General features: G+C 33.1%; 4 protein-coding genes and 4 long non-coding RNA genes across 9 annotated transcripts; 5 read left to right on the top strand and 3 right to left on the bottom strand.

The window, feature by feature from the left end:
* Positions 1–1,347: 1,347 nt before the first annotated feature.
* On the bottom strand, positions 1,348–73,581 carry LOC143054684 (uncharacterized). Its single transcript, XM_076227706.1, has 13 exons — positions 73,489–73,581; positions 72,753–72,860; positions 44,096–44,164; positions 33,147–33,198; positions 30,619–30,861; positions 28,183–28,671; positions 26,535–26,641; positions 24,728–25,181; positions 20,262–21,037; positions 19,162–19,192; positions 5,241–5,512; positions 4,198–4,225; positions 1,348–2,738 (listed from the first exon to the last, which is right to left on the bottom strand). The coding sequence occupies exons 1-13, from the start codon at positions 73,564–73,566 to the stop codon at positions 1,570–1,572; spliced, it is 3,876 nt and encodes a 1,291-aa protein (XP_076083821.1). The 5' UTR covers positions 73,567–73,581; the 3' UTR covers positions 1,348–1,569.
* On the top strand, positions 64,319–65,764 carry LOC143053548 (uncharacterized). Its single transcript, XR_012971399.1, has 3 exons — positions 64,319–64,366; positions 64,864–65,014; positions 65,607–65,764. It is a non-coding gene; the product is annotated as an uncharacterized LOC143053548 (long non-coding RNA).
* Positions 67,221–68,055, top strand: LOC143054681 (uncharacterized). Its single transcript, XR_012971783.1, has 2 exons — positions 67,221–67,362; positions 67,718–68,055. It is a non-coding gene; the product is annotated as an uncharacterized LOC143054681 (long non-coding RNA).
* Positions 73,582–74,747: 1,166 nt separating the features above from the next.
* LOC143053748 (putative ankyrin repeat protein RF_p14) lies at positions 74,748–79,121 on the bottom strand. The gene is made up of 3 exons (XM_076226526.1): positions 78,857–79,121; positions 76,193–76,276; positions 74,748–74,906 (listed from the first exon to the last, which is right to left on the bottom strand). Exons 1-3 carry the CDS (start codon positions 78,872–78,874, stop codon positions 74,748–74,750), a joined length of 261 nt encoding a protein of 86 aa, XP_076082641.1. The 5' UTR covers positions 78,875–79,121.
* Positions 79,122–79,679: 558 nt separating this feature from the next.
* LOC143054702 (uncharacterized) lies at positions 79,680–186,850 on the bottom strand. Of its 2 annotated transcripts, XR_012971793.1 has the most exons (6): positions 186,750–186,850; positions 186,056–186,140; positions 90,382–90,447; positions 86,767–86,832; positions 84,925–85,002; positions 79,680–80,036 (listed from the first exon to the last, which is right to left on the bottom strand). It is a non-coding gene; the product is annotated as an uncharacterized LOC143054702 (long non-coding RNA). The 2 variants fall into 2 exon arrangements; XR_012971792.1 differs by lacking the exons at positions 84,925–85,002; positions 186,056–186,140; positions 186,750–186,850 and adding an exon at positions 99,751–99,807 and having other exon boundaries at positions 79,869–80,036.
* Positions 126,609–147,621, top strand: LOC143053552 (uncharacterized). The gene is made up of 5 exons (XM_076226354.1): positions 126,609–126,681; positions 140,479–140,559; positions 142,495–143,254; positions 143,816–144,024; positions 146,832–147,621. Exon 3 carries the CDS (start codon positions 142,681–142,683, stop codon positions 143,221–143,223), a length of 543 nt encoding a protein of 180 aa, XP_076082469.1. The 5' UTR covers positions 126,609–126,681; positions 140,479–140,559; positions 142,495–142,680; the 3' UTR covers positions 143,224–143,254; positions 143,816–144,024; positions 146,832–147,621.
* Positions 148,990–150,788, top strand: LOC143053553 (uncharacterized). The gene is made up of 3 exons (XR_012971400.1): positions 148,990–149,389; positions 149,950–150,018; positions 150,560–150,788. It is a non-coding gene; the product is annotated as an uncharacterized LOC143053553 (long non-coding RNA).
* Positions 186,851–230,771: 43,921 nt separating the features above from the next.
* LOC143053554 (heat shock 70 kDa protein 12A-like) lies at positions 230,772–236,646 on the top strand. Its single transcript, XM_076226355.1, has 3 exons — positions 230,772–230,820; positions 232,854–233,147; positions 235,916–236,646. The coding sequence occupies exons 1-3, from the start codon at positions 230,803–230,805 to the stop codon at positions 236,162–236,164; spliced, it is 561 nt and encodes a 186-aa protein (XP_076082470.1). The 5' UTR covers positions 230,772–230,802; the 3' UTR covers positions 236,165–236,646.
* Positions 236,647–266,859: the final 30,213 nt, after the last annotated feature.

Here is a 266,859-nt window from a genome sequence, read left to right on the forward strand (position 1 = left end):
TGGACAGGTGAATTAAAAATTTAAATAAAAATGAATGGAAACATAAAAAAAAAAATTGTACAAAATTGTGCTAAACTTGAGCTAAATTTTGAAACATTTGCTGAAAAATTACCTAAGCTCCCCTGTCGTCACAAAAAAAACCGATCCCATGCCATAACAGCATAACACAACCTTTGAGAGGCTACATTTTAAGAAGAACAGTCAAAATTGTGTATCAGACCAATTTGTGATGGTCAGTCTGAATGCAAAGATGCTACAGTGTAGTTTTATCAACTCCCTTAAACATGATCAACCCCAAAAACTTGAAAGATTTGATCAATGTTTATTTATTCAGAAAAAGTTGTTTACACATTTGGATTATTTTTTAAGAATTTCTTGTGGGATTATACTACGTCAGTATGAATTGTTTTTATTACGAACCTATCTATTACGCCTGATCAGTGTTTACAATGCACATTTCTTATATAGTTTTTCAATTCATAACCTTCAAACTTTCTAGCATATACTAACATACATTGCTGATGTGCATTTTGTTTTGTGTACATAATTATCAACTCTTTACATATAATCAAAGATGGTGACTTTCATTTATTTAAGAGGTGCACGAAATTTGTGTACAATAGATAATTATTGAGTGCATATATACTGAACCGCAAAAGAAACGTCGTAATTTTCAAAAGCCTTAATTTTCAAATACATTGAACAAAATATCTATTTCCTTTTGGTTTATGTAAATTACCTTTAAATGAAGCTAAGAGTATGTTTAAATCTCCGTTATGGCTGACTGCGTTCATTAATTCGGTCGTTCTTATAGGTCAGTGGGACACGTTTCGCAGTCACATTTCATGATGATAAGATGCACGTCGACTCCGTGCCTCTATAAGGGTATTTTAAAGGTACGAAGTTTTTGTGTCATCATAATCTGTTTGATGCAGTACTGATACCACGACTTGACCCACGATAAAGAGAACAGGCAATAGAACGTTTGAATGCTGGACAGCGACTTAAAGTCGTTCCAAATGCATTTAACTGCAATGTATGCACCACCCAACGTCTGCATGAACACCACAATGCAACAAACAGTACAAAAGACAGTTTACGTACTCAACGCTAATGGTGGACCTGAATTAAATAAATATGTGATATGGTAGTGAAAAAGTTTATCAATGAACACTCAATGAACTGAAATGATGTTAAATAACAAGGGTATTTATACACCTATTCAATAAAAAAATATAGCATTTATTCTTCCATTATTTTTGCCTTAAATTACTGCCACATTTCTTTGCCGTTCAGTATATAAGGCACATTGAGTAAGAAAGAGCCTTAATTTGTATATCTATTTGTGTAAATGTTGTTTTTTTGTCTTTTGTGGATAGTTTATCATATTACATGTCCTTGCTTTAAATATCTGTGATGAAAATAATGGATTTGAAATTTGAAGTATTTATGTATTTTATTTGCTTTCAGTCATGAATATTTTTTTAAACTAGAAAAAGTTGGACACAATAAATAATTTTAAAAACATGGTGTCATTTATATTCATTGGTTCAATAAAGCTTGATAGAGTTAAGATTTGTCACTTCTCTTTCCTTTCGGCGGCGGATCAGTTGGTCTGGGCTTTCTCTGTGCAGTTAATGCCACCTGCTTTACTGCCACAGGTATCCGAGATGGCCTTTTTAAGTTTCGCTGACGTGGTGTCTGTTTGTCAGATTTTGTTGTTGCAGAAAAATGCTTTACTGTAAGCAACTTCGGAATTGCACCTGTACTCTTGTGTACCATTACTTCTGAGGCTTTGAGTGTGCTTGGATCAATATTTTCCATTACTTCTGAGGCTTTGAGTGTGCTTGGATCAATATTTTCCATTACTGCCACAGGTATCCGAGATGGCCTTTTTAAGTTTCGCTGACGTGGTGTCTGTTTGTCAGATTTTGTTGTTGCAGAAAAATGCTTTACTGTAAGCAACTTCGGAATTGCACCTGTACTCTTGTGTACCATTACTTCTAAGGCTTTGAGTGTGCTTGGATCAATATTTTCCATTACTTCTGAGGCTTTGAGTGTGCTTGTAACAATATTTTCCATTACTTCTGAGGCTTTGAGTGTGCTTGGATCAACATTTTCCATTACTTCTGAGGCTTTGAGTGTGCTTGGATCAATATTTTCCATTACTTCTGAGGCTTTGAGTGTGCTTGGATCAATATTTTCCATTACTTCTGAGGCTTTGAGTGTGCTTGGATCAATATTTTCTAGTACTTCTGAGGCTTTGAGTGTGCTTGGATCAATATTTTCCATTACTTCTGAGGCTTTGAGTTTGCTTAGATCAATATTTTCCATTACTTCTGAGGCTTTGAGTGTTCTTGGATCAATATTTTCCATTACTTCTGAGGCTTTGAGTGTGCTTAGATCAATATTGTCCATTACTTCTGAGGCTTTGAGTGTGCTTGGATCAACATTTTCTAGTACTTCCTTCAAACACCTTGCTCCTTTCCCAATATTTACTAAAGCCTGTATAAGAACCCTTATTGTAGGTTTTACTGATCTATCTTCTCTCCATGCAAATAATACTTCCCTATTCTGAGCTGCCAAGTCTCTCGGATTCTTGTTCTTTATATTTTCCAAGATGGAAACTGATAATCCAAATTCAACACCTAGTTGGAAGAATACCTGACCAATTTGTGGAGCTAACTTATCTAGAATCTCATCTGTTGGAATAAAATCCAAGTAATCGGCAGGAATATCTGAAATACAGTAATGATCACAATAAATCAAAATAACTCTTAAAACATTTAAGATGATGACATACCGTCAGCAGGGATATCTTATATAAAAGTAATTACTAAAGGAATAAAAGAAAACATAAATCAGCAGTTATATCTGAAAAAATGTTATTACTAAAGAAATAAACCCCAAATTAATTAGCAGGGATATCTAAAATTAAGTTATTACTAAAGGAATACCACACAAATATTCTTTAGGAATATCTGAAATAAAGTTATTACTATAATAGGGATATTAAGCATGTTAAGGTCTGGGCATATGTTAACACCTGTATGCCTTGAAATAACTAAGACTAGCTATATGAACAATGTGATGTCTTTGGGCATCTATTTTTTTAGGAATAGGGTGTTGGTTGCTAATTCTATTTTTAAGTGATTTCCTTTTTCTTTGTATGTAAGTTAGCTATTATCGAACAGTTTGTTTAATAAACGGACAGTACTTGCTAACAATATAAACAAATAAAAAACAAACAATCGGTGACTCTTGTGAATCAGAATTTGCTTACACTTCTTAAGCGATTGAGACCTCCCTCTACTTGGTGGGTGCTCATATTGTTCAGTCCTTACTTAAGATATCATTGATATGTTAATAATTATAAATTTACTGTTAACAAAATTTAGAATTTTTGAAATACAAAGGCTTTTCTACCTCAGGAATAGATTACCTAATCTGTATTTGGCAAAACTTTTAGGAATTTTGGTCCTAAAAACTCTTCAACTTCGTACTTTATTTGTCCTTTTTAACCATGTTTTTTCGAGCGTCACTGATGAGTCTTTTGTAGACGAAACGCGCGTCTGGCGTAAATATGAAATTTTAATCCTGTTATCTATGATGAGTTTATTTATCTTACACTTTTTAAGTGATTTAGACGACCCCCTACTTCGTGGTGAGTGCTCAGTTTTACACTTTTTACGCGATTTAGATCCATTCTCTTCTTCGTGGTTGCTCACGTTGTTCAGTCTTACACTTCTTATGCGATTTAGACCCACCCTTTTCTTTGTGGGTGCCCATGTTTTTCAGTCTTACACTTCTTCCGCAATTCAGATCCCCCTTTTCTTGAAGGGTCCTCACGTTGTTCAGTCTTATACTTCTTAAGCAATTTTGATCCCCCTTTTCTTAGTGGGTAACCTCATGTTGTTCAGTCTTTAGTGTTTTCTGTATAGTAATGACACAGCATATATATTAGGAATAACATTTTGTATTTGCGCCAGTCCCACATTTTGTCTACAAAAGACACATCAGTGATTTTCGAATAAAAAAAAGTTATGTAGATTGTTGTTTGGATTTTCAAAATATCCATTTGACTCTATTCTGTGTTTCTTTGATATATAATTTAAGATTGTATCTTTGGTGATAGTGTTTTTAAGAGGGGATTTAGTGGCTGTGTGGTCTGAATAGTTAAAATACTGTATCACTTACCTGTTTCTGATTTTCTGACTCTCCGAACCTGAAAAAAGACAAGGCGTTGCATAAAAATGTTGTCACAGTATATTGAAAATAATATGTTTCAGACCTTGACAAAATGTTCCACACTAAATGATTAGGAAAAAGTAGAAATGTAGTCAACAAGGGAGTGTCTGGCCAATAGTTCTCAACAGTGGCATTAAACACCAATCATTAAATCAATCAATCTATTTTATAGAACTATTGATAATATCTGATCAGAAAAAATAAATAATAATCACAACAAATATTCCCATCATTATGGGACACAACTGACTTTTACATTTTATGTCTCCTTCAGTGACCAGACTTTTTGTCCGAGTATCCTTATTATTAGATTTTAACATATTTTTTAAACAAAAGCTGTTATTTTACTTGGTATAGTCATTTTCCCAATAGATATATATATATATAGGCCATTGAGATATTTAACACAATCAGTTCAGTGCTGTTGAAACTAAATGTATGCATTCATTGTTAAAATGTAATTAGGGTTGAAAGAAATAACTTATGTACATGAAAAGTATGGTTGCTGTAATACAGTAATATTTAGCAACATTTCTTCTGTCTTTAAAAAAAAATCTGGTAACTTTGTGCTTGTTTAGCTTTATAACTATTTTTATCTGAGCGTCACTGATGAGCCTTATGAAGACGAAACGCGCGTCTGGCGAATTAAATTATAATCCTGTGTGTACCTTTTATAACTATTAACACAGGTTGGTAACAGTGATCATGGTGATCTAACGAACATAAAAACATTAAAAGTATGGTTGTTGTATTAACAGTGACAGAAACATTACTTGTGTCTTTGAGAAGATGAAAATAGATAACTTTATATCCACAAAAACCTAACTTTGAGTTTACTGGTGATATGCCAAAAGCCAAAAAATAAATATAAATCTAAGGTCTAATTATCATTTTGCACCAATTTGGCTTCTAAAATTATATCAGATATGCAAACACATAAATTTTAATTGTGTTTAATAAAATACATTTACAAACTGGTGTTATAATCTTACTTGACATAACAAATGTGATGATATTTCCATTTGGTTCAGAGCTTCTGCTAAGACTTTAAAACATCCCTTTACATTCTGTTCTTTCCATTTTGATAATACTAAAAACTTGGAAACCTCTATATTATCTGGATAGTTGTAGGTTATATCCTCCCATTTCTGTAACATTCCCAGATATGTTACGAAGCTGTGCATTTTGCTTGATGCACAGTGGATTGACAAGCGCAACAATTCGTTATCACTTGGTATCTGACTTAGCGCATCATCACTTAGACCTGAAACAAATATATATCACAGTTTTATCTTGTTAATCTTTTCTTTATATATGCAAATGATTTTTTTTGTATAAACAGCTGATACAGAGATATGTGACACGTCTGTATGCAAGATTTATAATATTATGCAAATGTGGTATAAAAATTGCAATACTTTAATGAGTCTTATGTAGACGAAACGCGCATCTGGCGTACTATAAGTTATCTACGTTCATATCTGAAGGGTGTACAGGGTACTGAAGGGTGTTAAAATATCCATATCTACGGATATGAACGTAGATAAGGAATTTATCCCCAGTCTTAGTCCGAATCGGGCCAGTTTTTTTAAATTCGGGTACAAAGTGTAACGCGAAAACAACGTTTTTTTCATTATCTAAAAAAGTTTTATTGAAATTTGGAAATTTTACATATTTTCTACGGGGTGTAGGGTACTACCTTTGGTAGAACCCTACAGGTAGTCAAACATAATTAAGACGTTTTTTAATACGGAGACAGAGAAACTGGATTGAGTCAAATTTGGCGCTCAATGTTGTGAGCGTTCGCCATAGATGGTGTGGCGTCAACATGGTTAATTTGCATAGCTAGGTCAGTAGTCCCATTCCTTGAAAATGTGGCGGTCAAGTGATGAATTTAATGAAATGAGTGTAAATGATCGGCATAATAGGACAAAATCGTTAATGAATTAAATATTTCATTACAAACATCATGGAAAATCTACAGAACTCAATATTTCACAAGGAGCAATGATGGAACTAAGGAAGACTTGCGTGAAGTTCCCCGGGATAATGGTTAGCAACGTCCGGGGATATGGGTTAGCAACACCCAGGGGCTATGGGGTAGGGGCAATACCAAGGCCCAGACCGCTTCATAACTGACACGAATACCACTGATACTCCTCTCGAAAGACAAGTATAAATGAAAATATTCATGTCTGTTCTGAAGGCAGTCTCATCAAAAGAATATCTGTCACAATCATTGCTACCTATTCATTGTGTACATTTCGTATGTAGTTATACTGGTAAGTACATGTTTACGTTGCAGGTTCTATTTTTCAATTATTTTAGTGTTTAAGTAAGTATACAGTTTTGTTTATGCAATTTATTTGTATTGTGTTTAATGCATTTTTCTTTTCTTGTTTCCCATTGCTGTTTTATACACTTGATACATAATGCATGTATAGTATTGTTGCGCATGTTTTCAGGTTGAGCTGGATGAATATATTTTTTAACAATTCTAAATAAAGTATTTCCGCGGACTATGACAGATAAGCCCGTGCTTTGTGCAGGATATCTTAATAGTTATAAATATTTTATAATAAATTCTAAATAAAGTTTTTTCGCGGACTATGACAGATAAGCCCGTGCCTTGTGCAGGTTATATTAGTAGTTATAAATTTTTTACAATAAATTCTAAATAAAGTATTTCCGCGGACTAAATTAAAACAAAAACTAATTTAAACAGTTTACTATTCCATATTTTATTTAAAAAGGCCCACCCTCACATTGTTCATTGCCTTGACGTGGCGTGAGGGCTCCACTTTGGTGGTCTAAGATGAACACGTTGAGGGATTGTATGCAATCTTTTTTTTATTCATTCTATACGATTTCCTTGGTCGCCATCTTGGAAATACACACCGATATCCATAAATTTATAATGATCAATATTACTTACCTGCAACTTGTAAATCATTTTTAGGTTATAAAATACACTTCTATTATAATTTTATTCAATAATATATGTTTAAAAGTCACTCAAATGTGTTAATATTGATGTTTGAAGAGTTATTCGGTCATTACATGTGTTATTCGGATAATAACAGTGTTATTCGGTCATTCGTGTTACCCGTTCGAGTTTAAATGATCGAGTGACAAGTAACGAATAATTTGTGCATTCTATGTTGCAATGATAAAAAAAACCCAATACATGTGAGAGGAGAAATACAATGTAGCTATTTGAATAAGCATTTAACATGTTTATCTAATGGAAATCAAATTTATAAAACATTTTCTTTTTCAATTTCAGTTTCAAATCTAGCCAACACGGCAACAGATTTCTATAGACCATGGGGATAAAAATATCACAGAACTGTTGGATCAGCTCTCATAGTACCAGCTTTCTTCTGATGAACTACCCAGTGTTAATCAGGCAATAGCAATGGGAGCAATGGCAGAGATAATAGATGACATTTTACATTGCCAAAAAAACCCAAACATTATGACATTCTTTCAAATCTTGATGAAGCTAGTTCAGTCAAATATCAATTCCTACTGTGGGAGAGCCTTTTCAATTATAAAGAAATTGACACTGAATTCTGATCAGAACTTGACTATGTTACATTTGTATTGTGTGCTGTTATGAAATAAATGTAACTAAACTTGAAACTGGCAGTTGTTTTGAATATGTGCCTAGTGGTGGTGCTTTAAAAGCAACATAACAAACCACTGTTTAATACAATAAAAGTTCACAGTAGAATATATATTGTTTTTTTATATTCACAAATTTGTATGAAATTTTGAACATTACCACATTCATATTAACAAGTCCGCATCTACGTCACGCGTTTTCACACGCTTTTTGACATATCATGTCATGTCATGACATGATATCCCATTGTCATAGGTTGACATGTATGCCTTATAGACAAAAAACAAGTCTCATGTATCATACCACAATTAGCTATACTAATATAGATACTAAGAGTAGAAAGGGAAATGTTCTACTTGAATGGAACACTCATTCTTCCATAATGGATATTTTGATATCATACGCAAAACTTTATTATAAACTATTCTAATTTATTAACAAACTAATAAACTAAGACACAATTGTATACACAGTATACTAGTATCATATTCACTAACAACTAAAACTCTTACATTGAATACATATGAAAATAATAATAAAAGTATCATTTGGCTTTCTAGGGGCTACTCATTAAAACTTACAATAATACTATAATCAAAATAACCAAATCAAGCTAGAGGCTCTAAAGAGCCTGTGTCGCTCACCTTGGTCTATGTGAATATTAAACAATGGACACAGATGGATTCATGACAAAATTGTGTTTTGGTGATGGTGATGTGTTTGTAGATCTTACTTTACTAAACATTCTTGCTGCTTACAATTATCTCTATCTATAACAGTACTTTCTGTGGAAAATGTTATTGCAAATCTTCAAATTTTAAGAAAATTGTTAAAAATTGACTATGAAGGGCAATAACTCCTTAGAGGGTCAATTGACTATTTTGGTCATACTGACTTATTTTTAGTTCTTACTTTGCTGTACATTATTGCTGTTTACAGTTTATCTCTATCTATAATAATATTCAAGATAATAACAAAAAAACAGCAAAATTTCCTCAAAATTGCCAATTCAGGGGCAGCAACCTAACAACCGATTATCCGATTCATCTGAAGATCGTGACCTGATCAACAATATTACTTCCTGTCAGATTTGCTCTTAATGCTTTGGTTTTTGAGTTATAAGCCAAAAACTGCATTTTACCCCCATGTTCTATTTTTAGCCATGGTGGCCATCTTGGTCTGTTGGCCGAGTTACCAGAGACAATTTTTTAACTAGATACCCCAATGATGATTATGGCTAAGATTAGTTAAATTTGGCCCAGTAGTTTCAGAGGAGAAAATTTTTCTAAAAGATAACTAAGATTTATGAAAAATGGTTAAAAATTGACTATAAAGGGCAATAACTCCTAAAGTGGTCAACTGACCATTTTGGTCATGTTGACCTATTTGTAGATCTTACTTTGCTGAACATTATTGCTGTTACAGTTTATCTCTATCTATAATAATATTCAAGATAATAACCAAAAACAGCAAAATTTCCTTAAAATTACCATTTCAGGGGCAGCAACCTAACAACGAAATGTCCGATTCATCTGAAAATTTCAGGGCAGATACATCTTGACTCTAAATGCTTTGGTTTTTGAGTTATAAGCCAAAAACTGCATTTTACACCTATGTTGTATTTTTAGCCATGGCGGCCATCTTGGTTGGTTGGCCGGGTCACCGGACACATTTTTTAAACTAGATACCCCAATGATGATTGTGGCCAGGAGTTTCAGAGGAGAAGATTTTTGTAAAAGTTAACGCAGGACGACGACGGACGACGACAGACGCCGGACACCAAGTGATGAGAAAAGCTCACTTGGACTTTCGGCCAGGTGAGCTAAAAACACTACCTACTCACCATAATTTTAAATTTATAAAAATAAATTACCTAAATTATGCAATTTAAGAACAGGTGAAAAATGTATTTTAGAACCTGACTTGTAGAGCCCAGACAGGTATAAATTTGAAAAATGAGAATACCTGCGGTAGTTCCCAACAGGTACTTTTAGTACCTGACTTGTAGAGCCAAGACAAGTATGAATTTTGAAAATGAGAATTCCTGCGGTAGATACCAACAGGTACTTTTAGAACCTGACTGGTAGAACCCAGACAGGTATAAATTTTGAACAATGAGAATTCCTGCGGTAGACCCCAACAGGTACTATTAGTACCTGACTGGTAGAACCCAGACAGGTATAAATTTTGAACAATGAGAATTCCTGCGGTAGACCCCAACAGGTACTATTAGTACCTGACTGGTAGAACCCAGACAGGTATAAATTTTGAACAATGAGAATTGCTGCGGTAGATCCCAACAGGTACTATTAGAACCTGACTGGTAGAACCCAGACAGGTATAATTTTTGAAAAATGAGAATTCCTGCGGTAGATCCCAACAGGTACAAAAACTAACTTAATTATCACCCTTAATTAAAACAAAGCCTTAATTATTTACAAGATGTATTAATGAATTGGGGGAGAATAATTTCACTGAAATTAAGTTGGCAATACAAACAAAAATCAAAAATTAAAAACAAACAAAAAAATCACAAATTGTTATGAGTAGCCCCTTTAAAAAAAAAATAATGAAAAATAATTAACATTAATTAAATAAAACAAAGCCTTAATTATTTACAAGATGTATTAATGAATTGGGGGAAAATAATTTCACTGAAATTAAGTTGGCAATACAAACAAAAATCAAAAATTAAAAACAAACAAAAAAATCACAAATTGTTATGAGTAGCCCCTTTAAAAAAAAAATAATGAAAAAGAATTAACATTAATTTAAGGTGTAGCTGGGGAACGGTGGGTGAGCTGAATTAATTTTCAACAAGTAAAAATATGACTGCTAACGTTGCAATGCTCAAACAACAACTGACCATCCTATCAAAATTATATACAGATGTTTCTCTGATTACACTCATACTGTCATCATGCTGTTTCCTATCTATGATCTCATACCTATCCCTTAATCTCTTAATTAAAACAAACTGACAAGCTGACCTTAACATGAAATAAACATGAAAACCTGGGAAAATACAGACCTTAGGAATTTATCAAAATATGTATAAACTCTAATTTAATTCTTTAAATTGCCATATAGTTAAAGAGTTGACACTGTCAATTGACGATTAAGGTCAGGGACAGATGCCAATTGACAGATTGAGATATACACTATTTGACCATTCCATAAATAAAATATAGTTTCTTACAGTACAAAATGTAGTTGAAAAACAGAATAAAAACATAAACACTGAACATTGACTTATGAACAGAGAAAATAAGGTAAAAATCAAATGAAACCTACCTAACTGATGCCATTTGACAGATTGAGATATACACTATTTGACCATTCCATAAATAAAATATAGTTTCTTACAGTACAAAATGTAGTTGAAAAACAGAATAAAAACATAAACACTGAACATTGACTTATGAACAGAGAAAATAAGGTAAAAATCAAATGAAACCTACCTAACTGATGGGTACATCTTACAAAATGAATCAAAGAGCAGAATGCTCTGAGGAATACGATTGCCATTGTTTTTATTGACACATGTAACATGTAATTTACGTAATATGAATAGTTACAAAATAGCCAATCCCGGAAAAAAGTGTATGAACAATGTACCATTTGTGTACTTAGGCCTATTGTGTTTTTTTATTTTTGTACATTAAATTCCAAGTTTACTTTCCACAGCAGAGTGAGAGAAGGTATTTCACTTCGTATCTTAATTATCACCTATTTTCCTACGTAGGAGGAACCCCATTCCTAACTCTATAAATGTTTAATTTCCTTGGGTCAGTTGTCATGACTCCTTTCCGTACACAATTCTCGGTTTAAATTGCGATCGTTTTTAATATAATACGATGTTTATCGACAGAACAAGTTAATTTTTCTCGAAGTGTATTTGGTTACAGAATTGGAGAAGGGACACAACTCGAAATGATAATATGGAAGACTCTATTTCGCCTGAAGGGGTGTTGTAATTATACCTTAACGAAGTGGAATACATTTATTTTAACTTATATGATGCATACGATTTAAAATTATGCAACAACAATAACCCTCAATAGCAGACATACACAGAAAGGATAACATGAGTTTTAGATTATTAAATTGAGAGGGGAATTCAGAGCTACCATTTAATCTAATACCCCTTGAAGTCCAGAAAACTATACGCATGCGCATAATTACCTAAACAAACCAGGGAGCAAGGACGTATATATATTAAATGTTAATTAAACGACCTAGATGGTTCTCTATTTCTTTATGGAAGTACAATATCAAAGTCAGTATCAGAACGATGACATATAAGAAAAACTCCACTTCAGTTCTTATATGACAGAAATAGATTTATCGGAATTCATAGAACTCTCGCATTTTTATCAAAACTGGGGAACTCCCTCTGACGTGTTTCTAAATTTATAAAAACACTAAATATAAATACTGCTTAATTCTGATTTTCCGTGTTGTGAAAAACACGCATATAAGAAAAGGGAAATATTAAACATGAAGATTATGAAAAGAACATTATAGGAAAGTTGTTTAAGTTCAATCCCTTTGTTTGTTTTTACCTTTTAAACAAAGACAATCATAAGAATCTGAGATGTTCCTTAATGTTTAGAATAAAACGGTTGACGTATGGGCATTGCCCTGAGCCACTGGTATAAGTCTACAGATTGTTTGAAAACAATCATATCCCAAAAATGCATGACTGTTAAGAGCACTTAATTTAATGCATGTTCTATATGAAATCTTAGAACAAATCATATAACTTTAAATATTTTTCATATAAACAAAACTGTCTTTTAATTCCAATTAATATGTATAATCCCTGATATTTTTTCTAGTGAAAATGTATGGATCCTGAAAATTTTAGCATTGATATATAATCCCTAAATATTACCCAGACTTATACATAACCCATGAAAGTTTCAGAGATGATATATAATCCCTTATCATACTTGATACATGTATTATACACAACCCATGAAAGTTTCAGAGATGATATATAATACCTTATCATACTTGATACATGTATTATACACAACCCATGAAAGTTTCAGAGATGATATAAAATACCTTATCATACTTGTTATTATACATAACCCATAAAAGTTTCAGAGATGATATATAATCCGTTATCATAACTGTGATAATACACAACCCATGAAAGTTTCAGAGATGATATATAATACCTTATCATAACTGTTATTATACAAACCCATGAAAGTTTCAGAGATGATATATAATCCCTCGACATACTTGTGATTATACACAACCCATGAAAGTTTCAGAGATGATATATAATCCCTCATCATACTTGTGAATATACATAACCCATGAAAGTTTCAGAGATGATATATAATACCTTATCATACTTGTGATTATACATAACCCATGAAAGTTTCAGAGATGATATATAATCCCTCCTCATACTTGTGATTATACATAACCCATGAGTTTCAGAGATGATATATAATACCTTATCATACTTGTGATTATACATAACCCATGAAAGTTTCAGAGATGATATATAATCCCTCGACATACTTGTGATTATACATAGCCCATGAAAGTTTCAGAGATGATATATAATCCCTCGACATACTTGTGATTATACATAACCCATGAAAGTTTCAGAGATGATATATAATACCTTATCATACTTGTGATTATACATAACCCATGAAAGCTTCAGAGATGATATATAATCCCTCGTCATACTTGTGATTATACATAGCCCATGAAAGTTTCAGAGATGATATATAATCCCTCGACATACTTGTGATTATACATAACCCATGAAAGTTTCAGAGATGATATATAAACCCTCGTCATACTTGTGATTATACATAACCCATGAAAGTTTCAGAGATGATATATAATCCCTCGACATACTTGTGATTATACATAACCCATGAAAGTTTCAGAGATGATATATAATCCCTCGTCATACTTGTGATTATACATAACCCATGAAAGTTTCAGAGATGATATATAATCCTTCGTCATACTTGTGATTATACATAACCCATGAAAGTTTCAGAGATGATATATAATCCCCCGACATACTTGTGATTATACATAACCCTTGAAAGTTTCAGAGATGATATATAATACCTTATCATACTTGTGATTATACATAACCCATGAAAGTTTCAGAGATGATATATAATCCCTCGACATACTTGTGATTATACACAACCCATGGAAGTTTCGGAGATGATATATAATCCCTCCTCATACTTGTGATTATACATAACCCATGAAAGTTTCAGAGATGATATATAATACCTTATCATATTTGTGATTATACATAACCCATGAAAGTTTCAGGGATGATAAATAATCCCTCCTCATACTTGTGATTATACATAACCCATGAAAGTTTCAGAGATGATATATAATCCCTCGTCATACTTGTGATTATACATAACCCATGAAAGTTTCAGAGATGATATATAATCCCTCGTCATACTTGTGATTATACATAACCCATGAAAGTTTCAGAGATAACATATAGTCCCTCGTCATACTTGTGATTATACATAACCCATGAAAGTTTCAGAGATGATATATAATCCTTCGTCATACTTGTGATTATACACAACCCATGAAAGTTTCAGAGATGATATATAATCCCTCAACATACTTGTGATTATACATAACCCATGAAAGTTTCAGAGATGATATATAATCCCTCGTCATACTTGTGATTATACATAACCCATGAAAGTTTCAGAGATGATATATAATCCCCCGACATACTTGTGATTATACATAACCCTTGAAAGTTTCAGAGATGATATATAATACCTTATCATACTTGTGATTATATACAACCCATGAAAGTTTCAGAGATGATAAATAATCCCTTGTCATAATTGTGATTATACACAAACCCATGAAAGTTTCAGAGATGATATATATATAATCCCTCGACATACTTGTGATTATACACAACCCATGACAGTTTCAGAGATGATATATAATACCGTATCATACTTGTGATTATACACAACCCATGAAAGTTTCAGAGATGATATATAATCCCTCGACATACTTGTGATTATACATAACCCATGAAAGTTTCCGAGATGATGTATAATCCCTTGTCATACTTGTAATTATACACAAACCCATGCAAGTTTCAGAGATGATATATAATCCCTCGTCATACTTGTGATTATACATAACCCTTGAAAGTTTCAGAGATGATATATAATCCTTCGTCATACTTGTGATTATACATAACCCATGAAAGTTTCAGAGATGATATATAATTCCCCGACATACTTGTGATTATACACAACCCATGAAAGTTTCAGAGATGATTAATAATCCCTCGACATACTTGTGATTATACATAACCCATGAAAGTTTCAGAGATGATATATAATCCCTTGTCATACTTGTGATTATACACAAACCCATGAAAGTTTCAGAGATGATATATATATAATCCCTCGACATAATTGTGATTATACACAACCCATGACAGTTTCAGAGATGATATACAATACTGTATCATACTTGTGATTATACACAACCCATGAAAGTTTCAGAGGTGATATATAATCCCTCGACATACTTGTGATTATACATAACCCATGAGAGTTTCAGAGATGATATATAATCCCTTGTCATACTTGTGATTATACACAAACCCATGAAAGTTTCAGAGATGATATATAATCCCTCGTCATACTTGTGATTATACACAACCCATGAAAGTTTCAGAGATAATATATAATCCCTCGTCTCACTTGTGATTATACATAACCCATGAAAGTTTCAGAGATGATATATAATCCCTCGTCATACTTGTGATTATACATAACCCATGAAAGTTTCAGAGATAACATATAATCCCTCGTCATACTTGTGATTATACATAACCCATGAAAGTTTCAGAGATGATATATAATCCCTCCTAATACTTGTGATTATACACAACCCATGAAAGTTTCAGAGATGATATATAATCCCTCGTCATACTTGTGATTATACATAACCCATGAAAGTTTCAGAGATGATATATAATCCCTCCTAATACTTGTGATTATACATAACCCATGAAAGTTTCAGAGATGATATATAATCCCTCAACATACTTGTGATTATACACAACCCATGAAAGTTTCAGAGATGATATATAATCCCTCGACATACTTGTGATTATACATAACCCATGAAAGTTTCAGAGATGATATATAATCCCTCGTCATACTTTGATTATACACAACCCATGAAAGTTTCAGAGATGATTAATAATCCCTCGACATACTTGTGATTATACATAACCCATGAAAGTTTCAGAGATGATATATAATCCCTTGTCATACTTGTGATTATACACAAACCCATGAAAGTTTCAGAGATGATATATATATAATCCCTCGACATAATTGTGATTATACACAACCCATGACAGTTTCAGAGATGATATACAATACTGTATCATACTTGTGATTATACACAACCCATGAAAGTTTCAGAGGTGATATATAATCCCTCGACATACTTGTGATTATACATAACCCATGAGAGTTTCAGAGATGATATATAATCCCTTGTCATACTTGTGATTATACACAAACCCATGAAAGTTTCAGAGATGATATATAATCCCTCGTCATACTTGTGATTATACACAACCCATGAAAGTTTCAGAGATAATATATAATCCCTCGTCTCACTTGTGATTATACATAACCCATGAAAGTTTCAGAGATGATATATAATCCCTCGTCATACTTGTGATTATACATAACCCATGAAAGTTTCAGAGATAACATATAGTCCCTCGTCATACTTGTGATTATACATAACCCATGAAAGTTTCAGAGATGATATATAATCCCTCGTCATACTTGTGATTATACACAACCCATGAAAGTTTCAGAGATGATATATAATCCCTCGTCATACTTGTGATTATACATAACCCATGAAAGTTTCAGAGATGAAAAATAATCCCTTGACATACTTGTGATTATACATAACCCATGAAAGTTTCAGAGATGATATATAATCCCTCGTCATACTTTGATTATACACAACCCATGAAAGTTTCAGAGATGATATATAATCCCTCGTCATACTTGTGTTTATACATAACCCATGAAAGTTTCAGAGATGATATATAATCCCTCGTCATACTTGTGATTATACATAACCCATGAAAGTTTCAGAGATGATATATAATACCTTATCATACTTGTGAATATACATAACCCATGAAAGTTTAAGGAATTATATATTATCCCTAATTACACAAATTAACTGTAAGAAATACACTTTCTCGATAGAGTACAATTACGTAAATATAGATACAAAGGTCAACAATTTATGTCTGAATCGTAACTCATGACCCATCTACACATTATGAAGATATACGTTTTGTCAAACAGGAAGTTAAAGTCTATGGAAAGGCAAAAAGTGTTGAACAGTAAGGCATCACCAGATAAAGCCTGCGGCAATATATCATTAGATTCATGTTGAAATCCTACATATAAGTTATTTTCCAAGAAAACATAAAATAAACATTAAAAAAAAGGAATTTGGACATCATACTAACTAATATTTTTTAACTATGTCTGGCATAAATTTTAGAAGTTTGCTTTGAATAAATATGTGAACTTAACTACTTTAAATAAAAATTCGATTATCATACGATAAGAACAAAAGGACTAAAGAATTTAGAAACCAAATAAACTTATGAAACTAGAAACAAAGGCAGGCATGAAAATACCTTTTTAAATGAATGAAAGGATATGTGGTATGATTGCCAATGCAAAAACTATCTATCACAAAGACATAAGCCATCCAATGTCCATCTCTTGGTGATCTACTGACCAGCATTAAAACCATGTCAAAGTAGGGCATGACTGTTCTCGATGCATACATTAACAGTCACATCCAGTAAAAATGAGACAAACAAGCTGATGTCTCATGGCAGGAAACTGCAACACTCTTAGCATGTTACAAACTCTTTGCAGGTTCCTGTGCAAGGCAGAACTTCTGTCTCCATCCAATAGCTGCCACTGGACGTTTAGTAAATAACAATCAATTGATCAAAGATCATAGGAAAGGATGTTAACAACTACATGTTACTGCGAGGTCTTTAACAATGAAAATAGTTTTTTCAGTAGCACCAGATTTGAAAGAAAAACTGAATTAATGTTTGGCAGACAGCAACAAGCGACAATTGCTGGATTAAAGTTTCTGACTTTGGGCATTTTAAACAATATGAAAAACCTAGCAATATCATTATAGGAAATTAAGTTCTGCGATGTCATCTCACTGAATGATTCAAAGATAGGTGATTTTAGTTGAATTGTAATTTGCAGAGGGTGCTATCTTATGGTTTACTATAAAGAAGCTTCTGGCAATGTGTGTTTGTTTTTAAATTCCCTTAAGATTTAGGTTTGCAAGTTTTAATCTTTTTTTTACCTTTATGTAGACTGTGAAAAAAAGTAGGGTCATTGCTTAGTATAGAAGTTGAAAAATACATCTCCTGATTCCCCCCTCCCCCTTTTTGGTTGTGTTCCTGTTGCTTAGTCTGGTTCTATATGTAATATTCGGTTTTTGTTGTTTTTCATTTCTTCGTCTTTATTTGTTTTGCCATTGTCTTTTTTATTAGAGTTTTTCTCTGACAGTGAAATTGAAATTAGAAAAAAACACTTAATGGACCATTTTTTAACTTTGAATTTGGAAAGTCACTAAATGTGTAAATTTGTTAAAACCTTAGATTGTAACAATGATTTGATATTCTCTGCCAATTGATAAGTTGTGTTCGCTTTTTTTTTTGGCAACTTATTCCGTTTTATGTGAGCTATGACATAAAACTTAAATTTTGCTTGAGGAGTTTGTTCTTCCCCCTCAGTACATCAAAATTTAATACATTTATTATTTGCCCAAAAATAAAGTTCCATGCCCCTTTTTTCATATTTGTCCCCAAAGAAACTCCTTTCAGTGCGTTGGGTATTTGTGAAAATTAATGATTTGCTCTTATATATACTGATACTTATTCTTCCTACAAAAAGGACAAAATATGATATATTTGGAACAATGTAACTAGTTGCTTTGTTCCGCCAGAATTATTCAACTAGTTACATTGTTCCGGGACTTTACAACTAGCTACTTTTTTCTGGAACTTTTCGACTGCACTCGGAATAAAACAACTAGTTGGAAAGTTCCATCGGAATGATATAACAAGTTGAAAAATTCAGCCGGAACATAGTGGCTGTTAGAAGCATATTAAATTAAAAGTGATGATGAAAACTTACCTTGACATTTTTCTTCACACTGTTCTTTTTGCTGAATTAAAAAAAATAGAATATAATTTTTAACAAGTGCACGGCAGGTCTCTATATTAAAACAGGCTGTTCATGTAAAATAAGTGACTGCAAGGATTTGGAGAAGTGGGATATGAAACAATGAGACAAATCCCAAAACAGATCAAAGAGTTAATAGCTCGTAGGGGTAAAAAGACACTTATCATATACATCTCAGATCTGAACTTATTTCAAACAAAACAGCACATTCTAAATTCTATGGTGATGTTGTTAACTGAGCCCGGAAATTAAAATACGATCCAGGTTTTATCTTTAAAAGGTTACCTATTCAACACTGTAATTAAATCTTTGAATATTGTTTATATTGGTATAAATATTGATTTTGGTATCAGTAAATAAAAACCTTACTAAATCAAATAAATATTATGCATGTAGTTGTACTTTCACAGTACTACAATCTGTCGATACCTAGATTTTGGCATTGCGCAGAGGAATGTTTTTCTTAAACAGTTCATGACATCTTTACACTAAATGCATTGGAGATTGGATGTGTACTGATTGATATTTCAGTCTTAGATTCATGATTTTTTTTATTAGTTGTAATTGGCTTTGAACTAGCTGTCAATAATTGCAAGCACTCTCAGATCTGTACTTAGTGTTTTTGTTGTGTGGATGTATAAATACACTGCACGTCCAGTATGTCTATTTTATTGTTAGGGATTAGGGATGGATATATAAATAGCTGTTTTTCCACAATTGTTCTCAATGTTCTTCTAATGAACTTTGTACTTTTACACTAGCCTTTTTTTTTTTACTTTTTTGATTCGAGCATCACTGAGGAGCCTTTTCGCTCTTTTTGTACAAAATTTTAAGCTATCTTTTTTATCTCATTGTTTCATAACTAACTTCCCCAGTACTAGTCTTATTAGTTGTTATCTTAAATGCAGTTTTGGAAATTATTATTTTATGACATATTACCAGACTTGCATAACTGCATGAGTCTAATCCTTACACATTCTTTATCAAGTGACCATAGTGTTTTGGATTTTGTCTCACTATATAAATATTAATTTTTCATAAATAATACACACCTGATCTTGGTTCCAAACCAGCCAGTCTCCTGCTCTGTGTGTTAGTTTGTGTTCGTCACAAACCCATTTGCTGGTCTGCAAAGCTTCTTCTTCACTGATGAAACAATGCAATTTTGAACATGAGTATTCAATATGGAAAGGTGATTGTTTGCTGCGTTTTGCATGGATTGTGGACTGATAGAAATCTGAGATTCTTCCCATTGTTGTAACCAAGCATTCCTTAACACCTGTAGCTATATCAGGTACGATTAACCCGGAGGAGGTTCTGTGAACGATGTAAAGGAGAATCTTGTTGCCTTCAACGCATACAACAATATCATGTGACTTGTCAAATGATAAACCAATAAATCCTGAAAACAGGAGCTTTCTTCCCTGGTACTGCTTTAAAGTCCACATGCTCAGACATGCACTGATAAGACGATTTGGTAGGGCTGGTGGTATAATAGTGCCTTTAAATAAAAACGCTAAGCATATAGCTCTCTCTGCTGTACATTCTTTGTCCATGAAGCTGGTGGTATTTCTCTCTGTGACCATACAGGGAACAAAGAAGTTTTCCACTGGTAATCGACTTCCTGTAGTTGTATCATATCTCCTTTGCTCTGCCAAGATATCTAGATAAATCAGGATGTTAAATATAAACTCTTTGTATGGTAAAATTGCACTGAAATCTTTTTGCTCCCAAATTAAGTAGAGGTCTTCCCGTCTTATGGTCCCACATGTTGACATTCGTTTGAAAGTTTCCTGAATTCTTGTTTCCTCTGGCCAAAATACTTTATCTGCAAAATATAAAAAAAATAATACAAAAAACTATTTAAACTAGAGGCTCTAAAGAGCCTGTGTCGCTCACCTTGGTCTATGTGAATATTTAAGGAAGCAGATGGATTCATGACAAAATTGTGTTTTGGTGATGGTGATGTGTTTGTACATCTTACTTTACTGAACATTCTTGCTGCTTAAAATTATCTCTATCTTTAATGAACTTGGTCCATTAGTTTCAGTGGAAAATGTTAGTCAAAATTTACAAATTTTATGAAAATTGTTAAAAATTGACTATAAAGAACAACATAGGTGGATCCAGGGGGGGGGGGCTGGGGGGGGGGGGGGGCAGGGCCCCCCCCTTTTGTGGGAAAAATTTGGTTGATTATATAGGGAATCATTGAAGCATGACTGGAGCGGGCCCCCTCTTAGGTCAGTCAGCGGGCCCCCCTTAGGAAAAGTTCTGGATCCGCCACTGAACAATAACTCCTAAGGGGGTCAATTGACCATTTTGGTCATGTTGACTTATTTGTAAATCTTACTTTGCTGAACATTATTTTGTTTACAGTTTATCTCTATCAATAATAATATTCAAGATAATGACCAAGAACAGCAAAATTTCCTTAAAACTAACAGTTCAGGGTCAGCAACCCAACAACGGGTTGTCCGATTCATCTAAAAATTTCAGAGCAGACTAATGTTGACCTGATAAACAATTTTACCCCATGTCAGATTTGCTCTAAATGCTTTGGGTTTTGAGTTATAAGCCAAAAACTGCATTTTACCCCATGTTCTATTTTAGCCATGGCGGCCATCCAACCCACCGGACACATTTTTCAAACTACTAACCAAAAAGATGATTTGGCCAAGTAGTTTCAGAGGAGAAGATTTTTGTAAAAGATTACTAAGATTTACGAAATTTTTTTAAAAATTGACCATAAAGGGCAATAACTCCTAAAGGGGTCAACTGACCATTTCAGTCATGTTGACTTATTTGTAAATCTTACTTTGCTGAACATTATTGCTGTTTATAGTTTATCTCTATCTATAATAATATTCAAGATAATAACCAAAAAGAGCAAAATTTCCTTAAAATTACTAATTCAGGGCCAGCAACCCAACAACGGGTTGTCCGATTCATCTGAAAATTTCAGGGCAGATAGATCTTGAACTGATAAACAATTTTACCCCATGTCAGATTTGCTCTAAATGCTTTGGGTTTTGAGTTATAAGCCAAAAACTGCATTTTACCCCATGTTCTATTTTTAGCCATGGCGGCCATCTTGGTTGGATGGCTGGGTCACCGGACACATTTTTCAAACTACTAACCCAAAAGATGATTTTGGCCAAGTTTGGATTAATTTGGCCAAGTAGTTTCAGAGGAGAAGATTTTTGTAAAATATTACTAAGATTTACGAAAAATGGTTAAAAATTGACTATAAAGGGCAATAACTCCTAAAGGGGTCAACTGACCATTTCAGTCATGTTGACTTATTTGTAAATTTTACTTTGCTGAACATTATTGCTGTTTATAGTTTATCTCTATCTATAATAATATTCAAGATAATAACCAAAAAGAGCAAAATTTCCTTAAAATTACTAATTCAGGGCCAGCAACCCAACAACGGGTTGTCTGATTCATCTGAAAATTTCAGGGCAGATAGATCTTGAACTGATCAACAATTTTACCCCACATGTCAGATTTGCTCTAAATGCTTTGGGTTTTGAGTTATAAGCCAAAAACTGCATTTTACCCCATGTTCTATTTTTAGCCATGGCGGCCATCTTGGTTGGATGGCTGGGTCACTGGGCACATTTTTCAAACAACTAACCCAAAAGATGATTTTGGCCAAGTTTGGATTAATTTGGCCCAGTAGTTTCAGAGGAGAAGATTTTTGTAAAATATTACTAAGATTTACGAAAAATGGTTAAAAATTGACTATAAAGGGCAATAACTCCTAAAGGGGTCAACTGACCATTTCAGTCATGTTGACTTATTTGTAAATCTTACTTTGCTGAACATTATTGCTGTTTACTGTTTATCTCTATCTATAATAATATTCAAGATAATAACCAAAAACAGCAAAATTTCCTTAAAATTACTAATTCAGGGGCAGCAACCCAACAACGGGTTATCCGATTCATCTAAAAATATCAGGGCAGATAGATCTTCACCTGTTTAACAATTCTACCCCATGTCAGATTTGCTCTAAATGCTTTGGTTTTTGAGTTATAAGCCAAAAACTGCATTTTACCCCTATGTTCTATTTTTAGCCATGGCGGCCATCTTGGATGATTGGCCGGGTCACCGGACACATTTTTTAAACAAGATACCCCAATGATGATTGTGGCCAAGTTTGGTTTAATTTGGCCCAGTAGTTTCAGAGGAGAAGATTTTTGTAAAAGTTAACGACGACGACGGACGACGACGGACGCCGGACGCCAAGTGATGAGAAAAGCTCACTTGGCCTTTTAGGCCAGGTGAGCTAAAAAGAGATCCTGTGGTATGATTGCCAATGTTACAACTATTCACCACAGACAAACCTACTTGAATGTAAGTCATCTAATATTTAACATGAAATTAATCAAAGTTCACTTGAAAGCAAATTGTCATCTTATCCTAAGCATATCTTGAAGGTTTGCTAGAACTTGTATCAAAAGGACACCTTGCCCTTCTCAAAATATATCCTAAGTTCATGGTATATGTGCAACTGTGAGCTAAAAGGCATAGAAAGTCTCTTGAGAAAACTACAGATTTGATAAATTCTGCAATTGAGAAACATTGTGACATTGACAGATACACCTATCAATAAGGACCTTAGAACCTCTATAATAAGTTTCGATATAATCACCTGTCAAAAAAAATCTCACAGCCCCCATGACAAGTCTTGACATAAAAATCTATCACAAAGGATTTCATAACCTCAATAATAAGTTTTGACATAGATAACTGTCTTCTTATCTCCATACTAAGTTTTGACATAAGTACCTGTCACAAAGGACTTTATAACCTCCATATTATTTAAAGTATTGACAAAAATACCAGTCACAGAAGATCTCTTATATGTAACTTCCATTATACTAAGTATAAAAAAATAAGTGTCACAAAAGATCTCATAAATCCATAATAATACCTGTCACGAAGGACTGCATGACCTCTATTCTATTTAAAGTATTGACACAAATACCTGTCAAAAAAGGATCTCATACATGTAACTTCCATAATAAGTTTTGACATAAATACCGTATAGCGTGTCATTTTGCGGGTGTAAAATTTTGCAATTTTCATGGAAGAAGGTACTGTGGATTCAATATTATTCGTTGGATACCAATTTTCATGGTTTTCATGGGTACAGCCTGGTGAACCACGGACAAAAAAGCTAAACAATTAACAAATTTCTATTATAGACTTTGTAAGCAGAGATTGGCAAAACCAGCAAATCAAATACACACGAACATGCAAGTTTTCATCAATCCACGAAAATAAATGAATACACAGTATATGAATAATTTTTGCGGTTAATAATTTTGCGGATTGAAAACTTTTATCAATACCTTTGCATGTACACATATAACTTGGCGAAATTTATTTTGGCGATTTAGTTCTATCCTCGAAAATAAGTGAAAATTTACACTCCGCGAAAATAACCCTCTTTACAGTACATGTCACACAATATCAAAGCTTCCATAATAAGTATTGACATAACTACCTGTCACAAAGGACCTCATAACCTCCACCATGAGTAAGGGGTTGATGATTACGAAATCTTTAAGTTGTGGAGTATCAAAGTAAACAATTTTCCCCAAGGAGTGGTGGAAATTTAGGAAATCTTTAAGTTGGTCAGGGGACAGTACAGACACCTTGCTTATAGCATTCAATTCTTCTACATCCTTCAATGACAAGATTTGTTTTCCCTCTGCCACCAGCTCTGCAATCTCAAGTTCAAGGGGGACACAAGCATTGGGCATCTTCTCCCCCCAACAAGGATGTTCAAACGTAAGTTCTGTGATGGCTTTCTTCAGGACTTCAATTTCTGTATCTGTGTTATCCCTTGCATTGACAAATATCCGTTGTGTTAGGACTAGGTGATTTCGTCCCTCGTGGTCCTTGAACAATTCCTCTACTCCATTGTACAATTCCTCACGTCTGGACTCCACATCATCCTTAAACAATGATAATTATAGATATGACGTTAAACTTCCTTTTAAAATTAATTTTTCTAAATGATGATATTGAAAATACCTCGGACTTGACAACAATAAAATTGAGAATGGAAATGGGGAATGTGCCAAAGAGACAAAAACCCGACCATAGAAAAAAACAACAGCAGAAGGTCACCAACAGGTCTTCAATGTAGCGAGAAATTCCCGCAACCGGAGACGTCCTTCAGCTGGCCCCTAAACAAATATATACTAGTTCAGTGATAATGAACGCCATACTAATACATGTTTTCAGAGTACTTATTTACTTTTTTTATATAATACACAGGTTTACAAGATACAGGAGAAAACTTTCCCTCATGTTCTATTTTTGACCATGACGTCATTCTTGCATGTAAACTTAACTGATATGGGCTGCAGACAATGAACATACTAGTTGTTGTGTGTGGCCTGCAGACAATTAACATACTATTTGTTGTGTATGGCCTGTAGACAATTAACATACTATTTGTTGTGTGTGGCCTGCAGACAGTTAACATACTATTTGTTGTGTGTGGCCTGCAGACAATTAACATACTATTTGTTGTGTGTGGCCTGCAGACAATTAACATACTATTTGTTGTGTGTGGCCTGCAGACAATTAACATACTATTTGTTGTGTGTGGCCTGCAGACAATTAACATACTATTTGTTGTGTGTGGCCTGCAGACAATTAACATACTATTTGTTGTGTGTGGCCTGCAGACAATTAACATACTATTTGTTGTGTGTGGCCTGCAGACAATTAACATATTATTTATTGTGTGTGGTCTTAATCGTACATGGTAGAGTACACTAACCTGGAATATTTGTTGTACATAATATTCTAGATTGGTGTTATCTACTCTCAATACAGTTAAATAACATTGAAAGTGGAAATGGGGAATGCGTCAATGAGACTACAACTCGACCATAGAGCAGATGGTATTCTAACGTTACATTAGCGTTACCGTAATAGCAGATCTTTAATTCAAACAATTTTGTTTCAGTCAAATGATTTAGTGCTTGATAATTGTAAATCATGTGTTTATTGTTGATAACTGTTGACTACTAATGTTCTTTTGTTTTTAATGATGTTAGGCTGCTGTCTTACTTACTTAATACCAACACAAATATCTGCTTTTATTCATACGAATCAATAGAATGAATAAATTATGATCCGTTGCACAAGACTTTTGTCATGAGTTAAAATTTACTATGTCTTATCTAAGAAAGAATAAAAGACAATCTAAATCTTTAGTTAATAACTATAAATAAAGAACTGGACACGGGACAAGATTGACTTGATCAGCCTCCTGTTTTAAATAATTTACTTACCACTGGTATTTTGTCTTTATGGGTGGCAACAAACAAGATCTTTGGAATGCCTACATATACCACCTTACAATACGTTAGGATTGAGTTAACCCAATGTTGAAGGAATACTGAAATATAAAAAACAACAACAAAAATGAAATAAAAGTTTAATACAAATAGAAACTGATATGACATAATTGATAGTGATAAAAACCAAAGAAAAAAACATTTTATTAGGGAGCAAATTGACAGATAATTTATTTTTGATGACGGAAATCCATTTGAAATAAAATACACCGACTGTCCCCTGCATAGCACATATTTCACCTTGGCAAGGTCCAGTGGCATTTTAAAAAAAAAATAACCTTTTTTTTGTTTTTTTTTACTTTTTAGGTTAAAATTTTTTTAGAAAACACAGACTTGAATTGAAATGTAAAGCTATTTTAGATATATTTAATATTTCAAAGGGGCATGAATGCTTAAAAATAATTAATTGGCACTGATTTTAGAAATTATCTACAATACATTTCTAGTCTATTATTAATATAATTTTGTAATATATATCATTTATTAAGTTTTAAGGTGGTACCCAAACCTTTCACTAAAATTAATTTGACTCGTTTAATTTTCATAAAATTTTAACAAAGTATTTACTCTGACCCTCTGACAAAAATATAAAAATTTCAAAATATTTGAACCAATCGTTTTATCAGAAAAATTACACTGGTTGTATAGCAGTTTGACAAACACTAATTTTGATCATTAAGAAGCTTAACATTAATATTCCCTTAACAACACAACGTAATTAAAACATTTAGCAGATTTTACAGAGTTATCTCCCTGGACTGTTAGGTACCACCTTTATGTTTTTTTTATCACTAGTATTGTTTTTGTACAGCCCTATTTATAATCAATGAATGATTTTTTTCATGAAAATTCGAAATTCAAAGTTTCCCTTGAACAACATAAACATGATCAACACAGATAACAAAGCTACGGTTACTATTCAATGGGAGTCCGGATATTTTTCCATGTCATTTCGGTCATTTTTGTAATGATGTAATATTATCATGATGCACAAAAATGCATGTTTCTGAGGGTGACAAGTCTTGCACAAGGACAAGTAAAGACCTTATCTGTGAAATATTAGTTCAAACAAGTGTAACTGTACCTTGAACTATCAGTAACAGTGATGTATTTGAGGTACAAACTACACGAGGAGACGTTTGTTGTTGTGTATTGCATCTCTGAGGTCATATGCATAACCCTATAAATTTGCATAAATTACAAGAGGAATAATTACGTACGGCATGTTTCATCATTTTGAAATAAAGAGTTATATAAACCTATTAATAAACTGTGTTATGTTTCTTTTTGTATGTACATATATCATTTATGTTGTTCAAATTGTTGCTGTTTAAATGAGTGTAATTGATTACTTAATACACAACAAGTATGGGACAGTACACTTTGCAAAAATTTAAATCACAGGTAAATTCCAACTGATTATTGGGAAAGCTTTCATTGTCTTCACAATATTAAAGTAAGTATTGGCACAGTAACCTGGACGCCATGTTTTTACTGATGATAAAGTAAATGTTTTTTTTAACATAATAAACAAAAAATGATGTTCAATATGAGTCTTTGTATTGTAACTAACATACAGTACCTGCTGGGGTTGGTGTCATGTGCTGTCCTGGAAAACACAGAACATCTGGGATTACTTCATGTAATCCTTTGCTTCCATCGAATACCACAAGAAACAAAGCTCTGAACGTCATGAAGGTTTGGTGTGTCGTATAGTAAACATACTGTCCACCAAAGTCCCAAAAAATCAGTCTTCCAACTTTCATCTTGTAGTTTCCACTTTTAAGGACTTTTTCCATTCTCTTTCTTATTTCTTCTTTTGTCATTTTCGATTTCATGTGTGTTTTTAACTCTGGTATTCTCTTGGACTCACTGTCAGATATTTGAGATGACAAAGGTTTGGCTGCTAGGGGCTGTTGGGAGGGACCAGCGGTCATCACTTTACTATCACTTCTAACAGGTGAATCTGGTAAATGTGGTTTCTTTGGTGTTTTTTCTTCTTTTCTTTCATCCTCTTCTACTGAAGTCATCAATACCTTATTGTAAACCACATCTAAAGCGTCATACGTTTCTGTAAAATATTATATATCACTTGAACAGATAATATTCAAAAATTATTATTTTGGTTTAATAATGTGCTGTTGTTATACTGATACCATCTTTTTAAATAATCATCAAAAGACATGCTCAAGGCCAAAAGCATTGAATGATTTTTAACAAAACCGTAACATATGCCTCAACAGAATAAATAAGGTCCCTATATGTATATGTCGTACTGTCAAAGACAAAAACTACCATTTTGTCTGTTTTATTTCTGTGTTTTAACTTTGAGCAGGAAATTCAGGAATGAATTTGAAGCTAGAAGCCTCAGGTATGATTTAAGTTCAGTTTAAGAAGAAGAAATATTTAAAAAAAATTACAGACAGAACTCCAAGTTTATAGGTAACAAGCAGCATTCTGTGAGTATTGCATGGCAATACATAGTCCCCTACCAGTTTAAAATTCATTGTATTGAAACAAAATTCTAACTTGATCTATAACTTGTCATAATGTAAACTATTTAACAAATATCAAGTCAATAAGTCCAAGGACCATTTATTAATCTGCACTCAATCATTAGACTGGAAAACAAATTAAACTTGATCTGTAACTTGTCATGATAAAACTATATACCAATTAACAAATCAATACCTTCAAGCATAACGAAAAATAGTGCTGAAAACTGATTGTTTGAGTGAATTTTCTAAGTTCAAGGACCATAACTCTGCACAAAATCATCTGACCGGAACAAAATTCCAACTTGAACTGTAACTTCTCATGATGAATCTATATACCAATTATTAAATCAATATCTTCATGAATGACAAAAAAAGTGCGGAAATAGATTATTTTACTGAATTTTGTAAGTCAAAGGACCATAACTCTGCAAAAAATCTTCAGACGGAAACAAAATTCAAACTTGATCTGTAACTTGTCATGATAAAACTATACACCAAATAGCCAATCAATATATTCAAGCATGGAGTAGATAATTGGGGAATGTGTCCATGGGATACAGATGATACCCCTGCTTGCATATAACTTTAAAAAGGAATATAACTCAAGAACTGTAGAAGTGACGCTACCCAAATTTGTACTTGATCTGAGTTTTATGGTAATAAGCATTGTGCATAAGTTTCATAACATTTGGTTGAGGCAAACTAAAGTTTAACTGAGAACAGAAACATATATTTCAGGAATTTTTCCAATTGTAAAAGGGGCATAACTCTAGAACGGTAAAAGTAACGTTACTAAAATTAAAACTTGATCTGTGTTTTGTGGTAATAAGCATTGTGTATATAAAGTTTCATAACATTTGGTTAAGGCCAGCTAAGTTAGAGAACAGAAATAAATTTTGTGATGTACGCACGTACAGACGGACAGGGGTAAAACTTAATGCCCCCTTCACAACGGCTGGGGCATAAAAAGTGTGGAAAACTGATTTGCCAGACTGACCGATTGACAGGCAGACGAACAGAGTGCAACCTGAAGTTCCTTTTGACTCCGTCGGTAGGGTACTAATAAAGAGCTATGCAATGAGTACATTATAGTATATCCTTTTGAACTTGCTGTAAGAATCAAATATTATATGCAAAAGTTTTTTTGTTTTTTGTCAGAAGTCAGTATAACGGCCCTGTAGAAAAAAAATGCACAACAATATCTTAAATCGGTTAAGGCATATAAAAATTGCCAATAATATGACCATTAACATGATACAAGGACAATATCTCTGAATATCAGACTAGAATTTTGTTTGAATCATAAGAGAAACTACATTCACCAATCCCAACAATAGTGTTATTGAGTTTGTATTACCGTTTAATTCGTTCAATAAGCCGCAGGTTTTTTCTACATGATCTATGTCTTTGTCTTTTCAAGTTATAAAGATTACCTGATTCTGAACCTAATAGAGAAGTTGAAGATACCAAAGAGGAATTCAAATATAAATGAAAAGTTTTAATGTTGTAGATCTTCTTACCAGGATCAATATAAATCCAGCTTCTAGTCTCAACATCAAGGCCACAGCGACCTTCTAGTAGGGAAATTCCATCGGTAGGATGTCTTCCTTCTGGGACGACATCACCAGCTAAGAGCTTAACAAGACTTGATTTTCCGACCGCGAACTGGCCTGTTACCATACAGCGCATGTCATAGGAAACATACGTCCCACTGCCAAGTAACCTGTTTAACATAGTGGACTTTGTCTGTGTGTGGATTGGATCTGTAATTATAACTTTTTCTATAAAAATATCATTAAGTCTAAGTTTAATAAAGATTTGTTAACCAATTTAAAAGTTTGTTTTCAATATTTTTCATTAACAAATCATTAAAAGTGTATGTCAAACATGGATTGATTGTTGTTTGTGTAACGTCCAATTATCTATAAGGTCACATGATCCCAAGTGTCTACGACTTACGGTTTCTGATTTAGAGTGGCCAACCGACTTTGTTTAATTTTCAAAGGGGAATAACCCAACCAAGGAGTCTTTGAATCTTTTCGGTTTAAATAAATCAAATTCACAGGGTGAGTTCTTGAACAAATTCTACTCATCGGTTTTGGTCTTCCTATGACAGTTAAGGCATTTATTTACTAACAAGATTTTTTGGTTTGGGTTTTGGGCAGATAACTCTGGACTGACAAAATTTTTAGACTCACAGGATGAGATCCAGATAGGTATTTGTGATAACATTATTAAGTATGAACCTGATTGTGATGTCTTACGATTACAGAGGGAAATTGTGTCAAAGTTTGGCAGCAGAATGTTAACAATAAGAAGAAATACAGTAAGGTATTTCCCTTTTGGAAAAACATAGACATATTATCAATATTAACTTTTAGTCAATTCTAATAATCAATGTTAATATATACAGTAATTATTCGGTGAAAACTCTTCAAACTATTGACGATTGACTTGTATTAACCTGACTTTGTATATGCACAATTGAAGACAAGAAGTGGATGGAACCAGGTGTCAAGTGTGTCAAGCCTCAAACTTGTATGACAGTTGTCACAATTGAATACAAGAAGTGGAGGGAACCAGGTGTCAAGTGTTTCAAGCCTCAAACTTGTATGACAGTAGTCACAATTGAATACAAGAAGTGGAGGGAACCAGTTGTCAACTGTGTCACGCCTCAAACTAATGACAGTAATCACAATTGAATACAAAAAGTGGAGGGAATCAGGTGCAAAGTGTGTCAAGCCTCAAACTTGTATGACAGAAGTCACAATTGAATACAAGAAGTGGAGGGAACCAGGTGTTAAGTGTGTCAAGCCTCAAACTTGTATGACAGTAGTCACAATTGAATACAAGAAGTGGATGGAACCAGGTGTCAAGTGTGTCAAGCCTCAAACTTGTATGACAGTAGTCACAATTAAATACAAGAAGTGGAGGGAACCAGGTGTGAAGTGTGTCAAGCCTTAAACTTGTATGGCAGTAGTCACAATTGAATACAAGAAGTGGAGTGAACCGGGTGTCAAGGGATATAGTTACGATACTGTTGTCAGGTCATTAAAGATTGCATATTTTGGCGTTAATATTGATTCATTTATAGGGTCTTTGCATCGGAACTAAAGACATTTTTTATTAATAAACCAGTTGTTGGCATGACACAGGTTATGTTCTTCTCATATATGTTATGATGGTATGATACTAAACCCCTCAGGGGGAGGATTGTGCCTGATATTCATATGATGAAGACATAATTTTTCAATCAGTTTAATTGAAGTCCGGAGCTGGCATGTCAGTTAACTGCTAGCTATATATATATATAGTAGTCTGATGTTATTTATGTATTATTGTCATTTTGTTTATTTTCTTTGGTTACATCTTCTGACATCAGACTCGGACTTCTCTTGAACTGAATTTTAATGTGCGTATTGTTATGCATTTACTTTTCTGCATTGGCTATAGGTATAGGGGAGGATTGAGATCTCACAAATATGTTTAACCCCGCCGCATTTTTGCGCCTGTCCCAAGTCCGGAGCCTCTGACAGGCCTTTGCTAGTCTTGTATTATTTTACTTTTAGTTTCTTGTGTACAATTTGGAGTTTAGTATGGTGTTCATTATCACTGAACCAGTATATATTTGTTTAGGGACCAGCTGAAGGACGCCTCCGGGTGCGAGAATTTCTCGTTGCATTGAAGACCTGTTGGTGACCTTCTGCTGTTGTCTGCTCTATAGTCGGGTTGTTGTCTCTTTGGCACATTCCCCATTTCCATTCTCAATTTTATTATCCTATTACTCATAATAAGAAAGAAATTAACATTACAAAAAATACTGACTTTTTTTCAAGTAGTCATTGAACCATGAAAATGAGGTCAAGGACAATGGACAGACAGAAACTTTGGTCCCATAAGGCATCTATATACAAAGTATGAAGCATCCAGGTCTTCTAGCTTCTAAAATATAACGCTTTTAAGAAGTTAGCTAACGCTGCCGCCGCAAGATCACTATATCTATGTCGAGCTTTCTGTGACAAAAGTTGCAGGCTCCACAATAAATTACCTTCTATCCTTTGTCCGGCAGTCACACCTGAAGATTTCTCTGACATGACAGTCTAAAAAATGAGGAATATGCAATGTTAATATATCTTCTCTCATGTCACTCGTAGAACTATTAAATTTCTAAAATATTTACCCCGAAAATTAAAACCTCATTATGTCGTAGTTGAAGGTAATGGACCAAAGTATTTGACTTATCCGAGGTTCAACTCATCTGAGGTCGAGTGTGTTGTCATAAATTTGGAATGCATGAAATAAGTTATGAGATGTGTATAAAATAGATACTTTGAACAGTGTGCCTTTTTTTCAATATGACACTTGATGATTGTGTATTCAATCTCCATGTTTTTTGGTCTTTCATCATAATTAAACACACAAGTACAGACACAAATCATGTACAAACAAGAGGCTGTCACAACGACAGCAAACCGGATTTATTAATATTTATTTGTGTCCTGGCAATATCACAAGAACCATTACTGATGAATGGTGAAAGTGAAAATCGTCAATATCAAATTTGACCTCCATTTTGTCAACAGTATCAACATATTAAAATTTGAAAAGCTTAGATTGAATGGTTCATGAGTAAATGCAACAACGTGAATGGAAATAAAATTGAGAATGGAAATGGGGAATGTGCCAAAGAGACAACAACCCGACCATAGAAAAAAAACAACAGCAGAAGGTCACCAACAGGTCTTCAATGTAGCGAGAAATTCCCGCACCCGGAGGCGTCCTTCAATGGAAACACCATTTTACAATCTTTCAAGAACCATAACGCCTGAACGGTAAAAGTCAAAATCGTCATTATTGAAATTGACCTCTATTTTGTCATTAGTAACAACATATAAAAATTTCAAAAGCTTTGGTTGAATGGTTCATGAGAAAATGCACGGACACAACTGGAAACACCATTTTTCAATCTTTCAAGAACCATAACTCCTGAACGGTAAAAGTCAAAATCGTCATTATTTAACTTGACCTCTATTTTGTCATCAGTAACGACATATTAAAATTTGGGAAGCTTTGGTAGAACAGTTCATGCGTAAATGCACGGACACAACTGGAAACTCCATTTTTCAATCTTTCAAGAACCATAACTCCTGAACGGTAAAAGTCAAAATCGTCATTATTGAACTTGACCTCCATTTTGTCATCAGTAACAACATATTAAAATTTGGGAAGCTTTGGAAGAACAGTTCATGCGTAAATGCACGGACACGACTGGAAACTCCATTTTTCAATCTTTCAAGAACCATAACTCCTGAACGGTAAAAGTCAAAATCGCCATTATTGAACTTGACCTTCATTTAGTTGTCAGTAACAACATATTAAAATTTTAAAAGCTTTGGTTGAATGGTTCATGAGTTAATGCACGGACAACATTTGATTGCCGCCCGACCGACCGACCGACCGCCCGCCCGCCCGCCCAGCCGCCTGCCCGCCCGCCGAGCATCCCCATATCAATAACCTACATTTTTGTCACAAAAATGCGGTTAATAAAATCAATAGTTTACACCAATACATACAAACGAATTTTCTGAGTCCAAGGACCAGAACTCTGCACCAAATCAACAGACCAGAACAAACTCTGAACTTGATCTGTAACTTGTCATGGTACAACTATATACCAAATATCAAATCAATATTTTAAAGCAAGATAAAATAAAATGCTTCGCTGAGCGCAGCATGATACAACCGCGGAGGTCGAACCGTGAACAGTTTGGGCAAGTTTGGACAAGTTTGGACACAATATTCAAGGTTGATACTGTCTGAATTTGGATTGTGATCAAATTTTTGACATAACATAGGTTTCTGACACAAACAAATGTGGTTAAAGATCTTAAAAATTTAAAATGGGACATTTAATTTTCCTAGAATGGTCTGATATCCAAAATCTAACAACATGGTTAGATTCAGCATATAAAAAAAACACCAAAAATTTTATTTTAGTTGAAATTAAATTTTGTTTAACTTTGAACCCTTCAAACCTTAAGTACCGGTCTTTGTAAGAATCATGCAGGTTCCTGTTGATGGGCGATTCATGACCCATCTTCAAATGTCTTTATATTTTGTTTATGATGAAGGTATGGTATGAAAATAAGTTTTCTGTATTAATTTTTTCTTTTCAACCTTGGTTGCCATGGAAACCATCCTTACAAAATTTTGCCTAAATACGTCCATAAGTAGCCTTTGAAAATTGAAATATAATGGATTTTAAAGAACCATAGAAATAAAGTTAATCACTACAAACAATATGTATATTTACAGTATTGACAAACACAACCCCAAACTATACAAAAACATTAAAATTTTGAATTTACTAAATAGTTTGTTTCCATAGCAACCATTTTAAAATGTGTTAAAATTTGAAAATGAAAAATTTCAAAAACTTTAAAATTTTAAATCTGTTTATCTCCCAAGACCAACAATACCATGACATGTCATTGACAAATTTTGAAAGACCACATTCTATATATTAAGAAAATAAAAAGAAAGCTGCGTTTTTTTTTTTTCTTTAAAAAAATAATTTTAGTCAAAAATTGTCAATTTTCACCAAAATTCAGATTACCAAACAGATGAATACTGAAACATTTTGAACTTAAAAAGCTAAAACATTCCATTTATGAGTGCATTCCTGACACAAATTTGGTAATTATAAATGAGAAACTATGATTGATAGAGATATTTTTGTAGAGAAGTACATTTTTTTCTTTCTGGGCATGGTGCCCCCCCTTTTTTTTCAAAATTCAAAAAAATATTAAAAAATTTAAAAGATGGAATTCAATTGTGAACATTTTGAGCATTAAAACATGAAATTTCTTCAAAGGGTGAAGGCAATAATAGAACCCCCTACACCATTTTTATATATTAGATTTTTTTTTAGAAATGGGGAATGTGTCAAAGAGAGAACAACCCAAACAGAAATTTAAAATCTTTAGATGCTATTTCATGGTCTTTAAAATTGACTCTAAAGAACCTGAATCGATCACCTGTAATTTTTGGTTAAATCTTGCATCAATGATTATTTGTCCCTTCAATATATATCAATGAGTGGCTTAACAATTCCATTTAAATGTTCTTTGTATCTGTCGTTTATTCTTCAAAAGCAAAAAATGAATTTTACCCCTATGTTCCATTTTAGCCATAGTGGCTAAGTTTCTTGAAGTACAAGGAAATAAAAAACTAAATTGATACAAGATTATAACTCCCAAGTTGGGCTGAAATTGATTAAGCATATTCAGAAGAAGATTTTTTTTTTAAAGGAAGCAAACTAGATGAACAAATTGTGAAAAATTTCTTTAAAGGGCTATAACTCCATAAGGAGTCAATTGACAATTCTGGTCATATAAACTTATTTGTAGATCCTACTTTGCTGAAAGTTGTGCTGTTAACAGTTTATCTTTGTCATTAATAATATTCAAGATAATAACCAAAACTGCAAAATTTCCGTACAATTAACAATTTAGTGGCAGCAACCCAACAATGGGTTGTTAGATTCATCTGAAAATTTGCTCTTAAAAGGCTTTAGTGTTTGAGATATGAGCTACACACTGCATTTTACCCCTATGTTCTTATTTTACCCATGGCGGCCATGTTTTTTTACAAAATAGAAAATAGAACACAAACTTTATTCTAGATATCCTAAGGATCATTCAGTTTATAAGTTTTACTGGAATTGATTCAGTAGTTTCAGTGGAAATGTTTCAAATATTTTACACCGGAAAGACGACAACGGAAGCAAAGTGATGGCAAAATTCACAGTTCCTTTGAAACGGTGACCTAAAAAAACTACGTCCGTTCTATCAGAAATAAACTGAAAATAAAAAATAAAAAATGTGTACCATCGAGAGCGCTAACAAGGCCACTTTCCATAAATTTTAATATTTTTAAGGGTCATAACTCTTTAAAAAAAAGTCAATTGTCCATGATTATAGAACTCATCCGAGATATTGTTGATATTAATCTAGTGTATAAGTTTCATTAAAAATCTGGCAAGAATTGTACATGTGGGAGCGTTAACGGGGCTATTTTCCATAAATTTATTATTTTCAAGGGTTATAACTGTTTTTATAAAAGTCGATTGACCACCAATATCTAACTTGTTTGAGATATTGCTTATAATAACCTAAAGTATTAGTTTCGTAAATATCTGACATAATTTGTACATGTGCGAGCGCTGCAAGGACAGCCAGATGGACACAAGGACGGATGGCAATCAAAATTTTAAGCAGACCATGTTTAAACAAAAAAAATTAAGTTCTTATTTCATTTTTTTTTAATTGAAAATTTTTTGGTCGTATATTGGTATCACGTTGGCGTCGTCGTCCGAAGACATTTGGTTTTCGCACTCTAACTTTAGTAAAAGTAAATAGAAATCTATGAAATTTAAACACATGGTTTATGACCATAAAAGAAAGGTTGGGATTGATTCTTGGTGTTTTGGTCATAACAGTTTAGGAATTAGGGGCAAAAAAGGGCCCAAATAAGCATTTTTCTTGGTTTTCGCACAATAAATTTAGTATAAGTAAAAAGAAATCTATGAAATTTTAACATAAGGTCTCTATGACCACAACAGGAAGGTTGGGATTGATTTTGGGAGTTTTAGTCCCAACAGTTTAGGAATTAGGGGCCAAAAACAGGTCCCAAATAAGCATTTTTCTTGGTTTTTGCATAATAACTTAAGCATAAGTTAATAGAAATCTATGAAATTTTAACACAAGGTTTATAACCACAAAAGGAAGGTTTGGATTGATTTTGGGAGTTTTGGTCCCAACGAATTAGGGGCCCAAAGGGTCCAAAATTAAACTTTGTTTGATTTCATCAAAAAATTAATTATTGGGGTTCTTTGATATGCTGAATCTAAACATGGTCAAAGATTTTTGATTATGGGCCCAGTTTTCAAGTTGGTCCAAATCGGGGTCCAAAATTATTATGTTAAGTATTGTGCAATACCTCTGCGGTCGTATAAAGCTGCGCCTGTGGAGCATCTGGTTTATTTATAAAAATACTATTTTTGATATAACAAAAATAAAAAAATAAAAGATTTTTTTTGTCTTAAATCAGTGGTTTTGATAAGATAATAACACTCTGTAAAGATTAGACAAATGGGACAGTTTTAATCTTGGTACAGTGTTTCCAATTTCATTATCTATGGAAAATACATTGCCTTGTATCGTTTCTTTTGTGGACTAGTATACTATTGCGCAGAGTCAGATTATGTTCACATAATGGCTGTTACTATTTACCTCCCATGTAAATCGACATGTATCGAAACCTTTATTCAAACACTTATTTGTCACTATGTCGATTTAACTGTGCTAAAATTGAAATTGAAGAAGAACTACAGAACCTTTCTTTTTATTCTAATATATAATAATCTAACTTATCTAAAAGATTTGAAATAAATGCGGAATGTGTCCATTGGACACAGATGATGCTCCCGCTTCCATATCATAAAAGTTATAAACCGACATGACTGAAGACACTTACCAATTGTGTACTAACTTTTATGGTGATAAGAATTGTGTAAAAGTTTCTTAACATTTGGTTGAGGCAAACTAAAGAAAGAAATACAAAACAAAAAATTCAGCAACTTTTTCCCTCTATAAAGAGGCATTGCATAGAACAGTGAAAGTTACACCACCAAAATTCAAAGTTGATCTGCATTTGGTGGTTTTAAGCATTGTGTATAATTTTAATAACATCTGGTAAAGACAAACTAAAGTTAGAGAACAGAAACGGAAATTCAGCAATATTTCTATTTGTAAAGGGGCATAACTCTTGGACGGTTTAAGTGACACCACCAAACTTAGTCTTGTTTTATGGTAATAAGCAATGTGATTAAGTTTCATAACATTTGGTTGATGCAAACTAAAGATAGAGAACAGAAACCAACGTTGGGACATACTGACGGACGGACAAGGGTAAACCTTAATGCCCCCTCCGCCACTGCGGGGGCATAAAAATATGTAAATATAACAATTCATTAAATTAGGCAAAATTCAAGAATAGTCATTGCACATGGTTGTCATAAAGGTTTGAGAATCAAAACAGTATATAATAGTTCGGACCAGCAAATTTTCCTCAGGGCCACAAGGAAAAATTTTTGAGAACCATAAAAAAACGCGATTATTCTGCGGTATACAAATAATAATTCAGTTAGGTTTTAAAAGAAAATAATAGACAAGCTGTCCTTTTCCACCATATACAATAGAAACATTGACAAATTCTTGCACAATTTAATGTAGATCGTTGGTATATATTTCCTTCGATAGAACATGTAGAATTTGTATGCCCCCACTGTAGCAAAGGGGGCATTAAGTTGTACCCTTGTCTGTAAGTACGTCCGTTCCAGAAATGGAAAAAAATGCTGACTTTTTTGTTTCCGTTCTCTAACTTAAGTTTGCCACAACCAAATGTTTTGAAACTTATATACAATGCTTATTTCCATAAAATTCAGAACAGTTAGAATGTTATTGGTGTAACAGGTACTGTCAATAAGTTATGCCCCTTTAAAAATGGAAAAAAATGCTGAATTTTCCGTTTCAGTTCTCTTTTTTTCGTCTGTCTGACATAGTTCATCTTACCCTGACCTCATTTTCTTAGAACATTGATAATGTTAAGTTAATATGATATTTGTATTAAAATCTTTACATAACACTTACAGAGTTTCAAAAGTAATTCAATTATAAAAAAACCAACCACACATTTCAGGGTGAGTCTCCTTGTTTAGCAGATCTTAGTCTAGGGTTAAAGTTTTTAAAGCATCCATCTGTTTCAAAAACCAACAATGAGTTGCATTAAATTGTTACTGTAACTTCTTTATAGCCATTTTGAAAGAGAAAGTATCCTGAGCTATTTTTTTTAAATGTTCATTAAGATTTGTTTTTTAGATAATCATGTTATGCTCATTGTTGAAGGATATACGGTGATCTGTGGTTGTTTATTTCTATGTCTTTGCTCTCTGGCTGAGAGTTAATTGTCGCATTGACAATTACAACACATCCTCTTATCTTTATACATAGACTTACTAGTAATTAAGTTTTGGATTCAACTTTATTCTTTTTCACTGACAGCATCAGTCTTAGACACGACAACGGGTTATGCGTATTACCATTTTTTTTAAACTTCTGAGAAATCTTACATATAAGATTGAAGGGAGGGGGTACATATGCTGCCCTCAACTTTAGAAGTTGTGTTATGCTTAAATTCTTAAAATACTTAGTTCACAAGTAAACACAATGAGATACCACATTTCTTTCAACAAATTTTATAATTTTGAAAAAAAAAAAAAAAAAAAAATCGAAAAAAAAGGGGGGTGCACCATACCCAGAGTGATGATTTTTCATTTTGCACAAGTATATCTTCATTTATAATATGTTTTCGTTTAAAATTAACAAATTTGTGTCAGAATTGCACATATAAATGGAATGTTTTAGCTTTTAAAGTTCAAAATTTTTGATTATTCATCTGTTTATTATTCTGAATTTTGGTGAAAATTGACAATTTTTGACTAAATTTTTTTTTTTTAAGAAAAAAAAAAACACGACTTTCTTTTTATTTTCTTAATATATAGAATGTGGTCTTTCAAAATTTGTCAATGACATGTCATGGTATTGTTGGTCTTGGGAGATAAACAGATTTAAAATTTTAAAGTTTTTGAAATTTTTCATTTTCGAATTTTAACACATTTTTAAATGGTTGCTATGGAAACAAACTATTTAGTAAATTCACAATTTTAACGTTTTTATATAGTTTGGAGTTTTGTTTGTCAATACTGTAAATATACATATCCTTTGTATTGATTAACTTTATTTCCCTTATTTTATATTTTCAAAAAGGGTCTTTTTTCACATATTCAGGCAAAATGTTGATTTGATGGTTACCATGGCAACGGGCATAATACATGGAAAATAAAGACAGAATTTTGACCATCTATCAAAGTTCTTATGATATAGGGCAAAAAAAATTACTTCTGTGACATGCCATGAATCACCTTCTGCATGATTTTTACAAAGACCGGTACTTAATATGTACTACTTTGAAAACAGGGCCCAAAATACAAAATCTCAATGCATAATAAGATTCAGCATATCATACAGCCGCAATAACTCAGTTTTTGATGAAATCAAACAAAGTTGAATTTCGGACCCTTTTGACCTCAATGTAGACCAATTTAAAAATGGGGCCCCAATATCCAAAATAGTTATACAAGGTTAGAACCCCAAAAAAGTAAAGACTTTTAATTAATCCAATTGAAATTGGTTAAAAGAATGTCTTTATTTTCAATTAAAGATTTCCAGCTATTGTGCAATACTGTGCTATTGTGCAATATTATGCTATTGTGCAATACTGTGTAATTGAAGATTTCTTGCTATTGCACAATACTGTGCAATTAAGGTGGTACCCAACACTTTAACTGAAATTAATTTGGCTCGTTTAATTTTCTTAAATTTTTTTTTGACAAAGTATTTACCTTGACCCTTTTACAAAAATATAAAAATTTCAAAAAATTTGAACCAACCGTTTTATCAGAAAAATTACACTGGTTATATAGCAGTTTGACAAACACTTATTATGATCATTGAGAAGCTTAATATTCCTGTAACAACACAACGTTATTAAAACATTTAGCTGATTTTACAGAGTTATCCCCCTGTAGTGTTAGGTAACACCTTAAAGATTTTTTGCTATTGCACAAAAATGTGCTATTGTGCAATACTATGCTATTTTGCAATTGCAGATTTCTTGCTACTGCGCAATACTGTGCTTTTGCGCAAAACTGTGCAATTAAAGATTTCTTGCTATTGCCCAATTCTGTGCTATTGTACAATACTGTGCAATTGAAGATTTCTTGCTATTGCGCAATACTGTGATATTGCCCAATATAATGCTATTGCGCAATACTGTGCAATTGAAGATTTCTCCTTAAAAAAAGTTAAAGATTTTACATTAATCCCATTAAAATTGGTTACAAGTTTGTCTTTATTTTCAATTGAAGTTTTCCTGCTATTGCACAATACTATGCTATTGTGCAATACTGTGCAATTAAAGATTTCTTGCTTTTGCCAAAATACTATGCTATTGTACAATACTGTTCATTCGCGCAATACTGTGCTACTGCGCAATGGAAGATTTCTTGCTATTGCGCAATACTGTGCTTTTTTGCAATATGGTGCTTTTGAAGATTTCTTCTTGAAAATTTTCAAAAAATTTCAATTTTCAAAAACTTATGAAAAAGTATGAAACCCCCAAACTCATTCACAGCCTTCTCCTTGTGGTATGGAACCTTGTAGTACAATTTTATAGAAATATCCATATACTAAAACACAAGTTATTATCCGGAAACTACAAAAATTCTTGCTTTTGGCCCCTAATTCTTAAACTGTTTGTACCATAACCCCAAAAATCAATCCCAGCCTTCCTTTTGTGGTATTGAACCTTCTGGTAAAATTTCATAGAGAATCATCAATTAAACTAAATTTATTGTCTTGAAACCAAATGTGTCTTCGGACAATGCCAACGACAACACCTACGACATCATATAGCATTATGTGAACGTATAAAAATGCTGAAAACTGATAACTTTCCTTTATTGTTTAAGTCAAAGGAACATAACTCTGCACAAATCTTCAGACCGGAATAAAATCTGAAATTGTTCTATAATTTGTCACGGTAAACCTAAAACTGTATACCAAATATCAAATCAACACCTGTAAGCATGACGACAAAAAGTGTGGAAAACTGATTACTTGCATGAATTTAAGAAGTCAAAGGACCTGCCATGTGAGGGACTCAAACTCATAACCGTAGTGTAAAAAGGCTAGTGATATAGTTTATAGCTACATAAAAGGATATTTGCTAAAGTAGGACAAAGTTAATTGTTGGCCAAGCAAAAAATAGTTAATACAATACAGTTATCTTCATTTCTATGCATTCTATACAAAAAAAAATAATGAATATTTGACACAGCACAGAAACAAAAAGAATGTGGTCAAAGAACTGAAAAATTTGAAATTGGACATTTACCTATTATGGTCCAATATCTAAGTACATTGTTAGAAAAAGCATATTAAAAAAACCAAGAATTCTATTTTTGATAAGATACTTATAATTTAAACATTCCTGTTCAAAGGGAAATAACTCAAAATAAACAAGAGACCAAATGGCATAGAAATTAATTATTAATTACACCATTACTGTTCAAAAGAAAATAACTCTAATTCATATGGTAAAAATCACTTTTGTTACTGAAAGGTCAGCAACTCAACAATGAAAACAGCTCAAATCGTGAAAATTGAACTTGACCTTCATTTAGTCACAGGAAACGACATATCTTAATTTGAAAAGATTTCGTCAAAGCTTTTTCATGTTAATGAACGGACAGTGTTCAGCAGCCGTCCACCCACCGCTGTACATCCTTAAATCAATAACCAAAAACAATTAAATATCAAAAATCAAGAAAACTTGCTCTTGTCTTGTTCGCTCTAGAATATGAAATAAAAGACATTTGCTAATTTTATTGAATATTGAAGAAAACACATAATAATAAATTCCTGATTTGAAAAATGACAACTAAGCTTAGTTAAAATCTTGTTAAGTGTGGATTTAGTGCCTCAAATATATGATGTCCAATCAAAATGGTGCTAACAAATAAATTACATTAGAATTTTAAATTGTTTGTTCGAAACTAGTTTTTTTAAGATTTCTCTCCTGATGAATCTTGGTTTTGTGGCATTTGATTTCTATATTTTATATTTCTTTATATTTTATCACTTATTTTCAACTTGATTCATTCTACATGTTCTAAGTGTAAGCATTTGTAACTCTATATCACTATATGTACAAGGCCTCGACAATAACGCTTGTCCGATACCTGTTCACATATCTTACAATTAGTAAGACCAGTAGGAGCTGTAAACATTTGTTACTCTATATCACTATATGTACCTGTAAGTATTCCATCACTTTATACTCTCCCCTTTTGCTTGTTGCTGCTAGATCATATGGAGTCTCACCCTGAAATACAGACAAATCTTTATATTGCTTTCATCTGATACAAAGAAGGCTTCTGTAACACATATCTTACAATTAGTAAGACCAGTAGCAGATGAGTGGTGATTTATTTTATCTTAACAGATGCTAACCATATATATATATATAATATATATAGATTATTTTTCACAATTTTGTGAAGACTTTAAATAGGCTTTTAACTCTTTTTTGTCCTATAATTTTCTTTGCAGTTTGAAGATTGGTAAATGCATCCTTATGTCTACATGAGGGTGTGGAGGACCTTGGGGTCTTCATTTTTAACTATCTTTTCTAATTTTGTGGACACATTATTGACAGTTCTTTATATTTTTAACACCCCAATATTGTTCTCTATTTTTTATATTTCTGCACCCAATTCTTTTCTATTCATTAATTTTTTACCGATTTCTCTCCATTTTCATGATTATCATTTTTTTCTTCTTCAATTCATGATTTTCTAATCTGTAAACCCATTCATACCCTCCTGTATCTGTATACCCCATCTACACTCTCCTATATCTTTATACCCCTTCAACCCCTCCTATATCTGTATACCACATCCACACCCTCCTATATCTGTATAGCCCATCCACACCTCCTATATCTGTTTACCACATCCACACCCTCCTATATCTGTATAGCCCATCCACACCCTCATATATATTTGTATAGCCCATCCCCACCCTCCTATATCTGTATACCCCATCCACATCCTCCTATATCTGTATACCCCCATCCACTCTCTCCTATATACACTAGTAGCCAGATTAAAGTCTGAAACGGTCATTTTGGTCTGATTAAGTCTTGATCGACTTAATTTACCGCTAGAGAAAAACGTTGAGAATTTTCAGACTTTAAGACACAGTTCAGATATGTTGTGTCAAGACTGTTCAGTCATGTCAAGTTAATCAAGATGGAAAGCTCTAGCGTTAAATCAAGTCTGTTAAGACTGTTTTGGACAAATTAAGACCAATCATAAAAAGTAACGTTCAAAACTTTCAGATCGAGTTAAGATTAGTGTGTCAGAATGATATTAGGAGTTACGCCCCTTCATGTGGATGATACATTGTATTATAAATGCTAGAATAAACAAGAGTGCACACACTGAAATGTCTCGCCTTCTTTAATAATCATTGATTATGTTGATACTTCTAAATATAAAGCTTTATTGACTGTCACATAAACTTAACATTAACCAAGAAAACTAAACATTGATCAATGAACCAAGAAAATGAGGTGAAGGCAGTGGCGTAGCTAGACAAATGTTGAAGGTGAAGCCCAAATCGGCAGGGGGTACGGGGGCCGCTCAAGGCCCCCAGTGGGTCCAGGGCAAAGCCCTAGTAGGGGGCCAGGGGGCGAAGCCCCCGGAAGCTCCTGGATATTAGGATTTTAGACCCACAAATATTAACTGAAAATATTGAATGTTAAGGTGTAGTCAAAAGCATTTTTGTTTGATACAAGTCAGATAATTTTGTGAAAAATATATATTGTTCCTCAAAGAAAGTTCAAAACTGTAAAAACCAGGAGATTCCAGTGGGATAAAAAGGTTATATTTGCTAAGACCAGTGTCTCGCCTACTTTAAGAATCTAATAAATGTTTTAAGAACTTTAACTGCAGACTGTATGTAACTGGATGAAAAACTAAGTCCATATATAAGTAATATACGGAAAAACAGGAAATATATTTTTTTTAAATTTCCTTCTAGATACTAGCTTTTGATCATAATCAAGCTTCTGTCCAAGTTTGGTAGAAATCCAGGGTTGTTTAAGAAAGTTATTAAAATTTCAAAAACTTTAACCACACAGTGAATATTTCTGGACGCCGAGGCCGCTGACGACGACGGAATGTAAAGATCGCTATGTCTCGCGTTTGTGACAAAAGTCGCAGGCTCGACAAAAACCACACCATTAAAAATTGTTTGGTGATGAGATGTAAACAATATATTCAGGTTAATATAATGGGTACCAAGGTTAGGGCAGGATGGTGCCTTCAAATTAGTTTAGCCCCGCCACATTCGGTATGTGCCTGTCCCAAGTCAGGAGCATGTAATTCAGTGTAATGGTTGTCGTTTGTTGCTGTATCATATTTGTTTTTCTTTCATTATTTTGTACATAAATCAGGCCGTTAGTTTTCTCGTTTGAATTGTTTGTGTGGATATGAATTATTAAAAGAGTCAAAGCAGGGACTTTCTATACCAACTAGTATAGACTGTCCCTGGTCAGAGTCAATCTCTCTCACCAACAAACTAGAGGCTCTAAAGAGCCTGTGTCGCTCACCTTGGTCTATGTGCATATTAAACAAAGGACACAAATGAATTCATGACAAAATTGTATTTTGGTGATGGTGATGTGTTTGAAGTTCTTACTTTACTGAACGATTTTGCTTCTTACAATTATATCTATAATGAACTTTGCCCATTAGTAACAGAGAACTGTATTTGGTAAAAATTTACATAAATTTACCAAATTAATGAAAATTGTTAAAAATTGACTATAAAGGGCAATAACTCCTTAAGGGGTCAATTGACCATTTAGGTCATGTTGACTTATTTGTAGATCTTACTTTGCTGAACATTATTGCTGTTTACAGTTTATCGCTATCTATAATAGTATTCAAGATAACCAAAAACGGCAAAATTTCTTTCAAAATTACCAATTGGAGGGCAGCAACCCAACAACCAGTTGTCCAATTCATCTGAAAAATTCAGGGCAGATAGATATTGACTTGATTAACAATTTAACTTCTTGTCAGATTTGCTCTAGATGCTTTGGTTTCATAGTTATAAGCCAAAAACTGCATTTTACCCCCTATGTTCTATTTTTAGCCGTGGCGGCCATCTTGGTTGAATAGCCAGGACATCGGACACATTTTTCAAACTAGATACCCCAAAGATGATTGTGGCCTAGTAGCTTCAGTGGAGATTTTGTAAAAGATTACTTAGATTTATGAAAAATGGTTAAAGATTGACTATAAAGGCCAATAACTCCTAAAGGGGTCAACTGACCATTTTGGTCATGTTGACTTATTTGTAGATCTTACTTTGCTGAACATTATTGCTGTTTACAATTTATCTCTATCTATAATAATATTCAAGATAATAACCAAAAACAGCAAAATTTCCTCAAAATTACCAATTCAGGGGCAGCAACCCAACAACCGATTGACAGATTCATCTGAAAATTTCAGGGCAGATAGATCTTGACCTGATAAACATTTTTATCCCCGTGTCAGATTTCCTCAAAATGCTTTGGTTTTTGAGTTATAAGCCAAAAACTGCATTTTACCCCTATGTTCTATTTTTAGCGGTGGCGGCCATCTTGGTTGGTTGACCAGGTCATGCCACACATTTTTTTAACTAGATACCCCAAAAATGATTGTGGCCAAGTTTGGATTAATTTGGCCCAGTAGTTTCAGAGGAGAAGATTTTTGTAAAAGATTACTTTAATTTACGAAAAATGGTTAAAAATTAACTATAAAGGGCAATAACTCCTAAACGGGTCAACTGACCATTTTGGTCATGTTGACTTATTTGTAGATCTTACTTTGCTGAACATTATTGCTGTTTACAGTTTATCTCTATCTATAATAATATTCAAGATAATAACCAACTAGTGTGTCGCTCACCTTGGTCTATGTGACTATTAAACAAAGGAAGCAGATGGATTCATGACAAAATAGTATTTTGGTGATGGAGATGTGTTTGTACATCTTACTTTACTGAACATTCTTGCTACTTACAATTATCTCTATCTATAATGAACTTGGCCCAGTAGTTTCAGTGGAAAATGTTAGTTAAAATTTACAAATTTTATGAAAATTGTTAAAAATTGACTACAAAGGACAATAACTCCTTAGGGGTCAATTGACCATTTCCGTCATGTTGACTTATTTGTAAATCTTACTTTGCTTAACATTATTGATGTTTACAGTTTATCTCTATCTATAATAATATTCAAGATAACAACCAAAAACAGCAAAATTTCCTTAAAATTACCAATTCAGGGGCAGCAACCCAACAACAGGTTGTCAGATTCATCTGAAAATTTCAGGGCAGATAGATCTTGACCTGATAAACAATTTAACCCCATGTCAGATTTGCTCTAAAGGCTGCGGTTTCAGAGTTATAAGCCAAAAACTGCATTTTACCCCTATGTTCTATTTTTAGCCATGGCGGCCATCTTGGTTGGTTGGCCAGGTCACGGGACACAATTTTTAAACTAGATACCCCAATGATGATTGTGGCCAAGTTTGGTTTAATTTGGCCCAGTAGTTTCAGAGGAGAGGATTTTTGTAAAAGATAACTAAGATTTACGAAAAATGGTTAAAAATTGACTATAAAGGGCAATAACTCCTAAAGAAATCAACATACCATTTTGGTTTTGTTGACTTATTTGTAGATCTTACTTTGCTGAACATTTTTGCTGTTTACAGTTTATCTCTATCTATAATAATATTCAAGATAATAACCAAAAACAGCAAAATGTATTTAAAATTACCAATTCAGGGGCAGCAACCTATCAACGGGTTGTTCAATTCATCTCAAAATTTCAGGGCAGATAGATCTTGACCTGATAAACAATTTTATCATTGTCAGATCTGCTCTAAATACTTTGGTTTTTGAGTGATAAGCCAAAAACTGCATTTTACCCCTATGTTCTATTTTTAGCCATGGCGGCCATCTTGGTTGGTTGGCCAGGTCACCGGACACAATTTTTTAACAAGATACCCCAATGATGATTGTGGTCAAGTTTGGTTTAATTTGGCCCAGTAGTTTCAGAGGAGAAGATTTTTGTAAAAGATGACTAAGATTTACGAAAAATGGTTAAAAATTGACTATTAAGGGCAATAACTCCTAAAGGGGTCAACAGACCATTTTGGTCCTGTTGACTTATTTGTAGATCTTACTTTACTGAACATTTTTGCTGTTTACAGTTTATCTCTATCTATGATAATATTCAAGATAATAACCAAAAACAGCAAAATTTCCTTAAAATTATCAATTCAGGGGCAGCAACCTATCAACGGGTTGTCTGATTCATCTCAAAATTTCAGGGCAGATAGATCTTGACCTGATTAACAATTTTACCCCATGTCAGATTTGCTCTAAATGCTTTGGTTTTTGAGTTATAAGCCAAAAACTGCATTTTACCCCTATGTTCTATTTTTAGCCATGGCGGCCATCTTGGTTGGTTGGCCGGGTCACCGGACACAATTTTTAAACTAGATACCCTAATAATGATTGTGGCCAAGTTTGGTAAAAATTGGCCCAGTAGTTTCAGAGCAGAAGATTTTTGTAAAAGCTAACGACGGACGACGACGACGGACGACGGACGACGGACGCCGGACGCCGGACGCCAAGTGATGAGAAAAGCTCACTTGGCCCTTCGGGCCAGGTGAGCTAAAAAGCAAGCCTAATGTCAATTACTTTATCAATGGACGTCTCCTTGTACGCGTGAAGGATACATCTATAGCCCCGAAAATCGTTCGGTTGTCATCGTATAACGCAGATACGTTTTAACCCGGCACATGACACTGAAACTGCGTTGATTCAGCGGTGGAATTGGTCACAGGCATTGTCAATTCTGCGTTGCATTGTAAATAGCAGAACACCCTGCAGACACAATATTCGTCTGCTATAAAAAGAGGGGAAATAAAGCGCTGGTAATGGGAACGAACGCCGAGAGTCTGAGAAGTGATATCGACTCGTTGACTTCTACAACTTTTTGTTTATTTAACCGCACAGTGCCCATTTATTTTCCCCTTCACTTTCTCTCACTCGGAGTCTCCTCCCTCTCTCTCATACCTCTAGCTCGTTTTTTTTTTTTTTTTTATTATGATTTTTTGTTTTTGACAAAACGATGTTGAAGCCTTGGCTTCCGAGCTTCCGCCTAGCTACGCCACTGGAAGGTCAGATGAACCATATGCCAGGCAGACATGTACAACTAACAATGCTTTTATACAACAACTATAGTTGACCTATTGCTTATAGTTTAAGAAAATAGACCAAACACAAAAACCTAACACTGAGCAATGAACCGTAAAAACCAGGTCAAGGTCAAATAAAACCTGCACGACTGACATATAGATCATAAAATATTTCCATACACCAAATATAGTTGACCTATGACATATAGTATTAAATAAACAGACCAAAACTCAAAAACTTAACTTTGACCACTGAACCATGAAAACGAGGTCAAGGTCAGATGACATCTGCCCGCTAGACATGTACACCTTACAATCATTCCATACAACAAATATAGTAAACCTATTGCATAAAGGTATGAGAAAAACAGACCAAAACACAAAAACTTAACTATAACCACTGAACCATGAAAATGAGGTCAAGGTCAGATGACACCTGCCAGTTGGACATGTACACCTTACAGTCCTTCCATACACCGAATATACTAGACCTATTGCTTATAGTATCTGAGATATGGACTTGACCACCAAAACTTAACCTTGTTCACTGATCCATGAAATGAGGTCGAGGTCAAGTGAAAACTGTCTGACGGGCATGAGGACCTTGCAAGGTACGCACATACTAAATATAGTTATCCTATTACTTATAGAAAGAGAGAATTTAACATTACAAAAAATCTGAACTTTTTTTTCAAGTGGGCACTGAACCATGAAAATGAGGTCAAGGACAATGGACATGTGACTGACGGAAACTTCGTAACATGAGGCATCTATATACAAAATATGAAGCATCCAGGTCTTCCACCTTCTAAAATATATAGGTTTTAAGAAGTGAGCTAACACCGCCGCCGCCGCATGATCACTATCCCTATGTCGAGCTTTCTGCAACAAAAGTTGCAGGCTCGACAAAAACGTGTATTATTTTGAATTATTAAACATAAAATCATTCGTTGACTTTTTATTTCTGTTGGTCTTTGTTTAAGGGATTAGAGAATTAATAATATATATTTATATACATACAGTTTTGTTAGTTTGTTTTGTTGTAGAAATAAATCTACAGAATGTATTCGGACAACGACGACGACGCAGACGATGACGCAGACGATGACGCTAACATCATACCAATATACGACCAAAAAATTTTCAATTTTTGCGGTCGTATAAAAATAATAGTTGTGGTTCTTGCGATCCAAAAACCATAATATGGAGAACCCTCTGATTGGCTTATTTATTTTTCATTTTTGTTATTCATCAATCGATTGATCCGTAAACCATATAATATTGAGAACGCTCTGATTGGCTTATTTAATTTTCATTTTTGTTATACATCATACGATTGGATGTAGTTGTGCACCTATCTATGACCAAAAGTCAGTCTGATGACGGAATCAATATCCGGACACCCTTTTTGTCGTTTTTCTCCCAAAATAACTCAATCTGAATAATCATAAGAATGGATGACAAATGCCACTATGCATGTTACCTATAGGACACAGAGGCATGATGATTAATTTATTGTGGAAGGAAGAGAAGCTACACAAAATGAGGTCTTCTCGTTTAATAGTATAGATATCCCAAGTGTGGAGTACTCCGATATAAATATATAACAGGAAAAACATGCCTGAATATCGGTTGCCTTCCCCTTACTTACATTCCACATCAAAATATGTTCGTTGTCAGAACTTCTAAAGAACAGTTGGCTTCAGTTGCAAATATATTGCAAATATATTGTATGCTGGCAGAACAAAACTACCCATACTCGCTGCTTGTTTATGTACCTGTCAGGATTGATTTAGGGGCCTGTTGTTCAGTAGTATGTTGATGTGGTTCATAGCCTGTTATTTCTCAGTTTGTATATATATATTAGATTGTTGGTTTTCCTGTTTGAATTGTGTACACTAGTAATGTTGGGGTCCCTTATGTCCTTATAGCTTGCTGTTTAGTCTGGGTCATAGCCCTAGTATGTGTAAAAGGCAGAACAATGACTTGAATTTGTTATAATCAGGTTGGGAAGAACCCTCCCTAAAGTCAGGGGTTATTTTATTGTTATAGAAAAGAACCAGATGCTCCGCAGGGCGCAGCTTTATACGACCGCATAGGTTGAACCCTGAATGGTTGGGGCAAGTATGGACATAACATTCAAGCTGGATTCAGCTCTAAATTTGGATTGTGATTAAATAGTTGACACAGCATAGGTTTTGGACACAGAATGAATGTGGTCTAATTAACTTAAAATAATTTTTTTGTCTTTGAGCAATCACTATGCTGTTGAATATTAATCCTCTCAAAAAAATGTTTCAAGAAATTTTCTTTTTATTTATGAAATCGATATCTGAAATGAGAAAAATTAAACCCCCCCCCCCACCATTTTTTTTTCACATCCCCCTATCCCTTTTTTCAAAACTGATCTCAATTCAAATTTCTAATGGAGTTTGCAACAATAACTACTCATTTAAATACATCATAAAATATTAAAATGTAACAAAAAGTGCTTGTTATCACTGAATGGTAAAGAGTGTTTTAATTTATCAGTTGGTAGTAAAAGTGAATATACATTGTGCATTGTTTAAAACAATGATTAAAGTTGATTCAACTACTATTCTGGACAAAGAAAGATAACTCCAATCAACTGAAAATTTCTTGCTATTGCACAATATTGTGCAATTAGATATTTCTTGCTATTGCGCAATACTGTGCAATTGAAAATATTTGCTATTGCACAATACTGTGCAATTGAAGATTTTTTGCTATTGCACAATACTGTGCAATTGAACATTTTTTGCTATTGCACAATACTGTGCAATTGAAGATTTCTTGCTATTGCTGAATACTGTGCAATTGAAAATTTCTTGCTATTGCGCAATACTTAATATAATAATTTTGGATCCTGATTTGAACCAACTTGAAAACTGGGCCCATAATCAAAAATCTAAGTCAGTACTACATGATTAAATTCAGCATATCAAAAAAGCCAAAGAATTCAAATTTTATTAAAATCAAACTTAGTTTAATTTTGGACCCTTTGGTATTTAATGTAGACCAATTTGAAAACGGGACTAAAATTAAGAATCTACATACACAGTTAGATTTGGCATATCAAAGAACCCCAATTATTCAATTTTTGATGAAATCAAACTAAGTTTTATTTTGGACCATTTGGACCTTAATGTAGACCAATTGGAAAACGGGACCAAAAATTAAGAATCTATAGTCCATCAGCTAGTTTTCAAAAGTGCTCTAGTTAAGGAGTTTGTGTTACACCCCAGGGTACCGCGATTTTTTTGATAGAATTCAACTTCATTATCTTATTGATAAAATACAAGGTATTAGACTAAAAAAAAGTGTCCAAAAGAAGTTTGAAAACGTCCCTTTCAATATCCCCTCATTTAGCTATCACGACTAAGTAATTTTGGTTTAAAATTTTTAATATAAAGCGATTAAAAAAAATTAAAGTATAGGTATAAACAACTAAAACAGATATAAAACTATCCTATTTAATGTAACACTGAAGATTTTTTGTTTTAAAAAAAAGGTTTACTTACATTACAAACAATCCGATTTTTTGGGTTAAAATTAATGCATATTTTCTCATTTCATAAAGAAATTCTAATACAATTACCCGTATTCGTGAATAAAACTTTAGAATTGACCAGTATGCAATGTTTAAACTATTTGCAGTATTTATATATCGTCTACGATATGAATTATTCAATAAAACATATGTACATGCAAATACTCGTAAAATACCGGAAATCATCACATGACCGTCTTCGATTCAGTCGACAATATATTCATACCTGAGTGCACACATCAGCACTTCAAGCTTATCAATTTGCAACTGAAAACACACATTAAATTGCCGATTATGTTGTTTTTGTGAGACAAATTATTTTATAAAGTAAATGTATAATAAATTTCTTTATCAAAAAATGACAAATTAAGGTTAAATTTTTGCGTTCTGAAAGGGTGCACTCTATTGAACTCAATAAAGGTGTGCTTGTTTACATTTTGTGTTTTAGCTATGTGGTGATTGAGTTAAGATTGTAAAGTCATTCAATCGACAAACATTGCTTTGAACGAAGGTCTAATAGTCAGTTGGGGAATATGTTCAGACTTTTTACTTTCTTTGGCACAAAAATATGTCGATTTGACATACCATCTGGTTACTATTTATTTGCTTTTCGTAATGTATACATTGTTCCTCATTTGATAGTGTTTTTTCTCATTTTCTTTCCTTCTTACTTGGATTTATTGCTTCACTATTCAATGAATTTAGTCTTGTTTTATAAATTTTGCACATATTGTCAACTGATTTTGTTACTTTGTTTGCATTCAGTTTTTTGCATATGACCGTTAAAACTATTTCCGATACATGTCAGTCTATTTGCTTCATATGCAAAATCTGCCAAATACCCATCCTGATGGGCATCAATATCTTTCATCTAGTTGTTTTTTGTGTTCAGAGAAACTCTCATGGATTTTCTAGATCTCCAGTTGACCAAATAATCGAGTAACAATTGAACAGAGATACAAAAACAAGAGGGGCATTGTTGGTTTCAGTTTAAATAAAAGTTTTGTTAATTGTTGGTTGTTAAATGCACATGAGAGAGCTTTAATATCATCAAAATGTCAAGATTTGGCAGGAATAGTTAACCCTGAAACATCCACACAAAAAGAACTTGGCAAAACTCAAGTGAAGCGAGATAAAACTGATGTTTTGAAATTGGTTCAAACACTACAAAGCAGGACAAATCCATTTGAGACATCTGAGCAGTTATCAGGCTTGTCCTCGGGTACTGTTGCTTCTTCTGCATTAATGTGCGACCTTCTGAACGCGTATGAAAGGGGAAAGTTGGCATCAGACAATTTCATCAGTGGACGGCTTTTTCAAAAGTCAATCGACATTTTCAAACCAATCAAAAGACAATCATTGCTTACATTTTCAACAAAGGAAATAAAAGGTAAGCAGTTAATGGCTGATAAGGACAATAACACATTGAAAGCAGATAGAAATATGTTTGGTCGCCTGCTTGTAATAGCCCAACAAGACAGTTGGATACGCGAGAGGTCCTCCAATTTGAATAAGTTCTCTTCCATGGTCTCTTGCAAACGTTGATGGTACACCTGTAAAGACAAATAAATCTGTCCTGGCTGGTCTTTTAGAAAAGGGCTTTGAACAAATGCAAGCTATTCCTGAGGAAAGCATGTGGATATTTGATGGCATGGCAGTCATTCAATCCATCACAAGGATACCAAGTACTTTTTCTGATTTGGCAAATGTTGTTTTTGAAACCATCCTTTCAGTTTCAAAAAGAGCTCCCCGCATTGATTTTGTCACTGATCAGTATCCCACTTTTTCCATAAAAAATTTAAAACGGGATCGCAGGTCCTTGGGAGGGCAAATCATAACAATAATTTCGAGACCATCACAATCGTGTCCTCGGCAATGGAAGAACTTTGTGTCAGTTGGTAGAAACAAAGTTGCTCTATTTGAATTCTTTGTGTTAGAATTGAGTAAACAATCCTATAGATTTACACTTGAAGGAATTGATTTATTTGTATCACATGGAAGTATGTGCGACAAAATTTCTATTGAAAATGAAATAGTGACAAGTGTAAAATGCACTGAGCTTTAAAGCAAACAGGAAAAAGCCGACACAACATTTGGGGAGAATGTTTGTAGAGCACTGCCAGGATTTCACGCTTTTAATGGTTGTGATTCAGTTAGTGCTTTGTCCGGTACAACATTTGGGGAGAATGTTTGTAGAGCACTGCCAGGATTTCACGCTTTTAATGGTTGTGATTCAGTTAGTGCTTTGTCCGGTAAAGGTAAAAGAAAAGCATTCGGCTTTTTGACACGTTCTGTGGAGTTTTCAGATGGTCTATCCCGTCTTGGTGAAACTTTTGAAGAGATGGGCGAAGAACTGTCAAAAACACTCGAGAGGTTTTTGTGTGCTATATATGGCTACGAGAATAATAACATCAATGAATTAAGATTCAGAATTTTTTGCAATGCAAAAAACATTCATTGTCATTTATTGCTCCCAACAAAAGATACAATATTAAAGCACATCAAACGAACCAACTTTCAGGCAAAGATTTGGAAATCTGCTCTTCAACACAACACGGTTCCATCGCCAAACAACCATGGTTGGATTGTTAAGAACGATTTGATCAGCATCCATTGGCTAGACCAACTGCCAGCGTTAGATGCTATATTGATACTGATAATTTAAGCTGTTCATGAAAAACTGGTTGTGCCACCAAAAGATGTTTATGTGTTCAACAAGGTTTGTCCTGGACAGATGGCTGCAAATGTACGAATGCTTGTAGCAACAAGAATAATCAAATCGTTGATATGGCTGACGATGACGACGAAGATGATGAAGATGATGGTGATGATAATTCGGTAGATGGTATTGACGAAATTGAAGATGATTGATCATTCTATGGATTGACCTTCTTCATGACCTTAAAATGTGGTGATTCTGTTGTTAAAAGAACTTTAATATAGATCTTGAAACCCTGACAGTTCTTTTATTTTTTTAGTACTATGTGTGTTTTTTAATGACTGTGATGTACATTGCTTATGTTTGTGTTTGTCATTGATTCCATGTGTTCACCCTTTCTTACCTTTGAATTTTGTTCAACTGCCTTTAGTTACTTGATGCTCCATGTTCATTGATGTTTCAATGTAAAAAAAATATACCTTTTTTATCAAGAAAACTAGTATGTATGCTTTGTTTAATTCAAAATCATGGATTTTAGATATAACCCTCCGCCTTTTTTCTTGGTCCTATATGATTTAAAAAGTAAGTAAAAATTAGCCTCCGTATTAATAAGATATGATTTGTTCAATTTAATAATAGAAAAAGTACCAAATACTTGGTTATTTTTTCTTTTTTCTGTATAAATGTGTTAAATAAAATTTTTGATATACTCTTAAATAAGACCCCTTTTAACCCCTTTTGGACACTTTTTCAAAAGTCTAACACCTCTTAAAATATTCTCCAAACATTACTCTTTAGATTTATGCAAAAAAAATGCGGTACCCTGGGGTGTAACACAGAACTGAAATTTTACCTTACCAGCTGATGGACTACTACATACACAGTTAGATCCGGCATATCAAAGAACCCCAATTATTCAATTTTTGATGAAATCAAACAAAGTTCAATTTTGGACCCTTTGGGCCCCTTATTCCTAAAAACCTGTTGGGACCAAAACTCCCAAAATCAAACCCAACCTTCCTTTTATGGTCATAAACCTTGTGTTTAAATTTCATTGATTTCTATTTACTTATACTAAAGGTATTGTGCGAAAACCAAGAATAATGCTTATTTGGGCCCTTTTTTGGCCCCTAATTCCTAAACTGTTTGAACTTAAACTCCCAAAATCAATCCCAACCTTCCTTTTGTGGTCATAAACCTTGTGTCAAAATTTCATAGATTTCTATTTACTTAAACTAAAGTTACAGTGCGAAAACCAAGAAAATGCTTATTTGGGCCCTTTTTGGCCCCTAATTCCTAAAATTTTGGGACCAAAACTCCCAAAATCCATCCCAACCTTCCTTTTGTGGTTATAAACCTTGTGTTAAAATTTCATAGATTTCTATTCACTTTTACTAAAGTTAGAGTGCGAAAACTAAAAGTATTGGGATACGACGCCAACGTGGTAGCAATATACGACGAAAAATTTAAATTTTTGCGGTCATATAAAAATAGAATAAACCAAGGATTTGTATAGTGCTACTATACAAATCCTTGGAAAAGCTGAGAATTTTTTACTTAAAAAGAGGAGAACTACATCATATTTGAAACAACTTTTCTAAAAGAGGGGTCCACACATTCTGAATAATATAAAAGTAAATGATATGTGTTAACATTAACATGGTTAAAGTCTCTTTGGCACACGTACATGTACATAGACCACATCTAATTATTCATTTATTTCTTGGTGTACAGGGTAAAACACTTCATGAATTAAAGAAATGTCAAAGTACAAGTGTTAAATCAAGTTTTAATATTTAGAAAATCTAATATTTTATGTTTACAAAACAAGAGGCTCTCAAGAGCCTGAATCGCTCACCTGAATTTTTTTGGTTTAATCTCTCATCAATGATTATTTTGGCTTTTCAATTTATTTAAATGTTCTTTGAATCGTCCTATTTTCTTCAAAAGCAAAAAAAAATCATTTTCTCCTATGTTCTATTTTAGCCATAGGAGCTATGTTTCTTAACATACAAGGAAATGAAATATAAAATTTATACTAGATACTCTGAAACTCTGAAATTCATTTAGCCTAAGTTTGGCTGAAATTGATACAGCAGTTTCATAAGAGAAGATTTTTTAAAGTAAGTCAACATGATGAACAAATTGTGAAAAAAGTCTTTAAAGGGCAATAACTCCTAAAGAGGTCAATTGACAATTTTGGTCAAATTGACTTATTTGTAGATCTTACTTTGCTGATCATATTTGCTGTTTACAGTTTATCTTTATCTATAATAATATTCAAGATAATGACCAAAAACTGCAAAATTTCCTTAAAATTACCAATTAAGTGGCAGCAACCCAACAATTGGATGTTTGATTCATCTGAAAATTTCAGGGCTGATAGATATTGACCTAATGAACATTTTTACTTCATGTCAGATTTGCTCTTAATGCTTTCGTTTTTGAGATATAAGCCAAAAACTGCATTTGACCCCTATGTTCTATTTTAAGTAACGGCGGCCATGTTTTTTGACGGATCAAAAATCCAAGCACACACTTTGTGCAGGATAATCTAAGGAACAACCATGCTAAGTTTTAACCAAATCCATTCAGTAGTTTCAGAGGAGAAGATTTTTTAAAGTTAGCAAATATGATGAACAAATTGTGAAAAATTGTCATTAAAGGACAATAACCCCTTAAGGGGTCAATTGACAATTTTGGTCATGTTAACTTATTTGTAGATCTTACTTTGCTGATCTTTTTTGCTGTTACAGTTTATCTTTATCTATAATAATATTCAAGATAATGACCAAAAACTGCAAAATTTCCTTAAAATTACCAATTAAGTGGCAGCAACCCAACAATGGTTTGTTTGATTCATCTGAAAATTTCAGGGCTGATAGATCTTGACCTAATGAACATTTTTACCCCATGTCAGATTTGCTCTAAATGCTTTCGTTTTTGAGATATAAGCCAAAAACTGCATTTGACCCCTATGTTCTATTTTAAGTAACGGCGGCCATGTTTTTTGACGGATCAAAAATCAAAGCACACACTTTGTGCAGGATAATCTAAGGAACAATCATGCTAAGCTTTAACCAAATCCATTCAGTAGTTTCAGAGGAGAAGATTTTTTAAAGTTAGCAAATATGATGAACAAATTGTGAAAAATTGTCATTAAAGGACAATAACCCCTTAAGGGGTCAATTGACAATTTTGGTCATATTAACTTATTTGTAGATCTTACTTTGCTGATCTTTTTTGCTGTTTACAGTTTATCTTTATCTATAATAATATTCAAGATAATGACCAAAAACTGCAAAATTTCCTTAAAATTACCAATTAAGTGGCAGCAACCCAACAATGGTTTGTTTGATTCATCTGAAAATTTCAGGGCTGATAGATCTTGACCTAATGAACATTTTTACCCCATGTCAGATTTGCTCTAAATGCTTTCGTTTTTGAGATATAAGCCAAAAACTGCATTTGACCCCTATGTTCTATTTTAAGTAACGGCGGCCATGTTTTTTGACGGATCAAAAATCGAAGCGCACATTTTGTGCAGGATATACTAAGGAACAATCATGTTAAGTTTCCTTCAAATCCATTCAGTAGTTTCAGAGGAGAAGATGTTTGAAAAATTGTTAACGACGACAGACGACGACGACGACGACGACGACGACGTCGACGACGACGACGACGACGACGGACGCCAAGTGATGAGAAAAGCTCACATGGCCTTTTAGGCCAGGTGAGCTAAAAAAGTTATAATCGTTCGCCTTTTATCTTTCATGCTTCACCTACATTGTACATGACCTAAAAAAATTGCAAATTAAATATTTTTTTATTAAAATTTTCAAATGGCTCGCTCGTCCCAACTTTTGGAGTCCAAAAATCCATAGAACAAGAAATTAAATTGGTGTGGCCTAAAAAGGAAAATTAATATTATAATTATTCAGCCTACCTTCTGGGTCCACCTTTTCTGGAGGAAATTTATTTGTTTATATAGGTGATCACTGAAGCATGACTGGAGCAGGGCCAATCTTAGGTAACTAGTCAGTGCAGTGGGCCCCAACTTGGGAAAATTTGTGGATCCATCACTGAGATAGCATCACATGACACTGAAAGACCCTGCGGAACGTGAACACTGGGTTACTATATGGTGTTTAATGCTAATTTGGTATGGGTTTTGAAGTTAGAAGATTCAATGTTCTGCAATGTACCTGTATAATCATTTAAAAAAAATAAGACATAAAATAGATTTGTCGTTTCGGAATCTTATGCATTCTTGGTAATATTTTTAAAAGCGTTCACCAAAAAGTTGTGATTGGCTTAACACATACTAAATATTTGAATTCCATCCAATGATGTGGCTTTATTTTCATTTTGGTCTACGAACAATAAGATTACCATTTACCCCAGGTCTTATATATATAGATTCGGGAAAAGGTGACTTACCTACCTGAAACTTTTGTTTCAAATTGAAGGCTGGAAACAAGCATATAATTTAAATTTGTTTTGGCTTGAATTAAATTAAATTAACTATATAAAAAAGAAAATGTGGTATGATTGCAAATAAGACAACTCTCCACAAGAGAACAAAATGACACACAAATTAACAACTATAGGTCACGATACGGTCCTTCAACAATGAGCAAAGACCATACAACATAGTCAGCTATAAAAGACACCGAATTTACAATGTAAAACAATTTAAACGAGGCAGGAACATATATTTACATACATACATAATGTGGCGGAGTTTTTTTTTATTTTGCAAAAACTTGCTAAAAATATATTGATAGTTTGTGAATCTTTTACAAAAATGTTAGGTGGATATTGTTAAGTTTTTAACAAATCTTTTTTCACAGAACTTTTGCATGAAAACTTGGATTACAATATAAGTCCTTCATGTTTATATATATATCATGTATATGAAAAAATATTTGTATCAGTAATACTGTTATACTGCTTACTGGATGTTTTTTTTTGTGTACACAATTGTCAATTGTTACTTTTTTTATTACAGGTTCAAGATGACAATGATGAGAACAAAAGTGCAAAAGATATATGCCTTACATGTACATTGCAATTCCTGCCTGCATGATCTATGAACAGTTGGTAATCCACAAGCTTTGTGTCAAAATTCCTCTTTTTCAACACATATTTTATTGTCATCCAGAAAACATGGACAACAATGTGTTCAGGGCAACATAACTTTTTGAAATTGAATAAAGTTAACTTTCCAACCAGACATTCCACAGTGTGATCATGGTGATCATACATGTCAAGTGACATGATATTCGCATGTAACACACGCTTTTTCAATGGTTTACACGCGAGGATTTTGTCACATGGCGTGTACACGCTTTTCACCACTTTACACGCAATTACACGCTTTTGTGAGCCAAAATTTGTTCCTGTGAAAAAAGTTCCAGTGGAACTAATTTCACAGGAAATATGTTCTGGGAGAACTTTTTTCACAGACAATTTCTATATAATTTGTTCCATCTCTATGAAATAAGTTCCACACTTTACCTGGTGAAATAAGTTCTGGGTTGGTGAAATTTGTTCCTTACCTAGTGAAATAAGTTCCATGTTTGTGAGATTTGTTCCTTACCTGGTGAAATAAGTTCTGGATTTGTGAAATTTGTTCCTCACCTGCCCGTCCCTAGGAGTTTCATGGCATTCCATCTATGCCATAGATTTTTCATGGAAAAAGGATGGAAACGATGTAAAATTTGATGAAATTCCATGAAATTCATGGCAAAAATTTTCCATGGCAAAAATTGCCATCGTTTCCATATTTGCCATGAAAGAAATTTCATGGAAAGGATGAAAATCTATGGCAATCGATGGCAAAGTTTGGACTTTAACTTTTTGGGGGGATGGAAACGATGGCAAACTTGGACTTTGAATGAAATTTTTAAGGAAGGCAAACGATGGAAAAGCACGTTTAGAAATTTTCTAAGATGAAAACGAAGGCAAATTGGACTTAGAATATTTTGATGATTTGAAACATAAAAAGTTACTGAAAACATTATCAAAAATCTAAATACATGTTTAGATTCAGCATATTAATGAACCCCAATAATTCCAATTTTGTTGAAATCAAAAAGCTTTATTTTGGACACCGATTTGCACCAACATGAAGACTGGGCCCATATACAAAAATCTAAATACATGTTTAGATTCAGCAAATCAAAGAACCCAAAGAATTTATTTTTTGTTAAAATTAATCTAATTAATGAGGACCAATTTGAAAACGGGACCCAAAATAAGAAATCTGAATACTGTTAGATTGTGCATATCAAAGAACCTCAAGGAATCAATTTTTGATGAAATTAAACAAAGTTTGATTTTGGACCCTTAATGTAAACCAATTTGATAACGGGTCCGAAAAATCAAAAATCGAAATACATGGTTAGATTCAGCATATCAAAGAACTTCTTATATTTAATTTTTGATGAATGCAAACAAAACATTTTAATTTTGGAGCTTAATGTGGTCACAATGAACCAACTTAAAAATTGAAGTTGGCCCATAATAAAAAATCTAAATCTAAATACATGTTAATATTCAGCATATAAAAGAACACCAACAATTCAATTTTTGTTGTAATCAAACTGAGTTTAATATTGGACCCTGGGGCCTTAATGTGGACTAACTGGAAAACGGGACCCAAAGTAAAAAATCTAAATACACAGTTGCATTTGGCATATCAAAGAACCTTAAGAATTCAATTGTTTATGAAATCATACTTAGTCTTATTTTGGACCCTTTGGACCTTAATGTAGACCAATTTGAAAACAAGACCAAAAATTAAAAATTAAAATACACAATTAGATTTGGCATATATCAAAGAACTCCAATAAATAAATTCAATTTTTGATGAAATAAAACAAAGTTTAATTTTGGACCCTTTAGACCTCAATGTGCACCAATTTAAAAATGGGACCCAAATTCCAAAAACTTTATACATGGTAACATTTAGCATATTAAAGAAGAACCCAATGAATTCAAGAATAAAACCCCTAAATTGAAAGGGTAAAGAAATATAAGCAATCTATACAAAGTATTAGAAAAGTATTGTTTTTGGCCCCTTATTCCTTAACTGTTGGACCATAACCATTAAAATCAATCCCAACCTTCCTTTTGTGGTTTCAAACCTTGTGTATAAATTTCACTTATAAAACTTAAGATACTGATAAGTGTCTTAAAAAGTGTGTATGGGAAAAAGAGGGGGGTAAATCGTTTGATACTGAATTTCGTTGGAAAAAAGAAATAAAATGCATTAATTATTTTCACATAGTATAGATATTTGAATGATTTCTGCATAAAAATAACATTTACAGATATTTGAAATAGTTGAACAAAGATCGCAATTTATGTCATTCATATTTTCGCGGGATTTGAACAGGAAGTTATTTTGCGCATGCGCATTACTAAAACTCGCGCTTTTCCGGTTTTTGAAAATTTGAAAAGATAGAACAACAAAGAACGTGAGTTCGTGGTCTAGTGGTTAAGACCGATATCTACAGTGCTGAAGGTCCCGAGTTCGATTCTCACTCGGGGTGCTAAAAATATCAGCACATCAGAAGGGTAATTTTCACCCTCTCACACACATCTCTGGTACCCAGACCGGAGTTTAAACTAGAATGGGTACTTTGGGGGCCTCGGTTGGTCAAAGTTGTCCCTAACTTTGACCTGGAGATCAATCTTCTGATATCTCTCTGGTTTGTCTGTTTCCACCGAGTGGCCCGGTGGTTCTCTCCGAGTACTTCGGCTTCCTCCACCATAATAACAGACTGCCCGGTGTCCTAGCACTCCCTTTGTGTTGGGTGGGGATTGATTGTCCTTGTAAAAATAATTGTCGTATAAACATACGTTACTGACACATCTCCATTAATCCCGTTAGGGAGTGTACATGGATGCCACTGTGCCCTCGCAGTTTTCGAGGGGTTCTTCGGATATCGGAGGCATTTACCAGTACATACATACAGAACGAACAGTCGAGGAGAAACTTGCCGTTTATCAAGTATCATTATGGTATGTCGATATTTCTATGTGGCTATCACTGTTTTTCATATGTATGAATTGTATCTAGAAACTCCAAATAGGTATTAAAATTGAACAATCAGAGAAAAATATAACGTCAACATTGACATTGTATCCCGATGAAGTTTGGACACATGGAAGGTCAACAGTGAACAATATATATTATCATATATAATTTCTTCCATTATACTATTTTCAAGTGCATTTTATGCTAGAAGCATGTTCATTTTCACCTAGGGTAAACGAGTTAAAAATTCAATTAAGAAAAAAAGGGGGGTTACACTGGCGTTTACAGTCAATAGTCATTACTGTGATCAGGTACATTTCCTGACATGTATACCAATAATATGTGTCTTTGTTTAGTTTACAACAGCGTGATTGTTCAGTCAAACTCAAATGATATTGAAAAGATTTTTTTCTGTAAGGTACATGTACATGTATGATAAGTATCTTAGTATTTTCATAAAATTTTCAATGAAATTTTACAGGCCTATTGTAGAACAGAACATCAAGAATCACAGCTTTCAACAGATATTCAATGTACCATTCCCACAAGTAGCAGAAACTTTATGGATACACCAAAGAAGGAAAATTGGACAGAAACCAGTGTCAAACAAGAAAAATGACCGCAATATATATGTACGTATCATCACAATGAAAAATTATTAAAGGTCAATATGTCACTTGCTTTTACTATAAGGGTAAATATGCCTTCATCTACTGTTAGTAGGAAGACGGTGACTGATGATTTATTATGTTGGACAAAATCAAAACGTTAATGGACATGAACTAAATCTGGGAAAATAAAACCAACAAAACAAACTATATGATATCTACAATCAACAGTTTCTTTTGTGGTCAGTAATAGTCACTCACTCATAATACATAATGTAAATAATACAGTGTAACTATAAATAGAGGAATATGGGTAAATGTTATCAATGCAGCATGAGATATGGGTATAGAAAGCTATATAAACTTTTATATATAATTTGAACTTCAATGCCTGACATGATAGCTGTTGGAAGGTCGCTGTGTGCTCTACAGAGCATCTACATGTGTGTCTTACAAAGATTTCCAATTTTTTAAATAATTATCACACATTATCTCTTGATACCAAACACCAGCAGTGCAAAATATCAAACACATTTTTGGTTAATTTTATTTCACTAGTATATATATGATATTTTTCAGAATAAAAATTAATATATATGGTAACTTTTTTTTCTAGGCATCATATGAAAGAAATGGAAAGTTGTCCACCAGGTCATCAACCATCTGCCGAAGCCAAGTAAGGAACACAAGACAAGATAGACGACAGATAGCAATAATGAACTTTGAACATTTCCAAAATGTTTAACTTTACATTAAAACATAGTCTAATTTTAATAGTTTTTATTATTTTAATCTATTTTGCTAGCAATATATGGCAATGAAGCTTTATTTTGAAAGTAATCAGGTTAATTCAATCTGATGAGAACTCCTGTAGATATTTACTTTTCCGGTGTCCTATTTTGAAAAGAATATGTTATTAAACTATACAGAACTATACACGGTAATATTACAGGTCTGCACGTCCATTTGTGAGTGAATACCAGGAAAATGCCATTGATGCCATACTTTCCATGGCAATCTGTAATTGTTGCCATCATTTTCATGGCAACCTGCCATAGATACCATACTTTTCATAGAGGCCATGTCAACCTGCCATTGATGCCATACTTTCCATGGAAATCATGGCAATTTGCCATCAATGCCATGCTTTCCATCCTTTTATGATTTCATGGCAACGATGGAAATACTGAGTATACAATTCCTGTCACTCTTTTTTTTTCCGATGCCATGGAATTCATGAAAACCATGAAAAAGCTTGTTTCAATACTCCATCGTTTTCATGGCAACAATTTTGCCATGGAAATTCCATGGAATGCCATGAAAATCCTAGGGACGGGTGGTGAAATAAGTTCCTTGTTTGTGAAATATGTTCCACTGGTTAAACAAGTTATCTTATATACTGAGCACTTGTCATCAGTAAGTTTTAAGTCATTATAAAAACATGTATTATATTGATAATGTAATAAATAGAAAGTGTAAACATCCAATTTGGATCATGTGGAGTAAAGCAAAAGTTTAATAACATACTCAATTAATAATACTCAAAATGACACTTATGAACCAGGAAAGAGTAGATTAAGAAATAATAATAAAAGTCTTTCCGAAAAAAAGTATTATAACGGTTAAAGATGAACATTTGTACTTTTTTGAAAAGGACAAAGCGACTAATCAGTTATATTAAAAGACGTAAAGAAACAAAAGACACACTCTTTAAAAACTGTGCAATGACCATAGCTACATTTTTTTGTAAGTACATGTATGATAAGAACACCCATGACAGATAAACAGGAAACAAGGAGGTCGAATACCACATAACAATAAAACATAGATACAAATTATGATACATTATAATCGCTTTTATTTCTTATCATCATCCTACAGTCATGCCTTCAATTGCAAATGTACCCCATGCAAGCACAGAACTTATTTCTGTGAAATAGGTTCGAACAGAACATTTTCATTGATTTCTATAAAATACCTTTGTTCAAAACTAATATCACAGGAACTTATCTCACTTTTTTGTTTTAATATTAATATTGGAACAAAACTCATGGTGCTGTGTTTTTTGTTCCAGAACTTATTTCACACTTGGTTAAAAAAATAGTTCCGGAACAAATTTTATAGTGCTGGAACATATTTTCTGTGACATAAGTTCCGGTGGAACATATTTCCTATGAAATTTGTTCCGGCGGAACAAATGTCACGCCGGAACAAATTTTTTGTTACACTTTTTCGTTCTTTTCATTTTTTGGTCGTTAGTGATATCGCTATTCTCGGGGTTTTTTCCTTATTCGGCGATAAATACCGAAAAATTCGAAGTAATTGTTTGGCTACCGTATTGTTTATTTTTTTGTATGGACAAACAGTAAAAGGTAAGTAGTTTGTGATTAGTTTTAACGATTTTGAGACTTTCTTTTAAATTCACTTAATAGGGGAAATGTGCACAGGAAGAGGTCACTTTCAGGGCCTGTACCGTCGTCTAAAGTGCAGATTGTTTAACCAAAACGATGTGTACGGCAAGATTCAAGATTCATAAATTATATTTTGGAGTTCGAGTTTAAATGATCGAGTGACAAGTAATGCATAATTTGTGTATTCTATGTTGCAATGATAAAAAAAAAAAATACATGTGAGAGGAGAAATACAATGTAGCTATTTGAATAAGCATTTAACATGTTTAACTTATGGAAATCAAATTTATAAAACATTTTTCTTTTTCAATTTCAGTTTCAAATCTAGCCAACACGGCAACAGATTTCTACAGGCCATGGGGATAAAAATATCACAGAACTGTTGGATCAGCTCTCATAGTACCAGCTTTCTTCTGATGAACTACCCAGTTTTAACCAGGCAATAGCATTAATGGGAGTTTTACATTGCCAAAAAAACCCCAACATTATGACATTCTTTCAAATCGTGATGAAGCTAATTCAGTCAAATATCAATTCCTACTGTGGGAGAGCCTTTTCAATTAAAAAGAAATTGACACTGAATTCTGATCAGAACTTGACTATGTTACATTTGTATTGTGTGCTGTTATCAAATAATTGTAACTAAACTTGAAACTGGCAGTTGTTTTGAATATGTGCCTAGTGGTGATGCTTTAAAAGCAACATAACAGACCACTGTTTAATACAATAAAAGTTCACAGTAGAATATATATTGTTTTTTTATATTCACAAATTTGTATGAAATTATGAACATTACCACATTCATATTAACAAGTCCGCATCTACGTCACGCGTTTTCACACGCTTTTTGACATATCATGTCATGTCATGACATGATTTCCCATTGTAAGAGGTTGACATGTATGATGGTGATGTCAAACAGCATGATAAAAATGATTAAAAATACTAGTAAGACTCAGCTTAAAGGTGAAAGGAAGACCCAGTTATTGACACCCATCTTTTCTTGCCTGTTTTTTCTGGACAGAAAGAAAACCCTCCATTAATGGAATGCAGAAAGTGAAAGATATGGCTAATTGACTGTTAAATTGTAAAATTAACGTTAACGGAACCTAGTCAACCTACAAATGGAAACATGTGTAAAGCAAAAACCCTCAAGTCTATAAAGTAATTCAATATCTTGTAGCAGCCTCGTAGAGATTGTTCCACAACTGTAAAGGATAATCAAAGATGAACAGTTCTAATTTTCAACATGAACACAGACATGTCAGACAGAGATTAATCTAAACAAGTACAATTTGATTAAAAAGAATTTATGCACATATACATGTACGTTGTACAATGTTGTACCTGTATAGTGGAAAAATTACATGTGCAGTTGATTACGAACAGAAGATCAACATAAAAGGGCTAATTGTTATAGATATCTGTAATTTTACATAATGTTCATAAGAACAGCAGTATCAACATTTGAACAGTAACTTCATGCATTAATTTTTTGTCAAGCGTGTGTATCAAAACATTAATTTGATTAAATATTTATTTTTATGCACTGTACTTTCATTACAATTTCTTGAGTAATTAGGCCAGTTTGATTACAGATTTTTATGAAAGTTCTTGGTTCTTTCATCATGTTTATCACAATTTTTATAAGTTACTGTACCGCTTTCAACAATAAGTAAAACTCTTTATCATTTGCATTTATACATACAATTACATTTGTACATGAGTTATGCTACCTTTAATACACAAATAAACAAATAATGACAGACAGCAACCAAATAAGAACAACATAAGCTTTAGCTTGAGCATGTTGAGAGACATAGGCACATAAAATGTGACATAGTAAATATAAAAAAGAAGATGTGGTATGATTGCCAATCAGACAATAGTAATCATGTTTTTGAGAGTTTTTCTGTGACATTAACATATACATGTATCAGAATAAGAAAGGGCATAAGATATCATGTACATGTATGGGTACATACAAAATTAAAAAAATGTGGTTTCATTGCTAATGAGACAACTCTCCCAAACATGGGCAAGCAACTAACATGACTAAATGACGTAAATGTCAAAAACTCAAGGTCAGTGTAAGGCCTACAACTATGAGCAAATTTCATACAACATAGTCATTTAGCTGAAATGCTCGTCTTGAAAATTGTACTGCCTTTAACAATTGAGGGTGCTGCAGTACAAAATTCAATAAAAAAGAAACCAGAAAAAAAATTCAACCCTGAGAAATCCTTAGAAAATTATGTAAATAATGATAAATGAAACATGCAGTGGTGAATACAGGTTCAAAGTTTGAGATGCAGATTGTTCAATAGAAGGTGGTACCTTGTACTTTTAATTCTAATGTTACGGAAAGTTTCATGTACATTCAACAGCTAAATTTAGGATTTTTATATTCTTGCAATATATTTAAAAGAATCTACTACATGTATAAGGCAAAGAGTGTCGGTCAACATGAGTGACTAGCTTTTAAGTATGCATGCATGACATGTAGATATCAATGAATACCAGCAATTGACAAGTTCAAACTCTGTTGACAATGCAGAAAAAAAAAAGACAAAAATATATCAATAGCTCAATCAAACTTGATTGGTGTAAAACACACGAAACATGCACAAGGACTCATAAAGAAATATTTAAAGAAAATAAACATATATAAAAGTAACAATTTGATACTAAACATGAATCCCAGTAAAAGTTAAACTTGTACAAGTATGTTCCATTAATAGATGATTAGACTGTATTTGGATAAAAAACATGCTTTCAGTCCTGTTAAATATACAGATACATGTAATCATAAAGTATTGCCATTTCCATTATCAAAATAAGACACAGATGAGACTTCTATCATTGTCTTCGCTTATTTATTTTTCTTCCGTAAAGTTCCATTACACATATATTGCCTATCGTAAACCACTCAAACTTTATACATGTACAGTACTGTAAATTCAGAAATAATTGAATGCGAATAATGTGACTAGGTAAATATCGCAATAATAAGACCTTGCATTCTTAAACATTTTTAACTGAAACATACACATTTATGAGGAATTATTTAAAATCACAATAAATAAACATTTTTTAGTAAAATTGAGAATGGAATTTAGGGAACACCCTCCGATACCTGTATACCCCATCCACACCCTCCTATATCAGTATACCTCATCCACACCCTCCGATATCTGTTTACCCCATCCACATCCTCCGATATCTATATACCCCATCCACACCCTCCTATATCTGTATACCCCATCCACACCCTCCTATAGCTGTATATCCCATGTACACCCTTCTATATCTGTATACCTCATCCACACCTTCCTATATCTGTATACCCTATGTACACCCTCCTATATCTGTAAACCCCATCCACACCCTCCTATATATGTATACCCCATCCACACCCTCCTATATCTGTATACCCTATCCACACCCTCCTATATCTGTATACCCCATCCACATCCTCCTATATCTGTATACCCCATGCAGTGCTCTAGCTAGAATTCAAAAGGGGCAGGGTGCCAGGGGAGGGCAGGGCACTTTTTTATGATAGAAGGCACTGCTCATTTTTTTTTTCCTACGTCCCTGCGTGTATCACGAGTTCACATATTTTTTTACTGTATATATTGTTAATAAAGATGCATTTATAAACTTGTTGTTTGGATTATTTATTCTATAAAATTTGCATAAGAAAAGTCATTCATACTATATCATGTTCATAATACATGGCAATACACATTCATACTATTAACCAAAAGAGGCAAAATAAACTTACTATTCTCCCCACCCCCTCTGCTTCCAAAAGAAAGAACATAAACTAAACATCTCATAGTTTACCATACATGTACATGACAGAGAAGTTGTATTTCAAAATGTCATCTAGAGCTTGGCCCTCAAAACCTGTTTTTATTGTTCGTGTATAAGAATATATTATTTAGTATAGCTTCATCAAGTTGATTTGTGATGAGAGTATTACTGCACACTTCCATTTTAGTAACATGACAGGTTGGACATCATTCAAACAAATTTATAGTTCATATTTCTTTATTGAGAATAAATAAAACATGGATTGCCAAAAGTATGATTATCAAAAAAAATTGCAATATATTTTTTTTTGTATGTTCAAAGACAGTTAATATCCTTAAGGTAACATTCTTATATAATTTTGTATTCAATTGGTTATTTTTTCCTATTTTTAGTACTAGATAATATTTTAGGGGCACAATTTTGTAATAAGCATTTTCAGGGGAAATAACTCCAAAATTAATTTCCATGTTTACGTCTGCTTGTCGCTCACAAGTTGAGATGTACGATGTTTCTGTGTCAGAAGGCATAGTTTTATTTTGATTACTTCAATTCAATTCTAAATTCATGAAAGTCTTCATTCGCATACACTTTCATTATGACTTGAAGATCGAAAGAAAATGCCGACACATTCATCATATTTATGACAAAAAGGTACATTGTCTTAATTAAATTACCTAGTAATTAACACCTTTAATTGAAGTCTTATCCACAATAATTGATTGTAATAACATGATAAACCTCATTACCTGGGGGCAATCACCAGGTGTCATATTTGTAATTCAACTTCTGATAAGAAATCGATGAAACAAAGGCAATTTTACCAAAACGGCACAAGGTTTTTTTTGGAAAACGGCGTCAGGGCAGAAGGGCGCGACTGAGGGCACACAGGGCGCGGCTGAGGGCACCCAGGGGGCCGCGCCCTTCTATTTTGGGCTAACGAGACCACTGCCATGTACACCTAGATCTGTATATATATTTTTTTTACAGCATTTCATAGTTTTTAGTGATTGTTCAAATAAGGAAATAAATATGACAAGATGACATTTATCTCTAGACAGATTTGTAGAAATTTCCATAGGATCATCTCTTTCAAATTATTGCATTAAATAATTTCCTACTGCCAACAATATGAAATGATTAAGCATTTTTCCCCCTTATTGAATCCATATAAATATTGCCTAGTAGTGTTTAAGTTTGTTTCACCCATCTTAAAGATTATCTGTCATTGCCCACCTCGCATCTGTTTAAATATATAAACACATGCTGAACGAATATCCATGCATTGCTTAGACTGTTTTGATATTATCACATAACTTTGTTATAATTGTCATGACAACAGACAGGTGTAAGTTTTGTTTGACAGTTTGTTTGTTTACACAGACTATAATTACAGCAAACTTCTTAAGTTCAATTCAAATAATCATATGACTTTTAACTATAGCCTTTAAATAGAATCCAACCATATCTTATACATCATTTTAGTGATTCATTACTTAATAGTTGAACACTGGTCATATACTATAAAATATTACCTGATGTGATTTAATCAAGGGACTGGCACCTCCTTCTTCTACTAGACATCTTGTGATCTGTAGATATCCCTTCTTAGCAGCACAATGTAAAGCTGTGTATCCATCGCTCTATAATATAACCAAATAACATGTAACTATAATGTACAATACTTTGTTATCAATATCAATAATATACAACATATCCTACAACTGACATTAAAACTTATCTGATAAACTGGACAATGTTGTGTAATAAATATAAACAAAATATATATCACATGAATCAGTGGTCAAAACTGAATAAAATGACCAGTCACACTTGTATTTATATTCTACATAAACAACAAATAAATATGTTTTGTTGTGAAATGTCAAGACTTCCATAAAACCTGATATTTAAAAAAAAACATTTTTTTCAAGAAATGTGTAAAATATTTACATCAATGGATTCAGTAAAACAATACAAGTAAAATGAGACCCCACTTTATATGATTCTTACAAATATTTGTTCATTAAAACTGTCTAATTAACAACAGGAATTAGTGTAGATTCAGGATAATTGTTCATTTTAATAAAAAAAAAAATTTAAGAAACATGAAAAGGAGTAATATTTTCTGATTCAGAACAATAAAACGAGTAAAAATGAGACCCCACTTTATATAATTATTACAAATATTTGTTCATTAAACCTGTCTAATTAACAACATGATTTAGTGTATATTAATAGTAATGTGATCAGACTAAGTAGATAACATACTGTTGTAGTGTCGATCTTACATCCTCTATCAATGAGGAGTCTACAGATCTCCAGGTGTCCTCTCACGGCAGCCATCATTAATGCTGTCTCTCCTCTACCCTGGAATAATACAACTGACATCAAAACTTGTCTGATAAACTGGACAATGTTGTGTAATAAATATAAACAAAATATATATCACATGAATCAGTGGTCAAAACTGAATAAAATGACCAGTCATACTTGTATTTATATTCTATATAAACAATAGATAAACATGTTTTGTTGTGAAATGTTAAAACTTCCATTAAACCTGATATCTCAAAAAAAAAAAAAATTTCAAGAAATGTGTAAAAGAATTATATCAATGGATTCAGTAGAACAAAACAAGTAAAATGAGACCCCACTTTATATGATTATTTCAAATATTTGTTTGTTAAAACTGTCTGATTAACAACAGGAATTAGTGTAGATTCAGTATAATTGATCATTTTAATAAAAAAAAAAAATTTAAGAAACATGAAAAGGAGTAATATTTTCTAATTCAGAACAATAATACGAGTAAAATGAGACCCCACTTTATATAATTATTACAAATATTTGTTCGTTAAAACTGTCTAATTAACAACATGATTTAGTGTAGATTAATAGTAATGTGATCAGACTAAGTAGATAACATACATTTGTGATGTCGATCTTACATCCTCTATCAATGAGGAGACTACAGATCTCCAGGTATCCTCCCCTGGTAGCCAACATTAATGCTGTCTCTCCATCCTTCTGGAATAATACAACTGACATCAAAACTTGTCTGATAAACTGGACAATGGTGTGTAATAAATATAAACAAAATATATATCACATGAATCAGTGGTCAAAACTGAATAAAATGACCAGTCACACTTGTATTTATATTGTATATAAACAATAAATAAACATGTTTTGTTGTGAAATGTCAAAACTTCCATTAAACCTGATATCTTAAAAAAATATTTTTTTCAAGAAATGTGTAAAATAATTATATCAATGGATTCAGTAGAACAAAACAAACAAAATGAGACCCCACTTTACATGATTCTTACAAATATTTGTTTGTTAAAACTGTCTGATTAACAACAGGAATTAGTGTAGATTCAGTATCATCATTCATTTCAATAAAAATATTTTTTTTAAGAAACATGAAAAAAAGGAATATTTTCTAATTCAGAACAATAATACGAGTAAAATGAGACCCCACTTTATATAATTATTACAAATATTTGTTCATTAAACCTGTCTAATTAACAACATGATTTAGTGTAGATTAATAGTAATGTGATCAGACTAAGTAGATAACATACTGTTGTAGTGTCCATCTTACATCCTCTATCAATGAGAAGACGACAGATCTCCAGGTGTCCTCTATTGGCAGCCCTCATTAATGCTGTCTGTCCTCCACCCTGGAATAATACAACTGACATCAAAACTTGTCTGATAAACTGGACAATGGTGTGTAATAAATATAAAAAAAATATATATCACATGAATCAGTGGTCAAAACTGAATAAAATGACCAGTCACATTTGTATTTATATTCTACATAAACAATAAATAAACATGTTTTGTTGTGAAATGTCAGAACTTCCATAAAACCTGATATCTTAAAAAAATAATTTTTTCAAGAAATGTGTAAAATAATTATATCAATGGATTCAGTAAAACAAAACAAGTAAAATGAGACCCCACTTTATATGATTCTTACAAATATTTGTTCGTTAAAACTGTTTGATAAACAACAGGAATTAGTGTAGATTCAGTATCATCATTCATTTCAATAAAAAAAAAAATTTTTAAGAAACATGAAAAGGAGGAATATTTTCTAATTCAGAACAATAATACGAGTAAAATGAGACCCCACTTGATATAATTATTACAAATATTTGTTCATTAAAACTGTCTAATTAACGGCTTATTCTCATTTCGCCTTAGCTGTCAAAATAATTATATAAAATTAATCCCAGTTTGCCTTAGTACAAATTCTCAGGTACATAAGAATTAACTAAGGCGAAATGGGAACTTCTGTAAACATTGTAATTAAGTTATGTTTTGTTTGTATTGCTATAATTATTATTTGTTATTTTGATGTCAAATTCTACCATGAAATATTATTTATGTTTGGTGTCCCACTTTTTAAATAATTCTTTTTTATAGTGGCTCTTCTTTTTCTGATTTTTTTACTCATGTGTTATATTTTGTAAATAAAGTCTTATTAGATATGACAAATTGTATATGAATATTTCTTATGTACAATTTGTTCTGTGCTGAAGTAACTTGTAGTTGTTTGTTTTTTTACTGCTTATGTACAATTTGTTATGTTCTGAAGTAACTTGTAGTTGTGTGTTTTATACTGCTGGTGTACAATTTGTTCTGTTCTGAAGTAATTTGTAGAACTTTGTTTGTTTTATACTGCTTATGTACAATCTGTTATGTTCTGAAGCAACTTGTTTTTTTATTTTTTATACTTTCGTTATTATAGTTCTAAAGTAAATTGTTGTCGTGTGTTTATGTACAATATTCAACATTTTGAAGTTACTTGTAGTTTTCACTGTTTCACTGTGCTTTAATTTTAAGTAACATGTAGTTTTGTGTCTTTTTTTGTTCATGTACCATAAAAGGCTGTATCTTCAAATGATTTTTCTATGAATTATTAAAATAAGGTAGTTTTGAATGTGAATATTTTACTTACATCTCGATAATCGATGTCTGCACCATTCTGTAGACATAATTTTAAGGCTTCTATATCTCCATCTCCAGCTGCTGTAGTAAGTTTCTGTAAGTAAAACATAGAAATTACATTTAATCTTGATAATCAATGTCTGCACCATTCTGTAGACATAATTTTAAGGCTTCTATATCTCTATTCCCAGCAGCTGTGGTAAGTTTCTGTAAGTAAACCGTAATAAAAATATATTGAAATGAATGTCCTTACTGTTAAATTAGGTAATAATTATGTATTCTTCTGTTTAGCAATGACAACATAAATCAGTAGTATCCTTCCTTCAAATAACAGACAGAGAGGAATTCTTTTAATAGCATATAATTGTTGGGATTTATGCATTTTATATTATCAAGAAAAACACCAAGAGTGCACACGCTGAAATGTCTCGCCTTCTTTACTAATCATTGATATTATGTTGATAGTCCTAAATAAAAAGCTTTATCACAACTGTCACATAAACTTAACATTAACCAAGAAAACTAAACATTGACCAATGAACCATGAAAATGAGGTCAAGGCATGTACAGCTAACAATTCTTCCAAACAACAGATATAGTTGACCTATTGGTTATAGTTTAAGAAAATCAGACCAAAACATAAAAACTTAACACTGAGCAATGAACCGTGAAAATGAGGTCAAGGTCCAATAAAACCTGTGCGATTGACATATACACCATAAAATATTTCCATACAACAAATATAGTTGACATATTGCATAAAGTATTAAATAAAAAGACCAAAACTCAAAAACTGAACTTTTTTTTTATCAGTGAACCATGAAAATGAGGTCACGGTCAGATGACACCTGCCAGCTAGACATGTACACCTTACAATCATTCCATACACCAAATATGGTAGACCTATTGCATACAGAATAAGAACAAGAATGTGTCCATAGTACACGGATGCCCCACTCCCACTATCATTTTCTATGTTCAGTGGACAGTGAAATTGGGGTCAAAACTTTAATTTGGAATTAAAATTAGAAAGATCATATCATAGGGAACATGTGTACTAAGTTTCAAGTTGACGTTACTTTAACTTCATCAAAAACTACCTTGACCAAAAACTTTAACCTGAACTTTGCACTATCATTTTCTATGTTCAGTGGACCATGAAATTGGGGTGAAAACTATAATTTGGCAGTTAAATTAGAAAGATCATATCATGGGGAACATGTGTATTAAGTTTCAAGTTGATTGGACTTCAGCTTCATCAAAAACTACCTCGACCAAAAACTTTAACCGGACGGACGAACGGAGGCACAGACCAGAAAACATAATGCCCCTCTACTATCGTAGGTGGGGCATTAAAACAGACCAAAACACAAAAACCTTACTGTAACCACTGAACCATCAAAATGAGTTCAAGGTCAGATGACACCTGCCATTTGGACATATACTAGATCTATTGCTTATAGTATCTGAGATATGGACCTGACCACCAAAACTTAACCTTGTTCACTGATTCATGAAATGAGGTCGAGGTCAAGTAAAAACTGTCTAACAGGCATGAAGACCTTGCAAGGTACACACATACCAAATATAGTAATCCTATTACTTATAATAAGAGAGAATTTAACATTACAAAAAATAATTTTTTCAAGTAGTCACTGAACCATGGAAATGAGGTCAAGGACATTGGACATGTGACTGACGGAAACTTCATAACATGAGGCATTTATATACAAAGTATGAAGCATCCAGGTCTTCAACCTTCTAAAATATGAAGCTTTTAAGATGTTATCCGCCGTCGGATCACTATCCCTATGTCGAGCTTTCTGCGACTTAAGTCACAGGCTCGACAAAAATTGTTAACCTTCAAAAAAATATTTTTTTATAGAATCATGGACTAGATTTGGCATATCCTTGATTTTTCTTTCTTGTAGTATTTTCTGGACTTTGACCTTTGTCCTTTTAAAGACATGTTATACACTTAGTCCTTTAGTTGCCCCTACTTTTGTCCTTTTTCATGTTTTTAAGACATGTAGTTGGGTTTTTCATTCACTAAGTCCTTTAATTGCCTTTTGAAGACATGTAGTTGTGTTTCATTCACTTAGTCCTTTAATTGCCCCTAGGTACTTTCTCGTCCTTTTTCATATCAGCCAGTAGAAATCTCTCTATTAACTTACTTAAAGAAATACATATATAAATGTATGTAGACTGAATAAATGTAGATGTGGGATATAATAAAGCAATGAGAATGTAAAAAAAGTGTGTTGTATCAGTCGGCTCTTTATACCATAAAATAGATTGGTCTAATTCAACTCACATGAACTTAACAATGGCAAGGGGAGATAACTTCTGTATTTTTTTTTTTATGTAGAAAAATTGTCCCAATATTTTTTTCAAATAACTCTACAGACCTACTTAGAGTTACAAATAAACAAGGATTCTGAAGGTACTACAAAAATAATACACTATCTCCCACCACTCACTTTTAGAATCTTTTTTTCACCTTGCACCTTGCTTTGTCCCAGTTTTGTATTTTTTTGTTTTTTGAATAAGTATTTTGGTAGTTAACTTAGAATTCTACTAGTTTTTATATCAAGTTATCACATACTTGTATCTAATTGTACACTAATGGGGAACAAAACTACAAATGACAAGAAGACTATTAAGTAAATCTTACCTTATTCCAACTTTCCATTATAGCCTAAAAATAGAAAAGAAAAGTTATATTTAATATATACTGTTGAGTTTTAATTGAGGTATTTGTGTTATTGCCAATTGAAAAAAACATGATCACTATGGGTGGTAAATACTGACCTAATATTTTCATCTTCTTATTTCATTCAAATAATATATAATAGCACTGAAACAGTAATTTATCTCAACTTTTCTGCACTATTTAAAGTTTAATAATGAACTGAACTCAAAAACTTAAAAATCTCATCACATACCTGAATGAGGTACAAATGTATTCTACAAACAGGGTGTGACTAAATGAGGTACAAATGTATTCTACAAGCAGGGTGTGACTGAATGAGGTACAAATGTATTCTACAAGCAGGGTGTGACTGAATGAGGTACAAATGTATTCTACAAGCAGGGTGTGACTCTTTCCATCAAACACCAGAACATCTATTGAATGAGGTACAAATGTATTCTACAAGCAGGGTGTGACTCTTTCCATCAAACACCAGAACATCTATTGAATAAGGTACAAATGTATTCTACAAGCAGGGTGTGACTCTTTCCATCAAACACCAGAACATCTATTGAATGAGGTACAAATGTATTCTACAAACAGGGTGTGACTAAATAAGGTACAAATGTATTCTACAAGCAGGGTGTGACTCTTTCCATCAAACACCGGAACATCTATTGAATGAGGTACACATGTATTCTACAAGCAGGGTGTGACTCTTTCCATCAAACACCAGAACATCTATTGAATGAGGTACACATGTATTCTACAAGCAGGGTGTGACTTTATCCATCAAACACCAGAACATCTATTGAATGAGGTACAAATGTATTCTACAAGCAGGGTGTGACTCTGTCCATCAAACACCAGAACATCTATTGAATGAGGTACACATGTATTCTACAAGCAGGGTGTGACTTTATCCATCAAACACCAGAACATCTATTGAATGAGGTACAAATGTATTCTACAAGCAGGGTGTGACTCTGTCCATCAAACACCAGAACATCTATTGCATGAGGTACAAATGTATTCTACAAGCAGGGTGTGACTCTTTCCATCAGACACCAGAACATCTATTGAATGAGGTACAAATGTATTCTACAAGCAGGGTGTGACTTTTTCCATCAAACACCAGAACATCTATTGCACTTTCCCAGATCTAAAAATTTCAAAAGTTTTATTTACCAGCATTAAGACACAGATAAAGAACAATATCAAATATCATATTGCAGCTTCTCAAAACACTGTCTACGATCAACTAGACCAGTCACATTAAATTCAATCATTTTTTATTCTGTATGTGCCTGTCCACAGCCAGGACCTATAACGTAGTGGATGTAGTTAGAAGTAGTGTACCATATTTTTTTTCCTTCATTGTTTTAGTACAAAGTAGGCTGTTGATTTTTTCTTTTGAAATGTTTCACATTTTATCATAGCATGTCTTTTTATAGATGATTATATGGTATGGGTTTTGGCTTTTGCTCATTGTTGAAGGCTATTGGACGACCTGTAATTGTTTATATCTTTGTCCTATGGTGTGGGAATAATTGCATCATTGTTAATCATACCACACCTCCTTAAGGTAACTTCGAACTAGACAAATAGACTTGTGTCGCTGCATGCAACTGATAGGCCATTTCTGGAATCATGTCTTTCATCGGAAAATATCCTCAATTTCGCACCCTTTTGTGACATCATTTACCAGATAGAAGGCGGGCCTGTATCCCTGCTCTGTTAAAGTTTCAAGCATTTTCAGAATCTTCATTCTGCAGAGTAGTTTAGAAATAATTTATTTTCCGTAAGTACGCAATCTTAATTCCCATACCACTTAAGGGAGGGTCACCAACTTATTAAATTTTAATTTTCCAAATATTTTGTGCAATATACGATCAAACTTTTTCACCCATTTGCTCAACATGTGTTGGAAGTGACGATGCCTACATTTTAGTTATGTGGTGATGGAAGTCATATGACAGATTCAACTAACTACCGTATCCCGGAACTGGCCTACTGTGAAATTGGGGTCAAAACTCATAGGGAACATGCAGTCTTCACAATGAACTATTAAATCTACAGGCCCGGAGCTCAATTTTCAATTTTTTTTAGTTAAATTCTGTTGGCCTGTAGATATGATTTTTACAGGCCCGAGAGCAATTTTACTAGCCTGGGCTGACTGGGCTACCACTCAGCGTGAAGACTGAACATGTGTAAGAAGTTTCAAGTTGATAGGACTTCAACTTCATCAAAAAATAGCTTGACAAAAAGCTTTAACCTGAAGTGGGACAGATGCATTTTCTATGTTCAGTGGACCGTGAAATAGATTCAGCTCTAAATTTGGATTGTGATTAAATAGTTGACACAGCATAGGTTTCTGACACAGAATGAATGTGGTCTAATGAACTTAAATTTTTTGTTTGCCTTTCAGCAATTCACTTTGCTGTTGAATATTAATCCTCTCAAAAAAATGTTTGAAGAAATTTTCTTTTTATTTATGAAATCTGAAATGAGAAAAATTTAACCCCCCCAACCCCATTTTTTTTTCACATCCCCCTTTCCCTTTTCCCAAAACTAATCTCAATTCAAATTTCTAATGGAGTTTGCAACAATAACTACTCATTTAAATACATCATAAAATATTAAAATGTAAAATAAAGTGCTTGTTATCACTGAATGGTAAAGATTGTTTTAATTTATCAGTTGGTAGTAAAAGTGAATATCATCGGTGCCATTCTATATTGTATAAAACAATGATTTAAGTTGATTCAACTACTATTCTGGACAAAGAAAGATAACTCCAATTGAAAATTTCTTGCTATTGCACAATATTGTGCAATTAGATATTTCTTGCTATTGCACAATACTGTGCAATTGAAAATATATGCTATTGCACAATACTGTGCAATTGAAGATTTCTTGCTATTGCGCAATACTGTGCAATTGAAAATTTCTTTCTATTGCTGAATACTGTGCAATTGAAAATTTCTTGCTATTGCACAATACTTAGGCCAATTAAAATTAATTAATAGATTTTCATCCCCGTCCCCCCCAGATTTTTTTTATTTTGAAAAAATTACGATTTCCGGGTTTTGTTAATTTCTGTTACCGGTAAACGTCAATGATTTCGTTTCTTTCAAAACTTCTTGTTTCAATTTTCGTTTTTCGTATTTCTTCGAGTAATTTAGAATAACTCTACAGATCTATGATGACAACATCATCTACCGAGAATAGAGATTGATTACGGGAAGGGCATAACATATTCATGTTACAATAAATACGCTGTTCCAAGAATGCAAATCGCTGCGGCATGACACAAATTTCTATGATTAGAAAACCGTGGAAATTATTATTGATACTGTAAAATGTCAAAAACTTTGTGTCGGGAATTTTGGACTGTGAATCGATATCCCAAGCTCAAGAATTGTGGAACACGTTGGTACAAAAATAACTGGATTAAAACAATTGACACAAGCTCGAACTTGTTAGATTTTTGAGATATATTGAGTTCAAAAAGTCGGCAAACATAAATTTTGTAGATTTATCCATGTTTTTTTTGTTCAGAAACAGCAAACAATCTCTGCCCCAATACATGAAGAACAGTGTTTGCCAATCAGAGATATTAATTTTACGAATTTAAAAAATCATGTACGATTCCTTGTACATATATACATGCTAGAAGCTTATTATTACTCTTGCATATATGAAGGAAACGTCACAAGATGGTTTGATATGAAATAAAAAATAAAAAATAAAATCCTCCCACCCGCCCCATTTTTTTCAAAAATTTGGATGAAAATCTACTAATTAAATTTTGTTGGCCTTAATATAATAATTTTGGATCCTGATTTGAACCAACTTGAAAACTGGGCCCATAATCAAAAATCTAAGTACATATTTAGATTCAGCATATCAAAAAAGCCCAAGAATTCAATTTTTGTTAAAATCAAACTTAGTTTAATTCTGGACCCTTTGGACTTTAATGTAGGCCAATTTGAAAACGGGACCAAAAATTAAGAATCTACATACACAGTTAGATTTGGCATATCAAAGAACCCCAATTATTCAATTTTTGATGAAATCAAACAAAGTTTAATTTTGGACCCTGATTTGGACCAACTTGAAAACTGGGCAAATAATCAAAAATCTAAGTTCATTTTTAGATTCAGCATATCAAAGAACCCCAAAGATTCATTTTTTTTTGTTAAAATCAAACTAAGTTTGATTTTGGACCCTTTGGACCTTAATGTAGACCAATTTGAAAACGAGACCAAAAATTAAGAATCTACATACAGTTAGATTCGGCATATCAAAGAACCCCAATTATTCAATTTTTGATGAAATCAAACAAAGTTCAATTTTGGACCCTTTGGGCCCCTAATTCCTAAACTGTTGGGACCAAAACTCCCAAAATCAAACCCAACCTTCCTTTTATGGTCATAAACCTTGAGTTTAAATTTCATAGATTTCTATTTACTTATACTAAAGTTATGGTACGAAAACCAAGAATAATGCTTATTTGGGCCCCTTTCTGGCCCATAATTCCTAAACTGTTGGGACCTTAACTCCCAAAATCAAACCCAACCTTCCTTTTGTGGTCATAAACCTTGTGTTTAAATTTCATTGATTTCTATTTACTTATACTAAAATTATTGTGCGAAAACCAAGAATAATGCTTATTTGGGCCCTTTTTTTACCCTTTATTCCTAAACTGTTGGAACCAAAACTCCCAAAATCAATCCCAACCTTCCTTTTATGGTCATAAACCTTGTGTTTAAATTTCATAGATTTCTATTTACTTATACTAAAGTTATGGTACGAAAACCAAGAATAATGCTTATTTGGGCCCTTTTTTGGCCCCTAATTCCTAAACTGTTGGAACCAAAACTCCACAAATCAATCCCAACCTTCCTTTTGTGGTCATAAACCTTGTGTTTAAATTTCATTGATTGCTATTTCCTTATACTAAAGTTATAGTGCGAAAACCAAGAAAATGCTTATTTGGGCCCTTTTTTTACCCTTAATTCCTAAAATGTTGGGACCAAAACTCCCAAAATCAATCCAAACCTTCCTTTTGTGGTCATAACCCTTGTGTTAAAATTTCATAGATTTCTATTCACTTTTACTAAAGTTAGAGTGCGAAAACTAAAAGTATCTGGACGACGACGACGACACCAACGTGATACCAATATACGACCAAACAAGAATATGTCCATATTACACGGATGCCCCACTCGCACTATCATTTTACATGTTCACTGGACCGTGAAATTGGGGTCAATACTTTAATTTGGCATTAAAATTAGGAAGATCATATAGTTAACATGTGTACTAAGTTTCAAGTTGATTGGACTTCAACTTCCTCAAAAACTACCTTGACCAAAAACTTTAACCTGAGCTTCACAGTATCTTCTTCTTTGTTCAGTGGACCATGAAATTGGGGTCAATACTTTAATTTGACATTAAAATTAGAAAGATCATGTCATAGGGAACATGTGTACTAAGTTTCAAATTGATTTGACTTCAATTTCATTAAAAACTACCTAAACCAAAAACTTTAACCTGAAGCGGGACGAAAGAACGGACGAACGAACGGACGAACGGAGGCACAGACCAGAAACTATCGTAGGTGGGGCATAAAAATTTTCAATTTTTGCGGTCGTATAAAAACTACCTTGACCAAAAACTTTAACTGGAAGTGGGACAAACGGACAGACGAATGGACGGATGAAAAACGTAATGCCCCTTGGTGGGGCATTAAAACTGCTAGCAAGCTACAACCCAACATTATCAAGCTGTTCATCAAATATAAAATCATTCTCTTCCATAGAAATTTTCATTGTAGAATAAGTGTTGTATTATTCAAACAATTGGTAAACAGGAAGTGGATGTATGGCAGAGGAAAACTGCTTACAGAGTGTATTGTTTAAACTCACCACCTCCCACACTAAAGGTGAACACAATACCACAACACCCTGAAAGATTAATGAGGCAGTTTTTATGAATTGATTTTTTTTTGTAATCTTAAAAAACATATATTATATGATACATACTAATTAGATAAATACTGTTGAATGTACCTCTGAGGTCAGCCTATTTCATAAGTAAGGTTGTGTCATCATCTCAAGTACCTGTGAAAAATAAAGTTCTATAAATCATATTTGCTTGTTTAAGCCTGTTATAATTATGTTAAATATATGTATCATTTAAAAATACTTCATTGGTACTTTTTTTTATAATTAACTGTTATGAATGTTCCTTATAAACATATCAATGTTTGAGTGTTATCTCCGTTTCGTATTAACATATCATTGTTTGTGGGTTATCTCCCTGTATAAACATATCAATGTTTGTTGGTTATCTCCCTGTTTCTTATAAAAATATCATTGATTGTGTGTTATCTCCCTGTATAAACATATCAGTGTATGTGTTATCTCCCTGTATAAACATATCAATGTTTGAGTGTTATCTCCTGTTTCTTATACACATATCAATGTTTGAGTGTTATCTCCTGTTTCTTATAAACAAATCAATGTTTGTGGGTTATCTCCCTGTTTCCTATAAACATAACAATGCGTGTGTGTTATCTCCTGTCTCTTATAAACATATCAGTTTATGTGTTATCTCCCTGTTTCTTATAAACATATCATTGTTGGTGGGTTATCTCCCTGTTTCTTATAAACATATCCATGTTTGTGTGTTATCTTCCTGTTTCCTATAAACATATCAATGTTTGTGTGTTACACGTTATCTCCCTGTATAAACATATCAATGTTGTGTGTTATCTCCCTGTATAAACATATCAATGTTGTGTGTTATCTCCCTGTATAAACATATCAATGTTTGTGTGTTATCTCCCTGTATAAACATATCAATATTTGTGGGTTATCTCCCTGTTTCAATAAAATAAACTTACAGGGGTAAATTCAGTAAAAAATCTCCCATTGACTTTAATGCTAGCTATGTATGGAATTAAATTTATACCTGATTTTACCTTTAGAAATTGGAAACTTTCATATAACATTCATGAACATGATGAAAGTACAAATGTAGCCCTATCTTTTGCACTAATAAAAACATAGGGTCATGCGGCATTTTTGGGCATTCACATGGCCTTGTTTACAAACAATGTAGATTCGCACTGAATTCCTACACTGACCCCCATTACTTTTCAACCCTGTAGTAAAAACATTTAGTACATTCAGCATTTATTTATTTTTTTCAACTCTAGTTTTGATCCATCTGCCAAAAAATATTTATTACAAACATTATCTACCAATCAGAAGAGCATATGACTTGAGTGTTATACAGAAAGCTCTCCCCTAAATGGGCGTTCCCTGATGACGTATATTTATTTACTGAATTTACCCCTACAATAAAGGTACAGATAGTGGACAAAAATTAGTTATCAATAAAAACATGTCCTATCATTTCAACTAAAATCAATATTTTTCAAAAAAATATAACTTTATGAGTGATTTTTATAAAATAAACACCATAAGATGTAGTAATAGTTTTTTTGTTAATCTGGCCATGATCTTCCTGATTGTTGCTTTCATTTTCTGATGGGTGAAACACAAATGCAAATTTTTACGATTTTAATTTGGTTAGAATACATAGCAAAGTTTTCCACAAATATTTTCTTTGTGTTCACCTCATCAGAAAATTAAAATGAGCCTGAATAATTTCATTGCCATAATTCCTAAATTTTATGGTCCGCTTCATCATTGTTCATTAAAAAATGTAGACCTTGTCATATGAGGTTATTTTTTATTTGTTGACTATAACTTGACCTGTATACATCACCATACTTGCTTTGTTGGGTTGCTGTCTCATTGACATATATCTCACTTAGTAATATGATCCTATATAGTTCACATATAATGTACACTTACCTATAATAACTTGACTGGACAAGGATCACATTGACTGGACAAGGATCACATTGACTGGACAAGGATCTACAAAATACAAATAATAGATGTTCAAACTAAAGACAAGGCTAAAAAAGAAAACACTAACAAACAGTACACAAAACACAAAATAAACAAGCATTTTGACAATTTATTGCATGGCAATACATAGTCCCCTAGCTAGCTACCATTTAAAAAATCCTTGTACTGGAACAAAATGTTAAATTGATCTATAACTTGTCATGGTTTAAACTATATAACAAATATCAAGTCAATATCTTCAAGCATGCACGACGACAAAAAGTGTGGAAAACTGATTATTTAAGTAAATTTTCGAAGATCAAGGACCATAACTCTGCACGAAACCATCAGACCGGAACAAAATTTGTGATTGATCTGTAACTAGTCATGATAAAACTATATACCAATTATCAAATCAATATCTTCAAGCATGACAAAACAAAGTGAGGAAAACTGATTATTTGAGTGAATTTTCAAAGTCCAAGGACCACAACTCTGCACAAAATCATCAGACCAGAACTAAATTTGAACTTGATCTGTAACATGTCATTATAAAGCTATAAACCAAATATTAAATCAATATCTTCAAGCACAAAGAAAACAAGCATGGCAATACATAGTCCCCTTCCGGTTAAAAAATTCATTGTAATGGAACGAAATTCCAACTTGATCTATAACTTGTCATGGTGTAAACTACATAAAATAACAAACAAATCTACCACTTAATTCTTCAAACAATTTACTAAATAGAAGGGAACAAATCCAAAATGTCATTTATCTTAATACAATGTCTTTTAAAAAATGAGTTATTTCCCTTTGAACAGAAATCTAGTAATTAATAAGTATTTCATCAAAAATTTAATTCTAGGGAAAGGGCTTTTACTGAACAAGGAGAAAAGCTAAAATTGTGAAAATCGAACTTGACATGTAACTTGTCATGAGAAAACAATACACCAAATATCAAATCAATATCTTCAAGCATGAAGAAAAAAGTCTGGAAACTTATTTGCCGGACTGACAGACAGATGGACAGACAGACAGATGGACAGAGATCAAACCTAAAGTCTCCTTCGACTTTGTCGGTAGGGGACTAATAAACAGCTGCGCCACGAGCGCATGATACGCCCGTCATCTTGTGAAAAAAACCATTAAAAAATGTTTTTGGAATAACCGAGGATTGTTCACGAAGTCATGCTAGGTATATCCTGACTCATTCCTTATTCCTGCTCAATAGGAAGTTTATATAAGAGACAGAAAAAAAATTGCTCACAACATGTTTCATATGTTTTTCACCAAAAAGCTCAATAAAAATTCAATAACTCAAAAACAAAATAAAGAATCATCACAAAAAAGTATACAGATCTTCAGATTCATATAACTAAGACATGTAAGAAGTGTGTAAAGATTTAAGCAATAATCATAAATCGTTTTTGAGATACGGCGCAACATGTGAAAAAAACACACCCCTGTTTTAGTTACAAAGTCCCGTAACTGAAAAAGTTTTTTAATCTTATTTTCACCAAAAAGTATACAGATCGTTTGATCATCATAAGAAACAACTATGTTAAGTTTCATGAAATTTGTATAAATTGTTCTCAAGTAATGGTGCAACATGGTCAGACGGACGCCAGACATTAGTATACTAAATTTTGACGAGCGTATAAAACCTGGAAAACTGATTTGCTGGTCTGACGGATGGACAGACAGACAGACATAGACAGACAGACTGACGGAGTGCAAACCTAAAGTCCCCTTGGACTTTGTCGGTAGAAAAATAAAAACCTTAAGACTGAGCAACACAAACCCCACCAAAAGTTTGGGGTGATCTCAGGTGCTCAGGAACGGTAAGCAGATCATTCTCCAAATGTGGCACTTGTGTTGCTCATGAATGTAAGTACAAACCCACTGATAGTTCTATAATTTAAAGATCATCTTGGCAATGGTTGAATACAATTTTGACCTCTTTCATTGAATGGTTGCTGTCTCATTGACATAAATATCCCAAGTTGACTTCATAGTCGAAAACTCTTATTTTTTTAAGCAATTTACATTATAAGGCCAACTAAAATTAATTAGTAGATTTTCATCCAATTTTTTTTTTAAATGGGGCGGGTGAGAGGATTTTATTTTTAAAATTTTATTTCATATGAAACCCTCGTCACAAGTTCTTCATACCGCGGGTATATACTAGTGGAAAACAAGCCTGTATAATGTATATATACATGATGTAAAAGAAATCCTACACTATTTTTTGAACTCTTACATAAAAATCCCTGATTGGCAACCACTGTTATACATGTAATTGTCGCTTTAGAAACCTATTTATAGTATACATCAAAAAAAAGATAAATGCTCTCTTCAGTTGGACTATACCTACACCAAATTTATTGTGCTTTCTAAGCAATGGTTTGTAGTACCCATAAAATCAATAAAATGTATACGTTTTTGATGCGCTTTGTTATTTGATTTTGCCATGTGATTATGGACTTTCCAAATTAATTTTCCTCTAAGTTCAGTATTTTTGTGATTTTACTTTTTTGTACAATTGTATGCAACACAAGTATTATGAGTACAGAATAAAATGTAAACTCAGTGTTGAAAGTAATTATGATGTAAAACATGAACTTAACCAAAAAGTTGTTGTTGATTAATGACTAAATTGAGGGTATTGGGACAGTTACAGAGGGTGTTTGCCGTTTGTCAACAAAAACAACAGCCATGGGCTTGTTATAATTAAAATGCGTGTTTGTCGACTTTTTTCTCTCATAATACGGTCATAATTTAAACAAGTTCGTGCTTGCATCAATTTCTTTAATCCACTCATGTTTTTGTACCAATTTGTTCTACGATTCTTGCGCTTTGGATATCATTCAAAGTCCAAATTTCCTGACACAAAGTCATTGTACAAATAAAGAAAAAACACGGTTTTCGATTCACTTGTGACTACCGCAATTTGCGTTCAAGGACAAGGCATTTTACTCATAACTCAAATAATTCATGCCCTTTTCGTTATCAATCTCTATTCTCGGTATATGATGTTGTCATCATACAGCAGCAGAATATGTCGACTTAATCTTTTTCGTTAGAAGTTACTCGATTCAATACAAAAACGAAATTTGAAACAGGAAGTTTTGAATGAAACGAAATTATCGATGGTTCCTGGTAACGGACATGACCAAAATCCTGAAATCGTATTTTTGTTAAATAAATTAAATCGGGACGGGACGATTTGAGAGGCGGGCGGGGATGAAAATCTAGCAATAAATTTTAATTGGCCTAATGATTGCAATGTTTTGTTAGACATATTAGTTTGGTAATCATGTAGTTGTGTCACATATTTTTTTGTTTCCCATATTTATACATGAATAACAAAAGTAGATGAGTGCAAAATGTTAATCCTGTTAGCTCTTTATTATCTCCCCTTTAAGCATTTTAACACTGTAATGAAACGTCTTGAAAAGTTGGTTTATTTATACAATTATACATTTTAACATTCATGACATTGTCAATTGAATTTCATTTGATAAAATAAATAACATAACGATTCAATACAATTTGACTATAATATTCACTTACCTTTACTAAACGTGTATTAAATCGACTGGACTTGAATCAAATAAAAACGAACAGTAGATCTTTAAACTGAAAATATAAAATAGCTCAATTACAGTTTCAGATGAATATCAGTTGAACCATTTCTGAATATATTATGTATATACTTTTTAAGCTTGTAACAAGTAACTTGTCATGAATGAATGAGATATGACCTTCTGTATATAGTACCATACATAGCTCGGTGTAGGAGTTTTTAGGACAAATTCATAATAGCATGAAGGCCTGTTATTAGCAAGGCTGTCTAATGGGAGTTATTTTTGTGTCATGTCACTTTATTATTAGCCATGCTGTCTAATGGGAGTAATTTTTGTGTCATGTCCAGTGTTCTCCCCAGGCCGTTTTAGCGTCGCGGTACCGCGACGCTATAATTTTTCACCGTGATGCTATAATAATTCCCGCGACGCTATAATTATTTTGAAGATGCTATTTTACTTGTCCTCAATTTTGAACTTTCATCTATTATCGATTATGATCATAAAAATTATATCACCTTTAATTGTAATCCCTTTAAGTCGGACACTAAAGGCAATTAAGAGATTAAATAGCCAGGTGTTAATTGCCCTCAGGGTGATAACTGTTTGGATGCGAATATCCCAAGCTGACACTTGTGACATAACTAATACCACGTGTCTGCAATCACCAATTTCGACATGGAAAATGCAATCACATTACAATTCGAAATCTACGTTTTGTATTACGAAATTTCAAAGATTGAAACGATTTTTTTTTTTAAAGTCGTTTATTTGTGCAACTCTCCAAAAAATATTTTCTTTCTCTTCCGGTAATACGAGAGGGAGAATTTTGGTTTTGAGCTAAAATAAGTTTTATACTTCTTTAAAAAGTAATCATAATTGGCTTAAGTTTATGTTAAATCCATTTAATGCATTAAAAGCGTCTTATTCATTCTCAATCTCTTGTCAAACAATGTTTATTCTCGGACTCATTTTCGTAATTTTTTCTACGGCCGCCATTGCACATTTTTGTGTTAACTACGGATCGGAACCGGACCAGATATGACAAAAATCCGCATTTTCACGATAATGACAACAGATGGACAGTAGACAGAAAAAATATATCAATAGAGAAAACTACGCATTAACAGACTATTTGTTAGATAACTTTGTTAAAAATACATATCATTTTGATGTAAAGATTAGAAACAACTGGGACCAATTCATTGAGTGCCATGAAACAATGAATTTCATAAACATGATAAAAAAAAGTTTTTAAATTGATTTTTTTTTGCTACTTTTGCTGCTTTATCTTTACTTAATATAATATAAAAATAGTTAATTTTGTGTACTAGATATTTAGTTTTGTATTTATACAGGTTGCACTATAATGAACCATTCATTCATTTGACTTATTGTTGGGTAACTGAAAACACATATTTATTTTTATTTGGCACAAGAGGAAAACAATAATTCTGTAACTATAAATGAATAAAGAAAACATAAACTGAACACAACTGTTTTTGTGGTTATAATATAATTGCATTCTCAGTTATGAATTGAACAATATAAACTAAAACATAAAAAGGAAATAGAGCATTAACGCGACGCGACAAATGACATTAAAAAAAAAATACAGTTAATTTTTTTTACGCAAAATGTGATGCTATCCAAATTTTCTGGGGAGAACACTGATGTCACTGCATTATTAGCCAGGCTGTCTAAATGTCTAATGGGAGTTATTTTTGTGTCACTTCACTGTATTGTTAGCCAGGCTGTCTAATGGGAGTTATTTTTGTGTCATGTCACTGTATTATTAGCCAAGCTGTCCAATATGAGATATTTATGTGTCATGTCACTGTATTATTAACAAGGCTGTCTAATTGGAGTTATTTTTGTGTCATGTCACTGTATTATTAGCATGGCTATCCAATTGGAGTTATTTTTGTGTCACGTCACTGTATTATTAGCAAGGCTGTCTAATGGGAGTTATTTTTGTGTCACTTCACTGTATTATTAGCAAGGCTGTCTAATGGGAGTTATTTTTGTGTCATGTCACTGTATTATTAGCCAGGCTGTCTAATATGAGTTATTTATGTGTCATGTCACTGTATTATTAGCATGGCTATCTAATTGGAGTTATTTTTGTGTCACGTCACTGTATTATTAGCAAGGCTGTCGAATGGGAGTTATTTTTGTGTCACTTCACTGTATTATTAGCATGGCTATCTAATTGGAGTTATTTTTGTGTCACGTCACTGTATTATTAGCAAGGCTGTCTAATGGGAGTTATTTTTGTGTCACTTCACTGTATTATTAGCATGGCTATCTAATTGGAGTTATTTTTGTGTCACGTCACTGTATTATAAGAAAGGCTGTCTAATGGGAGTTATTTTTGTGTCACTTCACTGTATTATTAGCCAGGCTGTCTAATGGGAGTTATTTTTGTGTCATGTCACTGTATTACTAGCCAGGCTGTCTAATATGAGTTATTTATGTGTCATGTCACTGTATTATTAACAAGGCTGTCTAATTGGAGTTATTTCTGTGTCAAGTCACTGTATTATTAACAAGGCTGTCTAAATGTCTAATTGGAGTTATTCTTGTGTCATGTCACTGTATTATTAACAAGGCTGTCTAATGGGAGTTATTTTTGTGTCACATCACTGTATTATTAGCCAGGCTGTCTAAATGTGTAATTGGAGTTATTCTTGTGTCATGTCACTGTATTATTAGCAAGGCTGTCTAAAGGGAGTTATATGTGTCATGTCACTGTATTATTAACAAGACTGTCTAATGGGAGTTATTTATGTGTCATGTCACTGTATTATTAACAAGGCTGTCTAATTGGAGTTATTTTTGTGTCATGTCACTGTATTATTAACAAGGCTGTCTAATTGGAGTTATTTTTGTGTCATGTCACTGTATTATTATCATGGCTATCCAATTGGAGTTATTTTTGTGTCACGTCACTGTATTATTGTAACCAAGAAATCCACAGTCTAAAACTAGGAGACTGATATGAGGATTCGGTCACAACTAAATGTTAAACCTAAATAACCATGCACCATAAACTAGCAGTAAACACAGAAGATTAATTCCACTAAGTATATAATTTATTTCCAAGACTGGAACTTGTCACCAACGCTGTGACTTCCAAACTTATATCTTTTACAAAATAGTACAATATATATATGAGAATTAAACAATAAGCTAAGATCAATTATTACATAATGTGTTGACAAATATAAACAAGTTATTATCCAGATAAAGAAAGATAAATAATTAATACAACTCTTTTAGCAATGTCTCTAATTTAAGAAGGATAAAGGATTAAGCCCTGAGGCATTATTGTCATTCTGATTATAAAATGTCCATTATCAATTAGACATCTATTAACTTATTGTGCAAGTAGAATATATAATATAAAACATAATTAATGATAAATTCTTTGAGTCTCAAACATTAGCATTTAAAACCTAAACACATCTGAAAGTCATTTTAACTCTGTCATATTATTAGCAAGGCTGTCTAATGCAGTAATGGGAGTTATTTTTGTGTCACTTCACTGTATTATTAGCAAGGCTGTCTAACATGTCTAATGGGAGTTATTTTTGTGACATGTCACTGTATTATTAGCCAGGCTGTCTAATATGAGTTATTTATGTGTCATGTCACTGTATTATTAGCATGGCTATCTAATTGGAGTTATTTTTGTGTCACGTCACTGTATTATTAGCAAGGCTGTCTAATGGGAGTTATTTTTGTGTCACTTCACTGTATTATTAGCATGGCTATTTAATTGGAGTTATTTTTGTGTCACGTCACTGTATTATTAGCAAGGATGTCTAATGGGAGTTATTTTTGTGTCACTTCACTGTATTATTAGCCAGGCTGTCTAATGGAGTTATTTTTGTGTCATGTCACTGTATTATTAGCCAGAATTTTTGAAATCCCAAAACCTTTATCCTTGCATAATTAAAATTAAAATCTTTTACTTTAAGTTCAACTGCAGTATTATCATTTTTTAGTTCAAAAGACAATAATTTTCAAAAACAACTTAGCTAAAATGCTACTTTTATTTCAAGAAAAAATAATGGTCATAATTCTTACATGTCTTATTTAAATTTAAACTTATTTGAGCCATTGTCTGCATAAAATGTATTTATTTCTATATTAGCTTCTTCAATGGTTAATATTACAAGTTTTTTGTCAAACAATAAGAAATAAAAACAACAGTACAGAAGTTTGTATCAAATACACAAAAGTACACAGCTTAGGTTAATACAATGAACTAAAATAAGTGTAGTACTATGTAAGGATATTACGCCTGGTTTATTTATTGACCAGGCGTACTCATTTGCATATTACGCCTATTTTTTTGTGAACCAGGCGTACTCATTTAAATATTACGCCTAATTTTACACCTGGTTTATGCCTTATTTACGCCAAGTTTACGCCTGGTTGACGCCTGGACATGCATTTTGTAAACACTGCAATGCCGCCCGGATAAAGTATGATTTTTACGCCTGGTTTCCGTGTCATATACGGGCGTCACAGTTCGTACAGGTGTGTCTCGCCCACACTTTCTGTTAATCGCAGGCTCAACAAAAATGAGGAAATAAATCAATGAAATATTCCTCTTGATATTATCTTTAAATTGTAAAAAGCTTCCAGTGATATTGTTGTCTTTTTTCAAAACTACCTCTACCGTTTTTCATTGGGAAAAATGCATATTTTTTATTGAAATTGGGAAATTTGTATATTTTATTCTGAACACATCTCCAATTTTTGCTGACCTTTGCTGTCTTTTTGCACTGTTTTTTCATTTATATTTTGGTTGTCAGACATTTTCAACCTGAAAGATACTTTTCGGAGAGGGGAAAGAAACAGAAGCAATGATGGTACGTAATGCATTGAAAACTACCTGTGTTACAAACCCCATTATGATTCTGATCAGAAAACCGGATCTCAAAAGTGCTTTCTAATATCAAAATAATAACATGAATACGATATTTACAAACATTACTACCAATGCCATCACTGTTTGGGGAAAATGTAAAACTTTTTAGGAGGGATTTTAAGCCATTTTTTTCAGTAATTGGGAATTTTCTCTAGGGGAAAAGGCAGATTTTCGGCTGTTATTTGAGGCAAACAATATCACTGGCTTCTGTCCAAGTTTGGTAAAAATCTAGGATAATTTATGAATCTAATACTGTTTAAAAACTTTTAACTGCAGACTAAATGTAATGTCAACTGGAAGAAAACTAAATTTCCTTCTGGATACTATCTTATGATCATAAACAAGCTTCTGTCCAAGTTTGGTAGAAATCCAAAATAGTATAAGCATGATAAGAAAGTTCAATTTTAAAAAACTTTAACCACAGAGTGAATATGGCCCGAGACCACAATTAATTCCTCTATCATTTCTTTATAACGTTTTGTCGCATTAAAAAAATTTTGCCTATTCTTTTTGTCTAATTTTTTGTGTGTGTAATGTACAGTACAAGTCCAATAATATATGCAATTTTCAGAAAAATTGCATCTTTACATCATACAAATTTGGCCAATACACATCCATACCCCTATAGGCAAGTCAAGAGATGTTCCGAAAAGTGTAAATATTACCTTTTTGCACCTGGCCTAATCACTCTTTCCTTATAAAAATCAGTTAAAATAAAACATCCAAAAGTTTATTTCAGCTCTCTTCTTTCATTTCCACCCAAGAAAAGCTAAGAAATGAATGAGAAAGGGAAAAAAAAAAATAAAGAAAAATACACTATAATTAAAGGGAACTATATTCGTGGACAACGATCAGTGGGATCATTAATTGTGGTCTTGGGCCTATTAGGGGCCAAAAACTTGACCAATTCCAATAAAACATGGCATGATTTAAGCTTAGTGTATTAGGAGTCAGTTTACAAAGTTTCAAAGCCATATGTTATATATTATAGAAAATGTGGCATTTTTTATATCTCAACTTTGGTGGCTAAATTGTGACGTTGAAATAGAACAATTTCAACTTTCAAATTTTGGTTTCAAAAATTAAAAAAAACCACCAAATTGCACTTTTTAATGTCTCAATGTATAAGATATTATCTATTCAAAGTAAATGATAGCCTACTTAATGTATGAGACTTATAAAAATTGAACAAAAGTTAATTTTATATGTGCCTATGCCAAAAAATAGAGGTTTTCAAATGAAGCGAGGCCTTATAGGAAATGTAATATTTTCCACTTACAACAATTTTCTGAAGTTGTTAAGTTAAAACAAAACATTTTAAATATAAATGTTCTTTTCATGTAAATATAAGTTTCAAATAGCATAACACATGAGTTTTACATGGTCTTAAGCAATGTCAGGCTTAAAATAACAAGTTGTCAATTTGGGCCGTTCCCTATATTTCCATATTAAATTGCATATAAATGATATTGAAGATGGAAAGATGATTCTTTTTGCTCAAATCCTTGCTGAGATATGATCAAATATGAAGACTGGATGTAACAAGACTGTTGCTTTTAACTATATATGTAAACAGGGGTGTGGAAATGTAATGCCCGACTCGCCTGACTCGTACATTTGAACAACCGGACAAGTAATTATTTTTGTCTCGGTTGCCCGTGGACAAGTAAAAAAAATATACAAGAAAAAGTTCAAATCCAACAAAAATTTAGAATTAATTCAAAACATATAAACATGATTAATTTATGTAAAGAAACCAATAGTCAGCGAGTAAAAACATCAATGTCCATAACGATAAATATTACATGATACTGAAATTGCTAAAAAAAAATAGGTATGCGAACCCGAGTCGCGTAACATTGCATTGATTTTGTCCATTGACCCGGGATCGTCGATTAGGTTTTATCCGTTATTCACCGGAAGTATCATTACTTTAGTTTTTGTATCGACAGTCAGATTGATAAATATTAAATATTAAAGACACCGGTCAAGCAAGACAAAAAGAGTTATGAGTCGAATAGAAATTAAGAAAACCTGAAACGCAGATGGAGAAGAACACGTATTTTAAAAAAGATTCTGAAGCGAGAATTTCAGACATCGTGTATATTAGATTGCCCTGGCTATCTTGGATGGAAATTCGTAAAATAAATAATTTGTTGTCTTATCTATAGAAGACAGGTCAGCATCATTTGTTGTCAAAGTGGTAAATAGAAGAGACGATTGAATTGCCCCTCAAGACAACTACGAAAGAAACAAAACGTGTGTCAGTTGAGAGAAACACCAAAACTTCACCATGTTCACTAACTGTCCTCTTAATTTAGTATATGTACCGTACCTACTGGCTACAATTTTTATACAAAAACTGCTGTAAAATCGTCCTCTGCATGTTATCTCATTGGTTGGTTTGCTGTAAGGTTTCTGTCCCATTGATGTTAACCTATTTCCTACTTTCCTAAAGGTTTACACAATAGAAACAAATGGATTTCATTTGTTTGTGATGCAAAAAAGTGCTAAGAATCATATATTCATGATATTAGCTAACAATGAAATACTTCAATATTTATTGGGACCATCAGAGCAAGTGTCTTTTTTTCCGGACAAGTGAAATTTACTGTTTTACTTGCCCAGGGACAAGTGCTCACAACAAATATTTCCACACCCCTGGTAGACAGTATTGTCTGATGCAAAGTTTTTTCAATTTACTGTTTAAAACCTGCATGAAATTTCAGTCTTAAAATGCCAATATTTTAACCAACAGCAATCCAACAGAAGAAGAGAAAGGTATTCTGTGAAACAGACAAGTGTAAACAACCAGTAATAAGTGCTTTTGATATAGATTCAGTGCAATCTGTTTTAAACAGATATATCATGTTAAGGAGGGGTATTTGCGAAAAATATCAGTCGAGAGAATGTTAAATTTCACGAGCCGTAAGGCGAGGGAAATTCATTCTCAAGACTGGTATTTTTCGCAAATACCCCTCAAGAACATGATATATCTGTTTAATTACACCGAATGTTAATGTTCAAAAACGCATTGATGATCGTGACGTTACAAGCGTCCAGTCGGATAGAGTATTTTTTGGCAAATACCACGGCAGAGAGGGTAAAAAAGGCATATCCTTTTGGCAAATACCCCGGCGGCGTTAAAAAATGAACGATATTCATTTGATAACAGTGAATTGGTGAAAAATACACTGGCTTTCAACCAATCAAAACCCAGGATTCTTACATAAGGTGTAATTAAAAGGAATACATTTTTTAAGTGCATAAAACTTCATATTTCACTTGCTTCGTACGGACCGTTAGACCTAGACTATTAAAACAGCACATTTTGCACTCTTTGTATGCTTTTATCCACTTTTCTTTGTGCTCAGAGTTCACAAATGAGTAAAACACATGAAATAAATACCACAAACACAAATAGATATAAGAAAAAAATTGTCAGAGAAAAATTAAGGATGCTGCTTTTGCAAAAATATTGAAAAAAGTGAAAAAGCTACTTTTTGGGCATATCAGCTGAAAAGTGACTTTTTTTTACAAATTTCTATCAAATAAAAGTGGAAATCATTTCTTCTCATATAGTTTGACAAATTAATACCAGTAGATCATTCAGAAAAGTTGTCAAAGTAAAAATTCAAAATTTGCTGAAATACAACTCTTAGGCCCGAGACCACAATTAATTCCTCTATCATTTCTTTATAACGTTTTGTCGCATTAAAAAAATTTTGCCTATTCTTTTTGTCTAATTTTTTGTGTGTGTAATGTACAGTACAAGTCCAATAAAATATGCAATTTTCAGAAAAATTGCATCTTTACATCATACAAATTTGGCCAATACACATCCATACCCCTATAGGCAAGTCAAGAGATGTTCCGAAAAGTGTAAATATTACCTTTTTGCACCTGGCCTAATCACTCTTTCCTTATAAAAATCAGTTAAAATAAAACATCCAAAAGTTTATTTCAGCTCTCTTCTTTCATTTCCACCCAAGAAAAGCTAAGAAATGAATGAGAAAGGGAAAGAAAAAAAATAAAGAAAAAATACACTATAATTAAAGGGAACTATATTCGTGGACAACGATCAGCGGGATCATTAATTGTGGTCTTGGGCCATTTGTGAACGCATGGGGTACACCCTCCCCCTTTTTGTGGGAAAACCTTGGTTACATAGGAAATCCCTACTGGAGCATGACTGGAAGCGGGCCCCCTCTTAGGCAGTCAGTGGATGTGCTTGTAAACTATATGACTATTTAGTATTGCATGTGTATATGTTGTTTGGACATGACTAGGACCACCACTGCACCATCTGGGACCAGCATTTCAACTTGCACGTCTTATTTTAACATACTTCTTTGTATATTCACAACATATTGAATATATCTTTGAGTATGTTTGACATAAACCGTCTATTCTTACCATTTCTTTCACAATCGTTAGGAAATATACTTTGACAGGGAGCGGGAAACTATCTACTATGCATAATATACATCTCGTTTCAGGCCTTGTTTCCGGAAATTTTTCTGATAGCATTTTTTAGTAAGTAAGACAGGTTGCAGTCGTACTGTTTGATCCTGGAGGGGAACGTACAGGGCGTACGCTACACTTTGATCGTCATTACAGTTTCTCATTGTTCTCACGATTTATTATGATTATAAAAACGTTAAAAAACATTCCGTTCTAAATACACCTTATTAAATGAGCCCCCTCATGCAGTCATGGAGTTTTTGATTATGCGATTCATAATGCGGCAAAAAAATTGTGATTATGTGATTATTTGGACACCCCCATGATGGGCCTCCCTTATCGGTTTTTGTCTGTCATTACTGGACATCACATAGCCTTTGATTCTCTAAAAAAAATGATGTCACAAAAGAAAATGTCTGACGCCACAAAGGAAAAGTGATTGTTGTATTACGTCAATAGTTCAAGTGTCGCAGATTCCTAAATTTAGCGAAAAGGTCTGTTTCCGCTCGTCAGTAGTAGATAAGATTCCGTTTTTTGAAATGTAACGCCCTCCCTCGTTTGAAAAATCCTGGACCTGCCCTGAGTCTTGTATATTGAATGCTGCATAGAAACATTCCATTTAAAATATATGAAAAGCCGGGGGGGATTATACCTTGTAAAAGACCCCCCCCCCCCTAACAAAAATTTCAGGCAAATTTCAATCTCTCACGTGCCAAATTGTGCCAGCATTTCCTCAATTTTACATATTAAGACAACAAAAGACCCATCAGAACAAATATGGGCACCCTTCAGATATATTTTGAGCCAATCGGGCCTAAGAAATGGATTTTGATATCCTCAGAAAAAAAACATCCACCCCTTTTAAGATATAAAATGACTCTGAATTGTCCAATGTAATAGTACTAAATGTGATCATGTGAACAGTTTTCTTGAAAGAAAACAAACAAGAGGCTGTCACAACGACAGCAAACCGGATTTATTAACATTTATTTGTGTCCTGGTAATATCACAAGAACCATTACTGATGAATGGTGAAATTCAAAGAGAAAATCGTCAATATCAAATTTGACCTCCATTTTGTCATCAGTATCAACATATTAAAATTTGAAAAGCTTAGATTGAATGGTTCATGAGTAAATATAACCCTATCACTTCGTGAACTTCGCCACGGGTTACATTAAACAGGTCGGGACCACTACCTTATATGGAAATGCATAAATTAGCATACTTATGTTCTCGCACATGTAATTGTTTATTAACATGTGACGCAATTTATTTTTACCTAGGTTTTTGACCAATCCACTAAATGAGTCACAATGCATGATGGACTACTACATGTTTGCAATCAACCAAGAACACGTGTTATTTACTGAAATACAACACATTTTTTCGTGCAATGCGGGATTCACAATTTCGCTTAGTTTTTCATTTTGTGTATCCTCATTTATAGTTCGTTATATAAAGTATTACACCCATGCTCAGATTAACGAAGAGTTGTTTCTATGCGAAGAAAAAAGGGTTTGAATTACCCGATATATAGCCATTAACATGTTTGATGATGGCACAGAGATTTCATGTATTTGTCCACCAGAAGCAACGAAACAACAGCGAAAAAACACAATTACCCATGAGACAAACTTACTGGTGTAAAGTAAGCCGTCGATAAAATGCAGCCGGTGCTGATATTCAAGAGTACAGCAATGTTCGTATAGATAATTAAAGGCAAATGTGGGATCCGACCTTGAATTATGTGTTCGTAAAAAAGGTGAAGAAATATTTACATACATGGCAGTGTTAAATGGCAGTGTTAACAAAATCTATAAGTATTTTTGTTGGTCTCATTTCAGTATATGGGACTTCCAAACTGTTCCCTTTTTTTGAAGGTAGTGAAGTCAGCAACTGTAGTTTCAGTTTGTTCTTTTTTTAACGGGCTCGGACAATTGCCAAACTGAATAAAATCATTACAGCTGATTTCTTAAACCTGCAAAGTAAAACTTTGGTTGGCTTCACTTGCTTGCTTTGTTTGTATAGTTGTTTATACAAGCTTTGAAAATAAGATTGACATCTTTAAACAATACATATATATAGGCATAGTTTAACTTGTATATTTTATATTTTGTACAATATACAAACAAAGCAAGCAAGCTAACCAAAGTTTTGCTCTACATGCATTAGGAAATAAGCTGTAATGATTTTATCCATATGTATGTGCGACAAGGTGGAAAATTTGATATGTTTTGTGAAAATTGCAGCGTTGGATCTATAATAAAAAAGAAGATGTGATATGATTGCCAATGAGACAGCTGTCCACAAGAGACCAAAATGACACAGAAGTTAACATTTATAGATCACTGTACGGCCTTCAACAATGAGCAAAGCCCATACCGCATAGTCAGCTATAAAAGTCCCCGATATGACAATGTAAAACAATTCAAACGAGAAAACTAACGGCCTTAATTATATAAAAAAAAATTTGAACGAAAAACAAATATGTAACACATAAACAAACGACAACCACTGAAATACAGGCTCCTATACAATATATTTATTTTTGATGGGATAGATTTCTTGTCCTTTTATATATTTAATTGGGCCTTTTTTTTCTTCTTTTTTTTGTTTGGGTTGTTTTACAAAAGTAATTTTGGGGTCATTAATAGCTTACTTTTCAGCATCGGACCTATGACTGCTTACTTTACTAAATTATGTCTTTGTTGGAAAGATGTCTCATTTGGCATTCATACCTCATCTTCTTATTTCTATATACAAAGTACGTTTTAGAAAAAAAATAATAGGTAATATGGCACCCACTATGATCCAGAGACTTTTAATATTAGAGATATTTTACATATGTCAACAGGACAGCAGCCGAACGATAAAAAATCCTCTGAGGTATATTTTGTGATAAAATTAGCAACAAACGGATATTATCGATGAATGAAACTATAAAAAATGTATTGAGCTATATACCGTACCCGCTCAGTGGCGGATCCAGGGGGCGGGGGTTCCGGGGGATGGACTCCCTTTTTTTGGACGATCAGTGCATTTGGATTGGGACATATGTAGTTGGAACCCCCTCCCCTTTTGTCCAGGGTTAGGACCCCCTTTTAAAATGGCTTGACCCGCCCCTGCCGCTTTCATAACACTTCTTTTTAGCATACTGAATATTATGATGTTCTTACTATTAGTTCAGGTCTTGATAAAAAAAAATACACATTCAGTACAGAAAGAAGTTTTTCAATGAAAGTTTCGTGTTTTTCTAGGCAGAAATGATTTTGCAATGACATTATACAGGTTTAAAAGAGCTCAAATGATTTTCTTACTGGACAGTGGTCACGGTTCAATTCATAACAATGCACAAAACCGGTTCAACTACTTTTGCAAGGCGAAAAAGAAAGTCGAATCGTGAAGCCAATAAACAATATTTTTTTAATCTGAGCATGCAATTGAAGATTACGTTATGTATTTTACATCAAATATATTTGCAGAATAAAAACTTTGGTAATGAGAGTCCCAGACAATATATTAATTGACTGTTTTCCCACTAATTCCACGTGTTTTAAGTAGTAGTTTACTCGTAGTAGCCCACAATGCATTGTAGTTCATTGAGTCGATTGGTCAGTTTTTCAAGGCCATATTGGCCTTGTGTTTTGGAAATTACTATGCAAATATATTCTGACGTCAGAAAATCTAGAGTTCTCGACCTGTTAAAGTCTGTAGGTCTATAATTCACTTTGGCTGCTTTAAACGCAAGCCCGTATAAAAATATATACAAATTTAGTCACAAGTTTACAGTTCGAAAGCTAGGGGAAGACTGCCCCAGCAACAGTTTACAAAACATAAATTTATTCAAAGATAAGGGTATTAAAACATTATAAAACACAGTGTAGATACTATTCTGTACGCTATCCGGAAGTTGCGATTTTCGAAGCGAGAACTTTTTGGATCACATTCTAAATTTGTTGGATATACTGTATTAAACGGTTAGATGTTCATCTGGACATTGCTTAATGATTAATTCATCTGATATCGATATTCACAAATAGTTTATAATTAAATTTAGCACATTCATTATTCGTTTCTATGCCTTAATCAAGAGATTTTCAAGTGCATCACTAAGGAAAATCAGTCGGTGAACCTAAAAACAATCTTTTTGCACCCTTACTGTACAAATTAACGTAAAAACCAGACTTAATTAACTGAATAAAGTATATTTTAAGTGGTGGTAAAAGTTTCAGCTAGATCTTTGAAGCCAGAAACAAGACAATTACACTTGTTTGAATTTCTCACTGTACGATCAGTCTTGCTTGAATATTTTGAAACTGTATGATCAGTCTTTATTTCACTGTATTCGAGTGGTGATTTCAAGTTATGTACGATACATTAGAAGATGGCATTTTTCTAAATAACACAAATGTATTTCATTAAATTCACATCCTATGGTGGCCGGTTAAGGCCATTTCGCGTTTTCGCGTTTTCGCGTTTTCGCCCATCATATTATATAGGGCGAAAACGCGAAAACGCGAAATCGCGAAGTCGAAAACGCGAAAACGCGAAGTCGAAAACGCGAAAACGCGAAAACGCGAAAACGCGAAAACGCGAAGTCGAAAACGCGAAAACGCGAAGTCGAAAACGCGAAAACGCGAAATATTTTTTCTTTCCGATTTCGCGTTTTCGACTTCGCGTTTTCGCGTTTTCGACTTCGCGTTTTCGCGTTTTCGTGTTTTCGACTTCGCGATTTCGCGTTTTCGCGTTTTCGCGTTTTCGCGATTTCGCGTTTTCGCCTTTTCGCGATTTCGCCTTTTCGCGTTTTCGCGATTTCGCGATTTCGCCTTTTCGCGTTTTCGCGATTTCGCGTTTTCGCCTTTTCGCCTTTGTTTTTTAGGTTCTTTTTTTTGGTTTGTGTAACAAAGCAAAAGTTTCCTTAATTGTTATTTGACAGATTTTTATTTACATGGACCTGTTCTATAGGAAGAAAGTAATTAGTATATAGGAATTATTACAATATTGTCATATACACAAGGAATGATTATTTTATTAGAGGTATTTGTTTTAAGGTTGCACCAAAAAGGACATTTTAGCAGTATTCGTTAATTATTTTTTATACTATTTCTTTATTTGAAAAAAAAATGCTTGCATTTTATGGAAGAATTTTTAAGGAAATAGGTATGTGCATTATATTTTATTTTAATACACAGGCAAACTTGCCACAGATGATTCTCACATGATGCCCTTTTTATATAATTTTTTGCTTCAAATTTGTTATTTTGCATATGATTTTTATGTGCATCACAATCATTTGCACATGAGGGATTCTACACAGAAATATCTTACTGACAACAAAAAAATAATATTATTTTCCTAAATAATATTAAGATTCAACACCAAACATAGACTATACAACACAAGGAAAGTTGAAACATTTGATTCTCATATGATAGCGATCATATGGGAATCATATAAAAAGGGCATCATGAGAATCATATGTAAGTGTTCATAGGAAAATTATATGATTCTCGAATGAGAATGAGAATCATATGAAAATGCTCTCCTATGATATTCATGTTTGCTATCATATGATAATTATATAAAAAGGGCATCATGTGAGAATCATCTGTGGCAAGTTTGCCTGTGTATTAAAATAAAATATAATGCACATACCTATTTCCTTAAAAATTCTTCCATAAAATGCAAGCATTTTTTTTTTCAAATAAAGAAATAGTATAAAAAATAATTAACGAATACTGCTAAAATGTCCTTTTTGGTGCAACCTTAAAACAAATACCTCTAATAAAATAATCATTCCTTGTGTATATGACAATATTGTAATAATTCCTATATACTAATTACTTTCTTCCTATAGAACAGGTCCATGTAAATAAAAATCTGTCAAATAACAATTAAGGAAACTTTTGCTTTGTTACACAAACCAAAAAAAAAGAACCTAAAAAACAAAGGCGAAAAGGCGAAAACGCGAAATCGCGAAAACGCGAAAAGGCGAAATCGCGAAATCGCGAAAACGCGAAAAGGCGAAATCGCGAAAAGGCGAAAACGCGAAAACGCGAAAACGCGAAAACGCGAAAACGCGAAAACGCGAAAACGCGAAAACGCGAAAACGCGAAAACGCGAAGTCGAAAACGCGAAAACGCGAAGTCGAAAACGCGAAATCGGAAAGAAAAAATATTTCGCGTTTTCGCGTTTTCGACTTCGCGTTTTCGCGTTTTCGACTTCGCGTTTTCGCGTTTTCGCGTTTTCGACTTCGCGTTTTCGCGTTTTCGACTTCGCGATTTCGCGTTTTCGCGTTTTCGCCCTATATAATATGATGGGCGAAAACGCGAAAACGCGAAAACGCGAAATGGCCTTAACCGGCCACCATAACATCCTGAAAACTTGTTTTAGCTTACTACATTAAGTATAAGGATGTTTGAATGTTGCTAAAATAAGAGGAAGGTTTATTGTTTATATAAGTTTCAGAAATGTCCTCCGTTATACTTAAAATTGTACAAACACACAGATTTAATTGTTATATAAAAATGCATGTATTTACAAACATTCGAGGCCGTACTGTAGCCTATAATTGATCACCGTTCCTTCTCTTTGTTTTGGATGTAGATCTGTCTCTTTCACACTCAATTGTACACCACTTTGTAAAGCGGTGGTTTAAAGTGATAATAAAGTCCGTCTTTCCGTTCGTCCTTTGGACCGGTACAACATGTTTCGCCGGTTTTGTCAGCGCATCTCCTCATAAACCACTTAATATACATTGGGGTTTCCAGACATTTTTAAATGGAGAGGGGGTCCAATCCAGGAGAAAAGAGGATTCCTAATATATGTTCCCATACAAATGCATTAATAGTTAAAAAGGGTTTCAAACCGCCGGATCCCATTTTTCTTGAATACGTCACTGATATAACTATTAATTATTTTTCCTCGTATTCCGTATCATAAATGATAATATAAAAAAGAAGATGCGTTATGATTGCCAATGAGACAACCGTCCAAAAGAGACCAAAATGACACAGAAATTAACAAATATAGGTCACCGTACGGCCTTCAAAAATGAGCAAAGCCAATACCACAAAGTCAGCTATAAAAGACCCCGAAATGACAATGTAAAACAATTCAAACGAGAAAACTAACGGCCTTATTTATATATAAAAAAAAAAAGTATTTCAAATTTTATTAAAAAAAAATTATGGGGTTTCTTTATATAAGATACGGACTTGAACATTGCATTATATGGGGGCACCCATCAGGTATTTCCAACCGTGACCTCCAAAACCAATTGTTAAAGTTTTCTAAAATTGCTCCATTTTAATCAATTAATGTATTATGAACCTTCTTTTTCGAATTTTTGGTAAAAATACTTTTGATATTTCTATATCTAAAATACGGACTTTGTCATAGCCTTATATTGGGCGTACCTATTTTATATCCACAACTTTCTTCAGACACTTGTCATAACTTAATGAATCGTTTTCAGATTCCTTATCATTTAATTCAATTGTGCACCTCTTATCTTGTTTTTTTTCGAAAATTCAGCAGTTAAGGACTTTTCCACTACCTTATTGGGTGGTATCCATTTACGATAGGCAACTTTCAAAAACTTACCATTTAAGAATTGAATGCTTCTTTTTGTAAATTTATTGGGGTGTAAAAGCGTTGACCGAAGTACATTTTGTATGAAGCGCGGAAGCGCTTCATTCTAAAAATGTGCGCACGGTCAACGCTTTTACAACCCTATAAAGTTACAAAAAGAAGCATTCAATACTTATAATTACATTTTTTAGCTATGATCATGAAAACACGAATTTTATATATTTTTTATTTAATTCACCTGTGCACTTTATTGTTGGACCACGTGTTATCATGAATGAAAAGTTGTATTGAGCAATGCAACTGCTTACGGAATAACATGTGATGTACAGTAAGCCAATCAGAATAAAGTATTATAATGAAACATACATCTAATGTTATTATATATTAATAAAACTTTCTCATATTCTTTATTAAATGATGCCCCTGTGCACCTATAATTTAGTTTTTTTTGGTGGTTTATTATTTTTCGAAAACATGGAGTATAGAAGTGGCGGGGTATAATTTCGTTAATCCTTTCCTCAATACCTATTTTTTAAACAAAGCTTTCTCTATCTATTTTGTGTAATTTTAAAAGAGACAAGCTTGATGTATGTTATCACCAATTGGTCAACGGCAGACGGTGTAAATAGTCTATAAAAATGTAATAGCTAAACAGATAACTGCAACGACACACCAATACAAAGTCCACAAGCGAATCATGTATTGCTTTTAAGGCATTTGATTTTAAATAAGACTGACGGAACAAAAATATAATTATTTTGTCGTCTACAAAAATCATCAGAAATATATTTATTTTGTCGTCTACAAAAATCATCAGAAATATATTTGTATTGTCTGATGAAAGAAATTACACGTTATAGTTCCATGGACAGATCATAATATAACATAGACATGTATATACCTTCAAATTGCCGTTTTTTTCTCTCTTCAAAATCACGACTGGTCATACAGACAAAAAATCTGAAATCGCTTCTAGAATACGGTCAGTTTTAGACTGATCGTACAGTAATTTATTTTGGGATCCTCAAGGAAAACATATTTTTTATTTGAAATACGAAGATTCTACTTAAATATGGTAAGAATATTGAAACAGTATATATTTAACTGTAAACTGATTCAAATATTTGCAATTAAAGATTATTTGCTTTGTACTACAGAGCAAAGTTGTCCATCGATTTCACTTTTTTCTATGAAGTTGGTGTGATGCACACGTATATTTTATATTCTAATGCATGTTTTTGTTACAGTTACTCATATTTATGATGCTATACATACATTGAAGATGTGCAAAGCACTTTATAGATATAGGAGTAAACAAATGATGAGAAAAAGCACCGAAACAAAACCGTTCTGTTAGCCAGTTGGAAATCCTCGCTTCGAAAATCGAGACTTCCGGATAGCGTACAGAATAGTATCTACACTGTGTAAAAGGTTCTCATAAAATATAAATATAATTGTCCAATCTTATGTAATAATAATAGGTTTATTGTCCTCCGGCTAAACTTTATAAAATAGCGATAATTGCTTTTTGTAGTTCAAGTGTTAGATACATGTATTATCTCTCACACTCTTGACAGCCGTCGGATTAAGTTGTAAAATAGTAAATCTATAATCTCTTTGGATATTTGAAATAAGAAACATTTAAAACAAGAAATATTCAACCATGTCAACTTAAAACTAAAACGAGAAATAATCAATTTAAAACGAAAGTTCATATAAATATTCAAAACGAGAGTTCATTTAACTATTCAAAACGAGAGTTCATATACATATTCAATTCAAAACGAGAGTTCCTATAAAGCACTTTGCAAATTATAGTAAAAGTTCCCAATGTCACTTTTCTTCCGGTTATATTCTCCACTGCTTTCCCGAAGTGCTCGTCCCGAGCACAAATTGCTACATTCGTATTTGGGTTGGTAATGTTATTTCATCTATGGGTAATTCGTCTTAGGTAAACCGTCTTTGGGTAATTCGTCTTTGGGTAATTCGTCTATCGGTAATTCATCTTTCTGGTTGCTGAAAGTGTGTACATACTGAAAACATCACGAACATAGAAAATGCACATATTGGACCTTTTAATAGATAAATACAAAGGGGGTATGTGGAGGGGGATAAACATAAATATACTAGATATTCTGAGGAGGTGGACTACTGACATAAGTATACTATACTCTAAGGAGGGATACTACTGACATAAGTATACTATACTCTGATGAGGGGCCTGGACTACTGACATAAATATACTGAAATATCTAAGTATCTGAGTATACAATGAATTGCGGAAAAGGGGGGGAGCAATAATGATCATTGGCCCGTTAAGAATCATAACAAACTACACTATACTGTCTTGAAGGTTTTCGAAAACACTATCAAGAATTTAAACAGATAATCAAATTATCAGTGGCTATTTGTACCTTGTAAGCAGGTTTTGATAAAACATAATAATGCATTTTTCTGACATGTAGTATACAGGTCGTCACTCCTGTACACCCATGTAAACAAGAACACAAGATAGGTGACGAGTCCACCTTGCACTCCTGTTTCGGACCAAAATTGTATTCTAAAATGATTTTGTTATTCCACTGATAATCTATGTATTCATATAGAAGCTCATACGTGTAAATTCCACTACTTATAGTATGGTGCGTGAAATGATACAAAATAATAACGACAACTAGACAATAATTGTGGTTATTTGGTATACTATAGTCAGTGATCTTTGTTCAAAGTTACAACCTTTACTTGTGTAATACACTAGGTTCTAGGATACAACAAGGATACACAGACTTTAGCTCAATTTATTTGTTATTTTCCTACTGCCAGTGACAAATATCTCAGAAAAAAGAATGGATAGTCATCTAAGAATAATAATGTGTTCTTAATAAAAAGGATTGTGAATGTGAAAATGACAAAAAAAAATAGACATTTTTCATTTAGTTGATTATCTAAGCTTGATAAAAATACATGTACTGAAAAAAAATTGACCGTGTGTATTATTATCGTTATCCGAGTGTCGTTTTCGCTTATTTTTACTTTGACTCTGAGCATGAAAGTGTTGGATTAAATTATTGGGTATGTTGTTTGATGGTTCCCATGTATTTTGTGAACTACTATAACCTCGCCATTTAATAAGATATTGCTTAATGTTGCCTCGTTTTCTACACTTAAGCATTCTTTCGACATCATAAATGTCCTGTTGAGGGTTTGGATTTTGTGACGGTTGCTTATCTTTGTGTAATTGTGTTGGATCATTTTGATTATTTTTCTCTACTTGATTTTGTGTATGATTGATAATTGTGTCATTGACCCTGTCAAGGATTTCAGGCATATCCATGAGTTCCTCTGGGTTTAGGTCGTGATCCTCATCTACTTCATCGGGTGGGTTCGTGGGTTGATTCTTGGGGTCGAGATACTTCTTCAATCGATTAGCGTGCACTGGAGCCTTCAATATTTTATTGTCAGAAGCTTTGCGCAAACGGTAAGTGTATTCGCCTATGTGTTCCGCAATGTAATATGGTCACGTCCATTTTCGTTGGAGTTTGGGCGACAACCCAACTGGAGTCCGTGTACAATAAAGCCATACTTTGTCCAATATGAAAAACGTGGATTCCTCTACGTTTTTGTCGTGTTGCGTTTTATACTTCTGTTGTGCAGCTTCAATATTTGTCTTGGCTATTTTTCTGGCATGGGTAAGGTTATCAACAATTAACTTTAGGGCTGAATCTGCATCTTTGCTCAGTCCTTTTGTAGATTCTGGGATTAGAGCAATGTCTATCGGATTTCGAGGTTCCCTTCCAAAGACCAAATAATATGGACTATAGGTGTAACACCACTAATTCAGGCCCGGCCAGAAAGCACATACCAGAAAGTAGTACATATTTAACACAAAATAGTTCCTACGCATGGACATAACTTTCAATATATTTAGAATATTTTATTAATTTTGGTATCAAATGAAAGCTGCATGACTGGTGATCATTGCAGAACAATTTTTGACTGATAAATTTGAATAATAAAAAAATGGCATGAAATTTAAAAAGGAGGGTACATTTTGCCTTTTTGTCAGATCGGAAGTACCTGTTTTGGTACATCCGAAGTTCCGGGGACCAGTTCTTTCTTATATGCAATGTAAGGTATGTTGATTTTTTCAGTACAGGACACCAGAAGGTGTTGCTTTGACATGCAATGATTGTCACTTGATTTGAACTTAAGATAAAAGAGCTGTGACCACTCGAAATTGAGGAATTTAACATAGAAAGCAATGGGGCCATTAATTAGTGGTGTACTTCCTATACTGTGTTGACTCGGTTTGTATCGTGTTTCTAAAAGCCATCGTAACACCTTGTTAATAGTCGGGCCATGTCGTCTGGTTGTCATGGCAATACATTCGCAGAGATGTTGCTAATGTACGATTCTGTCGTTCGGTTGCTGCATTGCATTCTGGGTGATAGGATGACGTATTGAGCTTAGTGATCTGGAAAATTTTACAGATTTCTTTTACGAGGTTCGAAGTGAAGTTTTTCCCTAAATCTGTAAGAATTTGTCTACAAGGACCATATCGGCATATAATTTCGTTGTACAAGACTCTTGCAGTTTCTACGGATCCTCCCGTTTTAAGTGGAAAGGCTTCACACCATTTCGAGAACGGACATACTACTAATAAGATTTGGTTGAAACCACCTGTTGACTGTGGTAGGTTGCAAAGAATGTCCATGTGTATTCTTTCAAACACGCCTGTTACCGGAAGAGGCTGTAATGGTGCTCTTTTAGAGTGTGGATTCGTTTTGCCCTGTTGACATTCAATACAGGTTTTCACATAATCTTCAATGTCTGAGTATATTCTCTTCCAGTAATACTTCATTCGGATGTTGTTGTAAGTTCTGTCAATACCGGGGTGCGCTGCAATAATTGCATCATGGTACGATAAAAGTACGTCGTTACGCAATGACTTCGGTACAACTAATAATTTTATTGTTTGATGACCCTATCTGATAAATGTCCTTTCCCTCTTGGATAGTAATGGTGAAATAGTATACCATTAGAAACAACGTAGTGATTTGACTCACGAACTATAACATCAGCTTTCTTTTTGTTTTGGGGTAACGTGTTTTGTTCAATGTATTGTAGCATTTGTCCTGCTTCTTCGTCTTCATTTTGAGCTGCTTGGATTCTACCCTGGGTTAGGTTTGTGGTTTCGATCATCATGAGTAATGGATCTACATTACGATATTGATTATCTGCTTCAGTGACTGCCTTAATTGCCGATACTGATTCATGTTTTGATTCGTCTGAGTGTTCTGACTGGACTGGCTGGATGACTGAACTTTGTTGATTGGTTTCTTTTCTGGATTGATCGGTTGCTGTATATGTAGCCTCGATTTCGTCTATACTGAGAAGACGCTGACGCTGGTTTTCTGGGTGCTGAATTCTGGAGAGGAAATCTGCGCATACGTTATCCTTTCCGGGTTGGTAGTGAACCTCAAAATTGTATGTCTGAAGATACATGGACCATCTTGCTAAACGTCCGGTACTCTCTTTAATGCGATGAAGATATTGCAAAGCTATATGGTCAGTATAAACATGAAATTTGTTGTTTGCCAAATAAACGTGGAACTGCTTGATAGCTACAACTAGTGGGAGGCATTCTCTGTCTTTAACGTCCCATCTTTGTTCTGGTTTTCGTAGCATACGTCCGCCATACGCAATAACTCGGAGTTTCTTGTCATTGTCATGTTGACCTAGAACATATCCTATTGCAGTACCACTTGCGTCAGTATGTAAAATAAACTCTTTATTGAAGTCCGGAAATACTAGAATAGGAGCTGAAGTGAGTTTTGTCTTGAGCGTTTCGAGCGATCGTTGACATTCGTCTGTCCAATAAAATTGTTGATCTTTGTGTAGCAGTTGATTGAGCGGAGAATTAATTTTGGAGTAGTTGTGAATGAACTTTCTGTAATAATTGCATAGTCCAAGGAACATACGTACTTCGTTGACATTTTTCGGAGCTGCAAAGGAATGTACAGATCGCTGTTTTCTCTGGATCTACTGCTATGCCTTCTTTGGTGATAATGCCTAAATATTGGACTTCTTTGCAAGCGAACTGACACTTTGACGGCTTCAACTTGAGGTTGGCTTCGATTAGTTTGTCAAATAGGGCTGCTAAATGACAAAGGTGTTCTTCAAAGTTCTTGCTGTAAATAAGAATGTCGTCTACATAAACTAATGCGCTTTTCCAGTTGAGATCCCGGATTACTTCATTCATTATCATGTTGAAGGTTGCAGGTGAATTTGCTAGGCCATATGGAAGTCGGTTGAACTCTTACTGACCTCGATGTGTCATAAAAGCAGTCTTTTCTTTGGATTGTTCATCAAGTTCCAGCTGCCAGAAGCCTTGTATCATATCACAGACGCTATATGTCTGCGCATGCTTTTCTCCAAGTGTATCTAGGACATCTGAAAGATTCGGGAGCGATTGTGTATAGATTTTCGTCAGACGGTTTAGTTTGCGATAGTCCACACATACTCTCTTCTCGCCATTGGGCTTAGCTACTAGCAAGATGGGGCTGCTCCATGGTGACATGCTTTTCCGAATGATACCTTGTTCCTCCATTTCGTCCAAATGTGTATTTATTTCTTCCTTTGTTTTAGGGGTAGTCCTGTACGGAAATTGTCTGACTGGATTTGCATCGCCTGTATCAATGATGTGTTTGCCTATTTTGGTACAGCCCAATTCGGTTATATCTTTAGCAAAAGCTTGCCTATATTGCCCTAACAGAGTCAATAACTGATATTTTTGTGTTTCGCTTAAATCGGATTTTGAAAGATCAATATCCATCTCGGTAGCATTTTTGATATAATTATTTCTAGAATTTGAAGCTTCGCCAGTTCTGATACTATCTATAAACTCAAAATTTTCTTTTAATTCTCCAAATTTTTTATAATCTTGAATTTTAATAAAATTTCCAACTATAGTATTTTTTTACAACGTAATAACAGCATTTGTAGGATTTAAGATTTCAAATACAGAAGTGTTTGTATTAAGCACCGTGCTCCCATAATATTGTGTTTGCCAGCAAGTGAAAAATTTGGTTCAATCACTCCTGATGTGTTTTTGCTAAAATTTTCTATTTTTACAGGAAAAATAACTCTATGTCTTGGTTGACTAACATCAGATAGCACACGAACAAAATTGTGGGTGTGATCCCGATCTTGGCCCTGACTTAAAGAAACTTCTGTCATTCCATTTTGTAATGATAAAACTTGTTTGGAGAAACTTATCTCAGCCTTTTGATCATGCATGAAGTCTCGGCCTAAAATAAGTGGCATATTGACATCATCCAAAATATAAAAATCGTGAAATAAAGTAAGCTTTCCTATTTCAACGGGCAGTGTAACTTTGCCTAGCACTCTGATAAAATTGTCATTTACACCACGTGCAAATCTGATTTATCTACAGGGTAAGGTTTGTCTACTTGCAATGACTTATAAGTATTTGTATTTATGACCGATACTACTGCACCGGTATCGACAAGAGTATGTATAACCGAGGAACCTATTCTAACATTCATTTTACAATCGGCTCTTGAACAGCCTGTATTTGCAAAAAGATTAACAATATTCTGATTAGGGGGGGGGGTTATTTCTAGAATTCATAAACCTGCTTTTGATTGAAAATTATGGGATAGGTTGGACTTAGCACTACTTGGATAAAAATTTAATTTGTTTCTCTGAAGCCTTTTATTTGGGGGGGGGGGGGAGGGGGGGGGGGGCGTTTCTGTTTTCTACAAACATGATTAAGTACATTGACATGTATTGGGAGGACGTAAAATTGTGCATTCTCAAAATGTTCGTAACTATGGCAGTATGTATCACACTTACCATCACTTCTGGGTTGGATCTGTGGTGTAGGATTGTCCTCTATAGCACTGGTGACTGGTTCTGGTCTCGATACTAGCTGCATGGTGATGTCTGCTAGCAAAGCAGCATCTATGGCCTCACTTACGGAAAAGTTTTGTTTAAGACCGGTTGCGGTGACAAACGGAACAACAAACTCTGGTCTAAGTCCACGAAGAATAAATTGTTCCATCATTAGCGTTTGACCTGCTAGAAAACACAGCCTTTCGATCCTGGATATGAACTGTGAAACGGTTTCGTCGTCTTTTTGTTTTAAATCGGCCGCATCTTTCCAAAATCCAACTTTTTCTATACTTTTTCTTCCAAAACGCTCCTTGAATTTACGGAAAAGTTTATCTTTGCTGTTTCGGTCTTCGGCGTCGAGAAGCATATACCATGCTAAAGCATAATTGTCTATAAAGCATGTAAATGCTCTTGTGGCTTGCACCTCATCCCACTTTGAAAATTCGCACATTAGTTCGTAGCGCTGTATCCATATGTCAGCGTTTTCTGTTTCGAACGCGTAAAAATGTTCTAATTTCGGTAACTCCATTTTTCAATTTTCGTATACTGGGACTAGTTCATAAGTAAAACACTCGCTTGGCTGCAAAGGTTACGGTAATCGTGGAATCCTTCCCAATTATAACCCCGTGAATTCCCGTGAATTCCCGTGAACTTTTGCACGGGTTACATTAAAGTCTGTATGTCTATAATTGACACTTTGGCTGCTTTAAACGCAATCACGTATAAAAATATATACAAATTTATTCACAAGTTTACAGTTCGAAATCTAGGGGAAGACTGCCCCAGCAACAGTTTACAAAACATAAATTAATTCAAAGATATAAGGGTATTAAAACATTATAAAAGGTTCTCATAAAATATAAATATAATTGTCCAATCTTATGTTATAACAAGAGTGCACACACTGAAATGTCTCGCCTTCTATACTAATCATTGATATTATGTTGATAGTCCTAAGTATAAAGTTTAGCTTTATTACAACTGTCACATAAACTTAACATTAACCAAGATAACTAAACAAAGACCAATGAACCTTGAAAATGAGGTAAAGGTCAGATAAACCAAGCCAGGCAGACATGTACAGCTAACAATGCTTCTATATATACAACATACTAGAACACACCCGCGAAATCGCGGGCATTCAGAGCGTAGTTTATAGTATGTAAAGTGTTGTCGGAAGAATTATGTAAAATATTGAATGACTGGAGAATTTTAGCAAAAGTATCAATTTTGGTTTTCTATCAATTTCAATATGAACATAATACATTTAGTGGGGAATTTCAGCAAAAGTATCATAAGTCATAGGTTATTGGGGACAGGAAAATGTTTTTGTATATCCCTCCTCCTTTATTTCCAAAATTCCCAATTTTTGGTTTTCTATCAATTTCAATATGAACATAATACATTGAGTATGTTATGAACATTTAAGTAAGGAGCCTGTAATTCAGTGGTTGTCGTTTGTTTATGTGTTACATATTTGTATTTCGTTCATTTTTTTATTCATCAATAAGGCCGCTAGTTTTCTGGTTTGGATTGTGTTACCTTGTCAGTTCAGGGCTTTCAATTTTAAGTTTAATAATCGATCCATGGTGGTCATTGATATAGTATACAGACCCTCTCTATTTAATAAACTATGTGACCGCCGTGGATAATCTTGAAAATGATAGCAGATAGAATTCTTAAAATATAGTATACAGAAAAACGCAAACCGGAAGTCTAATCAGACTTAAAATTTCGTCCAATGACGGGACAATATCCGGATGCCTTTTTTTCTCGTTTTTCTCCCAAAATAACTCAATCTGAATAATCATATGAATGGATGACAAATGCGACTATGCACTGTTCCTATAGGACACAGAGGCGTGTTGATTAATTTATTGTGTAAAGAAGAGAAGCGACACCAAAAATGAGGTCTTCTCGTTTAATAGTATAGATATAGTTGACCCATTACTTATAGTTTAAGAAAAATAGAACAAAACACAAAAATTTAACACAATTTGTGCAATGAACCGTGAAAATGAGGTCACGGTCAAATAAAACCTGCGCAACTGACATAAAGATCATAAAATATTTCAATACACCAAATATAGTTGACCTATGGCATACAGTATTAGATAAAAAGACCGAAACTCAAAAACTTAACTTTGACCACTGAACCATGAAAATGAGGTCAAGGTCACATGACATCTGTCCGCTAGACATGCACACCTTACAATCATTCCATACAACAAATATAGTAGACCTATTGCATATAATATGAGAAAAATAGACCAAAACACAAAAATTTAACTATAACCACTGAACCATGAAAATGAGGTCAAGGTCAGATGACACCTGCCAGTTGGACATGTACACCCTACAGTCCTTCCATACACCGAATATACTAGCCCTATTGCTTATAGCATCTGAGATATGGATTTGACCACCAAAATTTAACCTTGTTCACTGATCCATGAAATGAGGTCGAGGTCAAGTGAAAACTGTCTGACAGACATGAGGACCTTGCAAGGTACGCACATATTAAATATAATTATCCTATTACTTATAATAAGAGAGAATTCAACATTACAAAAAAATTGAACTTTTTTTTCAAGTGGTCACTGAACCATGAAAATGAGGTCAAGGACATTGGACATGTGACTGACGGGAACTTCGTTACATGAAGCATCTATATACAAAGTATGAAGCATCCAGGTCTTCCACCTTCTAAAATATAGAGCTTTTAAGAAGTGAGCTAACACCGCCGCCGCCGGATCACTATCCCTATGTCGAGCTTTCTGCAACAAAAGTTGCAGGCTCGACAAGAATAGGATTATTGTCCTCCGGCTAAACTTTATAAAATAGCGATAAGTGTTAGATACATGTATTATCTCTCACACTCTTGACAGCCGTCGGATTAAGTTGTAAAATAGTAAATCTATAATCTCTTTGGATATTTGAAATAAGAAACATTTAAAACAAGAAATATTCAACCATGTCAACTTAAAACTAAAACGAGAAATAATCAATTTAAAACGAAAGTTCATATAAATATTCAAAACGAGAGTTCATATAACTATTCAAAACGAGAGTTCATATACATATTCAATTCAGAACGAGAGTTGATATACACATTCAATTTAAAACGAGAGTTCCTATAAAGCACTTTGCAAATTATAGTAAAAGTTCCCAATGTCACTTTTCTTCCGGTTATATTAATACAATAACGTGAATGGAAACGCCATTTTACGATCTTTCAAGAACCATAACTCCTGAACAGTAAAAGTCAAAATCGTCATTATTGAACTCTGAGAGTACTATATAGTAGTCTCAGTTGAACTAGACCTATATTTTGTCATCAGTAACAACATATTAAAATTTCAAAAGCTTTGGTTGAATGGTTCATGAGAATATGTTTTGTCATTCAGTTTCTTCATATTTAACTAAATTCCACTATGATGATTTCGTAATGCTAGTCATGTTTACTGTCGAATAATGATACTATTCTTTCATTTTAACTGTGGAGCGAATCATTAGTATTGTATATGCGGTGCATTTTCACTGTATAATTATTTATTTTTTTTATCTATTACAGCTCATTTCTTTAAGCATGTAGAGCAAGACTTTAGTTGATTTGCTTTCTTTTTTTATTGAATAATCATTATGATAACACCCAATTTAATTCAAATATTAAAAATACAGGTTAAACTATGCCTATTCATATTGTTTAAAAATGTCAATCTTATTTACAAAGTTTGTATAAACAATTATACAAACAAAGCAAGCAAGCCAACCAAAGTTTTGCTTTACATGCATTAGGAAATTAGCTGTATTAAAGCCTTAATTTAGCCGACTTGCTCAAATAATAGACAAAGTAAGAGAAAGATTTGATAAAATTTAACTTACGGATAAAAGTTTGGTTTTAAAACACTCTACTAAATTCAATAGAAATAACATTTATTTCAAATGTATTCCATTTAGTTTCTTATAAAGCGTATAGAGATCTTTATCCTTATTTTTTTTATCCATTTCCATGACACTTCACCACTAATTACGTACATCTTGATATAGATTGCACCTTTGTTTTCCCGTTTAAAAGGTTTTACACTGGAGCCCTTTATAACTTGTTGTTCGGTGTGAGCCAAGACTCCATGTTGAAGACCGTATTTTGACGTATAATGGTCTACTTTTATAAATTGTGACTCGGATGGAGAGTTGTCTCATTGTCACATACGACATCTATATGGCTCAAAAACGAAACGAGACGGGATAAAAAGGGATGAAAAAAAATCTACGCTACTTTTTTAATATATTTATAATGGGCTTTATATGAGTCAAAATAGAGTAAAATAGTGGGTCGCATTTGGGTATAAGCGTCACGCCGGATTGCCGATTTTTTGCAAGCGTGACAGGTGAAAGTCAAATGATTGTGTAGAGAAAAACGGGAAATGAAGTCTAGCGGGACACGGATAATTACAAAAAATTAGAACTGCATAGTATAAGCGGGATACGGGAATCTGACAAAACAATAAGCGGAATACGGGAATCTGCCAAAACAGTAAGCGGGATCCGGGATCAGAACCCCCCAATGAGACCCCAGAAAAAGATATTTTTGTATATTCATCCTATTGTTACAGTCATGCCTTCAATAACAAAAGTATCCGATGCATGCATTTTTTCATATTTTTGGTACCTTTTTTAATTTTGTGGCGTCCAAATTGATAGACAAAAATCCTTTAATATAGATATTTGGAATTCGTTGACATGCTGAATCTGACCATGTATCAAGTTTGGGGATTTTTTGCCTAGTTGCTGAAATAGCCCACATAGAGTTCCAAAGGGTCTAAAATCAACAAAAATGAATTGTAGCATGCATTTCGTGTACAATAACCCAAATGTGCATGGTTTTACCTCTGTGGTAGTATCCATTCGCGGATCTAGAATTTTTCATAAGTAGGGGCCCACTGACTGCTTAAGAGGGCCCGCTGCTGTCACGCTCCAGTGATTCACTATATAAGTTAAAATCAAGGAGAAACGTAATCTGAAGAATACAATATGACATTTTGAGAATCGCTTTTGTTACAAGTTTGAAAAGCTATATATTTGATGAAGAATGAATGAGGAGTTTGTATTTCAATTGGAAAATACATGTATCATAAATCCTAGTCATCAACATCATTTGTTGCAAGTGCATTTATCACATAATTCTACAATAAAAATTCCTCGCATCTTTGAAAATTCTACATTAATAATGACTGCACTAACAGTGATAATTTATCGCATCTATAGTTAAAATGGATCGCTTTCAATAATCGATATGCTATATTATGATGCCTTTATAACACTTATTTGAAGTTTAATGCTATGTTTGTATATTATAAAGACATATTGCAATGAAAATATGTTAAAACTTAACTTAAAATCCTTTAACTTGATATTTTCAAAACGTAAACAAATACAGTGTTCCCATGATCCTTTATTCTACAATAGACATACCCGCATATAACAGTAAAAATGAACTAGCTGGATTCGCACTTTATATACACTGTAAATCGTAAATAAACGTTGTTTGTGGTAAATTTATGTGAGTATAACACAGAAATGCACAAAAAAAATAATTCAAGCAATTAAAAAAAAAGAAAAAATAAGGGATTTTGAAATAAGGAGGAGGGCATAAAAAATGTCCTGTCTATAAGTTCAATGACACTACGGAAGGCGCCTGCTTCAAAAAATAGTACTCTAGATAGATGCTGATTTTCTCTTTACTAAGAATTTTATTTCATGTCAATGTTGTTTACTTTTTTAAATATTTTTTTTAATTATAACAATGTTTAACTATATCTCAGAAAAAAACGAATGATTTGTGCCTAAAGTGTTAATTGTTGTTTTCAAACTCATAAGCAGAAAACAAACTGACAACATCATGGCTAAAAAAGAAAAGCCCATAGACAAATAATAACTTACATAAAGACAACATAGAAAACTAAAGACTGAGCAACCCCATAAAATTGAGGCTGAAATCAAGTGTTCCCGAAGGGTAAACAGACCCTGCTCCACATTTGGCATCCGTCATGTAGCTCATGTTAGTACACATCTGGTAATAAGTCTAATTCGGTAGCCAGGTCACATTCAGAAAAATAATTTATATCTAGGTCACATGACTGGATCCTTCAAATGTTATAATCAATGGTACGTTTGCGTTTCCAATGAATAAGGAAGTTATGTTTAATTCTTGTTAGGTGGTCTTTTAAATAGGTTTAACTTTGACAGTAATGTACGCTACGTTTTGAAAGAGTACTGATACCTAGGTCCGTTAAGCAACGGTTCGTGTAAGCCTTTTGTACGATTGGTTCGACCCAAAGCAAGGGTTCGTGTGAGCCTTTTGTACGATTGGTTCGATCCAAAGCAAGGGTTTATGTGAGTCTTTTGTACAATTGGTTCGACCCAAATCAAGGGTTCGTGTGAGCCTTTTGTACGATTAGTTCGATCCAAAGCAAGGATTCGTGTGAGCCTTTTGTGCGATTTGTAAGACCCAAAGCAAGGGTTCGTGTGAGCCTTTTGTACGATTGGTTCGATCCAAAGCAAGGGTTCATGTGAGTCTTTTGTACAATTGGTTCGACCCAAATCAAGGGTTCGTGTGAGCCTTTTGTACGATTAGTTCGATCCAAAGCAAGGATTCGTGTTAGCCTTTTGTACGATTTGTAAGATCCAAAGCAAGGGTTCATGTGAGCCTTTTGTACGATTGGTCGGATAAAAAGCAAGGAATCGTGTGAGCCTTTTGTACGATTGGTTTGATCCAAAGCAAGGGTTCGTGTGAGCCTTTTGTACGATTTGTAAGATCCAAAGCAAGGGTTCATGTGAGCCTATTTTACAATTGGTTTGATCCAAATCAAGGGTTCGTGTGAGCCTTTTGTACGATTTGTTAGATCCAAAGCAAGGGTTCATGTAAGCCTTTTGTAAGATTTGTTCGATCCAAAGCAATTGTTCATGTGAGCCTTTTGTACGATTTGTTAGATTCAAAGCAAGTGCTAATTTGCTACGACATCTTAATTCCTGTCTGTCAGGTCAAAGAGTATAAGTGAAATATGGATAGTTTTTGTTTTGAACTTTTCAATCGAAATAACAAAAAAGAAATACAAATATGCAGGTTTTCGTACATGAACTTAATTTGCTTGCTTTTTATGTGGAGTGGTACTGATAATTAGTCATCAAAGTTGTCAGGCTTATAATTGAATACGCCAGACGCGCGTTTCGTCCGTCTACAAAAGACTCACAATATTTATACATATAACTAGTATAAAGTTGAAGAGCATTGAGGACCAATGATTCAAAATTGCGTAAAATACGGCTAAAGTTTTAAATAAGTTTATAAAAGATTCTTGGGGACAAGACATTTACCCTCCTCCTCTATCGTAAAAAATTCCATTTTTTTTTTCATTTGAAAAATTTTCGCGTTTTCTTTGTGTGTGTACTAGACGTTACGCGCGATGTTCGCACCTCATTGAAAAAATTGACGTGTTCGGCAAGATACGGGTCTCGAAATTGCAATTTTGTTATTTAAAATATATTTCTGTTATACGCATTTTAAAATATAAAGATTTTCAAAAGAAAAACGAAGAAAATAATTGTATAAACTATGTTTTATGTTATATGCGACAAGCTTCAATTAAAAAAAAACGGGATTTTTAAGGGTGTCCCGCGTAACATGTTTCGTTTATTGTAACAACTGAACCATGATTTTTTTTTATCTTAACCATTAAATATCTTCAAAAACGGATTTTTCCATTGTCTAACAGAAATGTTTCTTCAGTCATTTACGCAATATTTTATGATGTTATTATATAATTCCATAGAAAAAATGCGTTCCATACAACTAAGATATTTCTGTCTCACTTGGAATTTTTAGGGGGTTTACAGTTTTGAGAGTTCCAAAAAATTAATCTAAAATTGAAAAAAAAGTTAGAATCTTTATTTCTACGTCAATGTTATTTTGCTGAATTTTCTAAATTTCCAGACAAATATCCTGTAAAATATAAAATGATGATTTATGGGCGATTTTTCAAAGGCTTACAATGTTGTCGCACTCCATTTTTTGACATAAAAACGAACTTAACTCAAATTTACGGCATTTCTTTTGCTTATCCGTGCTCTGATAAAATCGAATTTCATGATTTTTCGAAATGTTATTTTTCTTAATTTTCCAAAAATCAAAAATACATCAATTTCCTATAAATAATTTAAAATCACCGTCAATTTTTCGGATTCTTACTAGAATATCGCACCTGCGTAAAAACGACGTTTCAGACTCAATTTTGACGTAAACGTTACGGTCCGTGTATTAACACTTATCAATTCAAAGTTTTAACATCAATTCTCTGTAAGGATGACCCAAATTTAAAAATTAATGGCCAAATTATTTGTTTAAGAGTTATGTTTTTTTGGTTTAAATTAAAGGAATGAACCATGAGAACATAAAAAAGACCAACATTTGTATTGCCGTGGTCTTGTTGCCATGGAAACCGGGCAGTCTTTGGATGATATAGCCATTTTTGTGTATTTCAGCAAATGATCCGATATTGAAAGATAATTAGCAATGATTAGGCAAATTGATACTATAACTTCCACTGCAGCAGTTGTGTTCATGGTAATACCAGTGTAAAAAATCTTTAAAACAACATATTGACAAAATTTGAGTCTACTTTTTTAGATTTAAGGAGGCTTGAGGGTATAAAAATTTCAGAAAAAAATCAAACATTTGTTTTTCATTACAAATTTTATTTATTTCCTTTTGTAGTTGTTACCTTATCATATGGTACAAAAATCATTCAAAACAATCAATTCGTGTTGGCCCCAGATGACTTTAAAAATGTATACATCATTGAAAAAGTTCCAAATTATCTTCCCTTTAAAAAAATGCCATTTTTTGGCTCTAAAATTGAAATATCTTTTTCAACTCATCGGTGACCTATCTTTTTTAATATAATTTCCATATAAGCTGTACTTAAACTAAATTATTGTAAAATTTTAGCGATTTCTGTAATAAATTTCTTTTTTTTATTTCGATATTACCTTTATTTCTCCTATTACTTCAACAGAAAAAAAACGCCTTTACAAAAATGTATGCTTCTTTCGAAGGCAGATTGTGAGCGCAAATGAACGGTGACCCCACTTTTTTATTTTATTTTTCTATTAACTATAAGATAAAGTTCATTTATAGAAAAATATAGAGAAATCCTATATAAATGATTTAGACCCGCGAACCTCCTTAATTTTGAGCATGTTATTTACTCCAAAAGCAGAATTTCCCAACTATATCATTATGAAAAATGAAAGAAAGGTTGTTTTTTCATCAAACATATCCAAAAATATTTTTGGGGCAATAACTCTGAAAGCCACATACACATAGATTTTATTGATCCTTACCCGTATATGCAATGATTGCATTAGTCAGACCTTTTTCAAAATGATATTAAATATTCAAAATTTAAAGAAAATGATTCAGTTTTATTTTGTTAAACAATTTAAAACCAATTAGAATTGCTTATCTCCTTTGATATGTGTCTACAGTAATAAAGTACAGACTAAAGCTCCTGAACTTACTGTAGTGAGTTATGTCCCCTTTTTGGAGCTCTTCAGTAATAAGAGAGAGAAGATCTACACAAATGGCAGACACACTTACTTTGTCAACAACTAAAACATATTTTAACCATTATGAGTGAATGTACTTTCTTTAGGAAATTTACATCAATCAATTGTGATCCGGATACCCCATTAAATTTGAACAGTTTCAATCAACAGACTAAAACACAACTTTTTGCAGACCTAGGGCGTTTACATTGTGACTCCAATCCTCATGTCAGTCATCATGATATTGATAAAACTAACATTTGTCAAAACCATTTAAATTTGATTCACCAAATATCAGCAAACAGAAGTAGAAAACAATCTCGTGAGGTTCCAGAATCAATAAATGCACACAAGAAACAAAGTAGGAGCAAAAGAACGGCCATTTCTGCAGACAGAAAAATTGGGGTGGAACATGTTCCCATCATTTATAGAAATACTGGATGTTTTACCGGTTGGAACAGGTACGTAAAAATATGTAATACTGATAATAAAATGAAAAAGTTTCATGATATGTGTGTGATACTTTAACCTACAGAAATCTTTCTTAGAATAAATGCATCAATCAAAAACCAAACATTCAGGAGGATAGCTGCAAAAGCAGCAAAATCCTTAGCTCTTATACATGTCCTTGTTCCTAGACCATGGTCGCACATTGGCGGATCCTGGGGGTGGGGGGGGGGGGGGGGTCCGGGGGTTAGAACCCCCCTTTTTTTAACTGATTAATGCATTTGAATGGGGACATATAGTTGGAACCCCCCTTTGTCAGGGTTGGGGACCCCCTTTTCAAAATGTCTGGATCCGCCCCTGTCGCAATTACAAATGTTTTCAAATAGATAAAATCCATAGATCTATGTTTCACTAATAGTATGGTAAAAAATTATTATGACATAAGAGTTACATGTATGGTTCCAGAGCTAGCTGGAGGGTACAGTTTTATCAATGGGGGGGGGGGGTCCTTCATTTCTGTATTATATAATTTTAAGGACATTTTTCACTTATTATTATACTTTTTTCCCATTTTTATCCATTCTTTAAATTTTAGGACCTCAGTCATTATTCTCTATTCTTTTTTTAAGGTCTATTAATTCATATTTTTCTACATTTATTTTATATTCTGTAAACACCCTCATTCAGAATTCACAATACACATGATACAGCTCATTTCCATTATCAATTTTATAAAATATTATTTTATTTAAGACTTATTGCTTCCCTCTAATAAATATCAAATGATAGGACTCTAATTCAGCTGCTCTAATTTGGGACATGTACATGTATATAATGGGACAGGGATATTTTCCTTTTTTTATACTCAACATCTGCTAAAATATACCTTCTTCAATTTATCAGTATCAGGACTTAGGGAAAGAAAACATAGTATACAGTTAAATAATATTCAAAAGAAAAAAAAGGCAGACAAGCATTTGATTCAATTAAACAATAAGGTTATTCCATTTGTTTAATTATATATACATTTTTTTATATATATATGGTTCAAATGTTCACACAATTTACTCTGTCTGCATAGGGTTAATCTCTGCTGTGGTTGGAATAAAAAAAAACATTTTACAGTTAAAGCTTTTGTTCTAGACCTTTAAAACCCAATTATAGATAGATTTTATATTTTCCGATAGCTCAAATATATTGTAGAAGAAAATGACTAATTTGTTTACTTTTTACCTTACAGCTATATGCAGAAGTTGCAGAAAAAAACTGTTACCATCACAGCATACAGATATTACAGATGAAATACAGATAGAAGATGTAAATTTAATATATATATATATTTCTAAAGTTTATTGAGGTTAAATAAAACAATTCACTTAAACTGAATATTGAGCTACCTTATAGCTAATTTCCTAATGCATGTACATGTAGAGCAAAACTTTGGTAAGTTTGCTTGCTTTTTTTGTATATTGTACAATCATATTAGGATAACACACAATTAAATTCAAATATAATATATACAGGTTAAACTATGCCTATATATACATTGTTTAAAGATGTCAATCTTATTAACAAAGCTTGTATAAACAATTATACAAACAAAGCAAGCAAGCCAACCAAAGTTTTACTTTGCAAGCATTAGAAAATCAGCTGTAACTCCTTTTAGATTTCAGACATTGCACAAAAATAAGGATGTCATATTGCAATGGCATCATCATTCATGTTATTCTGACATTAATTATTTTTGAAACCGTTCTATCAAAGATTACTTGGTTGGCTTAGATTTTCTTCACTTTTCCTTTTTAACTTTTTTCCAAAATTGAAACTTTGTAATTTTTGAGAGTGCATGAAAGTTCATGTGGAACTAAATTGAGTGTACTAAGACATTGAAAAAGAAAATTCAACTATTCCGATTGAATATGTACTGATAACTATGTCTTTTGTTATTACTATACTATATATAAAAATATTAATTTTCGCGAACCATTTAGGTCACGGAAATTCCAAAATATGGCATCAGTAAGGAGAGTTGTACAAACAATGTAAATACACAGAACCCCATCCAAACTTGCTTTAGCTAATAGTATTCATCTTTTTCTATTTTATATGTACAAACAACATTCCATTTTTCTATAATTTCGATTAAAAAATTACAAAATCTAAGTTAAAATAGGTCGAATGCCCCAAATAAACGTTGTCTGATTGGTTGAAGTACTGTGGCGTCGATGATAAGCATAGAAAGCCTCGATGTAAAGCACACGCTTCACAGGAATAAGGAGAGTTTTACAAATAATGTGAATACACAGATCCTCCATCCTATTCATGTTTTGCTGAAAATGTTGCAGTGTTCATCATTTCTGTTTTGATTCTGCTAACAACATTCCATTTTTTCTATATTTCCGTTTTAAAGATGTGGAAACCCGTAATAAAAATAGATGGCCTCAATGATTTAAAAGCAACGCAAAAAATTCCGTTAATACGACCCTGAGTTCAACCGGGGTTATATAAACCGATTCACAAAAGATCTCCTTGCGCTCAAATGTAATTCTTAGTGAAGTATACGGGTAAATTCGTTTACGGAAATTTATACACACTTTATCATTAATATATTAACAGGCTTTTGTATATTCACGTTTTTTTTAAGCTCAACTTTAGTCAAATTCAATTCTATACATTTTTTTTTACGTAAAGCAATAGGAGTAAGAATATTATTTCGCGCCAATTTAACCAGCATCACCACCACCATCATAATTATTTACCGTTATCTTTGTGAAATTTCAGTTATATAGTTTATTAATTAGAGAAATTTTGGTAAGTATTACTTATTAATGTTAAGGTTCTACTGATGTATTTCTCTAGACCTTTTTGACGGTCAGTTTTATCCCATTTATCTCAATATTATCCCCGATGACAAAAATGTCAACCCGACCTATTCGTGTCAAAAGTGAAAATCGATCTGTTTGATGAACTAATTTCTTCATAAACTGTACATGCATTATTTCTGTATTATTTGATAACCAATCACATTCACGTTGCATGTTTGCATGATAATGGGTTATGTATTAGTGGATTGTAAGGGCGATGCAACATGTGAGGTCTGCGCGATCACGTGACATTATTATTTGTAAACAAACATGCTCCCCGTGTAACACGTGTCTGAATTATCCTTTCAAAGTGTTATGAATCTTTCAATCACTATTTTATGATATATTTTTCTGTTTTTAGGTTTGCATATCAGTAGTCAAAGTGAATTAGACATAGTTCTGAGTATTGTGGTTTTTTTTTTTTTTTTAAATTAGAACTTATAGAAGGTAAGTCTACATAACTTCATAAGTCATTATTTAACTCTGAGACTACTATAACACATTATAGTAGTCTCAGTTTAACTGAAGTCTAAAAAGATGACTCATCTTTCCCTCTTATTCTCCCTCTATTTTTGAAACCTGCATACCAAATAAAAGGGCATTTGCTCCCCTTCCCTGTCATTTCCCTTTAAATTTGCTCAAAAGTCATAGTCCATTTACAGTAACGACTGATTTGTGATTTTACCATCTTAACTGCAATTTTCATATTGAACACATTTGACCATTCAGTATGAGTTCCCATGTATTTTTGTCTTATATGAAGGAGGTTTTAGGTCATGTTTTCCTAAACACCTTATTGCTATTTGTCTGTCTGGATTGTTAAAACCACAAATTCAAATATCCATGAATATGCAAGTTTTCAACAATCCAGGAGAATTGACATCCACGAAAAATATAGGAATCCACAGTAAGATTTAGGTTTTGATAAATTTTGGAAATGACATTAGGAAGTTATAAAACTTTATTCTTTGAATATGTTTCAAGCATATTACATGCATGCTCGGCACCGCTTTTTATCAGGAATTTTATAATTTATAAAATTCAGGTTTTTTCCATTATAATAGGTGGATTTTCAAGTTAATGAGAAAAATGCTTTGTTCACTAATTCAGCAATGCTTTAACTGTTGTGAATGTGAGCTCCCTTCGGCTATTAATATTAGAATCTAGATTTACATCATTCATTTTCAATGTAAGAGTTCTCCTTTCATTCAAAAGGTAGATTTCCATGTTTGCTGGTCACTTGACTAGAAACTGCATTCAGTGATATTGTTTGTCTCAATTTACGCCTGAATTTCAGATTTTTCCTAATTACCAATCACTAAAATAAATGTCATTTAATACGTATTAAATCCATGTAGCATTGTATGTAACTATCATATTCATGTTTTTATTTGACATTATGAAAGTACTATTAAGATCCAGGATTCTGACTTGAATAAACAGTGTTTGTAACACACACACTGTGTATCATCGCCACCGGAAATTGGGTACTAACGAAGCGGAGAGAAATAGAAAAAAAAGTAAACAAGTTAAGAATTCATCCAATTTAAAGCATTTCTACTCATTTGATGAGGATGCCGCTTAAGAATTGATTTTCTGATATATAATTCTTTAAATTATTAAGCCGATAAGTACAAAATTAATACAAGATTTTGTGTAATACTCCAAAACTTGCCACTTAGTACCGGAAAATTTCGAGGTCGATCGTCCTCTGTCGCCCCATTCTGAAGATATTGAACTGTTTTTCATTATTTTTCCAAACACGTTTTTAGATTATTATAGTGTGGCATCATATTTACTGAAATTTGTTGTCAAAAAGATGTATTTTAAAGAATATAGACCATAAGAAATAAAGTCTAGTGTACGGCAACTTGCTCGTGTTGACAAATTTACTGTATGGCAACTTGTTTTCAACTGTATGGCAACTTGCTAATTATAGAATAGTTATTTACCGTCCTTTCAAAGAAAATGAAGTATTAAGTTCAAATATTTAAGGGGGGTGGGGTACCCTTTTATGTTCAACTGTTTTTGTCCTTTTCAAGGTTTTAATTTGTTTTAAATTGTTATTTCACTGATAAATTTTAAAAACTGTTAACTGTTTTTAACCCACTGTATGTAATCTGTTTTGTTAAAATTTGCAATGTTGTTAACTGTTTATTTGTTAACTGTTATTTACAAGAATCACATTAAAATTTGCTGTCCATCTCTGTTGCTTTCACAAAGGAGTGACAAACAGCATATATGTAACTGTACATATCTTTAAAAAATATTTGAGTATAGTAAATCCTTGATAAAATTGAGAATGGAAATGAGGAAAATGTCAGATAAACAGAAGCCCGACCAAATCATATATAGAAGAAACAACCCAACGCAACGAGAAAATTATGCACTAGGGTGTGGTGTTAATTCACAGATAGGACAAAAAACTTAGAATTAACACTCATAATTTTTAAACACCCTCTTTCCCTTCCTTCCTAATAAATAAGGCTTACTATTTGAGTTATGCATGTGTATATTTATGGAAAGAGAATCGTCCATAAATTTGATTTCCAATAGTAATAATGGTGAAATATAATCTTTTTTTTTGTGTAACCATGGCAACAACCAGCATTTATTTGATACCAAATATTGCAAAATAGGGGGTTGAACATGTCACAAAGATCTCAAAAATTTGGTCCGAAGGAAAATTTCAATCAATAAGAGTGATACCTTTCCTGAAACCATAGACATATATCTATCAAAAGTTAAAAAAAAAAATCATATGCATTTCTGCTGTTTTTTCCATAAAATTGAATTGAAAAGATCGAGCGTCAAATCTTTGTTGAAAAACAATACAAAATTTCTAGATCTATGGCGGTACGGATAGGAACGTATGGACGTTCAAACTGAAAAATGGCTTATAAAACATGCTAAAAACAATCTAAATGTTCATATAAACCCACTAGGAAGGATATACTATTATCCAAATATCCAAAATCAATTCAATTGTACAAAAACTTTCATATTTAGAAAATTCACCATGGCTATAATGCGAAACTAAACTTGTACTTGTGTATTGATATACCTGAAGCTGTCTCCTAAGTGAGCAATCATTTAACTACAAAAAGGGGGTAGAAGTTCAATGTTTGTTCTTGAAACATATAAATGAACCAAAATTTAAAAAATGAAATAAATACAAGACTATATACAAATGTAGCAAAGGTTACGGACATGCAGGTGCAACAAATGCGGCAGTGTTAAACATGTTTAGGGATATCTCATGCCCCTCTTTATACGTCTAACCAATGTAGTTATATCTGGCTTCTATTTGTAATGTATCCAAAACGTTAAAAGGAAAGGCCACTTCTTATCCAGCTGAAACCCTGGTCAGTCCTATGATGAAAATAATTGAGATGTATATGAAATGTTTGATAAGTTATATTGACCCAGAGTACCTAGACGGAATTGTGAAAAATAAAGTACCTTTTCAATTTGCAATTCGTAAAATAACTGAACAGTGTGGCCTGGTAGAAGAGGCCGAAAAATGAGGACTTGGTTCTCAAATTGATGTCAAATTGCTAGTCTAAGACTTCAGAAATGTAAAGATGGAGATTTTTATTTCAGCTCACAGTTCTTAATTAGGACTTGGAGATGTAATTCCTTTTAATAAAATCATGTAAGCAATGAGTCGTATGAAAAACCCTGACTGATATGTAACCATAATTTATAAGAGCCCCGCCCTATAGTATTCACTCATTCTGTGTGTTTTACTTTCCTACGTCATGACGATAACCCAAGTTGCTACGACTGATTGACATAAAACATTTACTCAACAATATACATAACCAGAAGAAGCCTCCCTTTTGCTTTTTGAAGCATTTTCGATTATTCATGACATAGTCCTTTTTCTTGGAGCCAATCACTCCGTCTGTTTTTCCATCCGTTCAATTGTCTGTCCATGTGTCAATAAAAAAAATATGGTACTTGCGTGTGTCTTCTGAAAATTAGTCAGCTTTATATAAGATTCCTTATGGAGCTTGGCATTTCTGCGACTTTGTACAGTGGTTTTCAAACTTTTGTATACATTGAAAATATATGCACTTCCCCTTTTCATTGCTTTTGAGTTCGTTTGGAAAAAGTAAATTAAAGTTGCTGTTAACTCTTATCAGCATTTAAAATTTGTTGTTAACAGTTTTTGCCAAAATCGAGGTGTTGTTAACATGTTAACGGACCCCCCCCCCCCATCTAATTATGCATTAGATAAAATGCATTTAGATAGAAATACCATTTGCTTCACAGCATTTAAGATGTATACAAATTATATATTTTCAAAAAGAAACAGACAAGAAAATTAATTCGAAATGCAATTCACGATTTTTTTCTCCTTACTTTCGATGAAAACAAAGTATTTTCTTAATTTTGTCTGTCCGAATTTTCGATCCTGTGGTTCGGTGATTTTCGTTGCTTCATCTCTATCTTATTTGTTGTTTTCATAAATTGTTTCAGTGTTACACTGTATATAAGTAAGGCCGTTAGTTTTCTTGTTGAGTCCTTCCACATTTTTCTGTCAGTGCTTTTTATAGCCGACTACAAGCTGAGACTACAAGCTGAGACTACTATAACTGTTATAGTAGTCTCAGCTATATAAGGTACGAGTTTTCGTAGGAGTTTTCGTTGTTGAAGGCCGTACGATAGCATATACTTTATTTTATCCTGATGGATAGTTATCTTATTTGCTATCATACCACATCTCCACTGTTTTTTTTAAAGCTAGCACCAACAAACGATGAATGGACGGTTTATTTTATTGAATTTACACTAAAACAAAAAGACAACAGTCGCTAGCAGTATAACAATATATAAATGTATTTAGGATAATATGGTTGAAAAAACCTTTTTGTACAAAATCGAAAAGCGGTACGCAACAGAGGCCTTCTGAACTGAATTAACGGCATGTATTTAATAATATTTGATAAGTTAGACATTTTGTATATTTATAAGCCTGTAAAGCTTTGATATCAACAAAATATCGTCACTTGATTTTATCTAAACAGTGATTAATTTCCTTTTAAAAATATGATATATTGCAAGACGCCGTACACACAAAAGTTGTTATTTTGCAATTCGCCGTACAACGTCCTGCAATTCGCCGTACAACAAACAAACAATGTTTTTGTCCATATTCTTTAAAAAACATGTTTTTGACAACAAATTTCAGTAAATATAATGCCACACTATAATAATCTAAAAATGTGTCTAGAAAAATAATGAAAAACAGTTCAATATCTTGAGAATGGAGCGACAGAGGACGATCGACCTCGAAATTTTCCGGTACTAAGTGGCAGGTTTTGGAGTATTACACAAAATCTTGTATTAATTTTGTACTTATCGGCTTAATAATTTAAAGAATTATATATCAGAAAATCATTTCTTAAGCGGCACCCTCATCAAATGAGTGGAAATGCTTTAAATTGGATGAATTCTTAACTTGTTTACTTTTTTTTCTATTTCTCTCCGCTTCGTTAGTACCCAATTTCCGGTGGCGATGATACACAGTGCACATGGCAGGCACGGATCCAGGGGGGGGTTAGGGGGGTTGGAACCCCCCTTTTTTTGGGACGATCAATGCATTTGAATGGGGACATGTAGTTGGAACCCCCCCTTTGTCCTTGGTTAGGAACCCCCCCCCTTTTTTAAATGGCTGGATCTGCCCCTGCATGGTTTTATCCGTTTCTTTCCCTTCCCTTAAAAGTATCTTTCAGTTTGAAACTACCTGACAATCATACTGAGTTCACACCTAATTTGAATTGGATTGCATTGACATTAACTAATTTGAATTAGTTTAATTCACATTTGAAACGGTTTACATTAACAAACACATAGTTCAAATGCGAATCGAATGCAAGTGAATTGTTTGTCTATCTATGGTCAACATGTTGGGGTATGACTATACCACTTTTACCAATTTTAAGAAACATTGTTGAATTTTATTTATGGAAGCTTACTTTTCATTTATATAAATTTAAGATTAATATTTCTGAGGTTATGGATTGTCTCTACTTATAAAGGGGGAGAATACCCAGTTATTTAATATATTTAATTAAATTGTATTGAGGCGCGTAGCTACCTATATGCCAACATGCAACTGCGTGCATATCAATTCAGCATGCAAAAAAATATCAAAATAAAATTTATAGCATTCAGCATGCAAAAAAAAATGTCAAAATAAAAATTTATAGCATTCGGTACGCAAAAAAAAATAATGTCAAAATAAAAATTTAAAGGAAACACAAATATGTTGTTTATAATAAACTAATCATTTAAAAATTGTATGTTTTTCGAATATCATAAATACAGTTGTGAAAATGAATAATCAGTCCCTTGCTTTAATGAAAATGAAAAATCTTGCTTCACTAGTGCAGAAAATGAATAATTTGTCCTCTTAGATTACAAAAATAAATAACTGATCAAAAACAAATCCTGCTGCCCCCTCCCCCAGAAAATCAAATGGTCGACCCCTAAGTCTATATATAGGATTTTTTTTTGCGACAAGTGCCTCAAACCATGTATTAAGATTTTTGGATAAAGGACCACAATAGGTAAAAGTCCAATTTAATATTAAATGTTTTAAGTTCTTAGACTACATTCATTCTGTGTCAGAAACCTATTCTGTTTTGACTATTTGATCACAATCCAAATTCAGAGCTGTATCAGGCTTTAATGTTGTGTCCATACTTGCCCCAACTGTTCAGGGTTCGGCCTCTGCTGTAGTATCAAGCTGCGCCCTGTGGAGCATCTGGTTTATTTGAAGGGTAGATGTTCCCGACCTGTTTATTAGTGGAATTGTGAATCAGGCCATTACTCTTCTCAATTGTATTAATGCATACTTTTCATGTTGGGACAGTTTCCCTCATTTTTGAAGGCTGTATGGTTGCCTATAATTGCTTTGTCATTTGAACATTTGTGGGTAGTTGTCTTATTGGCAATTTTATTACATATTTTAATTTTTATATGTATCCATCCTTTAGAAAAGTTGTTCCAAATGTAATGAATCCCCTCCAGGCTTGCCTTTATCTTCATTGGAACAATTTTTGGGATACGATTGCTTTCAAGCAATCTGTAGACTTATACTGGTGGCTCAGAGCATTGCCCTCACGTCAATCGTTTTATTCTAAACATTAAGGAACATCTCAGATTCTTATGATTGTCTTGCTTTAAAAGGTAAAAACAAACAAAGGGATTGAACTTTAACAACTTTCCTATAATGTTCTTTTCATAATCTTCATTTTTGATAATTCCCTTGACTTATATGCGTGTTTTTAACAACAAGGAAAATCAGAATTGAGCAGTATTTATATTTAGTGTTTTTATAAATTTAGAAACATGTTAGAGGGAATTCCCAGTTTTGATAAAATGCGAGAGTTCTCTGAATTCCGATAAATCTATTTCTGTCATATAAGAACTGAAGTGGAGTTTTTCTTATATTTTACCTTTATGAAGGTACCTTTTGAGATTGTACTTCCATAAAGAAATAGAGAACTATCTAGGTCGTTTAATAAACATTTAATATACGTTCTTGCTCCAGGTTTTTTTTGGAAATTATGCGCATGGGTATAGTTTTCTTGACTTCGAGGGGTTTTCGATTGAATGGTTGCTCTGGATTCCCCACTCAATTAATTTTTAACTCATGGGATCTTTTCTATGTATGTCTGCTATTGAAGGTTATTATTGTTGCATAATTTTAAATCATATGCATCATTTGAATTAAAATAAATATAGTCCACATCGTAGAACACCCCTTCAGGCGAAATGGAGTCTTCCATATTATTGTTTCGAGTTGTCTCCCTTCCGGAAGTAACTTCCGTGAATTCTGAATCAAAACAATACATTGAGTATTAGCTCGTTCTGTCAATAAAGTGTATTATATTAAAAACGATCGCAATTTAAACCGATAAATGTGTACGGAAAAGAGTCATGATCACTGACCAAAAGGAAATTAAATATTTAAAGAGTTAGGAATTGGGTTCCTCCTAGAATTAACGTAGGAAAATAGGTGATAAGATACGAAGTGAAATACCTTCTCTCACTCTGTCAGAGTCTCAGTGACTGCTGTGGAAAGTAAACTTGGAATTGATAGTACAAAAATAAAACGCAATAGGCCTAATTGCATTGTTCATACACTTTTATCCGGGATTGGCTATTTTGTAACTATTTTACATGTGCAGTTGAATTAGTTTTGAAAATAATATTATCCAGCTACATGTATACATGTACATGTGTCAACGAAACAACGGCAATCGTATCCCTCAGAGCAATCTGCTCTTTGATTTTTTTGGGGGGAGGGTTCCAAACCAGTTGTTTATAAGTTGCAAATCAGGCCATTACTTTTCTTAATTTAATTGTTGCTTACTTAACATGTCTAGACTGTTTTTTTTCCTCACTTTTTAAGGCTGTATGGTTGTCTATAATTACTTTGTTATTTTAACCTCTGGAAAGCTGTCTCATTGGAAATTATACCACATATATACAGATTTTTATATGGATTGTAGACCTGAAAAAGATTTTCAAAGTTGAATATGCTGCAAACTTCAAACAACCTACTACTTATTTACCATGCATGTCTATCATGAAACTTTTGATCAGAACTATATATAAGTGATTTCACCATTTCTTCATATGTGTACCACTATCAATCAACAGAACAAATGCAAATTATTTTTTTAATATTTGCATATGGTTTCCTTTAATTTCTCACATCTATTTTATTTGAATTTAGGGAAATAAGTATTATGTATATAAACAAATCTCATGTCGATATATAACATGTACAACAATCAAACATCAACCCACACCAAACTGGCTGTAGTTGAAAAACATCAAAAGGGAAAATACAGTGAAATTTGGAGAATTTATATTATCACATGTACATGCATTTGAAATATATTTAAAATATTTTTTTCAAATTTTTTAGTTTTAGGTTCCACCTAGCTACCATATTAGAAAACTGGGATTTAAACGCTAGTCTATTAGAGGGATATTTCCAGTGGCAAATCCAGAAATTTTCATAAGTGGGGGCCCACTCTGATCATGCTCCAGTGGTTCTCTAAATAATCAACCATTTTTTTTCCAGACAAGGGGGGGGGGGGGGGGGGCTCTTAATTCACCTTTGATTTCATTGGTTGTAATTTTTATTTTATCATGAATCAGATTTGAACAGGACTTGGGGAATGAAGGTAAAGACCGAATGTCAGTTTTAGTCTTATATATGTACTTTAATTTTAGTCTTACATGTATTTTTGTGTACATATATCACTGATTTAGTGGCGATGGTGAATAGCTATATATATATATATAGACACTGACAAGTCTTAGATAACATTTTATAGTTTTGAATGTTTCTTCATCAGTTGACTAAAATTAGGTGGAGGTATGTTTTTATTTCCAACAGAGGGGCACTCATGCTCAACCTATATCAGTTTGTGCATGAAGCGATTGATAGTTGCCAGACACTGAATGATTATACCACAAATTTGTGAAAGTTTTAACCTATGCATATATACTTTAAATACGATAAAAAAAAATCATGTCTTTTTCAGGACTTCTGATCCAACCATGTAGAATGGCATGTTATTGAGATATGGTTCTGGTTGATGGGTGTTCATGAAGGACCTGTAGTACAAAGTATATCACTGGATTGAGCTCTCTGTCAAAGTGTATTATTAAAGTGCTTTGCTTTGAGCTCGGTTCATTGTTATGCAATTCATTCTTTGTGAAATAAAGATTTTACAGACAACTCTCATGTACAAGGATGTCTCCAAGTATTATCATTTCTATGTACAATGTAAGTAACAGGGAGATAAAAGCATTTTTTGTTTGTTTGAACCAAACATTATTTGTCCATTGACCAAATTTGTTTTGCTTTCACCAGCTTTGAAGGAGATATTATCAAAGAATTGATAGAAAACAGCACAGAAGCTTACTTTCTAGCTCATCAGGCCCAAGCATCATGTTAGGCATTGTCATTACTGAAAACCAATAAATGTCTTCTAATCTGAGGATCAATTCAACATTTTAAAGTGTTTTACTAATGATACTGACAAGCCACCACAAAGATATACTGAGTGCCAATGAAAACGCAACACTTTTGTTTTTCAAAAAAGTCTGATAATTTTTATTTATTTTATATTAGAACTTTGTAAAATTGGTTGAAAATGACTTTAAAGACAATTGTCGACAACTTTACGGTTGGGTGATTTTTGGAACAAATGCGAAGTAAGGGTTATTTTGAACGGACATAAACCGAGTTCACCGCTTTTCAACATACGCACCATTTTCACGATTTTGTCATTTAAAGCTTGGCTAATGTCATGAATTTTCCCGCCCTTATTGTAAGGAAACTGCAATAAACATCTGAGTAAATGCCAGGACTTTCTGACAACCAGTGACATGCAGTTTCGGGCATGATCCAATGAAGCCTTTCACAGCATACAATAACCCAAATCATCCACAAATTCAACAAAAATGGATCAGTTAATGATAAGCCACATCCCGGGGTTCAAAAAGCAAGAAACGCTCAGCAAAACCGATACATTTGGTCTTAAACATATCCGATATCGACTCTGATGGATGTCCAAAGGTCACGTGAGTTCAATGGTGGTCACGGTAGATCCTATGGAGCAATTTCAGTAAAGCACCAATTGCGCAGAAATTCAACGGTTAAAGAGGACCACAGCCGACATTTAAACGGCCGTCTGGTGTAAACATCGAATTCTGTAGACCAAAAATCATTCATTATGTACCTAAAATCGTCAGTGGTGGTTACATGGACATTTGACACCCGCCTTGGCCAAAAGTCGTGCGTTTCGCCAGATTTAGGTCTGATAGAGCAAATTTTGCATCAGATTTGACATGGTTTAGACGATGAAAACCACCACCAATATCATAAAGTCAGCTTGAGTTTGCTTTACAGGACAAGTGGAATAACATTCCTCGAGATTACATTAAACGTCCCGGATGATCAATTCCACGGCGCTGTCGAGATTGCGCTGCACAACGGGGTTGTAACATTTTATGTTAGGACTGTGATTTGATGATTCGACATTGGATGTTTCGTTTATCTATTGCGCCCGAAAGATGACAATGAAACATTTTTGTTTGATATCGATCTATTGTTAGAATTGTTAATTTTCAAGAATAATTCATTTTGAAAGATTACGATTTCTAATATAAATTTTATTTTTGAAAAACCAAGTGTTGCGTTTTCATTGGCACTCAGTATATATAAATAGAACCATACAAATAGTTAGCAAATACATATAAAAAAAGATGTGATATGATTGCCAATGAGACAATTCTCCACAACAGACCAAAATGACATAGAAATTAACAATTACAGGTCGCCGCACAACCTTCAACAATGAGCAAAGCTAATGCAGCATAGTCAGCTATAAAAGGTCTTGAAATGACAATGTGAAACAATTCAAAGGAGAAAAATAACAGGCTTATTTATGTACAAAAAATAAAGAAAAAACGAATATGTAACACATAAACAAACGACAACCACTGAATTACAGGCACCTTATATCATGTTCTCAGATATCATCTCCCAATTTAAAAAAATCACGAAAAATTGAACCTATTATGTGTTGCTCTTCTAGCTATAAAATGTATCCAAAAAAAAAAGATGTGGAACATATTCTATCATAATCATTTGGTAACTAATGCAATTAGTGTCTCTTCCATGCCTGTCTTGAACATAAAAACTAAACTAAATATAAAATAAACAATACTCCTAATGCTCCGGTTGGTTGTCATCGTGCAACACAGTTAATAACACATATAGGAAAATCATAGAACTACATTTATCATAAAACACTGTCAAACATCCAAACATACTATCCACACTCATCTGTGTCCACACTTGTCTTATTTACAATAAATCATTTAGCATCCTAAATTTAATTGGACTGATTTATTTTGTACTATATTCAATGTATTTATAACTTTGTTGGTTTGTGTTTCAAGCACAGAAAATACAAGGACACATTATGAATTGTTAAACTTAAATGCCTATATATATGTAGACAATGATAGTGTATAATTGACTTGACATACAAAGTTTGAAGAATATATGGGACGCTCTGCAAAATATACATTCAACTCATTTTGACTGCTCAAATAGAACGAGTGCAGTATAAATTTTAGTAGGTAAACAAAAAGTGAAAATTTATAATTAATTTAAAACATCTTATTTGTAAAATTTGTTTTTCAGTGTACTGAACCAGCTGTTGAATTTGACCTAGATAATGGAAGGAAAAGTGGAGGATTGTCATCAAAAGAAACAACAGAAGAAGTAAGTAGAAAACAAAATGTACACTTCTATCAGAACATGTTTTATTCCCCGCCTGATGAATACTTGAAGATTTTTTTTTGATATTTGGTATAATTGTTTTTTTATGACAAGTTACAGAGCAAGTTCAAATTTTGTTCTGGTCTGATGATTTTAGTTTTATCATGACATATTACAGTCTTACAGATCAAGTTCAAATTTTGTTCTAGTCTTATCTTTTTGAGCAGAGTTATGGTCCTTGGACTTTTCACTTTAATAATCAGTTTTCAAACAATGCTTGTTTAAGTTTTGAAATTCAAAATGATCATCGTAACACTAATATCCTATAAAATCATTGGACTTTCAAATTCAAATATTAAACTAGTGGTCATGAACATTGTTTTTTCTTCATTAAAATTAGCATAAATGTAATCACTGTGTTTAATATTTGATATGGGTCATGATCATTAAACAACAGAATTGGTTATAATTCAATGAGAGAATTGGTTTTCATAAATACTCCTGAAAAATCAATTAAAAGAAGTGGTCACAGGCTTTATTTTCAACACACAAATTGTCATATCAAATTCACAATAATTATCTGCCCTTGATTTTAATTCTTAATTTTTTTTATTTAAATCACTTTGACTTTAGGACACCAAATGTTTTGATTGGTTAATCTTTTAATTCAATTTTAAGATGTTTCTGTTGTTTATTTAATAAAATAGGTAAAAAATTATTGAACCAAAAAAGTATTTTTGCAACATACCAAGAAGTGGTGGTCTGAAAAAGACACCTGATCAATTTTAAAGTTGTCACAATTCTTATAATGATGAAGGATAAAGGAAAGTAAGATAAGTTTCTGAGTTTCTGATTGCATAATATGTAACTTGCATTTATTTGTAAGCATGAAATATAAAATAATATATAATGCATGGAAAAACAAATATGAATATACAATGTATTAGCCATTTCATTGTGATTGAAGATGGCAAATATGAAGAAAAAAAATGGTAAAAACTGAAATTTTAGTTAAATTTCAACCAATTTTTTATGGAGGCATAAATAGCTACTTAGAATGAATTCTCAATGTCAAATATTGGGTAAAAAGTTTGATTAAAAGGCCAAGTGAGCTTTTCTCATCACTTGGCGTCTGTCGTCCGTCGTCGTCGTCGTTAACTTTTACAAAAATCTTCTCCTCTGACACTACTGGGCCAAATTAAACCAAACTTGGCCACAATCATCATTGGGGTATCTAGTTTGAAAATGTGTCCGGTGACCCGGCCAACCATCCAAGATGGCCACCATGGCTAAAAATAGAACATGGAGTAAAATGCAGTTTTTGGCTTATAACTCAAAACCCAAAGCATTTAGAGCAAATCTGACATGGGGTAAAATTGTTTATCAGGTCAACATTTATCTGCTCTGAAATTTTTAGATGAATCGGACAACCCGTTGTTGGGTTGCTGACCCTGAATTGTTAGTTTTAAGGAAATTTTGCTGTTTTTGGTCATTATCTTGAATATTATTATTGATAGAGATAAACTGTAAACAACAATAATGTTCAGCAAAGTAAGATTTACAAATAAGTCAACATGACCGAAATGGTCAATTAACCCCCTTAGGAGTTATTGTTCTTTTTAGTCAATTTTTAACAATTTTCATAAAATTTGTAAATTTTTACTAACATTTTCCACTGAAACTAATGGGCCAAGTTCATTATAGATAGAGATAATTTTAAGCAGCAAGAATGTTCAGTAAAGTAAGATGTACAAACACATCACCATCACCAAAACACAATTTTGTCATGAATCCATCTGCTTCCTTTAATATTCACATAGACCAAGGTGAGCGACACAGGCTCTTTAGAGCCTCTAGTTTTTTTTAAGGAACAAATTTTCAGAAACAAGTTTTTTATTTTTGGATTTTAATTTGAATTCATGTACATTTCTTTTTCAGACTGAAACATTGTTATCAGATACAGAGACGTCAGAAGCTAACACACAACAATCTCAAGGTAGTTTATTCAATCCAGAGAATTTTTCCCAGGAAACAAACAACCAAAATGACCATGAAGAAAATAATAATCCACTGACATCTTTAAATGCTTTCCTAAATACTGTAAATTTAAGTCCTGTTCAAAGAATGCGTGTTTCATTGTCTAATGCTGGTGAACGCACAAGACGACGATATATATCTAAAGCAAAAGCATGTATTTCTGCTGTACTTAATACTATTTGCCCAGGAGAAGAACAGGAGCTTTATGAAAACTTATTTTCAATAGAAACCGTGGTTGATGAAGATCTGGAAGAAGCTATTAAACAGGCGTATGAGAATTCTAATACATGGACTTCACAGAGACAATTACTTTCTGTCATTGCCACAAATAAATCGTATAACTTTATTAAAAAACTCATTCCAAGTGTATCCTATTACCGCTACAAAATAGCAAAAAGACATGGTCTGAAATATGGAGTGGGTTGTCCAGTACCTTTTGATTCAAAGTATCGTCAAACAGTTGAGCCTGAGAGAATTGAAAGCTTTGTAGATTTTATAACCTCCTCTGAAGTAATAAAAGACATGCCATTTGGAGAAAAGAAGATGAAACTGTCATCAGGAAAAGTTATACCAACTCCAAATGTGATACGCTGTATAGCCCCAGCAGCTATTGTGAGGCAGTATGATTAGTATTGTGAAGAAAACGACATTGAAAAACTAGGTAGTTGTTTATCAGTTACAAGCAATATAAGATAAGCATATAAGTGATTACTTTTGTTTTTGGCACTAAATAATGATTTTCGATACAATTCAAAAGATTGTCTAAGAATTATTTCAAAACTTAGATTAAGTAAGAATACAAATTTTGTGTCATTTTGTAGAAATATGTTTTGTTTGATTTAATGTTAAAAAAGCAGAAATGAATTTTCCCACATGACCCACCACCTAACTGCAAAGATACATCTACATACACATTTAGCAAAGTCAATGATGAGTTTAATGTAGGTCAAAATCACCTCCTTGTGTTTGCATCATAAACTTTATCATTTGAATAATATTTAAACAAGTTTAGATGACTGTATTGCTTATAGGTATCTAGGTTTGTATTTATTTGACAAGTTAGGAATAAGTCTGTCATGAAAAAAGGACATAAAGGACAGTGTTTTACTAGTTTTTGATAAATATATGTTCTTTTTATTAGATTCATGTACCTGGTTCTGGTTTGTTCACTTCACAGGTAACATTTAATTTTACTTATTTGTAAATATATAATGTTTTACAGGTCACAGTACTTTGTACAGAATAATGCAAGTCTGTCCAGCTTCAGTACAGAAATCCATGGAAGGTTTAGACTATTTTGTGGTAGAGGGTGGTAGAAATTTTGAGGACTTACTTTGGGTTATAACTCAGCTTCGCCTATGTAAAGAAGAAATGGACCAAATGACCAAAGATCTCTCTGAATGCAAGCAGTACTTGAAGCATGATTTTAAGGTAACACATCTTTTGTCTTGTCTCTTTTGAGATTCAGGAGGATTTCGCTATATTTTTCTATAAATGAACTTTATTATATACCAAATAGATAAATAAGATAAAAAAAAATAAGACAATGCATTCTGCCTTTGAAATAAGCATACATTTTTTGTGAAGGTACTTTTTTTCGGTTGATAAAAAAAATAAAAAATAGGAGAAATAGTGGTAATATCGAAATAAAAAAAGAACTAAATGAAAGGAATCGCTTGAAAAATAATAAAAATATAGGTAACCAATGAGTTAAAAAAGATATTTCAATTTTAATTTAAAAAAATGGCATGTTTGCACAAAAGAGAGATAATTTGGAGCTTTTTTCAATGACATATATACATTTTAAAAGTCATCTTGGGCCAAAATGAATTGATTTTTTTGGTTGATTTTTGTACCATATGATAGAGTGCCAATTAATAAAGTAATAAATAAAATTTGTAATAAAAATAAAATGTTTAAATTTTTGCAGAATTTTTTGTACTTAACTACATAACATGAAGCTTTTTTTCGCTTTTATTGCCACATTTGGTTCAATCTTCACTTGATGTCTGGTCTTTAAATTACAATTCACCTGCTTAAAAAAAATACGATAATTTAGGAATTCATGAAAAAATACCAGGAACATGAACTGAAATTGCCCAGAAAACTAACTTTAATTTTCAACCATCTAATTGACCACAGGTGTGCTTAATCTAAAATAGTGTATAAAACTAACCTCTGATATTATTTGATACTAGAAATAATTTCATATGATTGGTATGACCCATCTAGGGGCATTATGTTTTACAGTCTGTCTGCCTTTCATACATCTGTCTGTCTGTCCCACTTCAAGTTAAAGTTTTAGGTCAATATTGTTTTTTATTGAAATTGAAGTAAAATCAACTTGAAACTTAGTACACATGTTCCCTGAGATATAATATTTCTACTTTAAATGCAAAATTAAGAGTTTTTATACGACCGCAATTCAATTTTTTGGTCGTATATTGGTATCACGTTGACGTCGTCGTCTGTGTCGTCGTCGTCGCCCAAATACTTTTAGTTTTCACACTCTTACTTTAGTAAAAGTGAATAGAAATCTATGAAATTTTAACACAAGGTGTATGACCACAAAAGGAAGGTTGGGATTGATTTTGGGAGTTTTGGTCCCAACATTTTAGGAATTAAGGCCAGGGGCCAAAAAGGGCCCAAATAAGCATTTTCTTGGTTTTCGCACTATAACTTTAGTTTAAGTAAATAGAAATCTATGAAATTTTGACACAAGGTTTTAACCACAAAAGGAAGGTTGGGAGTTGAGGTCTGAACAGTTTAGGAATTAGGGGCCAAAAAGGGGCCCAAGTAAGCATTATTCTTGGTTTTCGCACCATAACTTTAGTATAAGTAAATAGAAATCTATGAAATTTAAACACAAGGTTTATGACCACTAAAGGAAAGTTGGGTTTGATTTCGGGAGTTTTGGTCCCAACAGTTTAGGAATAAGGGGCCCAAAGGGTCCAAAATTTAACTTTGTTTGATTTCATCAAAAATTAAATCATTGGGGTTCTTTGATATGCTGAATCTAACTGTATGTAGATTCTTAATTTTTGATCCCGCTTTCAAATTGGTCTACATTAAGGTCCAAAGGGTCCAAAATTAAACTTAGTTTGATTTTAACAAAAATTTAATCCTTGGGGTTCTTTGATATGCTGAATCTAAAAATGTACTTAGATTTTTTATTATTGGCCCAGTTATCAAGTTGGTCCAAATTGGGGTCCAAAGTTAAACTTTGTTTGATTTCATCAAAAATTGAATAATTGGGGTTCTTTGATATGCCAAATCTAACTGTGTATGAAGATTCTTTATTTTTTGTCCCGTTTTCAAATTGGTCTACAGAGTCCAAAATTAAACTAAGTTTGATTTTAACAAAATTTTATTTCTTGGGCTTTTTTGATATGCTGAATCTAAACATGTACTTCGATTTTTGATTATGTGCCCAGTTTTCAAGTTGGTTCAAATCAGGATCCAAAATTATTATATTAAGTATTGTGCAATAGCAAGAAATTTTCAATTGCACAGTATTGCACACTAGCAAGAAATCTTCAATTGCACAGTATTGTGCAATAGCAAGAAATTTTCAATTGATTGGAGTTATCTTTCTTTGTCCAGAATAGTAGCTGAATCAACTTAAATCATTGTTTTATACAATATACAATGTATATTCACTTTCACTACCAACTGATAAATTAAAATAATCTTTACCATTCAGTGATAACAAGCATGTTTTGTTACATTTTAATATTTTATGATGTATTTAAATGAGTAGTTATTGTTGCAAACTTCATTAGAAATTTGAATTGAGAATTGAGAATTTTCATAATTAAAAGAAAATTTCTTCAAACATTTTTTTGAGAGGATTAATATTCAACAGCATAGTGAATTGCTCAAAGGCAAAAAAAATATTTTAAGTTCATTAGACCACATTCATTCTGTGTCCGAAACCTATACTGTGTCAACTATTTAATCACAATCCAAATTTAGAGTTGAATCAAGCTTGAATGTTGTGTCCATACTTGCCCCAACCATTCAGGGTTCAAACTCTGCGGTCGTATACAGCTGTGCCCTGCGGAGTATCTGGTTACCTAATTTAATGGTCCATTGAACATAGAAAATGAAGGATAAAGGATAAAGGATATTCGATTAAAAAAAAAGAATTAAAAAAGTGATTATCATCCAAGTATGCATGAAAATATTAGGATTCCAAATAGCAGATTTAAAATTACCAAATGTTTTATTTTCATTAGATACACCTTGAAGAGAAGACTGATATCAAAGACCATTGCATGACCTTCTCCCTGAATGACAAAGATCTTCATTTTAGAAATGAATGCTGTGATCATCAACATTTAAGTGGTTGTCCTAAATGTTTGCAGCTGTCAGATTTGCTAGATGAAATAAGGAGAAGGGTTCAAATACTGGAAACTGAAAATATTGAAGATTTGTATGATGAAATATTGTTCAAAACTTCCAATGCAATTGACAATATTGTGGAATGGAAAAAACACATTGTCCGATCAAAAAATCAACTACGTGCTAAAAATCATGTCATTTCTTTGCTTGATGGATCCAAAGCAATTGTCATGTTAGATTGGGCAATGAAATTTCTGTCTCGAAAATTCAGAGAGGGACAAACAGACTGGTTTGGTAAACGTGGGGTCAATTGGCACATTGCTGTATGCTTGATTAATGGTGAAAGTGGTCTTCAAGCAATGACATATGTTCATCTCTTCCCAAGTCCAGTTGCTCAGGATGCATTTACCACAGCATCAATTTTGTGTGATATTGTTTCTGATTTATCAACTCTCAAGCCAGAAATCAAAGATGTTAGCTTTTGGTCAGACAATGCTGGGTGTAATAAAAGCACACTCACACTAGCAATGATATATGCCAATCTGGGACCTATATTATCATCCTATAATTTCTCAGAAGCCCAGGATAGAAAAGGAGCCTGTGACAGGAAAGCGTCTCATATCAAGGCTGAGATTAAAAGATATGTAAATGAAGGACAAAATGTTTTGGATGCAAATGACATGAAAAAGGTATTCTTTTAATATGTATTTTGCTTTTAAGTTATGTTCTAGATTAAGATTGTACGTGAGGTTAAGTAATTTACCAAAAAGACAGCAACTAACAATACAAAAACTTAAATGTGTATTTACAAAATTATTGTCCAGTTTAAAGCCTCAACACAAAATAAAGGTCGTCTGGAACAATATATTTCACCTCACTTACTGGCAGACTTGTCTGGTAGGCCACCTGATTACCTGCCGGCTGTAGTATAGAAAGATCAGTAATACATAGCTTGACATCGGAAGTTCAGAGAAAATAGGGGTAATAAAACAGAAAGAGGCTGTCAAGTGTTTAAAATTAACATTTACTAATGCAAACATTCAACCACCATAGCTAATTTAATTAAAAAATGAATTTTTATTACACGCAATTGATTCAAGAAACAACAAAAATTACAAATGTAAAATTGTGGAAATTGATGGAAATGTCCTGAAACCATCCCGTATGAGAATATTAGGAGGATTCCGCTTAAAAATAGCAGGAACCCAGGCGGAATCCACCTAAAAATTAAGACTTATAGACGGAATTAAGGCGGACATGAAATATTGAAAAAAATCCGCCTGAAGTATCAAAGACCTTAGGCGAAATATTTACTACTTTCCTGTTGAGTTAACAGGATTTCTTTAGTAAAAGAAATATCATAGACGGAATGCTGGACTTAGTATATTTGTTCAAGTTTGTTAGGAGGAAATTGGACTTAAAAGATTTTGTTCAAATTTATCAGGTGGGAATTGTACTTAGAAATTTTTTCTAACTTTTGAGGCAGAATTGTTCTTTTAATTTTTTTTTCAAATGAAAATGTATCATTACTGATGAGAGAGTGCATGCATGGTGATTATTTGGGCCATAAAGCCAGTATTTGTACCCCCCTGAAATCCAACATATTTAATATTTTTATATTTAAAGAGTCTTAAAGATGGCATAATAAATTCAATTAAATTCAAATTGTGATAGCATTGTTAGGTAATTTATAACTTTATGTTATGTGTTGCTATTTATATACATTTAAACATATAAAAAGTGACTAGAATATATATACTTATTTCACTAACAGTGATAACAATAACTTGTTTTTGAATTTTCCAACATAGGAATTGCAGGTTAAATTAATTTATTTTCAAGTACAATTAATTATTAAGTGTATCTCTATTTAATTAAGTAATAATCATGATAATACACAAATAGTATTTCCATGCAGTCTCTTTCTTATCAGTTAGTGATAGAAATGTTATGTAGGTCCCCCATCTGTTTTCCATTTTCCTCTGTGAAATGGACAGGAAATGATATGTACACACTCAAGAGTTGGGGCCTTGTGAAGGAGACCACATTGCTTTGTACATTTCTCTTAAATTGCTACAGTCCAAAATATAAAAATAATAGATAAAAATTGGTGAATATTATTTATTTATTATTATAAATCAAATATTTAAGATTTAGGTAATTAATAGTATAATGATTAGGGAAACATTTCAAGGAATCAAACAACTCCCAAAATAACCCCAACACTCAGGTCAGATTCAAAATTTGAACTTGCAGACATTACAAGAAAAGATGTCTTAAATATTTATCTTGACCAAAATATGAATTTTACCATGGATGTAGAGTTGTGGACTAAAAAGAGCCAAAGTAGTCTATTAACATTAAAAAGTGCAGAGGTATATATTCTTCTGATGACATGACTATTGGATTTGTGAAGATTGATGTTTTCATATATTTTGGATTGAATCTTCTGGTAAGTTGAAATTATGAATATAAGTATTTCAACCTTTTTGAATATTATGAAACTGCTATTTCCTTCAAATAACTTGTGACATATATATATATAAGTACCATGTAGGATCAAGAAAATAACTATATAAGACCATTCAATTTTTTGCATAATTACATCATGTTCATAATTACTGTGGTATTTGTGTATGACACAAGACTTATATCTTTAAGACAATCTCTTTTATATGATATTATTTGATAGCAAAATTGGAGATCTGTTGTATGACTGTAATAATTAAATATATATAATAGACATCTATTCCGAAAAATCATAAACTGTTATCTTTTAAAATTTAGTACATATGTACTCAATTATCATGATTATGGATCAAATTTAAGATTTTTAAAATGGCAAGACAAACATTTTGTACATGTAAATGCGGGCCTATGATGTTAAAGTAAAATAAAAGACCAATACTACATGTACTAATCAAAGTAAAGAATAACCTATACACTTCATGCACAGTATATGTAATAATTATTTTGTTTAATTGTAATAAGACAATTTTTTTTATATTTCAGAACTGGTGAAACAAAAGAAAATTGTTTTCTGATAGGACTGAAGAATGGACACATTCAATCAGACTTGGAGTAAGTAGTTTTATATGAAAGAAATCCTTATGAATGCTTTTTAAGTAACTTTTGCACATATTGGACTTTTAACAAATTTGAAAAAAATCAAAAGTTGTAAACCATCTGTAATATTTTTTTGATATAAACATGATATATATCTTTAAAATTAGCAAATTGAAAACAGGGGTTACAGCCCACAGGTCTTATTTTATTGAGAAAATCCCCAAAACAGGTCATAGTAAATTCATTATAATTATCTGCCCTTGATTTTACAAGGATTTTTTTCTTAAAATATAATTACTCTTTAAAACATGCTTAACATCTTATTTTTCATAGTTTAATCTTATAATTTCAAGTTTTAGATGTTTCTGTTGTACTATGTATATTGAATGATATATGGTAAAAATAGTAAATTCAGGTCAATATGTCAAAATGAAGGAAAACCCCACCTACTTAGGCAGCTCACAATTTACCTGTATAACATAGAGAAATTTGTCAAATTCCTTTTAGTTAAACCAATAATGCATGGTAATTTTAATTTATGTCCTCTTTTTTTCAGGTTATGTTACTGCTTGGTGCACAAAACACAACAGATCCATGCAAGATGGTCATATCAATGATGCTGTTACAGAGCAAATCAGTTATGCACGAAATAAATTCAGGAACTTGTGATAATAATTTATATTCAAAGAACACTGAAAAACCCTTAAAAATATGACTAATAACTGAAAATGAAGAAATTGTGAAGAACTAAAAATGTCAAAATTATACATTCATGTATAGTAATTTGTAGTTGCTTAAATAAATTCGATCAAGTTTGATAACATTTTTTGCATTTTATTGTATGAAGGCCTAGTTTTTCTTCGCAAGAAGGCATGGCAGTGGTAAAAACCTGAATCTTTGGAATGAAAAAATTCTTTCATTGAAGACAGAATTTTTTCATATTCTTAAGGCGGATTTTTTTTCATATTCTAAGGCGGATTTTTTTTCGAAGGCGGATATATTTTCCGTTTCATTAGGCGGATATATTTTCCGTCTCTTTAGGCAGATATATTTTCCGTCTCTTTAGGCGGATATATTTTTGAGAAAAACATTTTTCCTTTTAATTAGACGGAAATTTTTCCTCCTAAGACAGGCGGATAAATTTGCATATTTCGGCTCTATTCCGCCCGTAACCCGCCTGGAATCCATGTAAGAAAGAATCTTTGTGTAAAAGTGGACTTTAAACGGATTCCCTCTAAAATATCCGCCTGGAATCCGTGTAAAAGACGCCTGGATTTTTTCGTACAGGATCTGTCAAGGCAATTCCTTTCATTGCATCATTTAGTAGATTTAATTCTAATATGACGTGCTTAATTCTTTCGCTTTGTAAACAACACCGTGATAAAATTCTCGATATATCCATACTTAGCGCAAACTCCAAGATGTACACAAATGGCTGTTTAAATATGCCTCCCACGTAAATCCACATGTATCGTAAAACCTATGTGTAAACGGTTGTGGATTTCGCGGTGTCAACAATTACAATTGAATAAAACCCTACAGAACATTTATTCTGATTCTGACGCATAACAAAAAGAATTTACACATTAGAGAACGGAAAAATGGACAAAATAAATTAAAATTCCCCGAAATTCCAGTAATGATTTTGGCGCATTAACGTCATTTCAAAACATGACATCAGACGAATGAAAACGTCAAAGCTGAAGGATTTTCTATTGCGTTTACCTTCTAAACTCGGATACAATTGCATTAAAATAAAGTATTGAGGTAGGTGTTGCTTGTTTTCTGTTCTATTGCATTATTCGCACCTTTACCGTAAAATTAGCAAGTCAACATAGCGGCTCCTTGGTTACAACATGTCAACAGTGAATTTAACGGTAGCTAATTACGATAAAAAAATGTAAATTTAAAATTGCAAATGTTGGGTTTTCTGAGAAGTAAAAAAAGTAATCACATTTTTTTTCTAGCGGTTAGTTAAGAAATAATTCATGCAGGTTTATTAGATTTGTTTTACATTTATTGAACAGTGGGTAAAATAGAACAGCCACACACACGGTATACCCATCATGGCTTCAGTTTTTTAAATGATCGTATTTGTCCTATTAGAATCGAAATAATTCATGGAAGCCATAGATTTGTTGTAAATTTACACATGGCCTGGGCCGTGATATTCGTTAATTTTATCCCTCGCTAACGCTCAGGATAAAATTCGAATATCACAGCCCAGGCCATGTGTAAATTTCCAACAAATCTATGGCTTCCATGAATTATTTCTTAATTATTCTCAACTTGGTTTGACAGTTTTGAAAGCATATGGGATTGGAAAAGGTAACTATTGTTGATAAAAACTATGAGTCTATGTTTTACTGATTCTATCATCTATAAAAACCTCTACATTTTAAAACTAGTTAATAAGGTCAGGAAACGCCTTTAAATAGAGATCTTGTACTAAATATATATAACACAATTATAGCCTTTGTTTGAGGTATTAAAATTGTCAGTGTAAGGTAGACAATTCTTTGATTTTGTCTTAATTTTGTCTCCTAGACAATAATAAGTTGTTATATATATCATTTATTTTTAGAGGTGTTTCCTTTGAATATCTTATGAATTTAAAAAAAATTTCTTCAATTAATCGATCATAAATAAATATATGTACTTTTTAAAAACTTTTAACAATATGATATTCATTAGATATTATGTTTTAAGATATATTCTAATAATATCCGGAAATTATGCTCTTTGCCATGTTTGCTATCCGCCTTTTCTATCTACCTTCAAAAGAAATCAAATTGGTTAAAATATACAAATTAATAATATTGAATTATGCTTTATCACATTTTTGGCTTTTTGGAATAGTTATCAAAGTCACCAGACTTATAATTTAATAATATTGTTTGTGTTGTATTCAGACCCCTCTACCATGTCTACCAAGAAAATCGTTATGAATGCACACATATAAAAATTGCTGTTTTGTCCAACAAAATGATTGGTTTAAACGTTGTTTTCAATTTAGACTTGTACATGTATGTAAAAATGTATCTTAATGATCAAGAATATTTCATTGTTTGTTTTTTTGCAGGTAAGCTGATAAAATGGAATCAAATCTTTGACTGTTCCAAGAAAATGTCAGTGTGTCTTAAAGTTGTTGATTTCTCCAAAAACATCACTTTTACTGATATCAAGGTAAAATATTCTGAAGCCAGACAGCGCTTAAGGGAAAGTAACAATGAGGAAGAGCATTGTAGTGAGGATGAAGAGGATAATCAAATTATGCATGTAGTTGGTGATGAAGAAAACAGTTTGAATGACGGAGGAATGCTGTGTTGCCCTGTTGATGGGTGTGTCAAAAGTTTTATTAAACATAAAAATTTGGAAGACCATCTTTTGATTGGAAACTGTAAATTTAAATTGAAAAATGAGCCTACTCTTGACATGACAAAAAAAATGTACTTAACAAAAGTCACCAGTAAAGTTGAGAAAACATATTCTTTGTCATCTAATACAGTTGTTGCTAAAGAAAATATTACAGAGGGTTGGGCCTTAAAGACCAGAAAACCGCCAACTTTATTTAGTAAGGAGCAAAAGCTGTATTTGGATGAAAAGTTTAAGATAGGAGAAACAACTGGAAAGAAAGAGGATCCCATAACTGTGGCACAAGAAATGAGAACTACTAAAGTGAAGGGCAAAAGAAGATTCAAAATGAGTGAATTTCTCACATCACAGCAGATAGCTAGTTACTTTTCGAGAGTTTCGAGGAAGAAAGTTGAGGATAACATGCCTGCCACCATAGAAGAACATTTGTCTAGTGTTAGAGAAGAGATTTTGACAAAACTTAATGATTAGTTATTTAAGTTTGAATCTGTTGTACCATCATGGATCACTGTTGATATATAGATTAACTATTGTCTCAAAATGTAAACTTTATTTGAATAAGGTTTTAAAACATGTTGATTGCATGGCTTTTCCTAGTATTGGTCACTATTCCTATCCTGTATTGAACAAAAGGTTGAATTGAGACTAGGCAAAAAAAAAATGCTTGTTTCCCCACCCCACCAAAATCAGAAATAAGCCCCCAGGTAAAAAAAATATTTTCTACAAAAAATTATATATAATTTTTATTCCAAAAGTAATAATTTATTTCCATTTTTTAAAAGGGCCTGAAAGCAAAAGGATTGATAATCTAAATAAATGTACTCAAATTGAGCACAAACAACTGATATGTGGCCTAGACTGGACAAGTCAAACTATTCATGTGACCATGCTATGACATCCAGTTAAAAAAAAAAGATAACCTGCCTTCCTGGACTGTTTACAAAGGGTAGACTTGGGGGAGGGGAAACAAACATTCTTTTAAATGTGGCCCTAGTACAAAAAAAAAATGATATATTTTGAGACAATTTATTGTAATTTTATTTTATACTCAAATATAAGACCTACAACATTCAATATTATGTGTAAATAACATCAACTTTGATATTGAAGTGGACAAAGTAAAAAATTAGCTACCATGTATTTCTTTATAGATATAGCACTTATAAATGTAAGGTGTTTTTGTACTATGGATTACAGTTTAAGAAACATTCTAAAAGTTTTAAGTTTAGAAGATTTCTGTTGTAAAGAAGTTACTTTTATCTCAATCTAATATTTTTTCAAAAGTGAATGCAAAGATGGGGAACATCCATATTTGGTGTATCAATGCATGTATATCTTGGTTTGGGTTTTCTGACCTTGGCCTCATTTTCTTGCATCATGTATACACATACATATTATATGACTGAAATAAACACTGCATGTATGGAAAAGAAGTATTGAAGAATAAACTTCAATGAGTCATGTATTTGAAATTTGATTAAGTCAATAGTCAATAAAAATATCAAATTAGGAGGAGACCTGAGAGTAAATTTTAATAGCAATACATCAGGGGAACAGGTCAGGGTAATAAAGTTATACAAGTATTATACCATTAGATCAGAAAAATCAGTTCTATGAAGTTATATTTGAGGAATTGCTGATAAATGCGTAAAAAAAAATGTTATTAGACATGTAAGATAGTATTTCATGTTTTTTGTTAAAAAAAGGGGGGTGGGGGTGGTATACCCTTTTTTACAACATATACCTCAATAATGTGATAATGCCCCAAAAGTTTTTATTCATAGATGTATTGACCAAAGTGAGCTCTTAGTTACCTTCAAGCCATTTATGGTCTACATTTCTGCAAAAAAAAGTTTTGAGGGTCCAAACTTGACCAATTTTGGCTAAATTTGACATAAACTTTAAGACCAAACTTTGCGCCATGCATACTCAAATAAGATATCACATATTGCAAAGTATCCTTTTTTTTTTTTATTAAGGATATAATGTTTGTCTTCAATAAAGTTTTGTATTTAATCTGGATTGCATTAAAACCTGATTTTAACCATATTTAAAATGTCAGTTTCAAGTTTATTTTTTGTCATGGTTGCTAGGGAAAGTCTTGTCCATAGCACCAATAAAGAATTTACGATAGAATCAACATTTCTTGTTTATTTCTAGTTAAAACACAACTAGGTAGTACAAAAAAAACCTTTTCCAGTAAAATTATTTTTTCAAGTGGCCAGCTGTTGGTTGATCCTTTAGATTTTTGGAATTTTGATCAAAGTTTTAAAATATCAAAATTTCAAATGGTGTAAAAGTTTTGAAATTTTGAAATTTTAACCAAATTATTCAAATATTAAAATTCTAAATATTGTTTTTAAATTTGATAGTTTAGGATTTTGATCAAACTTCTAAAATATTAAACCTTACGTGCATTTTTGATTATTTCACTTTTTGAAAGTTTGTTTTTTAAATATTTGATTAAAATATCAAAAATAGAAAAGGGGCAAAAAGAGGGGTACCTGTAAAAAGCGAAACGAAATAAAAGCGGAACTAAACGAAACAATATGAATTGAAAACATACTGATACTTAAAAGTTAATGTATGAAATAAAACGACAGACAGATAGGTGTAAGGGGTGAAAAATTGGATGACAAAATAAATATTTCTCAAAAGAAGAGAATTCATTTCAAAACAAGACGTACTTCGTAATTTGTACGTAAACAACCTATTCTAAATTATCGATTTTTTGTTGCCAGTGACGCATACTTCATGAATGTTCCGAAATAAGTTAGCAATAAATACAACAGGGAGAGAGTGTGCATAATGAAGACATAACCTTTCAATCAGTTTCATGAATTGAGGTCTGGAGCTGGCGTATGGCAGTAACTGCTAGCTTTATGTATAGTAGTTCTTTGTTAATTTATTATCATTGTCATTTTGATTAGTTTCGTTTGTTTCCTATTTTGACATAGGACTTGCATTTCTTTTCAAGTGCGTTTTACTGTTCGTATTACTGTGTGTTTTTCATTCTTTATTGGCTAGCGGTATAGAGGAGGGTTGTGATCTCACGAAACACATTTAACCCCGTCGCATTTGTGCGCCTGTCCCCATTCAGGAGCCTCTGTCCTTTTAAGTCTTGTATGATTTTAATTTTAGTTCATTGTTATATTTCGAAGTTTAGTATGACATCTATAATCACTGAACCTGTACACTTTTTTGTCATGGGGCCAGCTGAAGCGCGCCTAGCACAACGTTCATTGCTACGCTATACATTAAGTATTCCTTCCGTGTTATTTCTTGGAACTGATATAAATCATAAAAGGCAATATATTATCGTCATACAATCGATTAAAAAGAAAACAAAACGTTTAAAGTTGCATGCGACCGATGCGGTTTACTGCGAGTTGGTCAGTTTTCACTGTTACTTCTAAAAGAGGGACGAAAGACACCAAAGGGACAGTCAAACTCGCAAATCCAAAACAAACTGACAACGCCATGGCTAAAAATGAAAAAGACAAACAGAAAAACAATAGTACACATGACACAACATAGAAAACTAAAGAATAAACAACACGAACCTAAATCTAAATGTTACAGTTGGGCACTGGGAACACAGTCCGTGTATATCTGCGTCCATTCGTTTTTCGTTTTGAAATATCAAAAACAAAAAACAAAAAACGAAAGTGTTTTCATTAAATCGTTTTTGATTTCATAAAAACCAAAATGAAAAACGAAAGTGTTTTCATTTTTCGTTTTTAATTTCTTAAAAACCAAAACGAAAAACGAGAGTGTTTTCATTTTTCGTTTTTGATTTCTTAAAAACCAAAATGAAAAACAAAAGTATTTTCATTTTTCAATTTTGATTTCTCAAAAACTAAAATCGAAAAATGAAAGTGTTTTCATTTTTCATTTTTCATTTCACAAAAACAAAAAACAAAAAACGAAAGTGTATTTATATTATCTTTCCAACACAGTTTAATTGTCATTCAAAAAATTACAATGTTGTCATTTGTCATTCATTTAAAGGTCGTTAAAGTATAGCACAGCGGTTGTCAGATCAATACTACTTTAATCGAAGATAATGTCGACGGATGCAAAAGTCTTTATCAATCTAAACAATATGGATGCGTGAACTTTATTACTTTTAAATTTAGAAAGGTCGATCCAAGATTATTAGAATTGATGACCAAGATCCATCTGCCAGTATTTTACGAACTACGAGGACGATAATGTATTTTGCTTGATCAAATTTTCAAAATTTCCGCAATTTCACAATTCAAACTAGGATATTAAATTGGTGTGTCATTAGGAGCCTATAAGGTATTAATTTTGCTTATTTGTGAAGACTATAAGGTGACATTAACTAGAGATCGTTGATGGGGGATTATGGAATTGAGAATAGTGGACAAAAAATATAAATAATAGAGACAATGGACCAAGAAATAAATAAAATAGCTAGAATAATGGTGTTAAAATGTTATGATAAAAGAATAATTGTCAAAAAGTATAAAAAATAGAGAAATATGGCATAAAATATCAAAGAATACAGAAATTAAGAACCCCGAATCCAGACCATTATACTAATTGCCTTAATGATCGTTAGTTTGTCTCTGGGAGATTGCTATTGGTAATCATACGGTTTCTCTTTATTTCTATGTCTATTAATTAAGAAGCATGCTTTCATTATTTACCAACATTTTGCATATCACATTATAAAAAAAGACTATTATTTTGCAAACTACCATAGATTTCCGGTAATTGTTCGGCATAGACCACACCACATTGGAGTCCCTGTAAATTTTTTTCAAGTGGAACTCAGTTACCCATCCTACCCCATCATACATAAAAGTTAATAAACAAATGTCTACGGAAATACTTCTGTCCGAACAATGTGTAAAGGGGAGCTTGGTAGTTGATGTCTACTGGAGAAAAAAATCAAGGTTGCTGTTTAGCTTATTTTTTTTCAAAGATAGGTCCAAAGTTGGGGTCGATCACCGAACCCCAACCTTACCGAAAATGTAATAAAAATTGTCCTCACTAGGGGCAAAGGGAAGCTGGGTAGCTGGGGTCTACAGTAGAAAAATTCAGGGTGTTGTTCTGCTTAGTTTTTTTCTTCTAAAGTAGGTCTAAAGTTGAGGTCGTATACCCTACAAAAACCCTTACCAGACAGTTAATAAAAAAATTCTGCGGCAATACTTTTATCTGCTCTAGGTGAGAACGTAAGCTAGAGATCTAGGGCATACTTGATCAAAATTACAAGTTAATTTATAGCACGGATCAATCTTTTTTAAGCTAATAAAAAATTTACTTGCCCACCATACTTTGAATACAAAAAATAAACCTTTTGTCCAGTCATATTTAAGCGAAATCCACTAGTTCAGAGGTAGAATGTTTTGTAAAAACAGTTTTGTGTAGCAAAAAAAAGTTAAAGCACGAGTATAACTAATAATAACATAAGATGTACATTTCATTATAATTCGTTATTCTGATTGGCTAACTGCACACCTTATGTTACATTACACAACGAAAATCATTATTCAGGACGACACGAATTCCACAATAAAGTGCAATCGTGAATTTAATAAAAACTTGATAAAAATCGTGTTTTCATGATCCTAGCTAAAACATGTAATTATAAATATTGAATGCTTCTTTTTGTAACTTCATAGGGTTGTAAAAGCGTTGACCGTGCGTACATTTTCAGAATGAAGCGCTCCCACTTTTCATACACAATGTATTTTAGTCATCGCTTTACACCTCAATGAAGTAACAAAAAAAAAAAAGCTTTCAATTCTTAAATAAACCAGAAATGAAATTTTAAAATTCATTGAAAAGTGTCTTTGACTGCTTAATTATATTTTAAAAACTCATGATATAGTGGTTATATATCAATAAAAACATTTTAGTTTGAGTCTTATGCAATATTTGTTTTTATATATTTGAAAACTGACTTCTACCGACTGGTTGCTTGAGACTGGTCTCACAAACTCCGCATTTTCATTACAGCCGATTACATTGAGTGTGTAGACAAAGGTAATATCTTTGGATCGCTTGTTTGTTAGCTGAACTATGAAGTAACTAGGTAAGGTATACCACCCTCCTGTAGAAGGAGCCTAGTCCTACAGACAGATTGATTGGTTATTTGTAGAACTAGTCTACTCTTAAAGGAGGGTAGTTTACCTAACCTTATAATTCAAGCAAGCTAACCAAGGATATGCTACCTTTGCCTACACACTCCGTGCAATCGGCTGTAACTTTTTTACATTACAGGTTGCAACACCTTTCCAAATCATTAGGTTCCAATAAACGTTTGGAAAATTTACTTTATATGCTTTCCCATAGGGTTTTATGCAGAACAATTACCGGAAATCTATTATTGAAACTTGCAAAAACAATATCAAAATCGAATTCTAAGTGAAGAATGAAGTTACTCACATTAAAAAAGGTTGAGACGTTGAAGGCCAAATATCTTTTTTTATTCTTGCGTGTCTTATTATAATCAGACGGTAATTTTAGAGTTTACAAAGAAATTTAATATTAAGACAAACATTAATGTCGAGTTTCATTGGTGAAATTAACACTACAATACAAAAAAAGGATTCTCAAATGATCATGACTTTTGCTTGTAGTAAAAGATCAATGAATGAATCAATCAATCAATCAATTGATCAATCAATAAAATTGAGAATGGAAATAAAAATGTGTCAAAGAAACAACAGTCAGCCTAACCAGAGAGCACAGCCGAAGGCCACCAATGAGTCTTCAACACAACGAGAAAATCCCGCAACCAGAGGCGGGCTTCAGCTGGTCTCTAAATAAAAATGTATGCTAGTAATGTGAAAATGGACGTCACACTTAACTTAGACAAAAAAAAACATAAAAACTAACAAAGATCAGAGTCTACTGTCTTGGGACAGGCGCAAAAATACGGCGGGGCTAAACATGCTTTGTTAGATCTCAACCCTCCCGCTATGCAATTATATCTAGCTCATGTAGAATAAACAATACGCACAGAGAAACTCAGTTTAAAAGAAATCCGAGTCCGATGACAAAATAGTAAACAAAAGAAACTACACAAAACGGATATGATTCATAAATTAACAAAGAACTACTAGCAGTAACTGACATGCCAGCTCCAGACCCCAATCAAAAATATCGAAAGAATAATTATATAGATATAAGAAGATGTGCATGGTATGAGTGCCAATGAGACAACTCTCCATCCAAGTCACAGTGTGTAGAAGGAAACTATTATAGGTTAAAGTACTCTCTTCAACACGAATCCTTGGCTCCCACCGAATATCAAGTTATAAGGATCCTCCAAAATGACTAGTGTAAAACCATTCAAACGGGAAAACCAAAGGTCTAAACTCTATATATAACCAGAGGCTCTAAAGAGCCTGTGTCGCTCACCTTGGTCTATGTGTTTTTGGTGATGGTGATGTGTTCGTAGATCTTACTCTACAAAACATTGTTGATGCTTACAATTATCTCTATCTATAATGAACTTAGCCTAGTAGTAGTTTCAGTGGAAAATATTTTGTAAAAATGTACAATTTTATGAAAATTATTAAAAATTGACTATAAGGGGCAATTACTCCTTAACGGGTCAATTGACCATTTTCGTCATGTTGACTTATTTGTAGTTCTTACTTTGCTGTACATTATTGATGTTTACAGTTAATCTCTATCTATAATAATATTCAAGAAAATAACCAAAAGCTGCAAAATTTTCTTAAAATTACCAATTCAGGGACAGCAACATAACAACAGGTTGTCTGATTCATCTGAAAATTTCAGGGCAGATAGATAATGACCTAATTAACAATTTTACCCCATGTCAGAATTGCTCTTAATGCTTTGATTTCTGAGATATAAGCCAAAATCTTCATTTTACTCCTATGTTCTATTTTTATCCATGGCGACCATCTTGGTTAGTTGGCAAGGTCACCGGACACATTTGTTATACTAGATATCCCAATGGTGATGGTGGCTAAGTTTGGTTGAATTTGGCTCAGTAGTTTCAGAGAAGAAGATTTTTGTAAAAGTTACGACGACGGACGACGGACGCCAAGATATAAGAAAAGCTCACTTGACACTTCGGGCCAGGTGAGCTAAAAAACGAGAAGCGAGAACGACATCAACAAACGACAACTACTGTGTTTTGTGTGATTTTTTTTATTACTAGACCAAATATTTCATGATTTTTTATTATCTAGGACTGTATTTTTGATTAACAATTGATAACCAAGTTTAATAAAATCATATGTGTGTATAGCAAACATATTAACTTTGGCTTGAAAGACGTCTATTTAATTGTTTTCGACTCGCTCTGCTCGGTCGGAAAAATTGACAAGAATAAAATCCTAAGATTGAACGCGTTCGTTCAACAATCTTATTAAAATTAATATATATATTAATTTTCTCATACACATAAGTATTACGAAATCAGAGATATACATTTTGATTAGATTAGTTCGTCTGATTTACAAATGTAGTGTTATCTGTAGTAAATTTACTGACTTCTTCAATAAAGGATTTGAATAAGAATGTGTCCATACCACATAAATGCCCAACTCGCACTATCATTTTCCATGTCTAGTGGACCGTGGAATTGAGGGTCAGAACTCTATATTTGGCATTGAAATTAAAAAGATGATATGATATAGAATATGTGTACTGAGTTTCAAAAAAAATTATCAGTACATTAACTTCACTTTCAAGTATAGAGATGTGATTTTTTTTCTGAGACAAATGCTTGTGACAATCCAAAAGAACTTGCAGTCATTCGATGTTCAGTACTTCAGTACTTTGATTGTTTGAAAACGAGGTCAAAATACCCTGCCACATTCGGTATGTGTTTTTGTTAGACCTTTTTTTCCCTTCTGTTTTGTATCGATCTCATACGTTAAGCCCTTTTCCACTGATTTGTATAGCTAGTTCTTATGCTGTGCTGTAACAAAACTGTCCCGGCTGTTTACAAACATGTTAAACGCCACAATATATTGCATGTGCCTGCTCCAACTCAGGAGCATGTAGTTCAATGGTTTTCGTGTGTTGATGTCTTTTATATGTGTTTTTCGTAATTCATGTTGTTTTAAGATAGGCTGTTATTTTTCTCAATTGAACTGTTTCATATTTTTCAATTCATGGACTATTGTAGCCGACAATACCGTATGTTTTTTTCTCATTGTTGAAGATTATATGGTTGCCTATCTGTAATTGCTTACATCCACTACAATTGAACTTTGTTGGATAGTTGACTCATTTGCATTAATACCAAATCTCCTTATTAAAAGTTGAGGGGTGTGTGTGTTTCTTTGGAAAATTTCAATGTTTTTCTCCCAGGTCACCCAGTTTGAATAGAATATTTTGACATTTTGCTGTGCTCTTGGATTTGAGTTAAGAGCCAACCAAAGCTCACGGCCTTTTGGTGGGTAGTTGATGACTATATGGTAAGCTCTGGATGTCTTTTTGAGTATTGCATACGGTGATTTGGTGATGTCTTCATGCCATGCATTGTCCTATTACTTTATATAGTAAGCTTATCAGTCAACCTGATCTATCAAAGAAGCTCTCCTCGCCTTTTGTATAGTCAGACGAAAAACAAGATATAAACTGACTTAGCTTGGTATATACATGTTTATTTAATATACTCATATAAATATAAAAAAGAAGATGTGGTATGATTGTCAATAAGACAACTCTCCACAAGAGACCAACATAACACAGAAGTTATCAACTATAGGTCATCGTACGGCCTTCAACAATGAACAAAGCCCATACCGCATAGTCAGATATAAAAGGCCCCGAAATGACAATGTAAAACAATTCAAACAAGAAAACTAACGGCCTAATTTATGCACAAAAATTGAACGAAAAACAAAAATGTAACACATAAACAAACGACAACCACTGAATTACAGGCACCTGACTTGGGACAGGCACATACATTTTGAATGTGGCGGGTTTAAACATGTTAGCGGGATCCCAAATTCAAGTCAAATTGATATTTTAAAACAACATAAAAAATATTTTAATAAATGTTGAAAATATTATTGTGTTTGTGAGTGGAAACCTACTTAAAATTGTAGAAATATTCAAAAGTAGCTCTCGCGTTTTTGTTCTGCGGCTACGTTAACGGAACACTCAATCAAGTAATCGATCTTCATGACTATGGCTTCAATATTTAATGGTATAAAATATCATATTCTGCTTGTCGTAGGCTCAAAAAGACTTCAAGTTGAAATAGATCTACGAAGAGTAAAGAACGTTCATGTGTGGTTTAGCAATTGTACATGCCCACGACACCGATGTCCAGATATTGTTCGGAAGATGTTTTGAGACGTTCCGATGCGACCGGACAAGTAAAATTAAACTGTTACAGTATATTACAGAACACAAAACTGGCTATATTTGCTGTAACTACAAGTTAAAAACCTGACATGGTTTACATTAAAGCAAAAAAATCCCAATCCCACGGCATCAAATAATTTAAAAAAAACCATATGACCTTTAACATTGGAGGTCTAAACTAGCATTGAGCCGTGTCCAGTTCCGAAAAAGAAAATAAATAGATGTGGAGTAAATTTACACGGGACAAAATCGCACACAATATATAGAAAAAATACAAATGATTAATGAACAGGGCTTTTATACCTGTTCTGCATCTTGAAAGGAGCTGGAGGGTCTTCAACGAGGAACTAGACCATTGATCCTCATTATACAAAAGTAACATAGGTTAGTGCATCGGACTATACGATAACATAAGTTCCTGGTTCGATCACCGTTCCGGTGAGAAAATTTCCAATCCACTATTAATAAATAGTTTTAAACTAACAATAGCCACACACTTGACTTTGTGGATTACATTATTTTTTTCATCATCCTACATATGTCTTTTGATATTGTTCATACATGTAAATACTAAAAGTCTTACAATGTATCTATATATTTTGCTCCGAGACCAGGACAACCGCGCTGAAGTACTTCCATTATTCATAGTTCATTATTCATTATTCAATAATGAATAATGAAATAGTTCACTATTCACTATTCAATATTGAAAAATGAATAATGAATAATGAAATGGTTTATGTTTCATTATTCAAATTGTAGCGGTGAATAGTGAAAACAATATAGAAAAAATTGACTGTGACACAATAGCTATATTTTGATTCGAAATGACAATAAGACGGTTTACGGAGGACCTAAATGCCACAATATGCATAAAAATGAGGAAATATAAAAAAAGAAGATGTGGTATGATTGCCAATGAGACAAATACCCAGAAAGACCACAATGACAGAGACATTAACAACTATAGCTCACCGTACAACCTTCAACAATGAACAAAATGAACAAAGCCCATACCGCATAGTCAGCTATGAAAGGTTCCGCAACGAATATTAGAAGACCTAAATGCCAAAATACGCGTGAAAATTAAGAATTAGCCAATTTTGAATAATGAAATGGATATTTGGAATAATGGAATGGAGTGCGGCGACCCTTTAGCCCCCAATTATAGATAAACCTTATACCTCATTCGATAGCTGATTACAAGACGAACAAAATGTATATAGTCAATATGTTCCGCAACAAATATTAGAAGACCTGATTGCCAAAATACGCGTGAAGATTAAGAAACAGCCAATTTTGAATAATGAAATGGATATTTTGAATAATGGAATGGAGTGCGGCGACCCTTTAGCCCCTAATTAAAGATAAACCTTATACCTCATTCGAAAGCTGATTACAAGACAAACAAAATGTATATAGTCAATATGTTCCGCAACGAATATTAGAAGACCTAAATGCCAAAATCCGCGTGAAAATTAAGAAACAGCCAATTTTGAATAATGAAATGGATATTTTGATCAATGGAATGGAGTGCAGCGACACTTTAGCCCCTAATTATAGATAAACATTATACCTCATTCGAAAGCTGATTACAAGACGAACAACATGCTTATAATCAATATGTTCATCAACCAATATTAGAAGACCTAAATGCCGAAATACGCGTGAAAATCAAGAAATTGCCAATTTTGAATAATGAAATGGATATTTTGAATAATGGAATGAAGTGCGGCGACCCTTTAGCCCCTAATTAAAGATAAACCTTATACCTCATTCGAAAGCTGATTACAAGACAAACAAAATGTATATAGTCAATATGTTCCGCAACGAATATTAGAAGACCTAAATGCCAAAATACGCGTGAAAATTAAGAATTAGCCAATTTTGAATAATGAAATGGATATTTGGAATAATGGAATGGAGTGCGGCGACCCTTTAGCCCCCAATTATAGATAAACCTTATACCTCATTCGATAGCTGATTACAAGACGAAAAAAATGTATATAGTCAATATGTTCCGCAACAAATATTAGAAGACCTGATTGCCAAAATACGCGTGAAGATTAAGAAACAGACAATTTTGAATAATGAAATGGATATTTTGAATAATGGAATGGAGTGCGGCGACCCTTTAGCCCCTAATTAAAGATAAACCTTATACCTCATTCGAAAGCTGATTACAAGACAAACAAAATGTATATAGTCAATATGTTCCGCAACGAATATTAGAAGACCTAAATGCCAAAATACGCGTGAAAATTAAGAAACAGCCAATTTTGAATAATGAAATGGATATTTTGAATAATGGAATGGAGTACGGCGACCCTTTAGCCCCCAATTATAGATAAACCTTATACCTCATTCGATAGCTGATTACAAGACGAACAAAATGTATATAGTCAATATGTTCCGCAACAAATATTAGAAGACCTGATTGCCAAAATACGCGTGAAGATTAAGAAACAGACAATTTTGAATAATGAAATGGATATTTTGAATAATGGAATGGAGTGCGGCGACCCTTTAGCCCCTAATTAAAGATAAACCTTATACCTCATTCGAAAGCTGATTACAAGACAAACAAAATGTATATAGTCAATATGTTCCGCAACGAATATTAGAAGACCTAAATGCCAAAATACGCGTGAAAATTAAGAAATAGCCAATTTTGAATAATGAAATGGATATTTTGATTAATGGAATGGAGTGCAGCGACCCTTTAGCCTCTAATTATAGATAAACATTATACCTCATTCGAAAGCTGATTACAAGACGAACAACATGCTTATAATCAATATGTTCATCAACCAATATTAGAAGACCTAAATGCCGAAATACGCGTGAAAATCAAGAAATTGCCAATTTTGAATAATGAAATGGATATTTTGAATAATGGAATGAAGTGCGGCGACCCTTTAGCCCCCAATTATAGATAAACCTTCTACCTCATTCGAAAGCTGATTACAAGACGAACAAAATGTATATAGTCAATATATTCCGCACCAAATATTTGAAGACCTAAGTGCCGCAGTACACGTAAAAATTAAGAAATAGCCAATTTTGAATAATGAAATGGATATTTTGATTAATGGAATGGAGTGAGGCGACCCTTTAGCCCCTAATTATAGATAAACCTTCTACCTCATTCGAAAGCTGATTACAAGACGAACAATATGCTTATAATCAATATGATCCGCAACCAATATTAGAAGACCTAAATGCCGAAATACGCGTGAAAATCAAGAAATAGCCAATTTTGAATAATGAAATGGATATTTTGAATAATGGAATGGAGTGCGGCGACCCTTTAGCCCCCAATTATAGATAAACCTTATACCTCATTCGAAAGCTGATTACAAGACGAACAAAATGTATATAGTCAATATGTTCCGCAACGAATATTAGAAGACCTAAATGCCAAAATACGCGTGAAAATTAAGAAACAGCCAATTTTGAATAATGAAATGGATATTTTGAATAATGGAATGGAGTGCGGCGACCCTTTAGCCCCTAATTATAGATAAACCTTATACCTCATTCGAAAGCAGATTACAAGACGAACAAAATGTATATAGTCAATTTGTTCCGCAACGAATATTAGAAGACATAAATGCCAAAATACGCGTGAAAATTAAGAAATAGCCAATTTTGAATAATGAAATGGATATTTTGAATAATGGAATGAAGTACGGCGACCCTTTAGACCCTAATTATAGATAAACCTTATACCTCATTCGAAAGCTGATTACATGAGGAACCAAATTTATATAGTCAATATGTTCCGCAACGAATATTAGAAGACCTAAATGCCAAAATACGCGTGAAAATTAAGAAATAGCCAATTTTGATTAATGAAATGGATATTTGGAATATTGGAATGGACTGGCAGGACCCTTCAGCCCCTAATTACAGATATATATTATACCGGAATCGAAAGCTTATCAAGAGAGGAACAAAAGGTATATAGTCAATTTGTTCCGCAACGCATATTAGAGGAGTAACGAAGGACTTAAAGATCGAATTACGCATGAACATTAAGAAATAGGCAATTTTGAATAATGAAATGGATATTTTGAATAATGGAATGGACTGTGGCGAATCTTTAGCCCCTATTATAGATAAACCTTATACCTCATTCGAAAGCTGATTACAAAAGGAACAAAATGTATATAGTAAATATGTTCCGCAACGAATATTAGAAGACCTAAATGCCAAAATACGCGTGAAAATTAAGAAATAGCCAATTTTGAATAATGAAATGGATATTTTAAATAATGGAATGGAGTGCGGCGACCCTTTAACCCCAAATTATAGATAAATCTTCTACCTCATTTGAAAGCTGATTACAAGACGAACAAAATGTTTATAGTCAATATGTTCCGCAACGAATATTAGTACACCTAAATGCCAAAATACGCGTGAAAATTAAGAAATAGTCAATTTTGAATAATGAAATGGATATTTTGAATAATGGAATGGACTGCGGCGACCCTTTAGCCCCTAATTATAGATAAACCTTATACCTCATTCGAAAGCTGATTACAAGAGGAACAAAATGTATATAGTCAATATGTTCCGCAATGAATATTAGAAGACCTAAATGCCAATATACGCGTGAAAATTAAGAAATAGCCAATTTTGAATAATGAAATGGATATTTTGAATAATGAAATGGAGTGCGGCGACCCTTTAGACCATAATTATAGATAAACCTTATACCTCATTCGATAGCTGATTACTAGATGAACAAAATGTATATAGTCAACATGTTTCGCAACGAATATTAGAAGACCTGATTGCCAAAATACGTGTGAAAATTAAGAAAAAGACTATTTTGAATAATGAAATGGATATTTGAATAATGTAATGGACTGAGGCGACCCTTTAGCCCCTAATTATAGATAAATCTTATACCTCATTCGAAAGCTGATTACAAGACGAACAAAATGTATATAGTCAATATGTTCCGCAACGAATATTTGAAGACCTGATTGCCAAAATACGTGTGAAAATTAAGAAATAGCCAATTTTGATTAATGAAATGGATATTTTGAATATTGGAATGGACTGGCAGGACCCTTCAGCCCCTAATTACAGATATATATTATACCTCAATCGAAAGCTTATCAAAAGAGGAACAAAAGGTATATAGTCAATTTGTTCCGCAACGCATATTAGAGGAGTAACGAAGGACTTAAAGATCGAATTACGCATGAACATTAAGAAATAGGCAATTTTGAATAATGAAATGGATATTTTGAATAATGGAATGGACTTGCAGGACCCTTCAGCCCCTAATTACATATATATATTATACCTCAATCGAAAGTATATTAGGAGAGGAACAAAAAGTATATAGTCAATATGTTCCGCAACGCATATTAGAGGAGTAACGAAGGCCTTAAATATCGAAATACACCTGAACATTGAGAAATAGCCAATTTTGAATAATGAAATGGATATTGGGAATAATGGAATGGACTGACAGGACCCTTCAGCCCCTAATTACAAACATATATTATACCTCTATCGAAAGCTTATTCAGAGAGGAACAAAAGGTATATAGTCAATATGTTCCGCAACGCATATTGGAGTAGTAACGACGGTCTTAAATATCGAAATACACCTGAACATTGAGAAATAGCCAATTTTGAATAATGAAATGGATATCTTGAATAATGGAATGGACTGGCAGGACCCTTCAACCCCTAATTACAGATATATATATTATGCCTCAATCGAAAGCTTATTAAGAGAGGAACAAAAGATATATAGTAAATATGTTCAGCAACGCATATTAGAGGAGTAACGAAGGACTTAAAGATCGATTTACGCGTGAACATTGAGAAATAGCCAATTTGGAATAATGAAATGGATATTTTGAATAATGGAATGGACTGTGGCGAATCTTTAGCCCCTATTATAGATAAACCTTATACCTCATTCGAAAGCTGATTACATGAGGAACCAAATTTATATAGTCAATATGTTCTGCAACGAATATTAGAAGACTTAAATGCCAAAATACGCGTGAAAATTAAGAAATAGCCAATTTTGATTAATGAAATGGATATTTTGAATATTGGAATGGACTGGCAGGACCCTTCAGCCCCTAATTACAGATATATATTATACCTGAATCGAAAGCTTATCAAGAGAGGAACAAAAGGTATATAGTCAATTTGTTCCGCAACGCATATTAGAGGAGTAACGAAGGACTTAAAGATCGAATTACGCATGAACATTAAGAAATAGGCAATTTTGAATAATGAAATGGATATTTTGAATAATGGAATGGACTTGCAGGACTCTTCAGCCCCTAATTACATATATATATATATTATACCACAATCGAAAGCGTATTTTGGCATTTAGGTCTTCTAATATTCGTTCCGGAACATATTGACTATATACATCTTGTTCGTCTTGTAATCAGCTTTCGAATGAGGTATAAGGTTTATCTATAATTAGGGTCTAAAGGGTCGCCGCACTCCATTCCATTATTCAAAATATCCATTTCATTAGTCAAAATTGACTATTTCTTAATTTTCACGCGTATTTTGGCAATTAGGTCTTCTAAAATTCGTTACGGAACATGTTGACTATAAGCATGTTGTTCGTCTTGTAATCAGCTTTCGGATGAGGTAAAAGGTTTATCTATAATTAGGGTCTAAAGGGTCGCCGCACTCCATTCCATTATTCAAAATATCCATTTCATTATTCAAAATTGGCTAGTTCTTAACTTTCATGCGTATTTTGGCATTTAGGTCTTCTAATATTCGTTGCGGAACATATTGACTATAAACATTTTGTTCCTCTTGTAATCAGCTTTCGAATAAGGTATAAGGTTTATCTGTAATAGGGGCTAAAGGGTCGCCACAGTCCATTCTATTATTCAAAATATCCATTTCATTATTCAAAATTGGCTGTTTCTCAATCTTCACACGTATTTTGGCAATCAGGTCTTCTAATCTTCGTTGCGGAATATATTGACTACATACATTTTGTTCGTCTTGTAATCAGATTTCAAATGAGGTAAAAGGTTTATCTATAATTGGGGGCTAAAGGGTCGTCGCACTCCATTCCATTATTCAAAATATCCATTTCATTATTCAAAATTGGCTGTTTCTTAATCTTCACGCGTATTTTTGCATTTAAATCTTCTAATATTTGTTGCGGAACATATTGACTATATACATTTTGTTCGTCTTGTAATCAGCTTTCAAATGAGGTATAAGATTTATCTATTACTAGGGGCTAAAGGGTCGCCGCACTCCATTCCATTATTCAAAATATCCATTTCATTATTCAAAATATGGTATTTCTTAATTTTCACGCGTATTTTGGCATTTAGGTCTTCTAATATTCGTTGCGGAACATATTGACTATATACATTTTGTTCGTCTTGTAATCAGCTTTCGAATGAGGTATAAGGGTTATCTATAATTAGGGGCTAAAGGGTCGCAGCACTCCATTCCATTATTCAAAATATCCATTTCATAATTCAAAATTGGCTGTCTCTTAATTTTCACGCCTATTTTGGCATTTAGGTCTTCTAATATTCATTGCAAAACATAATGACTATATACATTTTGTTCGTTTTGTAATCAGCTTTCGAATGAGGTATAAGGGTTATCTATAATTAGGGGCTAAAGGGTCGCCGCACTCCATTTCATTATTCAAAATATCCATCACATTATTCAAAATTGGCTGTTTCTTAATTTTTACGCGTATTTTGGCATTTAGGTCTTGTAATATTGGTTGCGGAACATATTGACTATATACATTTTGTTCGTCTTGTAATCAGCTTTCGAATGAGGTATAAGGTTAATCCATAATAGGGGCTAAAGGGTCGCCGCAGTCCATTCCATGATTCAAAATACATTTCAGTATTCAAAATTGGCTATTTTTTAATTTTCACGCGTTTTTTGGCATTTAGGTCTTCTAATATTCGTTGCGGAACATATTGACTATATACATTTTGTTCGTCTTGTAATCAGCTTTCGAATGAGGTATAAGGTGTAACTATAATAGGGGCTAAAGGGTCGCCACAGTCCATTCCATTATTCAAAATATCCATTTCATTGTTCAAAATTGGCTATTTCTTAATTTTCACGCGTATTTTGGCATTTAGGTCTTCTAATATTTGTTGCGGAACCTTTCATAGCTGACTATGCGGTATGGGCTTTGCTCATTGTTGAAGGCTGTACGGTGAGCTATAGTTGTTAATGTCTCTGTCATTGTGGTCTTTCTGGGTATTTGTCTCATTGGCAATCATACCACATCTTCTTTTTTATATTTCCTCATTTTTATGCATATTTTGGCATTTAGGTCCTCCGTAAACCGTCTTATGGTCATTTCGAATCAAAATATAGCTATTGTGTCATAGTCAATTTTTTTTTATATTTTTTTCACTATTCACCGCTACAATTTGAATAATGAAACATAAACCATTTCATTATTCATTATTCATTTTTCAATATTGAATAGTGAATAGTGAACTATTTCATTATTCATTATTGAATAATGAATAATGAACTATGAATAATGGACGTACTTCAGCGCGGTCCAGAACATAATACAATAGATAAATTAAAACTTGCGCTTTAGATTAAGAAAGGGTGTGAAAGATTTTGTATCATTTTTTCCAGTTCTTCTTGAGTCCTTGAGCCCTTCCCTCGCCAACAATATATAGTTTGCTTTATTTGTAAAAGAGGCTAGTTACGCTACAATATTATCATCTTAGATTAACCTCTCCAAACTTAAAAGTAAAGATCACCAACCCTTATTGTTTAGATTGATAAAGACTTTTGTATCCGTCGACATTATCTTCGATTAAAGTAGTATTGATCTGACAACCGCTGTGCATGTATACTTTAACGACCTTTAAATGAACGACAAATGACAACATTGTCATTTTTTGAATGACAATTAAACTGTGTTGGAAAGATAACATAAATACACTTTCGTTTTTCGTTTTTTGTTTTTGTGACATGAAAAATGAAAAATGAAAACACTTTCATTTTTCGATTTTAGTTTTTGAGAAATCAAAATTGAAAAATGAAAATACTTTTGTTTTCGTTTTTTGTTTGTGAAATCAAAAACGAAAAACGAAAACACTTTTCTTTTTCATTTTGGTTTTTAAGAAATCAAAAACGAAAAATGAAAACACTTTCGTTTTTCGTTTTGGTTTTTAAGAAATCAAAAACGAAAAATGAAAACACTTTCGTTTTTCATTTTGGTTTTTATGAAATCAAAAACGAGAAATGAAAACACTTTCGTTTTTTGTTTTTTGTTTTTGATGTTTCAAAACGAAAAACGAAGGGACGCAGATATACACGGACCGAACACCAAATAGCTCTATATTATTTATCTCAAACGCTAACCGTATATGAGAGATTTAAATCAACTTATTTAATTCCGGTTTAAATAGGTTTAAAAAATTTTATGTAAAAAAAGGCTTCTTCTTTCCAATATTTATTTTGTAATTAAAAATGATTTGATATATTTCGTGCTATTTATTAATAACTAAGAATGATTGTTATCAGAGCCGTGTTTACATCAGTGTTTACAGGTACCCCTCTTTTCTATTTTTGATATTTTAATCAAAAATTTAAAAAATCAAACTTTGAAAAAGTGAAATAATCAAAATTGCACGTTAGGTTTAGTATTTAAAAAGTTTGATCAAATTCCTAAACTATCAAATTGATAAACGATATTTAGAATTTAAATATTTTAATAAATTGGTAAAAATTTCAAAAATCTAAAGTTTCAAAACTTTTTAAAACTTTGAATTGATAAGTGTTACACGGACCCTCATAATACTGATCCATTACAATAATTAATGATGGGTTGCACATTCCTCTTTTATTATTTTCGTGCTACACACAGTAGCTAAGCGTTTGGTCATTCAGAAATAACGTATCATAAACAGAGAAATGTCTTAGTTTCTAAGGAACACTACAAATGTATTGTTTTCGATTTTAATTGGATGACCAGTTATCTTTTAATTCCATACCGTAAGAATAGAGCTTCTGTCGGTCTTATCACTCACGGGTAAAATTGAAAAATTGTCGAAATTTATTGGACTTTTATGTATAGCATAGTCCGAATTATATACTTAAAAGGATACATTTCATATAATAGTTATTTTGTACTAAAAATTGCTGTGCCATGCCTATTTCAAATAAGATTAAAAATCGTATATTTTCAAGTAAAACTATCTTTTGAATAACATCGCTGACCAACATAAATAAAAAAAAAATCCAAAATGCAATGAACGGTTTACTCCTGACAGATATTTTGTTCTCCTTGAACAATACTGGGTCATGATATGTCTAAATTGCAGTCCCGAGTAATCTGATGATGTTTATTTAGAGTTAAATGATCAGAAATGCACAATAACAAATATGTATAAATATATATGTTTTTAGATACTTAAAGTATATATGTTACAGGGAATTTGTAAAATCAAGGATTCTGTAAAATCACTGAAATTTCAGGGAATTTGTAAAATCACTGAACTGATTTGTGATTTTATAATATCCCTGATTTTGACCAGTGATTTTATAAAATCCCTGATTTTGACCAATGAGTTTAAAAAATCCCTGAAATAATTAAGTTCTTTTTTCACTGATTGTTTTCAGGGAATTTGTAAAAATAAATTCATTCTTATCGATTGAAAAATTTCTGTCAACAGAAAGAAGACAAAACAAGCTCTTATTACTACCTAGTTTAAAAAAAAGTAAGTTACTGTTTATTATAGTTTTTTTTCTGTAATTACTATAAAAATAAAACCAATTATTTCATTTTTTTTTTAAATAATATAAAAATCAAATATAAAAACGTTTATATTCACAAAATGATAATAAAAAAGACAACAGAGAATATAGGTAAGAATACGGATTTGCATGTCAACGTTTTATTTACTTTGGTCATATCTCAAATACATGTATCCTATCACAAAGTGATAAAAGTTTAAATAAATTTCTAAACTTTCTCATCTCTTTTAATCCAAATAAAAGTAGAGTAAATATTTTGTTTAATGTAGGTATGAAGTTCTTCAATGTGGAGATGTGAAAAAAAATTCGTTAAAAACGGTATTCATCAGATGAAGATGTAAAATATTATGTATGTCTTGAAGACATTTACAGCATAGTGCAGAAAATATACATATCAATAGGTCATGGTAGTAGGGACAAAATGGGAAAGGAGGCAAATAGAAAGTACGCAAATGTTTGATATGAAGCTTCAGAACTTTACAAGGAACTGTGCGAGGAATGCCAACTTAAAAAACGTAGAACTGCTGGTAAAGGCATTGTCGTAAAGCCTATAATAAGCAAGAGTTGAATTCCCGAGGACAGGTTGATTTGATAGACATGCAATCATTCAAATACAACGATTATAGATTTTTAATCGTATACCAAGATCATTTAACAAAATTTGTAATTTTACGCCCACTTACACCAAAGCTTGCATATGAAGTAGCAATGCAAATACTTGATATCTTTCTTCTTTTTGGTACTCCAAACATCCTTCAAAGTGATAATGGTGCCGAATTACTGCAAACATCATAAGTGAGCTTAAAAACTTATGGCCAGAATGTTAAATTATTCATGGTAAACCTCGACATAGGGCAGCATTGAGCGAGGTAATGATGATGTCAAGGATATGGTTATCACATGGATGCGAGATAACCTTTGTAAAGACTGGCCTGTCGGTGTCAAATTTGTACAATTTGAGAAAAATAGAAGTCATTATTCAGACATAAACAGAGCTCCCTACAAAGCTATGTTTGGGGTAGACGCAAGATTTGGGCTACCATCATCTTCACTCCCTGATGAATTTATAGCTAAAATTGACAGCGAAGAACATTTGTCAGATTTAGCAAACATGGCGCTTAATATAAATACTGATGACGAAAACATATGCACAACTGATGATGAACAAATGGAGATTTCTGAGCCACAACCTACTGAACCAAAAACTGACATGTGTGTTGTATGTGAAGCAACAGCATTGAATGCAACTTCTTGTGCTTGTAATAAAACTGTACATGTTTTATGTGGAAAATCTATCATAACAGAAGACTTTCTGTCAAAAGTAATTTGCTCTCTGTGTGATACAGAAACAGTCATTGAAAAAGAACGTGCAAATGCTCCCGAGTCAATGGTGAAACAAGCCTTTTATATGTTAAGTCGGTCTTATAGAGTTTTAGAAGAAGTGGACATTGGATGTAATGTTGTTATTCCTATCCCAGTCGTTGATAGTGGAAAAGGTGATCCCCGAAATATAATGGCTATTGTCCAGGGAAAGTCAGAGAAAGGCATCGTCTTGCTACCAAGCATAATATTCTGTTAGGGTCATACACAAGAAACAAGGTTGAACCCACTGATTTCTTATTTTTGAGTCCATCAGCTGTTTCAATTGAAAATTTTACATTTGTTCGACAAGCTGTTAAACTCTCTTCAATTTGTGATGGACAAGGATTTTTAAAATGTGGATGTTCTGGGAAGAACAGATGTGAACAAAACAGGTGTGCCTGTAGAAAAGCAGGACAATTATGTAATAGTAGATGTCAATGAAACTTGTCATGCAAAAATAAGTAAATTGTGGTCTAAATATCTGTTTATATGCCTTGAAGTCATTATCATTATACACTAGTTTTAGCTCATTGTATTTACTAAACAAATGCATTTCAAATTATTAGTCTATTTCTATATTAAGAAAAACACATTTCTAATAGCAAGTTAAACTTGTAATCAGGGATTTTACAAAATCCATAGCTCTATTTTCAGTGATTTTGTAAAATCCCTAACAATTTTAGGGATTTTACAAAACCACTGAAACTGTTAGTGATTTTACAAATTCCCTGTAACATATACATATCAAGTTTTGAATATGATGAAAGTTATCATCAAAATAAGATCAAAATAAGAAAAAAATGCCCTGGTGTGGAAAATTTTGTGGTAAATTGATCATACTTCTTAATTTCCTTATCTCAAGCAGAGTTTTAAATACTGTATATTGCCTTAAAGATAACATGACTTTTTTTAACTGTTTCAATTTGTTTGCTGGGCATTACCAATTATGACTGGATTCGGTAATTTCTTCTAAAAAAATCCGAAGTTTACTGAATCTGAACCACCACCATCACATACATCAATCATCATCATCACCATCACTGATCATCACCTTCCTCAAGAAAAAAACGTTTAAATGTTGTGACCACTGCATATAATGTTGTGACCACTGCATATAGTGTTGTGACCACTGTATGTAATGTCCCGGCAACTGCATATATTGTTGGGACCATTGCGTATAATATTGTGAGCACTGCATATAATGTTGTGAACACTGCATATATAATGATGTGAGCACTGCATATAATGTTGTGAGCACTGCATATAATGTTGCGAGCACTGCATATGATGATGTGACCACTGCATATAATGGTGTGACCACTGCTTATAATGATGTGACCACTGCATATAATGTTGAGCATGGACATAAGACAGTCATGGCGTTCCATACATATTTGTACGAGAACATGTTAATGTGATACGAATATTAACCCTGCTTTTCACTAGACCGACACCCTGAGCCGGATTTGTAACATGCTAGTTCACAGGGTAACAGTCCGAAGGAAGACATGTCACCTTACCCGGACTCATTATTCTGATTCCGAGCCGAGCAGCCTTTGTTTTTCTCTTTAATTTCGCGTGCTTAGCAGGGAAGCAGCAAATATCAATTTGAAAGTCTTTGGTTTTTTTCCGGCCGGGGTTCGAACCCACGACCTCCTGCACTCGAGCCAACCATAGTACCACGAAAGGACTGTCATTAGACAGTAACCCGTAATATAAAAGGTTTCGTGGCAAGCCGCTCATATATACACCTCCAGACTCAAGTAAACAGGGCTAACGTACCAACTATTTTTTTTTAGTCATTGGGCGGAATGTTTTTTTTTGTAAATGTTTGATTCCAAATTTCTTGAGAGAGATTTTATCTATTTCAGGAGGACAGCGAAATAGTTTGTGTCCATTTAAAATGAGGGAAAAAATAAAACAATAATGAAATTTAAAAAAAATAACCATGTTATTTTCTATTGAAGTCGAAATATTTGTTTGTCCTGAGCAAAGGAAATACACGTGCTCCTGCTCACAATAGTAAAGAGTTGGTGCCTAACCAATCGGATTAAGATACAAATGTACGGATCATCTGTCTAAGCTTTGGTTAAAAGGATCTGACAACGCTTCATTTTACTTTATGTTCTGGTAAATATTACACCAGCCAATGAAATTTCAGCCTTCATATTTTTGAAGTTGCGGATCAATCCGACAAAACCAGAGAATCCCAATGGTCTTTAAAACAGAAAATAGAATTGAGCGTTGTCAGATCGGCGTAAGTTTGAACATACAATATCTATCATTTATTCAGATAGGTGTCTAAATGAACATGAAAAACTGCATGTATGTATTGTTTCCTGAGACCTGTTGGTCTCTTACAGATAGAGAGTTGTGTTTCCAATTAAAAAAGTGAAAATTGACGGCAGCAGCTTTTAACATTTTGCGTTTATCCTGGAAACTTCAATAGATTGCAATGTGTCTGAATATACTCTATAGTAAAGGTCTCATTTTTGGCTCTTAAGAGTTTTGTTGTTTTATTACCTATTATTTTGATAACTTATCTATATAAATACCTTTCTTTGCAAAATTGTGTAGACAAGAACAGATTTAAAAATAAATAATTCATAGTTATGGTATCAAGACCCCCCTTTTCGAAGACATAAGCATTTCAACCCCCCTCCCCTCACCCCAAAAAAACCACCACAGAACATCACACACAAACAGACACACACATTTTCAATACTTCTGTTCGTAATTACAACAAAAGAACCAACGAATTAAGTTTCTATTGCTTTATAAGTTTAAAATATAGCGTCAGAAGTGGATCTAGAACTTCAAGCGTGGAAGTTGTTTGCGACTCCAGGGAGCTCAATTTGGATATGCCGGTTATAGTCTAATTGATATTTACCTCACCTTCATTCAATATAAGCTTCAGATGAAAAATACTCTGCTAGAAGAAATTGTTGAAACTAAGGAATTAGCGGAACGAGGCGTACAAATTGATGTCTACGGATGACGAAGACATCGCCATAACTTTATACGGCGGCATATCTATAACTATTAATAATTGTACACCACCATTCCATTCCAAAAATAATAAAATTAATGGCCCCCTTTATGTCTCCCTATCCCCTCTTTTTGGGTTACAAATGACCGGTCCCTTATATTAGCCATTACCCTATCAATGTCCGATTTTGGCCCACTTTTGTGTCTATCATGAGAAAAGTAATACATAAAGAGAAATTGAACAGCTAAAATGATCAGCAAGGCAAAATTTACAAACATGAACATACTTGAAATTCATGTATAAACTTCTTATAGAAAAAAACACTAACGCTAGGTATAAAGATATTGACAAATATAATGCCTACTCTTGTTTAAATGAGCATAGAGCATGGCAGAAAACAATTACTTCTTTAAATTTAATTACTTTAACCGTATGTTAATTATTGTAGACTCCGTATGTTCATTATTGTAGACCCGTCGATTAAAACTAAACTTTGCAATTCATATTTTGACAATTTTTCACAATATCAGATGTGATTTTGTCATCTTAAAACGAGGTACCAACATGCCAAGGTTATCACTTTTTAAATCTTAACCATTTTCCAAACGATAGCTACAGATTTGAGCCGGGTTTATAGTACTAGTACTTCCGTAAAAGCAGATCGGAATCATTTATGATGTAAACAGTAATCGTTCTAGTCGTAATTATGTTCATTGACCATAACGACGATGAAAGCACATCATTTAATGAAGTAAACCAAACCACATCATATAAGGTTATCACCACTATCAGGGTATCACCAGCCCAGTAGCTAGTCCTCCGGTACTGGCATGAAAATACGGATTTTTCATTAAAATTTGCTGTTACAAAATGTTAGAAATTATTATAAATTAAGGAATGTATCTCCTTCATGCAAAGCTCTGATTCCTTTCACGGATCTGGCTATACTTTTTGGAACTTTTGGATTATAGCTTTTCATCTTTTATATAAGCTTTGGATTTCACATATTTTGGCCACGAGCATCACCGAAGAGACATGTATTGTCGAAATGCGCATCTGCAGCAAAAAATGGTACCGCTATTGTTATTACAAGCACATACTATAATGACTAAACCACATCAGATAAAGATGTTTGTACATAATATAATGGAAAATGCAGATCTGTGCACATCACATAAGTACATTTGCACATCATATTAGTATATTTGCACATCATATAAGTATTATATGCAGATCATATAAGTATGTTTGCACATCATATAAGGATGTTTGGACATCATATAAGGATACTTTCACATACTATAAGAATATTTGAACATCATATAAAGGTGTTAGTACGTCATTATATGACAAGTGCAAATCATATAATGAAAATAGTCATAACAAAACAGTGTTGGCGTTCCATACTATGGACATGTGCATCAGTGCTAATCGATTAAGTCATTTCTGCCCTTTTTTTTAAAGTTAAAATGTAGAGAAACCTGAGCCTCATATTTAAACACTGACATTATCAAATGCATTGTTACACTTATTGTGCTGACAAACATTCAAAAATGGCAGAAGTTAAGAAAGTCAAGCATGTTGTGTTTCTGAATACTTTATTGCTTTGACTTTGGTAAAAGTGGTTTTGAATTTGGCCAACGCTCCATACTTTTACTTCGAGATTCACTTCTTGTCGAGTATCGAGTTGCGGGGGACAAAAGTCGAGTTACGATTACAAAATTAGATTTGCGTGAAAATGGGGATAACTATTTTTATTTTTTGGTGTACCTCTTTAACATTTTTGAATGACGATTGCTTATAGAATTGTATACAGTATTGTTGATTCTTTTTGTTGTTAGGACTTCATCTGAGTCTCGTGTAAACAAATGAATGGATTGCTTACATAATCACAACGCAAAGTATGGTTATTTTCTGAAGAAACAGATAGCATTTTGAAATACAGCGGATGGCTTGTAGTTTAATTATTATTAAATTTCATAGTTAGCACCGTCATATTAAACGTAAAGGGAGATTGCAGCTAACCTATAGTACATATGTAAAAGACCCCTTCTGCAGATTTAGTTAAGAGTGGACTTTTTGGAGCAGCTGCAGAGGAAATATTTGTAAGGGAGCTCAAAATTTATTCTTTGGCAGTGACATTCAAAGTTGTGAACGTTTAAGTTATATATGTCTACATTGGCTAGAGGTGAAGGGGGAGGGGGAGCCCTCGTAAAATGTGTTTAACCCCGTCGCATTTTTGCGTCGGTCCTTAGTCAGGAACCTGTAGTCTTTGTTCGTCTTGTATATTTTTTAAGTTTGGTTCATTTATATGTTTCGGAGCATATAATGGCGTCAATTTTCTTTATCTAGTGTACATAGTGTTAAGGGGCCTTATCATATAGTCTTTGCATATCGTAAATAAACGCATTTATTCTAAAGTCAGTTTTTAGCATAATACAGGTAATGTTCGTCTCGTATAATTTAAGAAGGGCATGATACAAATGGAATTTAGATTTGAATTATAAGGAATGACTGTAATAGTTGTTATGTTTATTCTAAATAACCTTAAAAATGTGGTGCACACAATTTTTTGAAGGTCGTACGGTTGCCTATATTTGCTTACATCCACTTCATTTGAACTTTGGGGGATAGTTGTCTCATTTGCAATCATACCACTTCTTCTTATTTTATTTTAATATTTATACAGTAACGAATATGCATACACTCTTACGGTTTGCATTTAGTAAGGATGTTTAATGGAATGTGCATATACCCTTCCGGAGCTCCTGAGATCACCCCTAGTTTTTTGGTGGGGTTCGTGTTGTTTATTCTTTAGTTTTCTATGTTGTGTCATGTGTGCTATTGTTTGTTTGTCTTTTTCATTTTTAGCCATGGCGTTGTCAGTTTGTTTAAGATTTATGAGTTTGACTGTCCCTTTGGTATCTTTTGTCTCTCTTTGACAATGTTATATCACTTATATAATACATGTTATACGGACACCAATTTTGTATTTTAAACAACAAAATATAGTTTTGTCTTTTTATTTAATGAGGTTTGTGTTATACCGAGTTTTTATTTTAGAATGTTTACAAGTAATTCATACACCTGCTTATTAAAAAAACTCACAACGACAAACCTTTTGTTATATTTTATTTGTTTAAAGACTGTTATCACTGTACGGTTCGTTGTCTTTAGTTTGTTTGATTAGTACTGTTCGTTGTGAATTATTGTACTGGTCATTGTGCGTTTTGATTACTCAAAGTCGATCAGTATCATGGTAGAAGCATGCATGTTGCCACTACTTGTCAAATTTTCAAAGCTTATTTCAATGGAAATTTACCATACAAATTGTATGCTGTATTTAAAGAGGTTCTATTCCAGTGTTTTTCTTTCGAATCAACAGCTCACTATAAGCAAACGCAACGAATATCTTTGAACGTTCACGATGGTTACCACTAACGAAAATAATGGTACTTCAACTTTAAATGATTTGGTTGATTGGTTGATAATTGATGAAAGTCCAGTGGCAAATATATCATTCATATTTAGGACAATGAAGTGGTTTGGGGTTAACGTTTTGTGTTTTTTCTTCTGCTGTGTTATTTGTATAACCATGTCCGGCCAATAACTTTTTTATATATCATTTAAACATGTTTGCTTTCAACTTTTAAGTCGTGCATACTTTTAACTGTTTTAGTTTATAACTATTATCAAACTCGTGGATTAGAGGTTTATGTCAGTGAAATTGCGATGTGGCAAAACAAGATAAAAATAATATCTTGAAGTCATGCATACGGTCTACAAAAATAATCAAAATGTGAAATTTCGTAAATAAAAATAAAAACTCTTCACCTCAGAATACAGGTACTGGACTTTGTACATGATAACAAAACACGACAATTACTATGTGTTACAGTAAAAGTATAATCAGTAATACGGTGTCAAAAGAATGCTCGTCATTTAATGATTATTGACATTAAGCAAACAGAAGTATAAATGGAACACTAATAAGAAGAATCAAGTTAATTAGGAGCAGTTTAGATCCATAAACATATGTTGACATAATTTTACATGTCGTTTAGTTGTTTTTGTGTCCTTGGGTTGTTATCAAATGGATGTATATCCCACATCTCGTTAAAATCATACTTAATATTCAGGGTATTAAATGCAGATCATAATTATTATACATTTATGTTCCTAGTTCCCTTGTTATAACAGGAAACCATAACATCGTTCATGACCGAGAGTTGAAATCGTTCCTCAATAAAGGACCTAAATATCACCCCCTGTCACTTATTAAGTGGAATAAGTGTCGTAACATGATCCACGACTCACTCCGAATTTACAACTCGAAATGGATAAAACGAGAAAAAGTTGGCAAAAAATCCTTAATCCCCCCCCCCACCCACCCAAATTCAGTAATGAGCATAGTTGATATTTGTTTTAATCATTTCAAAGAACATTTCACTTCTAACAACAACCATAATATTCATATTTCTCGTATCAATAATAAATTAAAGGAACTCCCCAAGGAATATGTTTTTGTCTCGGCTGATAAGTCTGCTTATAATACCATTATTGTATGACGTGAATTTTACATTGAGGTTCTGTAAAAAGAAATCACGAATTCACCAACTTTCCAACTAAATCCATTTTCGAAAAATGACATTTGTAACAAACATCAGCTTTTAGCTACCTCTTTACAAGCAGAACCAAATGCATTGAAAGTTCCAACTATGTACTGGCTTCCGAAGCTGCACATAACATCTTACAAGTAGAGATTTATTTCGTCTTCATGCAATTGTTCCACTACTAAACTATCTATTCTACTTACTAGTACAATTGCTACAATCCAAAACCTGGTAATAAATTGTTCAAATAAGCCTTTGAAAAAAGTGAAATAAATTACTTTTGGAGTGTCAAACATTCGTTGGAAGTACCTGATACATTGAATGCTTATATAGCTGATTTCGAATCTGATCACAATTTTGATTTTCTACACTATATACTTCTTTGCCTGATAATCTCGTTAATAAAAAGTCACATACCTACTTACATGGTCCTTCAAAAATTCAGAATGCGAATATATATGTTCAAACTCTTTAAGGTAATGTTTTAGTAACAACAAACAAAAGAACTATATGTCACTGGACCTGTTATGATACTATAACTGCCCTTGAAATTTTACTAAATAGAGTTATTGTTTGCTAGGGAGATTCCTAATTCCGTCAAGTTATCAGAATTCCAATAGGGATTAACTGTGCACCACTTATTACAGTCCTGTTTCTGTATTGTTATGATAAACAATTGATGACTAAATTCAGCCATCGAAGCAACATCCGATACAAAAATTTAAGAACACTTTTTGATACTTGGATGATTCATTGGCTCTCAATAAATACGACTTCATTTTAAATGCAAACAGTGAAAACATCCTTTCCTGGATCTTGATATCTATATCTTTAACAGAACGCTTAACAACAATATTAACGACAAAGAGATGATGTTCATTTCCTATTGTAAATTATCCATTTTTAGATGTTGAGGTTCCTTTGTCACCATCTTATTGTGTTGATGAATCTCAACTTGTTCGATTATCTCGTGTTTGTAACGACGTATTTGAGTTTACTGAAAGAAATCACCGTACTACTGAATATTATAACACCATGATTTTCGATATCACAAACTAGTCAAATATTTACTAAATGTTATCATCGGTACAAGGACACCATTCGTAAATATAAATCAACATGTAGACATCTTATACGTTCTGGTATTTCACACATTCAATATTGTATGCAAAGCACAAACATGTCGTCATTAAAAGCTAACCAAACCTTTAAACAGACTAATTCAGAAAGGATATATTTACAATACTGCTGCCAAGTAATTAAAGATGGCATATTTTAGTATTACTATTGATTAATTTTTGCGCATGTCCTAAGTCAGGAGCCTCTTTCCTTTGTAAGTCTTGTATGTTTCTTTTTAATTTTGTTTCATTTACTAATGGAATTAAATGCGACTGTCATACAAGTGAGAGGTTTAGCTAGCTATAAAACCAGGTTCAATCTACCATTTTCTACATAAGAAAATGCCTGTACCAAGTCAGGAATATGACAGTTGTTATCCATTCGTTTGATGTGTTTGAGCTTTTGATTTTGCCATTCGATTATATCTTATATCTAGAAATTGACTATGAGGGTCGGTTGAAAACAAAACTATGCGACAAAAGAGATGATTTCAGCTTCCAAATTGTGTGAATTTTCATTTTTAAACCAAGAGTTCCAAATGGTGAAGTTGAAATCATCACTTTGTAAATTTTACGGACGCCATCACGAGTTGGTTGACCGTTATGAAATATCCGTTTCACAGATGATTATTGGATATGTTCCTTATGTCGTAACTACAATTCCGTTCTCTTTTCACGAATATGACCTACCGAATTAGACTATTTACCCCTATTTGTGACATTTTTGCCTATTGTTTTTGTTTGTTTTGTTCACACATTGTTGTCAATATAATAGAATTTGATGCGACTGTCATACAAGTGAGAGGTTTAGTTAGCTTTAAAACCAGGTTCAATCCACCATTTCCAACATACAAAAATGCCTGTGCCAAGTCAGGAATATGACAGTTGTTATCCATTCGTTTGATGTGTTTGAACTTTTGATTTTGCCATTTGATTTGGGTCTTTCCTTTTTGAATTTTCCTTGGAGTTCAGTATTTTTGTGATTTTACTTTTTACATGTAAATGTTTAACCCGAATAATTCAGTTATTACATTCCGGTGATCTACGATTACACTTTTAGTACACAATCAGTCCTAAACTGAGATACCTATGTTGTATTTATTCATATTTCATCATATAATTTATCTGGAAAAAATCAGATTTGACTGTTATATCATTATAATAGGATCATCTGAGTTTTAAATCTAGACTGAGTGTAAAGTTCAACAATTTATTCAACTGATAAATGACCTACATGTATGATCATTATCAAGTTAAACGCACTTATAACAGCTTTAGTCATACTAATAATTTCACGTTTGTCATGTTCTTTGAAAAAATATTCTTTAAAGGACTATTGACCTCCCACCTAAGTATCACTAGCAGTCGTTATAAGAGTTCATGAGAAGGTATTTACATTCTTTTAAAAAAATTCTAAAGATGATAAAATAAACAAACACCTGATTAATAAGTTAAGTGTTAATCACTTACTTTTCTACAGATGTGTATTGCCGCTCTATCGAATACCAATACAGTTCATAACAACCATTTCATGACAGGAACTTCTCATAAATTTCTGTGAAGGAAAAAGTTTATAAATACATCTAAATGTTTCATACCGAGGTTCTGTAATGCCTTTCAGTATTTCCTGATGTAAGAATAAAGTGTGTGCACAGTTAATCACGTGTATCAATATATACGATAACAAAACCTGTTACCATTCAATACTAACGTAGATAAACTGGATCTGTGTTCCCGATTGCGACCATTACACAATTGTTGCTATCGTATTGTTCCTGCTGGTCCGATTACCATTGCAGTACAAAGAGAATAAAAACGTCTAAGTACGATTTCCGGTACTACATGTAGTGTGTTTGTGTGTGGGTTCGTTCGTGTATTATGTATTGTTTTTAAACTAGATATTTGCATGCGATCTGTTCAAATGCACTTTAGGCATTTATTGCGAAGCATTCCTAAAAATGTTATTAATTAATAGCCACAATTAGTGTTCGATTACACAATATTTCAATGTATCCCGAAATTGATGGTGACATCATGAAATACGCCCATCGATATTCGTTGACTAGGTACAATTATTTTTGTTCACTTATCAATAAAGTGGGACAAAATAGTATGCTATATTTGCGACAAGCCTCATGAATACTACAAAAGCCTTTTAACTTACCTTATAAGCTTAATAAGTCTTGTTTATATAACCACATTTTGTTGATAATGATCATACGAAGTTAGAAGGACTAAAACGATTGTCGACACGTGATAATTTACATACGGGTATGATTATATAATTGGACTTTATTACTTTCGTCAATCTTACGTTATCTCCCCTGTTAGATTTATGTATCTTTATATATTTCTTTCTAATGACCGATATAATATATATTATGACACGCACATCAGTCGAACACTATTCAAATCCTGGTATCTATAATTAGTGTATTTGCAACTTCTGAGTCGATGACACTGTAGGTGGATGTTTTCATTACGAGGTATCAAATGCCTATAGTCAGAATTTCTTTCTTGACATGAATCATCATTGATATGGTCATAATTATAAATTTATTATTTCAAAACACTAAAACTTTTCTACACTAGAAAAAGATTAGCTGATCTGTATTTGGCAAAACTTTGCAGAATGTTTCATTCTCAATTCTCTCCTACTTCGTACTCTATTTGGCCTTTTTAACTTTTTTTATTTGAGCGTCACAGATGTGTCTATTTTAAACGTGACCCACATCTTGTGTTTAATTTGAGCTATTGTATTTTTTTCATATAAAAATTAGAATGTTTTGTTTAGTTTTTTTCAAAGCGATATTTTTTTAAAAGCTATAAATCAATATCACGCAAAAGGTTACTAGACTAGACACTGAACACAATTTTCATAGCTACATGAGATTTTTAAATATCTATTTTATAAAATGTACAAGGGTAAGATATTAGCAAATTGAAAAAAAAGTATTCAGTGTGTTCTGATGCCTTTTTTTGTCAAACAGTTATCAAAGTTAATTAAATATATATTTGTCATCAACTTCAATTTGCCTTATCAATTAACTTTGATTATTTTTGAAATTAACTATGGGCCACAAGTTTATTGTTTTCTGTTAAGTATTAAATTTATATTAAGATCTATTTTGTTACATCTCGTGATCAATTTTATTTGGCAATCGCCAATGGCAGTCAGCAGGGTTAAAGAACATCAGTTGTTCAACTTGTTAGTCAAATGCGTTTTGTTTGAATATACTTTTTTCACTTTTTTGGTCTTATCTTTCCCTCCGGTTTATATGATCCGTGCATTCTATATTGACTCTTAAAATTCAAGAGTCTATCTAAAATTGAGGGTAAATTATATGGCCTTCCAAATACCGTTTCGACCCCTAACATCACTGAAGATATTGTCGAAATCTAGATCTGGTGTTAAAAAAAAAATATCGACACCTTGTGTATATGGCATTACATCTTGGTCACAAAATTATTGATAACAGTTTAGTATTAAATTTATATTAAGATCCATTTGGTTACGTCTCGTGATCAATTTGATTTGGCAATCGCCAATGGCAGTCATCAGGGTTAAAGAACATCAGTTGTTCGACCTGTTATTCAAATGCGTTTTGTTTAAATATACTTTTTTCACTTTTTTGGTCTTTTGGAAAATGTTGTTTGTGCTGTATTTAGACCCTTCTACAACGAAATTTGTTTTACATGCACACGTATAAAAATTGCTGTTTTTATCGAACGCAATCATAGGTTTGAACGTAGTTTTCAATTTAGACTTGTATATAGATTGAATTATTACTTTTTTTTTGCAGAAAATGTAATCAGTTTTTCGTGTTGATATGTGAACATTATAATTATAATTTTTGTTCTTTATTATAATATTCCCATTCATGTATATGTTAAAGAAATAAACAATGTATATACTTGTAATTTTTGTTTATCATTTTGATTAATATTCTTAAAAGCAATAAAGATTAATTAAAAATGAATCAAATGAATCATTCTAATTGATAATATTTGATTGACACAAGAAAATGTGGTATGATTGTCAAGGCTACCACGCTCCACCAGGGACTTAAGATCATTAACTAAAGGTTACAGGACAGTCTTTTCCAATGAGCAAACCGATCTTAGTTATTAATTGAAAGGGAATAGAATCTGTTGCTGTTATTATTTAAAAATCCATTTGTCTGACCCAAGTCAGTGTAATTTGTATGTCATGTTCTGATGAAGCCTTTGTTCTTCTTCTTTCATTGTCTTTTGAACTTGGTGTTACGAATAGATTTTCTATGTAATTTTAAGGGCCTGTTTATTTCTGTTACAAAACTATGATAACATGAATAGATATAAGTATAACCTTAATCTTGATAGAGGGTGGCAAAGGGGGGTTGCTTGCACGGAAAAAACGTTGATCGTGAAATAATTTCTGTCATGAACGTTGCAAAAAAAATAAAGACTTTGATGAAAAACTTTTGTGACTGAGTCACTGTCCTCTTGTATATATAAACTCTCTGTTTTACTTGATATTCCCGATTTAGTATACACATTTATGATATAAATGGTTTACGACTTTTAACAAAGTATTTCTTGACGATTCCTGCAAAGTGTTTGAATTTTATTTGAAAAATACCGAGCACGCAAAATAAGCATTTGACAATCAAGATGCATGTAAAATTGAATAAACAGAACACGTTGAACTAGGCACGTGTCTTGCACGACTGAACGTCAAATAATAAAGTAAAAAACGTTGATCACGTTGCACGAAAATAACCCTTTACCACCCTCTTGATAGAGGGTTTATTCCTTGTGTTCCTTCTTTACCACCCTCTTGATAGAGGGTTTATTCCTTGTGTTCCTTCTTGATGTACACATTAACTGTACATTGAAGTACTGACCAATATAATCTACAAATACCCAACCCTTGTGAGTACTAATGTATGCAACCATTAAGACTTCCAAAATGCTTTGTCTTCTTGGCGTACACATTAACTGTACCTCAAGTACTGACCAATATAATCTATAAGTATCCAATCCTAGTGAATACTAAGTTGTGCAACCATAACATTTTTAAAATGCTATGTCTGGTGGACGTACACATAAACTGTACCTCAAGTACTGACCGATATTATCTACAAACATACAACCGTTGTGAGTACTAATGTATGCCACCATTAAAACTTTCAAAATCCCCAGCCTTCTTGACATACACATGAACTGTACCTAAAGCATTGACCAATATGATCTACAAACATCCAATCCTCGTGAATACTGAATTGTATGCAACCATTAAAACTTTGAAAATGCTTTGTTTTTTTTTGACGTACACATTAACTATACCACAAGTACTGACTGATATTATCTACAAACATGAACCGAGGTTAATATATGAATAGTGGTTTAGGGCGACCAGAGGTAAACAACGTCAATGAATGTGTTTGGTGACCAGAAGTGAACGATTGTGTTGTGTGAGCATTATTGTAAGGTGACCAGAGGTCAACATAGTGAATATATGTACGAGGTGACCAGAGGTTACCAACATAAATGAGTGTGTTATTTGATCAGAGCATCATTGTAACTGGACCAGAGGTAAACATTGTCAATATGTGTTCAAGGTGAGCAGAGTTAACCTAAGACAACATATGAAGAGTGGTGTAAGGTGATCAGAGGTAACCTTAGTCAATATTGCTAGTGTGAACAGTGTGTTACTTGCTATATTTTTATACCCTTTCCAAATTTGTTTCTTCTTGTTTTATGCCATAAATATCAGGTAGGGGGTGTGAAACTACATTGTACAAAATTTTGGGTCATGGATTTTGAATTAATGTAATCACTCCTTTTGTAAAAGCAACGTTTACAGTTTTGTGAACTTCGGATGAACAGACTCTACAGGCGAAAGGACTCAGTCTAACATGTATCAGGGCAAATGAGTACCAATTAATATTAACGTTAAGTAGACACAGCCTGTTGGAAAGTTTTATTGTAATTTCTATGATAGAAAAAAAGAAGATAAAATTGCTGTTAGTTTAATGGGAACAAATTAATCTATGTTTTTTTGCCAAATGTTTGACAACAAAAGTTAATACTGGTTTCATGAAACCATGAGTAAGCCTGTTTCCCTCTTCAAGGTCTCAAATATTTTCTAATACGTCAAAAGCTTTAAGTAGAACATATCTGAAAAAAAGAAAGACTGTTGTGTAAATCTTTGTTAACAGAGATACAAAAAGATTTATGTGGAGGGAGGTGATGACGCTTTGATAAATTGAAACAATTTGTTAATTAAGAAGAATTTTTTGACTAAACTACCAATGTGCCACTTGACTTCAGAACATTTTGCAGTGTCTGGCACACTAATAATATACATGCATATTTGAGTACAAAATTGCATATTGCACTGCAAATGCAACAAGTAATCAACAACAAATAGAAAACTAACGATTAAGTATGATAAAGATTGAAGGGGAATTATATGTCAATTTTGACAGATTTCTTGTTGCTTAAACTTTATTTGTTCACATAATTATGTTGTTTTTATTTGATTTAAATTTCTGTTAATTAATAATTGTAGAGAATATGTTTTGGTTGTGGTTAAGTTAAATATTATCATTTTGATGGCAAAAGTTTACACTAGTCCACAGCCATCTGAGCTAAACCCGGGTATTCTTAATATATTTTCACTTTATCATGTTTTTTATTACCATATCCTGATTTAATCTGAAATTTGTCAGATTACTTATGAATATTCATCCTATCTTTCCACAGTTATTTGATTCAAATTTTGCCAACCAAGTATATCATAAAAATTTCCAAAATAACCTTGGCCTCTGAAAAGCAAATGGTTATTCCTTCATCATACTCAAAAATACACAATCTTTATTTTTTTGGCAGCTTTTAACTATTTTCACAGCATACTTTATGCAGCTTACAACTTGTTTTTTTATCTAGGATTATTAGCAAAGAGGAGGGGCTTGTAAAATTTAATTGCTTACCAAACCTCATTAGCTTCTTTTTTTGATGAGGACATTTTACTAAGCCTTTAAAAGACTTCACTTTTTCAACAATACTACTGCATGACTAAATTGACTCTAAATTTTGTTCATTCTTTCTTGGCCTAAGACCCTTTTAAACTAATACATGTAATATGATATGTTATTTGCTACATTTCTTTCCATTCATTATATACACATGGAATGATTATTTATAACCAAAAAGCTTCTCAAATTTAAAATTGGTGGCAAATACTACATCTTTATGTAAGACACCCTTTCATTGGAAAACCTTAATTTTGAACTACAGGCTCTCTTATGAATTTGAATTTTGATTTATTAAGTTAAGTCTGATAAATCTAATGAGTCCTCTATTGCTTTCGATATATGTTATATTATATATGAAGCATTTAAAAAGTAGTTTTTTGCAACATTTTATTTTTCAAGCCCCAAATGTGGATAGTTGAAATTTTTCAATTTAACGTCTAAATTTAACACGAAATTTAATTTAAAATTTATCTTATTGATAAGCATAAAGCTACATCGCTACATAATTTATTATTTGCGATAGAAGATAATTCGACAAATTGACACCATCAAATCATTCAGGGAAGTTGCCAAAGTACAGATTCTATATTTTCTGATTTCACCTCTTAAAATAGAAAAAAGTTGACCAATCTTTATAAAACTAGGTATGACTAAAGCTTAGTAGCTTATGAGACTGCTTACAAATTTCATGGCAATAGGATATATATTACAGACTGTAATTTCTGTGCTGCCGTTTTATTTTCCACTCTATTCGGTCCGGTCTTTTTTCTTAGGGTATCATGACTTATTTTACATAAATCATCATCAAGATTGACATGACAAAATGAAATAAAGTCTGCAAACTTATTAGATTTATCTTAAATATTTGGAGTAATTAATTTCTTCAATGTAGCTCTCTTACTTCGTATGTCTAATATGTATGTTTTAGAGCGTGATAATCTCTGTACTTTCTCATTCCAGCAGTTAAATGCTTGCCAAAGGGGGTATCTATTTGGTTGTGTTTGATGTAAAATAATGCAGCAAAGACCGGTTCAAAGTTTGTATCTCTGATATCTGTTCGCAAATGAGAAAGAGAGTCCACATTCTCTTTTCATTGAATTACCCTTGCAACCATCCTCTGAGGAGTCTGTAGGTCGTCTTTTGCTAGGCAAAATTTCTGTCTGTATCAAACAAACGGATTTTAAGTGGCTGTCCCAAAATTTCCTACCCTAATATTTGCCCCGGAAAATAAATCAATTATTTACCCTACATACCTAATGCATTTTAAATTAGTAAATCCAACAACCTGTAATTGGATCCGAAACTAAATTGAAATGTGACCACAAATCGTACATAAAATAATTATAGCTTGAAAACTTCAGGAATTAGTTGCTCACACCCTTTGTGAGACAGACAAGCCAGGACAAAGCTCATTTTTTTTTATCTATCACATCAACATATATAATATACACATCTAACACCCCAGTTAGCCCTCATAACACCCTAGTCAAGCATTTGTGACATTCAAGTCGTACACAATCAACTATATAATACATAAAGGCATCATATCTTTGTAATACTTGTTCTATTGTATCTATCACACCTACATATATAATGTCTAAATCTAACACCCATGTCATGCCCTCGTCACACCCTAGTCAGGCATTTATGACATGCTAGTCATACACAATCAACTATATAATACATACAGGCAACATATCTTTGAAAAAATTGTTCTATTGTATCTATCACACCTTCATTTATAATGTCTTCATCAAACACCCCAGTCTTGCCCTTGTAACACCCTATATAGCTAGGCAGGCATTTGTGACATCCTAGTCATTTATAATGTCTTCATCTTACACCCATGTCATGCCTTCGTCACACCCTAGTCAGGCATTATGACATTCTAGTCATACACAATCAACTATATAATACATACAGACAACATATCTTTGTAATAATTGTTCTATTGTATCTATCACACCTTCATTTATAATGTCTTCATCTAACACCCCAGTCATGCCCTTGTAACACCCTAGTCAGGCATTTTTGACATATTAGTCATTTATAATGTCTTCATCTAACACCCCAGTCATTCCCTTGTAACACCCTAGTCTGGCATTTGTGACATCCTAGTTAAACACAATCAACTATATAATACATACAGACATCATATCTTTGTAATAATTATTCTATTATATCTATCACACCTACATATATAATATATACATCTAACACCCAACTCATGCCCTTTAATACACCCTAGTCAGGCATTTGTGACATCCTAGTCATACACAATCAACTATTTAATACAAACAGACATCATAGCTTCGTAACAATTGTTCTATTGTATCTATCACACCTACATATATAATATATATATCTAACACCCCAGTCATGCCCTCTTAGCACCATAGTCAGGCATTTGTGACATTCTAGTCATACACAATCAACTATATAATACATACAGACATCATAGCTTTGTAATAATTGTTCTATTGTATCTATCACACCTACATACATGTATATATTGGGATTAAAGATAAACGCATCCAAAACAAAAGTAATGCGGATGAACACCAATGAAGTTAAATGAGAAAGACCTAGAGGATGTCGATACCTTCACTTACCTAGGAGGAATAGTTACAACAAAAGGTGGCTGTGACAATGATATTGACAACAGGTTCAAGAAAGCTAAAGGCCAATTTAGCAGGTTAAGAAAAATCTGGAGATCATCGGTACTGTCATTTAAAACAAAGGTCAGATTATTTAACAGCTTAGTCATATCAGTTCTACTGTATGGATGTGAAGAAACTTGGACAACAACTGAACAAGAAACGAAGAAATTAAACACCTTTCAAAATAGATGTCTTAGACAGATAATGAAAATAAGATGGCCCAATACAATTTCAAATGAAAACCTCCTCATAAGAGCTGGAACAAAGAAGCTAAGCGATGATGTAATAGAACGGAATCGGAGATGGATTGGCCATGTACTTAGGATGGATGCCAACAATATATGTTCAGTTTCACTGACATGGAAACCAGAGGGAAAAAGGAAAGTTGAACGTCCCAAAACCACATGGAGACGGACTGTAGAGACAGAACGAACATCAATTGGATGGAACAGCTGGACTTCAGCAAGAACAGTAGCTAAAGACGGTGTGAGATGGAAACAATATATCAGGGCCATAAATGCCGACCGGCATGAAGAGGATAGGTGAGGTGACCTGAAGTATTCTATAGTATCTATCACACCTTCATTTATAATGTCTTCATCTAACACCCCAGTCATACACCTATAGCACCCAAGTCAGGCATTTTGGACATCCTAGTCATACGCAATCAACTATACAATACATACAGACATCATATCTTTGTAATAATTGTTCTATTGTATCTATCACACCTTCATTTATAATGTCTTCATCAAACACCCCAGTCATGCCCTTATAACACCCTAGTCAGGCATTTTTGACATATTAGTCATTTATAATGTCTTCATCTAACACCCCAGTCATTCCCTTGTAACACCCTAGTCTGGCATTTGTGACATCCTAGTTAAACACAATCAACTATATAATACATACAGACATCATATCTTTGTAATAATTATTCTATTATATCTATCACACCTACATATATAATATATACATCTAACACCCAACTCATGCCCTTTAATACACCCTAGTCAGGCATTTGTGACATCCTAGTCATACACAATCAACTATTTAATACAAACAGACATCATAGCTTCGTAACAATTGTTCTATTGTATCTATCACACCTACATATATAATATATATATCTAACACCCCAGTCATGCCCTCTTAGCACCATAGTCAGGCATTTGTGACATTCTAGTCATACACAATCAACTATATAATACATACAGACATCATAGCTTTGTAATAATTGTTCTATTGTATCTATCACACCTACATACATGTATATATTGGGATTAAAGATAAACGCATCCAAAACAAAAGTAATGCGGATGAACACCAATGAAGTTAAATGAGAAAGACCTAGAGAATGTCGATACCTTCACTTACCTAGGAGGAATAGTTACAACAAAAGGTGGCTGTGACAATGATATTGACAACAGGTTCAAGAAAGCTAAAGGCCAATTTAGCAGGTTAAGAAAAATCTGGAGATCATCGGTACTGTCATTTAAAACAAAGGTCAGATTATTTAACAGCTTAGTCATATCAGTTCTACTGTATGGATGTGAAGAAACTTGGACAACAACTGAACAAGAAACGAAGAAATTAAACACCTTTCAAAATAGATGTCTTAGACAGATAATGAAAATAAGATGGCCCAATACAATTTCAAATGAAAACCTCCTCATAAGAGCTGGAACAAAGAAGCTAAGCGATGATGTAATAGAACGGAATCGGAGATGGATTGGCCATGTACTTAGGATGGATGCCAACAATATATGTTCAGTTTCACTGACATGGAAACCAGAGGGAAAAAGGAAAGTTGAACGTGCCAAAACCACCTGGAGACGGACTGTAGAGACAGAACGAACATCAATTGGATGGAACAGCTGGACTTCAGCAAGAACAGTAGCTAAAGACGGTGTGAGATGACAACAATATATCAGGGCCATAAATGCCGACCGGCATGAAGAGGATAGGTGAGGTGACCTGAAGTATTCTATAGTATCTATCACACCTTCATTTATAATGTCTTCATCTAACACCCCAGTCATACACCTATAGCACCCTAGTCAGGCATTTTGGACATCCTAGTCATACGCAATCAACTATACAATACATACAGACATCATATCTTTGTAATAATTGTTCTATTGTATCTATCACACCTTCATTTATAATGTCTTCATCAAACACCCCAGTCATGCCCTTATAACACCCTAGTCAGGCATTTGTGACATCCTAGTCGTACACAATTAACTATACAATACATACAGACGTCATATCTTTGTAATAATTGTTCTATTGTATCTATCACACCTACATATATAAGGTCTACATCTAACATCCCAGTTATGCCCTCATAACACCATAGTCAGGCATTTTTGACACACTCAACTATATAATACAAACAGACATCAAATCTTTGTAATAATTGTTCTATTGTATCTATCACACCTACATATATAAGGTCTACATCTAACACCCCAGTCATGCCCTCATAGCACCCTAGTCAGGCGTTTGGGACATCCTAGTCATACACAATCAACTATATAATACAAACAGACATCAAATCTTTGTAATAATTGTTCTATTGTATCTATCACACCTACATATATAAGGTCTACATCTAACACCCCAGTCATGCCCTCATAGCACCCTAGTCAGGCGTTTGTGACATCATAGTCACACACAATTAACTTTATAATACATACAGACATCATATCTTTGTAATAATCATTCTATTGTATCTATCACACCTACATATATAATGTCTAAATCTAACACCCCAGTTAGCCCCCATAACACCCTAGTCAAGCATTTGTGACATTCAAGTCGTACACAATCAACTATATAATACATAAAGGCATCATATCTTTGTAATAATTGTTCTATTGTATCTATCACACCTACATATATAATGTCTAAATCTAACACCCATGTCATGCCCTCGTCACACCCTAATCAGGCATTTATGACATGCTAGTCATACACAATCAACTATATTATACATACAGGCAACATATCTTTGAAAAAATTGTTCTATTGTATCTATCACACCTTCATTTATAATGTCTTCATCAAACACCCCAGTCTTGCCGTTGTAACACCCTATATAGCTAGGCAGGCATTTGTGACATCCTAGTCATTTATAATGTCTTCATCTTACACCCATGTCATGCCTTCGTCACACCCTAGTCAGGCATTATGACATTCTAGTCATACACAATCAACTATATAATACATACAGACAACATATCTTTGTAATAATTGTTCTATTGTATCTATCACACCTTCATTTATAATGTCTTCATCTAACACCCCAGTCATGCCCTTGTAACACCCTAGTCAGGCATTTTTGACATATTAGTCATTTATAATGTCTTCATCTAACACCCCAGTCATTCCCTTGTAACACCCTAGTCTGGCATTTGTGACATCCTAGTTAAACACAATCAACTATATAATACATACAGACATCATATCTTTGTAATAATTATTCTATTATATCTATCACACCTACATATATAATATATACATCTAACACCCAACTCATGCCCTTTAATACACCCTAGTCAGGCATTTGTGACATCCTAGTCATACACAATCAACTATTTAATACAAACAGACATCATAGCTTCGTAACAATTGTTCTATTGTATCTATCACACCTACATATATAATATATATATCTAACACCCCAGTCATGCCCTCTTAGCACCATAGTCAGGCATTTGTGACATTCTAGTCATACACAATCAACTATATAATACATACAGACATCATAGCTTTGTAATAATTGTTCTATTGTATCTATCACACCTACATACATGTATATATTGGGATTAAAGATAAACGCATCCAAAACAAAAGTAATGCGGATGAACACCAATGAAGTTAAATGAGAAAGACCTAGAGGATGTCGATACCTTCACTTACCTAGGAGGAATAGTTACAACAAAAGGTGGCTGTGACAATGATATTGACAACAGGTTCAAGAAAGCTAAAGGCCAATTTAGCAGGTTAAGAAAAATCTGGAGATCATCGGTACTGTCATTTAAAACAAAGGTCAGATTATTTAACAGCTTAGTCATATCAGTTCTACTGTATGGATGTGAAGAAACTTGGACAACAACTGAACAAGAAACGAAGAAATTAAACACCTTTCAAAATAGATGTCTTAGACAGATATTGAAAATAAGATGGCCCAATACAATTTCAAATGAAAACCTCCTCATAAGAGCTGGAACAAAGAAGCTAAGCGATGATGTAATAGAACGGAATCGGAGATGGATTGGCCATGTACTTAGGATGGATGCCAACAATATATGTTCAGTTTCACTGACATGGAAACCAGAGGGAAAAAGGAAAGTTGAACGTCCCAAAACCACCTGGAGACGGACTGTAGAGACAGAACGAACATCAATTGGATGGAACAGCTGGACTTCAGCAAGAACAGTAGCTAAAGACGGTGTGAGATGGAAACAATATATCAGGGCCATAAATGCCGACCGGCATGAAGAGGATAGGTGAGGTGACCTGAAGTATTCTATAGTATCTATCACACCTTCATTTATAATGTCTTCATCTAACACCCCAGTCATACACCTATAGCACCCTAGTCAGGCATTTTGGACATCCTAGTCATACGCAATCAACTATACAATACATACAGACATCATATCTTTGTAATAATTGTTCTATTGTATCTATCACACCTTCATTTATAATGTCTTCATCAAACACCCCAGTCATGCCCTTATAACACCCTAGTCAGGCATTTGTGACATCCTAGTCGTACACAATTAACTATACAATACATACAGACGTCATATCTTTGTAATAATTGTTCTATTGTATCTATCACACCTACATATATAAGGTCTACATCTAACATCCCAGTTATGCCCTCATAACACCATAGTCAGGCATTTTTGACACACTCAACTATATAATACAAACAGACATCAAATCTTTGTAATAATTGTTCTATTGTATCTATCACACCTACAGATATAAGGTCTACATCTAACACCCCAGTCATGCCCTCATAGCACCCTAGTCAGGCGTTTGGGACATCCTAGTCATACACAATCAACTATACAAAACATACAGACATCATATCTTTGTAATAATTGTTCTATTGTATCTATCACACCTTCATTTAATTGATAATGTCTTCATCTAACACCCCAGTCATGCCCTTGTAACACCCTAGTCTGGCATTTGTGACATCATAGTCACACACAATTAACTTTATAATACATGCAGACATCATATCTTTGTAATAATCATTCTATTGTATCTATCACACCTTCATTTATAATGTCTTTATCTAACACCCCAGTCATGCCCTTGTAACACCCTAGTCATGCATTTGTGACATCCAAGTCATGCCCTTGTAACACCCTAGTCATGCATTTGTCATTTATCTTCATCTAACACCCCAGGCATGCCCTCATAACATTTAACACATTGTTAGTCCATGTTTTTATTTTCGTCTTTGCCTCACTCTAAGCTGATCTATTTTCAAGTCCCAAAGAATTCAGTTCTAACGGATAAAGTTTGATGATTGGTCTAGATATCAAACCAGTTTTTGTTTGAGTTATTGCTGATCGTGAAAGTCATCTTTGCCGTGAAATAATTTGTCAATGATCGCCAAAGTCCAATTTACTCTTGATACCTAGTCCTGAATCTGAACTACATCCCCGACTTTAATGTTCTTTGTGTTTCGATCTGTGTATCGGTAATGTTCCCTGAGCAAATTTTTGTATTCCTGCTTTCATCTTTTTATGTAGTTTTTTTTTAAAGAATTAATGAAAGAAACTTCGATTGTCTAGCCAGTTACTGATTCATTAGTAGTGTTTTTGGTTCCTGGTTGTAACAGTCTTCAAGGCCGTTATACTGTAGCGTCTTGGTCCGTTTTCAATATAATAAATGTGAAGGAGTAAGGGGTTCGTCGTCCGTTCGATCAATGAGTAAACTTTCTAGTTCAGTAATTATCTTTTTGAGTGTTTTATTGTCCATACGTGCTCGTCCTTGTACTTTTTTTCGTTATTTCTCTCAATCTCTCCCACCATCGGCCGAACAGAATTGTTCCATAAGAATTAAGCTATTCGGTTCCATATGATAATTTTGATAAATGTTCAGTTTCTTATGCTCTCGCATCATGCAAATCATTTACAAATACTGAACGTGATGCATGAAAGAAGTCTAACAAAGCTCTTTGTTGATTAAAGCTCGAAATAATATTGTCAACATTAAAGTCTTTTAGGATAAACGGAGAGAAAGTTGCTCCAAGTTATACTGACTTGAATCTGTTTGCGGTTTGTTGACTACAGGGGCGGATTTAGGCGGGGGCGTGGAGGGCGTGCGTCCCCCTAAAATTTGCAAAGCATGGGTTGTCCTCAGCTCAATAAATTGGCAATCCTCGGGTGACTCCGCTTCTCTCCTTCTATGACGAGGTACGGAATCGGCCGAGTTGTGACGATTGTATTTATATATAGTATCTGAACAGACGACGAATATTAATGTCGTCGCATTGCATCTGTTTTAACATTCAAAGAAGTATATAAAACAGTAAGTTTAACAGAATCAACGTGATTACTAATAAACTGACCTACGGTTCATTTATAAGTTCTATAAATATATTATACTTCATCGCGGTACTCACTGTTTTTGGTGAAAAAATATCATAGGCTTTTAGCAGTTCAAGTAAAACTATGTGACATGGTAGTTGGGGATTTTATAAACAATTTCTTTGATAATTGAAGTTCAAAAACAACCCTACCTCACTTTCCCATGAAGTAGGCGAAAGTGCCCTATCCGCGGTTGGGTTGCCGGTTATTTTATTATGCATGTTATGGCACGGCCAAGAAAACAGTCCTGTTTAAATTCTGAATAATGAAAGATAGGAATACTGGTTCAAGCGAAAGGTTCGTTTATTAATTTGTATCATTGTTTAACATCTCTGTATGATATAAATTTATGTTTCTCACTTTCAACCTGTAAAGTTTGCCGAAGCATGCATAAACGGTGAAGGCCCCCAACCCGTACTATCGTATTACATAGGATCCCACGAAAATAAACATATCTTCGCAAGGACCTCATTCTGATTTTACAGGTTTGCGGTAGATAAAAAGTTTGACACGACCTCCGGAAATAGAAGAAAAGAAAAATTAAGAAAAGACAATTAAAATTCGCTGGCAAAAGTAAAAATTCCTGTTTTCAAAATCTTATATTGGTCGCAGAGCTATTATTGAGTCAATGAATAGAAGCTCGCAGATTTCTTGTTAATTATTATAGTGATTGCAGATTGTCAAGGTAGGATTTATGCGGGTTTAGCTTGAAACTTAAATTTCTCGCTAATTTTACCACAAAATATTTATTTCTCACCACGCTTGGCAAGATATCTACATTGCACCCTCTCTAGAAGAATATTTCAATATTTTCGATAATAATACCTCCAAAAAAATTTCGCCTCGAACCGCTCGGCAGAAATTTAAGTTTGCGCCCCCCATAACCGAAAATCCTGGATCCGCCCCTGGACTATTTGGGTCATCCGGGTTACTAAGCTAAAAGAATATGGTAACATCACGATCCTCTTCATCCAACCCATATTAAGAAAGGCTTTTTCTATATCTGTCGACACGGCGTATTTGTGCATTATAAATCAGAAAAAAATTCCAGTTAAATCATTAAAGTTTGGCCAAAGATCCATCAAACAATCATTTAAGCTTAGACTAACAGGTGAAGGTTTGCAGCTGCAGTCAAATACAATTCTAATTGGCGTGGTTGACGACTTTTTTACGGAAATGATGGTGCGGTATGGAATGAACATTTGTTTTGGTTGATCGTTCATCAACTCTCTCGATAAATCCACGTTTTTCTTGTACATTTATAATTTTCCCGTTTTTCTGTAAAAGTATAAGATCACGACTAAGACGCTTAATGACATTTTCTGTTCTCCGTTATGCAATACTTCTGTTGTCTTGTGAGGTGTAGTGTTCCTCCTTACAAGGTAACTTAGCAACATATCTTTCTGTTTCCGTATGGAAACCTTTAAAATTTGATTCATATACATCTTTGAATTGTCTGTTTTCCGATTTGTTGTCGTATTATTTATACTAAAATTGAGAATGGAAATGGGGAATATGTCAAAGAGACAACAACCCAACTATAGAAAATACAACCACAGAAGGTCACCAACAGGTCTTCAATGTAGCGAGAAATTCCCGCACCAGGAGGCGTCCTTCAGCTGGTCCTTAAACAAATATATACTAGTTCAGTGATAATGAACGCCTTACTAATTTCCAAATTGTACACAAGAAACTAAAATAAAATAATACAAGACTAACAAAGGCCAGAGGCTCCTGACTTGGGACAGGCGCAAAAATGTGGCGGGGTTAAACATGTTTGTGAGATCTCAACCCTCTCCCTATACCTCTAGCCAATGTAGAAAAGTAAACGCATAACAATACGTACATTAAAATTCAGTTCAAGAGAAGTCCGAGTCTGATGTCAGAAGATGTAACCAAAGAAATTAAACAAAATGACAATAATACATTAATAACAACAGACTACTAGCAGTTAACTGACATGCCAGCTCCAGACTTCATTTAAACTGACTGAAAGATTATGATTTCATCATATGAACATCAGGTACAATCCTTCCCGTTAGGGGTTTAGTATCATATCATCATAACATATATAAGAAGAACATAACCCGTGTCATGCCAACAACTGGTTTTTGAATAAATGTGTTTAGTTCCGATGCAAAGACCCTATAAGTGAATCAATATTAACGCCAAAATATGCAATCTTTAATGACCTGACAACAGTATCGTAACTATATCCCTTCTTAATAAGTCTATTCAAAGGTTTTGTTAGTTTCTGAGGTGAATACTGACACCTTTGTGCTTTTTAAAGAATATTTCCATAAATAATTGGATGTGAAATACCTGAACGTATAAGAAGTCTGCATGTTGAACTATATTTACGAATAATGTTCTTATACCGATGATAAAATTTAGTAAATGTTTTGACTAGTTTGTGATATCGAAAACCCTGGTGTTATAATTTTTCAGTTATACATAAATTTCTCTCGTTAAAATCTAAAACATTGTTACATACACGAGCGAATCGTACAAGTTGAGATATATAAACACCATAAGATGGTGACAAGGGAACGTCACCATCTAAAAATGGATAATTAACGATAGGAAATGAAAAATCATCTCTTTTATCATAAATTTTAGTAGTAGGCTTTCCGTAAGTGATATAGATATCAAGATCGAGGAAAGGGCAGTAGTCATTGTTAGTATTAGCTTTATTTAAAGTAAGTTCAACAGGATAAATTTCTTTAATATACATACTGAAGTCGTCATTATTAAGAGCCAAAATATCATTCAAATATCTAAAAGTATTATTATATTTGTTGATCAGATGTTGTTTCGATGGGTCTTTGCTTATTTTTTTCATAAATTGTAACTCATAGCAATACAAAAACAGGTCCGCAATAAGTGGTGCACAGTTAGTCCCCATTGGAATTCCAATAACCTGACGATATACGGAATCCCCAAAGTGGACAAAAATGTTATCTAGTAAAAATTCAAGGGCATATATAGTATCAAAGCATGTCCAATTGACATAGTTTTTTTGTTTATTGCTACTAACAAATGACCTAAAAGAGTTTGAACATATATATTCACATTCTGACTTTTTAAATGCCCATTCAATTAGGTGTGTGAATATTTTCTTAATGAGAATGTGAGGGAATGTGGTATACAGGGTAGAAAAATCAAAACTTTGAACAGATTCCAAATCACCAATATAAGTATGCAATTTATCAAGTACTTCCAACGAGTTCTTTACACTCCAAAAGTAATTAATTCCACTGTTTTCGAAGGCCTTATTTGAACAATTTATTATCAGGTTTTTAATTGTACCAAGTGTGCTGGTAAGAAGAATAGACAATTTAGTAGTGGAACAATGGCTTGAAGACGAAATAAATCTATATTTGTAAGGTGTTTTGTGAAGCTTCGGAAGCCAAAAATAGTTGGGACTTTCATTGTATTTGGCTCTGCTTGTAAAGCGGTAGCTAAAAGTTTATGTTTGTTACAGATGTCATTTTCTGAAATAGGAGTCAGTTGGAATGTTGGTGAATTGGTGATTTCTTTTTTCAGAACCGCAATGTAAAATTTACGTCAAACAATAATAATATTATTAGCAGCTTTATCGGCCGGGACAAAAACAAATTCCTTGGCAAGTTAATAATAATAAATAATAAAATTCTTTATTTAACCAAGGTAACACATTTAACAATTACATGTTAATTTTTCATGAGGCCTTCAAAAACTATTAATACAAATAGAAAACGGACAAAAATACATACAAAATAAAATACATAATACAGTTAAATATACACATAGCAGCTTAAATATTGAAAAAGCACATTATATGAATTCAGTAGAAGAAGAGATATGCATTAGTTTCATGCATCTTTATTCTGTTCAGTTAGAAAATAGTTTGAACAGTTGGTCTTAAATGTATCTAAATTATTTATTTCTTTAATATTATTTGGTAAATTATTCCAGGTAATAAGACCAGAATATTTAAATGTTCTTTTAAAAAAATCAGAATTGGGTCTTGGTATGTCATTCTTTCATTCTCTAATAATGTCATTCTTTCATATTCTTTTAGTTTATATTTGATACGAGAAATAGGTTTATTGTGGTTATTTTTAATAGTAAAATGTTCTTTAAAATGTTGAATACGTATATCAACTATTTTCATCACTGAATTAAAAAAAGAGTCCAAAGATTTTTTGTCAGCTTTTTTCCCGTTTTATCCATTTGATACAGTAAGTATGGAGTGAGTCGTGGATGATATTACGACACTCATTCCAATTTGTAATTGACAGGGGACGATATTTAGGTCCTTTACTGAGGAATGATTTTAACTGTCGGTCTTGAACGATGTTAAGATTTCCTGTTATAACATGGGAAATGGGTCCATAAATATATTCGGAATTACTACAACTACATGAAGTAGGTGTATTTACTGATATTAACATCTTTACACAATTGACTATAATTAAACACAAATATCCGGGTAGATTTCTTGTAAATATAACAAATTAGAGGTAGCTCAGTATTGTCAAAATATCCAGGAATGTGTTCTTTAACAGTTTTAACTTCCGAAAAGTTCTCCAATATATGCTATTCAACTTTGTGACCTACTAATATGTTCATCATCAGTGACGTTGTTGTGTGATCTGGATTTGCAGATATTCAATTGACTGTTGCGGGCAGAATGTTACGGGTGGGCTAATATTCAATTTTGATAGTACAGATGATCGGCATGCCTCTACAGAATCACATACTAACATTGATACACAGAAATGTTATTTGCGTGTTTTAAAGTTAGCGCACTCGGTGACAAAGCACGATTCATTCGAGATATCGATGCTTGTAGGCGCATATCACTACTGGGACATTGTTTAAGATTATATAGTACTCGGAAACGACCCGACCACCGTGAAATCAAAAATCGGATATATACTTTCGGTACTTACATACAGTAAGAAAACAAACACGTCAAAGACTAGTATGTTTAATGTTCTAATATCACACAAAGTTGAAGAATACAATCCACAGCGAATTCTAGATTCAATAAGGATAAATAGTACGGAGGTAAACGAAGACGACAATGCATTTATTAAAGTCTATCAGGACAGATCAATTGAGTTCTGAGAAAATAAATATTTCGCTAGGTTACCTTTAAAACATGATGAATTGCCTATAAATTAAGCAGTCAAGAACAGAAGGACAGCAAACGTCCTTCAAAGACTTACTCAAAACTCAGTGTTAAAGAAGTACGGAAACATTATACAAGAACAGGAACGAAGAGGATTCATAGAGAAGGTAGATGAAACAGCTGAACTTAGGAAAAATGCCTTCCTGTCTGAAATAAAAGAGTAATATTTGAGGCAGGTCTATGCCAATTTTCACGCTTGTACCAGGATGTGCACAATTCGTCTGAAATATACTTGTGGCCGCCGGACTAACTGTGATATTCCAATACTAGACATTGTAACAAAAAGTGAGATTTTGAAAATTCTTCGAAAAAATACGATCCACTTGGAATACTTAGCCCGGTAACAATACGAACAAAGAAGCTCATACAGGATCTATGGAAAAGTGGATTGAATTGGGATAAACACATTCCAAAAAACTTTAAGGATTAAACGTAGCAAGCGACTTAGAGAAAGCAACACACAACGTTTTTCCGAGATATCATTTCTCCGATAGTTCTACTTAGTAATAGCCTGGTAACAGATGGTATAAGTGCTATGGGCCATTTTAAAGGCAATAAGTACCTCTTCCTCTGGTATCATTGCCCACGTGCAGAATCTCTTAGTTTGGCCAGCCGACAATAGTTCATTTTCGAATTTGTGATATACCAGGGCATCTCCCTTATCCTTTTCTGACTAACTCGTACGGGTCTAGGGCATAAGTGCTCTGGAAATTTTAGAGGCAATACCCACCTTTACCTCTGGTATAATGGTCGATGTGGAGAATCTATCAGTTTGGCCAGCCGGCAACAGTTCAGTTCGAATCCGTTGTAAACCGGGATACCTTATCCCCCCTTTTTAACCCTCTACTGACAAACTCGTACGGGTCTAGGGTATAAGTGCTATGGACCATTTTTAAGGCAATGCCCACCTCTTCCTCTGGTATCGTTGCCCACGTGGAGAATCTATTAGTTTGACCAGCCGGCAATAGTTCATTTTCGAATTTATGATATACCAGGGTACCCCCCTTATCCTTTCCTGACTAACTCGTACGGGTCTAGGGCATAAGTGCTATGAGCCATTTGAGAGACAAAACCCACTTCTACCTCTGTTATAATGGTCGATGTGGAGAATCTCTTAGTTTGGCCAGCCGGAAATAGTTCAGTTCGCATTCGTTGTAAACCGGGATACCGTATCCCCCCTTTCAACCCTTTACTGACAAACTCGTACGGGTCTGGGGTTATAAGCGCTATGGACCATTTTTAAAGGCAATAAGCACCTCATCCTCTGGTATAATTGCCAATTTAGAGAATCTCTTAGTTTGGCCAGCCGGCAATAGCTCATTTTCGAATTTGTGATATCAGGGAACACCCTTGTCCTTTCCTGACTAACTCGTACGGGTATAGAGCATAAGTGCTCTGAGCCATTTGAGAGGCAAAACCCACCTCTACCTCTGGTATATTAGTCGATGTGGAGAATCTCTCAGTTTGGCCAGCCGGCAATAGTTCAGTTCGAATTCGTTGTAAACCGGGATACCGTATCCGCCTTTTAACCCTCTACTAACGAACTCGTACGGGTCTAGGGTATAAGTGCTATGGGCCATTTTTAAGGCAATGCCCACCTCTTTCTCTGGTATCGTTGCCCGCGTGGAGAATCTATTAGTTTAGTCAGCCGGCAATAGTTCATTTTCGAATTTATGATATACCAGGGTACCCCCCTTATCCTTTTCTGACTAACTCGTACAGGTCTAGAGCATAAGTGCTATGAGCCATTTGAGAGACAAAACCCACTTCTACCTCTGTTATAATGGTCAATGTGGAGAATCTCTTAGTTTGGCCAGCCGGAAATAGTTCAGTTCGCATTCGTTGTAAACCGGGATACCATATCCCCCCTTTCAAACCTTTACTGACAAACTGGTACGGGTCTAGGGTATAAGCACTATGAGCTATTTTTAAAGGCAATAAGTACCTGATCCTCCGGTATAATTGCCCATTTAGAGAATCTCTTAGTTTGGCCAGCCAGCAATAGTTCATTTTCGAATTTGTGATATATCAGGGCACCTCCTTGTCCTTTCCTGACTAACTCGTACGGGTCTAGGGCATAAGTGCTCTGGACAATTTTAGAGGCAATACCCACCTTTACCTCTTGTATAATGGTCGATGTGGAAAATCTCTTAGTTTGGCCAGCCGGCAACAGTTCAGTTCGAATCCGTTGTAAACCGGGATACCATATCCCCCGTTTTAACCCTCTACTGACAAACTCGTACGGGTCTAGAGTATAAGTGTTATGGGCCATTTTTATGGCAATGCCCACCTCTTCCTCTGGTATCGTTGCCCACATGGAGAATCTATTAGTTTGGCCAGCCGGCAATAGTTCATTTTCGAATTGATGATATACCAGGGTACCCCCTTATCCTTTCCTGACTAACTCGTACGGGTCTAGAGCATAAGTGCTATGAGCCATTTGAGAGGCAAAACCCACCTCTACCTCTGGAATATTGGTCGATGCGGAGAATCTTTTTGTTTGGCCAGCCGACAATAGTTCAGTTCGAATTCGTTGTAAACCGGGATACCATATCCCCCCTTTCAATTTTTACTGACAAACTCGTACGGGTCTAGGGTATAAGTGCTCTGGGCCATTTTTAAGGCAATGCCAACCTCTTCTACTGATATCATTGCCCACGTGGTGAATCTATTAGTTTGGTCAGCCGGCAATAGTTCAGTTCGAATTCGTTGTAAACCGGGATACCATATCCCCCCTTAAAACCCTTAACTGACGAACTCGTACGGGTCTAGGGTATAAGCGCTATGGGCCATTTTTAAAGGCAATAAGTAACTCATCCTCTGGTATAATTACCCACTTAGAGAATCTCTTAGTTTGGCAAGCTGGCAATAGCTCATTTTCGAATTTGTGATATCATGGTACCCCCTTATCCTTTCCTGACTAACTCTTACGGGTCTAGAGCATAAGTTTTATGAGCCATTTGAGAGGCAAAATCCACCTCTACCTCTGGTATAATGGTCGATGTGGAGAATCTCTTAGTTTGGCCAGTCGACAATAGTTCAGTTTGAATTCGTTGTAAACAAGGTACCATATCTCCCCTTTGAACCCTCTACTGACAAACTCGTACGGGTCTAGGGTATAAGTACTATGGGCCATTTTTTAGGCAATAAGCACCTCTTCCTCTGGTATTATTGCCCACGTGGAGAATTTGTTAGTTTGGCCATCTGGCAATAGTTCATTTTCGAATTTGTTATATCAGGGTAGCCCCCTTATCCTTTTATTTATAATACATACAAACATCATATCTTTGTAATAATTGTTGAATTGTATCTATCACACCTACATGTATAATGTCTTCATCTAACACCGCAGTCATGCCCTTGTAACACCCTAGTCAGGCATTTGTGACATCCTAGTCATTCACAATCAACTATATAATACATACAGACATCATATATTTGTAATAATTGTTCTATTGTATCTATCACACCTACATATATAATGTCTACATCTAACATCCAAGTCATGCCCTTGTAACAACCTAGTCGGGCATTTGTGACATCCTAGCCATATACCATCTAAGACCATCAACTATATATAAATACACACAGACATCACCATCACATCTTTGTAATAATTGTTCTATTATATCTAAACCACCTACATATATAATGTCAACGTATAACACCCAGTAATGCCCTTTTAACACCCTAGTCAGGCACTTGTGACATCTTAGTCATACACAATCAACTATATAATACATACAGACATAATATCTTTGTAATAATTGTTCTATTGTATCTATCACACCTCCATGTATAATGTCTACATAAAACACTCCAGTCATGCCCTCATAGCACCCCATTCAGGCATTTGGGACATCCTAGTCATACATCATCAACTATATAATACATACAGACATCATATCTTTGTGATAATTGTTCTATTGTATCTATCACACCTACATATATAATGTCTACATCTAACACCCCCATCATGCCCTCATAGCACCCTAGTCAGGCATTTGGGACATCCTAGTCATACATCATCAACTATATAATACATGCAGACATAATATCTTTGTGATAATTGTTCTATTGTATCTATTACACCTACATATATCATGTCTACATCTAACGACCCAGTCATGCCCTTGTAACAACCTAATCAGGCATTTGTGATATCCTAGTCATACACCCTCTAAGACCATCAACTTTATAATACATACAGACATCATATCTTTGTAATAATTGTTTTATTGTATCTATCACACCTACATGTATAATGTCTTCATCTTACACCCCAGTCATGCCCTTGTAACACCCTAGTCAGGCATTTGTGACATCCTAGTCATTCACAATCAACTATATAATACATACAGACATTATATATTTGTAATAATTGTTCTATTGTATCTATCACACCTACATATATAATGTCTACATCTAACATCTAAGTCATGCCCTTGTAACACCCTAGTCGGGCATTTGTGACATCCTAGTCATATACCATCTAAGACCATCAACTATATATAAATACATACAGACATCACCATGACATCTTTGTAATAATTGTTCTATTATATCGAAACCACCTACATATATAATGTCAACATATAACACCCAGTCATGCCCTTGTAACACCCTAGTCAGGGACTGGGACATCTTAGTCATACACAATCAACTATATAATACATACAGACATAATATCTTTGTAATAATTGTTCTATTGTATCTATCACACCTCCATGTATAATGTCTACATAAAACACTCCAGTCATGCCTTCATAGCACCCTAGTCAGGCACTGGGACATCTTAGTCATACACAATCAACTATATAAAACATACAGACATCATATCTTTGTGATAATTGTTTTATTGTATCTATCACACCTACATATATAATGTATACATGTAACACCCCAGTCATGCCTTCATAGCACCCTAGTCAGGCATTTGGGTCATCCTAGTCATACATCATCAACTATATAATACATGCAGACATAATATCTTTGTGATAATTGTTCTAGTGTATCTATCACACCTACATATATATTGTCTACATCTAACACCCCCATCATGCCCTCATAGCACCCTAGTCAGGCATTTGGGTCATCCTAGTCATACACCATCAACTATATAATACATGCAGACGTGATATCTTTGTAATAATTGTTGTATTGTATCTATTACACCTACATATATCATGTCTACATCTAACGACCCAGTCATGCCCTCGTAACAACCTAATCAGGCATTTGTGATGTCCTAGTCATACAACTTCTAAGACCATCAACTTTATAATACATACAGACATCATATTTTTGTAATAATTGTCTTATTGTATCAATCACACCAACATCTATAATGTCTACATCTAACACCCAAGTCATGCTTTTGTTACACCCTAGTCAGGCATTTGTGACATCCTAGTCATACACCATCAAAGAACATAAACTATATAATCCAACGGACATCATATCTTTGTAATAATTGTTCTTTTGTATCTATTACACCTACATATATAATGTCTACAAATAACACCCCAGGCATGCCCTCATAGTACTCTAGTCAGGCATTTGGGACATCCTAGCCATACATCATCTAAGACCATCAACTATATAATACATACAGATATCATATCTTTGTAATAATTGTTCTATTGTATCTAAACCACCTACATATATAATGTCAACATATAACACCCAGTCATGCCCTTGTAACACCCTAGTCAGGCATTTGTGACATCTTAGTCATACACAAAAAACTATATAATACAAAAAGACATAATATCTTTGTAATAATTGTTCTATTGTATCTATCACACCTCCATGTATAATGTCTACATATAACACCCCCATCATGCCCTCATAGCACCCTAGTCAGGCATTTGGGACATCCTAGTCATACACAATCAACTATATAATACATACAGACATCATATCTTTGTGATAATTGTTCTATTGCATCTATCACACCTACAATTATAATGTCTACATCTAACACCCCCATCATGCCCTCATAGCACCCTAGTCAGGCATTTGGAACATCCTAGTCATACATCATCAACTATATAATACAAGCAGACATAATATCTTTGTAATAATTGTTCTATTGTATTTATTACACCTACATATATCATGTCTGCATCTAACGACCCAGTCATGCCCTTTTAACACCCTATTCAGGCATTTGTGACATCGTAGTCATACATCCTCCAAGACCATCAACTATATAATACATACAGACATCATATTTTTGTAATAATTGTCCTATTGTATCAATCACACCTACATCTATAATGTCTACATCTAACACCCAAGTCATGCCTTTGTTACACCCTAGTCAGGCATTTGTGGCATATTAGTCATACACCATCAAAGACCATCAACTATATAATACATACAGACATCATATCTTTGTAATAATTGTTCCATTATATCTATCACACCTACATCTATAATGTCTACATCTAACACCCCAGTCATGCCTTTGTTACACCCTAGTCATGCATTTGTGACATCCTAGTCATACACCATCAAAGAACATAAACTATATAATCCAACAGACATCATGCCTTTGTAATAATTGTTCTATTGTATCTATTACACCTACATATATAATGTCTACAAATAACACCCAATGCATGCCCTCATAGTACTCTAGTCAGGCATTTGGGACATCCTAGCCATACATCATCTAAGACCATCAACTATATAATACATACAGACATCATTTCTTTGTAATAATTGTTCTATTGTATCTATCACACCTACATATATAAGGTCTACATCTAATACCCCCATCATGCCCTCATAGCACCCTAGTCAGGCATTTGGGACATCCTTGTCATACACCATCAACTATATAATACATACAGACATCATTTCTTTGTAATAATTGTTCTATTGTATCTATCACACCTACATCTATAATGTCTACATCTAACACCCCCATCATGCCCTCATAGCACCCTAGTCAGGCATTTGGGACATCCTAGTCATACATCATTAACTATATAATACATACAGACATAATATCTTTGTAATAATTGTTCTATTGTATCTTTTACACCTACATATATAATGTCTATATCTAACACCCCAGTCATGCCCTTGTAACACCCTAATCAGGCATTTGTGACATCCTAGTCATACACCATCTAAGACCATCAACTATATAATACATACGGACATCATATCTTTGTAATAATTGTTCCATTATATCTATCACACCTACATCTATAATGTCAACATCTAACACCCCAGTCATACCCTCATAGCACTCTAGTCAGGCATTTGGGACATCCTATTCATACATCATCTAAGACCATCAACTATATAATACATATAGACATCATATATTTTTGTTGAGGGGCCAGCTGAAGGACGCCTCCGGGTGCTAGAATTTCTCGTTGCATTGAAGACCTGTTGGTGACCTTCTGCTGTTGTCTGCTCTATGGTCGGGTTGTTGTCTCTTTGGCACATTCCCCATTTCCATACTCAATTTTATTTTTTACAGAGTTTGTCTTTAGTGCCGTGTGGAGACAGTAGAGTGCCTCCCCGTGCTTTAGGTTTATGCTCTTATAATATACTAGATTATGGAGTGTGTGTCCGAGCGCGAACTTCTCTAATGCATTACTTTAGGAATATTTATCAAAAAGTAGTACTTCAATATTCAGCCCCTTTCTACTGTTTAGTCAGACGTCAGTCGCTAACCTCATATACCCTATCTTTTCGGGGTAATTAATACGGATAGCGTTTGACATCTTTAGCCGAACAGATTTATCATTTTTACATAACTTAATTCATTGTATGCTGGTTCATATTCTGGACACCAGTCTTTGCTCCTTTCTAATATAATTCACAAACAAAAAACAGCTTAGAAATGGAAAAATATTAAATACTAAACTCGTTCAAAGGGTATCTACACGTTTCAATCTTCAAAATCGCTTATTTAAAAATACAACCATCGCTAATATTTTTAACAATAAAAATCGTGGTTACCCTTCTATCGATAAGTGTCATTCCAAAAAATGACTTACATGTCCCCGTCTTTCCACCAACAATACGGTAAGGTCCACATTTAATTTTCTTTAAAATTTGAAACTGATATAACTTGGAAAACAAACAGTCTTATTTATTTACTCACATGAAACAAACCGGGATGCGGTATTCAATACGTAGGTGAAACTGGACGGTATTTATATAAACGCACTCAAGAACATCTGTATCGTTTTAAAAGACCCAATAAATTCAAAAGTATCATTTATCAACACCTTAAGAAGCACAATCATCCTATTAAATATTTAGCAGTTCAACCTTTGGAAGTAGTAAATAAGCAGCCTGGTGAATCTCATGCAAAATTTGTACGATCACGGAAAATAATTGAATTAAATTGGATTAAAAAATTACAGACAGTCTACCCTCTCGGTCTCAATGATAATACCATGGGAATTGGCAATATATCAAGAACCAATCCTGTTAACATTTTGGATATTGTTTCTAAAACTGTTCGAAAAAACAGGTCTCATGGTCGTAGAAAAAATCGCAATCAAAGAAAATTTCGAACAATTCATACCAATATTTCGGACCTAATTTCTATTTCAAAAAACAACGGCAGACATTATCTGTTAACAAAGCTCTGTTCATTACCGATTAATAAGTTAAATAAAACTTTAGAGGATTGCAACACAATTTCATATAGCAGTCCTAAGTATGAAATCGTTCAAATTATAATGGCATATTGTTATTCTAAACTGTTTCCTAAAATTGATCGTCCTGAAGATCATAAAAAACATTTTATTAAAATAAAGTATGTCAATAAAGGTTTTGATTTTGTTAATATTGCTGGTATTTTTAACGACCATTCTGTTAAAGAACAAATTCCTGGATTTTTTTATAATACTGAGCTCCCTCTTATTTGTTATATTTACAAGAAATCTACCCGGAAATTTGTGTTTAATTATAGCCAATTGTGTAAAGATGTTAATATCAGTGAAAATACACCTACTTCATGTAATTGCAGTAATTCCAAATACATTTATGGACCCATTTCCCATGTTATAATAGGAGATCTTAACATCGTTCAAGACCGAGAGTAGAAATCATTCCTCAGTAAAGGACCTAAATATCGTCCCCCTTCAACTATTAATTGGAATGAGTGTCGTGATATCATCCACGACTCACTCCGTACTTACTGTTTGAAATGGATAAAACGGGAAAAAGCTGACAAAAAATCTTTGGACTCTTTTTTTAATTACGTAATAAACATTGTTGATATACGTATTCAACATTTTAAAGAACATTTTACTCTTAAAAATAACCACAATAAACCTATTTCTCGTATCAAACATAAACTAAAAGAACTAGCCAAGGAATTTGTTTTTGTCCCGGCCGATAAAGCTGCTAATAATATTATTATTGTTTGACGTAAATTTTACATTGCGGTTCTACAAAAAGAAATCACCAATTCACCAACATTCCAACTGACTCCATTTTCAGAAAACGACATCTGTAACAAACATAAACTTTTAGCTACCACTTTACAAGCAGAACCAAAAACAATGAAAGTCCCAACTATGTATTGGCTTCCGAAACTACACAAAACACCTTACAAATATAGATTTATTTCGTCTTCAAGCCATTGTTCCACTACTAAATCGGAAAATAATAAGACTTATAGATAAAAAAAAACCTAAGTATTGTTTTTAGTTTATCCATAAGTATTTTTTTTTTATCTGTAATTTTATATTCAAATATCAGATGGTAGCAAAAGCTTTTTTTATGATTTAAAGATACTTTCCAGAGCAAATTTTTTCATTTTCTGTTTAATTTTCCCGTGTTTTACTGATAAATGGATTTTTTTTTGCGATTAATTACATGTTTAACGTCGCCACATTATTTATGTACCTGTCATTCAGGGGTTGCTATTCACGTCTGTCAAATATGTTTACTCAAATTATATTGTATAAATTAGGCATATCTTTTTTCGACAAAGTGAAATTGTAGTATGAGATGTCTTTTAAGTAATTATGCCTATTTAATTAAAAAAAAACTTTCACATCATGCCAATAACAGATTTTTAGAAGCCACCTATTTCTGGATATTTAGTAGGGTTAGAACAAACCATTATATTCTTTTTTACGGCCCTACTTACTTGTTTCTACTGGACATATACAATAATATCTAATCTTGTAATCATTGCAAGGTACAGGAAAATTATCTGCGTTGTTACATACTAATCCATGGTGTTTGTCACACCTTACAATTTCTCCAGTACTGTAGTATGGGATGGGATGTACACTGTCAACCATACATTCCACTTTTGTTATGTTTCCTCTAGGACAAAATATTTCCAGTTCCTCGGGGGTAAGAAATTCGTGATCTGATTCTCCAATATCGACATTCATGTTGTCTTTGTTGACCCAAGGTTTGTCCTTGTTCACCCATAGTGTCCATCTACTGACACATTTATGCGAGTTCAGATTTGGTTATTTCGTAAACCTGGACGCCGTGGTTAAAGGTGTTAAGGATGTTTTAGATATCACATAATCTATAAAGATAAAGAAAATCGTTTATCTTTAGTATGCTCCGTTATTCGTGGTATTGTGTTATCGAAAGGTCCGAAATATTGTGAGCCAAAATCCATCAATTGGAAATACAACTTTAAAATTTTGATGTACTCAGTCGAGGATTATGCCAGGCAATGGGCTAAACGTGAAAAGGAAGACGTAGACACTCTATCCGAATGGATTAAGGCAGTGAGGTCGTTAATACAAATCAGAATCAAGAAACTGAATGGGTCCATCAATGTCCATGCTACGTCAATCTTTAAAGACCCAAATGTTGCTAAACACTTATCCGACCTCCATGATAAATATGTTGTTGTCCCCGCAGAAAAAGCCCCAAATAACATCGTTTTTGTCTGTAAAAGTCACTACAGTAATTGCTTGATAAACGAATTAGGTATAGACAATTCACTTGGAAACTCAACATATACCCTCACGACACTTACCAAAGAGGAAATCCTGGATAATCATAGGTCTGTTCTTTTTTCCTTTGGTATTTCAACCAAAGATGAAGAACTGGATCTTCCATCACTGTATTGGATACCTAAACTACATAAGTGTCCTTACAAACAACGGTATATTGCTGGGTCTTCCAAGTGCTCCACGAAACCTCTTTCTAAATTATTAACATCTATTTTATCAGCAATCAAAGACGGGCTTCAAAGTTATTGTGAAACTGCCTATTCTAGAGGTGGCGTGAATCAGATGTGGATACTTAAAAATTCCAAAGATCTTTTAGAGTACATACAATCTAACTCTCTTTCATCTTGTAACAGTATTAAAACATTTGACTTTTCTACTATTTATACAAGTATTCCACATTCCAAACTAAAAGACAAATTGAAAGAGTTGGTATTACTTTGCTTCATAAAACAGAATGGCCAACGTAGATACAAGTATCTTGTCTTAGGGAGGGATAAATCATACTTTGTAAAGAATCACTCTGATTCAAACAAATAATTCTCTGAAACCGATATTATCAAGATGCTTGATTTCTTGATTGACAACATATTTGTAACGTTCGGAGGACGTGTTTTTCAACAGACTGTCGGCATCCCAATGGGAACAAACTGTGCCCCTCTACTTGCCAACTTGTTTCTTTATTATTATGAGGCTGACTTCATGCAGGAACTTCTTAGGAAGAAAGATAAGAAGTTAGCAATATCCTTTAACTCTACTTTCCGCTATATAGATGACGTTCTTTCACTAAACAATTCAAAATTTGGTGACTATGCGGAACGCATCTATCCCATCGAATTGGAGATAAAGGATACTACAGATACAGTTGAGTCGGCTTCATATCTTGACTTACATCTAGAAATTGACAATGAGGGTCGGTTGAAAACAAAACTTTACGACAAAAGAGATGATTTCAGCTTTCCAATTGTGAACTTTCCATTTCTAAGTAGCAACATTCCAGCAGCACCTGCATACGGGGTATATATCTCCCAATTGATACGATATTCCCGTGCTTGCATTTCCTATCATGATTTTCTTGATAGAGGGTTACTGCTCACAAGGAAGCTATTAAACCAAGAGTTCCAAATGGTGAAGTTGAAATCATCCCTTCGTAAATTTTACGGACGCCATCACGAGTTGGCTGACCGTTATGGAATAACCGTTTCACAAATGATATCGGATATGTTCCTTACGTCGTAACTACAATCCCCTTCCCTTTCATGAATGTGACCTACCGAAGGAGACTATTTATCGGATTTGTAATCACATAAGCAACACGACGGGTGCCACATGTGGAGCAGGATCTGCTTACCCTTCCGGAGCACCTGAGATCACCCCTAGTTTTTGGTGGGGTTCGTGTTGTTTATTCTTTAGTTTTCTATGTTGTGTCATGTGTACTATTGTTTTTCTGTTTGTCTTTTTCATTTTTAGCCATGGCGTTGTCGGTTTGTTTTAGATTTATGAGTTTGACTGTCCCTTTGGTATCTTTCGTCCCTCTTTTCTCAATTTGTTTATGTGAAAGATTTGAACAACTTTACTCATTAAAACGTTCCAATCCAAGCTTAAATATGCAAAATGTATCAAATATGCCAAAAAAAGTCACTTTTCAAATGTTTTTTTGTCACAAATGAAAGTACCCGCATCCGTGTTCATCCTCAACCTTAATATATGTTATGTAGTATCATCAAATACAACTTACATTTCAATATTAAGAATGAACACGAATGTGGCCACTTTCATTTAAGACGTAAAACGTCCAAAATTTAACTAAAATGCTAAAATTATGAAGATTTCAGTAATTTAGTATGACTTAATGATGCTAGTACCCGATATATGTGCATTGTATTGTAAAAAAATGCCGTTATGTATGTAGCAGAAGCATTTTACTTACCAATAAATAACTAAAAGTTAACATTTTAACAATTTTGTAAAACTGCTACATATTGGAGCCAAAAAAGGGTCTTACTAGACCTGCTCCTTTTTATATGGTTTTGGGTCAAGACAAGCATTATAAACGTGCACTTAAGGACTTCATAATCTTGCGCAACGTTAAGGTCTCCGGGATTAATGTGGCAACAAGGTCCATATTTTAAAATTTTAAGTTTTTAAATTAGTTCTAGTTCTTGATTTGCAATGTCAATTTCAACAGTTACGGTCTTTTAGTTAACGAATTATATTTCTGCAAGACAAAAAAAGGTAAATCAATGTTATTCAAATTGTGCACATGTGTGTTTTTCAGACACACAGCCTTAATTTTAATTCCTTGCCTTCTGTTTGATTTTTCAAGACATCATCTTTATTGGTCGCTAGATAAAATGACCGCTATCAACAGTCGTCTAGTATAATAACTAATTTGATCAAATAAGTCCGCAATATACACGTATTGAAACACATTAGAATTATAGGACCTGTCTCTATATATTACCAATATTAGTCGTTTCGTCGCGAACATTAAATAAAAGAAAATACTTTATTGAAAGGGGGATTGAGTATGTACGGTGGCAGAATGCGGCCATGAAAGAATAATAAATGTGTTGATCCCTCAAAATACTTTTTCTTCCCATTAAGATAATATGTCGTTCCCACAAGATAGTTATAGATACAGAGAAAATCATAAACTTAATGTATACTCAACAATTAAAACACAAACCTCGAAAATCCGAGCTGCAATTGCAATTATTTTTAGAGAGATGGAATATTCCTTGAATCATACATGTCCCACAAGACATGAATTCAGTGGCATTGTCGTGCCACCAACTTCTTGTTATGCCACAACTCTCTAAGCATTTTGTAAGTAAATCATTTTGACAACAAATAATTTTTTGTCTTTTTCGCAGCCCTTGTCCACAAGTAGAATTGCATGGTTCCCACGAAGCCCAGTTTTCAATTTCACAAAAATTCATCCCGGGTTTGCAAACAATGCTCATAACAAATGGAAAACAGTGTGATACAGCAATGAAATAAAACCATCGTAGCTTGAAGCCCATTTTGTATCTCTTTATATTGTTAAAACACTTTCATCTATAAACAGAGATTGTGTGCACTTAATTCCCTCTTTTCATCGTTCGATGTGTTTTGTCATTTGATTTAAACATGTGATAAGGGACTTTCCAATTGAATTTTACTCGGAGTTCCGTATTTTTGTGATTTTACTTTTTCCTTCTTATACAGTAAGTTTGAAAATTGTTTTAAAAGGTTTATTATCAGTTGACATCATTTTACTTTATGCTATTCGTTCCCACACTAGTTTATATTGTCTTCTAAGCTTCCATTTCATTGGATAAAACAACAATATTCAGGGTAGCAATTCCATGATTAGCGGTCTATAAAGCGAGACTTTTATGTAACCGATCATATAATGAATTTAAAGGTGTTCCGATCATGCAATCCCATTTAAGCAATTACGAGTAATAACAATTTTGCATTTGAAGATTTGCAATATCAATTATGACTTGAAGGTACACTTATCTTTATACTGGCTTTGATGACCCGTCGTTTCCAGTTAATTCTGTTTGCAAGAGAGTTATTATGGGGGACATCTTATTTAGTTGAGTTTATCCTAAAACAGATAATTCACCTTCAACGGCACTTTTAAATGCGATGTAGTTTCAAAAGATATTACTTTTACAACAACGAGTTCATGATTTGTTGCGAAGCTTTAACAATTCAAATCTGTCAAAGGAGATAAGCGTTTAGATTTATTGTATACATTTAGAAGTTAATAAAACTAATATCCACGCTGTATCATCAATTAATGGAATAAAAAATCTAGAACATTTTGAAGGCATGGACCTAATTGAAATAAATATCAATTTGGATGTCATCAAGACTTATAATATGTCCCCTAAATAAAAACGCGTAAATACAGTATTAAAGTGGCACCAACATACAATGTTCTACCATTAGAATAAAGAACTGATTGCTTATTTAGCACTGAGATTTTTTTCGGAGGATTTTGAAATATCAAAAATAATATTTAGACCCTTCCTCGTCGATATTTGTTTTTTTTTTATTATACTTATGTATGGACTTTAATCAGATACATATGTTGAATACTACTACATGTATATGTGTTTCTGACATGAACAAACATGATATTATTTTATCTAAATTTGCTTTTATAATATTCGAAATTAAATTTCAAATGAATGCTTGCTTCATGCTCGAGGGGCAATTTTCACAAATTCAACTATAACCAGGCAGCATTCGGTGATGAGAGTAAAGTTTGGTCAATCCATAGTCAGAATAATATGTCTGGGTAATATGACATGTCGTCCTGTGGACTTATCCTCAGTCGGCAATTCTCGGGAGAATCCGATACTCTCCTTCTATCCCTCGGCTGTAATATGATATGTTAGATGAGGGTACGGAATCGGCCGAGTTGAGACGAATGGACTTATCCTGTGTAAACTATCTGTTCAAAATTCGGCTCATTGTGTTTGTCTTTTACAAAGCATATATATATCACATAAACAAGCATCTCGTCCTCATGTGTAATAATATTTGCCAATGGACGTTAAACACCAAATCATTATGACCACCATTATCATCATATTCATGACGTCTAAATGTTTTGTAACATTCGAGAAAATATTTGAAGTAGACAATGAGATTGATTATGGAAAATTATGTAAACTGATTTTTTGCTCTTTTAAAAATGGTTTAACAAGAAGATATCTATGATAATGGAATAGAACCATTTGAGATATTTTCAAACAATTCAAAATTTTAATGATGTTGCTTACTGGCCATATTTTAATGACAGTAGAAATATATATAATTATCAATACTAAGTATAGGGGAATATTTTATAATCTATTTTCTTAGACCGGGATTATTGTTCACTGCACGACAAATCGACATGAAGTAGTGATTTGACGAACAAGATTCATTGATTATAGTTTTGAAAATATAAGAAAAAATTCTAAACAATTTGGTAGCAGTACAGTGGGTTGGGGGGGGGGGGGGGTGGGAGAGGGGGGGGGGAGAGAAATCGATAGCAATTTTGTTTTATATATTCAAATGAATCAAAACATAGTATACAATTTAAATACAAAAATTTATTAGGATTCAACTACAAATTTTTTTAACGTGTTGTTCATTAAAAGAATAATCCAAATGTTCAGGATCTGTATGAGTGGAAGATCTATTAGACAAAATAATACAATCAACTACTCAATGGTGCAGTGTATCATGGTAACTACCAGGTGAGAGGGCCTTATAGATTATAGTGTATCATGGTAACTACCAGGTAAGAGGGCCTTATAGATTATAGTGTATCATGGTAACTACCAGGTAAGAGGGCCTTATAGATTATAGTGTATCATGGTAACTACCAGGTAAGAGGGCCTTATAGATTATCTTTTTAAAAGATTGATCATTCTTCTCTGATAGAAGTATTACAGATAAAAATTGATTGAACTGTTGTGTCGTCCTACAATGTCTCATTCTGTTATAAACGATTGTCTTTTTTGTAATTTCTTTACATTATATTTGTGGAACTATATAATAGTAAATACGGATATATAATTTAATTTTGGATGTAACGCGTCTTCCGATTGGCTGACGTCGTTTTGTTTATCATATCATAGACACAATTTTGTCATGTGACCATGACGTCATCAACGTTTTTTTTTCAATGATTTATGCCGGTTTCATTGGAATTTGGAATTAAATTATAAGAAATAACTGTAATATTTTTGTCAGTCTATTCAAAATAACATAAAAAATGTGGTGCACACTATTTAACCCGGTACGCGCGTTATTCAGTGTGCACCACATTTTTAATGTTATTTCTTCATAGACAGAAAAAAATATTATAGTTATATCTTAAATATATATATATACAGTAGCAATACAATGTAATTATAAGAAATTTTTATATAACTTTGTATAAGACCTGTCTTAGATACCGAAAGACAGTTAGTGTAAACAATATTTTATTATGAAAAATACAAGTAAAATTATAAACACATTCACAATAGGGATTCAGAAATAAACAACAAATGGTATAAAGCAACTAATTTATAGCCCCATTGCTTTCTATGTTAAATTCTGCAATTTCAAGAAATTATGGCTACTTTGTTCTAAGTTCAAAAAAAGTGTCAGTTATTTCTTATCAAAACTGTATCTTATCCTGTCTTGTGCTGAAAAAATCAACATACCTTTAATTGCATATTAGAGCGTTCTGGTTCCCTGAAGTTTGATAGTACAAAAACAGGAATGTCTGATCTGAACAACCGGTCAAATGTGCCCTTCTATCAAAATTTCAGATACTTCTTTATTATTCAAATAGATCTTTCAACAAGGTTTGTACAGTGATCCCAAGTCCCCAAGCTTTCATAGAATACCACAATTAACCAAATATACCCGCTATTGACAAAGATACAGCTATGCGTAGGAACTACTTTGTTTAAGATATGTACTACTTTCTTGTATGTTCTTTCTGACCGGGCCTGAATTAGTGGTTCTATACCTTATATTAATCCTTGATAAAGTAAATACATTATACACAAATAAATCAAAACTGCATGCTCTGTTACATAATAAAAATATTGATAATGTCAGTTGAGTTACATAATGAACTGAAAAGTAAAGAAAAATGCATGAGATAAGACGAAATATTTACAGGTTTATTCTGTGAATCATTAATTTATAAACCTTTTAGTTTTGATAATGAACCTTTGTACCATGAGAAATAAACTAATGTTTTCTTCGTTTGAAATTGTATTTTAGCCATTTAATAGAAATTCGGTGTCCATTGGTACCGTTAATTTTAGGGTTCCAAATAATATTATAGTTCTTGTCTTGTCTTTAAGTGTAAGGGCAAAATAATAAAAATGTGAGCTAGTTTCTAAGTCACCACAGCGACATTTAGGGAAAGACACTAAGTTTCTTGGAAACAGGTGACAAGTTAAAGAACTACTATTCATTCTTAGTTGCTCGTGACGAATTTGACCTTTTCGACATCCAGCATAAAAGTATAAAGGGACGCGATCGTTCTGATTACAAAAGACAGTTACAGTGTTTTGTTTATATATATATCATTGTTTGTTTCTGTCACATCATAAGTCTATCCAGTAGTCGTTTCTGTTTCAAGTGTACCATTATTAGTAATGGTGATCTCCGCGATCCCAGACGTTGTTACATTTGTCGCAGCCTTGATGGAGCCGTCAGTCGTATCATTGTATATAATGATGTCGGCCTCATTCGCGTCGCCATCGTTGCTCCTAGATTCACCGAATTCAATGTAAGTCACCAGTTCGTCTTGTGATGTATTGGTAACACTAGGAGTGTTACTGGTACTGATTATTTCTGTACTGGTACTACCCGCGTCTGTGTTAGTTTCCTGATCTGTACTAGTTCTAGAAATTACTGCGGTGTTAGTGGTGATTGCTTCTGTTTCCGGTATATGCGCAATAGTCGACTGGAAACGGACACAAATCGGATACATTTGGTCTACTATGACACATTTCTAGTGCATGTTACATGGATTAGGCCAACATAAACTTTCATCCTACAAATAAAGTTAGATAAATGTTGAATTGATAAAGATTTATCTTTTGTTTTATAAAGGATTCGTGTTGGCAAGTCTTAAGATTTCGAACCATATATTTTGCACAGGTTGCAGACGACAGTCACGATGGTATCTTTTTGTTATTTATGACTGATTAAGTGAAAACTAATAAACATTAGAATCGAGCAAGTTAATTTGTCAATATGAAATACCAGATAAAATTGGGGAATGTGTCAAAGAGACAACAACCCAAACAAAAAGCAGAAAATAACCAAAGGCCACCAGGCTGAAAGCTATTGCCTTAGGAAAAAGTAGTTAAAACGAAAACATTCTTACAATTGTTCAATAACAGTTGAATGAAATAAATGAATTTGTCAATATAATATAAAATACCATAAAAGAGGGACGAAAGATACCAAAGGGACAGTCAAACTCACAAATCTAAAACAAACTGACAACGCCATGCCTAAAAATGAAAAAGACAAAACAAACAACAGCACACATGACACAACATAGAAAACTAAAGAATAAACATCACGAACCCCACCAAAAACCAAGGGCAATCTCAGGTGCTCCGGAAGGGTAAGCTCCACATGTGGCAACTGTCGTGTTGCTTGTGTTACACAAGACAATTAAGGGACTACCTCAAAAGTTAAATGTAGGATAAACAAATTAATTCATATAGTTTTTTTCACTGCCCCTACCCCCTCTATTAACTTAATTTTGGAAAAATTGATTGACCAATAAGGACATATATAAAATCGATGTCAATTAAACAAAACTTGCAGGAAATTTGACTCCCACCACCAAACTATTTGAATTTAGTTTTTTTTTTATCCTTCATTGAATTTTTTATGTCGTCACTAATTGCCTCGGAAAATAGTTGTTAAAAAGAAAGATTGTCTGACCATAGTCCAATCTTTTATGTCTGCAAACAAGAGTCTTTTTCTTTTCCATTCCTTGCTGTTTCAACAAATGACACACTAAATGTTTAGCATTATAATGTAGTGCAACACATCCAGAATGTATAAAACAATTTCCAACACACATTCTCGGTCCACAATTGTCTATAGATAACAATATGTCAGCTTCGAACAATTTTCGATTAAAAAAGGGCCCTCTTGTATGGACCCATGTGAAAACAGCGAGTTCAAAATCAAGATATGTACTAAGAGAACACTTTTGAACTGGATGTCTATCATACTTTCAATGCTATTGGTTCACCACCTTCTTAAGCGATTTTCTAATATCTTGTTTTCTTTTTCTTTGTTTTATATGAAATATATAAGTGAAAATAACTAAAATCCAATTGTCATAACAGGTAATGAAAAGTAAAATCACAAAAATACCGAACCGAAATTCAAAAAGGAAAGTCCCTAATCAAAAGGCAAAATCAAAAGCTGAAACACATCAAACGAATGGATATCAACTGTCATATTCTGAATACCGAATACCGAATGTTCACTCACTTCATTGACGTAGTGGTCTCGTGCTTGATGATGCCTGACATTCTTACTTTTCAACCGATTAAATATACTAGTCAACCATCGAAAGAATACAAAAAGATGCATCTGTCATTACAAAGAAATTTTGTATTAATCAATACTAAAATATATGATTTATAAAGACTTTTCTTTTATTATCCAATTCATTTATTTATAGCAAAATCGATAATTTGATTGATTTTTAAAAACAACCATTCTTACAAACACAAATTTAAGAACAATCGATGTTAGACCCGAAAACTTGAAACAAATCCATGGTCGGATAAGATTTTGAATACTTTCTCAAATGTTTGAATACAAAATTCTTTTGAAATTTTTGTCATCATTTTCCGAAAAATAAATTTCTACCCTGTGTTCAGACATACAATATTTCAAATTTCCTACTTGGTAAGATTTTCACTTCTGTTTATTATCTTCATTATGTTATAGTATTCTTTTATTTGTTGTTATGCATATAACATGTATAACTTTAACTGTTTTTTCGAATATTGGTGATATCTATTTGACGTGGCTCTGTACATGTCAATGTGTTCTTATTCTATGGTAAAATAAATTTATTCTGTCTTTCCTTTTTTCTCATGTGCTTTGTCTATATGCCTATTTGGGTTTCTTTGTTAAAAATGACGTGGCCCTATTAATATAACTTCCGTCATTGTGCTATGGTAAAAGTTTTTTATTCTTGTCTGTCTGTTTTGCGGATGTGATTTGTCAATATGTCTTTATGTCTTTTTTATCTGTTACATTTTTGTTTGATTTTAATGTGATTAAGATCATAACACGATGTAAATTGTTTTTTACCTATTTTGTCTGTTTGTTTTGTTCACGCATTGTTGTCAAGATAATGGAATTTGATGCGACTGTCATTCAGGTGAGAGGTTTAAGCTACAATTAAGCTATACACCCAGGTTTAATTCACCATTTCTGCCTAAGAAAATGACTCCACCAAATCCAGTAAGTTATCAACCATTCGTTTGATGTGTATGAGCTTTTGATTTTGCCAGGTGATTTTAGACTTTCCGTTTTGAATTTTCCTCGGAGTTCTGTATTTTTGTTATTTTATATATTTTTTTCATTGCATAATTATTTATGATCAATTGCAGTTTAAATTTGTGTATCATTACTTTTGTTCATGAGTATATCTTCGGTTTTTCTTTGCAATTAGATATGGTTTTTGTTTAAAATAATGATTCTTTTCAAAAATTCAATTAAGAAACAATCTTAATTAAAAAATACAGAATAACCATTAAATTTATTGTATTTTGATCAACAAAAAAATATATAATAGCTACAACTTCTTCTTCGGTATTGTTTATTAAAATTTTGTTTGTTTCAGAAAATGATAATCAATTATATCTTCATTTAAAATGAATCGTAATAGGATTCACAGTATTTTAAAGATTTAGATTTATTAAGAAAAATTCGATTGAAACTACGTGAAAAGTATAAACGTTGGAACGTAAAATTTTATTGCGTATAACAACACTTTTTCATTAATCATGCAATAATAGTTGGTTCTACACGACGAGTTTCTGAATGAACTTTATAAAGTCATCGTACTCAATGTAATGCTTAGTGCATCACCAACATTATCTCGCACCTGAAGATAAAAAACATACAACGGAGCATTCACCGAGCCCAAAGCTAATTTTGCTTTATTTTAACCGAAACTAAATACATAACGTATATTGATACTAGCATGAAACATTGTACCTTGTGATGCCATCAACTGGTATGTAGATTGATAATATATAAAGATACACAGAGACCATTAAGTGCTTTGATCCACGTTTTTTAGAAAAAGTAAAATCACAAAAATAATGAAATCAGAGAAAAATCAAATCGGAAATTCCCTAATCATATGGCAAAATCAAATGATAAAACAAATACAAAACGAATGGACATGAACTGTCATATTTCTGACTTGGTACAGGCGTTTTCAATTGTAGAAAATGGTGGACTAAACTTGGTTTTATAGCGCTAAACCTCTCACTTTGTATGACAGTCTCACCAAATTCCGTTATATTCACAATGATGCGTGAACTAAACAGACATAATAAATATAATAGTCAAAATATGGGTACAGCAGTAATCATCGTGTTACAATTTTAAAAGGAAATTGAGGGAATCTGCCGGATAGTAGTCTCATTGAAAATCTTACAACATCTCCTTATTATATTACATACATTTTATCATTGCCCATTGCTTTGAAATAGAGACCATGCACACAGGCATCACTTAGCGGTTCGATCCTGGTGTGACAAAACAAGAAGTAAGCGAATAACAAATCTCCAGCGCTGTAAATAGTTATCACAGGTACCAGGCTTATAATTTGATACGTCTGACGGGCGTTTCATCTACGTTAGTCTCATAAGTGACGTTCAGACCAAAACAGTTAGAATGTATAAATTTGAAGAGCATTGAGGACCCAAAGTACCACAAAAAACGGCTAAGGTAATCTATGCCTGAGATAAGAAAATCCTAAGTATTTTGAATAATTCTTACTTTTGCAAACGGTTAATATACAAAAAATGACCGTATAATTGATATTCATGTCAACACTAAAGTGCTGACTACTGGGCTGGTAATACACCCGCGGGGAAGAATCGTCTACCAGCAGTGGCATCGACCTATTATAGCTAGTGGTGTAAATAGTTGACGCTCAGATCAAAATAGTTAGAAAACCAAACAATTATAAAGTTGAAGAGTATTTAAGACCCAAAATTCTAAGAGTTGTGCGAAATACGGCTTATGTAATCTATGCGTGGCATAAGAAATTTCTACAGAAAACAAATGGTTGACGTTTTTCGGTATTAAAGAAAAACAATGACTGTCATGTATTTTTGTTGTACATTACACCACTTTCCCAGCTGGTAAAAAAGAAGAGGTGGGATCCCACGAACATGTATAACCCCGCCACATTCACATTCTGTCTGTATGTGCCTGTCCTGTATTTCAAGGGTTTTCGTTTGTTTTGTGTTACATACTTGTTTTTTTTGTAAATTTTTGGAACATTCAGTTGAACTTTAGTTTTCTCGTTTGATTTTTTTACTTTTGTAATTTCGGACCTTTTATAGCTGGTTATGAGATATGGGCTTAGCTCATTGTCGAAGGCCTTTCGATGACATATAAAAGTTGTTAATTTTGTTAACATCGTCTACAAAACACGCATTTTCAAGAACCCTCTAGCATTATGACGTATTATAAGTATATACTAGTATATGTTTTTTTTAACAAAGCAGACGTATTTATCGAGTAAAACATATGCTTCAACAAAATCATCAATACATTTTAAGCACATGCCATGACACGAATCTAATTTTATAAGTTACTATAGTGTTAACTTATGTTTTCACGATATATTATTCAAACAAGTATAGGATATATTCAGAAAGAGAAAAATCAATTATTTTAAAGTTTTACAAACAATTTAACTCTCCTTCTTTTCATTTTATAACTCCTGGTTGATAACCCTGTGATCACAAGTTACATATATTAGATTGTTCAAACAATACTTAAAGATTAGAAATGTCTTTACAAAATTTATATATCAAATAATGAATATTGAGTCAAAAATGTAAAAAAAGGTCAATGATTCATTTAAAAAAAAAAGTACAATTTATTTTCGACATATTTTATCCGATATAATGTAATTTTAATATCTAACTTATAATTTATTTTCTGATGTAAATGAGAACACAATGTTTTTGTGATTCAAAATATTTACTGTTTTGTTATATATTATACCAGACACAAAGCCAAACATAGGAAGGCAATGCAGTACAATTTGATAATATTAGGTAAGATATTGTTTTGCTAAAAAGCATGTCAAAAGTATATTTTGGACGTATATTTTCCACTCTCAGCTTTCATAGGCTTGGATAAAATGTATGAACAAGTGTGGTTTACACATTTGATTGTAACCGAGGGTAATATGTTTACCCCTGGTTCTCGTTTTTGGTTTATAAAACAACCAAAGATAAACCAAGATAAAATCAGAATACACATGATTTTAAACACTTTGGTCTTGAATTCTATGATGATAAATAAAAAAGCTTCAAGAAAATAAAGGTACACAATTTGTCGGATATGTCGTCCGTAGGATATTTTGGACCATAGTAATTTCGTGCATCTTGCGTGTTACAATTCCTTGGATTTCAAATGTTTGGGTGTAAGCGGTCATAATAAGGCAAATCAAAAAGGAGAAAAACAAACATGTAAGAAGCACGAAATCACTATGGTGTAAATTTTATTTGCCAGCACTGGGTTAATACAATTGCTAGTCGACTGTAAGTCCCTGGAGGTATCATCAACCCAGTCGTAAGTCACATCGGATCTGACATGATTTTGATACACATTTTTCAGGAATTCTAAAGGCCCCTGGTCCTTCAAATAAAGCTAACCTTGTATGTCATTGACTATTTTTGGTCCCTTTTGGTCATAAAGCGCTCTTCATGTTTCTGGACTTGCACAGCCTAGGCTTTGAAATGCTTCGGTTTGAGCATTCCTGGTGATAGTTAATTAAGAATAGCGTTTCGGACGCACGAAATGATTGAAATGATTTTTCATGTTTGATAATATAATTTGTTAATCAAATATGCATGTTTTTATCTATTTTGATGCAAATAACGAAACATTATTTTTTCTATTGTTATATATAACACCAGACACAAAGCCATACGCCAGAAGACGTTGATATAATAATGAAAGAGAAACCTCGGGTAAGAATTGTTTCTTTAGCATAACACTGTATATCTGGAATCATATGTTAATATTTGAATGTCTTCGGGTTTTAGTTGTTGTGTTGAATATCCGTCTATGTGACTACTATTCTGTCTACATGTCCACATGTTCTTCTCCGTGTTTAATAATTTATCTACATGTTTACCAGTCAGTGTACATTTCCAACAGTCTAACAACAAATCCACCAGTCTGAGTATGAATCCATCAATTTGCACCAGCTGAGTATGTGTTTATAAATCTTCTACATGTTTACCCTACCAACCAGTCTATATTTCTACCATACTGTAAATAAAATTGAAAATGGGAATGGGGAATGTGTCAAGGAGACAACTACCCGACAATAGAAAAGACAACATCAGAAGGTCACCAACAGGTCTTCAATGTATCGAGAAATTCCCGCACCCGGAGGCGTCCTTCAGCTGGCCCCTTAACAAATATATACTAGTTCAGTGATAATGAACGCCATACTAAACTCCAAATTGTACACAAGAAACTAAAATAAAAATAATACAAGACTAACAAAGGCCAGAGGCTCCTGACTTGGGACAGGCGCACAACCCTCCCCCTATACCTCTAGCCAATGTAGAAAAGTAAACGCATAACAATACGCACATTAAAATTCAGTTCAAGAGAAGTCCGAGTCTGATGTCAGAAGATGTAACCAAAGAAAATAAACAAAATGACAAAAATACATAAATAACATCAGACTACTAGCAGTTAACTGACATGCCAGCTCCAGATTTCAATTAAACTGATTGAAAGATTATGATTTCATCATATGAATATCAGACACGATCCTTCCCGTTAGGGGTTTAGTATCATACCATCATAACATATATGAGAAGAACATAACCCGTGTCATGCCAAACAACTGGTTTTTTAATAAATATGTTTAGTTCCGATGCAAAGACCCTATAAGTGAATCAATATTAACGCCAAAATATGCAATCTTTAATGATCTGACAACAGTATTGTAACTATATCCCTTCTTAATAAGTCTATTTAAAGGTTTTGTCTGTTTCTGAGGTTAATACTGACATTGTTGTGCTTATAAAGAATATTTCCATAAAAAATTGGATGTGAAATACCTGAACTTATAAGAAGTCTGCATTCTGAGCTATATTTACAAATGATGTCCTTATACCGATGATAAAATTTAGTAAATGTTTTGACTAGTTTGTGATATCGAAAAGTGCCAACATGTCCATCAGTTCGTCTATATTTTTACCCTTCTGTATCTGCTTTGTATTGTATTGTTTTGTTTGATCGTCCGAATCTTCAACATACTGACATTTACATACATTTATTTTACCTGACAACTTACTACATGTAGGTGTATACTACATACTAATACATTCATGCTTTGAAATGACAAACACTTTTCGGTGTGGTTCATTATTACCCAAGGAGTTTAATATGTTTCTCCACAACAATTCACGTTGCAGATTTAGCTTTTTCTGACAACAGGCTAGTATGAAGAGTAAACTTTTTAATTCAATGATACAAGCAAACCTTCAAAATTAAATAGTCTTATCTATCTCCGGTTGAAAAACTGTCGGTTCGCAACCATACTTAATAGACATGTTTTCACCGTTAATGTCTGTCTCTGCGTGCCCATTTTTATATGAACTGTAGCATTGTCTCATACAAACAAAAATCGTTCGTAGTTATTTCGTTATTAAGGAACAACCAGTCTGACGTCGCAGACGTTTTAAAATTACAAAGGGTAAAAAATAGCTTTTTCTGTTATGAGGGGGGACATTGGATCAATCCAGTCCCCCCGACCCCCTCGAAAACATTAGCATGGGGGAAGAATGGCTTTAGGACACCGGAACTCGAAGGCGGGCTTCAGCTGGCTCTTTAACAAAAAATGTGTACTAGATCAACGAAATTGATTCCTTAGTTTATTTTTGTGGGTAGTTTTGGTTCTTTCTTTTTTACCTCTTATAGGATGACGATTTACCATTATTTGTTGGCACGATTGATTTCGGATCTTTTTTACCTCTTATAGGTTGACGATTTACCATTATTTGTTGGCACGATTGATTTCGGAACAACCTTCAGTGGTTATGCATACATGAGTAAGGATGAGTTCCAAGGAAAGACAAAGCATATGGAGACAAGGGCATGGCGTGTTGATAGATGGACGAGACACAAGGCCCCAACATCAGTTCTGTTTGATGAATGGAAACATTTCCACACTTTTGGATATGAAGCAGAAGAACATTTTCATGAATATGTAAAAAGTAGATCGTTAGACAAATGGTATTTCTTCCAAAATTTTAAGTTGGAAATATCAAAACAGGTAAGTCATTATGTATTTTAAAGATAAAGAAAACCGCCCATAGTTATAGACTAATTACTTTAAAAGAGGGACGAAAGATATCAGAGGGACAGTCAAACTCATAGATTGAAAAAAAAAAATGACAACGCCATGGCTAAAAAAAAAAAAAGACAAACGGACAAATAATGGTACAGAAGACAAAACATAGAAAACTAAAGACTAAAAAACACGAACCCCACCAAAAACTTTGGGTGATCTCAGGTGCTCCGGAAGGGTAAACAGATCCTGCTCCACATGTGGCACCCATCGTGTTGCTTATGTTATTACTAATTCGGTAAAAAGTCTAATTAAAGTGTTGCACAACATTACATATAAGCAGTGATTATACTAAGATAAAAAATACACTGTAAAATATGCGTTGAGTTTTTATTACTCAAGGTCTACCAACAAAATGTTTTCATTACTCATTGACTAATGTATGTGAAGTTAGCAGTCGGTTCGTTATTCGATATTCGATATTCTATATCCAACCGCCGGCTAGCAGCCAGTTCGATATTCAAATTTTACTGAAAATCATAATAAAATTAAATACTTGATAACATTAAAAGCATAATTTCATAGTTAAGAGAACTGATAAGATTTGTAGGAAATTGTTTAAGACCCCAAGCTATCTTAAATTGTCGTTGCCCTCGAATATAAACCCTTTGTAAGTTACATAGTTGTCTTTAAGTGATATAGATTTTATCAATGAAATGACTTCAAAGATGTAATTTAATATATGATATTTCTTACAACAAAAAGAAACATCGATAACTCTAGAAACATTTTGAATATAAACAGAAACATCTATGGAAAGTCCGAAAAGAAGTTTATAGTGAAAACCTACCCAAAACCGCTTAGATGAGGGTGAGACGCCCCTGGCTTTTAAATGTCCATAAAACTCATCTAGATAATAGACTGTATATATAAGGGTTGTATTAGAAGGATTTCCAAGAATAATGTCATCTTCGATATCTACGGAGGGCTTAGATTGTCACTTTTCAGCAAAAAATTGTCAAAATTTTAGGACAAAGGGCATAAGGCAATGGTGAGAGCCCCCTGATCTCTCAATTTTTCTTATATTATGCAGACATTTAGTTAATAGGTAGATACACACGTGCCTAAAAGGAATTTGTATACATTATCTGTCTTCTATAGCCCTCCGTAGATATCGAAGATGGTATTTTTCTTGGAAATCCTTCTGATACAATCTTTATATATACAGAGTCTATGAATTCGTCGAATTTTATTGACATTGAAAGAACAGGGGGGGGGGGTCACCGTCATTGCCCTTTGTCCTGCAATTTTGACAACTTTTAGCATTGATAAGGGTTTATATTTGAGGACAACGAGAGTTAAAGACTACTTGAAGGGGTCATAAAACGATTTCCTATGTATCTTTTTACTCCTTTCAACCATGAAAAGCATGCTTTTAATGTTATCAAATATTATATTGTTTTATGATTTTCAACTAAATTTGAATATCGAGCTAGCAGTCGGTTGGATATTGAATATCGAATATCGAATAACGAACCAGCTGCTAACTTCACGTCCATCATTGATGTGTTTTTTTGGAGATATAATACAAGCACTTCTTATTTTTTGTAATTTCATCTTTTACTTATATTTAGAGCTAATTAACCCTATCACGCATCAATTTCGCTGTTATAGCCCAAGAACCTAGTCAAATTTTGTTTGGCATGTAATCTACTAATTTAACGGAAGGTGGGCGGGTTGGTGAAGAAAAATCTATGGCTAAAAATCATCTGCTTTTCCTAAATGTCGACTTCAAAATGGATAAATCCATCCCTTGCGAAGATCGATAATCCAACTAAAAACCAAATACTATTAACTGACGACGTAGTATAACGACGAACACGGTGGTATGAGCACAACCGATAACGGATATAAAATTTAGATTGTAAATCCTATTACGGCACATTAAAAACTAAAACTTTATGACAATTCAAAACCATCTTTTCACATTGTACCATTTCTTATTGTTACAGCGAAAGAAATGTATGACGCAAATATAATACAAGTTTTTTTTATAAGAAGATAAAATATGTGCTTTTACAACCGTTCACAATTTTTTTTCAGAAAAAAATACCAGTTATCTCTTCATAAGAATGCAAGTGACTCACATTCATCGTGTATTCCCTCCCTTTCTAGCAATACTTGTTTATTAAAGGTTGCACTAAAATACAGCGTTTCGCATATCCAGCCTCTTTTTGGGGAGATATATAACATTTATAGATATTTTGTTTTGTTTACGTAATATTTCCCAGATATGGTGTCTAAGTTTTACCTCAGTCATAGAGACATTACTTGGGAATGTTACCAGTTTATAAACACATGGTTGCGGCAAATTTTGACCTCTGCGGAAAGACCAAAGTGAAAGAAGAGTTAGTACAGAATTAAAGTATAGGTTTAAGCACTTAGAAGTTCGGGGTCATATACATGTTGAAAATATGCTGCACAGCCCTATGTTTTGACCTTTGAATAAAATAAAAGTGCATATCAATTTTCCGTTCTAGTATATATTTTTTTACGAAACTTCATAGTAAAAGTGGCATAGTTTTAGTCGTAAAGGGAGTTCCTATAGGAAATTGCGTTGTCTATATTTACATAGATGTAATTGTATATCACTTGAATTTTGCTAAATTACTTATACAATTATCATATATCAAAAATATCATTCTTGGTGATTGTAAAATTTAATATATATTTTTTTAAATCATAAAATATAGGCAGTATTAGATGATACATTCATGTTGTATGATATACGACGGAAAAATAGAATGCGGGCAGTTGATGTTGTAATGGAAATTATAAAATATCTCAAAGGAGATCTCCTATCCAGTCTTAACCAGAGGCTTACTAATTTTGATGACAGTCTCATTCAGTGGGTTCTGACAGTTCCAGTTACTTGGAGCTTAACAGCTCGCAATTTCATGAGAAAAACGGCATATCTGGTATTATATGTACAGTTTGGTTAAGCTTGTTTTACTAGTTCTTGTAAATGAAGAAACAATACAATTATATGGTGATACACATATGCATATTTAATGTATGATAAAGTGTAAAATCACAAAAATACTGAACTGCGAGGAAATTTTAAAGCGGAAAGTCCCTATTCAAAAGCGAAATCAAAAAGTCAAACAAATCAACTGTTATTCTTTTGACTTGGTACATGCATTTACTTATGTCGAACATGGTAAAATAAACCTGGTTTTACCTCTTAATGGTAAGACAGTCGCATCAAATTCAATTATATTGACAATGATGTGTGAACAAAACAAACAGACATTATGGGTAAAAATGTCACAAAAAGGGGCACAGAAGTCAACATTGTGTTAAAATGTTAATCACTATTAAAGCAAATGAGTATGTAACAAAGAAGCACACAAAGGCATATATACAAGCACATTAGAGCAAATGAAAAACAAGAATACAAAATTTACACTAGCACAATAACACAATGACGTGATGTTACAGTACAGGGCCATTTAAAATGTACCAAAGAAGCACAAAAATCCATATAGACATAGCATATTAGCAAAAATGAAAGGCTAGAGTACAAAAGATAATTATAATAATGAATTATCATTGATATGTTAAAAAATATAATTTAACTGCCTATACAAGTTAGACGGTGTAAAAAGATCGACTAAAAATCTGCACATTCCAGTCTGGTATTCCAAAACATCAATTGAAACTTCTACCTGAAGCAGAAGCTGCTGCTTTTTACTGTGGCCAGAAGGAACTTGATATACAGCAAAGCTCTGATGGTGCAGCATTTTTGTCAGAACTTCCTTCAAATTATACATTTTTGGTAGCAGACCTAGGAGGTAACATGGAAAAAATGATAATAAGGGCAATAAAAAGCAGAACAAACATTATGTAAAGTCGCATCATTTTTGATATAATCATTGATATGATAATATTTATAAATTTACTGTTTACAAATTTTTGAATTTTTTGAAATACTAAGGCTTTTCTACCTCAGGCATAGATTACCTTAGCTGTATTTGGAAAACTTTTAGGAATTTTGGTTCTCAATGCTCTTCAACTTCGTACTTATTTGGCCTTTTTAACTTTTTTTGATTCGAGCGTCACTGATGAGTGTTTTGTAGACGAAACGCGCGTCTGGCGTATATACTAAATTTAGTCCTGGTATCTATGATGAGTTTATCATGTATCGCCACCAACCCAGTAGTGTATGACTAACATTTTCACATTTAGCACATTTAGAGCTATTCATATAGCATTATTACTTGAAAGTTAGATGTTTTGTCAATACATTGTACATTTGTTGTTTTATTATTTGCTCTTTTATGTAATTTATAAGCCAGTTTCAGAATATTAAACGTAGGACAGTTCAGTTACAAAATAAAACTTGGTTAAACCGATGCTTGTTACAGAGCTTACATGAACCTTTAAACCTGTAAGTGATGGTCTTTTGTCATGTTTCGAGGATTTTTTTAAAAGAAAGTAAGGTGTAAGGTAAAAAACATTATTGTTTATTATAACAACTATTTTGTACAGGTGGAACGATAGATATAACTGTACACCAAAAAGGGCATGGGAAGGTACAGAAAGCGATGGGGTTAGAGTGGGGAAGCAAGAAAGTCAATGAATGTTTTGAGGACTATTGTTTAGGACTATTTGGAGACGGTTTCACAGATTTAAGGGTGAACAATCCTGATGACTATCTATTCTTAATGGAAAATTTCGAACAGGAAAAATTACAGTTTACAACTGAAAAATTAAACAAAGTCGAAAAGATTCTATTATACAATAAAACCGAGAAGTTAGCGATTCCAACAAATGTATTTCGATCATTTTATGACAACTCAATTGACGGATTGATAAGAGCATTGAATGAGTTATTTCATTATGAAGAAATGAAAAACGTGAAAACAATTATTGCTGTTGGGGGATTCGCAGAGTCATCGATAATAATAAATGAACTGAGGAGTAGCTTTAAAGGTCTTGATATAGTTGTCCCCGGAAATCCTGGATTGGCAGTAATGCGTGGAGCTATTTTAAATGGTTTTATTGAAAATCCGAACACAAATGAACCAAAGTCCAAGTACGGAACGTTTGGCAGAAGATCCTTAAGAAGATCATTTAGGAACCTTTCCTTTAGAAGAGCAGGAAAGTACACGTGTGGCAATGACAGTACAGATAAACAAGAACGATTCCTTTCTGAAATATTCGGTAGCGAAATTGTAATGATTATGAAAACGGAACTAGAACAGGATTTTTTTAAATTCTGTTTTGAATTCCAAAAGAAAATTCGAAAATTCAAAAACGGAAATAATTTGCCAACAGAAGAACTAGTGTTTTCAGTACCTTACGAATGGCGTGATCGGTTTTCAAAACTAAACAATAAAAGCTTGGAGGAAAAAATTCGGGAATCGGAGTATAAAGACTTCGTTTCATGTAAATATGACAAGTTGAAAATTAAATGGCCGTTTTTTCAGAAATATTTCTCAGTATAGACAGGTGCAGATATTTTTTTTGTCTGTATCGTTATTTATAATTAACTTTTTAATCGTAACATAATTTCGCTTTAAAGTTCGTGCATAGACTTTTAAAAGTAATTTTCTGTACTATTGATACTGCTCTTAATAAATCAGTACTAAATTTTTGTATTAGAATTGGGATTTACAAATTTTGACCCGTAGCATCACTTAAGAGACATTAATTGTCTAAAGATGCACTTGACAAAATACAGGAAGTTCTGTTAAGAAGTTTGATATATCATTTTATTTATATCTTTTTATCAAATTTATTGGATCACCTGGTCATTTTAAGATCTGCCATAATTTGTCGCCCGTCATCCGTACGTTTGCCGTCGTAAACTTAAATAAAACAATTCAGCAATTCTGTGTTGACATGAATTGTCATTGACATGGTCAATTATAAATTAACTGTTCACATAAATTTGAATTTTTTAAATACTATAAGGCTTTTCTACCTCAGAAGTATATCACCTTAGCTATATTTGGCAAAATGTTTAGGAATTTTTGGTCCTTTACTTTTCAACTTCGAACTATATATATATATTTTTTTTTTTTTTTTTATTTTTTTTTTTTAACTTTTTCTGATTTGCGCGTCACTGTTGAGTCTTTTGTAGACGAAACGAGCGTCTGGCGTAAATACAAAATTTCAATTCTTGAATCTTTGATAAATTTTCTCTCAACTGAAGCTATTGGGCCAATTGTAACCAAATTTCACCTAATTAATTTATAAACATGACCGCTGGTGATAGAACATATGGGTAACATAATTTTTTGACTAATTTCTCAAAAACTAAAGCAGTTAGTCTTTTCCTCACACGTGACTTACCAGATTAGTCTTATCACCGATAAGTTTGTACTTACATGTGAAACACGATGTGTGCTACAGATAAAGCAGGATCCAATTACATTTTTAGAGTGCATGATTTCTTCCCAGATGTTTGGGGATCGTGTTGCTTAGTTCTTAGCATGCTATGTTGTGTTTTGTATACTATTGTTTGTCTTTTGGTCGGCCATCGTTTCAGAGGAGGTATTTTGCTCATTGTTAAAGACCGCACGCTGGCACATAGTTGTTAAATTTTACGTCATTTGATCTCTGATTTAAATTTCTTTCATTTACAATTATACCACATCTTTCTATTTTCATAAAATCTTGTTAATATATCTTCTTTACATATACAATTGTTTGACATTAAACTTTTATGAATATTTTATAAGCGTCCTTAGTCAAAACTTTTATTAAAGTATCACCAGCTCAGTTGTAAACACTGTATTGACTTGAATATCATCGATAATGTTATTTTTTGTAAAAGCTCATCAAAGATACAAGTCTTATTCTTTGGTACTCTAGAGACGTGCTTAGCCATTCACAATAAGACTCATCAGTGGCGCTCAAATCAAAACAGTTGCAAAGCCAAATAATATATTTCGGAGACTATGAGACTTTTAAACAGATAGTTAAGAAAAATTGTACCGTATACGTAAATTGCTATTTTCATCGAAAACTAAGTTTTTTAATTATATCCAAAGACAGATATGGCACAGCGTGCTTTGTGTTCTTCATTTTGTAATTATTTTAGAATCCCCGATGACTCTTGTGTGGGCAAAACACGTGTTTTTCAAAAATAATTTGTATCTTGCTGTCGTTTGATGATGCGTTATCGGATATGCAAAGTTAAAAACATTTGTGTCAATATCACTATACCGTTGTACATGTAATGACAGAAATAATATATGCAAAGTAAAAAAGTTGTACTGAAACAAGAATCTTAACATTTCTAATTTTGATTTAAGTTCCATATCTATTTACATTTTTTCTACGTACGTAATAAGAAAACAAAAATACTTTATTCAAACATATTACAAAGTTCAATATAATAAATAAAATAACACAATAACTTAAAAAGGTGCGAGTTGCAAGAGACTGTAAAAATACACATACCAACTATATGTAACAATGCTTTTAGCTTAACATACAGCATTATTAAAAAAGCAATTTATAACAATATTGTGGCAATAAATTAGCATGCTATATTATTTAAGAATTGAATGCTTCTTTTTGTAAATTTATTGGGGTGTAAAAGCGTTGACCGAAGTACATTTTGTATGAAGCGCGGAAGCGCTTCATTCTAAAAATGTACGCACGGTCAACGCTTTTACAACCCTATAAAGTTACAAAAGGAAGCATTCAATACTTATAATTACATTATTTAGCTATGATCATGAAAACACGAATTTTATATATTTTATTATTTAATTCACCTGTGCACTTTATTGTTGGAGCACGTGCTATCATGAATGAAAAGTTGTATTGAGCATTGTAACTGCTTACGGAATAACACGTGATGTGCAGTTAGCCAATCAGAATAAAATATTATAATGAAACATACATCTAATGTAATTATTATGAAACTAACATCAATGAAATCTTTTACTCCTGAGACTTATAAACAACCCTTTAGTTCTATTCGTCAGTAAAAGGGTTTTAATCATACGTTTTTTGATTGAGTTAAGTCTGCCAATTGATATTTTATCGTATGTTTTTCTTTGTTGTGATGTTATGCTATTGTTTCAGAAAAAGGGAGAAGGTTTGGATCCATTAAAACGTTTAATCCCGCTGCAAATGTTTGCACCTGTCCTAAGTCAGGAATCTGATGTACAGTAGTTGTCGTTTGTTTATGTAATATATACGTGTTTCTCGTTTCTCGTTTTGTTTATATAGATTAGACCGTTGGTTTTCCCGTTTGAATGGTTTTACACTAGTAATTTTGGGGCCCTTTACAGCTTGTTGTTCGGTGTGAGCTAAGGCTCCGTGTTGAAGGCCGTACTTTAACCTATAATGGTTTACTTTTTAAATTGTTATTTGTATGGAGAGTTGTCTCATTGGCACTCACACCACATCTTCCTATATCTATTGTTAGCGAGTATGCATATCCTTGACATTCACATAAAACATGTTTTATCATTATAAATTACATTACTATTAGCATTATCATTTTGATTTCCCTGTCAGCTTTGATCCTAGTTGGAGATATTTAATTTAGTTTTAAATGCTTCTGTTTTTATCTCATTAGTAGAGCTGAAATCTTTTTATTTAGTTGCTTTATTCACCTGTAGGCTTCCAGCTTACTGTTATCATTGACTAATATCATTTGTTCTGGTTTACATTTAAAAAAACTTATTCTCGATGTTCTTAATAAATGTAATAACAGACTTGTTTAAATGCATTTAATAATACAGTTTTGATTTTAATGAAGATATTTAAACTTTGCATGTACTCTTTCTGTCTAATGTTTAATATCATGTAAATCAAATTTATTCTTTAATAGAAAACAAATCTTTTTGAATAATTAGGTTATCAGTTTTCTTAGAAAAAGTTGCCTTAAGTAATTAATATGAAATACTATTGCTATATAGTATATTGTTTTTCCATAAAGAGCAAAAAAAATGGCGTATCTAACAAAACTCATAAGAAATCTTAAAGCTTTATACCGCCATGAAATAGCCCAAAAAGCGGTTAAAACACAAATATCAACAACAAGCATTTACTGAGACATCCATTCATTAATTTTCGAAACGTGCATATTAACCCAAAATGGCTATAACACTCATGGTTTGTAATTAAAACAAATTATAAGCAGCAAATTTACCCATACAGAAATTTTACACTCGGTAACACAATTAAAAAATACATTTTGTTTTAAACATGTTAAAAGAAAAGAAATTAGATACGGCTGTCATACACGTGAGAGGTTTAGCTAGCAATGTAAACAGGTTTAATCCAAAAATATTTTTGTGAAAAAAACCTTACAAATTCAGGAATTTAAATGATGTTTTCCATTCGTTTGTTGTGTTTTAGCTTAATTTGTCATTTGTTAAGAAACTTTCCGTTTTGGATTTTGCTAGGAGTTCGGTTTGTTTGTTTTACTTTTTTGTAGTACACGTTTTTTTATAAAGCTGCTGCACATGTATAATAATTAATTACAAATTCACGAAAATCGGTTATTGAGGCATTTTCTGAAAGATAAAATTTAAAATTTTTAGATATTGCTGTCCAACAGACTAATACCATGTGAGCACTGGAAGAATGTTATTTATAGTAAAAATGTTGTGATTTTGGAATTCAAGTAGCGGAAAAGATACATTCTGTTTCAACTTACCTTTCTGTTTATAAAAATATATTTTTTCTATTTTGATACAAAAATTATTAATTACAAACCTCAAATTCAAAATAAAAATAATGAAGTTTAATCTTTTTCTACATGCATTCCACTCTCGTATGTTTTAAGTGGCAATATATATTATTGTATGACTGTCAAATTTTCAATTTGTCCTATAATCAGTATTTCGGTTCGTACGGCAGTCAATGTTCCACATGAATCTAAAATAATTTTAATCGTATCCACGGCATTTATATGTTTAGCTGAGCTTTCAACTAAACTTTCACATCCATTTTTATTCTGTAAGTTTTCAGGTTTATTCAGGTCATCTAAAAATTGTCGATTGACATACAAACTATGTTCATTTTCAATATTTTCATATTGTTTTCCAGTTCAGTCCAGTGTTCTGAATACCCACATTGTTCTGTTCAGTTTCGTCCAAGTCTTCTGTTACGGTCTGCAATGACAAAGTCAAAGATGAAACACATTTTCCTTGAAGATATATAAAAACATTAATTGATAAAGCGTGTCGACGAGTTCTGTACCGTAACCAAGATTTATCTCGTTAATGATACCGACAACTGTATTCTACGGAAGCCGGTTAGTGTCAGGGTTGAGATTTAAATTAAAGTCGTTATAACGACTTAGCTAAGTTATTATTACGAAAAAGCATATTTATCTTGTTATAACAACTTAGCTAACTTGTTAAAACAACTTAGCTAACTTGTTATAACAACTTAGCTAACTTGTTTCAACGACTTAGCTTACTTGTTTAAACGACTTAGCTAACTTGTTAAAACAACTTAGATAACTTGTTCAACAGTTAAGCTTACTTGTTATAACGACTTAGCTAATTTAACTCGTTATAACAACTTAGCTAACTCGTTTTAACGACTTGGCTAAGTCGTTTAAACAACCAAGCTATCTCGTTTAAACAACTAAGCTAAGTGGTTAAAACGACTTAGCTAACTTGTTTAAACCACGTAGCTTACTTATTAAAACAACTTAGTTAACTCGTTTAAACAACTTAGCTAACTTGTTATAACGACTTAGCTAATCTAACTCGTTATAACAAGTTAGCTAAGTTGTTTAAACGAGTAAGCTAAGTTGTTTAAAAAAAGTTACCTAAGTTGTTGAAACGACTTAGCTAAGTCGTTATAACGGGTAAGCTAAGTTGTTATAACGAGTTAAATGAGCTAAGTCGTTATAACAAGTTAGCTCAGTTGTTTAAACAAGTTAGGTAAGTCGTTTTAACAAGTTAGCTAAGTTGTTTATACGAGTTAGCTAAGTTGTTTAAACAAGTCAGCTAAGTCGTTAAAACAAGTTAGCTAAGTTGTAATAACAAGATAAATATGCTAAGTCGTTATAACAACTTAGCTAAGTCGTTTAGATAAGTTAGCTAAGTCGTTAGAACGACTTAGATATAAAAATCAACCCTGACACTAACCGGCATCCGTAGTATTCCCTTTTGTTTTAATTAAACAAACCAAGCTTTGTAAACAATAAATCAATAATTACAACCACAACATCGATAATTCATGTCAACTCTGAAGTGCTGACTACTGATAATAAAATGGTTGACACCTTTGTCTTGTCGGCAGTTTAAAGATAAAAAAAATTACATAACATTGTTCTAACACATAAAAAATCATATCTACTATAATTGTAAGTTTAAAAACATTTCTATATATGAAAATAAACTGCACTGTATCGTGTTTATTTATTACGAACCTTTGGCTTAGTAGTTGGATCTTTTCCATAATAATTTCCTTTTCTTTCTGTTGTCACAGCCAAGTCAACATTTTCGTATCTTTGCTCTTTGCTTTTATTTGTAGTTGTTTCTTGCTTTAAAAAAAGTACATTGTTATCCGTTAATTAAACTCAAAAATAAATTATTCTTTTTTATATACATATGCACACAACCTGTCGTCGATACCTTGCACAAGACCATGTATATACTCTGACTGTCAATGACTTCTTTACACTAAATTAATTGCATATTTGATGTGTACTGATTTGATCTTAGATGCATGCTTTTTTATTAGCTGTTATTGACTTTAAACTAATTGTCAGTAACTGCGATACTTTCAATACTCTCAGATCTGGGTCTCTTTGCTGTGGGGGATGGGATGTATAAGTATACGCTTTGTATCGATATGATGAGTTAAGCCCTTTTTAATTGATTGTAATAATTTGTTCTTATGTTGTACTCTTACACCACTGTCCAATTTAAGGGGCGGTTTGGGCCTTTCAAAATAGTTTAACCTCGTCACATTCTGTATGTGCCTATCTAAAGTCAGGAGGAGCCTGTGATCCAATTGTTGTCCTTTGTTGCTGTATATCGTATTTGTTTATTTAGTTCATTGTTTTGTACTTAAATCAGTTTTAGTTTTTTCGTTTGAATTGTTTTAGACTTGTGCTGACTATTCGGTATGTGTTTTGCTCATTGTTGAAGACCGAACGATGACATATAGCTGTTAGCTTTTATGTCATATATAACGAACTTTCAGTTTCGAAATTACTATGGACTTCGGTATATATAGATATATGCATGCTTGTTATAATTTTACTTTCTAATAGATTTTGTTGTCTTTTGTCAAAATGACTGGATGCGTTACAAAATAAAACAAATCTTTATTTAATCTTTTAATTGATATGATAAGCAATATTATCGTTCCAATTCATATGATAAGCGATTCTATCTGTCATAAATGCAAACGTTTGGCAGTCTTTTGAAAGTAAAGTTCGCATCTGTTCTATCATTCTCATCGTGAAAAATAATGGTTTAGTTTTTAAAACGATCGTTCCTCAACAGACCTATCATTTGTCACAACATTTCATTGTAAAACAGATTGTACAAGTTTGAATACTGTTATATTTTCAACGACAATGAAACGTTTCTTCGATAAATAAAATTCAATGGACCATTAGTACGCTTACCATATATAAAAGAAGATGTGGTATGATTGCCAATGAGACAACTGTTCACAAGAGACCAAAACGACACAGACATTAACAACTATAGGTCACCGTACGGCCTTCAACAATGAACAAAGCCCATACCTCATAGTCAGCTACAAAAGGATCTGATATGACAATGTAAAACAATTTACTTCAGTTAACCGAGTCTTCTTGTTTGTGTACTTAAGCTAACTGACCTCCACACAAATAATATACGTAAGGCATATTAACATATTACGGAGGATTTTGTATTTAACTCTGGTCTTTCTCGCCATTGTTATCAGTGCATTGATTCATCTTAGATATCGGGGATCGTCTCGGCTTTTGGACGAGCTTTGTGACAGACTTAATGTCGGCTTCAGATGTTTGAAATTTTAGGTCTTGCAGTTTATAAAGTGTAAGATTCTATTTTAAAACACTGTATGTTTGTGAACTACAACGTCCTTGGTATTAGATAAATGAGTTTCAACTTCCTCTTTGTATCTTAAAGCCGTTCAGATTAAAACACTTATAAATGAGATAATAAAGACACATGGTCTTACTAATAAGCTTTGTTTGTGGTAAATTCTGTATATCTTAGACAATCATAGGATTGCATGTAGATTTATTGGAAAGCGTTTTTTGTTTTAAAAAAAATATATTAATAATGATAATCAAGTTACACCTCACCTTTGAAGGAATTTCCAATCTGGTATTTACGTAATCTGCACGCCCTGTCACAGCTTTGACATGATTACTCTGAAAAGAGAGGACAATACCATAAATCATTTGAATTTAACATGTAAAGCATGGATTTTTCACCAAAAATAAAACAAGAACAAGTAATGCAAGACCGGTTTTTACTTTGCCCATTATAAAAATAAATCATCACATAAGTATCCACTGACGTTGAAGGTTACCAATATTTGACAAAACAAATGAGCAACATCATATTATTTACAATTCTGTTCAGATAATCAAACATTGCATTATGGTACCGGATCTTACACGTAAAAATTAATATAAAATGTATTGCTTTTAAAAAAATCCCATATTTCTAACCATGCTTTTCAAAACTAATTTAACAAAAATCAAGAAACAGTAATGAATAACGACATGGTTAAAGAAATCAGTTAAGTAAGAAAAGAATCATGTCTGTGTTCATTTTAAAAATAATTGAATTGTTGATGAGCAATCTTACTTTTGTAGTTTTAACTTTTATTTATCTCCGATATAAATCATAATTTTGAATCATTTTAGCATTCATTTTCTTTTTTTCTCGTCTATTTCGACTTTTGTTTATAAAGCTGATTGCTATAAAAAGCTGTGAAGAGAGATTCTCAAAACTTATTTTCAAGATAATTTTTTCTATAAACCGAATGACAATCGTGAGATAAAAGCTCAAATTATTTTTTATAGGTAGTCATTGTTTTGTTTTCTGTTATATTTTAGTGAATTGACTATACTCGTTCCTTTATGATTTTATACGATCATTATTTTCTGTAGACATGAAAGGACACATAAAAAGAACAACTGTTGAAACATGCATTTCGTATTATATTCATAATCACTGTGGATTTGTCATGACAAGATATAATCTATGTCGTAGAATCAATGCACTTCAAAAAGAAACTTTCACAAAAGATTTGGTTTATTCTATTTGATCATTTTCCAACACTAGAATGCTGCACATTTATATGGAAACATCTGTGTCATACGTGGACGTTTAATCGCTTACACATCTATAAATCTAAAAATGTATCTAGTCCACTTAAATAACTATAAATAGTATCGTTGAAATGTTTGCTAACACTATTCTTTTTCATTAGGTATAATTTCCGCATTCAAAATCTAACTGTTATTAGCATGTGAAGATGATATAAAAGAAAGTATGACCAAACTAATTTGTAAATGAGAGTAAATATGAATATTTAAGCTTTGCACAAAAAACAATATATCAAAACACTGAGACATTTGCACAAAATAGGTAAAATGAGTGCATCAAACATATGAAACGATAGATTCTAAGCATCACAATTCCATTTAGAGTCAATCTAATTGAATTTTCCATGATTTCTACTTTAAACTATATAAAGAGATGGCATCTTACATGTAGTTTACTGCAGGATTAAGTTGGGGTTGGTGTTTTTAAGTCTTCAGCTTTCCATGTAGTATACATGTACAGGTATAATACAAATACCGAAATCCAAGGCACATTCAAAACGTTATATTTTAGTTTTTTTTGCGATTAGTGATTTTTCATAACTGCCATGGCGTTCTCAGGTTTACTTCAGCTAAAGATTATCATCGTGCACATACTGTAAACTTTAAGTCTTAAGGTGGTACCTAACACTACAGGGAGATAACTCTGTAAAGTCAGCTAAACGTTTTAATTACGTTGTGTTGTAAAAAGAATATTAAGCTCCTCAATGATCAAAATTGGTGTGTGTCAAATTGTTATATAACCAGTGTAATTTTTCTGACAAAACGGTTGGTTCAAAATTTTTATGTTTTTGTACTTTGACAAAATTTTATGAAAATTAAACGAGCCAAATGAATTTTTGTGAAAGTGTTAGGTACCACCTTAAGTGTGAAATACTGCTATGCATATCAACAAAATATGAACACATATATTGTAATATGTATATGTCGTGTACAAGTTGCGATTTTGTACAGGTTATAACATGTACAAAAATATTGTACATGTTATAACTTGTATAATGCAAAAATACAGGTTATAACATGTACAAAAGTACCTCATACATGTTATAACCTGTACAAAATATTGCTTAAAAATGGTTTTAACTTGTACAAAATTCAAGATAAATCTAAATGAAGTAAAATATACATTTAAATTCACCAATGCATAAAGAACAACAATAAATAGGTCAGAACGTGTCTTTTTCTGTAGAGGACAATGATCGCAAAGTTTCAGAAATATACGTTTCATGACTTATGTTGGCAAAATGTGTTTTCATGTAAGTGTATGTTTTATGTAGTCCATCATAGCTTAAATAAGTGTGACACTATTTACTAAAAGCTTGCATTTCCTCAATGACAATTACATTAGATACTAGTAACTAAATTCTTCCAAAAATTTTAAGAACGATGCCTAAAAATTTGGGGTAATACTCCTCCCCTTCATTTTATAGCATGCAACGACTAAAACAATGTCTTACATGCTGCCTCTGTAAAAGCAAGAGAGAGCTGAAATAGTTTTCATTGGACCACGCTTCGTTATCAATATATTTGGATCTAATCTTCAACATTTTTGGCCTTCAGCATGACTTATGTAAATTAATAAAAAAAAATTTCATATAAACCATAAGATCATTGCATGAGGCGGATGTCATTTTGATGTTATAAATATATATCCTCTACTTTGAAAGCATGTATTTGTGTCCTTTGGATGTCGTCTGCTCCATGGTCTGGTTGTTGTCTTTTAGACAAAAAAAATACCCCAAATTTTATTTGTAGACACATCGGTCCTGGCTATCCTCTTATGTCTATAGTGTAATTTAGAATGAAAGGATTTTACTATTGCCCTCAATGCAAAGAACTGTCAGCCTGACACCTTTTAGTCAGTTCTAGGTTAGAACTGTTCTAGCTAGAACTGATTTGGTCAGTTCTACCTAGAACTGATTTGGACAGTTCTACCTAGAACTGATTTGGACAGTTCTACCTAGAACTGATCCTGACAGTTCTACCCTAGAACAGTTTTAGACAGTTCTAGCTAGAACTGACCAAATATTTGGTCAGTTCTACTTCTAGAACAGTTCTACGGTTAGAATTGATTTTTAATTCTACGACTACACAGGCAAAATTGCAACGCATGTAAACGCATGTTTACCAGGAATTTACCGTACGTTTCTAAACATGTCAGAAACGCATGTTTGGAGCACCGTACGTTAAACGCATGTTTGGAGAACGTATTGTTTACATGCGTTTATGGGAAACATGCGTTTGAAAACACATGGTTAACGCATGTTTATGGTAACCGTATGTTTGAGAACATATGGTAAACACATGTTCATAAACCGTATGGTAAACGTATGTTTGGATGACGGTTGCTTTACTTCCAGTTGAAGATCAGATGCATATTCAGGTTATGAAATCATGCTAATGAGAAATGAGCTCTAATACTGCTTTGTATTAGACTAACACCCTAACTCACTAAGTAACAGTTTGCAGGAAGAATAGTCACCCTACTAGGACACATAATTCTGACTAAGGGTCAGTTGATTCAGTCCTTGTTATTACTTCTTAATGTTGCTTGCCTAGCATAGAAATACCAGTTTCTAAGTCTTTGCATTAATTGACTCTGTCCCTGTTTGAACCTTAAATAACATCGTGCACTTAATGCAAGCAATTTCAGAATAACTGAGGTTGTCCAATATCATGTAGAATATATGCATGAACAAACCATAAGTCATTTAGTGAATTATGCGTTTGAAATAAAATTTTAATGGTATCAATTCTATATCACCATATGAGCAGTTCATCTGAGTGCATAATGTTTCAATCAAAAAAGTATCTACAGCTTTATAGTTTACACTATGATGTTGTGTTTTTTTTTTAGGATTTTAAGAGCGCTTACTAATTATATCATTAAGATGAGAACACCTTCACCATACCATCAGCTTAAGATTAAACCAATTTCTATACATGCAGGTTTTCTTAAAATGGAAAGATTGATAACAAGTTTTTATTTTTGGTAACAAAATATATTTGAAAAATGTGTAAATAGTATAATAAAAGGTAACATGAAAATATATGGTAGCACAAATTAAAAGTCTATTTCTTCTTTTCTTTACTTCTTCTTTTAGTCTTTTTAAACAGCAGGTTCTGAAATAATAAGTAAGATGCAAAGTTAATTATACATTTTTTTATTACTACCAATTAATCTTTAATTAAAAACAAGAAAAATAAATTCAGTTGAGGTTAATATAAAGTACATTGATACATAAACATCTATATGTTTCTGAAAGACATTGAAAATCAATTATATCAGATTATAAACAGTTAAATTTTCCTTTCTTAACTAACTGGTTTCTGATAAAAGAAACTATAAGTTTTTCAATTTTATTGTATTTAAGGGTAAAGAAAATCAAAAGATACATCCTCATCCCAGATAAATTAATTGTATTTCAATCTTCATAAAGGAGTTATATCGATCCTTGTGGATTGTTAAATTTTTTTTATATATTTTTGTGTGTATGACAAAGATTAGTAAGCATTCTTTCATTCTTTAAACAAGAATGTGTCCATATAGTACACTGATGCCCCATTTACATTATCATTTTTTCTGTTCAGTGTACCGTGAAATTAGGATCAAAACCCTAATTAAAATTAGAAAAAAACATATCGAGAACATGTGTTCTAGGTTTCTAGTTGATTACACTTTAACTTCAACAAAAACTACCTTGATCATAGACCTCAACCTGTAGTGAGACAGACTGGACGGACAAATAAATTAAGGGATGCAAAGCCCAAAAAACATATGCCCCTAGGTGGGACATAAAAATGTATGAAATGTTATAGTTTGTCTTTTTGAAATTTGTGTATGCCTTAGATGTTGTAATAAGACTCTAATCATGCATGTCATGTTCAAATTCCCTTCTTTTTAATAGTTTTAATATATATATTTTTATATTAGTTTGTTTGAATAACATTTGTTGCTTACAAATAAATTAAATCACTTTGTAATAAAATAAAATTATATAATTCATTTAACCAAAAAATTTGGGTTTATTTTTCAATTTTTTAATTTGATATTATGTCTTAAAAAAAAAAGTAGTCACAGGAAGTAAGTCAGGCTCCGACTACAACAAATGTAGAAATCATTTTAACGGTACATGATTCAACTTGATTGTTCCCTTGCATGCAAACATTTAAATATCATTAACATAAGTGTCAGACTGACACAGTGGTTCAGAAGGTCATCAGACAGAAGTCAATTAATAAATATACACTTATCCTCTGTAATTAGAAATTTTTATACACTGTATTGCATATATCATGTTGAATTGACAAATGACTAGTAAAAGTCAAAATTACTTGGGAATCACTGCTTAGACAAAGAAAGAAATGGATGGAAGGACACAGAGAATATAGTCAGACTGACAGACAAGGTGAATTCTAAATTTATACCACCAATATGTAAATGAGTGGTGATATTTTTTGATTGATTCATCTCACTTTTTCTAATCAATAAATATAAATATACTTTATAACATAATACCTTGTCTTCTCTTGGTTCTTCTTGAGTCCAATTCCTGGAGTACTTTCCACTTTTCAGGATCATTTATAACCTGGATCTCACCAAAGTAATCCTTAAATTTTCCCCAAAAGTCAAGAAAAAATTCCACCTCATCTGACCCGTTTGTGTTCAATTTGTGCTTGTTGAGAAATGACCTCTAAAATAAAAACCAATAAAACAGTTACTTGTATTACAATTAACTAACTTAGGAATCATGTACTCTTCTTACACGCCTATAATATATTTAAATAACCTATTGAAAACTTGTAAACAATTCCAAGTCTTTCTAGGTGATTATGTTATGTTGTAAACTTCTTTTACTACAAAAGTATACAAATATAGCCTTTGTGAGGATTATACAGTATGAGGATAAAGACAATAGTTTGTATGCTTCTCTTAATTGGACAATATAACCTTATAATTCTTATAAATTATATGATTTGTATACCATCATTTTCGTCACATTTTTCTCAGGAACTACAATACAAGGATTTCTGAAATTTGGTTTCAAGGTTTATCTAAGTCAGCTATACCGTGTGATGCGTTTTCAGATTGATCACTTGACAACTTCCTGTTTACCGAACACTTGTATGATTTTACACATGATAGCCAAGTTGATAATTTTCGTCACATTTTTCTCAGGAACTACAATACAAGGATTTCTGAAATTTGGTTTCAGGGTTTATCTAAGTCAGCTATACCGTGTGATGCGTTTTCAGATTCATCACTCGACAACTTCCTGTTTACCGAATACTTGCATATTTTTACACTATTAATATTATCCACTTGCGGCGGGGGTATCATCAGTGAGCAGTAGCTCGCAGTTTCACTTGTTTGGATTAAGCAATTCTTTGTAAAAATATCAAAAAGGCTTCCATTTGTAATTTTGGGGTATGATAATGTAACTATGAAGTTGTATTTGGATATAAAGTTTTTGACCCTGTTTTCAGTTATTCTTGTATCATAATCAGGCTTACTCCAGTACCAGTCTTGCAATTTCTACAAAATTGTAATTTAAATGACGGTACACTTATTTATGTGAGGAATCAATTAAGAACAAGTTTTTTTTATCATTTTATTTCAATTAAAAAACACTCTTCATCCAATTTTTTGGATTTGGGCATAACAAATTTGTTACTAGAATATCTTTTACCTGTGATTATCATATTTGTTAGATTAGGCTGTCATTACATGTTCATATTGATTTCAGGGATTGATAAATAATTTGTCATATCATATCAGAAACTTTGCTGTTTATATCTAATTTGTTATTTGCTGATACAATTTCCTATGCATTTTTGATAGATTTGAGTTTGGATTCAGGAATTATTCATTATAAACCTAGAGAGTTCACTATAATTTGGTTTTACTGTATCTGATTCATTGATAGATATATAAAATTGCAATATTTTTTATTAGGTGGCATCACCTATAGTAAGAATTTAACAGGAAGATCATGTTTTCTGACACATCAAACATTTAGTGAAGATCTCTTATATATATGTCCCTCGATAGTAGTTTATATTAACAATAAACGATTTAAACTGTTCAATTGTATATTTACTTTTATTTTGCCATAGATAGTTTGTGCAGATTTCATTTCGAACTGCCTAATAATATTTATATTACAAGTTACATTAATAATACATTTTCACAATAAGAATTGACCAACATATTTATATACCAAACACTAACTGGTACTCTAAAGAGTTTACCTATGCTTGAGTTGAGTTTTGTAGATTTCGGGTTGTTATCTCTTGGACACATTCCACATTTCCATTCTTTATACTAATAATACATACCAGTATACAAATAATTTAATATCCTATTATATGTTATTTTGTCTTGTGTTGAGGGAGCCTAAGCATTGGCATATATATGAGGGGGAGGACAGGGGTAAGGGAGACAGGGAGAAAGGGGGTAGGAGAAAGGAGAAAGGGGTGGGAGAAAGGAGAAAGGGTGTAGGAGAAAGGAGAGGAAGGCTGGGAGAAAGGAGAAAAAGGTGGAGAAAGGAGAGAAAATAAAATATCTCTCCTTTTAAAAAAATTTCTAATATTTCAAGAAAAAATATCTCAAAAGGAGATGTTTTATTCTAATGGGAGAAAGGAGAACGAGGGTAGGAGAAAGGAGAAGAAGGGTGGGAGAAGGGAGAAGGGTACCCCCCTGTCCTCCCCCTCATATATCGTTTCCATAAAGATTATTGCATTATTTTATGCATTTGTTATAATATCAAAATAACACATAGGCAAGACGTAGGTATATATTATGCATTTACATGTCAATCAAAAAGTTTAAACATTATTACATAGGTCAGTTTTCAAAACATGAAAAACATATGTTTTTGAACATAAATATCTTTATTTTTATGTTACTCAAAACATACGTTAACGGCCTGTTTTCAAACATACGTTAACCAGATGTTACTCAAAACATGCGTTTACCAGGTGTTTTTCCAAACATATGTAAACTACATGTTTTCAAACACATGTTTACCAGGTGTTTCTTAAAACATATGGTAAACATATGGTCAAACGTATGTTTCTCATATGTTTTGTAAACATGTGTTTCACATGCGTTCATCAACGCATGTTTACCACATGTTTTTCAAACATATGGGAAACGCATGGTTTCAAACACATGTTTACCACCTGTTACTCAAAACAGATGGTAAACATATGGTGAAACGCATGTTTACCATACGTTTTCAAAAACACCTGGTAAACATGCGTTGCAATTTTTCCTGTGTATAATTGATTTTTATAAATTCTACTGCCAGAATTGATTTATAAGTTCTACGGCTAAAATTGATTTATAAATTCTACGGCTAAAACAGATTTATAAATTCTACGGCTAGAGTTGATTTATAAGTTTTAAGAACTATTTGCCTTAATATAAAGGCTTGGGTAAAAAAGCGATTTAGATTATATAGAGTTTTGCTATTTTGCCGGTTTTATTTCAGATTTATAATCGACAAGAGAACTTGTTTAACCTGTTAACCACGCTATATTCTGCATGTATGTGCCTGTTCCAAGTCAGGAGCATGTAATTTAGTGATTTTCTTTTGTTGATGTGTCACATAAATTATTTGTTTTTCTTTCATTTTTTGTACATTAATTAGGCCGTTAGTATTAAGGGGGGGGGGCATTATTATTTGAATTGTTTTACATTTGTTATTCCGGGAGTCAGGATGGCTCGTTATCATATAAAAAAATTATCGGACCTCATTAACCAATATAATACCAGTTTACGAGTAGTTTTCATACCTCGGACGACCTGTTTAACAAAAATCTTTTGACCGCATCAATCTAAACTGTCATTATATGCTTTTTCTTTCTGCAAATCTATATAGCTGCACATTACTTCAGTTTTAATTTTAGGTCTAGAGGGACTGTAATATACAAGTTACAGAAATTTTGAGAAAAAAAATTGTTCGCATCAATATAGTGCCAGCATGCCGGGGCAGATCCAGCCATTTTTAAAAGGCTGGGGGGGATGGGGGGGGGGTCAACTATATGCTCCCATTCAAATGCATTGATGTTAATAAAAAAAGTGGGGTTCCAACCCCTGGAACCCCTCCCCTTGATCCTAAATATTGAATCATAAACAAATATCAGTTGTTTTTATACTTCAGACTGAGTCGTGTGATAAAATCTTTTGACTGCATCAACAAAAATTTACCTTATTTGCTTTTTATTATGTAAATCTATATAGTTGCACAGCAATTCAGTTATAATTTCAGGTCGAGAGGGACTGTAGTATATAAATAACTGTAATATTGGAAATCAATGACCACAATTTTTTTTTCGCATCAATTGAGGGTGCCAGCATTTCCTATTTTTATTCAAAATATCGCATCAGAAACAAATATCAGTAGTTTTCATACCTCAGACTGACATATGTAACAACATTATTTGTCTGCATCAATCAAAACTGACCATATTTGACAGCATCAACCAAAACTGACCATATTTGACCACATCAACCAAAACTAACCATGTTTGCTCTTTTTTATGTAACTCTTATAGTCGCATAGTAAATCTGTAATATTTTCATGTAAGGATGGAGTGTATAATCATGATAAAACAAATGATCTATATTATAGGGTTATTGCATGAATATTGGAGAATATTGTTCCGAGTAGAATTTTATATTGCACGAGCTTATATTTTTATAGCAGGATGGATTGTTTAATATAAATGAAAGCAATATTTGAAAACAAAATTATGCTGGCATCAGTTTATAGTGCCAGCATGTCCTCTTTTTAATCAAAATTTTGAATCGTAAACTAATTTCAGTAGTTTTGATATCTCATACTGACTGACAAAATTATTTGTCCGCATCACCCAAAACCATGAAAACTGACCATATGTATAGCTTACTATGCGGTATGGGCTTTGCTCATTGTTGAAGGCCGTACGGTGACCTATAGTTGTTAATGTCTGTGTCATTTGGGTCTTTTGTGGATAGTTGTTTCATTGGCAATCAAACCACATCTTCTTTTTTATATTTGACAGCATCAACCAAAACTGACCTTATTTACACTTTATAATGTAAATCTTAATATATATATATATAGCCGCATAGTAAATCACTTATAGTTACATATCACGATGGATTGTATAATTCAAATGGCAGCAATATTGTAACACATTGACTTCAAAAAAATTTCCACATCAATTTAGAGTACCAGCAATTTTCTGCAAGTCCTCTTTTTATTCAAAATATTGAATTGTAAACAAATTTCAGTAGTTTCGATATACATGTATCAGACCGAGTCGTTTTAACAAAACTATTTGACCACATCAACCAAAACTGAACTTATTTACACTTATCATGTGCCTCAGTCATTGTAAACCAATATCATTTCTATGTCAGGACAGATCGTATGATAAAAATGACACCAACTTTGGAATACAATACACCTTATTGCTAATCCTGGCTGACCCGGCCTCTCGAACTTTTGAAGCATACAACAATCACTTTTCCATTGTAGCGTCAGATATTTTGTTTTATGACGTCAAATTTTTACGGGAACATGTGTGATATCCAGTAATGGCAGACACATAGCGATAAGGTGTATTTATCCCATATCTAAAAATTTAGAGCGCCGTTATTTCCTCTCTGTATCCATAATAATGAACCGTCACTAAAGTGACTTTTTAAGTCCGTTAGTTTGTGCTGAGACTACTATATAGTAGTATATGGTAGTCTCAGGTTTGTAATGGGTTTTTTTTTTTAAACAAAACTATTTTACAGCATCATCCAACACTCACATGACTAATTCATATACTTTATTTTAAAATAAAAAGTATATGTATGGGAAGTTCTCTTCTTGGAATAGTATACTGTTAATATAATTTGAAGAAGGCAAAGAAAAATGCATGATTTTGTTTGTAGCCGAACGTCCAGGGGCAAATGTTTCATTCATATTCAGATGAGTATATTTTTCTGAGTTCCAGACTCCCTGATATCATTTATAATCGTTATGGATAAGTCTGGCTAAATTGACGAGATGGTGCAAATGTATATAGTTTTTTTACGTTATAATACAACACTTTTTTCATTGATATCCCATAATTCATCCACTGTACAGTTTTCGTTTGAAAATTTGTCAAAACAGAATCTTAAATGAATGTAAATCCAAGGCAAACAAGGTAAATTACGATTAAAATTCCATGAATTAAATGCAGAGTTATATTTAGGAAGAGACTGTTAAAAACGGGGAAAGAAGAAACGTAAACAATGATGTTTCCTATGCAATCTTATAAAAATATTTCTTCGACGAGTTGGATAACCTTCTATTCACTTCGATATTTGTACATGTAACGTTTGATCAGTAAAAAATATAGAGAAAATCTGCTATAGCAAAGTAATTGGAAGTGATTTATTTTTTTCTTCTAAATTCTAAAGTGCCCTTACTACAGTGACGTCATTTAGAACTGTTCTACAGTCCTGACTGATTTAGTCAGTTCTGCTGACAGTTCTACGGTTAGAACTGATTTGGACAGTTCTAGCTAGAACAGTTTTAGACAGTTCTACCCTAGAACTGATCCTGACAGTTCTACCTAGAACTGATTTAGTCAAGTCTACCTAGGACTGATTTAGTCAGTTCTACCTAGAACTGATTTTGACAGTTCTACTTAGAACAGTTCTAGGGATAGAACTGTTCTTGGTAGAACTGTTCTAGGACAGGTTAGAACAGTTCTATGACAGATATTCTGACAGTTCTAATGAGAGGTTAGAAGTGATCTCCACTGTATTACATAAACTTAACATGATCGAAAAAAATGAGGTCAAGGTCATATAAACCAAACGAAAAATATATATAAAATCATTTATTACACTAAATAAAACTGACCTATTACATATTATTTCTGAGAAACAGCCGTCACTTAATCAAGAAAACTAAATTTGACCAATGGACCATCGAAATGAGGCCAAGGTCAGATGATACTTGCCTGACAGACATTATGATATACACATTTCATTCCTTTCATACAACACATACAGTCGACATATTGCTTATAGATTAAGAACAACAGACCAAAACACTAAAAATTAACCATTCAAATGAGGCCAAGGTAAAAAAAACCTGCGAGACTGACATGAACATCCTGCAATATTTCCACACATTAAATATAGTGAACCTATTGCATATAGTATAAGATAAAAAGACCAAGACTCAACAAGAGTGCACACGCTGAAATGTTTTGCCTTCTTTACTAGCAATTGATATTATGTTGATAGTTCTATATAAGGTTTACTACAACTATAACATAAACTAAACATAATTAAAGAAAATGAGGTCTAGGATCAGATAAACCAAACTGAAAATACATGTACATCTACAATTATACCATACACCAAACAGGCTTTAAATTAACATGCATATCTAAAAAAAACTTAACCAGGAAAACTTAACATTGATCAATGAACCATGACAATGAGGTAAAGGTTAGATATATCCTCCCAGCCAGAAATGGTTACCTTACAATAATTTCATACACCAAATAAAGGTGACTTATTGCTTAAAGAATTTAACCAAAAACACAAACTTTACACTGGTCAATGAACCGTAAAAATGATATCAAGGTCATATACAACATGCCTGACTGAAATATACACCAAATATAGCTGATTTATGTCATACAGTATAAGAAAAATAAACAAAACACAATAACTAAACTGTATATCCACTGAACCATGAAAGTGAGGTCGATGTGTAACAGATGACACCTGCCGGTCGGACATGTACATCTTACAAGTAATCCATACAACAAAAATAGTAGACCTATTGCATACACTATTAGAAAAATAGACCATAACACAAAAACTTAGCTATAACCCTGAATAATGAAAATGAGGTCAAAAACCTATCAGTTGGGCATGTATACCTCACAATAATTCCATTCGCCAAATATAGTAGACCCATCGCTTATTATGTCTGAGATATAGACTTGACCACCAAAACTTAACCATGTTCATTGATCCACATAATTAGGTCGAGGTCAATTGAAAACTGTCAGACGTGTATGCACATACTAAATATAGTTATCGTATTACTCATTATAAAAAAGAAATTAACATTACAAAAAAAACTAAACGTTTTCCAAGTAGTCGCTGACCCATGAAAATAAGGTCAAGGACAATGGACATATGACAGATGGAAACTTCGTAGAATAAGACATCTGTGTACCAAGTATGAAGCATTCAGGTCTTCCACTTTCTAAAATATAAAGCTTTTAAGAAGTTATCTAATGCCGTCGCCGCCGGATCACTATCCCTATGTTTGTCGAGCTTTCTTCGACAGGTGTCGTCAGCTCGACAAAAATATTTGAAAATATTTCTATGTAACTTTCTACCTTACAAAGACACTCATTTCCTTCCTTAATGATTCTTCTATGAGAAGCATAGATTGGTTTTCCGACCTACGACACCCTTTTACTCGGCTATCGTTTCATTCAGGTCAAAATATTCAAATGTCTCAGAGAAAACAATGTCACTGGCAAACATGACGTTTTTCTACATACACAAAATGAGAGATATCTCTGTCGGTAGGAAACTTATGGGTTGACGATTTTATTACAATGATAGTTCCTGGTGCTTAAGAGTGTTGTCACGTGATTTGATACAAATTTACAAGTTAAGAATCCTTTACATTTCTTCAAAACAAACATTGTACATATAGTTGCAATGTCAGAGCATCCTCCTAACAGTCCCCACTGTAAATGTAAAATGATTATCCTCAAAAAATTAATTTAAATTATACAGGAATGTGTCTTTCTGTCAGACAAAGTGCAGATTTAACCACATCAAGGAATTATGTAGTATATCATCAGAGACGGACTTAAGGGGGACACGGTGCCCTCTTCTATTGGAGCTTCAAACATGTATATGACAAATGCATAGACTTATTCAAAGTAGCAATCCAAAGTTTGGTTTTTATAATCATCCCTTGGTCTCGTCTCGTTTCACACCGGATAACAAGGGGTAACTATGGTATAGATATATTGTCATCCCTTGGTCACTTTACACCGCTTAATATGTGACAGCGGTATAGATATATTATCATTCCTTGGTCACTTTACACCGGAACTCAAGGTGTGACTATGGTATAGATATATTGTCATCCATTGGTCACTTTACACCGGAACTCAAGTTGTGACTATTGTATAAATACATTGTCATCCCTTGGTCACTTTACACCGGAACGCAAGGTGTGACTATGGTATAGGTATATTGTCATTCCTTGGTCACTTTACACCGGAACTCAAGGTGTGACTATGGTATAGATATATTGTCATCCCTTGGTCACTTTACACTGGAACTCAAGGTGTCACTATGGTAAAGCTATATTGTCATTCCTTGGTCATTTTACACCGGAACTCAAGGTGTGACTATTGTATAGATATATTGTCATCCCTTGGTCACTTTACACCGGAACTCAACGGTTGACTATAGTATAGATATATATGTCATCCCTTGGTCACTTTACACCGGAACCCAAGGTGTGACTATGGTATAGATATATTGTCATTCCTTGGTCACTTTACACCGGAACTCAAGGTGTGACTATTGTATAGATATATTATCATTCCTTGGTCACTTTACACCGGAACTCAAGGTGTGACTATGGTATAGAAATATTGTCATTCCTTGGTCACTTTACATCGGAACTCAAGGTGTGACTATGGTATAGGTATATTGTCATTCCTTGGTCACTTTACACCGGATCTCAAGGTGTGACTATGGTACAGATATATTGTCATTGCTTGGTCTCTTTACACCGGAACTCAAGGTGTGACTATGGTATAGATATATAGTCATCCCTTGGTCACTTTACACCGGAACTCAAGGGTTGACTATGGTATAGATATATTGTCATCCCTTGGTCACTTTACACCGGAACCCAAGGTGTGACTATGGTATAGGTATATTGTCATTCCTTGGTAACTTTACACCGATCTCAAGGTGTGACTATGGTATAGATATATTGTCATCCCTTGGTCACTTTACACCGGAACTCAAGATGTGACTATGGTATAGGTATATTGTCATCCCTTGGTCACTTTACACCGGAACTCAAGGTGTGACTATTGTATAAATACATTGTTATCCCTTGGTCACTTTACACTGGAACTCAAGGTGTGACTATGGTATAGGTATATTGTCATTCCTTGGTCACTTTACACTGGATCTCAAGGTGTGACTATGGTATAGATATATTGTCATCCCTTGGTCACTTTAATCTGGATGTCAAGGTGTGACTATGATGTAGATATATTGTCATCCCTTGGTCACTTTACATCGGAACTCAAGGTGTGACTATGGTATAGATATATTGTCATCTCTTGGTCACTTTACACCGGAACTCAAGGTGTGACTATGGTATATATATATATTGTCATTCCTTTGTCACTTTACACTGGAACTCAAGGTGTGACTAAGGAATAGATATATTGTTATCCCTTGGTCAATTTACAAAGGATCCAAATTGGTGACTAGGGTATATTAATATGTTCGTACACATTATACTTATATATGCCAAAATACCGGTATCTCAAACACATTTTACAATTGCCGAATTCCCCCAAACTAGAAGGAATCTATTTTCTCTGTACATACTAATTTCACGAAATAAAACATTTATATATGTAAACAGTCTTTAAACTGTCCATACAAGTTGAAAACCAGGTTCAACCCACCATTTTTTCCTTTAAAAATGTCCTGTACCAAGTCAGAAATATGGCCATTGTTATATTATAGTTCGTGTCTGTGTGTGTAACATTTTAACGTTGTGTTTCCGTTGTGTCGTTTGTTTTCTCTTATTTTTGAATGTGAATTCACATTACTATAAGACGTGTCACGGTACTTATCTTTCCCAAATTCATGTATTTGGTTTTGATGTTATATTTGTTATTCTCATAGGATTTTGTCTGATGCGTAGTCCGTTTCTGTGTGTGTGTGTGTGTTACAATTTAAAGTTGTGTCGTTGTTCTCCTCTTATATTTAATGCGTTTCCCTCAGCTTTAGTTTGTTACCCCGATTTTGTTTTTTGTCCATGGATTTATGAGTTTTGAACAGCGGTATACTACTGTTGCCTTTATTTACTCTGTCATAAACGAACCCGCCGGCCAAGAAAAAATAACAACCACGTTAACTCAGTTGATATGGAAACCTGTGTTCAAACCCTATTGCTCTGAAGATCGTCTCGAGATATGTAGATTGAACAGTACTGATAATTGACTAAACCTGGTAGACTTATCGATCTTTTATATAAACTTATTCTTAAAGGTTACCAAGTCACTGTAATAAGATCATTGAATATTGTTGTTATTGGTATTTTTTAATAGTTTGTTTTATGTTGTACTGTTACACCACTGTCTAAGGTTAGGGGATGATTAAGATCCTGTCAACATGTTTAACCCCGCCACATTCTGTATGTATGTATCTGTCCCAAGTCAGGAGCCTGTAATTCAGGTGTTGTCATTTGTTTTCGTTCATTTTTTGTAAGTTTGGCCATTAGTGTTCTCGTTTTACATTGTCATTTCACGGATTTGTATAGCTGACTATGCGGTATGGGCATTGCCCATTGATAAAGGCCGTACGGTGACCCATAGTTATCAATTTATGTGTCACTTGGTGTCTTGTGGAGAAATGCCTCATTGGCAATCATACCACATCTTCTTTTTGTATATGTGTATTATGTTTAACCTTAAGCGGGACGAACGAACGAACAGACGGACGAACGGACCAACAGATCAGAAAACATAATGCCCCTCTACTATCGTAGGTGGGGCATAACAATCAAACTGACAATGCCATGGTAAAAAATTTACCAAATGCATATTCAAATCACGAGTCAAAAACAAACTGACAATGCCATTGTGAAGAAAATATACCACATGTATACCAAATATATTCAAACTCATACGTCGGAGACACAAGGTTAATGACCATAGAAGGAAGGTTGGGATTGATTTTGGGAGTTTTGGTCCCAAAAGTTTAGGAATTAGGGGCCAAAAAGGGCCCAAAACAGCATTTTTCTTGGTTTTCGCACAATAACTTTAGTACATGTATGAGTAAACAGAAATCTATGAAATTTTAACAGAAGGTTTATGACCACAAAAGGAAGGTTATGATTGATTTTGGGAGTTTTGGACCCTACAGTTTAGAAATAAGGGGCCAAAAGGGTCAAAAATTAAACTTTGTTTGATTTCTTCAAAAAATGAATTATTGTTGTTTTTTTTATATACCAAACCTAACCGTGTCTTTAGATTCTTGATTTTTGGTCCTGTTTTCAAATTGGTCTACATTAAGGTCCATGATGGTAAAGCAAAGTTACAAAATGTATATTTGAACTCACAAGTCAAAAACAAAATGACAAAATGTACATTCAAAGTCAAAAGTCAAAATCAAATTGACAACTCCATGGTAAAAACAATATAGCAAATGTATATTCAAGCTCACGAGTCAAAAACGAACTGACAATGCCATGGTAAAGCAAAAATACAAAATGTACATTTAAACTCACAAGTCAAAATCAGATTGACATTGCCAGGGTAAAAAAGTAAATATACCAAATGTATATTAAAACTCAAAAGTCAAAATCAAATTGACAATGCCATGATTATACTAAATGTTAATTCAAATTACGAGTCTGAAACAAAATGCCAAGGTGAAGAAAATATACCAAATGTATATCGAAACACACAAGTCAAACAAACTGACAATGCCATGGTGCAGAAAAAATACCGAATGTATTTTTCAAATTTAAAAGTCACAAAGAAATTGACAAAGTTATGGTAAAGAAAATATACCAAATGCATATTCAAACACAAAAGTCAAAACTAACTGAAAATGCTATGATAAACAAAAATATAACATATGTATATTCTAGCTCATACGTCGGAGACAAACTGACAACGCCATAGTAAAGCAAAGATACCAAATGTATATTCTAGCTCGGAGACAAACTGACAACGCCATGGAAAAGCAAAGATACCAAAAATGTATATTCTAACTCGGAAACAAACTGACAACGTCATTGGAAAGCAAAGATACCAAATGTATATTCTAACTCGGAGACAAACTGACAACGCCATAGTAAAGCAAAGATACCAAATGTATATTCTAGCTCGGAGACAAACTGACAACGCCATGGGAAAGCAAAGATACCAAATGTATATTCTAACTCGGAGACAAACTGACAACGCCATAATAAAGCAAAGATACCAAATGTATATTCTAGCTCGGAGAAAAACTGACAACGCCATGGGAAAGCAAAGATACCAAATGTATATTCTAACTCGGAGACAAACTGACAACGCCATAGTAAAGCAAATATACCAAATGTATATTCTAACTCGGAGACAAACTGACAACGCCATGGGAAAGCAAAGATACCAAATGTATATTCTAGCTCGGAGACAAACTGACAACGCCATTGGAAAACAAACTGAAAATGCTATGATAAACAAAAATATAACATACGTATATTCTAGCTCATACGTCGGAGACAAACTGACAACGCCATAGTAAAGCAAAGATACCAAATGTATATTCTAGCTCGGAGACAAACTGACAACGCCATGGGAAAGCAAATATACCAAATGTATATACTAACTCGGAGACAAACTGACAACGCCATAGTAAAGCAAAGATACCAAATGTATATTCTAACTCGGAGACAAACTGACAACGCCATCATGATAGTAGAGCAAAGATACCAAATGTATATTCTAACTCGGAGATAAACTGACAACGCCATGGGAAAGGAAAGATACCAAATGTATATTATAGCTTAGAGACAAACTGACAACGCCATGGGAAAGCAAAGATACCTAATGTATATTATAGCTTAGAGACAAACTGGATGGCAAAGATACCAAATGTATATTCTAACTCGGAGACAAACTGACAACGCCATGGGAAAGCAAAGATACAAAATGTATATTCTAACTCGGAAACAAACTGACAACGCCATTGGAAAGCAAAGATACCAAATGTATATTCTAACTCGGAGACAAACTGACAACGCCATAGTAAAGCAAAGATACACTGAAATAATGATTTAAACTCACAAGTCAAAAACAAACTGACAATTCATTTACGTTAAAACAAATACCAATTGTATATTCAAACTCACAAGTCAAAAACTAACTGACAATCCCATGGTGAAGAAAATATATCAATGTATATTCAAACTCATAAGTCACAGACAAACAGGCAATGTCATGGTAAGGAAAAGATACTTAATATAAATTTGAACTCACAAGTCAAAACAAAATGGCAATATCTATATTCAAACTCATATTTCAAAAACAAACTGACAATGCCATGGTTAAAAAAGATACCAAATGTATATTAAAACTCACAAGTCAAAAACAAACTGACAATGGCGAATGCCATGGTTAAAAAGATACCAAATGTATATTAAAACTCACAAGTCAAAACAAACTGACAATGCCATGGTAAAAAAAGATACCAAATGTATATTAAAACTCACAAGTCAAAATAAACTGACAATGCCATGGTTAAAAAAGATACCAATTGTATATTAAAACTCACAAGTCAAAACAAACTGACAATGCCATGGTTAAAAAAGATAGCAAATGTATATTAAAACTCACAAGTCAAAATAAACTGACAATATCATGGTTAAAAAAGATACCAAATGTATATTAAAACTCACAAGTCAAAACAAACTGATAACTCAATGGTAAAGAAAAGATATCAAATATATATATAATATAACTCATAATTGCTAATGACACAATCTTCCACAAGAAACCAAAATGACACAGAAAATTACAAGTAGGAGACAAACGGACAACGCCATGGTCAAAGGCAGATTTAGGGTAGCGGGCAAGGAGCTGGCCTTCATTTTGTGGGAAAAAAATAATGGATTAAATAGGGAATCACTGAAGCATGACTGGAGTCCCCCTTATTTGACAATTTATGGATCCGCCACTCATGGAAAAAAGGTAGTAACCAAATGACAAACAAAAGTCTTTAATCAAAGTGCTGGATAGCACCTCTGGAAAGTTTGCAACTGTATATGTGTATTATTTCAAATAGGTTATAGACGTGTATTGTTTCAAAATTAATATGTATTTAATCACAGTTTTGATTTTTCAAACTAATCCATTGTCTCGCCAGCAATTTAAAAAAAAATCACCTTTTACGCCTCATTTATGAGCATTATGTTTTCTGGTCTGTACGACCGTTCATCCGTCCGTTCGTCTGTTTGTCCCATTCAGGTTCAAGTTTTTGGTCGAGGTAGTTTTTGATGAAGTTGAAGTCCA

This window comes from Mytilus galloprovincialis, chromosome 12 (genome assembly GCF_965363235.1).
Source record: "Mytilus galloprovincialis chromosome 12, xbMytGall1.hap1.1, whole genome shotgun sequence".
Taxonomy (NCBI): Eukaryota; Metazoa; Mollusca; class Bivalvia; order Mytilida; family Mytilidae; genus Mytilus; species Mytilus galloprovincialis.

Excerpts from the sequence above, each read along its gene's own strand:
- LOC143054684 (XM_076227706.1), bottom strand. The coding sequence starts at position 73,566 with ATGATGGCTGCCGTGAGAGGACACCTGGAGATCTGTAGACTCCTCATT. Across the intron at positions 30,862-33,146 it reads TGCCGGACAAAGGATAGAAG|ATCCAATCCACACACAGACA; the intron begins GTAATTTATTGT and ends TTATAATTACAG. Across the intron at positions 19,193-20,261 it reads TGGTTTGGAACCAAGATCAG|CAAAAAGAACAGTGTGAAGA; the intron begins GTGTGTATTATT and ends TTTTTAATTCAG.
- LOC143053552 (XM_076226354.1), top strand. The coding sequence starts at position 142,681 with ATGCGTGTTTCATTGTCTAATGCTGGTGAACGCACAAGACGACGATAT.
- LOC143053554 (XM_076226355.1), top strand. Across the intron at positions 233,148-235,915 it reads AGTTGGAAATATCAAAACAG|GCAGTATTAGATGATACATT; the intron begins GTAAGTCATTAT and ends CATAAAATATAG.
- LOC143053748 (XM_076226526.1), bottom strand. Across the intron at positions 74,907-76,192 it reads CAGACATCGATTATCGAGAT|GGTGGAGGACAGACAGCATT; the intron begins GTAAGTAAAATA and ends GTATTATTCCAG.